We start from the raw sequence: 285,987 nt of genomic DNA on the forward strand, positions 1-285,987 counted from the left end.
ATGAGCCTGGCTCTGATTGTGTCTAATGCACCCCACCCTTTATTCAACCAGGTGCTGCATTCTAAAGGAATTGAAGATGTCATTTATAACCTCCTACTGCTACCGTTGAAGTGAGAAAAGCCTATTTGGCTCAAAGAGCAACAAGCTGTTTTGAAGGCGAAGAATGTGTTCCTCCAGATCACACTGCCTTTGGGTGGGGAGGGGAAGGCAAACAAACTGGACAGTCAGTGTTCTGCTTCTCTGATAAATTGTCCTTTAAAATGAAAACTGGGCTTTGAGTTTCTACACTGCAGGAACTACCTGTTGTGTTGTATAACATGGTCTTTCACATAGAACCTAGAAATTAGCGGCATACTGGGACATAATTTTACTACTGGAGATAGTGGATGGATGTTAGATTTTTTTTCTTTGAAGAATCTGGTTTAATTGCTACAGTAGTGGTGCAAACATTTAACCTCTGGAGTCCTAGATTTCAAATCTGGTTTAGTTCAGATGTGAAGATCTTGTGATCTCAGCTTGGCTATTGGTGGATAATCCACATCACACCACAAACAAACACTACACGTTGTCTTCATAAAAGTTCACCATAGTAAAAGCATAGCAAAGTGTAATGAAACATGATAAAGCATAGGCAAGCATTGTGTATCCCAGAGTGGTATGGTAGAACACATAAAACATGCAAACCATGGTACTGTAGTAACATGGTATAAACGCACTGGAATACTGCAAGCATATTTACTGTGTTAAACCTTTATAATGTTCTGCTTTGGAGAGGTCCAGGAGTGAATGGCAGGGAGAGATGGTTGCATTGGCACAGTACCTATAATACTTGTATTCTACAAGCCAGTGTATAGACCCTTAGAAAGATTTACCCTAGTAATTTTGCATGGTTAATTTAGCATTTTCTAATTTTGCACATGCAATGTATTTAACATAATTAACTGTGGTTTTCCGTGTTTTTTAACTGTGGTTAAACCATGGATTTACAGTACTAACCTATACTTCAAAATACTTTCACTATGCTTTTACTAAACATTTATGAGGGTAACAGCTAATGCACCCAACATACCTGCTGGCAACTGGTGCAAATTACCAGATTGTCTTATCCTGCAGTGAACCAATCTGCAGCAAGTAAAACTAAGTGCATTTCCTGAAATACAACAGTTTTTCAGTGTACTCGAGTATAAGACCATCCATTGATCCCTCTACTCCACAAGCAGCTAAACAAACTAGGATTAGGATGTTGCAAGTGGGATCATGTTTGGTGTATTGCCTTTTAGACCAGTCCTAACAGGTACCGCTTCAACAGGAGGTACATAGGCTAGGCACTGATAATTACTGTACTGTAGGGAAGCATGGGCATGTACATGCAGGAGAACTGGATGAGGGACAGAGTGCAGTCCTCTCCATATTCTCGCTACAGGGTTATATTCTTATTATATTACTTTCGCAGTAATGTTCTTCAACAATTTTCATGAATAACTCACACATTAGTCACAGCGAGGCAATAAAACAAACCACAAAAAACTATTGAAAAAAACAGAACAAAAAAAAAGAAGCAAGCAACGCCCTTTTTTTTCACATGGAAGATCTCCAACTATAAAGGGTGGAATGAGCTCATGGCCAGATCAACTCATAGTGATTAAACATGAATGCTTTGTTAAATGTTAAAGCAACTAAAAAACAACTGTACTGTACAAAATCCTCCCTCACTCACTGACTAAGAGAAAGGGTGCTCCCTCCAGTACAGGGCAGACTTGAAGCATGGAGACTCAACTGCTCCCTCACCCCCCTAAGAGAAAGGGTGCTCCCTCCAGTCCAGGGCAGGCTTGAGGCGTGGAGACTGGACTACTCCCTCCCTAACCCCCTAGAAAAGGGGATGTTGGACTGACCCTGCTTTGTGCATAAACAGTGGGGACATTGTGCGGCCAGTCTAACCCTTTCAAAGCACAAAAAAAGCATGCGTTTGTGTGAACGTAACCCTTAGGTCCTCCTCGGACAGTCCCAGTTTTCAGTTCTTCATGCACAATGAGAACCTGATCCCTTTTGCTAGGGTAAACAGACACTAGGTACTGAAGCATGCATTCAGAATGCAGTGGTCTGTCATCACAGGTGTTCGTAACAGAGACAAGAAAGAGTGCATGCTTTCAGTGTCACGTCTGTATGGGATCCGGGGTGAGAATGTTGTTGAAGCAATGCACTCCCACAGCCAAGGGAAAAATACAACGCTGTTTATGGTAACTGTAGCTCTACAAGGCCCTGTTCACATGGAATTGGAGAAAGCAGAAATCAAATTGTAAAGAGCCGAATACAGGTGACAGCATAACAAATCCTGTCCGAAGAATAGGGGAGAGAAAGTAAACAAAACCAAAGAGAAAAGAAAGGGAGTTAGGGATTATAGTGTTTAGAGCTGGCCTTAGTGTGATCACCAGAGTGTCTTTCATACTTTCTGGTGTCTTCGTCGGGTTAAAAATGAGGGAGTTTAATTAAAACGGTTTGCGATGGCCCCCAATGGCTATGCAAACATTGTATGACTGCTGGCAACGGCAGATGTGCTATTGAATGCTCCTGTTTTCTATTCTTGTTCCGGTGCAGGTTAAACGTGCTGTCTTGAGCCTCCACAAGGTTTTGAAAGGGTAGCTCTCTTCATTCTCAAAATTCAGAAAGGAAAATGGAATGAAGAAAAGCCTTGCTTGCTGCAGGGCTGACAGACTGGGTGTCAAGGTACATGAATAATGAAAGGCACCACACCCCAGCCTGAAGTATTCAGCTCTGTGAGAATGCCAAGAACCAGAAGGGGCACGGGGACAGTATGGCACCTCCCCTGTGTTGGGGCTCTACCCCAGAAATGGAGCGCAGCAGGAACGGGGAAACATGAGAGACACCCTCATAAAAGTCCCTAAAAGCATAGCAAAGGGGGTAACACTTTAAAATAAAGCCCACAGATTCATATGAATTTTCAATAGAGTTTCATAGGGTTGCATAGGAGCAACATCCGAGATAACAAATGTGTTATTTTGTAACATGTTTTGTTTTTAGTCCTGAAGATCATTGAAAGACTGGCCACAGATTCATAAGCTTGGGACACCACAGGACTTGAAGTTAATGCATTAGAATTCATTGGGCCATTATTTCAAAGTGTAGCCAAAAAGTGGAATAAAGCATGGTATGGTAAAGCATATAAAAAAACTAAAACATGGCAAATGATGGTAAACACTTGCATATTATAATCATGGGAAAAGCATGGAGAATATATATATAACCACAAAGAAAGTGATTTCTATCATTCCTAATTGCTCTATTGAAAGATATCAATTAGAGATTCAGCTTTATAATAAACAACAAATTATTACATAACATGCATAAAGTGAAAAATAACACGCAAAATGAATTTCATACTTGGACAAAAGCATGTCGGCAATCAGAATATTTTGGATGAAACCCATTACTGACAGTTCTCACGACTGAAAACCAACACCTGATGATAATTATAGGATAAATAATTACATAATCATCTCAGTCCCCAGACTTGAATCCCATTAAGATGTTGTGGATTGACGTGAAAGCTGCTGTTGCAAAAAGGAAACCAAAGTCCATTGCAAAGCTGTATCTGTTGAAGAACGGGCAACAATATCTCCGGAAAGATACCAGCAACTGGTTTCAAAATACAAAAAAAGACTGCAAGCTGTAAAGGAAGCTATGTAATCATTTGTTGTTTTATTATAAAGCTGAATCTCAAATGTATATCTTTCAATAGAACAATCATAAATGATAGAAATAACTTTTTTTTAGCTGCCCAAATACTTTTGTCTGCGACTGTATATATACATATATCTTTGAGCTAATATATATGTATGTATTCACAGCATGTGAGAGGGTTACACTGAAACTGCAGTTTAAACAGAAAAGACATTTAAAATCGAGGTGTTGAGGGTAAACAAACACTGTGATGGTTTTGCCGGCCCTTTAAAACCAGCTGACTGTGGTGTACTGTAATGTCACCACTCTGTACGACCCCCTCTGCTGGCACACCCTCTTATTAAAGTCTCTTGGAGAGCTAGAGAGAGTGCACCCACCTGTTTTTTGATGCACTCCATTTCCAAAATTGGTAAAAACACAGAAAGGTGTGTGTCACCGCGGTTTATCTGCCTTCTGATCTAATAGGTGTAAACCGTTTAATGCTTTTAAATGTCTGGGCATGTTTTCAGTTGTCTTTGTTTCATGCAGATTAAAATGTCACATCTCATAACTGTTTCGATTACATCCCCTATTGGCAGCTAGGGGCTTGATTAAAAGAGGCTTGGGGAAGGATGACAGTAAAAGCTTGTCAATGGGATGATTGCTGATCCAAGCTCTTCTGCCCTTCACGAAAAAGGCTCCATAAACTCCTTTATATATATCAATATATTTTTAATATATGATTATACATTTAAAATATAGTTAAATATAGTTATATATACAATCTGATCTAATAGGTGTATACCGTTTAATGCTTTTGAGTGTCTGGGCATGTTTTTAGTTGTCTTTGTTTTAAGCAGATTAAAATGTCACATCTCCTAACTGGCTCAATTACATCATTTAATATATTTGCTATTTTTTTTTCTTCGTCTATGATTTTGCCATTTGTGTCTCTTAGACATTTAACCTCCTCTTTGAATGTTCTCTTGCTGTTATAATATTGGAAAAACATTTTGGAATTGGTTTTAGCCCCGTTAGCAATATTGATTTCTATCTCTCTCTTGGCCTTTCTAACTTCCTTTTTGACTTGTGTTTGCAGTTCCAAGTACTCTTTCTATGTACTTTGTTTTTGGTCCCTTTTAAACGCTCTGTAAAGTGCCTTTTTTCGCTGAATATTTTTTTTTAATTGATCTATTAAACCATTTTGGCCATTTTGTTTTAGATTTAAATTTAGAGATGCAAATGACCAGTCTTTTAAAGGACAGCAGGATCTGTTCAAACAACAAATTACCAAAAATCAGGATCCGTTTGGATTATGAGATGCTCTGCAGCTGGAAAAAGGTTAATCCCAAGCAAATCACTTTCTCTGTGCCCTTCCACCCTTGATAATTACTGCTTGAACTACAGTACAAAGTGCTCATTGTTGCTGCCGGCCCCACCCTGAATATTTACTTCAGTCTCTCCTTTATGCTCCTGTTTCTTTATTCATTTTTTTATCCACACCGCAGCACTCCCTAGTCGGGCGTTATTTCTTCTTATTACCAGCTTTGACGTTTCATGTTTTTCTTCAAGACCCAGCCTGTCCCGGACACTCGGGGAAAGGGGTGTGAGTGCTGGGAAGCTTGCAGGTTTTGATTCCTCAAAAAGACAGACTAGCAATCACCTTGCCTAATTATTTTCAATGGGCCCTGTAGATTGTGGCCTTACAATGGCAATGGTAGCACCAGGGTAAGTTTAATGTAACCAGAGTGTCTATATATTTTCACAGACTTTCACTATGGCATTTTCTTTTATTGCACAGATAATTCATTTTAATGCGTGCCACAAATGGAACCATGTTTGTACACACAAAGCAGCGGATGGAGTAAAGAGATAGGTTTTGTGTTGGGTTGCACAGCAAAGTTGATGTCATTTTCTAGTTGACTCAACAAACAAGTGATTCTATTGAGCGGTTTTCACTGTACCATGTTATCAGAATGACAGAATTGCACCATTTTACCCCGAAGAAACACCAGCAGAGCCATTAGCTTGCCACTGCACTACCAGCATTTGCAACACAATGGATTTGGGGCAAATATAGTGGTCCAGATAAGGTAGCACATTATCTGCCTGGGGTTGGGGGCGGGACCATTCTAGTATAGAGCAATTATAGTGCCATTGATTCAGATCCCTTTATAATGACAATAATACCCATCATAGCCTGGGTATAACTTGGTGGGCAATTGACCAGATCAGACTGCTTAACTGTCTCTGCTGTCAATGATGTATCAGGTAAGGCCCGCTATGTGTGGAGGGTGTGACTGCTTTGATAAAAACTGCTTACCAGATTGATTTGCTTTAGGTAGATTATTGCATTTAAAAAGGAAATGTGACAAGACCCATTAGCGCGAGTTGGCCGCCCAGAGTTTCTCTTTCTGTGTATGGGAGAGGAGGGTTTAGTGAACTCTATTCAATTCTATTTGGAGGAGGTCTTTGCAGCAGCCAGGTATTGACTCAAGTCCAAACTACTCACTCATCAGACCAGCTCCTGAGCTACTGAGATACAAACTCGCCCAAATGTGACAAAACTTTACAGAAGGTGAGGGGATATTCAAACCCACTGCTTTCCACACTGCAGCCCAGCGCTTTCTAGAACTACTCAAACCCACTGCTTTCCACACTGCAGCCCAGCGCTTTCTAGAACTACTCAAACCCACTGCTTTCCACACTGCAGCCCAGCGCTTTCTAGAACTACTCAAACCCACTGCTTTCCACACTGCAGCCCAGCGCTTTCTTTCTCAAGCCACTGAGCTACTCAAGCCCACTGCCCTCCACGCTCCAGTCCATGTGCACAGTCAGACACTGTGCTATCACAGTACAAATAAACTACAGTCCAACTGAGTTGCATGTCTCCTGTTCTGACAGGTTATCAGATTTGAGATCAATCTGAGATCAGCCTGAGGCACAGATTGGAAGGAGCAGGCTTTTGCCCTGCTAAGTCAAATAACAATAGTTCACACAACGTATCTGTGCAAGAATTCTCCCGTAAGCTGAATTGCCTGTTTAATTTGTTGTCGTGGAAACTTGCCCCAGCAGCAAGAATTGTTTCTGTCTTAAATCACCCCTCCTTATCAGCCGAGTTTTGCTCGGGAGAGCTAGGTGGTCTGTTTTTGGTTTTGCACAAAGCGCGTGTGTGTGTTATCCTTGAAGTTCTACACTGAGAACTGCCCAAACCACAGTGTTGAAAGTAATGCTGATCTCATCCTTTCCTTAATTTTAAATTATGTGTCTCATGCTTGTGTGTGTAAAATACCTAGGACTAGATTCTCAACTCTCTTTACTCCAAACTGTCATTTTCACTTTTTCTTTTTTCATGAATGGTAAAAAAAAAAACATCCAGTTATACTGGATTAGGATTGCGTTGGCAGTGAAAATACCCCAATTCTTTGTCGTGTCCCTCATGCCAGTCATGCCCAGTTCTGGCATGGCGGGTGGATGCATTATCTTCATTATCATGCCCCTATGTCTGGTGCATAGCATTTGTGTCTTTCTCTACAGTTTCAACATTGTTGCTTCTCAAGTAAAATAACTAATAACCAAAGAGAATTAGGGTATGTGTCAGATTAGAATGAGTAGGGGTTAGATTTGCTGTGAGATTCTCAAAGAACCAGTTTATGGGTTGGCTAAAACCCACTTCAAATAGCGTACAACCTGTTTTGCAACAGGTTAGATTCAGTCTAAAGCATACCGGTCTAAAAGTGAAAAGCCAGTATGAAAATGGGTTAGAGAAAAACAAGTTTGTATCAGCGTTGATACTGGGGTTACTTTGGTTTGGGTTGAAGTCATTCTGCTGTGTAGTTTGAAGTTGGGTGAGAAAAGTCCCAATCTGTCCCACGGATTTTTGTTAACCAAAGGTGGGACTTTTGATCTCATATAGCTCGAAGCACATTCTGTGTTTTTATTTGTAAATCAATTTCATGTCTGTGACAGGTCCACCTACCCCTGAGAGCATACGCTGATTTGAAGCTGATATCAGCAACTCTGAAGTGCAGGCATTCCTCTAACACTTTAATTAACCATGATCAGATACAAAAGTAGCAAAACCGATTGAAGTGAATCCATTACGAAATTGACAAGATACCGAAGGCAAAACTGATAAAGTGATCCAAGTGGTAAGGACTTCCAGCAATCTGCTTTCACCCGCTGTCAGAAAAAAAATGAAAACACTTTTTAGGATTTAATTGATGACTGACGAGGTGTCAAAACTACTTCCCACTATTAAGAATCGCCGTGTCTCTCGCAGGTACGAAGATGACGTGAACAAGCGCACTTCTCTGGAGAACGGCTTTGTGGCTCCTCAGGAAGGACGTCGACGTTGCCTGCTTCAATTTGGAACCGGATGACAAGCTGCAGGGGCTGGCGGATGAGCTGGAATTCTTGCGTTTACAGAGAGGTACAGGATCGCTTCTGCCACACACTCAGATAGAGACAGTCCCTAACCATGTGCAACCCTAACCCAGGCCTACCCCGAACCCCAGCTGGAGCTGATATATCCTAGAGCTGGGAAACCCATCTCCGCAGCTTAAGTTTAGATTCCAGTCTTTTTACAAGTCCTCCCTCCCTCATGAACAAAACCTCAACACAAACAGAAATGGCTCCTATAGAGCCAGAAATGGCTCTTTCATGAGCTCCTATGTGTGTCTGTGTCTTGATCATGAGACCGTACCTATAACAAAGTTAATACAATTCACCAAACGAGAAAGTGTCTGTGCATGTGTGCATGTGCATATGTGTTAGCTTGCCCATCTCTGCTCAATGATCTCAGTGCTTTATTATGAAAGAATGAGAAACTCCAGGTCAGGATCTGTCTGCCTCTCTCTTTAGGAGTTCAGAATAACATGCACCGTGGGTCAGATATCTTCTGGGTCAGAATGACCAAGCTTTTGGTCCCAGCTTTTGTTTTTGCCCTCATATTGGAAATTTTGCTAGGTGCCATTGAGTTTGCAATGCATTGGTGATAACATCTTGAATTCTTGTCCCCTCATTTTGTGACCAGTATACCAGAAATCTCAAGAAGATAGATAAACAAACCCCATTGGGCTTCAACTAATTTCCACAGTTTTGGGTCTTTACACTTAAGGGTTAAACACAGAACTAAAATTAACAAGGAATGTAAACTATAATAATTCACATGCATACTTTCTCCCATTCAGGCCGCTCTTGTGCGCTTGTAAGATTGTACTTTCTGTGCTTGTTTAACTCAACCTTCTCCTGTCAAAGTCTTAAATAAAAAGTTTAGAAAAATGAGCCGGAGGTGTACGTTTCTCCTGTTATAGAGCAACTTATTTTTATTGCAGTTAAATAGCTGGAATACCTGGATGTTTGTCTCACAGGGTAATGTAAATAGTAGTTCCGAGGTTGCTATGGGAACACAGGTGTGTCTGCACCTGCCCTGAGGAAAGAGGGAGGGGGAGGGGGAGGGGGGGGAGGGGCAGGGTGAGTATTCTTTGAAACTATGTTCTCTGTTCACCTTTAATGGCTGAAGGGAGGCAAGGGGGACATTGTGTATGCTGATGGACATATTCAGAAACAACAATTAAGTGTTGTTGCTCAGTTAGCTTTCTTAACACAGGCAACCGTTAACTTGGCACAAAAAGTGCTCTCTTTATACAGCCTTAAGGATGCCATCTTAAGGGATATTTATATACCAAGGTTGCATACTAATCTGTAAACTTTGATGCAGGTCTCTGCTGCTCGGGTTTTAAATGTTCATTATATACACGGAAAAAACTAGCTAAAACTCATTTCTGTTTTTAAGCAATTATTTGCCTTACATTTCTTTTATACTTTTGATATGAAATCATTTTTTATTTCACTTTCTTTAGAATTGCGTCATCTCTGCAGTGACTCGTGGGATTGTAGTCCTGGGCAAGGTGTTATCTCTGATTAAACTCGAGAAAGAAATACATATCCCAGATTCCACTGTGGTAGGTTGAAGGAAAGGTCAAATTTACGGGACGAATCAGTTGCATTTGCTAGTTTTGCAACACATTTTCACTGTCAGTTTGCGACCTCAGTATAGCAGCATGTAAGTAGAAATGTCACTTCCAATCTGCTTTTAAAACACTCAATGCAGAAGTTAATTGCCATTGATTGGAACGCCATTGTAAAGGCGATGGAAGGTCAGCTGTTCTTGTTTTCTTAATGAATGGATTTATTTAATACCTGTGGAAAAATACCAATTTCACCTAAGCCAGATTCGAACCCAGGCCTCCAGCGGGCGAAGGGCTTCTCACTATAGCACTTTGATTTTGACCTGAAGTTATCCTCTCTTCATTTTAACAACCTTGCTTGCCCGCAACACCGACACACACACACGCACACACATGCACACACACGCACACACGCGCACACACACGCACACACACACACACACTCAATTTGGTCAACATATGCCAGTCGTCTATAATTTATTAATGGAAATGTGTAGGCTTTATTCTATCGAGCCCTCAGTCATTTAGTTGGAACCCTATATTGTTAGAAGCCCATTGTATTGTGCATACTCTATGCTGTCCTGCTTTGGGGCAGGTTTCTTTTTTCTATGGAGACGCACACAACACAGCTTTTAGACTCGTGGGGCCGAAGAATATATCCTTTGATTGCAGAAAAGAAAAAAAAGATGACTCACTTTCTGAAAGCTTTTCTGATTGTATCGTTTTTGTGAAGTGTTTCCAACAGGGCGTTGGTTTGAATAGATCGATCAACAGCTGGAAAATGTGCTGGACTGCAGTACGAAGCCTTGTGGTTAGAAAAGGTGGGTTTTTAGTAGCTCATTGGTTACTGAAAGAAAGTGCTGAGGATGCAGTGTGGAAGGCAATGGGTTTGAGTAGCTCAGCGGTTAGAGAAAGCGCTGGGCTGCAGTGTGGAAGGCAGTGGGTGTGAGTAGCTCAGCGGTTAGAGAAAGCGCTGGGCTGCAGTGTGGAAGGCAGTGGGTGTGAGTAGCTCAGCGGTTAGAGAAAGCACTGGGCTGCAGTGTGGAAGGCAGTGGGTGTGAGTAGCTCAGTGGTTAGAGAAAGCGCTGGGCTGCAGTGTGGAAGGCAGTGGGTGTGAGTAGCTCAGCGGTTAGAGAAAGCGCTGGGCTGCAGTGTGGAAGGCAGTGGGTTTGAGTAGCTCAGCGGTTAGAAAAAGCGCTGGGCTGCAGTGTGGAAGGTAGTGGGTGTGAGTAGCTCAGCGGTTAGAGAAAACGCTGGGCTGCAGTGTGGAAGGCAGTGGGTGTGAGTAGCTCAGCGGTTAGAGAAAGCACTGGGCTGCAGTGTGGAAGGCAGTGGGTGTGAGGAGCTCAGTGGTTAGAGAACGCGCTGGGCTGCAGTGTGGAAGGCAGTGGGTGTGAGTAGCTCAGCGGTTAGAGAAAGCGCTGGGCTGCAGTGTGGAAGGTGTCCCGGGGATGTGTAAGTGTGCGATCAGCTATTTGTGGCTAAACAAGAAGCTAGAACCACACCCTTCAACACTTTCATTACAAAATGTCCCTAGCAACAAAACTGGGCAGCTAACAGGAAGAGTTGCAAGGAGCCCCCTGTGTAAGAGCAGAATGCTTGAATAAAAGTGTTGCTGTGGGAACACATACAGGTTCAAGCAAGCACAGCATCCATTACCTCATAACTTCAGTGAATTAATGGGACATCGCTTTGCGATGCCCGCCACATCAATTGCATAAAGGGGTGGGGTGGTTTGGAGGGAGTTAACAATGTCCAAAGGGCAAAAGAGCTCAAATCTGCATGGGAATGCTAATGCTGCAAAAAGATTTGTCAAACAGATGATTCTGACAGAAAGGAGTACAGTACTGGGAATTTGCATTTGTCAATGAAGTGTTCAAAGGCATTTACAGTAACGCAGCTTTCTGGAGTACTGTTTAGGTACACAGGTTATCGGGAAAGGGGGTTGACAATCATTTAAAACTACAGCTGCCCTATCCCTCTGTCCCTTTCCATCTGCAGCAGGACTGTGCCAATTGTTATTTGCACTGAAGTGTGTTTACTGTGCCTTAGCGACGTCTCTATATCCAGACAAAATAAACTGCTTACACATTTTAAAACAATCAAATACAAGACAAAATACTGAGGGCTGTAAACAAAATACAAGACAAAATATTGAGGGCAGGGAGGTCAAACTTTATAAGTGACTAAGTCAAGCAGACATAGCCGTTTTCAGTGTTGGTAAATAACGCATCTCAATGACCAGAACATCCACTATTCCTTAAATTGCCTTGTTAATAATTGACTTTATTTGCTTTGTCATGCATGCAAAGCTTGTAAAGCTTCCCTTTGCTTTACAAGGGTTTTACTTTATTTACCATGTGTCCCAGAGCTTCACCACTCTCCCCTATACTGTACCTTGTTTCTACAATGCTTTAACACTTAAAATATGTTTAACTTCCATCATCAATCTTTTTTTTTTTTCTTTTAAACCTGTAATAGGTTCTAATTGACAATGGTGAAGTTTTACAATGCATTTTTCTATAATGGACAGGACACAATATTTCAAACATGCCATTTAAAATATGTTCAAGTACAATTTAGAAATCTCGCTCTCACTTTTCGTGTCAAGGAATGGGACAGAGTGTTCTCTCCCCTGGTGACAGGCTGGTTTTTCATCTTAATAAATCTCTCTCTTCTTTGTTGTATGAACTCATGCCTGTCTCATCCTTGTCTCTCCTTCAGAACTTCAGAGATGTGTGATTGCTTGTTAAGTTCCCTCCCTCTTTCTTTCCCTACCTAGCCCCCCGGCGTGGGCCAAGCTCCTAATCTGGCAGCCACAGTGTTTTTCAACCTGGTTCTGCTCCTGACTTGTCAGGGCTAGATGCACAGTCAAACTATTGGATCATCATCAAACAATATCGGAGCGTTAGCTACTTTATCTCCAGAGTTTAATTGAAGTTACAATTCCTGAACATACCTTATAAACGTTTCCTGTAGTAAAAGTGCATCACAGTGTAATAAAAGCACAGTGAAAGGATGGAAAAGCAGAGGAAAGCATTGTAAAGAATAACATTTTAATAAACATGGCAAACCAGGGTAAACTATGCGTAGCAAGAATCTGGGTAAAGCAATGTAAAACTGCGCAAAAATACCATGGCAAACTTTTATAAAGGATTCACTGCATGTGCAATAAGCCTCCAGATAAATAAAAAGTACAATAATCGCAAATCAGTGATTTTCTTAAATTGAATTCTCTAGTAGATATAAGAAATAAGTTTGAGAATGAGAAAAAAGCTGTTCGGCCCATCAAGGCCTGTCCCTTGTTAGCACACCATTCTCCCCTAGGGGGGAAACTAATTTAAAAGCACGGAATCTAGTCTTTTTTATGTCCCCAGTGTTTTACTTCACCTGGCAGGCTGTTCCACGCAGTTATAACTCTCTGTGTTAAAAAAAAGTGCTTCCTCCCTTCTGTTCTAAACTTGCTTTTACTCGGCTTCCATGTATGCCCCCTTGTTCTCTCTGTGCTAAATTCGCAGTAGTGTCTTGGGTTCACTTTATCTAGACCATTTATGATTTTAAAGACTTCAATCAAGGCCTGCTCTCTCCCTTCTTTTGTTTAGGCTGAAGAGATTCAATTATTTTAATCTGTCCTCATAGCTCATGTCATTAAACCAGCATATCTCTCTCTCTCTCTCTCTCTCTCTCTCTCTCTCTCTCTCTCTCTCTCTCTCGCTCTCTCTCTCTCTCTCTCTCTCTCTCTCTGCATTGTTCAGAATATGAAAATCAGATCTTTTGCATGGTAAATCTGCAGCAATGTAATCTCTAAAAGATGACATCACAAGCTGTGGCCAGGAGCAGCAGTACACGCTGATGTCACTCGAAAGAAGGGGCATGATGTCATGTAACCTACAGGTATACATTGTAAAATGGAGTTTGGGTTATTTGCATATATGTACTCTGCTGGTATGTGCAGGTAAAGGTGAGCAGGTAAAGGTCACTTTTACTTCTAAAGTGGACTGCCAGGTAGCTGACCTATTTTCCTTTTCTATATGTTTGCAAGGAACAAACTTTACCTTTCCTACTTTAACATGGAGTTTGTTTTTAATGGCAGACCTAAAAAACAAATGCAAGGTGTCCTGATTCAGTGCTAACACCTGTTGGAAGGTAGTGTCATTTCATACCATCCTGAAAGCAAGATATGCATTGCATCAATGTATCATACATTTGTATCTGTCTGTATTGCTATTGCAGTGCCCCTGTCTGTCTGTCTGCATTGCCATTAGAAGAAGAAGAAGAAGCATTACCATTCAAGATCAGTCAACTAGGTAGAGTTGGTTTTAAATTACGCTTTTGGACAATTTCTCAGTTTCTATAGATCATCAAAACCAGCTTTGTTTTGTAAAAGCTTAAGCACTTGAGCTCTGATAAAATCAACACCAGAGTAGTAATTTCAAGTTCTAATTTGTGCACAATAAATCACATTCTGCGGTTTTAACACAATTTGCAGAAATACAGAAACCCTGCAGGTTACATGACATTTTATTACACGACAGGCTGACTGCCATCAAAGTTAAACCACTCCAGGAAAAAAGGATATAAACACAATGGACAATGTCGCTGGTTCATGAGTGCATGTGTGGCTTTATGGAAGCAGCTGGGATGCGCAACAGGAGACGCGTTGCTAAGCAACTAATTGAGCAGGTAGGCTCGCCCAGTGCTGAGTTGATTGGGAGGTCCTGATTGGCTGGGGGGGGGGGGGGGGGGGGGCGTGCCCAGGGAGCCTGCGTGCAGCTCAGAAAGTGTCTGCTCCACAGCCCGAGGTGACTGCAATGTCATAGCCTCACAGGCGGGCACTGAGCGAAAACTCACACTTGTTGACTTGTTGACATCAAGGAGGAGAGTGTGCTCTCCATGGAGAAGACTACTACACGAGACCCTTCCACTCCAAGATGCTGCTCGTGAAGTGTATAAGCACACTGGTATATATATATATATATATATATATATATATATATATATATATATATATATATATATATATATATATATATATATATATATATTAAATTAACTAATCACAATTCTCATCCCAGCATGAGGAAGTCTCACCAGGGCCCGTATGTTTACTATTAGGTCTTGATCGTGCAGCTGTAGAGGATGAACAAATTATTTAACAGGGGTCTGATTCCACAAACCCTACTTAACTGAGGGTGGTTCTGAAACCCAGGACTGGCTTGTAAAATCAACCAAGTCTACAGAATCCTCCGTATCTAAAGCACAAATGCACACACTGTCCAAATATAGTTTTGCAATTTTACCATCCTAATCCAAGCTAATCCAGCCAGACCGGCCCGCAGCAATTTCAACCCCCCTCTTTTCTTCTGAAATCGGCTGCCTGACGTTTTGATTCTTTAAATCAGGGGGGTCAAACTCAGCTCCGGGGGGCCGCGGTGTCTCCTGGCTTTCATTCCACCCGAGCTCTCAGTTACTCAATTGGTTTAATTATTTGATTAACTGGACACATTTAACACTTCTCACCAGGCCTCAAGATGTTTCATCCCTTTGAATCGAGTGCATTTTTTAAACCATCAACTTGAAAAATGTGTCCAATTGAACAAATAATTTGATCCGTTAAGTTAATCGATTGCTTAAGTTGGAATGAAAACCAGAAGACCCTGCGGCCCTCGAGGGCTGGAGTTTGACACGCCTGCTTTAAATCTTGATGGTATTTTTAAGAAAGCTTTGAGTGGAACGTCGCAGAACGAGTTCTTGTCATTACTACAGATTTTGAAAGACATTTTACGATTTTGAAATAAGCATGCCGTGCTAGATTACTGTGCAATTATACTGTGCAAAAGAAGGCCAAACGCTTGTCTGCCTGACATCGTTTCTCATAGCTTAACCTTCTAAGATTAAGCTCTTGCAAAACTGGTGGTGTCCCTAAACTGAGACAGATCTGTTGAACACCAATTGTATCTATAAACATGAGAATATTGCCACAGTGCTACCAATGGCAGATGGCTAAATGGCTAGATAGATAGCAGAAGGGAAGCGGGTGGGCGAGGCAGTATTTCTGAAAGGCGCGGTGCAGTGAAACAGTGCTCAGGCTCAGAGGTAGTGCTGTTAACAGCTTATCTTACTAACACTGACATTTATTAACTCTATATTGCTATAAATTGTAACGTGCACAAGTAAAGGGTTGACCAATGGCAGTGGTGGGTGTAGATGGGTGAGGCTGCCATCGGCAGAATGGAGCCACAGTGTGATTACAATGTTGCTCTCACAACACTGCGGACCTGTAAAGCGTAGTTGTGTATTGTAAAGCCCTGAGAGACATGGTACAATATATATTTTTAAGAAAACAGCACAGAAAAGCATGTTAAACTATGGTAAATGCATGGGAAAATTGCAACTGGTACAGTTTTATAATGGTCTAGGAACTCAGACCAGCAGGACAGTAAACTGATCGTATATATCTATATGTACAACTATGGCCAACTCCAGTAAGTAAAGCCCCAGACTGGCTTGTGATGTATTCAGGCTGTGTGTGCTGGGCAGAGTAGATTAAGCAGGTGTCTGATTGTTCAAACTCCTGGCACCTGGACACGTTTTGGCAAGAATCCTTGGTCAATATTTTTCCCCCCAAAAAATAAATAAAATAAAACAATAAAAAAGCGTTTGATTTTCTTAGTAATCTATTACAGTCACTCGCAAATACAGCTGAACCATAAAGAACATTTACAGTTACTGCAGTGTAATTAAAACTGTTTGCAGGTTCCTGTCTCTCCTGATTGCTTTGTATTGTATGTTTTAGATAGGTATCCCAGCTATTTCACCCAAGGACAAACTACAGCTATGGCCAAAAGTTTTGCATCACCCTATAGAATTAACAAATTTCGCTTTATAAAGTCAAAAGAAACCTGCTGAATAATGTTATGTTAACATATTGTGTAGTTTTCCATATACTAAACGAAAAACTGTCAAAAAATGGAAAAACGTGACATTTTGAAATGAAAGATTATGTTCTGTAATGGGTTTATTACGTGTGTGGGGCGTCACTGTAATGAGTCGGACACAGAGCATTGGGTGTTGACACACAGGTGCGCAGATTTATTTACAACACAAGTGCTGCCACTAGGGTATCAGCAATGGTAGCCCTAGTGTCAGATTTAATAAACAAAACAAAACAAAAGAAAGCTAAAAATAAAAGTTGGCCACACAAATTTGCGAGCGCTAGTCCCACTAAAAGGAACATCCCGCTCCAGGAACCTACTACTATGTGCAAACCCTCTCTATACACTGCTTGGGATCAACATCCCCTAAACTGACTTACTTCTGGGCTCCCAGAGTCCCGGCATCCTCACGGTCACTCCAGCCTCTACAAACGGCCTTTTCAAATGGCCTCGGCTGGGCAATTCCTTCACAAGGACCTCCCGATAAACTCAGCAACGGGCGAGCCTACCTGCTCAATTAGTTGCCTAGCAACGCGTCTCCTGTTGCGTGGCCTAGCTGCTTGCACAAAGGCACACACGCTCTCAAGAACCAGTGACAGGGCTCGCCCATAGTTTCTTTTTTTTGTGTGTGTGTAATTATGTCTCATAAAATTCTAGGTGATGTAAAACATAGCTGTATACCTAAGCCCAATTGTATTTGTTCTACAACATGACACTTTTTAATTAGATAGCCCAGTGTTTCCTTTTTTTTAAGTTACTTTAAGAGTTTTTCAGCAGACGGTTTTATCCAAAGCGACTTACGGTGACTGGGGGGTGATCTGTGCATTATCATCAACAACTGCTGCCGCAGAGTCACCTCGGTTTTACGTCTCATCTGAAGGACGGAGCACAAGGAGGTTAAGTGGCTTGTTCAGGGTCACACACAGTTGCCGAGCTGGGATTGAACTGGGAACCTCCAGATAACACCCCCCTTTCTTTAACCTCTGGACCACCAAGCCAGTACGGTGTGCCAGCATTGGAAATCCTGCGAGGCGTGGTTTCTTCAGGGTAGTTGCTCTGAGATAACTGCTATTTTTCACTCTTGCAGTCATGGTTGCCTCTCCCTGCCACACCCTCCTGTTCTCAGACTTGAGAGCTGTTTCCTTTCCCAACACGTTTGAAATTATTTGCAAAGATTAAAAATTCACATTTTGGCTCGGCCTGCGTTTGGGCTCCTGTCCCGGAGAAGGGTTTTTTTATGAGCGGGAATTTTTTTTTTTTTTTTTTTTTTAAGAAAGATAAGAACTTGTCTCTGTAACACGAAAAGGAAATAAAGATTTAAGCACCTTGATTTTTTTTTTTCTCACTGCGACAAACTGACATCTTCTTTATTAATAATCTATGCACCTTTTAACAGACAAACCATTAAGCTTTACCAGAACACAGCTTACCAGTAATGGCAACACAATGAACGTCCATTATAAAAGTTTATCATAGTTAAAGCATAGCAAAGTGTAATAAAGCATAATGGTAAAGCATAGGTAAGCATTGTAAAGAATAGTGAGGTATGGTAAAACATATGAATTACATGGCAAACCAGGTAAACTATGGTAAATGCATTATACAACCACAGGGGGAAAGACTGCAAAATGATTGTGCTAATTTAACATGGTAAACTTTTATAAGGGGTGTTTGGTTGCTTTTGTCCTTCCAATTTAAAACGGTATTGTAATCTCAGATGTAAAACTTGCTGACGAAGGCATTAGATGAAACGTAAATGCATGGTATAGCAATGGAAAAACCATGGGAAAAGTGCAGAAATACCATGCAAACATACTGTGAAAAACTTACATAAGGGACACCGTACTGCAGTACAGTACACTACCCTGTATGAGAAGGCCTACATACCTCATTATGACTTAATGTACAGGTTATTGGATTGAATACACATGTATGATCTACTAATGTCATTATTACTGTTGTTAAAGTCTGTTTGAAGGCACCGCTGCATATAATTACTATTAGTCCCCCTATTTGTACTACTAGCTGTGCACCAAGTTTGATGCATTCACGATTTTTTTTTTTAAACAAAAAGTGTGAAACATGATTTATTATTATTAGCCCAACCCAGGAGCCACACAAACAAGGCAGATTTGAATTCCTAAAGGAGCTTTGACAACTCTGGGCATTGTCTGTGCTTGTCTTACCTTGTGTGATTATAGTACAGTAGCACAGTGTGGCGATGTAAAAGAAAATGTGCAGTGGCGCCATCTACAGGCCGGGCTTGAGACTGGCAGGCTTGCAACAGTCTTGGTGTTACAGTGTGAGAGCATTTGGTTTCCCTTCACTTCCCAGGTTCCATTCTAAGCTGCATATTTCAGAAGTTTAGTTTTTTAGTCGGTTATATTTTTTTTTATAAAGCTCCCTGGGATGCCTGCACACGAAGGACACTATATAAATCAAAACGTGTATGATGTGGTATGGTTATTAATCAGAGATCAAACCTTTTTCCTGTTGTATTAGTCGGAATTGAAGAAGCCACTAAACAAAACGTTCTAGTTTTATTTTCAAGGGACCTTAGAAGTTTAGCCTGCTTTCACGTTCTCGTTTAACCATATACATATAAGGAACTGATGCTGTTCCATGCTGGCCTATGCTAGGCCCCAGGCTTTGACTCAGCTTCATTATTGTTTCTCCCTGATAGAGCAAGCTGCAAGTCTGCAGATTATTGTGCCTCGCCTCCCTGCCCCACCCTCCCCACCCTCCCTCTGCTGTTCACCAGCCAGGTATCTGATGAGCACCAGAGAGCAAGCCGAGACCTGAACAAGGGCGTTTACACACTGCAGACTCCAGAAATCAGATCAGCACAAAACCGTGGGTTTAAACTGTATCTAACATGACAAGAATGTTTGAAATGTAGTTTTGAAAAACACTTTGATGTCTGAAAAGTTATTTTTTTACCTCAAGCACATTCTGTTTTAGATGATAGATAGATAGATAGATAGATAGATAGATAGATAGATAGATAGATCAGTCCTTAGAAATTCTCGAGAGCGATTTTTGTGACGTAACAAAAAATTAATTACAAAATATCTTCATACAAACTTCACTTTCTGTGTTTTCTGCCATTTTTTTTAATTCAAAGAAATCCGACTCGACGATGTAAATAAATACGACGCTCACAAACTCAACAGACTCCTCCGAGAATTCTGTGCCGCAGTGCGAGTCAGACAGACACTTCTGTGCCAAAAAAAAAAAATTAATAACTATGCATTGTGGACACAATGAATTGTTCCCATAAAGGTTCAAACTTTTATGCACAGTTTTGTCCTGTAATTAAGTTCATCTAAGGATTGAAAAAGATTACGTGGGAATGAATGCAAGCCCTCACCAGGGTGTGTGCGCCTGTGTGTAAATTCAGCTGCTGGATCGGCAGTATCTGGGATTAGCTAAGAAGAGGCTCAGTCACAGAGTATTTGCCAGAGCCAAGAATGAGATGTCAGAGCTAGTACTGGGAGGGTGTGGCACTGAGCTCATGCAGAAACAAGAAGAGCGTTTGTTTGCACTTGAACGTTTGTATGAGTCTAACTCCAACACCTATCATCCCCAGTGATGGGGTGCTGCACTGGGGTTAGCTGCTACAGAGACTGGGCAGTGATGGGGTGCTGCACTGGGGTTAGCTGCTACAGAGACTGGGCAGTGATGGGGTGCTGCACTGGGGTTAGCTGCTACAGAGACTGGGCAGTGATGGGGTGCTGCAGTGGGGTTAGCTGCTACAGAGACTGGGCAGTGATGGGGTGCTGCACTGGGGTTAGCTGCTACAGAGACTGGGCAGTGATGGGGTGCTGCACTGGGGTTAGCTGCTACAGAGACTGGGCAGTGATGGGGTGCTGCACTGGGGTTAGCTGCTACAGAGACTGGGCAGTGATAAGTGCTGCACTGGGATTAAATGAAAAACTGTCCCTAGTCTAGAAAGCCTCTTGCATCTTTGGCGCCAGGTTTTGATTTTAAAAAAGGGCGTTGGACAAGCACAGTGAATGGAAAGAGACCCATTTGAAGTATTTAAAAAAGAAAAGCATTAAAATAATAATAATAATGACAATAAAGACTAACTAAGCAGTAATAGTTTATGTATAGCTCAGTAAACACAGACTGAAATGAGAAATAAGGGCCAGTTCACTATGACTAACACCGGTGGGGCTCGACAGACTTTTCAGTAAAAGTTCAAAATACTTGCTTGTGTGTGTCATGTCTCTGTGTTCTTCTGATCATGCAGTTTTGTGATTTGTAATTGGCTTCCCCTAGTTCAGACATGTCCGATATGTTTAACAGCCTTTCAAGCATCTCATCTTTGGAGTCTATTGCTTTCAAACATAAAGACAGCCTCTTCACGATATTTAAATCACAAATAAATATTTATTTGAAATCTGTCCCGAGCTGCAAATCCTGTCAATACGGACAATGACCAGGGATCACGTGACCTGGCATTGTTTTATTTAGCGTTACTGTTTTTATGATTGTTTTAAGGGTTTTTGTTTTGTCCTGTTTCAATGGTTTGTCTCGTTTATCCATTGATTTTATAATGTTATTTTTCTGCCGCCTTCTGTAAAATACATTTGAATTTCAATTTGAATACATAACCCGCGTGTTAGCCTCACTGCACTGGCTTCCACTGAAGTGTCCATTTAAAATGTGTACTTTTGATTCATAACGCACTTAAAGGTATGGGACCAGATTATATAAAGGAGCCTTTGTTCAGATACATACCTGCATGGGATTCAGGATCAGTTGATGCAGGTCTGCTGTGCACAAGGATACTCAAGAAGGAAGGGAGAGAGCTTTTAGATACTATGCTTGTGATTGTGAATGCATTGCCACTTCATACCAGACGTGCTACATCAGTCAATGGTTTTAAGTCTTAATTAATGCTTTTTTGCATGAAAGGCACTATATAAATTTGATTTGATTTGTGACATTCCGGATCTCCCGTCGTTAACAAGGTGCATTCAGGCCACAGTCCTTGTTTAAAACTCTAAACCCTGGGTCTCTCAGCTCACAGTGGACAGCTCACTATTCCAGTTTGTGGTTTGTTGTGTAACAAATGGATATGGTGATTAATTGATTGATTGATTGATGAGTGAGTGATAAGCACAGGGGCGGGTGGGGCGGGGAGACAGATTTGAGAAGGGAACTGTTTATTATCTTTTGCATTTCATCCCTGACTTCAAACCACTCAATCAAAGCTATACAAGTCCAAATCTGAAAGCAAACAAATGTCTTGGCTTTCCCAGAAATGTTGACCTTATCTTTGGGATTTGCAAAAGATTATGGGTTGTGCTGTATTGTTTTCACAGTAAAAGATGGCTTATTTCTGTTATATCTTAGATAATTACAGTCACGGGTAAAACAATAGGCGTCCAGAAGGGACTTGTATATTTTTAACAAATGCAATCAACTTAGCTCTGAAAAGCGTGCATACCTTTTTTTTTATATCAGCTTCAGTAGCCAATCCCTATTAAGGTGTTCTTTCAACCTAGATTTTTATTGGGCATTTCAAACACAAATGATACCGTCATCAGTACTTCAAAAGAGAAATCAAAATACAATCATTTTTTATTATTTTGTGGTTTCTAAAGCACCACAATTTCATGACGTGTCACGGTCTATAAAAAAGTATCTCGCAATTTTTCACCATTACACATTATATGTATTTTAGCAGAAAAAACTAGCGATGTTCAAAATTCAAAATTGATCATTTTCTCTAGAAATGTTCCTAAATATTTGAATGCTTAACCTGAAAAAGAGAAAATGCTAAATTATAGATTTTTTTTTATTTTTTATGTCCACCTTTTTGTCTAATCATTAGCCAGAAGCAAACGCCATTGTTCACCTGATGAGGTGTGGGTGTCTTGAACAAACCACTATAAATTTAAATTGACCTTTCACAGGCTTGCTGAAAGGAATGTCAGCTCTTGCCTGAAGTTAATGTCTTGGCAGGCTGTAACAACCCAAACCTGATTTGTATACAAGTGATTTGTCGTTAACATTGGCAGGGTAATTGCATTTAAATAGCAAATGTTTAATAAGATCATTCAATCTGTGCACATTTCTGAAAATGTAGTGATAATAAATCAAATAAGCATAGAGTGTACTCAAACCCACTGCCTTCCACACTGCAGCCCAGCGATTTCTCTAACCATTGAGCTACTCAAACCCACTGCCTTCCACACTGCAGCCCAGCGCTTTCTTTCTCTAACCCCTGAGCTCCTCAAACCCATTGCTTTCCACACTGCAGCCCAGCGCTTTCTTTATCTAACCACTGAGCTCCTCAAACCCCCTGCTTCCACACTGCAGCCCAGCGCTTTCTTTATCTAACCACTGAGCTCCTCAAACCCCCTGCTTCCACACTGCAGCCCAGCGCTTTCTCTAACCACTGAGCTCCTCAAACCCACTGCCTTCCACACTGCAGCCCAGCGCTTTCTTTATCTAACCCCTGAGCTCCTCAAACCCCCTGCCTTCCACACTGCAGCCCAGCGCTTTCTTTATCTAACCCCTGAGCTCCTCAAACCCATTGCCTTCCACACTGCAGCCCTGCACTTTCTCTAACCACTGAGCTCCTCTAACCCACTGCCTTCCACACTGCAGCCCAGCACTTTCTTTCTCTAACCACTGAGCTCCTCAAACCCACTGCCTTCCACACTGCAGCCCTGCACTTTCTCTAACCACTGAGCTCCTCTAACACACTGCCTTCCACACTGCAGCCCAGCACTTTCTTTCTCTAACCACTGAGTTCCTCAAACCCACTGCCTTCCACACTGCAGCCCAGCGCTTTCTTTATCTAACCACTGAGCTCCTCAAACCCACTGCCTTCCACACTGCAGCACAGCGTTTTTTTCTAGCCACTCAGCTTTCTTTAAGAGTTCACTAAGAAACGGAAAGGGCTATTGCTGTACTATTTTGGTACCATGCAGGTGAGAAGAACACAGTTTTTGAAGTAATTTATATTAAAACTCAACGCCTATCTCCACTGTGCCTCTTAAACTTCTGAGAGAAAGTAACCATACATATTGGAGTGAAGTGAGTGATTACTGGGGGATTCTAGGATTTATAGTGTTTTTTTCCCATTATTCTTTACTTACAGGCTGTAGAAATTGCAATCAGATAATAAAAGGTATTGATTTTGTGCAAATTCAAGCAAAGCCTGTATATCACAATGCGTTTTCTGCTAACACGAGACTTGCTTCTTTTTAATTGCTGCTGCTACACATAAAGACAGTTCCAAGCGCCCTCCTGTGGCATACTTGTGGGAATGCAATCAGACTTGCATCCCTTAAAGGTAATACGGGTGTCCAACCACAGATTGCTTTCACACTCCCTCTAGAGGCTACAAAGCAGAATGACAGTTTAGACTTCCATGGTGTAAACATTTGGCTAAAACACTTCACTAGCTAAATTTAGCATTACTAGTTGCTGAATTTAGGCCTAGTTTATAATTGCATTTATTTTATGTTTAATTTATGTTTCTATATTTTGGGCCTATTTTAAATGACAGTTCAAGCAGTTAAAAGCTAAGTGTAATTAAATCAAAGGTTTGTGTTTGGCCTCTGACCAGGGTCACCAGAATTGTTGCATTTACAGGCCATGCATATGCAAGTAGAATGAAGGTATCACCAAACTGTTAGCTTCACTGGACTCTATTTAGCAATTAAGTCACCTACCTGCATGAAAACCTCAGGGTATGAGAATTTTATTTCCCAGTCAGTAATCAGTGATATAAAAACAATGGGCAGTTGTGTGTGTTTTGTGCTTTAATCAGGCGTCTTAAACAACATGTAAAAAGTCTCCTGCATTTTATCATGTGTGGCTCTGTGTTCCTTTTCTCTTACTATTTTAAATGAATTGCATGCGTGGCCTATTAAAGTCTTCAATTCAATTACACGAATGATCACTATTTGCTTGTCTTGACAATTTTTCCAAGATTTTTCGGTTGCAGTGGTTTGATTTCATATGCACAGCGGATCAAAACCACAGAAGCAGTGTGGTGTTCTAACACACCGCTGTATTAATGAACTCATACGAGAGGAAAGAATGACAGTAACAACACCCGACACCGCAGAGCGTCTGTGTTTTGTTTTTTAACACCTCTCGGCTGTTGTTGGAAGGTGACGGGGAAGCACTCTTCACAGGTGTTGAGTGAACATGCAGTGGTAGAGTTGATCTGCTCCACCTGTCGGTCTGAAACTGTCAATGCGTTGTGTGCTGCTTCTTTGTGGAGGGCTCCGCTGACAGGTGTTTTCAACACTGCTCTGCAGACGCAACACTTTTCAATGCAAAGCTGTGACAGCTATGTCCTGGCGATGAGAGACATCTGCTGCATTTTGGAGGCATTATGACAACAAAACCAGAAATATAAGACTCTGATAAAAGGTTTGGGAGTTTGAGTATTTGTAAATATCTTGCAGTTGAGTATTTTTAGAGTCGTGGGAAAAATCTAAATAGAAGGGTAAGGTTTTCCAATGGCATTTAAAAACAAATGAATTAGAAATATAGCATTTTAACCAAAAGGTAGTGCAGCTAGCTGACCATTAAAAAGTTGATTAAATAAAAAAAAATGTGTCGACATTGTTGCTTTGATGTAACTTCTTCGAAATGACAGGAAACTGTCCCCTGTAAAGCTAGCGTCTTCACCCATAACTTCGATGACACTTAGAGGCAATAATGTAAGATGAAACTTCAGGAAAACTAAATGTTTTGGCAAAGTGCCTTGACACTGATGCGCCTGCACTTATCCACTGCTTACTGGAAAAATCCCAGAGAAAGGTTACCTTGTGATTCACAGAACATTCCATTCTAAAACTAGGAAGGCACGCAGTCAAAGAAAAGCCACCACTTTGTTTGTTTGAAAACAGTTTATTTTTTTGTTAAGGTGCGGAGCAGGAGGCAGACAGAGTTGTGAAGTACCCTGGACCTCTGAGTACAAAAGAAGAACAGACACAAACACACATAGGGAACTCGAACGGCATTCTTAAGGCACAGATTACATAGCATCCCTTAAACCCTTTCAATGGCCTTTCAAGGTGGCAAAAAACATCGGATCAACAGCAAAGGGTTTAGTAGTCAAGTTAGGAGGTTGTGTAGCGTCATCATTAGTAAGATACGACTTGGCCAGCAGGTCAGAGAATGGGAGTCCCATATCGATGGGGTAGATAGACTTACACGGGCCTGTGCGTCTGCTTGCCTTGACTATCGTTCGTTTCAACAGAGTGTTACACTCAGTTGTGTTAGCCAGTTGTATGTTAAAAAGGGTTACTCTGAAAGACAAGGTTTGCACGCTCTACAAGAGACAGAGCCAGCCGCGGAGTTCTGAAATTCCCGAAAGACATTTTTGAAAAGAACCTGATGCTCTTTGTAGATGGGGTGGGGGTGGGGGGCTAGGGGGGGGGGGGGGAGGTGTTAGGGTGAGGTTAGGAGGGAGCTGCCCGTCAGCAGACAGACTGATCACCTGTTTTATACAAGGATTGGGATTAGGGATGGGTGGGCGCATATTCTTTTTTAACACTTAAACAAGACGGTCAGTCTGGCTGGGGCAGGGAAGCGCGGGCTCGGAACGTTGGGGTTTAGTCTCGGATGATCTCAGAATCCTCGGACACCACCGAACCGTTGAGGGTCTCGATCTTCTTGACCAGGATGGTCTTCTTGCTGCTGCTGCTGCTGCTGCCGCGGTACCCGCTCCCGTGCCCACTGCCATACCCGCTGCCATACCCAGAGCTGAAACCACTGGAGTAGTTCTGGCTCATGGAACTGCTCTCCAGAGGGTAGTTGTAGCTGGTGGCTGGAAGGGAGAAACAGCGAGGTTTCATTAGAACAAAAAACAAAGGACTCGAAAAGGAAGAAACTCAATAAAATACTGGCTTGTGGAATGGATATTCTGCCTGGCTCAAGTTATTTGATGATTTCCGTGATTCTGTGCATCTTATTTGGGTTTAAACCTGCCTTTATAAAAGTTTCCCACAGTAAAATCATAGAAGAGTGTAATAAAGCATGAGGAAAACATAGGTAAGAGAGGTATGGTATAAGCCTAAAAGGTAAAACAAAGGCAAATGCATAGTAAAACCATGGACAATTACCATGCATATTGAACATGGTGAGCATTAATAATGGGGGGAGCTGGACATGAAGTGCTCTATGAATGGGAAGTGGAAATGTAACTTACGTGCATAGCTCTGTTGGGAGATTTGAACGGACTGGATTCCAGATACCAACCTATTGGTGAGAGAGAATCAGTGTTTGGATTAGTATTGGAGGTGTACAGAGCTGTCGAATACGTTAAGATATGGAATATATTCATATATATTTAACATCTTCATGGTAATCATTTTATAAGATGTTGCGATATTTGAAATTGGAACAAAATATTGAAATATATCTTGAAATATATTCTGATAGATAGATAGATAGATAGATAGATATAGTTCTGACTAGTAGTGCAGCTAACAGCCTTGTAAAGGCAAACAATGAGACTGAAAACCCCCATAGTCTTAGGAAAGCAAACTAAAGTTTCTGTAACACAATACTCAGGTGAAATGTTTAAGTCTTTAAAACACACGAAGCCTGACCAGGAAGATGAAAGTGTTTTTTCTTCGCTACGAGAGGCCCTGCAGTAATCAGTCTAGTCTTGGGATCCACTTTTAGCTAGACAGCGTCTCGTTTCTACTTGGTCAGCAGGAACTGCAAGGTGCTGTTTGCCTTCTCACGCATAGTTAGATTGCTTGCACAGCAGAGATAGTATTTGATCATTCGAGCTTGCAGGCTAATGCCACATGAGTCAGTGAACGGAAAGATAAAGTGCTGTCCTCATTCTGGATCACGGAAGATTTTTACCTTTGTGAAATACATTTAGAAGTGGTTTCACATTAGGTGGACTAAAATTAGTGCTAAATCGGGTCTGTGAAATTGCTACTAAATTATGAATATATTCTAGAATATATTCTGCTATGTATTTTGCCGATATTGAGTATTGCAATATATATGACAAAATATATTTTTAAATATATTTAATTCCCAGAATGAAACCATTCTGAAAGGAGAAAAGAATAAGAGGGTGAAGATATTTCCGCAGATGCCTACCTGCTCTCCTCTCCTTCCAGGAGCTTCCTGTAGGTGGCGATCTCGATATCCAGGGCCAGCTTGACGTTCATCAGGTCCTGGTACTCTCGGACCTGGCGGGCCATGTCCTGTTTAGCTCTCTGGAGAGCGGCCTCCAGATCTCCAATACGGGCCTTGGCATCTTTCACTGCCATCTCCCCACGCTCCTCTGCCTCAGCGATCTGAGCCTCCAGGTTCCCGCGCTAGATGGGTAATGAGAGATGGGTTTTGTAGCTTCTGCTGCTGAAGGAGCAGACTGGTGGAAGACACAGTACACATCCTGCCATGCATTTTATAGCAGATACTGGCCTCCTTCTGGAGAACTATGGAACAGCTTATTTAGGGCTTGTACTTGCAAGGTTGGTCTTCTTTACACTAGTAGGATAGTTCTGGAAGTGACTATACTGACCAGGGCCAGCTGTCTCCTCTCTAGGGGCTAACTGGATGGATTGATATGCTTAAGGTCACTCATGTCACACTAATATGGGATGGGATCAGCCTAGTCCCTTTACTGTCAAAGTGTCGACTAGCTTGCTCTTAAAAAGTAATGGTGGAACACACAAAGCCACTTTTTCAGGAATAGTGTCTTGAAACCTGGTTTCAGGAGACCTAGTTTGAGGCAACTTAACTGTATCAAACCCCAAGTCTCCCCTGGAGTGCCATGCAGTGACCTGAAACCTAGTCTCCTGGAAGCGGCTTTGTGTTCCCTGTCTGGTCCTGGGCTGGGTCCTGGGGTAAGCTTGTGTTGGGTACTCTAGTTTGCAGGACTGGTAGTGCTGGAGGAGACTCACCTGTCTCTTCACGGCTTCAATCTCAGCCTGAAGCCTCTGGATCATTCTGGTCAGATCTGAGATTTCTGTCTTCGTGTTACGCAGATCGTCTCCGTATTTGCCCGCAGAGGCTGAGATCTCTTCATACTGAAGGAAATAAATAAGAAAATATTTATTAATTTGATAAAAAAAAGAGACCAGATAACTGGGGCTGTGCACAGAGTGGTCCTTACCAAATAATCTTGAGTGGGATATATATATACAAAGGGCTGCAGAAGGGCAATTGTACACAAATCTTTGGGGACATTTTTTGCATGTTCTGGCTAACACTACACAGCAGTCTTTTTTTTTAAAAACACAGAGGCTAATTTAAACATGGGAACGATTTTTGTGATGGTTCAACACTCAACAGTGAGGAAGGAGACGGGTACTGATGGAAGGGTATTCAGACCAGGTGGAGAGAAGCTTGTTTTGGGGCACAGTGGACACTCACCTTGCTCTTGTACCAGCTCTCAGCCTCGGCGCGGCTCTTGGCAGCGATCTCCTCGTACTGAGCACGCACTTCGGCCACAATGGAGTCCATGTCCAGGTTACGGCTGTTGTCCATCTCGACCACCACCGAGGTGTCCTTGATCTGGGCCTGCAGCTCACGGAGCTCCTGTTTGGGTGAGACACGGGGGTGGGGGGGTCAGACAGCAGTTTAGACAGTGAGTTACTTATTCCCTATAAACCGACTCGTCCTTTGAGATCAGCAAACGATGGTCTCTTAGTAATTCCAGGTACCCGATGAGGAACCAGTGGTGCAAGGGCCTTTACTGTTTGAGCTCCTTCGATTAGGAACTGCCAATATTTTTTAAATCTAAGCTCAAAACATGTTTCTTTGATTTGGCCTTTCACTAGCAAGCAGTTGGGAGCTGTTTTGGCTTGCTGTTTATTCTTGTAAAGCACCCTGGGATACACTGAAGCACGCTCTAGAAATTTGGTTATCACTGTATCAACGGGAATCCGAATCTGGACAATATCAAGGTTCATAATGCACCTATATTAAAACTTTGTTTTATGTCAGGCCATTTCTGCCACGTCATATCAGAACTGCTGCTGAGTCACTTGCAATAGGACCTTGTTTGTTTTTTTTACGTCTCATCCGAAGGACGGAGCACAACAAGGTTAAGTGACTTGCTCAGGGTCACACAAACTGTGAGTCAGTGGCTGGGATTGAACTGGGAACAATCTGGTAACAAGCCCGCTTTCTTTAACCACTGGAACAACATCTATACAGCGATGAGCTCGACTGAGCTGTTTGGGGGTTTGGAAGAGAGGCCTTACCTCTTCATAGAGCTGCCTGAGGAAGTTGATTTCGTCTGTCAGGCTCTCGAGTTTAGCCTCCAGCCCCACCTTGTTCAGGTAAGCTTCATCCACGTCCTGCAGATTTAGAGAGAGAGAGAAAGGGAGAGAGGGGGCTCAGCCACAGTGCGGAGGCAACAAGGTCTGGCATTCGTATGGTCATGCTCATATTGATATCGCAGTGCCATCCGGGGTAAATCAATGCACTCACCTTCTTGATCAGAACAAACTCGTTCTCACACTCTGTGCGCTTGTTGATTTCATCCTCGTACCTGCGCGAGAGAAGGGGGGAGTGCATTTAGTACGGGTAGGGTTTAGTCATGTCAATGAAACGGTTAATAGAGAACTTACAAATATCAAGTTATTTTATTATTAAATCCGATAATGGTAACCCTTTCAGATATCGTCGTTTAATTATTAAACAGCAATATTTGTTATCAAAAACATCCCGCTGTTAGTCTGTTACACAATTTTCTTTTTTTGTTCTGTTGCATTTATTGATGTGGTGCAGCAGGTGGCGCTGTTGGTGCAGTTTGACTTGTCTGCAACAGGAAGCCCCATAGAAAGGTTCTGTGGGTGGGTGTGGGTGGGTGTGGGTGGGGGTGGAGAGGCACTCACTTGTTTTTGAAGTCCTCCACCATGTTCTGCATATTATTCAGATCGCTCTCCAGCTTCATCTTGTCATTGCCCAGGGAGTCGAGCTGCCTGCGCAGGTTGGCGATGTACGCCTCGAACATGGCGTTGATGTTGGACTTGGTGGTGGTCTGTCCCTGCATTAGATTCCACTTGGTCTCCAGCATCTTGTTCTGCTGCTCCAGAAAACGGACCTAAAAACGGGGAAGGGAAGGGGGGGAGATGCGGACACCAGCTTTTAGTTAAACCAGCCCACCCATCAGAAGAGAGCATTTGTAAAATATTGAAATATATCCTAAAATATATATATATATATATATATATATATATATATATATATATATATATATATATATATATATATATATATATATATATGGGGAGTGGAAGGCTAACAGTAATCTCTTTGCAAAAGGACTAAAGGCCAATAGAGACATTGAAATCATTCATAGATGTAGGAAAGCAAACTAGTGCAGAGGTAAAGTTTCATAAAATAAATGGATTAAATGAATTAAAGCACAAATAGACGATAGTAAAACCCAAAGTGGAGCTGTTCCAATTCTGTTAAAAAGCTTGTAGCAATGATAATAAGAAACACATTTAGGTTCACTAAAAGTTCATTGTTTTCTTGTCGCAAAGTTCACAGTTTCTGCACAACGAGGGTGTGGCGCCATATAGGTGTTTATTACTGAACACCAAAGAACTTTAACCACTATAAGGTATCAATTTAAACTAGGAAAAGGTCAATGGAAACATGATTAGAAGGATAATTAACTAATTACTGTTCTCTGGTAGTTCAAGCTAAACACTGAACAAGGAGAGTCTGTGTACTGTAGGGGTGTGGTTTGAGGTATTGGAGAGAAAATGGAAAGCTTGGGCAGGTAAATCATTAACAGGCAGCCATGTTGTCAGAGATACAGGGAGAAGAGGAAGGAATGTTAAAGCGAAAAAAACTGGAGCAGAGGCTGTAAAAAGAACAAAGAAAGACACAAGTTCTACAAAATATTGTGTGAATGTCGTAATATTCGTATTCTGGGGAAACTTTGTGATTTCAGTGCGTGCAGGTTCTCTTGGTGTGAGGTACGGTACTGCACTGTGTAACCTGAGAGCCAGCGGGAATGCAGAAAAGAATGCAAGGTCTTGAGCTTAAAAAAGCAAACAGCAGGTTTTAACAATCACCAGTCAGCCTGGCAGTAACTAGAAAACTTTAAAAAGAAGAAACTGAAACAAGTTCGCTATATGCAAATAGTTTGATTTCCAAAGTACGACACACTACCCCACCAACCTACAAACAGCAGAGGGAAACCAAAGCTAAGCCTAGAAAAACTCCACACTGTTCTGGCACTTGCCTGCTGACTTTTCTTTACATCTTTTGTTTTAGAGAACTATTTTTGGATACCAAAAAGAAATCCGAAACCCGGAATTATTACTTTTACAGCAGAAAACATTTTATCGATGGAAAACTGAACCCTTTTGGACATTTTTGGCAAGTGTTGCTCTCATTTCTACTCTCAAGCTGGAGATTTCAAACAGCCCCAGCTGTAAGTTTTGCACAATCCAGTAGGATTTTTATTGAACAATCTCAGAACAAAGTTAGGGCTACGGAGCATTGTGCAGCGTGCATTTTGGAGCAGATATCTCTTCTAACGGACCAAAGAACTTTCTCCCTCTCCCTTTGATACTGTTTCTGCTTTACACGTCAACGCCCTCTTCTCCTGCTTTCCCCACTTCTCTCTGTCTACACAAATACAATGCACTTTTGCCAAATAAAACTACCACAAGAATAATCAAACAAGAAGGGGTTTTACTGACCTTGTCGATGAAGGAGGCGAAGCGGTTGTTGAGGCCCTTGATCTGCTCCTTCTCCTGGGAGCGGATCACCTGGATGTTGGGGTCGATCTCCAGGTTGAGGGGGGCCAGCAGGCTCTTGTTGAAGGTCACTCCGGTGATGGGGGCTCCCATGCCGCCACCATACCCTGCACCACCCCCCATGCCCATGCCCAGGCCCATGCCGCTACCGTAGGCTGATGAGGAAGTGATGTAGCTCCCTCCGCCAGACCCGTAGCCCATGCCTGCTCCAGAACCATAGCCCATGCCTCCTCCAGCCCCACCATAGGCGCTTCTCACACTGAAACTAGAACGGACATTGCTTGGCCCTGCATAGCTCGAGCTGCTAAAGTTCCTAGGAGAAGATCTGGAGACAGAGGAGCGGACGGTCTTTTTCACTTGGAAAGACATCTTGAATGGATCTTGTTTTGTGCTGGTTTGCACGAAAGGTCGGTGGTGGAGGAAGAGCTAGGCAGGCTTCAGTGCTAGCAGATGAAGGAGGAATGGGGCTATGCTGGTTGTTATAAGGGCTGGGTGCTGGCTAGCTCCTCCCTTTGGTGGAGTCTGCTAGAGGGAAGGCACAGAACCTGACACCTGGACCAATCAGAAGGCCAGGGAGTGCTGCACGGGTCTCACTGATCACAAGAGCAGATTGTTACCTGGCTAACTTACACTTTCTTTCTTTCTTTCTTTCTTTCTTTCTTTCTTTCTTTCTTTCTTTTATTCATATTCTTTCCTTCACTTTTTCCCTTCTTTCCTTCATGCTTCTCTTTCACTTTATTTAACTTTCAGTCTTTCTCCCCCCCACCCCTTGCATTGTGTGTGCCTCTGTTTATAGTATTGTTCAGAGCCAAGCAGACCAAGTCAGAACAACGCTGCTTTGTTTTCTTAAGCTAAGCTATTGCAAACCCTCCTGAACAGGTCGGTGTTCTGTTTTGATGCCATTAGCGTGGTATCTGTTAAAACCTGTTTGTTGTGTTGGTTCAGGGCAGGGGGGTTGAAGTCCTTTTCATTTATTAATAACTCTATCCAGCTTGTACAGATGTGGTCAACAGTTTTGCATCACCTAGATATTGTAGCATTGAGACACGATATAAAAAAAAACACTGCATGAACATAATTTAGACCTTTTATTTAACATCATGTAGTCAAAGAAACTACAAAACGATATCGTAAAAGTCTAAGTCATAATGGTAGTACAGTATTTTTTTTAAATATATAACTTAAGAACAGTTAAGAACTTCCTGGTATGTTTATTTGACACACCCCCCTTTGAATTTTAATGTATACATCCCTTATCTACAGGTGGGAGTCTCAATGCAAAATCAACAGCACGTTTCATTCAAACAGTTTTGTCATGTTTGTCCTGATGTTTACAGTACAGGGTGCTCCAAAGGACAAGCACTAGAAGCAATATTATATACAGCTATGGCCAAAAGGTTTTCCATCACCCTATAGGATGAAGTCTGCTGGATAATGTTACGTTATCGTATTGAATTACATACCGCTTTGTAGTTTCCCATATACTTTAGTTTTTTGTTTTTAATTATGTCTCAATCCTAAAATTCTTGGTGATGCAGAACTCTTGGCCATAGTTGTATTATGTTGATTCGGGTGGTCTCTTGTTAAATGGGGCGGCCACACCCAGTTGGGCTATCTGCACCACACCTCAATCTGAATGGGTTCCTCTTTGTTTAAAGCCCTGGATTAAAACAGAGATAACTCATGTTATCAATGGTTCCCGCAAGGTCTGAATTACTGCTCTGTAGAAAAATCAATTTCACCTGATGAGGGGACTTATGAAGTGAACTGTTTGTGTCACTAATCCAACAAAAAAAAAAGAGAATTAACATCTTGGGTGCAAGCAGTCGATGTTTGAATCTTATCACGATTTCTATACAGCAATCATTCAAGGATTCGGATGTTTCTAAGGTCCACAGGACCTCCTTCTCTTTCTCTCTCTCCCCCTTTCCCAGTCCCTGTTTTAAATTGCTTAACAGATTGCTTTCACACTTTGCCACCTGCTTTGAAACATGTGTGACTGACTTCCCACGTGACCAGTTAAATCCATTAGCGTGTGTGTTTGTTTGTACTGTGGGTACGTATGGTCCCATCAGTCAAGGCATTTGTTGGGTTTCCCATTCAAAATGTGGATAGATTGTATTTCAGCACATCTGTATACAAAGGAAGCATGTGCACATCTGGAAGATAAATGAAATGGGTTAAGGTTCAATACGCTGATGCGAATAGAAGTTTCATTGCTTCATTGAATGCAATATAAAGCTATGAGAATGCACTATGAGACGTACAGAATCTGGTTAGTGACTGCAGCAAGCAAACATTACACTAAAGCTAATGCTCGTCCAAGTTATCTTTCTTTTTACTGGATAAAATGGGGGGGGGGTATCCCTTATGAGAGTTTACCATGGTAAATTCCCACAGTGCTTTGCAGTTTTCCCATGTTTATACCATGCACTTACCATAGTTTACCACGGTTGGCTGTGCTTTTCCATATTTCCCATCCCTCTTTGAACTTTAGTATACTATACCATGCTTCCACTGTGCTTTATCACACTTTGCTATGGATTTACTGTGACAGGCATATGTTGTCTCATGCGTGTTATAAAAGCTGTCCTTGCAGATACTATACATATTATCTGGAGTTATCTTGTGACTTGCAAGCGAGTGGTAGACAAAGACCTGGAGTTTTGCTGAAGTCAGGTGACCAAACTATACAGTATTGACCCCTAATAAAAGCAAAGTCTAATAAAGCATAGGGAAAGCATGCTAAAGCATAAGTAAGCATTGTAAAGCACAGAGAGGTATGGACAAGCCCATTAAAAAAAAACACGAAAAGCCATGGCAACTAGATAAATGCATTGTATAACCATGGGAAAAAACATGCATACAAGGGCTGTTAAATGTGACTGAGATTAGTACTATCTCAGTCATACATGCAATGTCACTTCATGTTGTTTGCAGTAAATCTAAGCCACAGCACAGGCCCTAGGTTCAGATTTACAAAGAGGAAGGAGTTAATTCACTAAAATACATATTATGCCCTTATAAAGGCTTTGCCACAGTAAAAGCATAGCAAAGTGTAATAAGGCATAGTGAAAGCATGCTAAAACATCGGTAAGCATTGTAAAGAATAGCGAGGTATGGTAAAGCATATTCATAAAACATGGCAAACCAGGGTAAACTATAGTAAATGCACAGTACAGCCATGGGAAAAGCATGGGAAACCTGCAGAAATACATTGCCAAAATACCATAGTCAAATTTTGTAAGGGTATACGTGTATCCTATAATTAGGGCTTCTGGTTTTCGGTTTTTATTAAATTCATGTTTTTGGAACTCAGAAGCCCTACCTATAATGTATAGGTGTTAGTTGGGAGTTTGTAGAATCTAAAAACATTCGCTTGGAATTGACAATCTGCAGTCTAGAGTTTTCTGGCAAGATCTCAAGTGGAAACTAAAAGAAAATGAAGTCATTTTGAAAGCTTGGCTGGGTAGGGTAGAGGTGTCATGATATACTAAAGTCACGATGCGATACGTATCACGATATGCAGGTTGTGAGACGATATGGATCGTGATACATGTGATGGTCCTGATTGGCTACTTCTGTGATGCGTAATAAGATCCAGTGATAATTTAACTCATGTACTATTTTGTTATTTTTTATTTTTTTTTAATGAGACAGGGAGAGTATGTACTCATACCACCTATAAAACACATGCGTTCTTCATTCAAGAGCCATTAGATGAACTACAATGACCTCTGCTGTTTTGCTTTTATTCTTGTATTCCAATACAAATTATTATCTGCAAATTATTCTTTGTTGTATCGTAGTTAGATGTGGCTGGAACCGTTTTTCTAATTTTACAATTAAGATGTATTTTTTTTGTGTGTGCGTGCGTGTGTGTGTGTGAAGCGCTTTAGGATCCTTGTGATCCAGTGGTTAAAGAAAAGGGCTTGTAACCAGGAGGTCCCCGGTTCAAATCCCACCTCAGCCGCTGACTCATTGTGTGACCCTGAGCAAGTCACTTAACCTCCTTGTGCTCCGTCTTTCAGGTGAGACGTAATTGTAAGCGACTCTGCAGCTGATGCATAGTTCACACACCCTAGTCTCTGTAAGTCACCTTGGATAAAGGCGTATGCTAAATAAACAAATAATATTGAAATGTGAATTGTATTGTAGTTTGGCCTTGGATGAAGTAGCGTGATTCCTGAGGCAATACCAGTCCTTTCAGATACCTATCTAAAACACACACTACATAGCAATGCGGATCAGGAGAGACAGGAACCTGCAAACAGTTTTAATTACACTGCAGTAACTGTAAATGTTCTTTATGGTTCAGCTGTATTTGTGAGTCACTGTAATAGATTACTAAGAAAATCAAACGCTTTTTTATTGTTTTAGTTTATTTATTTTTCGGTGGAAAATACTGACCAAGGATTCTTGCCAAAACGTCTAATTAATTTTGAGTTTCTTTAGAGTTGTGCCGCCTTTCACTATAAGTTTCACAGGGTTTGGAAATCTCACTAGCTCTGCACCCAGTCCTGCGTTTCAAAACGTCCCTTGTTTAGGTATGTTATTGAAATGTCATGGTGCCAGGAGTTTGAACAATCAGACACCTGATAAATCTACTCTGCCCAGCACACAAGCCTGAATACATCACAAGCCAGTCTGGGGCTTTACTTACTGGAGTTCATGCAGTTATACGGGAGGAAGAGTTTATTCAACAGCAAAATCCTGGTACCTTCTGATTTTGAGGCTAGTGTGAGTTTCGGCAGCTGTTTGTTTTAACTCTAGTGTCAATTTTAACTGCCAGCTGATTGAGTAGAAAGTTTGGTCTTGTTTTTACACAGTTTCTGACCAATCGATTCTTGCATTCTCGAGAGGTGGTTTTTCTGGGATGAAAAAAAAAAAGTGCAGGCGTCTCTTTCAATATTCAGGAACATCCATCATTTGACCAACTTGGGAAGATATGCTTTGAAGTGAACTGCATTCCTTTTGCATTAGGGCACAGGCATCTCGCAAATCTTCTGAAGCCCAAGTAAGAGAAGCCTGGATTACACTTAGACATGCAATACCAGCCCCTATTCCCTACTGCTCTGTAATGATAAGGCACGTCTTGCTTCATTACTAAGCTCAAAGATGAATTGCTGTAATTAGTCCTGTTTCATCCCTTGTAATTACCCCAGTAACAGCAGAGCAAAGTGTAATAAAGCACAGTGAAAGCATGGTAAAGCATAGGGAAGCATTGTAAAGAATAGCGAGGTCTGGTAAAGCATATTAATAAACAAGGCATGCCAGGGTAAACTATGGGAAACCGGCAAACAAATACCAGGTACTGTATGGGATGGGAATAAGGCTCCTATTGCGTAGCAGTTTCAGCCATTCCAGGTTTTGCTACAAGCTTGAATAGCCACAGTGCATAGTTAACAAGCTCAGGTGTGTCTTACTCAACTCACAGTACAACCAAGAATGGATCAAACTGCTGTGCAATGGGAGTTGTATTTCCATCCCAGTGTAGATGCCAGGAGTTTGAACAATCAGGCAAATCTGCTCTGAATGACCAGATTGCACTTCTCCTCACAGCATGGATACGTCACACCTGTGAGTCCGTAGCTTTACTAATAGAGACCTGCTCATGCAAAGGGGGAGGAACACGGCTCCTGATCATTTTAATAACATACTTTAATTGAGAGGAGTTCTGAAACCCAGGGCTGAGGGCAGCAGGGCTATGTAAGCTGCCTGGAAATGGGCTCTGGGGATAAGGGGGCACTGTTCTACAGGAGGTCTTGCTTCATGGAGGCTAAAGATCACATGGCACTGACTTAGACTGGAAGAGTTTGACCTGGTCTGCCGGCAAAATGTGCAATTTAATTCCCTGGGCTGATGTGCAAGTTAATTCCCTGGGCTGGCTAAAGGCCTCCACCCTTGCAAACAGCTTGTAACCTTGGTCACAGCTAAGTAAACACTCAGTGACTCTGCATGACACTTTTGTAAAGTTGCTTTTGTTGTCTGAACGATCGATTCGGACTACAGTGGACTCATTGCATTAGCACAACAGGGACATTGTATTCTGTTTGGAAGAACAATAGTGATTATCCAGACTGCAGGGCTGAAGCACTGCTTACAGTAAAGTCTGTGTTTGTTTTTATCCCAACAACTGTTAACAGTTCTCCTGCATTTGTATGATCCCAGCGGAATGGAATTTGCAAGGTCGTTTCTTTTAATTTTGTTTTTGTTTTGGTTCTTTGAATTGGCTTTTATTAAACTAAAATAAGACTAATCTTTAATCTTAACCCTAAGGTTTATTTCATGTTGTTAATTTTTTTTTTTGAAACTTAAAAATGGTCCTGCAAACCTTGATTGTATTAAAAAAAATATATATATATATATATATATATATATATAAATTGCAACAACGCACAACAAAGTGGTGAGAATGTGGTAAAAAAAAAAAGTTGCAAAAGTTTCCCACATTAAAAGCAAAGCAATGTGTAATAAAGCATGATAAAGCACAGGTAAGCATTGTAAAGCACAGGTGAGCATTGTAAAGCACAGGTAAGCATTGTAAAGCACAGATAAGCATTGTAAAGCACAGGTAAGCATTGTAAAGCACAGGTAAGCATTGTAAAGCACAGGTAAGCATGGTAAAGCACAGGTAAGCATTGTAAAGCACAGGTAAGCATTGTAAAGCACTGTGAAAGCATGGTAAAGCACAGGTAAGCATTGTAAAGCACAGGTAAGCATGGTAAAGCACAGGTAAGCATTGTAAAGCACAGGTAAGCATGGTAAAGCACAGGTAAGCATTGTAAAGCACAGGTAAGCATTGTAAAGCACAGACAGGTATGGTGTGGTATTAAAAACATTTAAGTAAATCTTTGAGAAATGCATAGTATAACCATGGGAAAAACATGGCAAAACAGCAAAATTACTGTGCAGATTTGTTGTGCTAAACTTTTATAAAGAAAAGGTATATTCTCTGACACGTCAAGCCTCTACCTCTGCCCTCTCCTGCTTGTTACAGTGTTCCCAAAAGAAATTAGAGAGAAGTTCAAGACACCATCTGGCTTTCAAAAGTTCTAAAACATTTGAGCATTCTCTCTGCCTGTTACTTATAAAGGCGTTTTATTACAATCCGGGGTATTGTTCAAGTCATTTTGTGTTACTCGGGGGAAAAATCTTTTAAAACAAAACTTGGCAGCACTTGATCAAATTCACTTGTGAAGACATTTTCAAAATGTGGAGGAACTACTACCAAAAGAAACATGGGCACAGCGGGAGAAAAAGATCCTTGTATAGCACAATGTTTGGTTGCGGTTATACCCTGCCTATACTTTTACTTCATGAGATGTTTGTTTGAAATAAAGAGGTACACAAGCTAATGCTGCACGTCCACCAGATTCCACAGCTATCTGCCTGCTGGTTGCTCTCTGACCTTGAGAACTATATTTCTTCCTCCAGATAGACAGATTCCCATTTCCACAGTGCGGAGTGTGGAATCATGGGTGGAGCGGGGAGGAGCTCAGATTAGTTCAGATGAATGAGGTGGCTGTGCATGCATGCTTTGTATTCCTTTGTTGAGGGCAGTAGCTGAAAAGGCTTGTCTGCTTGATTTGTAGGTGCGTTTCTCACTCCCCTACAACATTCACGCTGCATCATTCGCTGCGCCGCAAGTTTAACAGAGTCAGCAGTCAGAATTGCAGGAGATAAATAATTCAGTTCTAAGAAACGGTCTCTGCTGGTTTGTGTAACCTGAGCAACGACATGTAGTGTGGCCCCAATAGCAACATTTTCGTACAAGGTTTGAGTGAAGAAATAGTATATTGAGTTTTCAAAAGCAAAACTAGAAATCTTAGATAAAACTATCAGAACCATTGCTCTGAGCGTTGGGCCACACTGCCTCAGATTTTAGGGGGTGCCCCCCTCTGATCTGTAAGATAACTTTGACTGGCTGGCAGCAGCTGGGTTTAGAAAGTGACGTGTAACTCTGTGGCAACAAAAATGACCCAGTGTACCACTTAGCATGTAAATATGAATTCTGTATGCCCGTGATCCAGGTAACCATGCTCAATTTAAACATCCATGTGTGGTTTTCCAGGCTTGTACTGTACCATGCAGGTACTGTGTGTTACATCATTTTAGCATGTTTATTCTACACTTGGATTTGGTTTAACCAAATAAATCTCTTTCATGGTGCATCTTTTGATACAGAGCCAGTGCCTTCTTAACCCCAGTGAAATTAAGTCATTTTTAGCAATTTGGTACGGATTATGCAAGAGGCTAAGGAGGAGGATGAGGAGGAGAAGGGAAGAGGATAACGTAATCATCGATTCAGGGTGACGTTATCCTGGTCTTTCCTGTTGAAGATGAGGTAATGATGGTGAGGATTGGTAGTGATCTCAGCGCTAAGTGTTGAGAGAGCTTACCAGCTGGGACAAGAGGGAGGGAGTGTCCCGTTGGAGTGCTGTCAACAAAACAAAGACGAAGCACACATTTCTTAACCGGTTGATTCCCTGAATCTTCAATCTTTAACGAAAAGAAAAAACGAAATTTGGATTGTGGCAGCTTTGCATTTTTAGCAGTGGTCGCTGATTAATTTTAGCACAGTGGGCCTCAAAAGTTTTTTGGCCCCCTTTCTCATGAGGTCAAAGGCATGATCATTTGTCTCTTTTGCTTATTCAGAAATGTCAAATACAAGAGTGTTCAAATACAGATTTCTCAAATGGCAGAGACTGAGAGCACAGAGTAGTAGGCTGTCATGGGTTCAGTCCCCCTCCCTATTCTGTTTGGACTGACTCTTCACAGTCCTGTTCAATAGTACATTGGATTTGCAGTTCCTCAAGTTTCTCCCATGTTTACCCAACATATTTACCATGCTTTACCATGCTATTCTTTCCTATGTTTTTAGAAATCTTTGAAAAAGACTTCTAGTCAAGATGTTTGTCACTGAATTTGAATTAAGATGAATTTGCTATTTCTTAACTTTACAGTAGCACACTGTTTTTTAAAATAAAAACAAAAATAGCATAAAATCTCTCGCTGTATATCTACACAGAGCATTGTCATGCTTTTTTATTCTATTATGCTTTACTACTCTTTACTATGCGTTTACTAAAGTATGCTTTTTTTTTAAATGCTCGTATATAAAGTAAGTAAAACAAAACTATCAGGGAAAAAAAATAGATCTTGCTAGGCTTTAGCTGGAGGGAATATTCTGAACAGTCTATTCTGAATCTGTCTGGATAGGTCTGCAGTGTTTTTCAACTGGAATACAGAAAGTTTTCCAGCGTTCTGCACCCCACTCTGTGCGTTGCTACGGCGACCAGGTTTTCAATTTTTCTGCCAAGCGTTGCCTAATGTGTTCTGACAAGAGAGGTGTGTCTGTGTTTGTGTGTGCTGGGGAGAGGGGGGGAAAGAGAGACCAGGTGTGAAGAGTTTCATATTTTCCATCTTATCCAGAACAAACACAACGCTGGAGTCAAACAGCAAACAGACTCAATGTGAAGGGCTGAGAGGCTAAGGAGAGGCTGAACGAAAGACATTGGTATGGTTAATGAAAAATAACTCAACCCAGGATATGAAACGCACATCTTTGGCAGCGTCTGCAAACAATTCTTGCCACATTCCATCACTGAAACGTTCGTTCAATTGATTCTAAAGATGATAAAGGGAAGAATGTTCTAGAGAATCGGGTTTACCCAGGTTCTCCCAGGAATGTTTTAGTCATGTTGATGTGCAATAGAATTACGAAGTCAGATTATGAGTCAGAGTTTTGTGAAACAGAAGGAACTCACTCCCACTGAAGAGGGAAGTGCGTCAGGAGCCGGTTCACCCAGCTGTGTGCACAACTATTACTCCATAGTGCAAAGATTTGATTTGAATTTGATTAAGTTTGTTTTAGTACTTCTAAATCCAGTTTTATTTCTGTCCGACAACGTAATGTAAAAAAACAAGCGGTGCCACACAAATCTGTCAAATGCCCTTCCATCGACTCTCACCAGGTGGCAGAACCACGGGTGCATCGAGTCTAGTTTTATAGACTAAGCACAAGATGGGTTTGCTGGATGTCTCCTCGTTTTGTTGTTAAACTGACACCCTGAAATGTTGAAAACTACCCAAAAGCGACATATTTTTGAAAATCGGTAGGCAACATATTATCAAACTTTCTTTTTATGGTAGAAATACCAAGTTCTTGGGGTTGAGTTGAAAGCTTTTTGAAATGGGTCCCCATCGCTTCCTGAAAAGTTACCCTTTCATAAAGCGTCCCTGACAAACGTTGCGACTACCAGTCGTTTTTAAATTTGTTGAAAGACATTGAAAAATACTTTTTTTAGTCGCTCGTCATTGAATTTATTAAGATTCTTTTAGTATTTTAAGTAGTGAGTGTTTTATTGTTCTAGTTACGAAAGAACCAGTGGCAGTCCACCAGCATTGCACATTAGAACTGGAACAAATATTGCAATATCATTTTTAGAAATAATATTAAAAAAACAGTGTCGGCAATTGCTAAGTTAATGTTTTTTCTGGGGTCACATTTTTGGGGGTGAGACATTTTTACTGCAGTGTCTTTTGACTCTGTAGCTTTATTCATTCATTTCAAATGTAATGGAACATTTTCAAATCACAGTGAAATGCTGAGTGGCTCCATATAGAGGGATCTTTTCAGTGCACAAACCTGCATGTACAAAGAAGAATGCATTCTCTTTCTCTCTCTGTGTCTCTCTAGTCACGGAAACAAAGCCCGGGTAGTTGCTAGAAACTTTTCAAACAGTGTCACTTGTATATGTGTCTACTTAAAACTGTCCATTCATGTTTCAATGAACAGCACTATACGATGTTGTGCACATAAAGGTGTGGTGGATTGTACAACCTATTCATTCATGGTAGTTTTCATTGTCTGCCTCTCCCTCTGCATGCTTGTGACAATACTGAACTGTGTCCAACTCAAACAAAGGAGCGTCTTTGAGTAACTGTGACTGTGTGCTTTACTGAAGACTCCCGTTACTCAGATCTTACCTGTCAACTCCTACCACCATAGTTCCAAGGTAATGACGCCAGAGTCTACCAAGGTAACAATAAAACTTGGGAAACTCGCACCCATCGTGTGTCATTTTTACTGTGGTGTGTCAACGGATTATAAAGGCTGGAACCAGAGCATGTGATACCAAGGATGTACTCACTGCTATGAAAATATTTGGGGTGAACGATTTCATATATATATATATATTGTGTGACTCCTTGTGTGACCCTGAGCAAGTCACTTAACCTCCTTGTGCTCCGTCTTTCGGGTGAGATGTAATTGTAAGTGACTCTGCAGCTGATGCACAGTTCACACACCCTAGTCTCTGTAAGTCACCTTGGATAAAGGCATCTGCTAAATAAACAACTAATAATAATAAACCATTGTACAGTGGTTTTTACAGTTCAATTGCAGCGATATTTTATTGCAGCGTGCGTCTACACTTAATCATCTTTAGTTATCACTTCATATCCCATTGTTATAAATTTATATATGGCCCTTTACTCTGGTATTAGGGCTAATCATGTATTATCCAAATAGCAGCATTATTTGATAGATTGATTTGCCTATACAGCTACAGAAAAACGTTACTTTTTTCTACCCCGACTTTCCAGTGACAGGGTGCAAAACCCCTCAGATGTACATAGTGTTTATTTTGGCGATTTATTTTATGTATCTAGCTTATTGATTTTGTACCAGTATTTGTTTTCATGCATTCCCATATTGTACAGTATAAATGTGCATACGTATTCCACCAGCTACATCAGTAAGTGTTATTTGTATTTTACTATTTAAGTGTGTGTTCGTTTTTGGTTGTAACCTGTGTGTTATCTGAACCTAGGTTCCGTGTGAGAATGTGGAATCTGAAATTGAGGAAACGGTGGCCCTTGATTGGTGGGTCAATCAGTTCATTATCCAATGGGTTTCAATGATGCAGGAGTGTGTAAAAGGCTACACCTGGCCTGCATGGTCAGTGTTGAGACTGGGGCTTAGGAAGGAGCTTCAGCCCCAGCGCTAAAAATAACTTGTTTTAAATGTTGTTAATAAAAGTGTGCAATAGCATCGCTCTTTCAATGCCTGCCTGGTTTCCTGACTTTTGTGTCTGACTGCTTCTGCCAAGAACTTAAGCTGGTGAGATGGTTGCAAAATATCTGAATAGTTCTGAGTTTTGTTGCACTCCGATTGAGAAATTGTATTCCTCTGTCTCGTTAAGTGAACAGCAGAGCTGGGAAGCATCCGGTGGGCAATTACTTACAAACATCAGAAAAGGGCACCGGAGGCCTCGAACTAAATGCAATCTTGTCCTTTCAACAGCCTCGTCGATCGATCTGGGATCACTAGGACTGTAAGATCTGGGTCACCCATTCAAACTGAGGCGGTTTCTGCAGCAAAATCCCTGACGAAATCCATCATGAAAACCGGTTCCATTTAACGATGACTCCTAGTGCAATCTAGTCGGATTAAATTAGATTCCATCGGATCAAGTCCGGTTCCTCAGGAATTCGCTGTAGGCAGTAATTAGGTTGACAGATTGTTGACAGATACAAAACCTTGACAAACTTGTCCAGAGACATGCCTGCACAATGTGTGTATCAGGTAGTCATTTGGGAAAGGCTGTCCTTGAAATAGGACTTCTTACAATGAGTGAAAACCACTGCAACAGAGTTATAAATGTTACTTAATAACAATGTGCATTTTAAATACCCTTACCGATAGTTTGCCATGGTTTTTTTTGTAATATGCTTTACCATATCTCTCTGTGCTTTACAATGCTTACCTATGCTTTACCATATCTCTCTGTGCTTTACAATGCTTCCCTATGCTTTACCATACCTCTCTGTGCTTTACAATGCTTCCCTATGCTTTACCATATCTCTCTGTGCTTTACAATGCTTACCTATGCTTTACCATACCTCTCTGTGCTTTACAATGCTTCCCTATGCTTTACCATACCTCTCTGTGCTTTAGAATGCTTCCTTATGCTTTACCATACCTCTCTGTGCTTTACAATGCTTCCCTATGCTTTACCAGACATCTCTGTGCTTTACAATGCTTCCCTGTGCTTTACCAGACCTCTCTGTGCTTTACAATGCTTCCCTATGCTTTACCATACCTCTCTGTGCTTTACCATGCTTCCCTATGCTTTACCATAGCTCTCTGTGTTTTACAATGCTTCCCTATGCTTTACCATACCTCTCTGTGCTTTACAATGCTTCCCTATGCTTTACCATAGCTCTCTGTGCTTTACAATGCTTCCCTATGCTTTACCATACCTCTCTGTGCTTTACAGTGCTTCCCTATGCTTTACCAGTGATATAGAAACAACAGGCACTCGTGTGAAAACATTAGACCACTTTGTGCTTTAATCAGGCATCTTAAACAACTTCTAAAAAGTCTCCTGCGTTTTACCATGTGTGGCTCTGTGTTCCTTTTCTCTTACTATTTTAAATGAATTGCATGTGTGACCTATTAAAGTTCAACAATTCAATTAGACAATTGTCCAAGAGTTTCAGTTCCAGTGGTTTGATTTCATCTGCACAACAAATCACATCTACAGAAGCAGCGGGGTGCTCTAATACATGTGCACACTGCTGGATGTGTGTGGTACCCTTGTATCTTGTTGTTGCTTTAAGTTTTTGGCACTCCATATGCATGTGGACTCGGGACAGCAGCTTGCAGTGATTTGTTTAAATTGCCATGGTCTGGGATTGTGTCTGTGTGGTTGGGGTTACCATGGTGCGACGATAAACCAGATTATAGGTACAGAGTGCAGATTTTATGTTTACTGTGCAACACTGTGCTGGTAAGTAACGTTTCTCTTCAAACTAAGAATAGAGTATGAATTTGTCCCATAAAATGCAGCAATTATCTTAGATAAGTAATTGTATATCTAAGTAGATAAGTGTAATAAGTGTATATTCTGTACTTTTACCTTACCTCTGAGATTTTGCTAGGCTTGCTTCAATTTAACACGCTTTTGCAGTGTACTGCAGTAAACTTTCCCAATGGTACTTCATCAGTATTTTTGCAAACGCACACACACACACATATATATAGATAGATAGATATACAGATCAAAGGTCTAGATTTGAATAAAGGTGCCACATTCTTATAATGGTTTTTAAAAAGTTAAATAACTGTGTTTGATTATTTCATTCTAACACTGCATCCCTTATAAAAGTTTTCCATAATATATTTGCACTGTAATTTTGCTTTTATAAGGGATACAATGCCAAAAAAAACCCATCTATGTTCTCTTTCATCACAGCTTTGACACCAAGTTAAAATTACACAAACTTTGATACCTTTCAGAAATTGACAAGGCAAAACCATTATACTAAACAGCTCAGACAAAGAGAAGCATGGCACCTTCAGAACGCAGGATTGAGAGTCTGAGCTTTGTCAAAATCAACGCTATACTTCAAACTTTGAATTAAAGACAGCATGGATTTAACCAGACAGGCAGATCTAAGTGATGGGCTGCAGAGATCCTGGGAAACGGGTGGAGTGTCAGACCGCATTGAAGATAGTTGTGTACACTTTAAAACAGGCCTCAGCGATACCAGAAACCTGACCCCTGTTATCTGGAGGTGATCTTGATAAGGATTAACCTTTAAACGCACAGGCATGTCTTTGGTGTTACGACCACCTGCCCGCATACAACTGGGTCTGATAAAGACATTTCTAGCATTTGCTTTTACTGTGCTGTATGCAAATCATGTTACACTGAAATGTTTTACCCTATCTTTAAATCCAGACCTGTTTTGTGTCTAAGTTGATGGTTGACAGGTGAAAGATGAAAAGGTCCCATCTTCTGCTAGGGATCAAGCCATTGCTGTCCAGCTGTTTGCCAGGAAGAATATTTAGGTATTTGCTTTGTTTAATATTATTCAGTGAAGAAACTATTCTTTTGAGGCATCTATTAGCGTGCAGAAACTTGTGTTCTTACTCTGAATTTCCTTTCGGATTTAAAAATCGTCAGGGATTCAATAAATCCATCCAATAAGTCCTTCCCCCGCGATTACAACTGAGTACCAATCAATGGCAATTAACTTCTGCATTGAGTGTTTTAAAAGACGATTGGAAGGACATTTTCCTCTCCTCAGGGGCGCTGATATTTTTACAGCCGTACCGGTGTACTGACTTTAATGTGCTGGCTTGAAATATGCATGGTCTCTGTTGCATGTATGCAAGCATCCAGCAAGACCAATCCCAAGACTGTGTCCCGTGTACTGTTATTGCAACGTTTTGTGCACCATGTACCAGACCAATGGCTCGGCACCTCAGCCCATTGAACTGAATAGAAAGGCAAGGGCTGGACGCGAACCGCTAACGACCAACCTCGCTGTTCAAAGACAAACGTCATGCCATTCAACTGAAGAGCACGCTCTGTAGTGGAAAGGCGAGCGTGTGTCGTATGCTGATGTCAGTCTGATGAACTCACCAGCTGCTAGGAGGAGATCCATTACAAACCATTCATGTTCCTGAATGGTTTGTAGCTGTTCTATATGCCACCTGGCTACTGTACAGTGCGATGCCTGAAGCGGATTTGTAAATAATTGATAGGGGATAAAAACAGGAGAGTTGTCTTTACTATACAGTAAAAACCTGCTTGCATTGTGTAGAGACTGATGTCTAAAAGCTTGGATCATGCCTTGCAAATATCCTCAACAGGGCTCATTCACTTTTCAACAATTCTGAGGTCGAAACTTAACCTTAATGCCAGAGTTGCCTGTCTGAAACCTAGTGACCTAAAAAAGTAATTTGTAGATAATCCCTTACTTCTGCTAGTCTTGGAATTTGAAGATGATCCCTAGTACCCCTCCCCCACCCTTAACCCAAGGACAAAAAAATCTAGAGCTGCCGGGATTAGTTGTTTTAAGACACCTGTGTAGTGTATGTAAGTTTACCACAGTACATTCTTCCAGTTATTTTCCCATGGTTATACTATGCATTTACCATAGGGCAGCAATGTGGAGTAGAAGTTAGTGGTTAGGGCTTTGGACTCTTGGCTGGAGGGTCGTGGGTTCAATCCCAGGTGGGGAGGACACTGCTGCTGTACCCTTGAGCAAGGTACTTTACCTAGATTGCTCCAATAAAAACCCAACTGTATAAATGGATAATTGTATGTAAAAATAATGTGATATCTTGTAACAATTGTAAGTTGCCCTGGATAAGGGTGTCTGCTAAGAAATTAATAATAATAAATTAATAATAATATGGTTTGCCTTTTTTAAAAAATATGTTTTACCATACTTCTCCGGGTTTTACAGTGTATCACACTTTGTTTTGCGTTTACTGTGGTAAAAACAACTTTTCTAAGAGTTTACAGGGCTTTGTTTTTTAACATGCTTCACCATACCCCCTCCCGACTTTACAACACTTACCTATGCTTGAGCACACTGGCAGTCTCAAACAGACAGTGGGGCTTTGAGAAGCTAAATAAAGGGATTTGCCTTGCCGCTTAAGATTACGAGAGGAATGGAAGGTAAAGCAGGGAACAGTAAATCTGCTCTCTGATTTATTGCCCCTTCCCAAGAGGCCCTGTGTCTTTAAGTTAGCTCTTCACTCAAGTGAAACCAGTTTCTTTTATTATCCTGCCAAATTCCATTCTCCAGTAAGACCTTGCATGTTCTGTAATAAAGCCACAGCTCTCTTTTTCCACAGGATCTCCTTACTACCACACCCCATCCAGCAGAAATGCTAGCCTGGGGGAGGGGGGCAGAGGAGGGGGGAGTCCTCCGAGACACAGCAGGAAATGTTTTCTTAAGCCTAGGAAAATAAAATAATGATTCAACAGGCATCATAAAGTCTAAGGTAGAACTTTAGAGAAACTAAGTCAGGCTCACAACCAAACTTCATAAGTTTCTTATAAAAAGGATACATTTTTAAATCTAACCAAGTTGCCCCCAAATAATTATAATGCTAATACTACTGCTAATAATAATAATAATAATAATAATAATAATAATAATAATTGATGGCTGTTCAGGATCAACACGATATCCCACAATTTTAGATTAATCTACTTTTCCTTAATATTACTGTCAAAATTATTTTCTGGGGAAAAAAAAAAAAAAACATGACATCTAACAACCCACAGACATTTCACTTCCCAGAAAAGCATGAATCACTTCGTAATGTGAAGCTAGGTTATTTAAAGAAAATGTAATTGTAGGTTGTAATATTTTTGGCCGACGCACCCCTCAGATTATTTAACCAACTTTCCAAACTGTTACTGTAGCAACACTGCAACAGTGGCTGAGACCCAGATGTAACAAGACTCCCTCCTTCACCCCAGCCACCCCACCCAAACCCACCCAAACCCACTCCAGGACCAGCAGCATGCACTCCACATGAATCTAAAGCAGAACTGGGCAGCAGTGTGGAGTAGTGGTTAGGGCTCTGGACTCTTGACCGGAGGGTGGTGGGTTCAATCCCCAGTGGGGACACTGCTGCTGTACCCTTGAGCAAGGTACTTTACCTAGATTGCTCCAGTAATAACCCAACTGTATAAATGGGTAATTGTATGTAAAAATAATGTGATATCTTGTAACAATTGTAAGTCGCCCTGGATAAGGGCGTCAGCTAAGAAATAAATAATAATAATAATAATAATAACACCCTGGTTTCCTTTGTTTTCAATGTCTGTTCTCTTCTATACTGCTCATTAAATGAATCACCTCACTGCTCCTGCTCCCTCAGTGATAATAACAGCCTGTGCTCATCTAGTATCAGCGCACACCCTTCTAAAAGTCTCCCCTAGAAAAAGCTTAGTGTAATAAAGCACAGTGAAAGCACGGTAAAGCATAGGTAAGCATTGTAAAGCATTTTTAAATGCATAGTATTACCACGAGAAAAGCACAGAAAAAGTGCCGAAATATAAGGGTTATTATTATTATTATTATTATTATTATTATTATTATTTATTTATTTCTTAGCAGACGCCCTTATCCAGGGCGATTTACAATTGTTACAAAGTATCACGTTATTTTTACATACAATTACATTTTTTTTTGCACATTATTTTTAACTGCACTCATCTCTGGTTATTGTAGAACAGGGCTGTGTCTGTTTGTTTGTTGTTTTTTTTTGCATAGGTTTTGCATGCTAAATAAACACCACGAATGCATTAGTTCCCTGTTTTCGGTGGCTATTTCATATTTTGTTTTAGAATAATTGCATTTTGAAAAATGGTTACTCCTGTAGAGTTTGTATTGATGGGCTTGTATTTTATGCAGTTTTATAAAAAAAAAAAAAAAAAAAAAATATATATACACATTTGTGTTTATAAAACTAGTGAGTGTAGTTACCATGGCATCAAGAGCCTATAATTACCTCCACTGTTTGTTTTCAAACACACTTTCCCTTGATAAAGGTATGTTATTATTATTATTTATTTATTTATTTAGCAGACACCTTTATCCAAGGCAACTTACAGAGACTAGGGTATGTGAACTGTGCATCAGCTGCAGAGTCACTTACAATTACGTCTCACCAGAAAGACGGAGCACATGGAGGATAAGTGACTTGCTCAGGGTCACATAATGAGTCAGTGGCTGAGATGGGATTTGAACCGGGGACCTCTTGGTTACAAGCCCTTTTCTTTAACCACTGGACCACACAGCCCCCTTAAGCCTGGGGAAGTTGGCTTTTTATATATATTTCAATGTTACTGTACAAGCTTTCAGAACTTTCTAGAAGACTTTCTTCCAGAGGCAATCCATACCCTGAATATTTCAGCAGACACGTTTGGGAAACAAAAGATACAAACATGTAAATCAGAACGGATGGCTGATAAGAAATCAGAACTGAAATCTCAAAGTGATTCATGCTTTGAAACCCCCACAATTAGGTTGTGGTGCTTTCAACTTTGAAAAAAGAGACCGAGAGAGAGCAGACACTGATAGTCACTGTTAGTTTACATTTCTGAGTGACTGTATTTGTTTTACTGATAACCTTTAACAGGAAACTATGAGTGATTATCACGATTAGGGATCAGAGGTTTTTTTTTTCTTTTTCAGTGTTTTGTAGTTAGTAGGGGTATATTTTGAATTTCATGTGGTTTAAATATGGTTTAATCATACACACAGAGCAGGGGGAAACTGGGTCTATTATATCGCATTGCTAACAAATATAATGGTCCCAAGCTTCACATTTTAATAAACTTCTGATTAAAAACGTATTAAAAGGGGAATGTACCTGTACAGCTGAGGCCAAAAGTTTTGCATCAACTAAAATTTTAGAACTGAGATATAATAAATATATGAACAGAATTTAGATCTTTTATTTAACATCACGTAATCAAACAGCCTTTTTAATAATGGATAACAATAAATAGACACATTGTGAGCAAGGTGTTAGCACATCCTTATTACAAATTTGATGTTCATGCAAACATGTTGAGTGTCATGATAAATCATATACTTTGTTTGCTTTGTCTCATGAGTAATAAATCAAACCACTACAAAATTAGCCTTAGCAGGAATGTCAGCAACCTCATCGTGCTGATGCTAAAATGCAATGCAATTTTCACGTGAATGATTTGGACAGCGGTGTGGACACCAATAAACCTCACAAAAGCTCCACATGATTCTGCACTGTTAATATCTGCCCTTAACATCACCTTGTAGAATTAATAAATGCTGCTTCATAAAGTCAAATGAAATAATGCTGAATAATGTTACATTAGCGTGTTGAATTACACACCGCTTTGTAGTTTTCCATATACATATAATGTGACATTTCGAAATCGAACATGAAGTACTCTACTACTATTATGGCTTCCGGTTGACTGTTGCAATATCGTTTTTGAGGTCTCTTTGATTACGCAATGTTAAATAAAAGATCTAAATGATAGTCATGTAGTTTAAATTATGTCTCAATCCTAAAATTCCAGGTGATGCATATTTTGGTGATCTGTGCAGTAATGCTACAGTCTCCCGTAGTTCTAATATGCATTTAGCATACTTCATGCAATGTTTCTGTCTAGCTCAATGAGCTTGCTTTCCTCTGCTTCACCTTGCTTTCACTCAGCTTTATTAAACTCTGCTTTCGCTAACTCAGGTGCCATCTATCGCTCGGCTGCAACACTGTCACCTGTAATTTGCATTCACCTGCAGGCTCCACATAGGGGCAGCATCCACTAATAGCGATCTGTACAATACTGACTGCAGGGAATGTACAGCTATGGCCAACAGTTTTGCATTTAAAAAAAACAAAAAAACTACATGAACATTATTATTATTATTTATTTCTTAGCTGACGCCCTTATCCAGGGCGACTTACAATTGTTACAAGATATCACATTATTTTTACATACAATTACATTATTTTTTGCACATTATTTTTACATACAATTACCCATTTATACAGTTGGGTTTTTACTGGAGCAATCTAGGTAAAGTACCTTGCTCAAGGGTACAGCAGTGTCCCCCGCCTGGGATTGAACCCACAACCCTCTAGTCAAGAGTCCAGAGCCCTACCCACTACTCCACACTGCTGCCCATTAATCCACTGGCTGTGGTCAAGGAAAAGGCAGGTTTTTCAAATATATTGGTGTTTCCACCTGCAAAACCAAAACATGGGGTCCCGCCCAAAAGAAATTGTTTAATTGAGCCACAATCATCAGTATTTGTTATTTACCTTGTTTGAGTTTCAGCACTGATTCTTGGGTAAACAGCCCCCATTCTCTACCTGATTAGGATCTGAAGATATCAGTGGAGACGGGAGGCTATGTCGGCACTGTTAGTCGTCTTGATCACTCGGCTCAAAGCCTTCATTGCCCTTGGATAAGCCTGCAGACATTGAATTTGCCATTCTCTCCTGTGTAAATTTGAGGCGGCACAATCCTTTCTCGTGACTATGTCAGATGTTTATGATTTCTGCTGTTTCTTGGTCCCTTCTAACAGTTTCCCACAGTAAAAGCACAGCAAAGCTTGATAAAGCACAGTGAAAGCTTGATAAAGCACAGGCAAGAGAGCCCAGAGAGGCATCGTAAAGCAAATGAAACGACGTGGAAAGCCATGGTAAACTATGGTTATTGCAAAGTATCAGAATGAGAAAAGCAAGCATGTACCAGGCCAAACTTTTGTCAGGGACTTATTTCTTAGCAGACACCCTTATCCAGGGCGACTTCAATATGTTAACATAACATTATTCAGCAGGTTTCATTCGACTTTTTGAAGCAAAACGTGTTAATTCTATAGGGTGATGCAAAACCAGAACTCTGGTTTGACCAGAGCTGTATAAACTGTAGCTATGGTCCAAATGGCTCCAATGGTATGGGTTGGTTAGATCTTGACTGAGGGACTGAGGGGTAATCCAGCACCAGGCTTGTGCAGAGTCAAGACACGCAGTCAGGCTGTAATCTGTTTGGTCACCTGTCCCCACCCCCCCTGCTCAGTGACATCTCTCTCCCTCACCTACACTCATGTTGAGTGATCCAAAGGTGCCCCCATATGCTGGCTCAGTCATTTGCAAGCATTTGAACAAAGCACCCAAACAAGTTGGCTTTTGGAAAGTCAGGTCTGGAGAATGTGGTGAAATGGACAGCCAGTTCTCATTTAGAACACAGTTGTGGATTTTTTATTGGAAGTGGAGAGTGGACAGAATGGGATGTAAACGCATACCCAATTCTATTTTAGTGCAGTCTGAACATGACTGAGGGGGTGTAAGGGATGATAAAACTATGGAAGAATGTAGTCAACAGCCACAAAGGCGTTTTATTTTAGTGTCAAATTCAACATGGTTGTGGACCAGGGCAGCTGCAAGTGAAAGTTACTGTGGAATTTACGTTTGTGTGTCGATTGCCATGATATGTACAACTGGGTGTATTGTTTTAATTAGCCAAGAGGTTCCAGAATAGCTCCCTCAGAGCGGTAAGAGTAAGCAGGTTTGAATTGCATTCCCATAGTTTTTATTTTCCTGTCCTTTTACCTTTGTTTGCATGCGATCGCTTGCAATCATTCGGAGTGGTTCTTAGTGTTACTGTTTTACGCGAGTTCAGTGTCTTTACAGAAGAAAGCAGTACACAACTGTGAATATCTTCCAGCAGGACAAAAGATAACTCGATCAAGCAGATGATGGGGCTCTTCTTTCCGTAAAGACACTGTGGCCGGTCTCGCCTGTGTTTCATATGAATGTGACACACATCTGAAACTGAAGAGCAGCTCCTGACCTCCGGTGAACGCACCCTAACAGAGACTTCGTTAGCTAATAACCACACACCCTGAAGTTAAAAATATTGCAACTATGCAATAAAAAGAATGCCATGGCTGCTGCTTGCTCTCAATCTAATTTGAATTGCTTTTCAAACAGTCAAGTGAACGGTAGGAATATTCACAGAGAGCCTGGTCTCCTTTTCCGTGAGGTGACATCTGGAAAGCGGAGGGGTGTGTAAAGTAGCCAGCCCTTGCCAAATAACTAAACAAGCCATCAGGGACCAGCATTGAAAAAGAGTGAAGTCAAACTGTAAAGTGACTCACCTCTGCAGGGCACAGATGCAATCTGAAGAGCTGCTTTTACCCTGCTGGGTAACGCCTCGTCTGAGACGGAGCGTATTATTTGTTTTGTCCGATCCCTCTCCTAGCAACTGCAAATATGGCCACAATTCCAGAATCGGAGCCCTCTGTACAGCCTGCCTTTCTCTGCTAATCTAAATGTAGCTGGACTGTTTCACACACATATCAGCTGTAGAGACTGGAGTGCTCTTCTTGTATGACCTTTGGCATGGGTTTCCAAAATCATGCGTCCCGAGCCTCTTGTAAAAATACTCAAACTTGTCCTCTAATTATTAACTGTCTAACAGCCAACTGTTTGAGGACATTTGTCATAGTTCAGCTTTTTCATTTCACTATTACGCAATATGATATGTAGGCCCTTATTAATGTTCACCACAGTCATTTTGCATGGCGATTCTGCGGTTTCATCATCAGCGCGGCCTAACCGTGAATTAACCAAATTTGTGAGTTACCGAATGTTAAAATATGGAGGGATCGTGGTGTGAAACCTTTTTCATCTTGGCAGACAGAGCTGAGATGCTGCTCCAGAACGGTAATCAGACATGGTTCGGTTTATCCTTGCGGATATCTGGTTTGTTGGTCTGTTTATTGTGACAGTGACCCGTAGAGAGGTGGTTTATGGCACCGCACCTTCAAGTCAGCTCCAACATATATATTACAAAGAAAGAAATAAGCATTTTTGCTTTCGAGTCTTTTAAAACTATCAAGCTGTCTAGCAGCACAACCCGAAACACTTGCAACGAGAAGAAATAAGCAAAGGATTGTGCTGAAGGGGCAGATTGAATTAATTAATCAGTCGCTGGCATTACAGTATGCTCTGAACACAAAACCCGAATTGTAAATCCCTGAGCCGGAGAGAAGGGGGCCACACCCAACGCTAAAGGGGGGGGGGGGGTATCTAGGAAGGGCCGGGGGGGACGGGGGGGACTGTGCTGATGGAAAACTTGAATCCCTGTCCTTCGAGACTCTAATTGCATCATGAGTCATTTGTTTCCAACTGAGAAGCCTTGGGGCCCCTTCTTTGATACATGGTGCTATGTAAAATTTCCAGAAGGAATAAAATTATAAACCGTAGCAAGGAACAGTGAATCACTGTTGTGAGCAGCTTCCGGGGGTTTAGACTGTTTTAAATAATTTGTATTCCTTTCTGAAAATGCGTGAGTGGTGGTATTACGCTCCGCCACTGTTTAGATCATTAAAATAGACCGACACCCTTATAAAAACTACGAAGTACCCAGACGGGTCCCCAGAAGATTCTGGAAATTTCTCTTTTGTAAAACAGCACATGGCGTGTATAATTAAATAAAACATCTGCTTTTCACTGCAGTGCGGATTTTCGTTCTTGTTGTGAACTTGCCTTTTTCCTGTTTTCCTATGCAAAATTCCATCCCCCAAACCGAGGGTTTGTGACAACATCTGGTTTCCTTAACTGAAACGGTCCTCCGCTCAGTAAAACGTCTTTCAGATCAGGGCTGGGGAAAGTCCACGTCAAATGTATTAGCTCTAATACGTATAATTAAGGGATTACCAGGGCTTTCTGATCACCTTCGTCTTAGATGACATTTACAAGAGGATAAAAAAAAATAAAAAGAAAGCTGCACTCTAAACCTGTCTTTTAAAATTCAATTTACTTCCAAGAATGACAGTTTGGCTACTTAAAATAAGTGTGATTACACGCTTTTCAAGAACCATTTACAGAAACAGTTTACATAGTGTTTGAGATCAGCAGATGTGCGGTCTGTAAAAGGCTTCAAATTATTACATTTTTCCCTGTCATATTTGTCTTTCTTTCACTGCATTAACTAGTCATGTTTTTGTCCGACAGACTGGACCCTGGTTCTACACATTGATGTCTAAATAATTGGATACTTTTATTTGGACTCCCACCATGGAAGAAAAAAAGTATATTGAAGTGCAAAGCAGTGGATCTCTTCAGGTTATTTGTTTGAAAAGTTCCTATTTTGAAAAACTCCTATTTTCTGATTGTACAGAATTTATTCATATAATTCAAGGTCTCCAGCTCCAAAGCATTCTCGTTTTGTTTGTATCTCAACGTTAAATTCTCTCTTTAAATAAAAAAAAAACTAGGAGTTAATTAAAGACTGGAGCAAACACTTTAAAAAATGCGGCTATTAGCAAACATTTGGACAAAGGGTTTTCAATCAATGTCAAACACAGTGGGAGGGGAGACTACTAAAGCACAAAACATATGGTTTGTGTAAACCAAACTACCACAGCGCTGCAAACACACAGAGGCATATTGAGTAAACTTTTCCAATGTAAAGTTTTCAACACTTTGATTTCTACAAGAATAAAAAAAAAAAAAATGATGTTACGAAACTAGAAAGATAAACAGCTCCTGATAATGAAATGTGTCATGTTCTGTGGGGTTCATCCCTGACTGATTTGGTAACTGTAGCACCATCCACCCCCCTCCCCCCCCCCCCCCCCCCCCCCCCTCCCCCTCCCTTTTTAAAAGAACTTGGCACTTTAGCAAAATAAAAACCCTCAGCGTCGTTTATTTATAGTTTCGAAAACAAGGTTTTCAGAAGCAAAGGCGTGGTCGATTTTGCATGGTCCATTAAATGAGGAATTTAGCGTGAGAGTCTCCGCTCTATTGATGGTCCATTTCATCAGCGAGATGGGTGTCGTCGGATCAAACAAAAGGGCGAGGCAACAACAGGCTTTGAATCGGCTCCCCCAGAGCAACTAAACTCCACACTGAACTCAATGCAGTTTCATAGCCAGTGATCAATGAAACACAATGAGCTTTGAAACACTTTCTATCTCTCCCAGAGCTATCAAGACCAATCCCAACCGTATACAAGACCCCTCCCAGATTTACACATTCAGTACATTGTAACTATGCATAGTAACATGGTCATTATGAGTAAGTACACGTGCATTTACAACTATGTAAATGCACAGTAATTAGAGACACTTCATGAAAAGAGTTACCCAATATAGAAAAACACACAGAAACCCGGTAACACAAAAAAATATTTGTCATACTTAGAGGTAAATAAATTTGTACATGCAGGGTATTTTCAGAAGGGCTTATACAGTGTATGTTTTGTTCTGTCTAGTTTCTCGGATTTTTAAAGCAACTCAGGGGGGTTCATTTAAGGGCACCCCACTCTGTAGCTGTTTGTTTTTACAGTTCTGTAAAAGTTTTCTTTCACTGGAGAAAAATGGTACAACTCCGAGCACTTTGGCTTAAGACCTTGATGCATCTGGCTTTGTTTATCATTCCTCACAGCGCAGCACGCTGATTCCTGGAATAGTTTACTTATCTCTCTTGGTACTGGGCAGGTATGAGTACTCGGTGTCTGAGGAATTTGATGTTACAAAAGCTAAGGGCTTGGTCCTATTCTCCCTGCTCATTTCTGTGCAGTGCTGAGAACTGTGGTAGTCTCTCTGGAATGTCTTTTCCGTGTGTGGGAGTACAGGATGCCGGGGCCAGGAGTTTCAGATTTAGGATTGGCTGCTAACAGAGCCTTATTAGGAGCAGAGTTTAACAAAGCATGTGTTTCAGAAGGCAGGGTTTTGCACAGAAAATGGCTGTAGTTTGAAAGCAAATGCAGATGGCAAATGCGGATGGCACCAGTAGTTCTGCAGTTTGCATGTGCTAATTTTATGCATTTACAGTTAGTGATACATGTTTTTAACATGCATTATCAGCAGTGCTTTACCATGCTTTTTATGTGGTTTACTACACTTTGCAATGACCACGAATTGCCTCAATAACCTGTTATGAGGTTGAATTAATATACATAATGTATCCATGCGTCTGTATTAGTGATTATCTAAGTAATACGTGTACTCTTGGTTAAATCATTGCAGATGGTTCACAAGCTTACTTGGCCAGGGAGTTTAAAGCATCTTCCTATGAGCTGATGCCTTCACAGCAGCAATCACATGAGAGAATCCAGGGAATCCACACCCCGGAACATCTTTCAGCTATAAAGTCAATGCTAATCTGCTTTATGGCTAATGTTCACACCATGAGGATCATAAAACAGATATAATATTCAACAGCCTTGGGGTGGGTCAGGGCGCAGTAACACCTGGATGGTGGTGATTAAACCCAGAGTCACACCTTACCTGTTGTCTGAGTTTCTCTGCTCCCTCCCCCCAGCCGAGGGAGAAGCCCACAGCTTCTGTTGCAGGGAGGTACATTAAAATACATTAAAATTAGAGTTTTTATTTCAGGAAGTCGTAGGGGATGAATTTGCATTGGTGCAACGGCTTTGCAAACCAACATTTTGCATAATACTGATGAAAGACAAATAAAATACAAAAAATACTAAATTCACAAAACTCTTTGCCAGGGCTTAGATGTTCTTTGTTCCAGTGACAAGTTTGTACTCTAAATAGTCCCTCGTAAAAGTGTCCCATAGTAAAAGCATAACAAAGGGTAGTAAAGCACAGTGAAAGCATGGTACAGCATAGGCAAGCATTGCAAAGAACAGCAAGGTATGGTAATGCATATTAATAAACATGGCAAAACCAGGGTAATGTATAGTATAGCCATCGGAAAAGCATGGGAAAACTGCAAAAATATGCCGCGGTAGTACAGTAACTTTTTTATGGCTCATTAAGAAGAGTTCCAGTTGGGTTGGTGGAGTTCTCTGCTGTGAGCGTGTTTGCTGTAGTCTCTTTGTCAAACCCACAGGATTCAGACGAAAAAAAAAAAAACAGCTGGAAATTCATGGGATGACGTCTTGGAAATATTTGAAACCCCAGTCTAAAGAGCTGGGAGGGCATGTGAGATGTACTGATGGTTTTGCAATGGGAGCCTGGTGTGTACCATGCACACAACACAGAGGTGGCAGATCTGGGGGTAAAAGGTGAAATGCTGGTTTTAAAAATTCCTCTCGTACGCAGATGTGAAAGAATGCAGTGCTGCTCCCGAACGTGTGTGCACGCACAACCCCAAAATAGCACGAGCTAGAAGCTTGGAGGTTTCTCAGACTCATGAAGAAAAAAAAATGCCACGTATGCTTACTAGAAAATGTGAGCAAGGAAAAGCTCTTAATTTCTAGAGTCGGCTTACATAAGAACATAATAAAACTTATGAACGAGAGTAGTTCATTCAGACCATCTATGCTTGTCTGGTTCCTTGTCAAGTTGGGTCTCAAAATATCCAAGTATCTTAACAGCTAACCCAATCCATCCCCTCACCTCTGTGTGAAGAAGTGTCTCCTTCCCTATGTCCTAATTCTATCTCCACTTCATTTCCAGCGGTGTCCTCTGGTCCTGGTTTCTGTGCTGCACTTAAAGACTTGTGCAACTTTAAATAACAGATCTTTGTAAAAATGACCTAAAGATACAACACAATGACGTGTGTGACTACAGTGCTGCAATAAAAACTGAAATTTTGCTTTGAAGATGAAGGTATTCCAAGTAATAGCCCTAACCCTTATCCTAACCATTATTAAATGTGATTCCTAGAAACGGAGAAGAAGACAGATAACCATCTAATGAATGGATCTGTGTAATTGTTGTTAATTATTGACCGGTAAGCATAAAGCATGCTTGTGTTCCCCACTACAATGAATTCCTCTTTCAAATATATATATAGATATATTATTTTGAATTTGAACTTCGAAAACAATTTCCATCAGTTGTATTCTTTTACAGGGATAGAAATGTACAGATATGGCCAATAGTTTTGCATCATCCTATAGAATGAATTACATTTGCTTCATAAAGTCGAATGAAACCTGCTGAATAATGCTACTTTAGCATATTGAATTACATATCGCTTTGTAGTTTTCCATATACTTAATGAAAAACTAACACAAATTGAAAAATGTGACATTTCGAAATCAATACTGTACTACTATTATAGACTTTTGCAATATATATTTTTTATTTTCTTTGATTGCATGATTAAATAAAAAGATCTAAATTATATTTTTAAAAACATTGCCTCGATCCTAAAATTGTAGGTGACGCAAAACTTTTGGCCAGAGCTGTAGGTCAGGCGATTGTTATTGCTGTTGTACTCTGCAATGCTTTATTTGGACTTTGTGTTTTTTATAATGCTATACCACCAAAAGAGGCTTGAAGTTTCATCATCCAGAAACCCCACTTATTTGGTTGGCACTGAAAGAATTTGCATGCCCTTGTTTCACAGACAGGCCTCCCCTTGTCTGTTTGTGGGATCCTGCTTCCTCTGAAGATTCTGGGGATGAGGGTGGCTGGGAGGGGGGTGTGTAAGAGTTGAAGGAATGGGCTAAGAGAGGAGCAGGACAGAATCAGAGCAGATACTAACATGCACTCTGATAATCATTTCTGTTTCGACAGTAAACCCAGCTGTGAAGTAATGCTTCTGATACCATGGCCCGTGCACATCGACATGTTATCAGTGATCGTAAAAATGAACAGAACTCCATCCATACCCAGATGTAGGGCAATAAAGGCTACTGTATTGATTTCCTGCTTTACACAGAATACACAGAACTGCATCATTGAATTGGCAATTTAAATGTGCTTGGCGAACCCAACTAAAAGTAGGAGGCCGTTTGCCTAACACACAGCAATTGACGTCAATGTGTGGCCGCAAATGATTGGACCCATATGTTTGTGGGGGGGGAGGGGGGGGGGCGCTTAGTCATAACAAAGTCATGCCTTTATTATGTGCTCTGCAGGCTTGTGGCATCAAAAACTCATAGAGCATTCATGCAGTAACTCCCTTTATAAGACTCACACTGTCATGAGGGCTGAATGCATCCTGCAAATGCTTCTCTAATAAAGACTGAGATAAAAACAGCTGCCAAAGAGAGTGCCTCTTTTTCTGTCAGTTGCTGCTCTGGCTGGAGATCTGTCATCAAGCAGGACATTTGACTACCCATGTGCATGAATTTGAATACCCATTTACATAGACACAGAATACAGGGAGCAGTCAAAGGAGGTCTCCATAGGGACCGTGGTGGATATCAGTCAATAGGACCGGGTATAGGAGCTCTATATGGCAGTGATGGGTATAGGGGCTCTCAGGGGTTCATTTCTAAACAAAAAGGTACCAGATCTTATAATTAAGGATCTTTGTTTCTAGACCTAACGTACTTGATTTACAGCAGCTCCCATTTATGCTTCAAGTTCTGCTTGCGGATCTGGGGGTTTCGCATCTTATTGTTGGTTCTGGTAGCTGCATGCCACACCCTAAAAAAGTCATTTTGTCGCTTTTGTCATTCAATTCATGGAACAGGAAAGCTTTTGTTTTTATTGCACATGTTACGTATGCATGTAGAGTTCTTTTTTCAAACAAAAAAAAAATTGTTTTTCTTCTTATGGTTCCTCATTTGCAAACGGTATAATTCTCGCCTGTCCGACAAATAGGAACCGGATCTGGGATCCGGTGCAATCTGGCACAAATTAACCCCTGGGGGGCTGTGTATTGCAGTGCTGGGGATGCTTTGGGCGTTGTCCCTTCTGATATGCTGTGTTGTCCTGTATTCGTTACAACACTCCGCCCTTCCCCAAGCTCAAACTCACTGACATGGAAAAGCCAGTTAGGCAACACAGAATCCTGTTCCAGCCCATTGCCACACTGCAAATTGTCTACAGCTACAGCAAACTGAATTATTAACCAGACAATCTGAGGGGGCAGCCCCTTACCCTGAGCCCTGAAAGAGACATCCAGACCAAAAAAACAACCACTAGATTACAGGACAGGGCAACGTAATGCAGATCCTGAGAACGCGTACCGTGGTAAATCTGCATCTGACATAACTCTGACATTTTGAAGTTTCCCCATGGTTTCACTATTCATTAACCGCAGTTAAAACGGCTTTGCTATGCTTTTTAACATGCTTTATTTCACTATTCGTTATTACACATTGCTGTAGTATAGTAAACTTTTATAAGGGGTGGTTGCATGCTGATGACTCTTCAATAGATCAGTTGATTATTCAAATATTCCAGTGTGAACACAGCATGCCAGCCATTGCATTCTCATGATATTGTGATGCACTCGGATGCGTCGCCTTGATTCTTGTGGTCAATCAGGCACCGACGTGCCTGTCCCTGTGGATTCCACTGGCAGATGCCGGTGTCTACCCTGCATTCCTCCAAACAAACCCATCTCTCTTCAGCTCTGTACAACAATGGGGAGAGCTGCTACTGCAGGAAAGGTGGAACTATAGAGTTATGTGTTTCCTGAAGGTCCTCTTTGAGAAATTTCCATTCTTGCGTTTTTTTCACATGATTTATTTTGGATCATCTTTGCTACGGGTGGCCGAGCTTTTGCCAAACGTTTGCCCGCTCTTTTGCCATCTTTTTGCCGGCTTTTTCTTTGCTTTTATGTGTAAGTGCAAGATTTTTTTTTTCAAGGGGGCTTTTTAATAGGATCAGCTAACATATGTATCAAAATATATACACCAGCTTTCAAGACCGCAAAAACCCTTTTTGTAGAGTTCACAATTTATCTTAAAGTAGTTACCCGAGCTGGGTTACTCTACAGCATTTTGTACAGAGCAATTAAGGATAACATACAAGTCAGTTATCTAGCAAATTCTTTCCTTTCCTTACCCTGCGGTGCACACTCAAACAAATACGTCTTCAATCTAGAATTGAACGTTCATTTTTGCTGGTTTAAAGCTCTAGGCTTTTAGGCTCCCTCCCTCCTTTCTTTCTCTTTCTCTTTCTGTTCCTTTGGGGCTTAGTCTAGTCTGCAATAAGTCTACTCTGACTACACCCTGAGGATTTTGGAAGCAGAACTCCAGACTGAACAAACTTTGAATGGGAGGCATGTCTTTGGAACTCGATCAGGGGGTGTGGACTTTCCATGAGCAGTGTGAAGGGGGAGGGGACCTTGGAGGCACCAATCAGACGAGCCCTGGGACTGGGGAGTGGACTATAAAGATGCAGGTCTGGGAGCTACTGTAGTCTGTGTCCCTTCCTCAACTTGTTCAGGTTCAGCTGTTGTAGTCTCTCTCTCCCTGCCTTCCACACTTCCACAATGAGTTACAGGTCAGGCAGTTACTCAGTGAGCTCCATGAGGCCAGTGGGCTCTGTCCGTTCCAGCCAGGTGATGACGGTCCAGAGGTCCATGCCCCTGGCCAGCGCTGCCAGTGTGTACGGCGGTGCCGGGGGCAGGGGGTCCCGGATCTCCGTCGGGGGGTCATCGTCAGGGTTCGGATCCGGCTTAGGCTCCGGGGCTGGTGGCTCCTATAGCTCCATGTCCGTCAGCGGCAGTGGCCTGGTGGGCAACGAGAAGGAGACCATGATCGGCCTAAACGACCGCCTGGCTGCCTACCTGGAGACTGTGCGCAACCTGGAGCAGGCCAACAGCAAGCTGGAGTTCCAGATCAGAGAGGCCCTGGAGAAGAAGGGACCCACCACCCGAGACCTGAGCCCCTTCGAGAAGACTCTGGAAGACCTGAGGAAGAAGGTGAGTGGCCAGCTGGGTTTGGAGGACCAAGGGAGGGTCCGTTTGTGGTGAAAGTGTAACTTTTAAAAGTGCATGCCTGGGAAAGATATTTCCACTACAAACAGATGTACAGGAGAAGCAACAGAGCTGCAGACCACTCTAAAAGTACAGGAAAGAGAACTCGAAACAGCAAAAACGCAGTGCTACTGTATGAAAGAGAACCAATGAATCAATCTTGTATACGTGTGCAATTATATGCATTTCTTTTCAGTACGCTGCAAGCAGTGATGAAGCTAGTCTTGTGTTATTTTCTGTAAAGTTTAACAGGACTAGGCAGCGGTTCTAAAATCCAGTTTAAGGAACCCTCACTTTAACTCCCATACTGTGATGCAGCCTCCGAGAGCCTGTCTATCTGGTAGTTCTTAAAGCTATATGGAAATTGTTAGACTGCTGTGGGGGTTGAGTGTGTGTGAATTTGTGGCTAAGCTGTGTTCCTGTACAGTTACTCAAAAAGTTAGTTCAATGAAAAAAAAAAAATACATAATTTAACTATTAAGTGAATCCCAAACTGGATACATTTTTATCATTAAAAAACTGGAAGGTGTACAGCAGCTGCACCATTAGATACCTGTTCTGCTCAGTGTATAGGTGTGTGCCAACACCTGGGGGTTGGGGGGGGTGGCATAGAGCCAGAGTGGAACTTACACGTTTCACAATGCCATAGGAGTGAGAGACTGTGGACAGTATACATTGCGTACTTACAGTAGAAACATTTGCATTTTTAAATATATGCAACATACTTTTATTGACTATTCTCCCATCAGTGCACTGCCTGTATGGAAAACAATAAGACGAAGTAGCCGTTTATCGCAGCAAACCCTCACGCCGTCTGTTTTCAATATGGGACTTCAACAGGAAAAATTGCACATTCCTGTTCGAGTCAATGACCCCTTCCTGTGCGATGAACGGGAGCTCTTTGTCTGAGCACTGCTGGCAGTGGGAAGCGGGAATGGACTGCTGTGTGCAACTTCAGAGGACTTTCATTGTGGTTTGGTTGCAGATTATTTGTGACGTGAGTTAGCCCCCTGACCCTCTCTCTCTCTCTCTCTCTCTCTCTCTCTCTCTCTCTCTCTCTCTCTCTCTCTCTCTCTCTCTCTCTCTCAGGTGTATGACATGACCATGGACAATTCACGTTTGGTGCTCCAGATTGACAATTCCCGCTTGGCTGCTGACGACTTCAGAGTCAAGTATGTTACAGTCTCCTTGCCCTGGCATTTAGCCAACAGTGCATTAAGAATAAATAGTCAAGTACTTAAAACTAATCCCTTCTCTGAGGGCTCTCATAACAATACACTTGTCTATGATAACAGAAATCAACCTACTCCACGCAAACCTGTTTTTTAATGTAGTGCTTTGTACTTACATCACAGTAACAAACCACCAGGTTGATTTCATAGTCTTTCAATGATTTCACTAGTTTTATTACGTTCCCAGTTCGATTTTTCAAAGAATCGGAGCACAGTTTTGTATAATGCATCAGTGTAGTTTATAATGCAATTGCAACAGCGAGAATAATTAATGCAAATTATAGCAGTCAGCCTTTTTAAGCTCCTTTCTGGGGGTCACCAATTGCAATGAACATTTGTGCTTCTCTACAATTCAATTATTAGTACTAAAACACTAAAGGAAGTCTTTCTTTTTTTTACCATAGTTGGAATCCACCCCAACTATGAAAACATAAATACTTCTTCTATCTAGTCTTAAAAGTTCAGTTCTGCTGGCTTTGTAAAAGGTCTCTGACCCGTATCTCTACTGCAGGTTCGAGTCGGAGTACAGCATCCGTCAGTCGGTGGAGAGTGACATCATCGGTCTGCGCAAGGTCATCGATGACACCAATATGGGCCGCATGAACCTGGAGAGCGAGATCGAGTCTCTGAAAGAGGAGCTGATCTTCATCAAGCAGAATCACAACCAGGTGGGGGAAATATATACGCAACATATAGTCAGAGCTATACAGCAAACATAGAGGAAACATCTTCTGAAATATCTTCCAGAACGGTTTCCAAAAAAAGGGATTCAGAATGACCACATCATTGAATTCATTGAAATATGTATATTTGCATATATTGAGCTATACTATACAGTATATTTCTCTTGCATATAAACTTTCTGTAACACTTTATTTTAAACCGGTATTTGTAATCCGTAAGGTTAGATTGCGATGAAAAAGCACAAATAAGCATCCAAGTCTCTATTGGAACTGAGCAACATTCCCTGACCTCTCTCTCTCTCTCTCTCTCTCCCTGGCTTTCCTGCAGGAGGTGAACGATCTACGCAACCAGATCGCCCAGTCCGGAGTGCAGGTGGACGTGGACGCTCCCAAGGGTCAGGACCTGGCCCAGGTGTTGGCGGAGGTGCGCGCGCAGTACGAGAGCATGGCGCAGAAGAACAGGGATGAACTCAAAGCGTGGCACGAAAACAAGGTACTGCACCCCTCCCCCCCTCCCCAGGTCCACGCACTGACTCTGCAGCGATTCAGTTAAGCTTTTCTCTGGGCTTGTACTGTGCGCTTCACCCACCCAAATCGTAAACGTATTCAGCCGATTGCAAATATCAAACGTATTTATTTAAACAGGATAGAACCCTTGAGATATACAGTCTCGTTCACAAGGGGGTCCTGGCAGGGAAGGCACAAGCCGAAAAGTCTGCCAGCCTCAATTTACCACTACAAAACACCCTGTCAGAAGTGATTAAACACTATGGAACATTTGTAAAAGTTTCCTATTTTAAATCGCCGTCTTTGTAGTGTCATTTCTTCCAGCTGCTTTATCCTAGTCCTCGCTTCTTCTCCGTGCTGCTGCAGCATTCCTTAGTCTCCGCTTTGCAATTTTAGACCAAAAAAAAAAAAAAAAAACTTGACAAAGCGCTCCTCAAGGGTTTAAATGGCTGGGACCTTCTCGTCGAGATGTTTGCCATGGCTTTGCAATGCTCTGGTCCCTCACGCTGCGTGCCGAGTGTAACGCTGCCCCTTGTCCCTTTTCCGACAGCTCACAGAGGTGGAGGTGGAGGTCATACAGAACACAGAGGCTCTGCAGGGGGCCAGGACAGAGGTGACAGAGCTGAGGAGACAGATGCAGTCCCTGGAGATCGAACTGGAATCCCAGCGAAGCATGGTGAGATACACAGCTGATACAGCATGCACGCAAAACACGGGGGTCTTATCAATAACAGCTATTGATCTTATTGGCATCAAGAACCTTATAGGCTCTTGATGCCATGGTAACTACACTCACTTATTCTCTATTTAAATCTATGACTGTGTTTGGGATTTCTAATTAATGAGTTGTAATGTACCTATATATTATTTTAGAGCTTGAAAACTTTTACTAAAACACTAAACACCCAATCAAACTTTTGAAAAGCTCAGAAATCTGCACTCCCCCCCCCCACCCCATCCCTCCCCTGCCCTGCCTGTGTACGAATGTATAAGCGAGCTGTCCTCCCAACACCCCCCTCTCTCTTGTTCCCCTGCAGAAAGCGTCACTTGAAGACTCGCTTCGGGACACAGAGATGCGCAACAACATGGAGATGGAAAGGTACAACAACATGATCCTGCAGCTGGAGGCGGAGCTGGGACAGCTGCGAGGAAACATCCAGATGCAGGCGTCGGAATACGAGGCGCTGCTCAACATAAAGATGAAGCTGGAGGCAGAGATCGCCACCTACAGGCGGCTCCTGGACGGGGAGGACTTCAGGTGAGCGAAACGAATTTCCAAACTGAAAAGACGACGGCTTAATAAATATTATTTTCAATATTTATCATGGTATTAAAACAAATATATTAATATGATTATTTCCATTCGCAATCGATTTTTCTTAATCAGTCATGCATTTGAACGGTCAGATTTAGGCAGTAAGTCAGTCAGGTTTGTAACTTTATGCTCCTGAAACGTTTGGCTGAAACGTCTGTCTACTTGAATTGTTTTTACCTAACTAAGTGAAAGGGATGCTTCACGTACAGCAACAGTGCACTCTAGCTATAAAGGACAGTACAAGCTTATTTGCTGACCTTCGTATTACAAAAATATAAAGCGACGGGCTCTGCAAAGATCAATGCAGCCATTATGGTCTATTTTTTTAAAAATGACCCTTATTTATTACTAACCCCTGACGGTCTCTCCTCTCTCCTCTCTCCTGCAGGCTCCAGGATGCCCTGGTTGATCAGTCCAGCACCAAGAGCATTAAGAAAGTCACTGTCACACAGACCCTGGTCGACGGCAAGGTGGTGTCAGAGAGCACCAACACCAAGGAGATTGGGAAGTGAGCCCTACCCCCTACTCGAGAGGGGTACAGCTGCAGCCCCCTAAGCAGCTGAGAGATATGATGCTGCTGAGAAGGGTCCTGCAGTGATACCCTATTGCCCTACTCTCTCCCCACTAACAAAAATATATTGCTTAGAAAGAAAAGTAAAAGAACCCACAATGCAACAGCAACATGACTGCTGGCTCCTGTGTGCCTCAGCAACTGTGTAACTGCCTGGCGATGTTCAAATAAAAGCAACCCCTTTTCAGAAATAGATTGACTTCTGTCTTGCTTCTTTCTTTTACAGTAATAAAACAAACGCCAACAAATTCATCTTCATACGTCACCTGCAAATAAGTCTGTTCTGGAAGACTGGGTGGTCTTGTAGTTAGAGCTGAAGGGTTGGGACGGAAAGCAGTGTGATTTAGTGGTTAGAGCTGAGGGACTGGGAGGGAGGCAGAGTGTTCTTGTGGTTAAAGCTAAGAGCCTGGGAGGGAGGCAATGTTATCTTGTGGTTATAGAAATTACAAACAAAAGAATGCAAAGGCATTTTAAGAAAAGCTTTGAAAATACACAAGGTTATACTGTTTATTTTATCAGTATTTTTCCAGGGTAGTGCCTGTATGAAAACACTACAGTGTCCTATAAAGTACTATACTGTAGTATAGGAAACTACTATATAGTTTTATATGGGTGTGTATATATTTAAACATAGCTACACGCACACAAACGCTGTCTGGAACCCCTTAAAGTCCTGCTAGGAGGGAGTGTTGAACTGGCAAGTACGGAGTGCAAGGTCTGGAGCAGATTTAGAACAGACCCACAAAAACCCGACAACATCAAAGCAGAGCTCTCCATCGTTCGGATTCCAAATGCGAATCACATGTCTCAAGCGTGACGTGCGATCCGTCTGATTCTACATCTGTGGACCAGGTTTGCTTCGGGTGCATAGTATATATATATCTGATGCAGGCTCTCTCTCTCTCTCTAACGAGGATATGATGAGCCTGTGAAAGCAGACACAGATCTCTCATAACAAAGGCACACATCAATGTTTTATGCATTTAATTTAACAGCTACCAGATGTCAGAGGATTACCCGCGCTCCCATTTTTTTTTTTTCCCTCGCCGAACTTGTTTGATGCACATTAAAACCATTTTTCCTGGGCTACTGATTTTTAGAAAAACAATACTTTGTTATTCTTTTGCAAAAAAAAATATAAAATACAATAAAAATGCCATTAAATAAAAACATGTTGCAATATTCTTCTTTTTTGGGACAAAAGCACAGGAAACCTTGCTCTTTGCTTTCAATGGCTCTGTGCCTGGTGGATATTGGGTTTGAGGAACTGCAACCACTTGGTTCCCATGAACTTGGCTGGCGATAAAGTAGAAGCTACATGTGAACTGGAACTTTTGCAAGAATCTCTTTTACACTGTGCTGACAGTATTACCCTAAATGGGCATTTCAGTAGAAGTCGCTGAATCCTGCCTAGCACTAGAAAAATCCATGATCGTAGACCGTGATCCAAAACTCAAAACGTCTGTCTCCGAAATGAAATACAGACTATGCACAAAAACTATGGCCTAAATCCAGATTTTCTTTTTTTTTTTTTTTTTGTACTGGCTCTGTAATGACTATTGCGCAGGGATCCATAATTACAGGGCACAAACAGAAGTTCTGGTTACTGGTAAGTTTCACATTGGCGTTCTACTGGCCCTTTGTGTATTACAGAACCCTGTCTCTGAACTTTCCCTCACAAACCTGCCCCCCTCACCCCCCCACCCCCCCACCCCCCCACCCCCCACTGTAAACACAGCAAACAATACAGAGGGTGTGGTTCCTGGCTGTAATTTCATCTTGGTCTGTTAGCAATCCATGAAGTATGTGAGTAAAGGTTGATAATGCTGCATACGAATGCATCCCGTGACTGCGAGGGAAAGCTGTCTTCAGTTTTTTTTCGTTTGTTTGTTTGTCTTCGCATTGATACCAGCTAGGCGGGTTTAAAATGAAAAGCCATTGTGGGGTTGGATGCCGTCCTGGTTTCATTTTGTTTGATTGTTTTTGGTAGCGGTTGCTTGCAGAGGTAATTTGTCCAGTAATCTGAAATCTTATCATGTAAAAAAAATCATAATTACTTAGGTCCATTATCAAGGCAAAAACATCTGTCTAGATTCTCAGGAGGAATGAAAAACAGACAGGCATAGGGTTTCAATCTCCACTACTTTACCTGCCCCGTAGACAGACAGACAAACAGACAGACAGACACAAAGACAGACTGACAGACAGGCATAAAGACTGTAGTCCCCAGTGCTGTCATTGCCGGACTGTGTGTTACTTGCCATGTGGACAGACAAACAGACAGAAAGCTTTATTCTACAGTGCTGCCAACCCAATCCTCCAGTGGGGGTGTTCTCCAGGGAGTTGCAGGGGGAAGGGCCCTCATATCCAATGGCACGGGCTGGGTATAGAACTAAAGAATTCCTGCAGCCTGGTATCTGTGTCCCATCAGATCAGCTCACATCTCTGCCCAGGCTGCGGTCTGTTTTAAGATAAATTGAATATGTTCACCTATTGAGAGCGGAACCCTCTTTTACAAATTCCCCAGATTAAAAGTGCAATAACCAGTACGGCCAGCTGAAAAACCAGTAAACCACCAGCCCAGGCCATCTATGCACACACCAGTGCTGGTTGATGCTGGAATTTCTCTAAAGGCACTAACAGTTCAGGATTGAATTCTGATTAAAACACGATACAGGATGCAAAGCTGGGAAGAGGAGGGAAGCTTTGTCTGCCTGCCTGTGGAAGGTATCATTTACGAGTATCCTGCTGCATTCTCAGGTGCACGATCACTAACATTCCCAGGTGTGTGTTTTATATCCACAGGTACACCGCAAAGCACTCTAAACCGCGTCTCTGAAAGGGGTCAGTGAAGGATGTGGCTTTGTGAAGCTCTTCGCTGCCTGCGCTAATCCGATATCCCTTCGTTTTCGTTTACGACATGCCAGATTGATTGCTGCTGTTCCCATGCCTGTCCTCTCCAGCAACCCTCCGAAAAACTAAACTGGACATTCTTTGACTCTCCCACCGCAACTTTAATCTGCTCACACTGCTTCCAAATGGCTGCCTTGTCCAAACTATTGTGGGTGAAGAAATTCCCCTGTTTAACCGTTAATTACCCTGCCTGCTCCATCTGAGCTGGAGGTGACCAGCAAGAGCCAGAGGAATTGGAAGCGTTCCTGCTCTATAAAACCCCAGCCGGTTTACATCAACAGAGTACAAATCCCTGTAACGATTTAGCTGCTTCTTCCTGCTTGTTTATCTTGTCAGCGTTATGCCATAGTAACGGCTGCATTCCCTTATAAAATGTTATTTGCCATTTGCTGCAGACAAGGACTGGGTTGTCCATCCGCAGACACTAAAACTACGAATATTCAGAGGGATATTTTACAGCTTTTTGTCTTCGCCCCGGTGTGGGGCATGTTCTCCTGGTTTACCCTGGGTCTCCTGGTTACTCTGGAAGCCCGTCATTTCAGCATCGTTGAGAATCAAGTCCCTCCAACAATGCTGCACTTGTGTGCTATGCCGGCTGTATGTCTCCCTACTAAAAAAACAACAGGGCTTGTCATCAACCTGTATGTCTATTAGACACTTTTATTATGTTCTGTGGGACTTCGTTTTTTATATAGCTAGAGAACTAATGACCCAATAGTGATGATATTTGGTACGGCCATTCATTCGCAAACCAGGTTTTCAGAAGTTGCTCTACTGAAAGCTATGCAGTTGACCCGTTTGATTGAATATCTGCTTTATCGCTGGTTTTACGTGCTAGCATGCTTTGGCCTGAGTTCACACGCTTCCCTGTAGTTTGAGTTCCCAGTAATAGACATCATGTACAATGCAGGCTATTCAAAGTGTCTTTGTCAGTCTTGTTATGAGCACCTACTGAGGACCAAGAGATGGGAAAGCTTTCAAATTTAAAGACTCTTTGGCTGATCAAGCGTGCGGGGGTTCAGTTTGTCTGCAATTGGCATCTAGAACTGAAGAGCAGTGTCTGAACTCGGGCCAGATCACCTTAACAAAGACAAAACTTAAAACCAGCATAACAAGAAGGCTGTGTGGTCTGGTAGTTAAAAGAAAAGGGCTTGTAACCAGGAGGTCCCCGGTTCAAATCTCGGCTCGCTCAGACTCACTGCGTGTGACCCTAAGCAAGTCACTTAATCTCCTTGTGCTCTGTTTTTTGGGTTGTTGTAAGCAACTCTGCAGTTGATGCACAGTTCACACACCCTAGTCGTCTTGGATAAAGACGTCTGCTAAATAAACAAATAATAATAGAAGACCCGTTTGGAAATGATTGCAAACCACCTGAGAAGGTAAAGAGAGCGTTCAAATAAAACTATGGCAATGCAGCGCTGCTTAATCTTTAAGGAGATGCTTCAGTTTAGAAAGGCTGTATGTATTATTGGGTTTGGTTTTCCTGCTGGGTTCCGCCTTGTTTTAACGATGTTTCATTTGTCAGCAAGTCAAACAGCCTCCTGTTTACTCGACACACACATACACAAACAAACAGACCACACCCTTCCAGAACCTCTTTATGGACAAATGGGTTGACCGTGCCACAGCTGTTGTGTGCAGAGAAGCCAAGGTCTCACCGCTGAAAGCACTGGGTAAGGCTGCTGCACGGACAGCCCCGGGTTCAAGTGCCAGCGTCACGTGCAGGATTGTCGTAGTGTTTATAAATCACCCATAACACTCGATAACACAGGAGAGTTCAAAGAAACATTGTAAAGTATGTGATATGTGATAAGTTTTGTTTATTTGCTGTCCTCTAGGCCTGGTGTTGCGTGTAAAAAAGGCACATCGCTGTCTCTCCCTGGGGTGGATGTAAATCAATGGCGTTTGGCAGGTGTGTGTACGCTTCCTGAAAACTGTATTTACATTTGTGAAAAAGTCCCCAGACCGGTTAATGGTTAACTCCTTAGCAAGGGATTTTTTTCTTCCTGTTTTGGGTAATGGTGTGGGCTTGGGAGGAGCTGCTAACCAGGTGTGTCTGCCAGCCAGCCTGCCTGCCACCGAGCATTGTGGGAACGCAAGCTAACAGATTCATTTCTGCCTCTGTTTTCCCGGCTAGTAGAATACGTTCTCTGTTTCCCAGCCAAGAAAACACTTCATTAAATAAAACAGGAGATGTTTGTTTGCTGGAGCATTTCCGAGACCGAAAAAAAACAACCGCAGTTTTGAACAGTTTGAGGGTTTTAATTAATTATAAACACATGTAACACCCCTTATAAAAGTTTACTATAGTAAAAGCTTAGCAAAATGTAGCAGTCAGAGTGATAGCATGGTAAAGCATAGGTAAGCAATGTAAAGAATAGCGAGGTATGGTAAAGCATATTAATAAACTTGGCAAACCAGGGTAAACTATAGTAAATGCATAGTACAGCCATGGGAAAAGCACGGGAAAACTGCAGAAATACCATGCATACATACCATGGTAAACTTTTATAAGGGTATATATAAATAAAATAAATAAAAATACATGAGTTCATTACAATACAGTAATAATCTTGGTCTACCTAAAGTTAGGTAAGGTCCTAATCAGGGTCTGTGAAACTAGTGCTATAAAGTGTTTAGCAGAAAATATTGTCACACACTGTTTTGTACATATTAAGAAAAAAAATATGTTGTAGAGTTTCAGATAATTGAATACCAGCAGAAAACCCTCGCCTCTGTGCAGTATCAGCGATTTAAGACAAGCAAAGGATTCATTCGACCTACTATCTCCCTCAATGAACTCTGATAACACATGTTCTATCTACTGTGTTTCCTTTTAGAATTAACTACAAACACCCATTATCAATCTGCATCTCAAAATGAAAGCGCACAGGGAAATAGGATCCTGTGACTCACGCCTGCATTGTCACAGCAACACCACCGCTTCCCTTGTTTGTTTTCGGTGGAAGGGGGTAGGGAGAGGTGCAGGGACAGGGTGAGACATTGTCATGGGAACAGGATGCCTAATCTGTAGGTAACTTCGAGCAATCAAACACCGATGAGTAACAGGAAGAGGCCATGTTTACACACCACCCAGAAACTCAAGAGCGGATGTCAGTGAGTGACCGGCTTCTGCAGTTGCTCTGCTCTGACCTCGCTGGACGTCTGACCAGCCGGATCCTGGACGACGCTGGGGGGTTATTGGGAATCCCCTTTGATACAGTGAACCCTGCAACCACACGGCCCTGTTTGATTAAAGGTCAACAGCAACGTTTAATCAGCATCCAGATCAGGGCTGCTATCTTATAAAACTGAATAGCAGTGCACTATGGGAAAAAACAAACAAACATGAGAACAGGTAACAGATAGTAACGCTTGGTAACCACATTGTAAGATCAATCACAGATACGCAAGGTAAAGCATTGTAGAAATCTACGGCTCACCTTGTTGGCAAAGCACACTACATGCATAGAAGTTAAAAAAAAAAAGCATGCTGCTGGATTGTGTACTTTATCATGGTTTCAAAATGATCGCAGTATTCACGAATATCTTAACTCAATTAGCAGTTCTTTCTTTTTTTCCACCTCGGTCTGCTTTTTTTTTCGCTCGCTGGTTTTTTAATGAAAAAAACATTCCAAATCAAACCACTGCTCTCTCCCACAGTACTGGAGGACTGAATTAAAGTATTGTTCCGATGCCCAGTTTAATTCCATGGCACTTAACACTACCCTCAGGCATCTCTTTATGGCCGACTGAGTTGTCTACAGGATAAGAGAGGAAGAAAATATCTCAGAAGCAGCGGCGCTGATCCTTTTAAGCCTATCTTTCAGAAACAATGAATAAGAAGTCTAAACAAATTCTAGATAATATCGCGACAGCTGATTATTGTTGCTACCGGGCTCAGCTTGGAAATCTTTACCTTGGTTTTTCCATCCGTTTTGGAAGAAGTTATTTTCTATATATAATAACGTTTGCAGAGTCTGCTGTGCTTGAATGGTTCTGACTCATGCCTTCCAGCTCTGGAAACAAGACTGATGGCAGACAGATGGCTGCTTTCGAAACCATCTTGTTAGGTCCGTCCTGGCAGACCCTCTGACCCCCCGAGGGGAGAGAAGAGGGGCAAAGGCATTCTGGATCTCTGGAGCCAGACAAGCCCTGACCCCTGCCAAGGTCTTCACTCCTTTTAAAGACATTCCTCTCTTCTTGCTCAGCATTCCCGATAACTAAATGTTCAGTCGCAGGGTCAGCGAGACAAAACATTCATCGAGCAAATACAGTAGGATGGGATGATCCCTATACAGCAACATCAAAAAATGCAGTACACAGCAATACCAGTGCAGCAGTGGGGCAATTCAAGTCTATGCAATCTGCTGCTCTGTTCTCCCTAACTTATAAATGCTTCCCATAGTAAATGCATAGCATAGTAAATGCATCTTATTGGCTGGCGTGCTTTCAGCCAAGTACATGCTTTGACCCAGAAGGCACTGCTTTGGTGACATGATCTAGGAAGTGAAACAGTAACCGACTTCCTGAAAGACAGGCATGGAAACTGAGAACTTTTTAACCATTTAAAATGATGATACAGGTTTCCTACAACAAAAACTACAAATCTTGAGAAATATCCAGCATGTCAGATTTATGGACTTATTTTCTCGGTTGCAAACCCTTTAAGGAATGACTACATCTCTTAATGCAGTCCTCCCAGTCAGGGAGGGGGTGAGTCTTTATCTTGACTGATGTAAAGCACCTGGGATTCCTAAGGCTTTGACCCTCTGTCTGCCCTGAACAGAGAGCTTTAAATCTGCAGTCTGGATGGAATGAAAGCCCTGCTGATGTTTCCTATCTGTCCGCCCCAGCGAGGGAATCAAGGACTCATTAGTTTTGGCTGTGGAATCACGTTTTAATCAATGCTGGAATGAAACTCGGACTCTCCCACGCTTTGAAACCTTGCGTATGCTCTCACATGGGTTGAAGGCTAACGAATATGCTGCCAAAAAATAGAAGGGAGCCCCACTCGTGAACATAAGAACCATGGAGTACAAATGACTGGCACAGATACAATGAGGGAAAAAAGAAAAACAAATCCCAAACAAATTCAGATGAAAGGGTTACTGACTCATCACAGGTGAAAACAAGGCCTCCGTTGCCACGGCTACCGCGGGACAGAGGGCTGATTGTCTGTCTTATCCAAGTGATAGCATCCAGGTGCTGTGTGCAGTCATGGCAGACACTCTCTCTCTCTCTCTCTACCTCACTAGCCCGAGATAAGACTGTGATAAACAAGAGAGGGGGTGGATCACAAAGTATTTGCATAAGTGTGAAGAAATGAGTCTACCTGCCCCTTGTTGATAACCCCAAAACTAAAAAGACTGATTATCTCCAATCAAATCAATATAAGTACTTACAAAAAAAAAAAAACATCTTAAACCCTTATCTTCCCTCTTGTACAGTAAAACAGCTTTCTTACCAAGTCCCCTTATTTCTTCCTGTAGTAAAAGCATTGCAAAGTGTAATCAAGCACAGTGAAAGCATGGCAATGCATAGGCAAGCATGGAAGAGCCCAGAGAGATATGGCAAACCATGGTAAACTACTACTATGTCATTGTAGATATAACTCGTTGTAACCCTAACTTGCTGCATCCTTTTTCAGATTGTATTTTAGTAGTATTATTTGCATTTGATGTAAACTACATTGTATTTAAATATGAATCTTGCATTGTATCCCTGTACTGCCCTGTAACACCTGTAAGTCGCCTTGGATAAAGGCATCTGCCAAATAAATAAATATGGTAAATGCATAGTGTAACCATGGAGGAAAACTTCAAACATATTGTGCAAACATAACGGGGTAAACTTTTATTAGGGTAACTGCAATAAATACCACGCAGGATGATTGCAAAAATCATACAGGTGTTAGGGAACAGTAAAGCACTTGTCTAAGGTGGGATGAAAATTTATAAAGAGAAAAGCTGCTGGTTCTCATGCTGCTGGGCTTGTTTTTGCCAGTATTCAGCGAGAGAGAAACATTGTGAAAGACATTGCACATCGGCAGACTAAACAAAGTGCTGTCTTGAATAATTTCATTTTAAAAGAGCCTGTCACAATTTAAAGACTAAAGAGTCTGCCACAATTTAAACCCCCTTACTTTATGGTGTTAGCCACTGATCATCTTTCAACTCCTCCAGCCCCACCAACTCTCTTGTATAAATGCAGAGCAGGTGGGGTGAGCAGAGTTGAAAAGTCACATGATTTGAATAGAACGAGGAAGGCAGTTCAGTACCCAGCAGTTAGGATTCTCCAGACAAGCTCAGTATTATTCACCTGCGCTCCCCTGACCGTATGACTCACCCTGCACACCACACGGACGTGCTTTTAACAGGTGAGCCACTCCAGGATCCCCAGAAGATCTACATTTTTAAATATGCTTGCTTTCTTCTGACCGGTACCGAGGATTGAGTGGTTACAGTCGTTTTCGGTTAGGAATGCTCTCGTCGATCAATGTGCAAGTTCTTTGTTTTGCTGTCGTTTGTTTTCACAGGCAAAAATAACACAGCCTGACATAAAGCAGAGGGGGATCAATTAACAGAGCTTTCTGGCGACTGAACAAAACAAAGAAATGAAGACAAACAGAGTCTCTGAGTAACTGGGATTGCTTGGAAACACATTGCTGAAATAACACTGCCTGTGTAACTGCGGGGGAAATCATTCTGCTTGGTTTGCCGTCCCATTTCCTCTTCTTGTTCTAACACTCAGCACGCAATGACTTCTCAATGAAACATTAACCTGATTGAGATCTGTTTAGACTAGTGCTCATTATTAAGGTGCAGGGTAATGACAGCGCTGGAGAGCTGAGATGCAGTGTTTAGACTAGTGCTCATTATTATTAAGGTGCTGGTAATGATAGCACTGGAGAGCTGAGATGCAGTGTTTAGACTAGTGCTCATTATTAAGGTGCAGGGTAATGACAGCGCTGGAGAGCTGAGAATGCAGTGTTTAGACTAGTGCTCATTATTATTAAGGTGCTGGTAATGACAGCGGAGTGTTTAGACTAGTGCTCTTTATCATTAAGGTTCAGAACAATGTTGGAGAGTACTAAGATTTACAAGTAGACGCCACGATGAATAGCCCCCACACAGTAAGATCATTATTATTTATTTCTTAGCAGACGCCCTTATCCAGGGCGACTTACAATTGTTGCAAGATATCACATTATACATTATACAGTAAGAGGCAGGGGTATGGCCGGTACACCTCATCAAAGTCAGAATCATGCCAGGTTTCTGTCTCATCTGCAAAGTTTCACTGGGATCTTTTTCTTTTCTGTGTTGGTTGCTCTCATCCCCCGAACCTGTTTGTCTAGTGCAGTCCCCGGCTTGTAGCCAAACTGCCTCAATTTCCATCCCTGACCTCTTTGACCTGCGAAGTGATTTTCATGTGGGCGTCTTCTTGACAGGCGAATGCATGGAGGATGAAGAGGAAATACAAGGGCACTGCCGAGGCTGTCCTTTCTAATCTTCTCTTATTAATTGCTTTTCGTCTTGCTCAAGTCTCTTGAATGACTTCTTTTGTTTAGAAAATATCTCCAAACTGCAGCCTCCTGCAAGCAATTTTCACTGAAGCACAGGGAGAGAGGGGGGTAACAGGCAGTGTTGAGTGATACACTGCCGTTACATACTCTGTCCTGTCCCCTGTCCAAAACCATGAATGCAGATGAGCCCGGCTCTTTACCATTGTAGTTTAAAAGTTGACTGGTACTGGTACAGTAATTTTGCAGTTTCCTCTGCATTTACCAATTACTATATTTATTATAAAATAATTTGTTCATGCATGCATTTATTCATGCAGCGAAACAGAAAGTCAACAACTGTGTTTAACTACACCATGTACCTGCCTCTTTGCAGGACTGCAAGCACCTGAATGCATTGTGATCCTGAAGCCTATGGTCATCCTACGCAAGATCACACCCAGGGCCTTTTTGTTTTTTGTACTTTTTATTTAATAGTCAACATTTCCTTTTGATGGAAGTGATTTGCAGTGCATTGCAGTGCTCTGGTGAGTGAAAGGATTTCTGAACATTTTGACTCTTGTTAGGAAAACAACTGACTACAATATTTTTCCTCTGTGTATTTGTAACCGACATCCTCTCAGCCCAGGGTCTGTTTCCTTTTTCAAAAACTAAAACTCGTCCATGCGGCTTTGAGGCCGAGTTTCACAGGAACACACAGAGACAATCAACTCTGTTTGAATTCAGACGCTACCGGAAGATCTCCAAAGCCAAAAAGGACCACATCAATTATGATTTATTTCTTAGCAGACGCCCTTATCCAGGGCGACTTACAATTGTTACAAGATATCACATTATTTTTACATACAATTACATTATTTTTTGCTCAAGGGTACAGCAGTGTCCCCCGCCTGGGATTGAACCCACGACCCTCCGGTCAAGAGTCCAGAGCCTTAACCACTACTCCACACTGCTGCCCATTAATCCACTGGCTGTGGTCAAGGAAAGGGCAGGTTTTTCAAATATATTGGTGTTTCCACCTGCAAAACCAAAACATGGGGTCCCGCCCAAAAGAAATTGTTTAATTGAGCCACAATCATCAGTATTTGTTATTTACCTTGTTTGAGTTTCAGCACTGATTCTTGGGTAAACAGCCCCCATTCTCTACCTGATTAGGATCTGAAGATATCAGTGGAGACGGGAGGCTATGTCGGCACTGTTAATCATCTTGATCACTCGGCTCAAAGCCTTCATTGCCCTTGGATAAGCCTGCAGACATTGAATTTGCCATTCTCTCCTGTGTAAATTTGAGGCGGCACAATCCTTTGTCGTGACTATGTCAGATGTTTATGATTTCTGCTGTTTCTTGGTCCCTTCTAACAGTTTCCCACAGTAAAAGCACAGCAAAGCTTGATAAAGCACAGTGAAAGCTTGATAAAGCACAGTGAAAGCTTGATAAAGCACAGTGAAAGCTTGATAAAGCACAGTAAAAGCTTGATAAAGCACAGTGAAAGCTTGATAAAGCACAGTGAAAGCTTGATAAAGCACAGTGAAAGCTTGATAAAGCACAGCAAAGCTTGATAAAGCACAGTGAAAGCTTGATAAAGCACAGCAAAGCTTGATAAAGCACAGTGAAAGCTTGATAAAGCACAGTGAAAGCTTGATAAAGCACAGTGAAAGCTTGATAAAGCACAGTGAAAGCTTGATAAAGCACAGCAAAGCTTGATAAAGCACAGTGAAAGCTTGATAAAGCACAGTGAAAGCTTGATAAAGCACAGTGAAAGCTTGATAAAGCACAGTGAAAGCTTGATAAAGCACAGTGAAAGCTTGATAAAGCACAGTGAAAGCTTGATAAAGCACAGGCGAGAGAGCCCAGAGAGGCATCGCAAAGCAAATGAAACGACGTGGAAAGCCATGGTAAACTATGGTTATTGCAAAGTATCAGAATGAGAAAAGCAAGCACGTACCAGGACAAACTTCTGTCAGGGACTTAATTGTTCCTGCATTACAGGTAGGTTGTGTTAAACTCAACGCCCCACCCCATCCCCAAAAAATTGTATTTCTTCAAGCAGTCAGACAGTGAGCTGATTTGCTTACTATGTAAACTAATACAATGGATGAGGTAATCTGAAAGACTGTTGCTTTAAAACGCCTGTAGCCTGAAGCAGGAGATGTAAAGCACAATAAAATGCTCTGAGCGGGACATGAAAGCGCCTATGTATCTGGTGACAAAGCCATTATTCATTCAGAGCACTCACACACAAAGCTGCATAGTTGTGCCATGAACTGCAGGTGTATGCTTCTGAACCCCAGTGACTAAATTAAAAATCCTTTGAAGTGTCTCTATTTTTTGTTGCATTTTGTCCCAGTCTTTTCCCTAACACTGCAGACAAAAAAAAACACGTCACAAAAGGTAGAAATCATACCCACACAACAACTCACTCTGACACACCTACGCCCCCCCCCCCCCCCACACCCCCACACCCCCCCCACACACACACACCGCTTTAGAATTTTGTCACCCCAAGGGCTTTGATTGGCTGGCCGTTTCCAGGCGGGTAGAACCCACCCCCTCCAAAGAGGCCTGCTCCCTAGCAACGAGGCCTGGGCCTCTACACAAAGAAGTGTCCCAGTTAACCAGGGCCCGGGCTCCATGACCTTTGGCTGGCTGTATGCGTCACTCTGCATTCCTGCGGAGGATTAATTTCTGTAAAAGAGAGTCGAAGATGAATGAGGGTCAGGGTGTTATCTGCACCTGAGACAGGTAACAGGACACTCTGACACATTCACATACACATCCACCCACAACAGGCTGGTCAAGGTCGACCTGAGGGCTTCTGGGAGTTAACCCTATCTTTACCACAGCTAGGGACAGCACTCATTGCCTTTGCTCAAAATCCTAAGACACTGTTGTACTATTGCCGTATATTAACACAGAATTGTGTGCAATAAAACAATATATAGCATGCTGTTATATGGCAAAGAATTGTCACTGTAAATATTTTACCTAGTATAGTTCCAGTGTTCTTTGTAGACTGTCCTATACATTTTACTAATACTGTGCTATAATAAAAACAAACAATATATCTATAAGTGTGGTACAGCATCTAATATTAATGTAAAGCTGTTGTAAACTAACTAGGAAAAATTATATATATATATATATATATATATATATATATATAGTTTTTGCTCAAAAGAGAATTTCCTAATGTTTCATTATGTTTAACATACCTTTGTCAAGGGAAAGTGTGTTTGTATATATATATATATATATATATATATATATATATATATATATATATATATATATATATATATACATATTATACGTATATATATATATATATATATATATATATATATATATATATATATATATATATATATATTATTTATTATTATTTATTTCTTAGCAGACGCCCTTATCCATTACATTTCAAGTGTTACAATACAAGTAATACAATAAGAGCAAGAAATACAATAACTTTTGTTCAAGTGTGACAAACCACAATTCAATAATACAGCAGATAATAGTGATAGTTACATCAGGATATGATTAAATAGTGATAGTTACATCAGGATGTGATTAAATAGTACTACAGGTTAAACACTTGGCAGATTACAGTATTCTGAAGTACAGGATTAAATGCAGTAAAATAGGGGGCAGATAAGAGCAAAATAAAGCACATTTACATGATAGTGTCCCAGGATACAAACAGAGGAGTTCTACAGGTGCTGTTTGAAGAGGTGAGTCTTAAGGAGGCGCCGGAAAGTGGTCAGGGACTGGGCGGTCCTGATATCTGTAGGAAGGTCATTCCACCACTGCGGAGCAAGGGTGGAGAAGGAGCGGGCTCTGGAGACAGGGGAGCGTAGCGGAGGTATATATATATATACTGTATATATACTCCAGCTAACCATATCTTTCTTGTTAAATAATTAAACAGTTTACTCAATCACATCAAAGCTGATTCAGATAAATATTGCTTTACAATGTCCTCTACTAAAATGAATTGCTTCTTCGGTCCCTTTGAGTTACTAGCCCAGGTGCATGCTGGGATGGGTCCTCCTAGCATGAAAAAGCGGCTGACCTTGCTCTTGAAAATCTTTCACCTCTTTTTTTTTTTTTTTAATCTCTTCCCGTCAGTGGAATGTGTTTCCATGGAAACCGGGTTGAAGTTTGGACAACAGAACAGTCAGACATCTGGAATTCCACAGGCCAGAGTTTCTGTTTTCGACTACATTATCTAGATTTGAATTTTGTTTAAATACAGAAATGGAAACATGTCTCACAAGAAGATTCTGGCTGCTATAACGTATTTATTATACAGGCTGGCATTAAAGAGGTAGTTACCATAAAAAAAAAAGAAAAAAGTCACTTTTTCTGTAGCCTGTTCATTTCCAGACATTTATATTTTCACTTTGAACCTGCCTCCACCACACTGAACAGATTCACTCCTAGTGTGGCAAGTATTAGGACCCCATCTCACACCACAAAAAATCCTAGGTGCACCAGAGGGAATTTCGTGTTTCAGGTGGGGTCCTAGTGCCGGTTGCACAGGCAGTAAGTCAACTCTGTGTCGATAATAGCACTGAAAATGGACTAACTCATGAGTGAGCCAGTATAACCATTGAGGTGTTTAAATCAAGGAGCTAGGATAAACTAGCTTCCAGCCCTGAACTGAGAATCTCTTTCCTGTCCACAGGCTACGGAATGCTTTCTGGGAATCCAGAAACAGCCTTGCAAACGTGCAGCAGGCCTGCCACCTTGTGGAGACTATCTGCCAGTTCACAGTGTTCAAGGGACCTGATTTACTATAAAACCACAATGGTTTTGTTTGTTAGGTGGCTCACTAAGGAAAAAGAAAACAGCATGAAATATGTGTTCTGTCAAGATCCTCAGATGACCAGATAAATGATCTTAGTGTCTAACCGGTATGTCGAGACAACAAGATAAAAAATTAAAATAAATAAAAAGTTGTTCATCTCAAGTTTGTTTATTTATTTATTTTTCTCTGTAATTTACTGTGCTTAATGCTAGTTTTCAGTGTATTTGTTTTACCGTACTTTACTGTGCTTTACCATGGTTTACCACACTCTGCAATGATTTATCATAATGGTATACCACAAGCATGAGTAATAAATATCAAAGTGTTGATGCCAAGGTCCTTATCACCTGCATGTCTGATGTGCCTGGGGTATTTCTTCCCAGCAGTGAACCCTGAAGCATCCATTTACTGCTCTCTCGAGATCTCCTGAGTAATTTATGAGTTACAATAACAAGAGTCATACCCCCTATCTTCACCTACGCTCAAACAACACACTGTTGCACACCTGTCACTGACAAACTCTCACAGACACTCACTCACCTGGCAGCTGTCCCACTGAGAAACAGAAGCAGCCACAACAGTTAACGAATCTCCTCTCTTGCATTAGTCACAGACCACTCCCGTCTACCTTGACACGGCTGCAGTTTTTCTGCCATTACTGTTAACAGACATACACAGGTACACCCTCTGATAAAAGATCTCCATGATAAAATGTTAGCAAAGTGTCATAAAGCACAGTGAAAGCACGGGGAAGTGTAGGCAAGCATTGCAAAGCACACAGAGAGGTACGGTAAAGCGTCTTTAAAAAAAAAAAAAAATAACATGACAATCCATCATTAACTATTAAATGCAACTGTGCAGTGGACCTAATCAAACACCACTGACCCTTACCTGTGGAGGGCTTGGTCCGAATAATCGAATACTCGGTTGGTGCAGCACGGTCACCCGCTGACCAGCAGTTGCTGGAATTTTAAGTAGGGTTACCAATTAATCAGCAGTCCATTGTTTTAAGTTCTCTTAGTGACTCTGCTGTCGCAACTGCATTAGCATCGATGACCTAATAAGAAGGGGTAGGCTGCCCTCGTGTGGCTGAAAATAAATATTGCACTATTCCTTTATAAATTGTGGGTTGAATTTTAAAAGTTTAAATTAGTAGAGTAGTCTCCGGCTATCAGAACCCCGCTCTCGGGAAGCAAGCGAAGTGTTCCCTTAACCGAAGTGCTCTTTAAGACGGCGTTGACCATCCGACACAATATGAATAAATAAATACAAATGTATTACTTGACGCATGTGCATCAACATATGAAATGAACTTAATAAGTAAAATAAAAGCAATAGGCAAGTGTATGTTAATAAAACATAACAATAAAGTAACAGACAAACTAACGTTAATAAACTGTCAAACTAAATTAACACAGCGCCCTTACACACGTTAAAAAATGCAGCAGCAGCAGCAGCTCTAGATTCATTATGAATACCTGTACAGGAGCAATATTCAAGACACGCACAAAATTATTTAACAGAATGGTGAAGCGACTCACCAGAACGGAAAACACCAAATTGCTCGACTGCGTGTGTCTGATTCAGGTGTTTTTTTTTTTTGTTTTTTTTTTCAAACGCTCAAACAATTTCCAACTTTTTGTAGCAAGAGCAATGTGCCTCAAGACACTCTCGCGATGACAAGTCGCTTTTAAAAAGACCAATAAGGCATTTGAATTTAAGTTTGATGATGATGAGTTATCAGGTTTCAAAACAGTACTTTATCAGTTGCGATCGAATCGCTAGCGGTGCCAAATAATGTGTTCTTTTAAGCGAAGTCCCTGTTCCTTTAGGATCTCCAATGGGAAAAATCCGTTTCACCACAAGGGTGTTCTGTTAGGCGAAGTGTTCTTGGGAGGTGGTCCTGTAGGCGGATAAATGTATAAATACAATGTTCTGCTTTGCTCGGATTAGGTTATGTTGATGCGATTTTCGATTTTTTTTCTTCTTTATTAAATATATTATTATTATTATTATTTATTTCTTAGCAGACGCCCTTATCCAGGGCGACTTACAATCGTAAGCAAATACCTTAAGTTTTAATACGTACATAAGTTAGAATTTATGTACGTCTTTAAAGTTTCGGGGCGTATTGAACCGGTGTAATTTCAAACAGATTGTGAATCGATAAACATCTCTTCTGTGTACCACAGACTAGCAGTTGCTTCACCTTTGGCTCTCTATACTCCAGCGATTAGTCTGTGCATGCATCTCAACACGATCAAGTTCCTTTCACTTTGCACCAAGAACACGCCTTTCGATCACATTGGAATTTGACAGCCTACCTTGATTCATTCCCATGGTTTGATCGGAGTGTTTCATCCACTTTCGAAGCTGGGCTGGTGTGGAGAGTTTGATTTTCTTCCCTTTGATGTTGAAGGAGACGCCAGGGCAGATTTCAGTGCTGGCATCGTCAGACTCACCAGAGGATGATTCCTGGTCATCAGAATCATCACCATTATTGTCCGCTTCACAGTCTCCGTCCAGCTCTGCTCACATGTCTTTGTCTGATATCCACTTGCAATTGCTTATTTCTGAACGTCTTAATCAGAGAGATGCTGTTACTGGCAGAAAAAAATGAGCCTCTGCTAACCTCTGCCTTGTGCACATTTGTAGAAACCTTGTTTATAAACATCTCTCCAGACAGGCGCAGCCATTTCCAGACATAATAATAACATTACAAATGTAATAATAATAGTAATAATAATGATTATTTTCTTCAGGCTTACAAAGCTACATAAATAAACACCTCGGGTGACCCGAGACATTATGTTTGGATCAGTTCAAAAAATAAAAAATAAACGTATCAGACTTCTTATTCTCTGTTTGTAAGTTCGTGACCCCAAGCTAGGAAAAGTCTTAAAAAATACTGTAAGGGGGGCGGGGGAGTTACATTTAAGGTCACTGGAAACCAGTGCCAGGTGAAATAGACTCGAAACATGACGGTTAATGGAGATTTCTTCATTGTGAACTACCAAGCTTTGATAACCAGTGTATACAGTGTAAAATCACCCACCGGCATACATTCATTAAATAGGTTTATAGCTATACTTTATAAATGGCGGATGTTTCTTATTTAAAAGACGACACTGTCATGCGCAAACCATATGTCAATTTTAAAGCCATTTCCAAAGGGAATGAAACGCAGTAACGATATAAAACTAGCAAATAAAACCAAATACTTTGGTAACATTTAAACTAAGTATTATTCTAAGCAGTTATACCGTTAAAAATATATGCCATTACCCTCTTATCTTTACCTTCTCACTTATTCATAAACCCATAAAATACAATAAGGTTTTCCAGTATAATACACGCCTGGTTATTATTACTGTATGGCAGGCCATCTGGGTCAAAAACGTCTACTGTTCCACGTTTCAAATAAATGACTACGCGTTTTGTTAACTACACCTGATATTATTTTTACTACACGTACACATTTGGGCTAATCAGTTCTTAGAAATGAAATAAAAGCCAATATATTTAAAGTAAGTATACGTGTACTATATAATGATCCAATGCAAAGTCCAATTTTTTAACTTCAGCTTGTATAATATAATATTTTTATATGCCTTGCCAATTACGTCGTGCATAATATTAAGCGATTACCAGCGAATACGTTGATAAGCCACTGATGTAAAATGACTAGAGGAAATAGTACCAATTCAAAATTGGTACGCGTAGACATTTCTGTGCTCCGATTGGTCCAAATGAGTAGGCGTAGCGAATATTTGGAAACGTGTCGTTCGCGGTGCATGTTTGACCCAGCTGGCCTGCCGTATCGCCGTGCAGTCAGCGTGTGATATTTCACATGTCGCCCGCAGTTCCCGAGTCGAGCCGCGATTGGTCGGCGCAGGGTCAGGTGGCGACTCCGCGGGCACAGAGGCGCGCTCCCGGTGATAAGCACGCGACGCCTCCATCCGGGTCTCCGACACGGACTCACTCTGCATCATGGCGGCTTTAGGTAAGGATTGTGTGAGGGAGCCGCGCCGGGCCGGGGCGCGGAGAGAAGCAGCGCGGCGCACCGCTGCGAGACGCGGTTTAACGTGTTGTCTGAGGCGGGAGGGGGGGTGTAAATCCCGGTCTGTGTTTTTACCGGGGCGGGGAAGGTTGTGGTCTTGTGTTCAATAGACGCGGCGGCCGAGCCGAGGGGGAGACGGAAAGGTGGGGGGCGCTTTGCCGGATACTGTCCCTCCTATCTGCGCCGCAGTACGCAGGCGCCTCTCGGTCGCTGCCAAATAGAGATCCCGCTTGAGGCTGCTAGATTGTGTCCCGCCTTGCCGCTTAGTTGTTGCGCAGGCTGGTGATCCGTCTTGCCGTATTGTGTCCTCCAGACCTGGGGGTCAGGGCGCAGGCGCCGAGCTGCGTGTCGCCCTACAGCGCAGGCGTGTGCTGACGGGTGAGGGGCGGTGAGGTACTCCCCACGTGTAACTTGGGTGGGGAGAGGAACAAGGGAGGCACGGATTTAGAAAGTGGGGTGTTAATAGGGCACCCAGGTTCCCCGATCCGACCCGTGGTCATTCTGTCGTCGCTATAGCGACTCGCATGTCAAACTGTCCCGGGACAAGTCCTGAGGAGGATAAGGGGCCAGTATTTAGCAAGACTGCGCTGATGCTGCTGTAGCTGTTAAAATCAATGGCGTAGGCCTATATATATATACCCATAGCAAAATCCCCCTGACCATTAAGTAACAGGCGCACAGCGTCAGCAAATGTTTGCCTGTCCGCTGTAGACGTTTTTAAACCGTATCTGCGTCTTAGTTATACCTAGATGTTGGCGCAATTCTGTCTAGACGTGTTCATTGAGTCGAGCGAGGAGACAAACATTTTCGAGCAAACTGCAAAATAAAAAAACAACGCGATTTTACTGGATATCTATATATCTCTATATATATATATATATATATAATCGTTAGACGTAAGTGATGTGTACGTTTTGTGTGCTGTCGGTTTTGTTTCATATCTTGTACAGTATCTATAACCGATTTGTGAAATTTAGTTGCATTCAGGCCACGCATGTAAAGTACTGCCTGACTAAGCCATTTTGACAAAATGGAAGGGAGTGGGCAATTTTATTAAGCATTGGGCTTTATTTAATAGTGGAGGCTTTTTTTGTTGTTTTTAACTGGAATGCAAATGCTGTACCAATGTCATTTTTTTAATTTATTTACTAACAAACATGCCGTCGCAAACTTGCAACAGTCCAGTGCATTTCTGGCATCGCAACGTCTTTGCACCGTGTTGTGTAATTTCTTTACAGATTGTGCTGACGAACCATTGCCTCGCTCGCTGTCAACACAATGTTGCTTTCGCTCTCTGACCGAACTTTTTTTTTTTTATCCTGCTTTAAGTGATCAAGTCATAAAAACAAATTGCCCTTTGTGCAGTGCCACTACCTAGCGCAGTGTATAAATTGTGCTTGCAGTTTTTATTGCCTCTTGTTTTGTCAGTTGTAGCTTCATTACTTTTGTACAGCTTTTTCTTATAATGCTGCTGTTGCAAGCAAACATTCCCTTTGTGAGCCTTGATAATGTCGGCGGTTGCCCATCATTTGGTCTCCCTACTGCAGCATTGTCAAGTGGCTACCAGGCTATCAAACCCTAAGGAGTGGTGGCCACAAATATTGACTTGGGCTTAATATTTGGAAGCAGCTTTTTTATTTCGTTCCTCTTTTATCCCATAAAATCTCTACCATCTCTACAATATAGACTTCATTAGCAGGCTTGGGTTGTACAGGACTGTGGAATCTATTCTAAAGCACTGGCAGGGAAGGTCTAGTATTTGCCCGGTGTATTGCTGTGTACACTTCTCATGAAATAATGACTTGATAAGTAAAATAATTATTTGGATTGCTCTGCGTATAGCGTAGGCTATACAGTGCAGTGTGCTTCTGAAGAGGATACGGTTTATCTTGTCGTTACCCGCATATTGAATGTGGGGTGGCAAAGCCATATTTGATATGCCTTTTATCATCTTGCATAACTTAAGGACTGGAAGAAAGCATGCCCTGGTGTTCAAATGTCTACGGCTGGATTAAAGTAGAGCGGAAGGGGTTCTCAAGGCTGAAGCCATAAGACACAGTATAGAAAAAGAGAGAACTGCACACGCCACTGCACTCCAGAAATGTGTGTCTTCAATTCATAAATACATATCACCAAGGTTTTCACAACATAAGTGCCTTCGTCGGGGTGTAAAAACCTAAATGCAAAATGCACCAGACACCAGCAAAACTGTTAATAATAATAATAATAATAATAATAATAATAATAATAATAATCAATCAATCAATCAATAAAAAATTGTGAATGGGCATGTTGTATTTTAAGATATTAACCTTATTTTACTGAATTACCCACCCTCCCCCAGCTGCCTTTTGTAGCTTGTCTTTTTCATAGGTGGTACAAACAGCATCTTGATGCACTTGCATTCCCCCCCCCCTTGGCACAGTATTAATGACTGTTGTCCACAGTCCAAATGGCATCTAACATCTCCCTGCACAAACAGTGGTCAAGCCCCTTTGGTTTATTGCTGCCATGCCATATTAAAAGAGCCAGTTGCAATTGGATGTGTTTGTCATCCCAGATAAAACTGAGATGACAAACACAGTTCCCATTTGACATAAGTGTCATCAGAGTTTGTGAAACACGAATTACATCGATAAGAACGGAGCACATGCGTTGAGAATTAGGGGTGTGACGGTACCCTAATGTCTCGATACGATGTCTATCGTGATGTGCAACTGCAGGTGCTGGTCCTGATGGGATACTGGTGTGATACCTCAAATGCTCATTTTAATGAGGGACCATGGAAACGTCACTTGAATTATTCTTGTTGTGTTTAAGATGAAAGCAAGGAGATTAGTTTCGGCAGTGGAACCTTCCACGTTGCTAAGCCAGGACAATATGTGGCAAGCTGAGATAAGCAGGCAGGCCTCAATATGGAAGCTGCACATGTGCTTGTCTCCCTGCCATATGGTGCTCTATCTCCCCAGGACCTGCTGTCTCCTTTATTCTATCTGTGTAATAATGCAGAATGCAATCCTAATTTATTTGTATTAAGAATTAGCTGGTGGTTTAGTAAGCTTGATTGATGAGACTAAGCAGTGTGAATACAGTGCTTGTGTATCTTGTGTAATAGCAGGGTCTGCGAGACAGCCCTGTCCAATATGAATTCTCTCTGGTGAGACCTCCTGTATATGCAGTTCATGTATTACACAATAGCTTAATAAACTAAGCTAAAACAACAGTTTTCAGCCCTGATTTGTAAATATACCTTTGGCAACATGAAGACTTTGGTGTATTTGGATTTTTTTTTTTTTTAACCCTCAGATTGTTTTAAATGTCTTTTTATAATATATAGGTTATGGCCTCTAGGCTATCCTTGAGCACAGATCTCTTGGAAGCGTGGTAAATGCTTTTTCATTCCCCTGGCCTTGCCGCCGATGGCAGAGGGTTGGGCTCCAGTGCTGTTTGAGATAACGTTGGCTTGCCCTCCGCCCTTGTGGTGTGGTGGCCGGGGGAGCTTGTGGGCGTGCTGTGCACTGTAGATTTTCTGGAAGACGAGTCGTCAGGTGCTATACTGTCTCTCCCCAGGCTGTGGGCCAGTACTGTGTCTCACTGTTGTGTTTGCTTGTCTCTCTCTCTCTGTGTAGGTAAGAAGAACAAGAAGAAGGGGAAGACCCTGACTCTTACCGACTTCCTTGCGGAGGACAGTGGGAGCAACAACACCTCAAACTACCCGCCCGTCAAGCCCACCAGCTGGGCCGACGAGACAGATGACCTGGAGGGAGATGGTGAGTGCGGGGGCAGGTAGAAGATTGGTGGGTGTGGGGTGATCAGGGGGGGCACGCTACTAATTCGACGTGGCTGGAACGGTTTGGAAAGAGTAAAGATTTGTGGAGATGGGGAAAATAAAGTGGCATGTGTAGGATTGTCAGACAATCGCACGACTAGAGAGACTAGAAATCGCCCTTGGCACCGGTCGCACAGATTGAAGTGTGCACCAGCTTTTAAAAAGGGTGGTGGATACCTGCATGATCAAGAGCATACCAGTTCAGATCCTAGTAAACCTAATATAAATGAGGCACGGGCTAGGATGGAATTGGTGATGAGGGGATTATAGTTGTGTTTTATTTATTTCTCTTTAACTCCCAGTGTCCACCTCGTGGCACACCGAAGAAGACACGTACCGCGCGCCCGCGATCGACCGCTCCATCCTGCCCACAGCCCCGCGCGCAGCGCGCGAGCCCAACGTGGATCGCTCCCGCCTCCCTCGCGGCCCCCCCTACACGGCCTTCCTGGGGAACCTGCCCTACGACGTCTCGGAGGAATCTATCAAGGAATTCTTCAGAGGGCTCAACGTGAGTGACCTTCCGCAGCCTTTCGCCCGATGTGTTGGCTTTGGATGTGTTGATAGTTTACAGCTTCAACTTCAGCGCAGGTGTTGAAACAGATTTTACGTGAATGCAGCCCAGGTATGGGGGTTGGCCTTAGTGTTCTCCATTCTGCACACACGCAATCTAATACAGTTGCAGTGTTTTAATACATAATTTATAATTATATGTGTGTGTTTTGGTTTTTTTTGTGTTAAGTTTACACATTCTTAATACTACATTTAATTAAATGGGAGTTGACTGCCATGTGACTTTAGACACTTTGGCCTGAATAAATCAAAGTTGATGGCGCTTCCATAGCTATATTTTATAATGGCTATGGTGCAGCCATAATTTTGGATTTAATCCAAGCACGTAGGCTGTCCGGATGGGATGTTGCAAGTTAATTATACATAAATAACTTCCAATTACTATATTGCATTATTAGCCCCCACAGGAAGACTACATAAATCAGTGTGTTTTTTTTTTTAAATTGGAGAGGAGTGCTAACCTTGCCTCTGTTTTGTTTTTTCCCCCCACCCCACAGATTAGCGCTGTGCGTCTGCCCCGTGAACCCAGCAACCCCGAGCGGCTCAAAGGGTTTGGGTATGCAGAGTTCGATGATGTGGACTCAATACTGAGAGCACTGACCCTCAACGAGGAGGTGAGGGGGGCGCAGAATATTTGGGACAGTGGGCCACATGCACTAAGCATTTATTCTAGTGCAACATGTTGAGCTCTCTTGTTATAAAAGGAGTAGGGTTGACTGTTGATATTACCAGCCAAAGAACATCACGAGAATATGTTGGTGAAACTGCAACAGGAAATTCTGCATCACAGAGCAAAAGGGACACAATATAAGAGCCTACAGACCTGAGAGATGTTTGGGAACTAAACTATTCTGCCCATCAAGACCAGTCCCTTCTAAACACAACATGTGTTCCTGCTTTTTTTATAGTACAGAATGTGATTTTTATTTAGTTTTTTAGTATTTTTGGAAGCTACTGCTTCACCTGGTTGGATGTTTCTGATAATTAAAATAAAATGGAGGGGTGGTGCTACAACCATTATTAACTGGTGACCCCCCCCCCCCCCCCCCGTTGTGTTTCAGAACCTAGGGAACCGAAGAATTCGGGTGGATATTGCAGACCAGTCACAAGAGAAAGGTACGTTGTGGCGGTCCCATTCCTCCCATTATGCTGATCTGTATCTTGTATATCATCAGCAGGAAGGTGTCTCGCTGAATCCTGTCCCCTACTGTATGGGTTTGCCCTTGGTGGGGGTCACGCTGTAACGTGTCTGCAGTTTAGATTTACTGCAGAGTTGCAGATTTCCATCGGGTATACAGAACATGCCACGTCATTTTGATATGCACTTTTTATTTCTAATATTAATAGCATGTGAACCAATACTTTTGTGTTATATAATAGAACACTCTTCATGGTCCTTTTAAAAGTTTGCCATTTAGTTTCCACATCCCCTTCACACTTGGGGGAATGGTGGTGTGGGCTAGTGGTTAACCAGACTACATCCCCTCACTCCCAGTCCCTCGTCTTTTAAAGGTGACTGGGAGAAAGGGTTGTGTGGGCTAGTGCTTAGAGCTAAGGGACTGGGAGGAGAGGGCCATTCTTACTCATGGCCAAGAGAAGTCTGGGACAACCAAGACTTTAAAATCCAATTGCATTGCGTTCGTGAATGCAACACAGTAAGTTATAATAAGTTGTATTCGATCCTCTCCCGCAGAGCGAGAGGATCGCTCGTCTGGCTGGGACCGCGACAGGAACCGATCAGACGGAGGTCCTGATAAGACTGACGGGGACTGGCGGGCGAGGCCGAGCGCAGACAGCGATGACGCCGGGCCACGGCGTGGTGGAGAGGATTCCTTCGGGGAAAGTAAGTAACCGGGAGGGTTATTGAAAAGCCATAAATATTTGCTACCAAAAATATTTGGCGTATCGCACCCATAAAACATATTTTGCTCCAGAAATGTTGACGACTTGTTGCAATATACAAAGTATGTATTGTTAGTGGATTTTGATATTAGTGCCACATGTTTGCATTTTTTTTCATACGCCCAAAAATTCCACTTCTAGTTTAATAGGTAAAAAGATATAATGAACTACTTCAGGCTCTGGATAGAGGTTTAATTGGTTCAGTTAAACAATTTAGAACAGGGTTGGAACAAAGAGTGGAAGAGCCAACTTTGGCCATCCCTGTATTATACATTTATGCTGGGCTTGAAACTCTCACTAGCCCTGCTAGATTTGACAACTTCCCTTGTTCTTTAAAATGTTTCCAGAAAAAAAAAAAAAAAAAACAGGCCCCTGGTAAATCTGAAATGACCGCTCGTCTCATCACGATGCAAGTCTGTAGGTTTTACCAATAGGATTAGTTAATGTTCAACTGTTGGTTGGTTCTTTCGTCAGTAGTTCTACGTCATGTATTGATGTGGTCATGCTTGTTGATACCAACATTATTATTATTATTATTATTATTGTTGTTGTCATTTATTTAGCAGATGCCTTTATCCAAGGCGACTTACAGAGATTAGCAGAGACTAAGGTGTGTTAACTGTGCATCAGCTGCAGAGTCACTTACAATTACGTCTCACCCGAAAGACGGAGCACAATGAGGTTAAGTGATTTGCTCAGGGTCACACAGTGAGCCAGTGGCTGAGCTGGGATTTGAACCGGGGACCTCCTGGTTACAAGCCCTTTTCTTTAACCACCGGACCACACACTTACTTACCTTTGTCTATAAATCTCAATGAGTGAAATAAGAATAAAACTGTGCCGTGCCAAACAGGTTTAAAGTAGTGTAAGGATGGTCCGATAGTAACCGCGCCTCTCGCTCTCTCTCTCTCTCTCTCCTTCTCCCTGCCCCAGAATCGCGGGACCGCTTCGACCGCGATGGCCCGCGCAGAGACGACAGGTATGAGGGCGGACGAGACAGAGACCGGTTCAGGGAGCGGTATGATGACCGGGACCGCAGAGACTACGATAAAGCAGGTCAGTCAGTGTTCAGAGCGGGGAAACCAGGGGCAGGATCGGAGACCCGCGTGGCAACGTGAACCAGTCCTCGTGAAATCAGCGTCAAACACGCTGGGCTAGGAGTTACACACGGGGGTATCAAATCGTGGGGTTTGTGTTTTGTTTTGCTCGCACCTAAAAGTGTGCATTCTGTCTCCTGAAGGCCTTGAAACACAATGCAGCTTTTCAGGACAGCTAGTTGATGTGCTGTGTGGACATTACTATGTGTGTTTTAGTGCATCGACTGTATGCAGGCTTGCCGTATTGTGTGTGTGTGAAATGAGAGTCTTTATCAACTGAGCAGGCCAGGCTATGTTAACGCTGTGTGTGTGTGTGAATGAGAGCTCAGCTCTTTCTTAGTAGCAGTACTGCGGTGAGACCCAGCCGATCCCTAACCGAATGCAGACTCTTCGACAGCCTTTGATTCGCGTGGCGGGGGCCGCCGGGCCTTCGGCAGCGGGTTCAAACGGGATTACGACGACCGGCGGGACGACTTCCGGGGCGGCAGCGATCGCTACGGAGACCGCGAGGACCGTTTCGAGAGGCGGGAGGAGCGCCCGTCCAGGGACGAGAGGCGCGAAGAGAGAGGTGAGGGAGGAAAAGGGGGGATGATCTACCTGGAATAGTACGCTAGCACTGCACCCAGTCCTGAACTTCATGTTTTTGAAATGACCAGGTTTCAGAACTACACAGTTTTTTTTTTTTTCCTGTTTTTTAACACTTATTAGTGCTAAATTTAGAAACCCTAAAAGAAGAAACTTAAATTCAGTGACTGACGTTTCTAGATTTATTTATTTTTTGGTCTTTTGCTCACTGTGTGTTTTCCTGGCAGGTCCAGTGCAGAGACCCAAGCTGAACCTGAAGCCCCGCAGCGTCCCGAAGGAAGAGGAAACCGCGGGGCCTCCGGCACAAACTGGCCGCGCTTCCTCCATCTTCGGGGCTGCCAAGCCTGTGGACACCGCGGCCAAGGAGAGAGAGGTGGAGGAGAGGCTGAAGAAAGAGCAGGAGAAGCTGCAGAGGCAGCTTGAGGACGACAAGGGCAGAGTCATCGAGCGCAGGCCTCGGGAGAGGTGAGAGGAGCTGTTTGGGGGTAGAGCTGTGGGGCTGGCAGGGAGGTGGGTTGGTGCTTAAAGCTGCCGGACTGGGAGGTGTGTGGGTTGCTGGTTGGAGCTGGAAACTGGGAGGGGGATGCAGTGTGGGCTATTTAGATCTGAAAGACTGGGAGGTAGGTGGTGTAGTTAAATGTAGACTACATCACTTCCCTCCCAGACCCTCATCTTGACTGTGTGGGCCAGTGGTTTGAGCTAAGGGGCTAGTAGGTTGGGCCATTGTTGCGCCTTGCCAACAGTTTGAAAAGATCTGCTGTGTGATGATTGTGTGTACACGTGGGTCTAGCCGCACTGGTATCTGTGTAACACCTGTGTACCCTCCACCCTTAGACATCCGAGCTGGCGCAGTGAGGAACAGCCTGCTGAGCGGTCGCGGACAGGCAGCGAGTCCTCCCAGCCAGGAAGTACTGGCTCCACCGCTGGGCGTGGTAAGGCTCTGCCAACGTTTCTGGTCGCACATGTGATTAGAACTGAGGGACTAACCTCTGGGAAAGCCTGTGTTTAAAAAATAATTATTCTTTAGACAGGTGTTTATTTAGACGTCTGTTTAGTCAGACGTTTACTGTTTTTTTTTTTTGTAAACTGCCTTACAGGTTCAGATAAAGCACAAGTAAGTGTGTATATACATTCATTTCTCATATTCATAAACAATTTTTTTTTTTAAACATAAATTAGGGCTGTCAGTCGCTTCTGCGATTAACACGTTAATTTTTTGGGAGGTGAATTTTAACGCACGTTACTCGCACTCCTCTGTCCCTCTTAGCATACCGTAATCACTGTGGCACCATTTCAATACACTGGCGTGCATGCCAGGATTGAATGAGTGGAGTCATTGTTTGCATGTCAAATTAGTCACGGAACCGCATTATGTAGCAAAGCACTCAAACTGAAAGACTTGCGTGCTAAACATGCTTTCACTTCTCAAAATACAATAACAAACGAAACCCGTCAGTTTCGACAGAGTAATTTTTTTCAGGATCGCTGCAAACCCATGAATCAAGCCAAGTACACGACTATAACCAGTGCTGTTGCAAAGTGGATAATGAGTAAAAGAAACTAAAGGAAACGGATCATTTTAAATGCAGTAAGGTGACTCCCTTGTGATTTTAGCAGATGGTTCAAACAATTTAACAGCAAATGCTGGAGTGTAACAAATCTAAAACTATATAGAGGGGCCAACAAATAGGATCCAGAAATAGGAAAACAGGTTTTTTATGCTGGGTTGTTTTTGTGAATGATAATAATATCAGTAATGAAACAAACTCAAATGAGATGGATGCAGTAATTGTATCAATTAAATATGCAATTTTAAAAACCAAGATTAACTGAGATTAATGTTTTTAATCTCTTGTGATTTGTTTTTAATCGCTTGACAGCCCTAATGGTAAACGGGTGATCTTTATAATTATTATTATTTATTTCTTAGCAGACGCCCTTATCCAGGGCGACTTACAATTGTTGCAAGATATCACATTATTTTTACATACATAATACAATATGCATGTTTGTTTCACATGTTAATGGCCAAGTTGGATTTTAGAAATACTAAAATAAAACACTGTCACTTGTCCACTGTCCCTGCCGGTGGAGAGTTGTATGTGTGCACTGTATCTCACTTTACCCGCCCCCTGTCTGTCTGCCTCGCAGCCACACGCCGTAGAGAGAGTGAGCGCTCGGTGGAGAACGAGGTGTTCAACCGCGAGGAGGACCCTCCCTCACCCGGGACACGCCCCCCCACAGCCAAGCAGGACACCCTGCCTCTGAAAGTAGTGCCGGCGCCCCCGCCCAAGGAGAACGCCTGGGTGAAACGCCCCACCGTGTCTGGAGGCTCCAGCGACCAGGACCCCCGCTCTCCAGTGTCGCCCGGCGGCAATGCACCGCCAAGCTTCACCAGGTACGAATTTACTCTCCCCCTCCTTGTTTTCATAAGCGCCGTCTACTCAAGATCGAGGAATCGATTCTCAAATCCTGTCTGTGTACAACTAAGTTTTGCATCACCCTATAGAATTAACTCATTTTGCTTCATAAAGACAAAGGAATCCTGCTGAATAATGTCACGTTAACATATTGAATTAAGTACCTCTTTGTAGTTTTCCGTATGTGTGTGTGGGTTTTTTTTTTTGTTTGCTTAGTTTGCTCCCTGTGTTAAAACTCTGTCCTCCTCCTTGTTTCCCTTTTCTCTAGACAATCAAGCTCTCCCGATGGCAGTGTGTCCCAGAAAGGAAGAGGTACCAATTCCAATACAGACTTTCCTGCCTTAACTTGTGTTGGCAAGCACTTTGCACACCTGTGATGTGTTACACCTTTGCAACATCTACCGAATTCTGGCTGCATTTGAAAATACCTCAAACGTACACCCCGCCCCAGTATGCTTCATTCAACACACAAACACCGCTGCTCAAACACTGACATGGTTTGAGCCACTTGATCAGTGAACTGGGCTGTTGCACCGGATGTTCACAGAAAGGGTTAATTTTGATCTCTGTTGTGCACACACTACGCTAAGGTCAGGAATGTGTGTGCACACATCCACAGTTCGCTAAACTCTGTGTTGTCGGGGCGGGTGGGGTGGAGGGGTGGGGGGTCGCAGTTTCTCAAACGTGGTCGGTCCAGTGGAAACTGCAGCTTTGGTTTCCCTCTACTATTGAATTTGGTACAGCGTTCTCCAACTTTACCCTGTTGCGCATGAATTGGAGATTTCACATTTCATGAAGAAAAGTGCCTTGGTAAATACTGCAGCTTTTCTTCCAGCAGTCAGAAATTGAAGCATCGTTTTAAAACGCTCGTTAAACATCTTTGGGTCTGGGTGTCCCGTCTTTGACATCATTTGGTTGACAGACTTGACATTTTCTTTTAGTGTTTTATTTTTTTTATTTTTATTTTTTTTAACGCCAGTAATTGGTCTTTTTCGGGGATATCTAGTTCATGCACGCTGCCTCTGGTTTAAAGCTGCTAGCCGCCTCGTCTCATTGTCGGGCTCTCATTCCAGATGAGAACCGGTCAGACGGTGTTCGACGGGACAGACCCCCTGCGAAAGGGAGGGGGGGCTCTGCAGGTCCCGGGACAGGGAGGGGGCGAGGAGAAGGAGCAAACAAAGATCGACGAAGGGAGGCAGACAGGTCAGCTACAGCTCTCCACTCATCTCAGGGGGGGGGGGGGGGGGGGGATTAGCCTAGCTTCCCTTAGGTGTGGATTAACCCTGGTACCGTGTTGGAAGAACAGGTAGCGAAGAAAGTTGCATCATTTCTCCTGTTTGTTTTTTAATTGAGGGCTGGTTTCGGCACCGAGAGACTTCTAACATTTTTTCATTACATTTTTTTAGTATTTCTGAATTAAGCACCTGTCTTGGAAGACCTAATGAAAGATGGTCCAAGATTAGCGATATCTGAAACCAGACGAGGAGAGCTTCAAAATATTCTAGTGACAATATATTAAGTGGGAAATGGTTTTCACGATAAATAATAAATAACACTGTAACAGGGTTAAATCAGGAATGGATCTAGCAGCAGTGTAGCGCCATTTAAGATACTGTGCCACACCACTTTTGCCTTTTCATGTCCTTAGTTTGAATCTGGCAAGTGAAATTTAATTTGGTGCCTCCTGTAGCAGCTAGTCTTCATCACAAAATCACCGTGCAATTCCTAATGGGGATGCAACAAACCTAGCAGGGCTTTTCCCCCTTTGTTGTTTTATCTACACCCCTGCCTAAATAAAGATAGTGGCCCTACAAATATATTAATTTATTCTTGCCAGATTGCTGGTTAGACTGCATCTCCTTTTTTAATTGACATGTAGCAGCCATGCTGAGAGTCCTCCGTAAACACTGCAATGCACAGCTCGGGAGACACCGCTGTTTGTCTCAATTCCCATTGAGTGTTTTCCACCTGCTGCCTGTGGCAATACTTTCCTGGAGCTGTTCCATCCACTAGCATGGTGTGCCTGTGTGGTGTGTAGTGTAGCTTAGGAGTTATCAGTACCCCATCTGGGGGTGTGAGTGAAGGGCGGTTTAGGGTTAACCTAGATAACGCTCCGTTCACAAACACCCATCCCAGCATGTTGTTGTCTTATAGGGAAAACCAGCTTCGTCTACCAGCATGCAATAAGCTTGCCTTGGAGCTCTGTCCCCTTTTTAGAATGAGAAGGCGCATGCTCAGTCGCCATCTATAGAAGCCACTTTATCTAAAACAAACCCCCCTCCCAAGTAGACACACTCTCTTAAAGACTGTGTTTCTTTTTCCAGGAAAGACAGCAAGAGGGATCGAGACTCTAAACCAGCACCTGAGCCAAAGAAATACGAGGAATCTCCAATCCCTGTGAGTCCTGCAGTCAGGGGGCAGCCTGTGCTGAACTCGCTGTTGCCTGCTGGCCACGGGCAGTTGCAGTGTTAGCCGGCACTCTGGGCCGTTATTTTCTGTTTTCAATTGCCCATGTAATGCATTTACGATGGAGGTGGGCGGTTTGCCTTTAGAGGGGGGATAAAGGCCCCTGACTACTTCAGTAATCTTCCTCCTTGTTTACATGCAGGGGGAAATTCACTTCTCTGAAGGCACATGTGTACGGTTTATCTGGGGAGGAGTGTCGCGATTTGTTCTCTTTTCAATACCAATGCATTTGGATGGTCTTCCCCCCCCCCCCCCCCCCCTCCCATGCCAAATATATACTTCAGTTTGCAGGAAATGTACCCTCTGACCAGCTGCTTTCTGTTTTTATTATGTATTGATCATTTGGCAATCTTGGTATTTATTTTATAATATTCACATGTCCCAGGGTCATTAATCAGCTGTTTTGTTCCATACTCTTCAGAAAATCCCTGTTCTCATATGTGTTTAAATCCAAGTACCTTGTGTGCTGGTTTTGGGTTAAGCTCCCCAGCTGAAAACCAGGGACATGTGGATTTAAAAAAAAAAAGAATACAAAAATGATTCGTAAAAATATCCGTATTTGTAAGTCTGTGTTTGCTTTGGCTTTTTCCCCCCACTAGGAACATCCCTGAAGGCATCATGCCAAGTGTCTGAATTAAATACAAATGTGTGAGGGTGTTCAAATATTTTAGCACTGATTTGAAATCCTACCATTTCCATTCAGTTTTATGTTTTCATGAGTTTTTGAATGAAATACCAGGTAGGTAATATTCCTCTGTGCAGTGAGCTGACATAAACCCAGGAATTGTGTGGCTGTCTTATTGGATCCCGAATTTTTTTATTTATTTATTTATTTATTTATTTATTTATTTTTTTAAATCTGTGACTGACTTTAGGTAAGAAGTGTTGAAATTGGGGTCCTGTGAAACCAGGCGATCAAACATTTGCTTTTGTTAAGCAGTTTATGAATAAGAAGAAAAATAACGACCCAACTTTAGAAAGTTGTATTGGGTAAAGGCCAGTTCATACTTCAGTCTTTAGACCAGCGGGGAGTTGGTCCATGCGACCTGACCAGCTAGAGTGGAAAAACAATCAGCCCTGGTGAAGCAGTCTCCCTTGGACCGGCAGACAGTGTCAGGACTAGAGACTAGCAATCGCCTTCAATGGTGGTCGCAGGATTAAAGTACGAACCTGCCTTTACAGCAAGAATTTTTTGTCTCGTCTTTTTCATCTTCCGTCTCTTGCTGTGTGGTGTACTCACTGCCTTTTCTCTCTCTCTCTCTCTCTCCACTCAGAAGTTCAGCTCAGCGAGTAAGTTTGCAGCCTTGCTGATGGACGAGGATGTGGATGACAATGCTGAATAAAATCCGTCTGTCTTCGCAGCCGCCAGCCACCACTACCACCTACCGCTTCAAAAATAAACCCAGCCCCCGCGGCACAGGCAAACCGATTCACTGCTCTCCATTCTTTTCAGGACTCTATCTGAAAACTAGAAGACAAAAAAAAATAAGTGACGGACTTGTGTTTTAAAGAAGAAAAGGAAATTGATTAAATATTAATAATTAATAATAAATAAAAAAAGAGGAAAAAAAAACTTAAAGCGAACCCAAACAAGGCTTGGATTGATTCACGTCTTCACAGCAGGATTCCAGTTTACTGTGTGTGTTTGAGAGAGAGAGAGAGAGTGTGAGTGTGTGTTTGTCTCTGTCTCACAGTCTCTGCTGTATGTTGCTGATCTCGATGCCTCCAGCAAGGAAGAAGAGATGGATACGAGGACTGGGACTGGCTTACTGGAGGAGGAGGAGGGGGGGAAGAGAGGGGATGGGGGGGGGGGGGGCTTTATTACTGCTCGGTTGTGTTTTTAACAGTTTGATACTCAGCCGTACTAAGGGGTGGTTTTCTCTGGAGTTATTTATTTTTGTATTTTTTGTTTTAGGACGAGGATTCCTAGGGAATGACGGGTGGAAATGGTTTTATCTTGAGTTTATGCTAACCAGAGAGACCAGTAAAAAAAAAGCCCCCTGCCAACTCCTAAAAACAAAACATCATTTTGTTAGGAACTCCCGTTTTAAGTGAAAGAGCTTGTCGCTGTGAAGTGAGCCAAAACTAACCTGCTCTTTTACTTGGTGTTGATGTGGGAGGTGTAGGGCACATCCGGGGTCTATGAATATATTTGTAGCTAGTTTCTACAGTAGAATACTAGATTTCATCCACTTTTATACAGCACCACTTCCCAGGTATTTAACTGAAAGGCCACCCATTTCATTTTGCTGGAAAATAATGCCACACTTGTTTTAAAAAAAGGTTTTTAGTCCGTTTAACCCTTAACCCCAAGTAAAATACAAAAGTCGTCTTATTTTAAGAGTTTGGTTTTACGGAAGTTCACGTTGAGATTCCCCCTGCCATTTTTTTTTCCTCATTTTAAGCTTATGACAATGGCTTGGCTAAATAGTGTTTTTTTTATTTTTTTGGGACTGTCTGTGCAAAGGCCAGCTGTAGACGTGAGGGCAGCATCCTTCTGAATTTGTGGTGTGCATAACCTCAAGTTTCTTTTTGTTTTGTTGTTTGCTTCTGGTGGGTGGGGTGGTATCATTATTTGTGCAGATTGTATAGCGATACCCAGTGGCTCCATATTGTAACTAGTTTCTACTGAAAAGATCTATGAGGTCGGACATGGGTGGGGTAGAGGGGTTTGATCTGCATATCCCATAAAGCGAATGTGCTCAAATGAAATTAAAATTTAAGATTTAAAGCAGTTCCAGATTTATTTATTTTTTTTAAACCAGCATAATTAAGTGTTGCATGTAAATTCAAATATTAATTTTGGTTTGCTAGCTGATTATGTTTATTTTTTTGAGTGGGATGTTCTTTAACACATTGGAAATCTGGTGTGTAAGTTTGTTTTTAGACTATCCTGCCTGTGGACTGATCAGGTGGTGTTTTAATTTCACAGATGGGTTTCATAGTGGTGAATGCATATCACTTTGTTGTACCTGGGGGAGGGGGGGGGGAGTCTGATACAACTGTATAGAGTTGACAAGTGCTAGCTGACAGTGTAACTTGGTATTGTGTGTAGTTACTTTTTTTTTCTAAGCAGTTTTAATCTGTTGAAATATATCGGTCTTGCATCAGTAATCAAAGTACATCCTTGACGTTGTTTCATCTGACTTTCCCAATTTAAGAAATCTCATTAAAGATTGAGTAATTTACCTATAAATATATAACAGTACTGCGCTGTACTCTAAACACCAAAGATTGAGGGCAAGTTCCTGACCCGTCTTCGACCAACAGGGCAGGTCAACTAGGGGCTGTTCGGGTAACAAAAGGCTTCTGGATAATCCTACTGCAGTGAAGTTTTCAGAAGCACAGAGTTAATTATTTCAAATGACGCAGGTGTGGAGGAGACCCCTTCAAACGGTTTGCACTGCTTTCATACCACAACCGTCCCGTCCCTCCTGTAGTAAGCAGACCAAAGGTGTTGGCATGATTTTTATTTTTATTTTATTGAAAAGTGAAATATCCGCAGAGTGGAGAAGAGGACTTGCAAGGTGCTGCACTCCTGGGATCTATTCCTGCTGCTTTTGACTTCTGCAGATTTGTTTGCAGCAGGAGTCGGGTTTCTATGCTGCTTCCTTCGTGGGTGTCTAAAGTGAATCACGTGAAAGGCGTGCGGTTTATGTTCTTTGTATTCTGGACACTAGATGGCAATATTTCACAGGGTATTCTTTCTTGCGTGTGTTCTGTATAGGGCAGATTTCCCTACCTAATTCTTGTAAGGGGCTATGTAGAGGATCCAGACATTTCATGTTCTCTCTGGGCTTTTCAGTGCATAACTACTCCTATATGTTCTTATGCTGCAGGTATGTTTTTACACTTTGCTGTGCTTTTAGTGTAGTAAACCTCTTCTCAGGGTTGAGCAGCCAGAGCCTGAACATTCTCTTCCCCGGTCTGGTTGTCAACACTCCCTCTCCCTCTCCCTCCTTATTCATCCTGTGGTGGGAATGAAGGAATTCCAAGGAGGGGGGAGTGATCCTGGATTTCCTGGAATGCACAGGGTAATGGGATCAGGGAACAGGCACGGTCACCTCCTGTCACTGCTGAGCTGATCAAGCATCGAACTCTGATCCTGGGAGGCGGAGTGGAGGAGGTTGAGAGAGCCCTGCTGCTGTACATGGGAGATGACCAGGAGCTGGACCTACCCCTTTTGTTCCAAGTCAAGGGGTTGCGCATTTCATTCCCAGTGCTCCATCAGCGTCATTACCCTACTACTACTATTAACCAAGAGTGTGTCAGAGTATAAAAGCATTTTCTTGCTTGCTTGAACCACCTAATATTCTCAGCCCTCCAGTGTGGTCATTACCCTGCACCTTAATAATGAGCACTAGTCTTACATGCTTCTCAGCTCTCCAGCGCTGTCATTTCCCTGCACCTGAATAATAATGAGCGCTAGTCTTACACTCCATTCTCAGTTCTCCAACGCTATCATTACCAGCACTTCAATAAGATATGGATATAATACTCTCTTCTCTGCTCAAAACTATTAGATATGTTTCTTGATTTTATAAAGTTTGGGAAACCTCCCTCTGCCTGCAGCCAAAATCCTAAGTGTTATAAGACCATGCCTCTCCGTTCAGGAATAGGGTGGAACGAACAGGGAACTGCCGTCATACTGACTAGAACAAAGCTTCAACCGGAAAGGAAATCAAACTAGGAAGCCACCAGGCAAGCTGCCTTTCCAGAGCTGAGAATCAATTGTTATAGACCAGAGGTCATTGTTAATGTGCTGGTAGTGACTGCGCTGGAGAGCTGAGATTGGAGTGTGTTAGACTAGTGCTCTGTGACACGTGAGGGCTGATCCAGTTTCAATCTGTACTGATGAGACCAGGTGGTTTGTTTGTCCCATTCTTGGGACTTGGTATGTATTTATTAAGTCAGCAACTGATCACGTTCCAACTTTCAAACCAGTATATCAGATAAGAGTCCCTTCCTGTGTTTTAGAGTGAAGTAAACTTTGTAAATCCTTCATCAAATTCTGGAGCTCCTTTAACACTTGGGGGGTACTCGGCTGCAGAATACAAATTGCCTCACTGAGTTTGCATGTTTAAGGACTCGGGAGACAACATTACTGGTAGAGAGCACAAGTTTAAAACATTTAAAAACATTTTGTAATGTTGACACAAGTTAGTCAGCCAGATGACCACACATACCAGACCATTTTATTTTTATTGTTCTGTATTACTGTTTTATTTTTCATCCCCTGCATATCCAATTGTCCTGAAACTCGGTATTAGCATTATTTAGTCATTTGGCGGTTCTGTCCTGGGGATACAGAGAGGCGTCTGCCTATCCGTACATTGGTCGATCTGTGTGTCACACTTTTGCGTTGTATCTGAAGAGCTGCTTAGCTAATTGTGATAAACATTTCCTGGCTATTTCTTACACTCTTTTCTCTATAATAGTTGATATACGTCATGATCGTCAACCTTTTCATCGTGCATATCGCTCTGATTTTTTTTTAATCTGCAGCCCTGGCAATAAGGGATGGATAATGCTGACAGTTGTTTTAATGTTAAACTTGATAACCATTGTATTGCCTATTGCAGTAGTTCATAGAAAGAGGAAGCGGTAGTTATGTTCTGATCCCTCCGGAATCCCCAGCAAAGGCCGACGACTTTGCGCAGCCAGGACTCCAACCTGCACTCTCCTGCCTGCATGTCTCCCCCCGCGCACCACGTGACCATGCATTTTTAATGAATGCATTATGGCAATCAAATAATGAATCGGAACTGTGCCTTTCCATTGAGGCTTTGATATTTTGTAGGCCTCTTGCACCTATTCAGAACTGTTCACTTGACTCGTGTTTCATTGACAGACGCTTTCCATGTGTATTTAATCCAATTGCTTCCAGCTGAGCCACACGCGATTCAATCTAAGAGCCTGTCCCCCTCATTCCTCCTCTACGAGAACGGGCCGGTGTTTTATGACTCTTTAGACGGCTCTCTGGCCGAGTCCCTCCCTCTCTGTTTTGTTCACATGCTGATCTGATCAGCGGCCTGTCCGATCGCCACATGGTTTTGATCTCCTCTCCAGTAAGAATTTATTACCTGTCGCAGCCGGTGCCTCCGAACCCAAATAAACGATCCCAGCGGAGCGCCGCGCTTCCCGTTTAATGGACCGTGCCGCATTCCGCTTGCATGCAGTCGCTCTGCACCTGGCCGGAAACGGCACCCTCTGCCTGTTGAGCAATGTGCTTGTGGCCCCTTTGCCCACCCGTAGGTCATCTGTTGGGATTGACTTGCAGGTCAAAGATGTCTCTTTTTTTATTATCAGTTTAACCAGTCTAATTTCCAGGGAGGTCATGGGAATCTGGAGTGTGCTTTGGATGATTGCTGTAAAATGTTTTTTCTGTCTTCATGGCTCTCTCTTGGAAGCCGACTAACTAGCTTTCAAAATGTTATAATATATATATTTTCCTCCCACTCGAACCCGAGGTAGGAGGGTAAAAGCACCATCTATGAAGTGGATTCCAGCCTGTGTCGCTCACTCTTGTTTACTGCTGGAGGCCCTGCTGCCTGTCCCAGAGAGGGAGGCCTGGCTTGGAGCCCTGACAAGAATTTCCCTTAAAAGGGGTTTCGGTTTCATTGTCTCTGGCGTGGGGCTCAGCAGCCAGTATCCGGCCTGCCTGACACATCAACCCATTGCTCTTGATTGGGTAAGAGATCTAGGGGTTCTGGTTGTAGTGCTAAAACCAGATAAAACCTGATTTATCCTCCCCCCCCCCGTAATGAGATTTATTTTTTAAATAAATTATAATCCAATGTTCTTTTCTGACAGATCCCTTTTATTAATGTTGCGCAGCGGTATTATAAATCTTGGATCATTTTATACATTCAAACTTTTAGAGTGTAAGTCAGACCCTTTAACTGAATCCCAGCTATAAAATACCCACGGTGGAGTTAGTCTCTAAAACTAAATTCTGGCAAAAGATTACAATCTGACTATAGTCGAACTCCGGGCTATAGACATTAGGTGGCTACAAATCGACGACATGTGGCTATTAACTACCTCCATGTGTCTAGCTGAAGCCTCTATGAGCGACACTGTGTGGTTTAAGTCAAACTAAACTTCAGCTAGATTAAAAATGCTCTTGCTTTATACCCCACACTCTACACTATGCGGTTTACAGTTTGGATAATCCACATACTAACATCATAACTCTACAATAAGCCTCCTTATACTACATGCACTATTCTACCTGCAAGCCTCGCAGCATTACAGTGTAGCTGTACAACCTATAGAACTAGAATACAGACAATAGATAGCTAAAGTTTATTATACACTGCAAAACCTACACTATGCTCAATAGCAGCTCAGACACAGACTATAGCTACAGTTTAGTCTATGGGAATCCTTACTACACTACCCTAAATAGCGTCTACAAAACAGAATACAGTACATACAGCTGCAGTTTGCGAAACCCTATGCTAGACTCTATGCAAAACCTACAGCATACCAGGTGGCAACTAAAAATAATACAAAGCTTAACTCCGAACCGGGCTTCAACACATTTAGAAGACTTGAAGCCGCACAAAGCTTCCCTGAGTTGCTGGCTGTCTTGCTGCTGGAGCTGAACTGTGAATGAGCCAGGAAGGGGGAGAGGAGGGGCTTGCCTGCCTGCCTGCCTGCCGCCTGTCTGGCTGTTTGTAGAGGGAGAAGGGGAAGCAGCTGTCGGATCGAGGAGAGGAAAGCAGCCGTCTCGGCCCCAGAGTTAGAGAGGGTCCCGTTCTCTATGGGTTGTGCCCTGAGCTCCAAGTGCGGCGGAGAGGAGCTCTGCCCCCTGCCAGCCGCCAGCGAGGGGCGACAGACGGCTAACCCGCAAATGAGGCTCACCAAGGTAGGGACCCGAGGAGGCTGCAGTGTTTTGGGGAAGGACGGTGATTTGTTTTCTGTCTGTCAGGGTGAGGTTGAGGAACTTGTCTTGCTGGCTAAGCGGATATTTTTAAAATCCAAGCGTGAGAAACCAATGCCTGGTTGTGTAAAGAAGCCGTCTCTTTCAGGGGTGGCGTAGCTGGTATTTGGGTTGACATACTGCAGGGATGGAAATAAGACTCCCATTATATAGCAGTTTGATCCATTCCTGGTTTTACTGTCACTTTTATAAGACACACACGAGCTTGTTACCTATACACTAAGGCTAATCAAGCTTCTATTAAAACCTGGAATGGGTAAAGCTGCTATGCAATAGGAGTCTTATTGCCATCCCTGAAAACGGGATTTTCTTACATTTTCTGTTATTTAATGAGCTTGTGTTCTCAGCTGATATTGGTCTCCAAGAAGTCTGCATGAATACTAAGCATGTAAAATAATTTATTCTAAAATAATGTATTTTTTATTGTTGTTTGTGTCTGCATTTTACTTAGGATTTTTGCATAGCTCACAGTGCCACCTGGTGGTCAGGTGTTCTAATTGATTGGGATTGTAACTGTGACACTGCTTGAAACACGATGTAAATACAGTTTTGTTGCATGTGAATGGCACAGAGGCAAGGGGTTCAGTGCTTTGAGATTGTATAAGTGGCGGTTCTTGTGTGAGTAAGTGCAATTTAATAAGCAAGGGGCTGGTTCATTATCTTCTCTGTGCTCTACTACACTTTGCTGTGCTTTTACCACAGGATATCACAGTATACTTTTGAGAAGGGGCTGGTTTATTATCTTCAATGTGCTTTACTACACACTGAGGCACTTTTTACCCGGGGATACCAAAGCAGTATGAAGGCACTGGTGCATTATTTATTTGTGCTGTCCTATCACATGGCTGTGTTTTTACCCCACAGTAAACTTTTAATAAGAAAATACAGCAGGTCATTGCATGGGAGCTGTATGCGATTTATTCCACTGGTGAAGAATTTACCAGCTGTGCCTCTCCACCAGGATGGAGCCCATTTTCCATGCTCCGTGCATTCTTTCTGCTGTGGGGCTGACAGAGAGGTGCAGCTGAGCAAACGGCATGGAGGAGACAGCAGGCAATGCGTTTGCATCGCGGCAGGCGCGCCGCGCTCACACAGGATCTGTGAAGTGGGCAAGAGAACTGAGAAGCATTGAGGCATAATGGCATCAACTGAAAGTTTGTTCTGGATGGAGAACCGTTTGTACAGCGTGTCCTCAGAATCGCGCAGTTAAAAAAACATTCGCATCGATCCAAACGCAATCCGAAACGTCTGAGAGAGGCCAGGCTTGTCTGAGGAACATTTGGTGAAGACACAATCAAGACAGTTACAGCACATAACAGTCCTCACTTTTTAGCTATAATCCCATCAACTCTCCGTTTTATACAACTGTGTTTATGCGGGCTCTCTGAATGTGCTTGCGCATTTCTCCCCTACTCCACATCCCTGGGTAGCTCCTCCCTGGCTGACGAGAGTCTGCATGGTCCAGGGCAGAGGTCTCTGAGTGCTGCCGTTCTGCCAGCTATCGGAGCGCTGGCACGGCTAAGCCCTCTCTGGCATCATTCCTGCAACACGATCACGGTTACAGTGTCCAATGCGAGAGCAGGGCGCGTAGCTTCACCCAGGAACCTGTGCTGCCAGGCTGGCAGTACTATAGGAAACAGAGCTTTAATTTAAGCAGCACTTTTCTGTAGTTTTATTAGCTGTTAACAACGTATTCGTTAACAACTCTAGTTCATTGTTTTGGTTAGATAATACATACTGCCCTGGGGTAAGCTGCTACAGAGACTGGGCAGTGATGGGGTGCTGCACTGAAGTTAGCTGCTACAGAGACTGGGCAGTGATGGGGTGCTGCACTGGGGTTAGCTGCTACAGAGACTGGGCAGTGATGGGGTGCAGCACTGGGGTTAGCTGCTACAGAGACTGGGCAGTGATGGGGTGCAGCACTGGGGTTAGCTGCTACAGAGACTGGGCAGTGATGGGGTGCTGCACTGGGATTAGCTGCTACAGAGACTGGGCAGTGATGGGGTGCTGCACTGGGGTTAGCTGCTACAGAGACTGGGCAGTGATGGGGTGCTGCACTGGGGTTAGCTGCTACAGAGACTGGGCAGTGATGGGGTGCTGCACTGGGGTTAGCTGCTACAGAGACTGGGCAGTGATGGGGTGCTGCACTGGGGTTAGCTGCTACAGAGACTGGGCAGTGATGGGGTGCTGCACTGGGGTTAGCGGCTACAGAGACTGGGCAGTGATGGGGTGCTGCACTGGGGTTAGCTGCTACAGAGACTGGGCAGTGATGGGGTGCAGCACTGGGGTTAGCTGCTACAGAGACTGGGCAGTGATGGGGTGCTGCACTGGGGTTAGCTGCTACAGAGACTGGGCAGTGATGGGGTGCTGCACTGAGGTTAGCTGCTACAGAGACTGGGCAGTGATGGGGTGCTGCACTGGGGTTAGCTGCTACAGAGACTGGGCAGTGATGGGGTGCTGCACTGGGGTAAGCTGCTACAGAGACTGGGCAGTGATGGGGTGCAGCACTGGGGTAAGCTGCTACAGAGACTGGGCAGTGATGGGGTGCTGCACTGGGGTAAGCTGCTACAGAGACTGGGCAGTGATGGGGTGCTGCACTGGGGTAAGCTGCTACAGAGACTGGGCAGTGATGGGGTGCTGCACTGGGGTTAGCTGCTACAGAGACTGGGCAGTGATGGGGTGCTGCACTGGGGTTAGCTGCTACAGAGACTGGGCAGTGATGGGGTGCTGCACTGAGGTTAGCTGCTATCCCTTAGAGAGTTCTGGCATTGCAGTACCCCATCAACATCCAGTCTCTGTTAGGGATAGGAGCTAACCCCAGTACCATGACTTCTTGCGGCTTGACAAATTCTCTAGGGGAGGGGAGGGGAGGGGAGGGGAGGGGGGCGGGCGTTGAGTAGGTTTATGATTCAGCGTTTCACTAAGCATTCGCTAAACGTTCTCAGGACAGCAGGCTTGCGAGAGAGCCGGCCCCCAACCCCCAACTGAAACAACAGCTGGGTTCCATCAACATCTGGCTCGCGTCTCGAAGCGCTGCAATCACTTGTTTTTAGAACGAGTCTCTCTCTCTCTCTCTCTCTCTCCCTCATGCTCCTTCATCCTCCCTCTCTCGTTCCCTTTCTTTTTTCCTTCTCCTTACTGTAAACAAATCCATATTTGGGTTTATTCGACCTAAAACAGTAACCCCACCCTGTAGCAATGGTCACTTCTCAGGTCCTGTTGTTCCGATAACCTCACCTCCGACCCCTCTGCCGTGAGCCTTTCTGTGTTTGTTTAACTTCACAAACTGCGCTTGATAGGAGGGGAAAAGGATAACAAATCTGACCGCTAGCTGAATGTTGACTTAAAAAAGGAAATTCCAATGAAGTGATCCTTAAACTACTGGCATTCATAGCGATTCCCTACAGAAACAGGTGCCTTCAAGTTTATTGCCTGTATTTTGTTGCTCTAAAGGTAATCAGCAGATGCAATGCAGTGCATTTTATGGTTCAAATATATGCTAAAGCACCAGTGATGTTACATAACTAATAATAAACAACTCGATTGGACTTTACAATCCATAAATACATCCTTCTGCATTATTTAACACTGTTTTTTTTAGAAGAAAGTGTACTTTTGATGCATAGCTGTATAGTACGGAAGCATCCTAGTGCCAATTAAAAAAAATAACTAAATAAAGTATCTCCTATGTAGGAGATAAAGTCCTATTTTAGAGATATTTCTAATGACAGTAAACTAGCCTAAAACAGCTTAGTTTCACGAAGGGTCAATTGCTATTGGTGCTGGTTTTAATACTGTTTTATTCTTCTCTAAATAATAATAATAATAATAATAATAATAATAATAATAATAATAATAATAAAGCTACCATTTGCCTTTTGAACTTGAAACAGGTTCCTAGATGTTTTTGCTGTGTATTTTTAATGAATCGAACCCAAGCCGGAGGGGGAGAGGAGGGTTTGAATCTGTAAAGGAATGCAGTCAAGCTGCAGGGAAGCGCTTTTGTCAGGGCGGACGAGAGCACTCTGCTCCTGCCAGAGAAAATATTTCACCGAGGAATTTTTACTGGCAGCACTTGAGAAATGATCCTGGAACCGGACCATCCCGAGTGAGGTGCAAGGGAGCCTGGGAACAATCTAACTCATTGCTTGCTGTGGCTCGATGGCTTTCTGATTGTGTCATGGCATGAGAACGTACAGTGGGGATCGGGCCTCAATGCAGCTGCTGTCATTAAAGTTTTACACATTTCCAGGGAGGTCGCGGGGAACGTGGCAGAACAGATAATAAACTCAGGAATACAGATTTCTTTAAAACCATTTTTATTTACTTACATAACCTTTACAAAGAAATGTGTCGTGATTGCATTTAAATACAAATTGAACAATTTAACAAAATTATCTGTAATGGTACTATGGTGGCAAAAGGGTAGCTAATGGGTCAGTCTGCTGTGCCAACGACTTTGATTTCAATACAGGACAGGAGCGCTGTACAAAAAAAGGGATCTGCTAATGGTTCTGTTTGGGTTTCTGCAGGGTAGTTTGTAATGATGGCACTGCGCAGTCCAGATTCTTCAAACTCTGATGCTTTTACTGTGTATCCACCAAGCTCAGTGCTCCTCCTCTTCATTAGAATTGCGCAGTATCCCCGAACGAGAGGCACGCCCTCGGAACGGAGAGAACAGCCAAACGATGACTCCGTCACTCCAGGGAACAGATTTCCCAAGCCAAGGAATCAGCGTGCTCTCCTAAAAGTGTTTTGTAACATCAACAGGGCTTTAGAAACTTTGCCCTAGAGCACCACGCCAGACCTCTAAAAGGGGCAACCATGTGGCTCCTGGTTTAGTTTTTTTTTAGTTTTTTAACAAGCATTGCAATGCATTCTGGTAGTCCTGCATGTTGAAAGAAACCCGATTGCACTGGGCCCTGTGTGATGAGCCTAACTCCCATTCTAAAGGCTTACGGCAGTACTCTGTATCACGATGAAATCATACAAAAGTGTAGTAAAGTAACAAGTAACAGCTTGGAAAATGTATCAGTGAACACTCAGCAGTACGGATGCATCAATCGTTGGTTTTTTGACAGTAAATTGTCCTATATTTCCTGTTGAAGAGCCCTTCACTGATTCACTGTATTCAATAGTTTTTTCATGTCTAAATCAGATAGAGAAATAGTGGGAGTGCTAGGCAGCGTTGCAATATTTCTGTGCGTGTTCAACATAGAGGAAACTGTGATGGGCCTGTACATTTCGTGGCCAACAGGTGGAGACCTTGCACACAGCTTCACCTCTAGGCAGAGCTGGCAGTCTGCAAGGATGACCGATGAGGTCTCAAACAACACCCCGGTCCTTGGATCCCAAATGCATTCTTTTTGCAGTTGCAATTTTATTTTTGGACATATTGTCAAGAAGCATCAATTCATGTAACAAGGGTCAAAGAGGCAGGAAGGCAAGGGACCACACAAACTATTTTGCAAAGCGATTTTCAAACTGCTTTCTCGGCTGCTGCTTCCACTGGTCTTGGGTAATAGAGTTCATGCGAGAGGTCGGCATTAGCATGCTGCTGTGAAATATTCAAGTCAAATGACACCACGGGGTCAGTCAGGCTTCTGCCAGGCAGCAATGCCACCTTTGACCTTCCTCCCTGACCTCAGGTTGCTGGAAGGGGGCTTTGATGTCTCAAAGGGTTTGGAGAATTTTAGCTGCTCGAACTATTCCTGAGTTTAGTTTTCAGGCAGCATGCTGTTTTGTGGTTTTTATTTTAGTTTACTGTAAATTGGCTTAGTCTGATGTGTTGTGGGTGAGTCCGAAATATGACCAGAATTAGGACAAGACCCTTTGCTGAGACGCTAAAGCATGCTTCCTCCAGACTTTTACCAGTCCCTTCAGCTATGAACAAGTCAGTCCGTGATCTTTTCCATTTCTAGTGTAATTTTCCATGTTTGTTTTTGATTTGTGGGTGATTGCTCCCAGCAGAATGCTGTAGAAACCAGCGCTAGTAATCTGCCCTTGGAAACGATTTAAAATGGAGTTTTGCTTCCAGTATTCACTGCTGTGCTTGCTTGGATGAAGACATTTCGGCTGATCCGGTCTGCATAACGTATGCCAATGACGACCAACTAAAACTGAAGCGCATACAAATAGACCTTGTAAAAGCACCTTATCACAAAACAGAAACGCGATATTTCAGTCATTACAGTAAGTGCCGCTCAAAATGATTGGGTGGGGTAAAATAACAATTTAAGACAATGTCTCTTTCAAAAAGAGCTTGCGTGGCAATGATCTGCGAGCAATACCTCTCGCTGCCCCTGCTCTGTGTATCCGGGGTGGTTCAGGGGCAATAGAAGCTGCGAGAATGGGATTTGTTCTATAATAACACTGCTTCTCCCACACAACTGCACGCAGGACCCATTAATTTGATTGGCTCGCTCGGCTCAGGGAACGACGGGAAAGCAGGGGGGTGTGCGGTCAGTTTCGTTTTCAGTAATAAGCCGCTAGCCTCCCCTGTAAACACTCACGCACGCACACAGAACACACACAGTTGCTCAATGTTTCCTGCACCTGGCTGACAGGCCGCTGTAATGATGACATTAATATCGTGAAGCGCCTCTCGTCTCTTCGGTGGGAACAGTGATGTTTTGGGGTTGAATCAAAGCTATGCTCCCCGTTTCCTTTAAGAAGTGGTTCTCGGTATGGCTTTTGAAAACCACTCTTGAGAAAACAACGTTAATAAGCTTCTAGTACCTGCAAGTAGTCGTCTCTAGATCTTCTGGCACATTTATTTTGTTGAATTCTGATTTTGTTGTCGTTCACTTGCTGGGTAATTGATTGGGGTACTTTGCACTGGTGCTTTTGAAAAGGAGAGTCGGGGGTGAGAAACGAAGCGTTAGTAAATGATTTCAAACAGATGGCGTTATATCACGTGCAGATTGTATTGGAAACGGGGGGATTGCATTAGCTGTTGCAAAAAAAAAATGTTGCATTCTTGAACTGAATTATAAGTGAAACATTTTGTAACCGCGAGGCACGGAAAGGCGCTGATTCATTGCCAGGCACAATTACTGTAAACTTAAATATTAAACACAATAAAATAAGAACAGAAAGCCCCTTTTCTTTAGACGCCCTTGCTCCCTTCTTACACTGACAGCAAGTTTCCATCTGCGAATTAAAGCGAGGGAGTGTGCTGTGTTTGCAGAACAGCCTTTCAGAAGGGACACGCCCTTAAGCTTGTGTTTCAAACCAATCGGAAGACAGGAATATCCTGGCTTCAACACTTGCCACTAAACCGTGCCTTCTTAGTGAATATACACGCCCCACTTATACAACTGACCAATCAGTGTAAAGGATACGCGCCTATATGCCACGCCCACTATCGATTCCCCACCTTCTTTGCTCAAACTGCGCACGCCTTATTTGTAATGATGTCCAATCAGTGAGCAGGAGCTTCTTGGCCTCGCCGCAACCCGCCCCCGTAGCCCCGCCCTCTTAGTTTCAGGGGAAAGTTTGGAAAACAAGTTCCTTATGGAAGTGTAGAACTGCGCGTTCTACAATTTGGGAATGTTAAGACTGTACTTGCAAGGAATTTCACTGGATAGAAATGAGTAAGGTAAGGGAAGAGGTTATTTTTTATGCATATTATTATTATTATTATTATTATTATTCATTTTACAAGTACAGTGGCATTTTTTAATGATTTTACAAACTTAGCAAATATATATATATATATATATATTGTGTTTTTAATTATTTATTTTTTTAAACAGTATCTAGAATTGCCTTTTAAATTAGACGACATACCGGTATGAAGTTACGGTTATCCGTTTTGCACCTATTGAGATTTCTGCAGTTAAAACCAGTGCGCAATCAATGCATTCTGTTTGTATAACAAGAAGCGTCTGCACGCATGATAATTACAATCGAAATATATTGAATTGCACATCTATTTATAAGAATATATTGATCTAGAATTGTTATAAACTCGTCTAGTACTGGGGTACCCCAAGGGCTCCGGGCTCCCGGTTCTCGACTCTAACGGTGAAGTCACTCTGTAATTGAATGTGTTGCAAAGGACACGGCCCCACCGCCCACTCGTAACATTTACTAAAGGCACACGCCCCTCACTATTGCGCGTATCAAATGCCTCTCTCTCTCTCGCCCTTGGTGCTTACTAACTAAAGTTGGGTAACATGTTTATACATGTATTCAATATGATCATTAATAACAGACGTATTTATATTATCGCACGCCCGAGAAGAAAATACTTGACATTTGCAATACTAGCAGTAGGATTTCTACTGGCCCTGAGGCAGATGATCCCGCTGCTGCCAGTAGCTGCACAAAACCAATTCTTAATATAACCTCCCATTTCACTATCTCTGAACTTTTAAAGGCAATCAAATCGAAGTGTTTATCTTTCATCAGCCCTGATGGTGTTCAACTAGCGGCAGCAGTTCTTTTGGGGGCTTCTTAGTAAAGTAGAATCATATCGTTTTATTGACTCGGAAAAGCAGGCACATTGACCAAATGATATTAACTCCCCATGCAGCTGTATATCAGCTACGTTTGAGCTTGCCAGTGTTTTTCAGTTCGCTTGGCTGGAATGAAGTTGGCCCGAATGTATAGAGCTGTTCTTAGCTGTGAAAGTTGCACGGGGTGCAGGGAGAGGTGTCCATTCATTCATTCATTCATTCATTCATTCAGATATTGTTGTTGTACATTTTATATGATCATTTATAATTAACATTTTAGGAATTTCAAGGTGCACTTTTTGTGATAACCAACCCAAAATAAATATTTACGTTAAAAGATGCATTATCACAGAAAACTATACAATAATAATAAAGATGATGACAATGATGATGTTTTATGTTTAATTATTATTATTGTTATTCTAATTATTTGTATTGTGGTCTGTAGGCATGGCAGGACTTTTGGGCTCCATGTGTCAAGATAGCTTGGTAGAGGTCAGTTTTATGTCTGTGGTTTGGTGCTCCTGAATGACTGAGCTTCACCGGACTCAGTGCACTTGTGCCCTGTAAACACTCGTCTTGATCCCAGTCCTGCAAGGGTGAACGACTGGTGCATTGCACCTAGGGCTGGACAATAATTACATCGTGAGGTGTCAGCTAAAAAGGATCACGGTACTCCCAATCCTCTTCAATCACGTTTCAGTTCTAAAGGAAGAGAGAGGATCTGTGTAAAAACCATTCATCTGACCAGCATTAATCACTAAAATAAAGATTAAAGACATGATCTTGTGATGAGCGATTGTATTTAAGGAGACAGGGAAGCGGCTGTATGTTATGTGGAGCTCGGACAGGGAAAGGGAAGTAGGAGTGGGACAGTGATTTATTCCCGGGAAGCAGGACCAGAACAGGAAACTCCGTCTTCCATCTCTCCGTCCTATCCAAGCTGTACAAGATAAGGGCTTTCCCTAGACTGCTGGAGGACAAGAGAGAAGGGAGTCGGGGAGAGAAGGGCTTGTCAGCCCCAGCACTCAGTGGAGTCTCGCAGGCATGGGTCCGAAAACGAAAGGGAAGGAGGTCCCGCAGAATGAGAGGACTGTCGGCAAGCAGGTAGGAAGACAAGGACAGGTGCCTCCAGGGTTAATTACGAGCTGGCGCTTCTAGCACGGGGTGCGTTTTGTACAGGCGATCCAGCCGAGATGAGAAGAGGCAGGTGTCAGAGTTTGACATCAAGGCAAGCCGAAGCCTTGTTTAATAATATTATCTAAGCAATTAAAAACTCGAAGTGGAGGCGAGGAAGTTATCTGGAGAGGAATGCTGTTCCAGGTAGCCAGGATTTGGAGTTTTGTAGGGAAGTTATTTTGGAAGTCAAGGTAACACAAAAAAGGAGGAAAAGGCAAATCGCACAGAAGAAAACGGTACTGCATTGAAACTCCGCTGGGTATTGTCTTCTAGAATGAGACAGCATCATAACAGCCTGTTTTTTCCACACCCAGTGAAAGCACATTTTTTCTGTACGTAAAAAAACGTACTTAGTTTTACAAGAGGGTAGTTTCCCGGGGACCGCCCGGGCAGCCTTTACAAACCCCCCAGTTGTAGATCCACAACAGCAGCTCTGTAATCCCCTGCACACTCGGTATATTAATACACAGCAATGCCAATCCTCCAGCCTGTTTGTCTGCTGCTGTGGTGTATTTTTAAGACGTGGGCGGTGATGGCGATGACAAGTTAAAAATACTTGGCTCTGGAGCGCCGTGCTGAAGGGACAATGGCTCTTCCGGAACACACTATTCCGCTCCGTCCTCGCTGTAAACAACGGACTTGCATCTGATGAGTGTGCTTTAGAGGTGACTCACTCTCTCCCTCCCTCCCTCACACACACACGTGCTTGCGTGATTCGACAAACTCAGTAGCAATGAAATTCTGTAGTGAACTATAGTGCCTCTCTCCTAAATAGCACGGCAGCATTCATTTATAATGAAGTTCCCATGTGTTGGCCGATTCAATGCAAAGTTTCCTTTGCTTTTTAATTATTTACTGGATGTATGTGTACATGGATATATAGAGCTATAGAGAGATATATATGGAGTGCCCAGCGTTGGCAGAGGGCAGATATAAACACCAGGGTCAGTCAGCGCTGTTTTCCTGACCAGGGAGGAGAGGAAGTGCAGTCCTCTTCCAGGAGCTGGTGTTATGAAAGGAACTGGGAGAGGAGTTGGCAGCACGGGTGTAATCTTTTGCTTCTTGAAGTCTGCACACATTGGAAACAGTGCGTCTCTGTGAGACAGGAACACCAGGCTGGTACTGGCCAGACCCAATAGGACTGTGAATGCACTCACGCACACGTTGGCGGAGGTACCCACATGCTGTACAGGCTAGCACACGCATGCAGTGGTTGGCGCACAGGATACAAGGTGCTGTTTTTATTTTTTTTTCCATCAGTGACGACCAGGGTAAACAAAAGCGATACAGTGTCTAAAAAAGAAACGGAGCATGAAACGGGGTGATGTCATTTTGCATGTGTTTTTTCATTCCTTTCCGTCCGAGCGAGACGCCCTCTGATTGGTTGGCACGGAGACATGCAGACACACCCACACACACAGACAGACACACAAACAAACATGAGACAGGGGCTGCTTTGGGCTGGCACATACATAAATACATATGTATTTTATTTCTATTTTGGGAGGTGGTTGAGGGGGGCTGTGTCTCCCCTCCCTGTTCTTATTGAATGCCCTCTCTGTTCTGTGCTCAGGGTGTTGGGGCGGGGGTCCTGTATTTTTTTCTAGGAGTTGCTAAGCGTGCCTGCGTCAGTCTGACGGCACTGCAGAACAGGGTACACGTGTCAGCTGCTCTCATGTTCCGCTTGCTTCAGCCTCTCCAGTCCAGCTCCACGGCCTCTGTTGGGAATATTGAGTCTGGTTCACCCGACAAGATAGGCATTCAGCAACCTGCCTGTGGAAGCATTCCCTAAGCTGCTCGGTAAGGACTTTTGCTTCTGCAGTAAACTGAGCCCCTCAGGAACACCAGGCTGCTACATGGGCTTGTGTTGAGCTAGTAAAACTCTTCCAGGAAGAACCTGGTAAAATTCTCTGACAAGCTGTATGTTTTTGAGTTTTGCTATTGAATACCTTGATGTGCAGGGATGTCCGACCCCTCTCTTCTGTTTGTCACCCTTTATTTATTTTATTTTTACTTGCAGGTAAGAGATGAAGAGAACTGCTTTGTCTGACTTTGATGAAAGCGTGTTATGGATGTTGTTTTTAAGCACAAGTCATTGAGAATACCAGATTCTGTGTGTGTCTGTGTGTGTGTCACTCTTGTGTTGGAATTTGACATATATCTAGAGTGCTTCTTGAATTGGGACCGGTTGGGACGTTTTTTGGTTATTGAGAGTGTCAGAATCTGGGGAAATACGGTGGCATCTGTCTTTTTTTTTTTCCATGTGGATGTCGGACATGGGGATCTGCTTCTTCATGTTACCAATGGCCCCTGATTTGTACAGCCGTTGCACTGTGGGCAGGCTGTCCAATGAGCTTGTGATCTGTCTGTGCTTGTTAGTTAGACCAGTCCCAGCTCCAGGCATGCTCTGTGACCCTGGGGTCAGGACCGTTTCCTGAACAGCAGTAAACCTGGCCCACGCACTTCCTGTGTGAGGTCACCATCGCCGCCTGATAATGGGTTCGAGTGGCTGAGGGCCAGGGGACTGTCTGCTCGCTCCGGTCCCATTAGTTGTGGGAAACGCAGTGAGGACTAGCTCAGCACGGAAGGAACGATTATGGAAGATTAGCTCCGGGAGAATAGCCAGGGGTTCTCTATAGCTGTATATATATACCGCATTGGAACATTGTTTTGGGAAATACATTTCAGCGGAGATTAAAAGCATTGGGAGCATCCCAGAGCAGAACCTGAGTGTTTAGGCCCCTCCCCTGCCCCTAGCGTTACCATGACACCTCCCGAATGTTCTCTTTCATAGCCACTCCCCCACGACCCAGCAGAAGTGAAACTCAATCCTAAGGAGAGTTACAAAACTGCAATCACAAGACTCCTGTCTTTGTCTCCGTAGACGGTGAAGATAAAAGACTGTTCACTGGGGCAGGGTGTTATCTGGCTTCATGCTGTGCCAAAAACAGGGATTAATTCGTTTTTTTCTTATGTGAACGTAAAAAGAAATATTGGGGACAGTTGCAAGTGAAACCGCTTCAGACAATGAGACCTGGAGAAGCGATGTTAACCCCATCCTTTCTGGAACTAATCCAGTGTCCGTCCGTCCGTCTGTCCCCACCCTCCTCCTACAGATGTGTAATGTAGAAACAGGCACTCTCAGATTCTAACAGAACTGAGATACTCTCTGGGCTCCATCTGCACCGTACTAAAAGTATACGAAATGCCATCTTAGTGCAGTTCGGGAACAAGAGTACTGCCAAGCAAAGCTCCCACTATGGGTAGACCCCCTACCGAGGATATAACTTATAAATAACTCATTTTGTACACAGGATAACACGTACAGGAATTTTAATCCTCGACAGTGATTTCTCATAAGTTATTTATTATACACTGTGCTGTTAAGTGATTGATTGTATCCGCCTTACAACTGCAGTCTAACTGGAGCCTGTGCGGTGGTGACAACATTTCTCTCAGCACTGCAGTTAGACTAGAACTCATTATTATGAAGGTGCTGGTAATGACAGCGCTGGAGAGCTGAGAGTGGAGTGTTTAGACTAGTGCGCATTATTATTAAGGTGCTGGTAATGACAGCGCTGGAGGTTCAGGAATCTGAAGCCCTCTTAGCAGTAGGATAGAAATCGCTGGCTAAGCTGGCCCTCCCTTGTCTTTAGCATCCTTTCTTAATTCTGTTGCCCAGTTCTGAAATCCCTGGCTAAGCTGACATTCCCTTGGCTTCAGCGTCTTCTCCTAATTCTGTTGCCCAGTTCTGAAATCCCTGGCTAAGCTGACATTCCCTTGGCTTCAGCGTCCTCTTCTAATTCTGTTGCCCAGTTCTGAAATCCCTGGCTAAGCTGACATTCCCTTGGCTTCAGCGTCCTCTTCTAATTCTGTTGCCCAGTTCTGTGACTCGCTGTCGGGCCACAGAGACAGTCTGGGCTAATTGGTCGGTTTGGGTGAAACAAGATTATTATTCAGTATGCTTGCTGTGGTTTTGATTGGTGGGGTGTGCAAGTGTTTTTATATACTTATGAGGACTCTGCATCCTCAGTCCTCGCTAGTTAAGAAGTGCATGGCAAAAGAGATTCTGTGACTTTAACTTTAGACGTGATGGAAACAGGATAGTGTTATTGTGCTCCAGTATAATGGAGCTTTATGACTTGGGGAAGTTTTTGTGTTGTGAACAGTCATTACAGTATGAATTAGAGCGTGTTGTGGGTTTAAATCTTTATAATGACAAGCATTACAGGTATATAATTTAGAGGAGGCTCTGAGGAATTAGACCAACAAGCGCTGCGTACCGATGGGAGTTGCAGCGTGACTTTGTGTAAAGAAATGCTTCCCTGAAATTCAAGATGAAAAGTTTTTTGTTTTTGTGTAGCAGATTTAGCCCTGACTATTTAATTGGCTTTCTCAGAAAGCCACGAGGTTTCATTACTGGAGTTATTTGAATTGTCTTGATTACTGTACTGTTGGAGGGGGAGTATCATTGAAGGATTGTTTATCAGCTGATTCAGGGGGCTGTCACCCTACTTAGTCCCTCGAGAAATTCTGCGATCGCTCGTTTGTGGTAAAAAGACTTTCATCCTTCATTAAACACTCAAGTGCAAAATTTCGAAATGCGAAAAACTTCAATGACACACGTTTCAAACTAGAAGCCTTTCTCAGTGTCTTCGAGACATTACACGCTCCCCAGTGCTGTGTTTCAAAACACTAAGAGAAACGTAATAAACCCGATGACAAATGTTTTGACTAGGAAGTCTTTCCCAATGTTTTTTTCATTGAAGTTTCTTTTAGTAGTTGGAAAGAAAATTAACTTTTTGCAGAGCTGAAGCAATGCTCCTGCAGATCTGAAAAAAATGTCAGCGCTAATTAGAAGAGCTGATTTCTATTGGCACGTCCTGCCGGGGCTGTTTTACACACAGGTGGGCTGTGGTGAGGGAGGATCCTCTCCCAGCTAGTGAACGGTGGCGTAGTCGTGGCTACACAGTGACCACAGGAACACCCTGGTGATGGGAGCGAGGAAGCGTAGGTACTGTCAACAAGCTGGGTCTGAACGACGAGGAGGGGGTGACAGAGATACAAACCAGATGGCCCTTTACAACCTCTTCAAACATTCCTGCCTTTCAGAAACAAGGAGGATGGGAGGCGGAGCTACAGGATGAGACGCAGAGAGAGGTCCTCAGGCTTGCACAGCTCATTTAATTTCCTGTAGCCGTTCACGCCGTGTAAATTAATTGGCTTAGTTGCAAGTCTTTGACAATCTGCTGTCATCCAAAGCTTTTTGCTCAATCTGTACCCCTCTATACCTCACTCTAACACAGGCCTCAACCCTCCCCCATGTATTTATCACCCACGACTGTAAAAAAACACTCTAGTGCTAAATATATTAAAATAATAAATTCAATGACTGTAAGTCTTCCTCCGAGTCTTCAAGACCTTAAACCCTCGGTTATGCTAAGTTTAGAAATACTAAAAGAGTCCAAATAAATTCAATGACAAACGTTTGGACTAGCACTCTGCACTACTGCCACTAAGTGTGCAGTTTAAAAAGTTAAGAATATTAATTCTGACCCTATGTGTGGTGTGTGTGTGTATGTGTTTTATATATATATATATATATATATACCAAGGCAAGGTAGCTGGATAGACTGTAAATAAACGAAAAGTTTAGCAGGCTGGTGGGGAGGTTCTCTGGTATTTCAGCGTCTCCTCTTTGTTCCTGTGCCCACTTCAACAGAGGCGGCAGGGTTATGAAAACGGAGGTCTGTGTTCTCAGGTCTGTCTGTGCGCCTTGCAGAGAGTGATCAGGTGTTGAGAGCGTGTGCCGATGAATACGGTATGGAAGAAAATGCCGCTGTTGATTTTTAGTGAGGACCGGGAGGGGCTGCTTCCTCAGACTCCTACCCTGGCAGGAGGGCCCTCGATGGGGTCTGGAGTTGGGCGGGCGTCTGGCAGGTTTGCGGTTGTTGAACTTGGTGCCTCCCTCCCTCACTGAGAGGAGAAAGTCAAAGGGAGTTTCACAATGGAGCCGTTGCTTCTGCGGACTGCTGCTCTATTAAGTCCCAGTTATTAATCAGTATAAAAGGAAAAATGTGCCACAAAAGTCCTATTCATATTGATTGATTGATAATATGGGGAGGGATATTCAATCGAAGAATACGGCACATGCATTCGATAAACGTTTTGATTAGGAAAGTTTGCTTCAACCCTATAGCAAAGCCTAGGTGAGCATTGTAAATCCCAGAGACGTATGGTAAAGCAAATTAAGGAAACATGACAGCCTGTGATCAAATATTGTAAATGCATTGTACAACCATTGGGAAAAGCAAACGGGAAAGAACTGCTGTGCAAATTTAACGCGCTCAACTTTGATAAGGGGCTCCTCAATTTCAAGCACTGTACCCCCTCTTTCTCTCCCTCTCCGCAGCCTGGGAAGGGGGACCCCCACACCTTCAAAGAGAAATTCTTCAAGAAGAAACGCCTGTGCGGAGTGTGCAAGCAGCCGATCGAGAGCCAGGGGTCATTCTGCAGAGGTGAGTGCTGAGAGCTCTCTGATTATTGCATGCCTCTGTTTGACGAGGCTTGGAGGGTCCTGGTTCAAATCCCTGCTCAGCCACTGTCTCACTGTCCATCAGCGAAATGAATAATAATAATAATTTGATGAATTGAAGAAGTTTTCTTTACTTCTGGTCTGTCTGTTACCCTTTTTGACCCGTGAACCTTCCACTACATGCTCCATCTCCTCTCCTCCTGCAATCTTGCGTTTCGATAACCAGTGTTCGTCAAGATCCTTTTTGTTAACTGTTTTCCTCTTTTCCGTTTTCTGCAGTGTGCAAAACGGCGACCCACAGGAAATGTGAAGCCAAGGTAAGGCTTGTTTTTAAAATGATTCTTCTTTTCGCTCCAATTCTGGTGTTGCGGTTTCATTAACCCCAGAGTAAAACTACAGTAACTGCCTTGTTCTATCACTAATCACGAGATCTCGACAACAACGATCCGATTCACGGTCACCAGGTCCGAACTGTGAATTATTCTGTATATATGAAATAAAAAAGTACCTGTATTAGGCATCAGATATACTGTTTGGTGGGCTATCTTAGTAACGAAAGCAGACCCAAACCCTGGTAGTCAGATCTGACCTATAATTTGAACCATGCCGATATCATTCTGATATTCAGGCTGACTGATGTTCTACAAACCGAACTTCATCTTCATAACTCCGTGATGAGAGTGTAAAACATTTCCAGTATGTTTTTTATGAAGATTCGTAAATACCATGCGGTTATCAAAATCCTCAAACAAAGGCTCTCTTTTTGGTACAGTACAGATCCCAATCCAAACAAGCCATTAAAACGAACCGTTGAAATGCTTTGCGAATACCATATTTCATCCAGAACTATAAAACACTTGAGTGCTGCATTTTGAAATACCGAAAGAAAACATCACTAGAAACTAGAAGCCTTCTTCGATGTCTTCAGACTTGAGGTCGAAGCGTTTTGAGTTATCATCGAATCTATTACGTTTTCTTTCAGTTTTTCTAAATGCACAAACCCAAAGGCTGGCTCATTTGTTGTCTGGTTCCAGACTAAACAGTTTTGTTTCGGATTCCCCCTCATGCACCCACGCTCGCTCGCTCTCTAAATGCTGATAAGAGTCTCTTGGAAGCGGAGTCGGGAGAGGGCAGGGAGTGGAGCTGCCTCAGGGAGTGTCTGCTTCTTTCCTGGGCAGTGACGCTGACCGATCGGGATCGGGATAAACTCTCCGGAAAAGGGAGAGGCCCTGCACAGAAATGTCAAGTTTAGGATGTTTCTTTTTGGGATTATAAATATTGAAGATTCTATTTGTGGAAGGGTGTAGAACTATTGGAACTGGTTCTGTGCTGAAAATCAGAAGAAATGTTTAGCAGTCAATGCTTCAGATTTATAATACTGCTTCCCTGATAAAGTTTTAACTTAGTTAAAGCATAAGTTTAATAACAATGAAAGCATGGGAAAACTGCATATCTACTGGGGTAAACTTTATCTCTGAGAAAAGCTTAGTTGTAAGCTGTATTAGTAATAGTTGTATAGCCTAGCAGTCATAGTAAGCATGGTTTGCAGTAATCATTGTCTCTGTCTCTTAATGAAAATCTAAAATAAAGGAAAAGAATAAATAATTCTGAAAAAACACTTCTGTTCCAAAAAAGAACTTACGCAGTACAGTATATTTGTTACAGGGTCGTCCCGGCAACCGGAATATGATCTTGCGCAATAAGAGAAACGCAGAATTACATGGAAACTTGGATCTCTGCTGATTGATTTTAAAAAAATAAATAAATAAATCCAAGAGGAACGAGGTCTCAGGAAAGAACCTGGCAGAAAAAAATGTAAATAAAAAATGCCAGCAGTTGTATCCCCAACCCAGCAGAGTTGGTACTTCCAGAGGACTAGCTCAGTTGGTACGGATTTTGGACTGGGTGGAAGCTGCAAGGGAAACACGAATGGGATGGGTCCTGCAAGGCATCCCCTGGAGCTCATAAACACCCCAGCCGCCCGGCCGAAAAAACAACATCTGGTTGTATGAAATAACAGAGATGAAGACTGGGAGAGGTCAGGAAGGGACTGTAGCCAAGAGAGATGTCCTTAGAAAACCTTCTCTCCTGCATGGACAGATAGAAGGAGCTGTGGCCGAGGCTGATTCGTGCATCACCCGTGCATTGTCGGACGAAGCATCCTACAGCTTAATAGATTTAAACTGGTCCCTTGACGTAGCTGATGTTGTAAACCGGTATTCATTTTCAGCTGCATTGTCCTCCTGGGTCTTTGCTTGATACGGGCACCGTGGCCCCTGCGATACCTTAATGTGCATATAGTTGAGCCCTTGTGTTGTGTAGTGAGGAGGCTGGCTTGTAAGCACAAGTATGAATCCCAGGACCTTGCAGATCTTGTGACGATGACATCACCGGCGATCCATAATCCATTTAGTGCACACAGACTCGGCCAGTATTCCTTCTCAGCATAATCCTATCTGGCACATCTTAATAAATTAAATGTGGATGATAACCATGACTCATTAGTTATCAATGAGCCCTCTGTACTAATACTGTAATAAATTAGCTGGCTCTCAGATCCTGTGTACTAGTCTGTGTTCAGCTGGCTTGCTCTCAGATCCACAGTACTGAGTTCTCTTACCAGACTGCATTAAACCTGGTGGCTGTGATGTCATGGGTGCAAGTTAGCGTGCTGTACCCCTAGCACGGTATATGGGTGCGTGTCAGTGCATGGCGATGGAAGTGTAAAGGATGGCTGGCTTGCCATGTTGACAAACCAGGCAGGAAATATCATTTCCGTAGCGGGCAGGGTCTGACTCAGAGCTGTCCTTGTGCCTTCAGGCAGAGGAGAGCAATTCGAGACTCTGCGGTACAGGCATCCTGAACCAGAGGGGAAAAGAAATGGGAAAAACAGGAGTACCTAAACCTGCCCCGGATGTATTTACCCTATCTGGGTATCTGGTTGCCATCTCTTTGGCTTTTAAATTTCAGCTGCAGGGTTGGCTTAGAATCTCTCCTAGTGTGTCTTTTTTATGTGACTAATTTAACGCTGGGCTACCAGATATGAGAGTAGAAACCAGGTGTGTTTTTTTTTTTGTTTTTTTTTTTACACAGTTCTGTTTTTATTCAGTTAATTAGCCTACAAAGTATTGTCAGTATATTCTGTTGCTGGTCTGTCTGGACGATCCCAGCAGTTTGATCTCCCCGCAGCTCCCGGGATGCCTGAAGGTTAAGGGGGCAGCGCGTGGCTCACTTTCTCCACAGCTTGTTTCTCTTTGGTGTCGGAGGGGAGATGATGCAGACCCCCAGCCTGCTGCCTCTCCCCGGCTCTGCTCAGCATTGCTTCCAAGATATCCTGACACTTTTGTGTGCTGGCTGTTTACTTTCCTAATCCTCCTGCCCTCAACCCCTCCACCCCACCCCACCGTCCGAGACACAGCCCACATGAGTCTGCTCTTAAAGGAGGGTTTAAATCTGTTTGTGTACAGTGTTTGCATGGCTTCAAACATGCACTACAGTAACCCTGCACCCCGTACACAACTGTCTTCAATTCAAAATATTTGCATATCCTGAATTCAAACCAGTAAAGATATTAAAAAAGCTAATAAGAGAAGATATAATAGACTTAAAACCATTGTCCCTTTAACAGGACCAATGAGTGTTTAAATATAGGCACGATCATTTTAAATCAGTATGTAAGGACAATTTTCATTCCTAAGGTTTTTACGTTATTAGAAAAAAAAAATAGTTTACTTGAGAAGATTGGATGTTCATGCTTTCTAAAAAACAACTAAACAAATAAATCTCTCGATGCAGTCAAAGTCAAGCTGTTACAACATGGAGGGGAAAAAAAATCACAGCTTGCAAAATATCTCCCATCCTGACTAAGGAAAAAAAAAGCCTCCTCCGAGGTTGTGCTCGCTGCACAGCGCTGAGCGCAGGCAGGGCTGGAGCTGAGCCAATCCTGTTGTTTTAGGTCGCAGTTTTCCTGTTGGGAAGCCAGAGTGATGTTCCTCTGTGTGTTTGAGTTAGGGAGGAGGGGAGCCGTCGATTCAATCAGAGATAGAGAGATAGAGAGAGAGGGAGAGAGACTGTAGTTGTGCAGGAGAGACACACAGGAGACACACTGAGCTTGTGACACAGGAGATGCACTGAGAAACCACGCACACACACACTCAAAAACACACAGGTACTGCTGCCTTCCCCTTCTTGAAGCCAGGGGGCGCTGCTGGGGAAGGTGTGTGTTCGATTTCTGACTTTTTAGGTAAGTCTAAGATCTCCTTTTTGTAGTTTTTGATACTGTTGTTACTGTAGCCAGGACATTTTGTTAAGGACTAATGGAGTTCTTGAGATTTGTTTTTTTGTCATGTTGATTCAATACAAAGCCCTTCTGCCTATGCATAGAGGGTTCAGTGTCGATTTAGAGCGGCACATTAAATTTCAGTCAATAGGTGGCGCTTTGGAGCTGCATGCTTACGGATTCTGAACAAACCAGGAATAGGATCTGTTTCGATTTGTCAGATTGCGTTTTCTTAATGTTATTTTGATTGGATCGTGATCAGCAATCCTGGTTTTATTGCTATTGTAATTTTTTTTAACACATGGTAATAAACAGCAGAGTGTGTAGGAGCGTGAGGATCTGTGTGTCAGTAAGCGAGCGTGAGGGAGTGCGCGAGTGTGCCGTCGCCCCCTTTTGCGGCTGCATTCAACACCAGGTCTTGATTTATTACGACCGCTTAAACCAATTGGATACGAGAAATAAGGCCTCAAGCTTAATCCCAAAACATGCGATTTGTTGCTGGATAACCACAAGCCCTCGGCATATAGCAGCTGGATCACCAGGTCCAGACAGCGCTTCCCTTTCCTAAAACACAACACTGATGTGAGCAGCTCTTGGGATGTTAGCGGGGGAGGGAGGTGTGTGGGTGCGCTCGCAATCTCTTTTAATTACAGAGAGATTGAGTTTCTCTGACGCAGCCCTGAGTGCGTGCAGGCTGAGGTGTTGTTCCTTGCAATGAACTCTACTGTTCGTGCGGCACAAGTATCAAACCAATTTGCTTCATGAAGTCGAATGAAACCTGCTGACTAATGTTACGTTAACATATTGAATTACAGACCGTTTTTTTGTTTTCCATTTAATGAAAAGCTGACAAATTGTATAAAATTGCAAAATGACTGAGATTTAGAAGACATTTAGAAGGTTTCTCACAATAATCAAAGCACTGATCGATAGATTCATATGTAATCCTTTTCATCCTGCTTTGCTTACTGATCAAGGTGTTATCAGGAACACATATTTACCTGACCGTGCGACCGTCTGTTTGTTTTGTATAGTAATGTAGTGTAGTGCCGATCAAGCCACAAGTAGCCTTAGAAATGCAGGAGCTTTTATATTTCTACTCTCTACAGAACAGGACTTCTCTTTTGATAGTGGAGCTGAAGGAGAGCGAGTCTGAAGAAATGGCACCCCTGTATATTATGTTACAGTTGGGAATGAGAACGAAATGTCCTGTAAAGAGAGAGAGAAAACAGGGCAGATTATAAATCCCAAGGCATTTCAGTACTTTCATTTGCTTCCGGCTCCTGCCAGATGTTTGACCAACAGCTGGATCATGTTCTGGGGAAGTTCATGAGCAGTGAGAACAGGAAAGAGTGTTCCCATGCAGGGACGGGCGTCAGAGGCCAGGTTCGAAGACCCCCGAACTCTCCGGACTATTTTTATAATTGTTCTTGTGACGCAGGGAACGGGGTTGGAGGTGGGGCGTCAAGGGGAGGGAGGATGTGGCCCAGGCTCAGTCCCTGTTTACTTATCTCCTTAATGACCATGTTTACCGTACAGCTATTTCAGTTTACAGTAAACCGCAGTTTAGATAAATCTTTGCCTTGGGGAGCGCTCTTTCATTCCAGCGTTGTTCGTGTGCGTGCCAGTGACGTTGCTGAGAACAAGCAGCGAGGAGGGCCCTGGCAACTGTGGTGATTTGACTTTTCCCAGATTAAATTCTGGTGCTAATCAAACAGGGCTGGCTTGGCAGTACTTGAGATCAAAACGTTAAGAAAGAATAGTCCTCCCCACACCTGGAACTTGAGGGACCTGCACCCTTTCTCTTAGGGGGGTGGGGTGAGGGAGAAGTTCAGTCTCCATGCCTCAAGCCTGCCCTGGACTGGAGGGGGCACCCTTTCTCATAGGGGGGAGCGGGGTGAGGGAGCAGTTCAGTCTCCATGCCTCAAGCCTGCCCTGGACTGGAGGGAGCACCCTTTCTCTTAGGGGAGGGGGGTGAGGGAGCAGTTCAGTCTCCATGCCTCAAGCCTGCCCTGGACTGGAGGGAGCACCCTTTCTCATAGGGGGGAGGGGGTGAGGGAGCAGTTCAGTCTCCATGCCTCAAGCATAAACCAGGCCTGTGTCCAACAAATCTCTAAAAGAAAATCCTGTCATCTATTAAAATAAATGCGAGGAAAGGGAACACGCAATCTCAGTTATCTAGCAGAGGAAGCAGGACACTGTTTACTGTCAGCTGAATCTCTGGGACTCATTTAGATGTTTGTGAAACACCTCATTCCCTCATTCCTTTTTAATGATGCCCTAACGGGACAGACTGGCTCAGCTTTTACTCCAGTGGAAAGAGTTCAATCAAAACCATGAAATCAAACAACGTTCTTGTCTGTTGTCACGTTCTCATTTTTCCATGCGCATCGGTTCCTGTGCAGACCCGCTTGTGCAATTGTGATTTTTTTAAAGGTTTTCCTACATTGCATCCATTCTTTTAATGTGAGCGTCATCTTTTAAACAGTAGACACGTTCATTTCTGCACTCAATGGTAGTTCACTTAAAGGTGAAACATCTTCCATAGTAAATGTTTCATTTTTGGCCGGCACTTTATCGGCAAAATCCCCATCTTCTAGACCCTTGTACCAAACCAGTAAGTTTACCACTGTAAATGAGCACAGTAATTTTGCAGTTTTCCCATGGTTAGACTATGCAGTTGCCATAAGCTTTACCATACCTCTCTCTGGGCTTTCACTATTGGATTCGGTGCACTTGGCTGTGCTTTTACCATGGCAGACCTGTCTAAGCGAGGTATGCATGAGGAATTGCTGAGCAGTGAGCTGACTGCGAGTGGATGTTCTGTAGTCCTGTTCCAGTCCCTGCCCCGGCTGCTGTTCCTGTCCATAGAAATCCCTCATTGTGGCCAGGCTCCCTGGGGACTGCTTACACCGTTCTCACGCCCTGCTGGAGGAACCTCGAAATGACAGGGGCAGCTTAGAACAATAAACGAGAGGGGAGGAAGTGGTCTAGTGGACTCTGTGTGCTGGATGTGGTGCAGCCTAGCGGTTAGAGCTGAGGGCTGGGAGCAAGGAAGATCTGGGTTTGAGTCCCGTGCACAGCTTCAGCTACGGAATGTATGATGTGGAGGTGGTGTAGCCTAGCGGTTAGAGCTGAAGACTGGGAACCAGTAGTGTCCCACACATAGTTCTGACATGAAACTTGCCATTAGAGGTAGGGTAGATTTTGTAATGAAGAGTTCCTCATTATACTGTGTATGTGGGTCGTTGCACAGTCTGCCATCTTCCTGTGCTGTACGTATATCCATTTATTTCCATTATTCAAGCTTTTCAGTTTTTGTTGTATGCGTTAGTGTCAATTTCCAGAGAGGAAGAGAATTGCAGCTCCATTCTGAGGGGTGGGGACAGCTTGACTGAATCAAGCCATTCATCGATTCATAGGAGAGAGGACGGGGTGTGTGTGTGTGTGTGTGTGTGTGTGTGTGTGAGTGTGTGTGTGTGTGTGTGTGTGCGCGCGTGTGTGTGTGTATGTGTGTGTGTGTGTGCGCGTGTTTGATCAGCTCTAATAAAGAGAAACTGTTACTTCACAAACAGCCTGGCAGTGTGTTCCAAGAGAAAGGCAGCAAGCTCCAGGAAATCTGGGAGTACGTTTTGACCCTAGGGGGGGCTGGAATACTGCCTGTTTGTTCTGGCAGAGCTGGGACTCTTAATAGCCCTGCATCCTTCCATTGGAAACTGTGGAGTCTGTGTTACCAGGCAGGGTCCCTCCAGCATGGGACACCCGGGGGGAGACTGTGTGCTCTTAATGATCGGAACAGAGGCTGGCCTGTTCAGGGCAAACCCTCTACAACAAATCTGAATAGACGTTAGAAGTTTTAAAAGAAACCTGACAAGGTGACCATGACAAACGACTAGAAGCCTTTCTGTTTTTGATTCGCATCGGTGGGTGAGGTTGATGTAGTGCGAGGGATCTCTTAATGGTCCCAGTAAGAGGAATGCACGGGTGCTGGTTTTTGTTAGACGTTTAACCTTGCAGAAGTGTGACTTCACGATCTACATTAGGGCAGGCAAGCAAGGAAAAAATTGTCATTTGAAATGAAGTTTGTTTCAGCGTGCTGGCTGATTCAGGTTCTCTGTGCCCTATTGAAACTGGGATGGCAGCTGTGAATCGGACCCGTCACTTTGAATGCCCTGCGATGCCCACCATTGACATGTGTTTCTGCACTTCACAATATGTCCTGTGACTGGAGTGGGTGGAATTTTCCACGTGGTTTCCAGTATAAAAATAGAGAAGGATCACTGTTGGAACACGCTTCTCAGAGTTTCCAGGAATGTGTGGTTTTCTTAATAAAGTATTAGGAATCTGAACACCGTCAAGACCCGAGCACCATTGAAACTACATCACTATCTATAGTACATAACCATATTCCATTGCAAAACAGCTATTAATATGCATAAGGTAGTAATTAAAATACTATACTGTTTGCACATTTTAACTTAATAATAATAATAATAATAATAATAATAATAATAATAATAATAATAATAATAATAATAATAATAATGTCCAGTTAATAATAATGCTGTAATTCCATTAAGGGGTTCTGATAAGCCTGGGGTTCTCAGATCCCTGATATGGTATTCCAGGAGTATCTGTCTAGCACAGTTTTGGTGTTATTAACTCTATTCTAACACATGGTAACAGAGTCGAGGGACAGGCATGGCCAGTGGGACTGATCAGGCTATTCTAGCTTTGCCTACAGAGTTCACGACCTTTTGTGCTGACCTTCCGATCGCTCGCTCTCCCCCTCCTAAACTTTGACCCTTTTGATCTGTTCCAGGTGTCCACTTCCTGTCAGCCAGCTCCCCCCTCTGACCTGGTGAGTTTGGCAGACTCTGCTGTTTATACCCATTCATTAATTCATTCACTCGTTCATCCCTTTATCCTCGAGCGGCTGCGTCGCGCTGTCTGATTTCTGAGAGGCTTGTTTGGTTTGTTTTCACAGCAGCGCAGAGGCACGGCCCCAGCGAGACACATCCAACACCTGGTGAGTACCGTGTGACTCCGAGCGTGAAGAGCCATGCCAGCTTGCACTGGGAATGTAATCTGACCAGTCGGAGACAGTCCTCTCTGTGGTTTACCTGGTTTTTAATGTCTTGTGTGAAGCCTGGCTCAAACCGCTCTGAAATGGGAGTCCTATTATCAAGCTCACAGAGTGTAAAACCTGGACTGGCCCAAGCTGCTCTAGAATGGGAGTCTGATTTCTTCTTTCTTTTCTAGGGGTCAACAAAATCCCTGAACTACACCAAACAGAGGAGCACGCTTCCAAGGTAACTACCCACTCCCCTCATTTTTCTAGGATAAAGTTGCATTAAACTAGAAATGTCTAACTCTCCCCTGTCTTCTCTCCAATCTCTCCCCTATACATTCTCTCCTCCCTCTTTCCCCTCCACATTCTCTTATCCCCCTCTCTCTTCTCTTCTCTCTTCATTCATTCATTCATTCATTCATTCATTCATTCATTCATCAATCTACTCTCCTCTTTCCCCTCTACAACCTCTCCTCTCCTCTTTCCCCTCTACAACCTCTCCTCTCCTCTTTCCCCTCTACAACCTCTCCTCTCCTCTTTCCCCTCTACAACCTCTCTCTTTTTCCTCTCTTTTTCCTCTCTCTCTCTCTCTCGCTTTCTCTCTCTCCCCCTCTCCCCCTCTCTCTCTCTCTCCCCCCTCTCACTCTCCCCGCTGTCTCCCTCTCTCCCCCTCCCTCTCTCTCTCTCTCCCCCCTCTCTCTCTGTCTCTCTCTCTCTCAGGAGTTTCAGTGTGGACCGGGTGATGGACAGGGTGATGGAGCAGAGCTATGACTTCGACCTCACCTACATCACGGAGCGCATCATCTCCGTCTTCTTCCCACCCGTGCTGGAGGAGCAGCGTTACCGCGGCAACCTCAAAGAGGTGGCGTCCATGCTCAAATCCAAACACGAGGACAAGTACCTGGTGAGTGGAGACAACCAGGGGGACAGACTCTCAACAGTCATGGCTGCATTTTAAATGAATTCAGTGTTACGAAGAGGACTGTAGAGTTTCTAAATGCTGTCTCATCTGGTCGCTGTTGACATTTTCAGCTTTCCAGAGCACTGAATTTTAAAGTGTGTGGGGTAGGGGTGTGTGTGTGTGTAGGGGGGTGTGTGTGTGTAGGGTGTGTGTGTGTGTGTGTGTGTGTGTGTGTGTGTGTGTGTGTGTGTAGGGGTGTGTGTGTGTAGGGTGTGTGTGTGTGTAGGGAGGTGAGGTGTGTGTGTGTGTGTTTACGGAGGTGAGGTGGGTGTGTGTGTGTAGGGGGGTGGGGTGTGTGTAGGGGGGTGGGGTGTGTGTGTAGGGGGTGTGCGTGGTGGGGATGTGGGTGTGGGGATGTGTGTAAGGGGGGTGGGGTGTGTGTGTGTAGGGAGGTTATGTGGGGGTGTGTGTGTAGGGGGAGTGGGGGGTGTGTGTGTGTAAGGAGGTGAGGTGGGTGTGTGTGTGTGTGTAGAGGGGGTCTGTGTGCGAGGTGATAGGGGGGTCTGCAGGGTCCAGTGTCACAGCGAGTCTACGCTTCTCTTTCAGCTCTTCAACCTGTCTGAGAGGAGGCACGACATCGGCCGGCTCAACCCCAAGGTAGGAGACACAGCCGCTGTGCTGAAGAGGGGCTTGGAAGTTCAAACAAGAGAGCTGTGCTTGAGCACTAAACCAAACTCCTTGAGTTCAGTGCTCCGGCTGTGGCTGTGCTGAGAATGGGAGCCTATGTGACGTTTGTTTAACCGAACTGTAGCGGGTCTGATTAGGGTGTTAAACTTTCTCTCTCTCTCTCTCTCTCTCTCTCTCAGGTCTATGATTTTGGCTGGCCCGATCTCCACGCTCCCCCCCTCGATAAGATCTGTGCAATCTGCAAGTCCATGGAGACCTGGCTGACCTCTGACCCCCAGCATGTGGTCGTGCTGCACTGCAAGGTGAGGGGGAGGAGCCTAATCCGGGGAGGGCGGGGCTAGAGCCAGCACTTAACTGCTCTGAACTGTACCATTTTATTCGAAAAAAAAACATTAAAAGAAAAGTGATTCTCTATTCCTCAGGGGAACAAAGGAAAAACAGGAGTGATAATCGCTGCCTACATGCACTACAGCAAGATTTCCGCAGGGTAAGGCTTTATTTAAAATATATATATATATATTATTTATATATTTTTTACTAACTAACTTTTATTGAAATGTGGTAGAAAATGAGACTGATTCCTTCTCCCTTCTCCTCCTCCTCCTCCCCTGACCCTTTTACATTTCTGCCTTCTCTCCTCCCTTCTCCCCTCTCTCCCCTCTCTCCCCTCTCCCCTCCAGGGCAGACCAAGCTCTTAGCACTCTGGCTATGAGAAAGTTCTGTGAAGATAAAGTGGCACCATCGCTGCAGCCCTCCCAGAACAGGTAACTCAACACAGGAGAGGGGAAGATGATACAGCATACAGGTGCAGGGGTCTACAGAACAGGTGTGCTAGTCTGTATAGGACAGGTAACAGGTGTGTCACCACACTGTAGCACAGGTAATCTGGGACATCTTCCATGGGCTTCACCCTAAGGGTTTAACACCACTTCCGTTATTTCACTGCTACTCCACTCGGTGAGTAGTTGGCTCACGCATTGCAGTCGCTTCCTATTGGAAGAGGGTGAGGCTCCCTCTTGTGGTCACTCAGTGAAGTACATCGCAGCGTTCAATTTAGGGATTTTTTTTTTGAGTAACCTTTTTAAGAAAGTTTTTAAGTATAAATTTCAATGGAACAAAACTTGCTAATTACTCAAAATAATGCAGTACCTCGGTTTTGGCTTTTTTTGCCCAATTTTTATTTAGCATATATTAAATAACAATCTGGCTGTGTTATTTAATATATAACCTGTTTTGATCAAACTTACTAGAATATATATGAAAACATTTTGACCTTACCTTGGGTTCTTTAGAAGGGCAGCTTTTCTTGTTTGGAAATCGACACTAAATAGGTCTGTAAAACCTACCGGTTTCAGCACAACGTCTGTTCAAATGCTGGACTAGACGTTCTGACACTATCTCTGCACTGAACTGGTGATTTTGCAGGTATATCTACTACTTCGGGGGTCTCCTGTCGGGGGCGATCAAGATGAACAGCAGCCCCCTGTTCCTGCACCAGGTCCTCATCCCAGCCCTGCCCGGCTTCGAGACCCAGGGAGGGGGTAAGTGAGTCCAGAGAGAGGGCATCTCCTTAGGAACAAGCCATCTCGCTAGCTGTATAAAACGACAATTGTAGCGCCGCTCTCCCTCACGGCAGCCCCCTGTCCTGTTTCCTCAGCAGTCAGTCCTCCCCCTGTCCGGTACCATCAGCACATTCCTCTTTTGTGCTCCTCCAGTCTCACCCCCGGCCGTGTCTTTTAATTACAGGATACTTCCCATTCCTGAAGATTTACCAGTCCATGCAGCTTGTCTACACCTCAGGAATCTAGTGAGTACGAACGTGGCAAAGAGTCTGTGTTCTGTGTGCTGTGTTTTAACAAGCTGATTTATGGTTGCGTAGTTTATTATATGTCCTGAGGTCTCTTCTTTGTATCAAAAGTGAATCAGCTAAACTAGAGTATATAGTAATCTGATACTGATGTGATACAGCCGTGTGTATCAGATGACTTGTATCAGACTGAAATGATGTCTCTTTAGGATTAGCTGTACGGTTTAATTATTCTCATTTAAATACATGTGTAAAAAAGCCATCTATGATGCAAGCTGATGCAGTATTCTGTATTTAGTATGCTATTTGTATTATGTGATATTAAACATATTTTGTGATAGACATTTGCTTATATTGTAACATTTCTGTTCTGCAGAACGGATTTCACTATAGAATAATCCATCACTACGATTATCAATTTTTTTTTAAAGATGATAATTAGTAAATACCTTATTGTGTTTCCCTCTCCCTCCCCCTCTTCCATCTTTCTCCCTCTTCCATCTCCTCCCTCTCTCCAGTAACATGAACGGTTCAGCGGGCAGGAAGCTGTGTGTCACCATCGAACCAGCTATGCTGGTCAAAGGAGACATCATGGTAAGTGGGCTTCCAGTACCAACCCATCCCTCGATCATCACGTCAGAGATCAAGCAGCTACTAGGAACCAGGGAAGGGGCAATTCCTGGTTTTCAATTCCAATTCCTTTGTAAAAATCGGTTCCCAATTCCAAATTCCATTCCTTCAAAGGAATTGGAATTGGAATTTTTAGAGACATAAATAATCGCTGTGACTGTTCAACTGCTTTCAATTGAAGCCAATTTCACTGACAAGCAAACGCTGGCTTCAGTTGAAGTCATTTGTTATCACTGTTTGTGAGAAGCTCGTTTTAAATGATTACCGCTGATGGCATTTTTTTGATCAGTGATGTGCTGGATTGCTTAAAAGAGAATGAAAACCAGGAATTGACCCCGGACCCTGCTACTGTAGGAACCGGACGAGCGGCGATGGGAGCAGAATGGCCTCTCCTCTGGTTCGTGATCTTTCTCGTGTTCCCTCACTCTCTCTCCCGCCCAGGTGAAGTGCTATCATCGCCAGGCTCAGGCATCGGAGAGGGACGTGGTCTTCAGGCTGCAGTTCCACACCTGCACCATCCATGGGGCACAGCTGTGGTTTGGCAAGGGGGAGCTGGACCAGGCATGCACAGGTACAGCCAGCAGGGCTCTGGGAAGAACAAGGAGCCGGTCCTGCTGCAGGTCTGTGGGCACAGAGCTATAGGAGACCTCCAGACTGTGACCCTGTGGGGCGTGCTCAGTTTAGATGAAGTAGGGGGAGTAACGGGAACAAGATGAGCCTTTCTAATTCTCAGCGGGGATAGTCAAGAGGGTTAGAATGGTGCTCCTGCTGGGATCCCAACCGTCAGTGTTAGAAGAAAGTTAGATTATTGCTGATTTGAGGGTAGATAGGTTACATTGCTGTCTGTGTTGTGTTCCTCTCTCTCACTCCCTCTCCCTCTCTCAATCCCTCTCTCACTCCCTCTCCCTCTCTCAATCCCTCTCTCACTCCCTCCCCCTCTCTCAATCCCTCTCTCACTCCCTCCCCCTCTCTCAATCCCTCTCTCACTCCCTCTCCCTCTCTCAATCCCTCTCTCACTCCTCTCCTTCTCTGAGCAGACAGTCGGTTCCCACCTGATGCCACTGTGGAGTTTGTGTTCTCCTCGGGACCGGAGAAAATCAAAGGTGGGTCAGAAAGCTTACTTTGTGCGTGTGTTTATTTGTTTTTTGAGTTTTTATTTGCCCATGTGAGTTTATTTTTATGTGATCCAGTGGTTAGAGAAAGGGGCTTGTTACCAGGAGGTTCAATCCCAGGCACTGACTCCCTGTGTGCGACCCTGAGCAAGTCACTTCACCTCCTTGTGCTCCTTCCTTCAGATGAGACGTAAAACAAGCGAGGTCCTATTGGAAGCGACTCTGCAGCAGCAGCAGTTGTTGATGCGTAGTTCACCCCCTGGTCTCTAAGCCGCTTTGAATAAAAGCATCTGCAAAATGACTAAATAAAAATATAAATGTGAGTGAAAGTCACAACAATCTGTTCCTGACTCCTCTCCTCCTCTCCTCCTCTCCTCTCCTCCTCTCCAGGGCGGGAGGTCCTGCGCAATGACCCTGCGGTCAGCGTGGATTACAACACCTCAGACCCGATTGTGCGCTGGGACTCCTACGAGAACCTTAGCCAAAACCACCAAGACAGCCTGGAAGGTACAAACCAGCACACTGTCAATGCAATTATTTCTATTTTTTATGCTCTGAAGTTTAAAAATATACCCAGGTTTTAACTTTCATTTGTAAGGAAAGCATTCCCTTGCAGCTGCAGAGCGCCTGTGTTTGTGAACCCCTCTCTGACTCTGTGTGTCCCCGCAGATATCTCCCACACGCGGGGGCCTCTGGACGGCAGCCTGTACGCCCAGGTGAAGAAGAAGCGCGGACCTGGCTCCCTCACCCCCAACGGCAGCCCTGCCAGCACCGAGAACAGCCAGCTGCTGTCCGCGAGCAGCGACTCGGGCCACTCCTCCGCAGCCACCGAGAGATTCGAGGAGCCCCCCTCCCGCCCTGCACCCCCCTCCCGGGCTGAGAGAGAGGAGCTGGACCGGCTGTTGGGGGGCATCGGAGTGCGAGGAGGAGGAGGAGGAGGAGGAGGAGGGGGGGAGGAGGAGAGGGACAGGGAGACGGCGATCCTGGATGATGGGGAGCCAGAGAGGATGGGGCCCCTGCGGCTGTGCCGTTCCTGCTCATGCCGCACTGGGTATCGGTCTCAGAGCTGCCGGGAGAACGGCTGCTGCCTGCACAACGGGCTTACCCTGGAGAGGAACGGGGGCCACCTGGAGGTGTGCCATCACCGTGCCACGCTGCACCGCCAGGACGCGCTGTGGGACAGGCAGCAGAGCCAGCCGCCCCAGCAGTCGCCACCGCAGCGCTACCTGCACAGGTCTTACTCCGAGGGGGGCAGACATCTGTACCAGTACCCCCCTCCAGACTTGCCTCCACACAGGCTGCTGTGCAGAGAGGAGTACCCTCCCTACCACGCCCACCCTCACCCCCACTCCCACCCACCCTCCTCCTACAGGGACCTTCTGATCCTAGAAGGCCAGCCCCTCAGTCTGGCGCCCCCTACTTGCCCGTGCCGTGACTGCCGCGAGGAAGCCTCGTCAGCAGCTGCCTTCCATGCGTTGCGTATAGACAGAGAGGCGGGGCTGGGGCGGGGCCAGGAGTTACACTGGGAGGGGCTTCACCACAGAGAGGCGGGGTTACAGTGGGACAGAGAGGCAGGGCTACACCAGGAGGCAGAGCTCCACCAATGGGAGGGCCTTCATCGCGAGAGAGAGGCTGAGCTTTGGCACAGGAGGGCCCGGGCCACACACGGGCCCCAGGCGGCCCCTCTGATCATGCCGGCTGACCCCTACGGCCATCACCACTCCCCGCAGGGTCACGAGGTCGCCACATTTACCTTTGACCCCCTGCCCCCTGTCCCGCACTCTGCCCACTGTCAGGAGCTGAAGTACAGTAGTGGAGGGTACCAGGCTCCCAGGCTTCCCTGTGCCTACTCTCCTTACCAGGCCGTGCCCCCAGCCCGCACGTTGTCTACTGCGGAGAGTCGGGGGTATGGGTCCCAGTCAAGCTCCCCCCTACCTCCGCCTGCCAGGACCCCAGGACCCCCCGAGAGCAGCAGCGCCCCCCCAAGGGAGTTCCAGCACGCTCCGCAAGACAGCCAAGCAGCAGGTACAGGCTGGGTTTAAACGGATTCTTGCGTGGATGTTTGTTTGTTTGTTTCCAAGAAACGTAATAAATTAAATTCATAAATTAAAGTTGGCACTGAAACATTTGCCATCGAAAAAGATTCTAAAAGTAGCGCTATCGAGTGTTAAATAGTCACGGCTGTTTCTAACTTGCAAAACCTGACCGTTTAGAAACCGTCTTTTTATTTTTTTATACGATTTACTCAAACACATTTTACGAGGGTGTGATAAACTGGAGTCACTCAACAGACCTGTCTCGATTGTATAACCTCTCCTCTCTCTCCTCCCCCTGGTTAGACGGTGGTCCGGTGGACAGTGTGGCCTGGCGTGACTCCGCAGCTCAGGGCACCCTGCGTCGACTCCACCGCGAGGCTCGCATCATCTGCTCCACGCCCCCTGACCTCTCTGGTCCGCCCACCCCCGTGCACTCCAGCAGCCCCCTGCAGAGCCGAGACAGGTACAGTGCAGTGTCCTGCGATCCTTCACTCTGTTCAGGGCCTGGGTTGGGTAGAGAGGAAACGCAATGGTGGGGGGTGGGGGGGGGGGGGGGGTGCAGACATAACCAATAAGTGACTGAAGACATGAACGCAGAGGCAGCGATGGAAATAAGACTGTTGCGTAGCAGTTTCACCCACTCCAGGGGAGTTTGATGAGCCCCGGTGTATAGGTAACAAGCTCATCTGTGTCTTATTTAAAAACAGGAACGGATCCAACTGCTTTGCAGTGGGAGTCTTACTGCCAGCCCTGCAGAGGTCTCAAGTTGTTTGTGTCTCCCTGCACTACACGTAATAATTGGTTTATCGAATTCAAATATTTTTTTTTTTTTACGGATTGCGGTGGGATGCTCTGAATTTAAATTTGTGACGTCGGATTGCAACCAGTGGTCTAATCCTCTTTCCAGACACTGTATTTTACTGACCCCTCCTCCCCCTGTGTGCCCCTTCTCCCCCTCTAGCCCCAGACAAGCACAAGAGGAGCAGCATATCACTGAGCAGGGGCCAGGGAGGGCTGTGGAACCTTCACCCCCTCGGAACGGAGAATATCGGGGACCCCTCCCCGAGCCCCAGTGCCAGGATCATCATCCATCTCCCCCCGTCTCCCAGCCAGCCTCTGCTAGCCCCCTTTCCTCCCCTGTGGGGTACCCCAGTTCTGTCCAGGCCTCTCCCACAACTCCTGGGGGTTCCCCGAACAAACCCCACCCCTCCCCTGCCCGTCAAGTCAGCCCAAACTCTCGGACCACCTACAGCCTTCCCCCCGCCCCTCCTGCACCGCCCAGCAACGGCCATCAAGATTGGTCACTGGGTGAGACCCCCACTGGAGCTGGGAATCCCTATCCCTCGCTTAGCCCTCAGTCCCACGCACTGCAGGCCACCACAGTCAGCCCCTACGCCACACCTCGCTGCAGCCCTCAATCCCACACCCCACAAGGCAGCTTCCCCACATCGGTCTGTCCCCCTGCTGCCCCAGGCTCAAACTGCGACTCTCCCCCAAACCAGCCCTCCCCAGTCTCTCTGCATGTCAATGGCACTGCAGTGGGGGACGCGTCCCACAGGGGTTACCCCTCCCTAACAAGCCCTGACAGGACTATAACGGAGGGATTGCCTTCCAATTCTAGCCCTGCACCCCAGTCCCAAACTCCCCCCACATCCCCTCCTGCTCATCCCAGCTCTGCACCCCACTCTCCAGCCCCAAGAAGCCCGGAAAGGTCACCCCAAGATGAGCCTCCTATCCCCGGATTCGCAACGCTGGGTCGCCGCTTGATGCTGGGATCCGAACCCCAACACTTGCAGCCCTGCACAGTCAGCGTCCAGGGCTCCTCCCCCTTACCGTCCTGCCAGGGGAGCCCCTCTGAAAGTCACTCCTCGACCCCCTCCTTCCCCATCTGCAATTCATACTACGCTGGGCACAACCCCCCGACTCCCAGCCAGTACACGGGGTACACTGCCGTCACGATCCCCCCACCCCTCGCCGAACCCCAGCCCCCCTTACCTGAGAAGAGGAGGCTCTCCACGCTCGGTGAGAGGTCACCCGGCCCAGGCTCGCCCAATGGGAGGTCGTCAGCGATGCGGAACTCCCCCGGCCCCGCCCACTACCAGCACCATGTGACCTTCTCTCTGGATCAGGGTGAGGTCAGGGAGGCGGAGCCAGACTCTACTGTCAGTATCGTCAGTCCCATCAGCGCCAAGTTTGTGCAGGACAGCTCCAGGTTCTGGTACAAGCCCGTCATCTCCCGGGACCAAGGTAGGTCCGGTTCCACGTGCACCATCAAGCTTTTGTGCGAATAAAGAATTGTTTTTGAAATTGAATGTTTATACAAAAAACAAATTCGTGAGTTCATTATATTATACACAAATGATTGCTATCTTCCATTTGATATTTGACTGTGTTTAATTCAACCGCCTTCTTCCAGTAGTGTAAGCCAATGTCTCATTCGATCCTTTTGGCCACTCCCTTATTCCTGTCCATATAACTTAGTACACTCCCATTCGCAGAGCAGGTGTAGCCATTCCATCTTGCTGTTCAAATTAGACGCAGTGCATACAAGGCTAGCTTACTGTTCAAGCTCACTGGAAGACCTGGAATGGCTCAAACTGCTACGCAATGGGAGTGTTAAAATAATACCCAGCAGATGCGATCCCTTGTGAACCCTCCCCTGTTTCCTGCCCCCTGTGCAGCCATCGCTCTCCTGAGGGAGAAGGAGCCGGGAGCCTTTCTGATCCGGGACAGCAACTCCTTCCACGGGGCGTACGGGCTGGCACTCAAAGTGGCGACGCCACCTCCCAGCGCCAGCGCCAGCGCTCAGGGCAGCAAAGGTACCCTCGCCCTTAATCGATTCAACACAAAACATCCAACCCCAAGTCTACGCCAAACCTGATAATAAACAGTAGCAACCTGATATCGATGAGATGACATCTGAAACTGCATAATTCTTCTTCTTCTTCAACATATAAAATATAGTACGGGGTGCTGTGTAAGCTCATTTTCATCTCCTCGAGCTCAGAGTGACCAAGCATGACATCCAGCTTATATCATGCCCAATGCTGTATTATAATTACAATGTGCATTGTTTGTGCTCGCTGCTGATTGGTGCTCTCCTCTTGTCAGGTGACCCCCTGGAGCAGTTGGTGAGGCACTTTTTGATTGAGACGGGCCCCAAGGGTGTGAAGATCAAGGGCTGTCAGAACGAGCCTCACTTCGGTGAGAGGAGGGGGGGGCTGCCACAGAGTTTGTGTCGATAACACCAGCTGGAATTCCTTTGATAAAGTTGTGCTCTGTGGGCAAAGTGACTTTTTTGAACGTCATCTGTCACTACACTACGAGAGACCGACTTCCCAAAAAGTTGCGTTGCCTTTTAAGAAAGGATGACCATATACAGGGATGGGAACTCCTATTGCATAGCAGTTTCACCAATTCCAGGTTTTACTACAAGCTTGATTAGCCTCAAGATAACAAGCTCAGATGTGTCTTGTTAAGCACCTAGGAAAACCAGGAATGGATCACACTGCCATGCAATGGGAGTCTTGTTTCCATCCTTGATATTGCACGTTTCTCCAGGATTTGTCTTTATATTTTTTTTAAATACCGCACTGCAATGCATTGTGGTACTTGTAGTCCTGCTTGTCTTAAAGCAGAGAGAGACCAGTACCTGGGATATGGTCACCCTAATTAAAGTACACGAAAGCCACAGTGACACATTTCTAGGTCTGCTAGATGTCTGGTTTGGCTCTGCAGGATTTTGAAAGCCCATTCCATCGTTGTGGCTGAATTCATGGTCCATCTACAGTAGCGTCTGATTGTGTTGTGTTTTTAAAACAGACTCCTAGCGTGTCTGCTGCACTGTCAACGCTATAGCTGTGGTGTTTTCTCTGCTCTCTCTTCCAGGGAGCCTGTCTGCTCTGGTGTACCAGCACTCTATCACTCCCATCTCCCTGCCCTGTAAGCTCAGGATCCCAGAGAAGGGTGCGTATTCCCACAGCGAGCCTCCAAACACACCCTGACTCGCACACGGCTCAGCGCTGCATCCTGAAAAACTAGTTCTGGTTTAAGCTTGAAGCCACAAAAGTGAAAAAAATGCCACACCACCCATAACTCAGCTGCATCCAGGTTAGGCTTTCAGCTATACTGAGTTGTGATGGGCAGGGTAACAGTTACAGTGCAGTATACAGTCACCTTTGAGTTTTCACTGTTGAATTTCTCTGCACCGACCCATGCCAACCACAAGAGGGCGCAGTATCACTAGAACGGCATTCTTCAGCACTAGGCACTTTTACTTGCAATATTATTCAAGTCACTAAAATAGCGTCGTCTTTAACCCCTTGTATTCCAGATCCCATGGGGGAGAGCCAGGAGCTGAGCGCACCCAGTAACATGAGCACAGCCGCGGACCTGCTGAAGCTGGGGGCAGGTAGGGCGCAATTCACACGGCGTCCAGTAGGGGGCGATGATGATAGTTTAGGGTTTAAACATTTAGAATTTTGCTGAAGCGTTTTTAATGATTATGAAAGATATGCAAAACTTTTTTTTTTATATATATACAGAACACACCCTAGCTTCAAAACCAACCCAATGGCTGGTTTCACTTGGTAAGGTAGTTCAAGCCTCTAAAACCAGCCTAATACAAAGGTGTGTCTAACTGCAGACTACTTGGTGTGTTTAACAGGAAGGTGACCTGTTGTTTTTTTTGTTTTTTTTTCCCAGCTTGCAACGTGCTGCTCCTGAACTCGGTGGAGACGGAGTCTCTGACGGGACCCCAGGCCATCTCCAAGGCGACGGCCGCCACGTACTCACGCAACCCACGGCCCGCGCCAACCGTCGTGCATTTCAAAGTGTCAATGCAGGGAATCACACTGACGGACAGCCAGCGCAGGCAAGGACACACAGACAGGCTCTGTCGCACACAAACACAGACACCAGACACATACACACACGCGGTCGCGGTCAAGAAAAATAATCGCGGTTCACTGTGTGAATCTATGAATCAGCACACCCCTAGTCTCAAACCAGTCAGACTGCAAAACCCAGCTGGATTTTCTAGAATGTTATATCAGACCAGGCGAGCGGATTTCTGCAAACCTGGATTAGTTTTAGTGAAAAGAGTTGTCAGGCACGTGTACTGCATCGTGCATCAGATACATCTTTGGAAATACAAGCATGATTGTTCAGTTCTGAAGGAATGTTTGTTAGGCCCCCCTCCTCCTCCTCCTCCGCTTCCTCACTCCTGTCCTTTTTTACCTCTCTGTTTTCAGACTCTTCTTCAGACGGCACTACCCAGTCAGCAGTGTGACCTTCTGCAATGTGGATCCGCAGGACAGGAGGTAAGCGCAGAACCCTGACCAGTACACTCGCTGGTGTTAGCCGCTGTACCCACACGTAAACCAGTACAGAGCCCCGCTTCGCTGGCCAGGCTTGATCCACAGCAGCTTCTCAAAGCGTTTACTCCAGTCTTTTTAATTTGTTTGAAAGACTCAACAAAACTGGAATCAAACAAGTTGAGAGTGCTTAAGATACCTTCCGTCACATGACTGAGATGTTTGATACTAGTTTTAGGTCTCTTATGGGGGGAAAAAGAAATAAGAGTTAATTAGACTGCAGTAAAGTGTTTTAAAACTGATCCATCATCTCCTATGGCTGATAGAATGCCTCTGTTTCAGGATGGCACTGTTTCCTGAATATAAAACTCTTCCTCATTTGTTTTTGTCCGTTCCCTTGTTTTCCAGGTGGACAAACCCCGATGGAACGACGTCCAAGTGAGTTGAGCTTTCTTTCCTTCCGATTTCTTAGAGAACATTGGACCTAAGTAAGGCATAGAGGGTCTTGAGAAGGAATTCTGGGAAGACACTGTCTAGAACACAAATCATGTGGGGTGGGGGCTTAACAGACTGTAACTTTAAGAACGCTAGTCAGACCTGTAATTATGTGCCTCGGTGCTCCCTGTTATAGAAGGTGTTAATATTCTCTCTCTCTCTCTCTCTCTCTCTCTCTCTCAGGGTGTTCGGCTTCATTGCTAAGAAACAAGGCAGTGCCTCGGAGAATGTGTGCCACCTGTTCGCTGAGCTCGACCCCGAGCAGCCAGCCTCCGCCATCGTCAACTTCATTAACAAAGTCATGCTGGGGCCTCACCGCAGGTAGACAGGCCAGGGGAGGCAGGAGCCTGGGACCAGAGAGAGAGGGAGAGCCTGGGGCTCAGAGAGAGAGAGGGGGAGAGCCTGGGGCTCAGAGAGAGAGAGAGGGGGAGCCTGGGGGGTGTGAGAGAGGGCAGGGCTTTGAGGAAGCTGTGTCTCTCCTTCCACATGTTTTCTCCTGCACCACCATATTTATACCCCAGATTCACACCTACTGTACTATAGAGGGAGAGGGAGAGGGAGGTAGCCAGGTCGGTTTTGAATTCAGCTTGATCCAGAATATCAGAGAATGCTTTAGAGCCGGGTCCCTCTTTACAGATACCGTACCTGTCAAAACGTGCTGTTCAGAGTCCCGTTCAACATTTAACAATTGAGTGTTCATGCTCACTTAAGGGTGCATTCATTAAGTGAGCACTGTCACTCAAGTGCTGTTACTGAGCATGACCGCTAGGCACTGCAGTTCAAGAGGTCATCGATTACCAATAATAAAAACACCCAATGCAGCGAAATGCAAAAAGAAACGCAATCCGTTTTAATGACAAACCTTTCGACTACAAGTCTTGTGTCTTGTAACTTACTCTGGTTTTTGTATTTCTAATGCAATAGAAGGCAAAGTGTTAGTCTACAGTATATGTAAACATTTCTGTTGGTATTCTAATTATTATTATTTTTAGAATGACTTTTTAGCTTTTTTTTTTTTTGCACAATGTCACTTTCTTTTGACGGACAGTAAACTGGCGTGTTCACCTCCTACCCAGTGCACAAAGGCATGAGTATTCACTCACGGTTCTGTAAGAGGTCCACGACTTCAAACAGACGCTTAAAAAAAACCAACCAAGGTGGCCAGAGATCTCTTACAAAGCACAAAACTCTGGAGTCATGCTCAGCAATACCCTAACCCTAACTAAACAAAGCCCCTCTCCCCAATGCTCCCTGCATTCCTAGCCTGTCTTTAGCTGTGTGTGTATCTGACAAGACCAGCAGTTTCAAGTCCATCTTTTGTGGAGTTATACAAGTTTCGGTTTAGCCCTAACTTCTCCTGTGGTGGAGTTTGGGGTAGATAATCTTACACAAGAGGAGTCGATGCAAGCACAGGTTATGTAGGATAGCGTGTGACTGTGTGTGTACGTGCCTGGAACGGGATTAGAGTTAGTGTGTGGACAGCCACTGAGCTATAGGGAAAAGGATTAGGGAACAGGGTCATTGCAAGGGTAAGGAGCGGAGACGTTTTGGGTCAGGGACAGGGTTGGGTGGTGGAGGGGGTTGTAGAGGTCTCCAGGGCTGAACGGGGAGGGTTTGGAGCTGGAACCCCCAGAACTGAGACTCGATATCCAGGAAACATGCATGGTCATGGTCCTCCCTTTCTGAAGACCCCTCGTTCCATGAAACTAAATGAATCCTGCTCAAGGCCATCACAGAACTATAGGATGACCCGTAAATCAGCATTGGCAAAATCATAGATTACAAACGATTTAGGAATTCTTTCCTCTTTGCTTCAAGATAGTTCACTCCTGAAATAAATTAGACTATATATATATTCTGTTGTAATATGCAGTCCTATTTTGTAAAGCTTAATCCATGTATTTTTGCTCAGAATCCAAATATCCAAAAATTATATATAGTCTAAACTTTAATATATTCTGTTGTACTTGTTTTTATATCAGCCTTTGTATGTAGTAATATATTTTAATATGAGCAGCTGCCTTGGAAAGTATCAAATGGAAGGAAACATTATAAGAAGAAAAATTGAATTTATTGTTATTACTATATTTGCTATTTTTTAAATCGTATTACATGCAAAACAACCGAAGAAGCCTTTCAGTGAAAGTGTAGAATGTAAACGTGTTAGCGATTGCGTGCTTGGGGGGTTTGTTTTTTTTTTGTTAGTTTTTCTTAAACCCTTTTTACTGTATTTCTTCTAATAAAAAACTACTTAAAACTTTTCCGTCCCCTTTCTGTTTAAGAGCTTGCCAAGTCATCCAGAATAATTAGGGTTTTCCTGAGATCATTTTACAACCAAAATAGAAAATAATATTCTTTAAAGTAAATCTAAAATACAGAATAATGCATTGACTGCAGTGAGTTACCAGCGGATACACTGAAATCCAGGGAGAGCAGACTGCAGACAGACCACCAGCTCCAGCCCTGAGACAGAGGACAGTCCCGCCAGGTCCAGCCCTGAGACAGAGGACAGTCCCGCCAGCTCCAGCCCTGAGACAGAGGACAGTCCCGCCAGCTCCAGCCCTGAGACAGAGGACATTCCCGCCAGGTCCAGCCCTGAGACAGAGGGCATGAGTGGGGAGGGGAGGGGGGGGGGGGGGGAGGAGGGGAGGGAGGGAGGGGGGAGAGGGGGGAGGAGGGGAGGGAGGGAGGGGGGAGAGGGGGGAGGGGGGAGGGAGGGGGGAGAGGGGGGAGGGGGGAGGAGGGGGGAGGGGGAGGAGGGAGGAGGGAGGAGGGGGGAGGGGGGGACCCTAGTTTCTTGCTGATTGTAAGATTAGAATTTTTTTGACAAATAGAAAGGTTATACCTTTTGGAACTCGAGAGGTGTATGAATATCTACTTCGGTCGTTTTTTTTTTTTTTTTTCTAGAATTTTTAAAACAGTTTGTGCAAACTCTACAGTCTACCATATTAATAGAGCACCAAATCCTGTCGCCGCTCCCCTCCCAGAGAAGGGAGACTAGACAGCATTGAATTTAGGTCAGGTTGGGGTATTGAGTTTCCAAACCACACTCACAGACTAGGTCTCTTCAATTGATTTAAACAGGACAGGATTTGAATACCGTCACCATTCAAATCAATGAGCAAGCTTGCAGTATATGCTCCAAACAGGAACAGACGCATGATACTGTCGCTTGCACAGTTTAAGAGCTGTTAGCTGTCATTTTAAGAGTGCTTGTGAATGACCGGTGCAGAATCAGATGGCCTGGGTTAGATCGCTGACCACAGTGGTGTCCACACGCGGTCAACAAACACACAAACACACACACACACACACACACACACACACACACAGGTAATAAAAACAAAACACCGGTGTTTACATGAAAATAGTTTTATTTCAAATCTGAAAGTTTGCATTAAGGTATTTTCTTTTCCGTGGTTTAACAGTCATCGTGTCTCGGTTCGCCCTCGTGAGCCGGCTTGCTGTCTGTGTGTGTGTACATACTGTGAACAATTTAACCCAGACACTGTGTGCACATCTGGGACGTTGCTTTCTTGAAATGGACTGAACGAAACTGAGACGCACAGACAGGGACAGCCAATAACGAGCAAGGGGCGGGGACCAGGTGCTTGGGCTGACCAATAAAGACAAGGTGCACGTTACTGCTCCCTCAAGCCCTGGGGCTGGTTGCATAAACATTAGATCATTTAACACATAAGGATCATGTTTCCCTTATCTAGGGTATTGATTTATTTTATGCAACTGACTCCTAGAGCCTAGGACAGTGCTTCCCAACCCCAGCCCTGGGGACCCCCTGTGTCTGCTGGTTCTCATTCCAACTAGACCCTTCATTGAACTGATCATTTGCCCTTTTAAGGGTAATTGAGAGCTCAGTTGGAATGAAAACCAGCAGGGGGTCCCCAGGACCAGGGTTGGGATGCCCTGGCCTGTGGTGTGCATACACAACGCACACGTTTCACGTGTCGTGCGGTTGCCATAGAAATAGACGCAAGGTCCTGAACACGCCCCCTTTTTAGCCCCGAGCTTGGGGAGTTCTATTAAGGCACTCTGGAATCTGAATTAAACCCTCTACCCCCTTTCACAGAGAAATAAAAGGCACCAAGCACAGTCTGTGCGGCCTGGCTGGCAAGCAGGACGACAGCTCTTAGCTTTTCTCGGTTTTGATTGGTTGATTAGACCCTCGTTATGATGTCACAGCCCTGGCTCGCGTGCAGCAGAAGATTCTTTGGGCGGAGTTAATGATGCAAATGATCTTCAGCGGTAATGTGGTAAGGCAATAGTGGAACAGCAGGGGCTGTAGCATCGCAAGGGAGGAGGCGACGCTAAAATTATACCAAAATACTTTCAGGGCATTATAAGCAAAAAAGGTCCACATTGTACTAGGTCATGGGCTCCACTGCTGAAGTGACATCAGAATAGGGGGTCCAGCTCAACCAATCAAACCCTGTGATTCTGTAACCAGTCACCACCCTCTATATCTTTATTACCTTGGGCTTGTCAAATAGTGTCAGTACCCAGGCAACGCACTGCAGTGTGCTGTATGCCTGTAGCCAGATTGACCGATTTAAAATAAAATTTAAAAAAAATAAATGCTAGATCAGTTTCTTTCAATTGACAAAGTGAGAACGTTTAAGGCAGGTGTCTGCCCCACCCCCTCCCCCCTCCCCCCTCCCCCCTGGATTTCTGGTTCCGGTCCGGTCCAGGGCTACACGTGTTCAGGATGGTTCTGCAGGCACTGGATAAACTCTTTGACTGGGCGTCCCTCGTAACAGATCTGGTAGACTGCGTTGAAGAGGGGGAACCTGGGGAGAGGGAGAGGGAGAGGGAGAGGGAGAGGGAGAGGGAGAGGGAGAGGGAGAGGGAGAGGGAGAGGGAGAGGGAGAGGGAGAGGGAGAGGGAGAGGGAGAGGGAGAGGGAGAGGGAGAGGGAGAGGGAGAGGGAGAGGGAGAGGGAGAGGGAGAGGGGGGAATGGGACAGAGTTAGGAGGGAGGCACTGGGGAAAAAACGGTAGATGTTTCAGATTTTGCTATACCAGCAGTGGTAGCACAATGGCAAATACAAACTACTGCAATCGTGTATTGTGTGATACTGTATCAGACCACTGGCTGGCTTCAAATCCACTGTGTTGACATTGCTTGTAATGCAGTGCTGGAGTAGTGGTGCAGAGTGCCCACTCACACTCACACTCCGGCTCACACTCACTTGTCCACGAGGTTCTTGTGTGCGAGGATCCGGTGCACCTCGGCTGAAGTCTGCGGTCCCTGTAGCTTCTGTCCGTTCAGCATCTCCTTCTCCAGCTCTTCAATAGACTGGGGGAGGAAAGCATTGATCCAGCTTGTACAGTCAACTCTCGTTAAAAACGAACTCACACTAGACGAATCTAACCTTGAATTTCTGCTACTGTGTCACTGTAACTTCAATCAGACGAATGGCTGACAGTACTCTTCTGGTTCGCCCGGTCCCCCTCCTCTGCTTACCTTGCCCGTTTTGGAGAACGCTTCGGCCACTTTGCGGTTGCGTCCCCCGTAGCAGGTGGTAATGAGGTCGGCCACCCCGCAGCTCTCCAGGAAGGTGGCGGAGGAGACGGGCCCCTCGGTGCAGAACAGCCGGGCGAACGAGATCATCTCCATCAGACCCAGCCGGATCACAGCAGCCTTAGTGTTGTCACCGAAACCCAGACCGTCACAGAACCCGGCGCCCACCGCCACCACGTTCTGAACAGACAGGAGGGGGAGAGGGAGAGCGAGAGACACTGCAATCACATTCTGAACAGAGAGGAGGGGGAGAGGGAGAGCGAGAGACACTGCAATCACATTCTGAACAGAGAGGAGGGGGAGAGGGAGAGACACTGCAATCACATTCTGAACAGACGTGGGGAGAGGGCAAAGGGTTAGAGAGAGAGAGACACTGCAATCACATTCTGAACAGAGAGGAGGGGGAGAGGGCAAAGGGTTAGAGAGAGAGAGAGAGAGGGAGAGAGACACTGCAATCACATTCTGAACAGAGAGGAGGGGGAGAGGGCAAAGGGAGAGAGAGGGAGAGACACTACAATCACATTCTGAACAGACGTGGGGAGAGGGAGAGAGAGACACTGCAATCACATTCTGAACAGAGAGGTGGGGAAGAGGGCAAAGGGTTAGAGAGAGGGAGAGAGAGAGGGAGACACCATCACATTCTGAACAGAGGGAGAGAGAGAGACACTGCAATCACATTCTGAACAGACGTGGGGAGAGGGAGAGAGACACTGCAATCACATTCTGAACAGAGAGGTGGGGGATAGGGCAAGGGGTTAGAGAGAGAGAAACTGGGGGAGGTGGAGAGGAGAGAACCGAACTTAGAGAGAGATATACCACGATCATGCAATCACATTGTGAACAGAGAGGAGAGGGGAGGTGTTGACCCACCTTGAGCGCCCCGCAGATCTCCACCACGTCAGCCTCCTGCACCACAGTGATGCGGAAGTTGGGAGTCTGCATGAGCTCCTTCAGCAGCGCTCCATGCTCCTTCACCTTGCAGCCTGGGAGAGAGGAGGAGGAGGAGGAGGAGGAGGAGGCGGGGGAGAGAAAGGGTTAGCCCTTCCACTCACTAAACCATTCGAACCAAGCAGTCAGCCCCCACACCTGGGGGGTTGTGTTGCTTGGGGTTAGGGCACTTGCTGTCCAGTTATAAACCCTGACCCACCCGCCCCCTGCCCCTCCTCACCGATGGTGGTCTCGCAGAACTTCTCCTCCGCCACCTCGTTGGCGATGTTCGCCCCCATCAGCACGCTCACAGCGATGCCCAGCTTCTCACGAATAATAGCAGAGATCAACTTGAGACCCTCTGGACCCTCGTCCACACCCTGCGAGAGTGAGACAGTGGACAGGAGAGTGAGTGAGACACCATTACATTTCTTTCAGTTATTTCACTTTTAAGTATAAGACGCCCATTGCAGAACTGTTTCAACCATTCCTGGTTTTGCCGTCAGCTTAGTCACACCCTACCTGACTGACCCCCACTGTGGTCCATCTCCAAGTATTATTATCAACTGTGAAGCAGTCTAATGAGGAGCAGCTCTCGCACAGTAAAACCTGGAGTGGATCAAGACTGCTATGCAACGGGGAGTCCTGAAATGTATGTGTGCTTTGTTTGCATGCTTTCTCAATGAGGATTTCTAATCAAGCCCCGAGATCCCGATCGCAGTAGGCTGTACAAATCAATCCCGGATTCTCCCACCTTGATGAGCGAGATTCCGATGGCGTCCTTCTTAACACTGTCCTTCAGGGTGTCACACAGCCTCCCGATGAACTGGTGCGGGATCACGAACACCAGGATATCGGCGTCCTTTGCTGCGTCTACAACGTCGGGCACTGCCACCTAGTGGAGGGAGGGCGAAACCGCACAGGAATGAAGCTACACGAGCACAACACTGCTCTCTACAGGAGAGACGGTGAATCACACCCCACACACACACTATTTATTTAAATCATTTTACAACCAGTTATTACACACATCCCAAATGCGGGAATAAGCAACAAGTATTTTATTTTTTTTAAAGACACTAGATATAAATGCTCAATCATAAAAACAACACCTGGACAAAGACATAGTCTTGCATTACGATCCCCATGACTCGCACCCACAGAACGCACAGAACAGCATTCTCAATACGACACACAGCTTCACAAAACCAGACCTGGGGTTCTCAAGATATACCCTTCTGAAACCCGGGCAAAAGGAGGTGGCTGGGAAACTCAACCTGGACAACATCCACTCACTGGGTGCTGAGTGACTTCTTGTAAACAAAATGTCCGAAACAGGTTTCATCACAGTCGGCACACCATGTGCTGACCCCGTTCACCCAACTGACCGTTGCCCTGTACGGGCCCCATCACAGGCTGTGGGTGCGAAGGTCACATTCCTCTCTCCGCTCCGTCAGTCATTAACTAACAGGGAAAGCAGCTACATTGAGCAGATCTTAGGAAATAATGCCGTTTTTGCTTCCCTACCCTGCAGGAGCACCAGAGCCAATGCTCCCTCCAGAATCCCCAGACCAGTGCCTTCGCACAGCCAGGACATGAAGCTGCGCTCCCCTGACTGTTTGTTTCTGAACCTGTGTGCTCTTCAGTCTCATTAAACCCCTCCCAACCCGATCCCAGCTCCAAACTGGCTTCCACGCAGGATACAGACAAGAGGATTTGGGAATGGATTCCTCGAACAGGGAGCTAGAATGATCCGATTAGACCAGAGTGCATACGAACGAAGCAGCAGACACCAGTGCTTTGCATGGTGACGCGTTCAGTTTGTGGGGGTCCCTACTTACCACATTGGGGGGCAGTTTGTGCCCGGGCAGGTACTTGACGTTCTCGTGGTCAGTGTTGATGATCTCGGTCAGTTTCCGGCCGTTGACCATCTCCTCGAAGACCCACATCCTGACCGTCTTGTCGAATTTGTCCAGCGCCGCTGCATTGACGCCTACAATCTTTGCGATCGCTGAGCCCCTGTTGGGAAACACACGACACCCGTATTGTATTGTATTGCAGGGTTCTTTGAATTCAGAGCCCCTCCACTTAATGGCAATGATTGAATCCATATGAAAAATTACTTAATCAAAAAAGATTAATTGCACATGATATAAACAGAAAACACAAAGGCTCTTTGAGGGGAACTAAAAAATAATGATTTGTGAGTAAAGACTATGCTATCATCCCTAAGCGCTTATGTCTTCCCTCACTCGTAGGACATTTTTGCATCACTCACAAAGAAAGATTATAATTCTAAAGGCCTGCATTAAAACCACTGTGCAATCTACAGCAAGCACAGGAATATGAGAAATCCAGAAGCAGGACACTGACTGAACCCGCTCTCTCCCCTGGCCCAGCCATTTCAAAAGAAACAGGAGGAGGAGCATCGCTGACTGGCTTGAGACCAGACAGAAATCCTGGCCCGGGCCCTCGTTAGTCTGCCTGCGATGCGAGGTAGCTGGACCCAGCTGGCATTTCCACGCTGCTTCTAATTTTAGTCTCCCTCCCTCTCTCAAAGCTTGGCTGGTGGTACAGTAATAATTACCTTTGCCCTTCATCCACACCACCCCTGTGTTAGCTGTCTCCCTCAGACTCACACAGCCTGGCTATTCGGTTTCGCTCTTGGCATTTACCCTTTTGCAAAGCGAGATGCCTGCTCTGAATGCCAGCATCGTCCCGTCCCATTTACAGTCCCCTCCACGGGAATAACCCCTCATAACTGTATGCTTCACTTATCACACACCTGTCCTTCGATGCTCTTAGCCCACAGCTGTACAACCGTTTTGACAGAGCTCATGAATAACAAACTAAATACTGTGGAAATACAGCAAGACTCCTGTTGCATAGCGCTTTCACCCATTCCAGGTTTTACTACCAGCTTGATCAGCCACCGTGTATAAGCAACAAGCTCGGGTGTGTCTCCTTTAAATTCTTAGTGAAACCAGGAGTGGAACACACTGCTATGCAATAGGAGGAGCCTTATTTCCATCCCTGTGATGATTGAGGTACAGTTTGATAGATATTCATGAAACTGTTCCTGCAGCAGTCGAGAAGAGCGATATCTGAATCACTAAAAGTGGCTTTGAAAAAATTAAAAAAAACATGATTTAGTTCAAGCTTTGTGAATTGGACCCGATCGTAAGATTGTGGTGTTTTGTTTTTTTTCATGCTTTTAAAAGCCTTATAAATATATTCAAGTACTTTCAACCTGGGTAATGCAATACTGGAAAATGAGGGTGAATTGAATCGCTGGACTCAGAAGCCTGCTGATTATATAATTATATATATATAATTACAGATTTATTACAGTTGTCAACTTTGTAGTTTTCCATATACTTAACAAATGTGACATTTCGAAATCTAACAAGAAATACTGCATAGAATCGAGCTGTGTAGGAAGGGTCTCAGCGTCACAAGGCGCACCACATATTGTTTACTTCCACAACAGCCAGAGAGTTCCAGTTTGTAATCCACAAACAAACCCATTTAAAAGAACTGTGCCCGCCTTTTGGGAGTGTGCAGTAACCTGGCGCGGAGTGTAGCGTGAAGTAGGAATTAAACAGGAATTGAAAATCGTTCTCTCTGAAAACACTGACTCCACAGACACATGCATGCATCACATGTTACCGCTGCAACTACAGAATTACACAGCTACAATACTTAACTATGCTTTGATATGTTGTGTTGAACGGGCTCATTATAAAGTTATAGTAAGTTATTTTTATAGTATAAGTGGTTAATACAAATAATCACTTTGTACAATGTCGGTGTTACAGACACTGTTTGTATTATTTATAATTAACCACAAAAATATTACTAATATTACACCCGACCGAACCTCGGTAACAAAAACTATGCCAAACAGAATGCAACCCAAAACATACACGTTCGGATCTTCTACAGAATAAAATGCTAAGCGCGCTTGCCTGGTTTTAACAAGCCCTTTCTCAATGAAACTGTCCTGCAGCGCTCGTATTTGCTGTAAACACTACGACTCCTCTACGCAAGGTCAGTGGTCAATAAAAAGGGCTAATAATTCATGCATTCCTGTTTGCACACAGACAGACCTGTAGCTTTGAACTGTTTGCTAAGACCCACGCCCGGATAATAACGCTTCTATAAAATAATGTATAGAGATCCAACACGTTTTTATTTTCTTTTTAACTGCACTAGCATCATCAAAATTGTCGCATATTTGCAAAATTTATTATTTTTTTAAAAAAAAAAAATACATATATTAGAAACGAATTGGTTTTACACTGACCGTGAATGTATAATTAGAAGCGCAACTGCATGCAAGCTAAAGAACTTGTTGATTTTCCGAGCAGTATGTTTACAGTAACGGGGTGGGGTGGGTAGATTATAACCCTGCTTACCAGTTGCCGGACCCCACAATGCACACTTTCTTTGGAGCCGCCATTCTGCTTGTGATCTGCGATGTCTGGTGATGGTATAGTCCTGTCCCTTGCTAATAATACGAGCCTACAAGTTAATACGCACCAATCACTATGCCCGACTCTCCAACGCAGACACTCGGGTATTTAATCACCACGTGGTGTCACAGTGCCCGCAGGATACGCCCCCGTTCGCTGATTGGTTTAGCTGCACAAGATGTCATAATGGGTGTGTCTTCCACCACACAGGCCAGATGACTGCTGCGTGCAAACCAAGCTTTGTATCAGAACTAGAAATAACCTTGTCCAAGCTGCGGCCCAATGTTTTGCTCACTTTGTCATTATTACCTTTTGAAAAGCAAAACCTGATGCATGCTGTAATATTTTCATCTTAAATAGATGTGGAGAAACTACTAGCACTTATCACAAACCAGGGCACAGAACACCTGATCAATCTGTCACCCACTGTAGATCACAAACACAAGCAGACACCTCCAGCATCATACTGAAGAATTTCTTTATTAAAACTTGGGTAACACATACAGCTAGTACAAAGTTGAAAACATGAAAAAAAAAAAAAAAAAAAAAAGATTTTTGGTCCATAATTAAAACAGCTCACATCTGCACCTTCCATACACCCAGGACACTGTCTTTCAACCTTAAGATTACAATGTGTGTGCGTTTGCAGAACTGACGCTTCATCTAAACATGTGAACTAAAAGGGAATTTTCTACTTTGTATTTTTTTGTAATTTCTCTTATAGATTCATAAAAAAAAAAAAGGAATCCAAAACTAAATTTAATATGCAGAGCTCTACCACCGCATCCTAGACTCTATCACAGGATATTACTCACACGATTGATCTTAAATTTATACTGGACATGTTCCCTGCCCCCCCTCCCAAACTTACCAGCCTGCACCCCTCACATAACAGCTAGTCCCCCAGTAAACCCAAGGCTGAGGAACCACTGCAGACACACACGCAAGGACAGGACATAAACCGAACTACTGACCTACTCTCCCATTCCCTCGTCTGTCACAATCAGGTGTGTAAAAGTGGCGTACAAGATAAAAACCACATGGAGAGGAGAAAGGGGGGTGCAGGAGATTCAAAACATTGTGGGTAAGGAACAGGATGGATTCCACAGAGGGAAAGTAGTGTGTGAGACTAACAGGATATTAATGAGAGTTGAACCAGCTGTATTTACAAGCTGAAGGTCCCACCCACTCCCCAGCCCCAGCGCTCAGGGTTACAGCCTGAAATGGGACAGCCCTCCCCCTGTCTCCCAGCGTCTCTGCCCGCCTCTATGTGTTCCTGATGCCCAGAGCTTGCTCCAGCTCCTGCCTCCTCTGCTGGACCTAGAGAGGAGAGAGAGAAGGGAGGGTGAAGGGTAGCGCATAGCAAGCTCCATAGCAATAGAGGCGAGGAGGAGAGCGAGGGTTCACAAGTGAAGTGGGTTAGGGGGAGAAGCAATTATCCAAAACACAAGATCGGAATTCTAAGGCAAGACTAAGTTAAATCAAGCAGCAGACAAACACCGTCTAGTTGTGCCTTCCTTCCTCGGGTTAGTAATTAGGAACTGTATCAGACAGTTTCAAAGACGGATCTGTAAAGCCAGCAGTACATGCTGGTATTTACATGCAAGTTTGATGGATTGACACACGAGCTTCATTTTTTGGCTTATTATCCAGCCACTTAATGCAAGACAGGAGTCTTTGAAACTCTTCTGCTCTGTAGTCAGTGCGTCAATCCAGGAGAAGTTTAGCAAGTAAGTCGTCACACAGATGCGAGGCTGGCTGGGTTGTGATTCTAGGTACCTTGGAGTAGAAGTATCTGCAGACGGCCTCCTGAGCCCAGGGCTGGAAGTAGAACTCAGCCCGACGTTCCTCCTCGGGATTCCCCACGACGTCAGTCATGGTCTGTGGACAGGACAGCAAGGGGTTACCCCGTTAACCCTTTAAGGTACAGGGGACATGCTTAATAAAACAATGCTAACTTTATTTTTGCAATGAGGTGCACAAAACAGGTTGGATCTGGTCCCCCACATGGTCAGTTTCCTCCGATACGCGAGTCTCTCTCAGGTGTGTTTTAAGAAGAAACCGTTCGAACAGCAAGCGCTCAATTCCTCGTGTACCTTCAGGGGTTTAGGTACTAAATTACTGTTTTCTTTGAAAAATAATACAGCTTGTGTTCCAATTTATGTAATCTGATACATTCTATATCAATATTTTGTCACAAAAAAAGTATTTAAATCCTTTTGTTTTGGCTACAAACTGCTGCGTCCTATTTTGTGGACAGTCGAGTTAGGCGTGCCTGTAATCAGAGCAGTGAAATTTCACACCCGGCTATGAAGCTCAACACAGAGGAAAATTGAGCTTTAGCATCACTGTGGGGAGGAAAACAACTAGAAATGGGTTATTTTTTGGCTTCAGTTTCTTATTTTATATTGAGGGGTCATGAAAGCATCTGAAGGGCTGTATTTGCAGAATTAACAGCTGCATTTAGACGACTTCTGCGGGTAACAAAATTAGATCACAACAATACAGTTCAAAAGGAAAATTAACACAACAGGTAGATGCCAGATACAAATGCTCCAAAAAATTTACAAAAGTAGCCTGTTCTTAAATGAATGAATGGCACTTGATGGGTTAATCACGACACAGCAAGGGAGTTAACCCAAAATGTAATCTTATCCTGGATACAAGCGTAGCAAGTTTTAGAAAGAAAGGATTATTCAATAAATCCCTTTGAAATGTCTATTTTTCATACGAAATGCAGCATTTCATAGACTTGAGGGTTTCCTATAAAAGAATAAATCATCATCCCTGGATCTGCTGCACCTAATTAGAAAAGCCAAGCTACAAAAAAACAGTATGCAGTATTTAATTTAACTTTCCAGTAACTTCAAATAAAAGCAATAAACAGGGTGTGCGTCTGTATCTGTATCTGTGTCCATTCTCAGCTGTGTGTCTATAGCAATGCACAGCGCGTGTGCCTGTGTGTCTGTCTGTGTGCGTGCATGCATGCTGCTCACCTTGAGATCTCGGCACTGGGACTGCAGCCAGTCGTTGATGAATCCCTGAGGGTCTCGGGCAAAGCTCAGCATGAACTCCCTCTGTGTTTTCAGCTGGTTGATGGTCTCTATTGTCTCGTGGATCTGGGGAGCAGATAAAGCAGAGCTGGCTGGGTGGGTGAGGGCTTCAAACTGGCCAGCATGTTATCAGAACAGAGACACACTCACAGCACTGGCAAGGCTTCCATACTGCCACTGTACACTATCGGAGGTGAAGTCGCTGATAGTGGAATTGATTTTAAAACAGGAATTGACCTCAACTCTGCTCCCCACTAGAAAGTGCCAGCCTCCACTCTGGCAGACTGCAGCCCGGTTGTGAATAGCCTTCACTGTTCTGGAAAGCCAGGCTCAAGTTCAGCTGGCCTGTTCATTTTCACAGCCTACCAACCACATGCAAGAGCCAGATGAATTGCACCGACTCATTCAACCCAAAACAAGCAAGCAAATTCCTCCAGGGCCTTGAGTGGTAAACAGCGAAGAATGCACTTACTAAAGGGGAAGCAACCACTATAGAAAAAGTTCCCAAGACCCGTTCCTCTATCCCGCCCCGCTGTGTCCAGACCGGTGCAGGCTGGACTCACCTTGTTGTCCAGCGCTGCGATCTCCTGCTGGCTGGCAGTGGACAGCAGGAACGAGTTCATCTGAGTCTTCAGAGTGTCGTCCACCTCCACATCGATATCGTAGCAGGCTGTCTTCTTCTGGTCATTGGGGTCAACACTGAGGGGAGAGAGAGAGAGAGAGAGAGAGAGAGAGAGAGAGAGAGAGAGAGAGAGGAGAGAGTCACACAGAGCGGGGCGAATCCACACCTACTTGTTTCCATGATAAATTACTGTAATAATGCAAAATGTCGACTTTATATATATTTATTTTTAAGCCTAAAATCGTAAGATCTTGGAAATACTTGCAGATAGACAAATGGCAAATGACAAATCGTTTTTAATTTCACATCATCTGCCTGACATTTACAATGCTCTGCGGACCCCACAAAAATACATGGACGATACATTTTGGCCTGCTTTGGGTAAAGACTCCCCAATTTGTGGTACAGACTCCCCTATTTCTCTCTGCTATCCCGCATGGTTCCTTGACACTCCCTAATGAACTGGTACCATCACTGTCCCTCTACACAGCTCTGCAGGCAGGCTGGCTTGTTAAAGAAGGCGTGAGATTCAATCTTTAATTGGAGGCTGTATAACCTGCTCTATTAATAGCTGGAAGAGCAAACTAAATTAGACTCTGCTACTCTTGCATGCGTGGCCTGGATCGCTGGCAATGAGGCTCCAAGGTAAACCACGTCAGAGAGAGAGAAAGAGTCCAGATAAAAGGCATAGGGAGGCAGACCTTCATCACAATATAGATCCTGTATTGCACAATGAATCACACCCCTAATTAAGACCAGCAGTTATTCCACCTGGCATTTGCCAGATCTCTAAGCAAGGCCAGTCCGTCACTAAGTGGAGAGCGAGGAACCCAACACAAATGGGATTCTTGGCTGTGCACAGGAGGTGATGACATCACTGCTGCCAGTCACCTGATCACATGGTTGATGATGATTGGCTCCGGAGGCATGAGGAGGGCGTGCAGCCGCTGGGGGATCTCGGAGAACTTCATCCTCTGGGTCTCGAAAATCTGAAAACAAACAAAAAAAAAAATCACAAGCGTGCGTTAGCTTTTAAAACGAGCAGGGAGGGAAGAGAGCACCAGGGTTATGTCTCTAAACTATCAATTCCTTCGAAAGGAATTGGAGAATTGATTTTAAAAAGGGGAATTGACCCCAACCCTGCTGACCACTGACACTCACAGACTGTTGAAATGCAGTTACTCCTTTGAATTTCGAGTACCAGCGCCCCCTACCTGCTGGAGGTACTTGTCGCAGTTGATGAACTCCCTCTCGTGGGGGTCCTGCAGTTTGTGTGTTTTCACGTACTGCCACAGGGCCTGGATGATGACGGGCCGGGTCTGCGTGTGGATTCCCAACATGCGAGCCAGTCGGGGGTCCAGCTTGAACTGGGGGGGCTACCGAGACACAAAGAGGGGGTTACTGTATAGCTCTGGCCAAAGGTTTGGGCTTTGTTCCAGCAACCACAAAAATGATATCGCAAAAGATAATGAAAATAGGGGAACAGGATCACATATTATACCAAAACGCAATCCCGAAGGTCCTTAGGAAGCTAGGGGTCTATGATCAGACTGGTGAGTTAGAGTTTACCATGTATAGCATGACAGCATGAAAGGGTCCACAGTTTGAACGTACTTTTACATACATCCCTGAGAGTTTGAAAATGTGCAGCCAGTTTCACAAGGACTTACAAATACACAAGCTGCATCTGATCTGGTCCCTACTCCTACTGCTTTTTGGCCATGTTCTCCAGGTCTCTGAAATCCTAATTAGACCTCTGGACACCAATGGAAGTTGGACCAGCAAAATCTCCACCCCCTGATGTGGAGAGCTAAAGCAAGCATCTCTGCTGCCACCTTGAGGCAGCATCTGGAACTGCTGTGACGTAACAGTACAGCATGCTGCAGAAACACACTCCCTGCGTACTGAGGAGGCTGCACACCTGGTAGTCAAGCATCAGCAGCACAGTGCACCGCACACCCACGTCTCCCGGTCTCTTCACCTGAAATCCATCCGTCTCCTGAGTCGTGGCAGTCCTGTGCCACTGGAAAAATGAACAATACAGTAAAACACAGCTTGGCTTCAAATTCCCAATTCCCTTTCCAACAACATCATTGATCAAAACTGCAATTAGCAGTACTCTGTTAAAATGAGCTTGAATTTCAATTGAAGTCACTTTGAGTTTGTCAATTACACTGGCTTCCGAAGCATCTGAACAATCACAACAATTATGATGTCTCTTTGAAGGAATTGATTTTAAAAAGGAATTGACCCCAACCCCCCCCCCACCACTCCCCACCACTCCCCAAAAAAACACCCCAAAACGCACCTCGACCAGATGGTTGTCTGGCCCGTACAGATCCTTGTCCAGCTCGATCACCAGAGACTTGAAGAAGGAGGAGAATTTCCGCTTCTGCTTGGTGGCATCGTACTTCGATATGGCCGTCTGCAACACAAACCACGAGAGAACGAGAGTTATCCACTCTCCCCAATCCGGATTAGAAATCAGTTCTTTGCCAGGAGTTTTATCTTGTGCACTGCCAGCTTGATACATATAGTTCATTTACTTTCATAAATAAAACATGATTTATAATAACAAGCTCAGGTGTGTCTTATTAAACTCCTAGTAAAACCAGGAAAGGATCAAACTGCTATGCAACGGGAGTCTTATTTATTTCCCTCTCTATTTCTCACTGTGGGTGACAGAACTGCTCAGCTGCACAGTCCTGTTGCCCATCCAAAGTGCTCACAAGATGAACCATAAGAGAGACAGGGTCTGCCTAGAAGCCACGAGAAAAGGGTGCAGTAACACTCACATCCTCCAGGAGGCGCCCCTCCACACGTAGCTCCCAGGAGGCCACCGTCCCCTCCCCGTCCTCAGCGTCAGCCTTCGCGGGGTTAAACGTGTTCGAGATGAAGATCCGCAGCTTTCTCTTTTGCTAAAAAAAAAAAAAGATTAGCAGGTCTTCTTAAAGTTTGAAATCAGAGGTATCAGAATTCAGGCAAGCAAACTCTCCAAACAGCAATACCACAACACAGAGTTAAAACAGTTCACATCAATGGTGCTGCAGTGTGTTTTCCCCCCCACTCACTGACTGTAATAAAACAGATGGAAGTACAGGCTTCTCTTTCCAAAACTGGAAACGAATGCTATTGCCAGGCATGTAGATAACAGCCAAGATATTAACTGCATCCCATGTGCTGCAGAACAACATCAATTTGTAATCCCACAGCTCTCCCCTGCTATATGAAACAAGCTGATTCGAGGGCGATTTCGAAACGTGACTCCAGCTGCAGGCTTAAACAGCACCCCTACCTTGATGGGGCGTTTGAGGGCCTCCTGGATGTCCAGTCTCTTGCGCATGATGGTTTGGTCCAGCTTCCTCTCGAAGGCAAGGAGATCCATGTAGGCCTGGGATTCTGGGACTAGCTCTCTGATCTGTGGGGTCAGAGGCACCGAGTCATGAGCACTGCCTTCCAACAGGACAGGATCACAGTGGGGTACAAGACCATGTGGAAATCAGACTCCTACTGCATAGCAGTTTCACCCATTCCAGGTTTTACCACCAGCTTGATTAGCCACAGTGCGTATAGGTAACAAGCTCAGGTGTGTCTTATTAAACTCACAGTAAAACCAGGAATGGATCAAACTGCTGTGGAATGGGAGTCTTGTTTCCATCCCTGGATTTATATAGTGCCAAGTACCAACTAGAATTTGATGTTTACATGCTCTTGGCTTGTTTGAAATGTAGGTTTTGCCTTTTCACAGAATGGTCTTTTTTTACTACAGGTTTATTTGTAATCAATAGGAAGCTGCCAACCCCCGCATCATGATGTATGTCATGTTATCGGTCTGCCTCAAAGGCACTTCGCTATACATATGATAACACACAAGCACACATCTCTCACCCTCTGAGGTAGAACTTTATCAGCCATCTTCTTCTTCTTTGCACTGTAAAAAAAACAAAAAAAGAGAGTTACCATGGTGACCTAAAACACACAACCGTTCCACAGAAACAAAACTGGGGTTAGGGTCAATTTCTGTTTTTCAATTCCAATAAACATTTCGTTTTTAAAATCAATTCCTTCGAAGGCCATTAGAGCCATAATTAAATCGCTGTGATTGTTCAACTGCTTTCATTTGAAGCCAATTTCATTGAAAAGCAAACGCTGACTTCAACTGAAGGAATGTGTTGCCACTGCGAGAAGCTCATTTTAACAGAATAATGCGGATTGTAATTTTGATCAATGACGTGTTGGAATTGATTAAAAGGGAATGGGAATTGATTTTAAAAATAAATTAGAATTGAAAAACAGGAACTAACCCCCAACCCTGAAACTGTGGCAACTCCACAATCATTAAAAAAAATGATGGTAAAATAATATCCCTACTTGCAATTGTTTAAGGACTCCAGGTTTAAAACATTCAATTTAAAAAATAAATCATGGGTTGCTTTATGTCCCCTGGTTAAACCTTTGCTTCTTCAGGAATCGCATTACTTAACATTGCCAAAAACTAGCCCTCCGCCAAAAACTCAAACAACAGCCCCTGTACTTCTACAGGACCCAAACAGCGCCCCCTTACAGCATGCTGCAGTACTGCACCTGCAAACTGAACCCGACTACACCACAACACCTGTACTGAAGAAACAGCACCCCCTTACAGCATGCTGCAGTACTGCACCTGCAAACTGAACCCTACTATACCGCTAAACCTGTACTAAAGAAACAGTGCCCCCTTACAGCATGCTGCAGTACTGCACCTGCAAACTGAACCCTACTACACCACTAAACCTGTACTGAAGAAACAGCACCCCCTTACTGTTGGTTGCGGTTCTGCGCTGCCTGCTGTACTTGCTGGAGCTGCTGTGGAGCTGGTCTCTTCCGGGACTGATCCATCACTGGCATTCCGGGCCGGGACACGGGACTGGCTCCATAGCCAGGGGGGCCCATGGAAGGGCCCTGGGGGGTCATCCTGCTGCCAGGGGGCATCCCAGGACGCTAGGGAGGGAGGGGGCAAAGATTAGTATTCAACAGGTGTGTCAGGAGGGATGGCAATAAGACTCTTACTGCATAGCGGTTTGTGTCCAGCACCAATGTTTATATGTCACATGGTATTACTACATAATGAATATCAAAAACCTTACACGGTATAAACACCAAGGCCAGCGTCTCACAGGATTTCAGATAGCGCTTCAACAATATTAGCTTTGCGTCTGGAAAACCACTGCTAAGAATTCGGAAATGTAGAGAATTCATCACGCCAGAACACGATTTAATAGCCCTCCAGGAGTGAATAACAAACACAACACACTTGAAATCAAATACCCGATTCATATGCCATTTACATTAGAGCCCTGATCATCTGATGATGCGATCCAGTACAGAGTACCTGAGCCACGCACGCTTTAGACTCAGAGAAAGCAGATTGCTCCAATTGCTTTATTCTCAATATCTCCCTATACCAGCTGACCACACTCAATTAGCATTCATTACAGCCTGATTAACGAATCAGCCACACCTGGCATTGCTGGAAAGCAGAGCTACTTCATCAACCATAATGCAGTGGAGGGGGGGAGTCGACAGCAACGTTACCCCTATAATTAAACACAGATTACAGGAGCATGCTTCACTGTCCAAATACCACCCCGCCTGAGACAGACTGACAGACTCACCCAGCCGTGCGCCAAGAACTCAAACAGCCTGCTTCTCGTTTCCGATTGCATCACAGTGTCATGCACAGAGTAACCAGCCCAGCCACCCTCCCCCAGTCAACACAGCATCCCTTCCAGCCCGTAGCTGAAGGCTACACTCCTCCAGCACCGTACACCCCTTCTGCAGCTGCATTGCTCCTGCGCAGAACGAGAGAGAGGCTGCTTCACTACGCCCCCTCCCACACACACACACAGGCGCGGAGAGCTCTGGTACTCGCCACAGAATACAGGGACAGCAGTCTCTTTGCATGTAGCAAAATAAACCATTTCGAGGGATCCAGAGAGTGGAGAAAAACTCAGAGCGCGAGAGAGAGGAGAGAGGAGAGGAGAGAGGGGGCTGGCAACTGCCTGTCACTGGTGCCTTTGTTTAATTATACACACACTGCGCTTTTTAATGTGGTGGGGGTAAATATATATATAATTACACGGAGATGCTAGTCGGGGAAAACAGAAGCATTCAGAATACAAGACCAGATGTTAAAAGGCTGCTTTGTTTCAGATGGTGAAGTTACACAATAACCCTCCTCCTACCTCCCTAGCTGTGCCTTGCACACATTCCATATACCACTAGCTAGTTAACCCTGGGCTGGCCTGTGCAATTGATCCACGGAAGAGGAAGGGCTGTTGAGGGTGGTTTTGTCCTCTGTAGCTCTCACGCGCTGCTGGGAAGGAACACATTGTTCCTCAGATGAAGGACCTTGGGAACACACAATGCACAGAGCTCTTGTTTTCACAGGCTCTTCACAATTTCCAAAGGAGATATTCCGCTTTGACTTCTGAAGGGATTTTATTGAGGGAGAGAGACGTGCTGAAAGGACTTGGAAGGTCAGCTAGGCTCCATTCTCCTTGGATGATGAATAATCTGAATAATTCAAAGCGCTTTCAAGGATAGAAAGCTATGCCTGGGCTTTTGGACCAGCTTCCCAGTGTTTTGATATATCAAGGTAAAGTGGGTTTGAAAACAGAAGAGGCTGTTACAGGCTTTGGTAACCATGGTAACCACACTCACTTATTTCTATTTAAATCTATGAATGTGTTTGTGATGTCACTACATGGTTAATGATGTCACGATCTGCTATTCCTGTCTATTTAAACCTTCAGGCATGGGGGTAGTGAGTATTTATCCATTTATTTTCCTTTATTCCTCTGTATTGTACATGATATAATTTTGTTTTTTATCTCTATATATATATATATAGAGATAAAAAAGGGCAGCAGTGTGGAGTAGTGGTTAGGGCTCTGGACTCTTGACCGGAGGGTCATGGGTTCAATCCCCGGTGGTGACACTGCTGTTGTACCCTTGAGCAAGGTACTTTACCTAGATTGCTCCAGTAAAAACCCAACTGTACAAATGGGTAATTGTATGTAAAAATAATGTGATATCTTGTAACAATTGTAAGTCGCCCTGGATAAGGGCGTCAGCTAAGAAATAAATAATAATAATAATAATAATATATATCTGACTAAAATATAAAATAACTCCCTCTCTATAATGCACATATGGGATTCCCACTCTTAAATTACTACATCAAATTACTATTGTAACATTTTGCAATGCAGATGTATCTGTTTCATCCAAGCCCCTTTGTAAAGGTGGCAAGCTCCTAACGCTGCCCCTGTCTCAGAATGCAAAGCACTACAGGATCTAACTCTTAGCAACGGGCTTGCATTCCTACTACAATGTTTTGACCCACCGCAGAGTTTAATCGCAAGTGACTAAGCAGCCACATTAACATTGTAAAATATTCCAGACTACGAGGCAGGCAGCTGCAGGGAGTCCCAGGGAAATAGGACAGCATCACTGGGTGTCTCAATGCTCTCTCTGCCTGCTGTCCGTCACCGTTAATTAAAGCAGGCTGAGCATCGCAAAACATGACGTCACAGCTAGTGAAGCCCCCCCTTGTGTTTCATTTGAATCCCATCTGGATCAGTTACCACCAACGTGATCCTAGCGAGAGCATCATTCTCTATGCATTGTATTTTATATGGGGGGGAGGGGGGTGTTTACAAAAATAATGCAAACTTTTATGAAAAGCTATCCGTTACCCCACACAATAGCTTACAGCTGGAATTACTCTACGCGGTGTAATTAATGTTGTTAGATTGATGCTACATTCTATTTTCTTCTAAATATTATAATATAACGGTCTCCCCGCCCCGATTGCATTTTGCAACGTCCCGGTGCAAAACGAATGCACGTAACTGTGGCGAGAGATGTATTGTCTATCTAAAATTCAACGGTCATTACGCTTTACGTTTTGATTTCCCCGACTCGATTACCCTGCGCTGCTCTCGTTCCCAGATTCAGTAAACCTGATCAAACCCCTCATTCTCCTCCCTCATCTCTCTTTGTTTCCCCGGCGGAGCCGCCTTCTTACCGGGTACCCAGGCCCCGCCATCGGGGAGCGATAAAGGGGGTTCTGAGCCCCCGGCGCGGGCCCCATCCTGCCGGTGGGAGTCCCCGGTCCCATCCCTAGCGCCGGTCCCGGTCCTTGCGGCCCCGATCCAGGTCCAACACCACTCCCGCCCGTCACCGCCGCCTGGAACCCACCGCGACCCGCCATCTTCTTACTGCCGGAGAGCAAGCGGCCGAACTGGATCTCGCGAGAGAAATCCCGCGAGAGTCTCGCCGACGGTTTCCATAGATACTCCATTGCTGCGCCGCCGGAATCCATCTTGGCCGTAGAAAGCAACAGCAAAGTGAGGCGTCACAGCGACACTTCGGGACGTTTTTAAAAGTTGCACCGCCGTCCCACATCAACCACGGTACGTTTGAGAATGTGTCTGACGGGACGAGAGTTTATATTCTGCGATAGTGTTGGCGCCTCTGCACTCTGCGTTATCAGAAAGCGAGGTTTGCTAACAGTCAGAGGTTGTTTACATTATTTCCACGGTAGTTTGAACTCCCTTCACCTTGAACGTGCATGGCAGTGTATCACTCTGGATTAATAATTAGGCATACCAGTACACAGTTAGGTCGTTCTTCCACTTAATTAGTCATGCCAGTAATTATAATTAGAAATGACAGAGATGTGTTATTCAGGAAAGGGGATCACGTTTGGTGTTACACATTCTGTTTTTCCCTCGTTATACACAATAATTTATTCCTCAGCTATACACCTACGTTATTTTACTGACTGAAACTGTTAGTTTATGTATGTGGTGTTTTGGGACTGTACTTAGACATTTCTGCCGGTAGGTGGCACCATTGCTGCAAAAACTAAACTAAACTAAGAGACTGCTTTATCCCCAGACTGCAGAGCATACACTGTTTTGGACGCAGTAACTTTGCGGTTACTGTGATGCATAATAATATATTATTAAGTAATTGGTGGGAAAAGACAGGTAACCAGAAATATCAACCATTTATTTGATCGCTGTGATAATTTTACGATGAACTGTGTGCAGTCTAGCGCTAGGAGATGTGAGTGTAAGAAGCCGAGTCGGAAATAAATTCTCTGAATATATTAAGCGAGATCCCAGTCCTGCTTCGGGTATGACATTCATGCAAAGAGCTATGAATCTGTCAAATGTGGGAGCTTTTTAAGGTCTGAGATGTGACCGGGGAGTACGTAGTTTGGATTACAGATATGTCTGCTACTTCTAGTGCTGTCAAATCTATCTCTGAAAAGACGTTCTAATAATAATATATTGGAAAATTGAACTGCGATTGCGTGTGTGGTTGCTAATGGCGTGCAGGTTAGTTTTGCTTGCAATAATTAACTCGGCTTTATTATTCAGCAGGCGCTATTTAGATCAACAACATAGAAGCCACCGTCTATTTGAAGGACTCGTCCACAAGGGGAGGAATTGATGAAACTATTAAAAAAAGCAATTGAGCTAATATGCAAGAGGCGCGTTTTTCCGCCCAGCGCAACACTAATAAACATGAAAACTCTATACTTCCAATTAAAAGGGAAGCTATCAAAATAGGTTGTTATTATCGCCCCCAGAAGGGAAGCGATCGGCATGATGGACGGTATTGCATTATTCAGAATCCGGTACCGAGAACTGCGATAACACGGGTGGGAATCAGACAGTAGTGTTGTGAAAAGAGAGCGGATTTTTTGATTTCCTCTGAGATTTTATCCTTTTAATTTTATTGTTTAATAATTAACTTTAAACACTCAAGCATAAAATCATAACCGATAAAAGAAGAAAAAAAGCGAACTCCAATTGCTTGCTTGTTGTGTTTTTATATTAAACAATGTATCGTTTATTTAATTCCCTTTGTATTTTTCTATTATTATTATTTATTTCTTAGCAGACGCCCTTATCCAGGGCGACTTACAATTGTTACAAGATATCATATTATACATTATATCACATTATTTTACATACAATTACCCATTTATACAGTTGGGTTTTTACTGGAGCAATCTAGGTAAAGTACCTTGCTCAAGGGTACAACAGCAGTGTCCCCCACTGGGGATTGAACCCACAACCCTCCGGTCAAGAGTCCAGAGCCCTAACCACTACTCCACACTGCTATTTATTTATTTATTTAGTTTGCTTTGCAGGCGCCACTGCAATCGTGTTTTTTTTCCTTCCCCTAGACCTGCTCCTAGCGTGCAGTCCATACTCTTGTCAGTTTCTCGAAGTTCCCTGAAGGCGGACTAGTTTTTAGATTCGACGTGGTTTGTGCCAATAATCATTCGTCCTAGTAATATACTTGAGTCGCACCTGCCAGTGCGCTTGCGCCGAGCTGCATCCACGCAAACGCCAAGACACATTAATCTGAAGGGACGAAACTCCCCCAGCCAACATTAATCAAATGTCTTGCGTGTGAGACTGGAGAGAGGAGGCGACCGCTAGGACGCACTTTGCAGAACGACGTGTTTGCCCGACGCTGTCTCTAGTGCTTCCTCGCGTGCTGCAGCACGTCACTCCGAGGACACAGTGTGGACTGTGTCAGCCCCGTTAAGAGCCATTGTCCCCATTTGAGGACAGTCTACTTCTGTAATTTATCGGTACATTTTAAACTGGCATCTATCTGTCCTTGCGTCTTTACATAGCTGGCCCCTTTATTCTCACGTGTTTTTGTACAGATTGCATTAAATCGAATCCAACACCGGCGTGGAGTTAAATGGAGCCTTATGAAAAAAAGGCTTCCTTGTAATTGAAAAAAACTTCCTTGTAACTGCAGTATACTGTATCTCCTTGCCAGCAGCAGTCATTGCAAACCTTATTGCATTCTTTTCCTGTACAGTTAAACATAATGGAATTGAATTAAAAGGGTCCTAGAGGACCACAGATCCGAGCAGGTTAGCTAACGCGGTCTCGGTCTCTGGCTGTAATCGGATTGCGTTCTTGCATTACGGAATGTAAAAACAGGCATGTTACAATCGATACGTCGGTCTAGAATGGTCCGAAACCACCTGACCGCAGTCCTGGGTAACGATGTCTTTTCAATTCAGAACATATTTGATTAACTACATAATATTTGAACTCTTTGATCTCTATTTGAACAACTACATAATAATCATTTGGCTTTCGATTCCTGGTAAATCTGCACAGTGCTTTTCCCATGGCTACACTATGCATTTTACATCATTTACCATCCTTTCATTTAATGTGCTATTACCATACCTCTCTGGGCTCTGCAATGCTTAATTATGCTTTCACTGTGTTTAGTTACATTTTTTTTAACTTTTGCTGCGTTTCATCTTTCCAGTTTGGTGAAGCCAATGCATCCTGTAGGCACCACACTCTAAATTCACTTTCTTCTTGTTTATGATCCTAATTTTTTTTTTGTATATTTTTGTTACACTTGGACCCCTGTATGGCGTCCTAGACTGACTATCAGGGTCTCAACACTTTTAAGTTTCAAGATTTTGAGATAAGGTGGATGGATCACACGTTCTGCTCTCAGTCTCCCACATCATAGCTGATCTGTGCTGTGGAATCTTTAATGAGAGGCAGTACAGTCAGAAAGATCTCGTGTGACAGGGGAGAGAGGCAGATCTAGCCTCTCCAGCCCTCCTCTCCAAGAGCTTCGATTAACTGTGTTTAAGAGTTTTCGGTGTGCTGGAGTAACCGGGAGGAGTGTGTCGAAAAGGGTGTAAAAAGGTGGAGAACTAAAATCTTAACCCTTTACATCCGACAAACTCCTGTCTAGAATCCCAGGCAAAGTTCTTTATACTATATTAGTTAAATCAGCTGGCTCTCAGATCCCCAGTACTGAGCTTTCTATTCTGCATTGAATTGGCTGGCTCTCAGATCCCCAGTACAGCACTGAGTTCTCTATACTAGACTGTATTGAATTAGCTGGCTCTCAGATCCCCAGTACACTACCAATTTCTCTAACTAGACTGTTGAATTTGCTGGCTCTCAGATCCACAGTATTGGTCTATATAGCTCCATTCACTAACCCTTTCACATATTTGATTAAAAGGGCAGGTATTTTTTAGACATTGCGTTGTAGCTGTAAATCAGTCCCTGTATTAAGTGGACATTCACCAGCGAAGTAGTTTGTAGTTCTTGATGTCACCATTAACCTTTCTTTCCATTAGCAGAACACTGCAATCGATGGGAGCGCCCACGCAACAGAGTACTCTCATTTTATAAAGAACCATAAAGAAATAAGAGCAGTTAACTGCCTAATCTCTGAAATGGAGAAAGGGATAGCAGCTAACCCCAGTGCAGCACCCCATCACTGCCAAGTCTCTGTAGCAACTAACCCCAGTGCAGCACCCCATCACTGCCCAGTCTCTGTAGCAGCTAACCCCAGTGCAGCACCCCATCACTGCCCAGTCTCTGTCGCAGCTAACCCCAGTGCAGCACCCCATCACTGCCCAGTCTCTGTAGCAGCTTACCCCAGTGCAGCACCCCATCACTGCCCAGTCTCTGTAGCAGCTAACCCCAGTGCAGCACCCCATCACTGCCAATATCCCTTACTGGTTCATGGCATGAAAAAGAGGATAGATATCATTCAGCGGTAATACACAACCTGTCCTTGGTAATAATGAATCACTTTAACGGGCAGTTTGAGTGAAATGCTTTTAGTGTAAAATTAAAAACATGCCGGTGATTTGTGATGAAAGTTGCATTCCTCTAATGGTGTTATGTAACAGGGATGTGCAGTTCAAGTCTCTGACTGACTGCAGGGACAGTGTGGGCTGTGCAGAGAAGGGGGCTGTCACCTCAGTGCCACATTCACCCTTTTATGAGTACAGCCCCAGCGCTGTAGAGGCAGTTCCGGATAGGGGCAGGGGGTAGTTTTGTGTATATCAGCAGTCCACATGTAAATGGCTTGGCTACAGAGTGTGGTATTATTGCCCTGCACGGGGTGAGTGGATGTTTCTGTTCTTTTTACCTGCTCTCGGAGTCTCTATTTTCTTCCACCCCACTCTGGTCATTTTTCCTGTGTAGCTTTGTTTATGGACTTATTACCAGACCTTCCTGGTTATCAAAGGTGGTGGCAGCTCACACTGTACCAGGTTCACATACCCATACAAAATCCAGTGAGTCTGTAGTTTAGACTGCTGCACCTGCTCCTGGACTGTAACCAGTGGGGAGCATTGGTTTATTACATAATGCATGAATTATATAATGCAAGAATTATATAATGTATGAATCAGATGAGACATTCAACAAGAGATGGGGGTTCCAGTGCAGTGCAGTCAGCTCTGGGTTTGTGTTTCTAACAACAGCGGCTGCTCTGCTTTACTGGGAGAGGTGGGGAGGTGAGGGAAGGCTGCCCCCTCAGAGAGTTGTAGCGTTTGGAGCAGTTTGCTTTCCTCCCACCATCTCAGTCTTCAGCTGCACTTTTTAGTATTTTAACATTTCATTTGAGTACTTTTAGACACCGTTTAAGCCCCCGGACCTCCAAGCAGTGCATGATGTTTGATTAATAAATAAGAGTTACTGCGTAGGGGTATAAAACACAAGAGCTGCTGAACTTTTTCACTTTTGAGCTCTTTGAATGTCCCCCAGCTTGGGGGGGGGGAGAAGAAGTTGCAAGAAAAGTAAAGCTCCCAGTTTAAAGTCTTACTTTCAGGTAACTCCATGGGGTACAAGAAGTTGCACTGCCAAGACTTAAACAAAACAAACCATATAGCCCATGCATGTAATTAAACAGCAGAGCATAGATAGGGAAGTTAACATGGTGCAGTCATACAGGCAGTGACTGACGTGGTTCTGCTTGCACTATCGATGTGATTTACACACAGCAGTGGGGTCAAAGCATGTCATTGTATGGGTTGTGCGTGGAAATCAATAGGGGAAGCAGCTGATTGGTTAACGGTAGGAAAAAGGGTGTCTGAGAATTTCCACTCCGACAAACTGGAAGTAAGGATAGCAAACTAGGAGCTTTTGAATAACCTCAGGTTTATGGTCAGTCCTTTTATTATTTGCAAGAATATGTTGAGACTATCAGGCGATATGTTGAAGGTTTTTTCGATTTGTAAAAAAAAAAAAAAAAAGCTGTCATATAATATAATACAATATACAGTTATAATAATAATGATACTATTAATACTCATAATCATCATCATCATCATAATAATAATAAGTACATTTGTTTGTTACATTTCCTTCTACATTGGCGGTAAGTTTGTGCTTCAGAAGATGAAGAGGTACAGATATAGACAGACAGACGGAACTCGAAGCTTGAGCCGGGAGCAGCAGAATTGTTTGGAAGGAGAGCGAACCTGCTTTCGAACCCAGGACTCAGACCGAAGGAGATGGTTTTGCCCCTTGCCTCTGCTTCGGCAATCCTGCATCTGTGTACTGCAAGTGTGTGACAGCTGGGCCTGTGTAGGGTTGGCAGCTGATCCCTGTTGATTTCTACAGAGGGTCTCATTCTACTGTTGTTGAATCTGATATTCCTGCAGCTCGCGGCAAGTAAAAGAGGTCTTGGAGTTACCACCCAAGAGAATGCGACCCACACAGACATGCATACTCGTATACACACACACTCCAGCATAGACACACACAACCTTCCCTACTCGACTCAATATCGACAAGCCTTCATGCATATACATACAGAGAGACATATTAAGATGCAAGCTATAGTGAAATTCAAATCTTAACCTAAATAGCTGCCAATTCTGCATGTGTACTGCAGGACGCCAAAACGTCCTACAGCGGCAAAATGAATGCTGTCTAATTTTACATGTTTATTGTTTAGTTATTCTACCAGTTTTTAAAAACTCATTTAGATAACTACCTCTTTCAGTTTACTAGAACAGGGGTGCATGCAGACAGCTCCTGCATTCATTCATTCCAGATAAAAAGAGACTTGCTGTGTATGGACTGTAATGCACACACACACAGAATTGCACCAGCACAGACACATACAGTACATACACAGAACAACACACTAACATTATGGACAGATCCATACTTAAACAGCTGATCATGCTCACTGCTATATCAAAGCTATTCCTGAAGAAGGCTGTACAGATAGAATATGATTTTCAGTGCAGAAGGAAGCTATATGCACACTGGTCCAACAGTCACCCACTTATTCACAAGCACACCCACACACACGCACACATACCCACAGAGACACCTCATAGTGCACAGAAAGAAACAGACAGTTATACAGAAACACACAATGATATACTGATCCGTGCATGCACACATAGAGACATACATGCATACACAAACAAGCTCACACACACACACACACACACACACACTCTCACTCGCTGGCCCACACCCATTTCAAATTGGTTCTACCTCTGCTACTGCCCAGCTGTAACCCTGGAGTTACTGGAGAGAAATACAACTGCTGTCTGTGTTGTGTTTTTTTTTTCCATAAGAACTGACACAGATACATGCCTAAAGAAATCCACTGCAAATTCCCAATACCAAAGTCAGGCTGCAGTGCCACAGAAAGGAACATCCTGGTAATGAGGGGAGCATCATTACCTGCTAAGAAACTTGTATACAAGGAATAGAGACCAGCAGCACTTCTAACCAGTTTCATAAGCAAGACAATTGCATTACTACTGCTCCTGGGTCAAGGTGTTTCTAATGAAGCGGCCACAGCCCATCTGAGATTAGAAAAGAAAAAATATAGAAACTGGAGCCGGGGCAAACGCACAAATTGAGTTACACGTTTCCCGGCTTGTGTTCGTTTTTTTTTTTTTTCTTTCATTCTTTTAAATGTATTTAAAAGTTGGTAGAGTGTTTTGATCAGTCCCTCAAATGTATATATTTTCCTCTATATTCTGTAATAGTCCCTTAAATATTTCCAATCCGGGGGAAAGCCTTTCCCGTGTGTGTCCTCCTTTGTGTTGGATATGTGGTTGTTATGACTTTAGTAGTTTGGAAGGTGCCGCCTCCCTCGACTGCTCTGATTGGCTCAGCACGTGAAGTCTTCGAAGTTGCTCCGCCCAGGGTGATGAGGTGGGATGTTGCCGGGGTACGTGGACGGGGCTTGTAGGCTCTCGCATGGGACCTGTAGGGACACACACACATCGCCGAGTTTGTCAGGGACACAGACTGTGCAATGCAACTCGGTACAATCTCAATACAGTACAGGCTACAGTGCCGTTATAGCAGGGGCCAGATTTTATTATTTCTACTGAAACAATATTTTATATAAGTGAGACAGTGCAGATATGTCCCGATTTTATGAAACCCCACAGAAATGGCGAGGGTCAGTGAAGTTTGGAGCGCTTTAATGACTTCATTGAATAACATAATATAATATGATCGGATACATTTTCCAGATGTCTGTATCACATCAATATCGGTGTCTACTATAGATTATAAACCATCTAAAATCTTACCATGCTTTTGCCATGGATATACTGTGCATTTACTATTGACTCCTTACACAGCAATGTACAGCGAGTGTACAGCCGTGAAACATCCATAACTTCAAAACACTCAATCAGAAACCTAAAACCTATAAGGTCAAATTTATAAGAAACTTCAGTCCAGCAGACAAGTGTTTCAGCGAGTTAACCTTGAGAGCTATGTGTGAACAGCATTGTTTTTCAAGTGAGGTAGAGGTGTGAAAAAATATACGGATGGAAAAGGGTGGGGGAAACAAACCACGTTTGTGAATTATACACATTTCTAAACTTAATAAATCTGCTGACATACGGTTTGAGGGCTAGAAGTCTTTCTCGACGTCTTTGTTCTCAGTCTCAATGTTGCACTGCTGAGTGTTGAACAGATATGGACGTGAGTGATCAAAGTGTGGAAACAGGAGGTAGAGCTGTATCATCTAGAGCAGGGGTGTCCAATCACGATCCTGGAGGGCTGTTATTCCACTCCAGGCTTAACAGGTAATATGAGATAATGAACTACTTCAGGGTCTGGATGGAGGTTTAGAACAGGGTTGGAACAAAGACCGGGAGTGGAAGGGACAATTTTGACCACCCCTGATCTAGAGCAGTGGTCCTCAAAGCTGTGCCCACGTCCAAATCTGTACCCACGAGACCAGAGCGCTGTGCCCGAAACGGCAGCCGACTTTATACTGATATACTGCCAAGGAGTTCCTGCAGTGAAGGAGGATCACCGTGTGCTCACACTCTTCTATTGTGTCGTTTGATAAATCAGAATTTCAATGTGTTTTTATTTTACATGTCGGAGGAAGTACTGTATTTAAGAGAAAGAGCGCGAGAGAGAGAAAAAACGATCATTCCTCTCGGCGTTATGAGGGAAAACACAAATGTGCCAGAGGCTAAAAAAAAAAACTTTGAGGAACACTGCTGTGGAGCATCATCACGGGATTCAGGGCAGATAGTTACTGACGTGACGTTTCACATCGTCCAGGCTCAGCACCACTCCCTTGTCATTGTTGTTCCTCTTGTGCTGTTTCTGACACAGGGCCCGGCGCATCTTGTGCTTCACCACCTGGAGAGCAGAGAATAAAGAGAAGGAAATATAGAAAGTGTGTGCCGTGGTTTTGGAATCTGCCTTGCATTCATTAAAATCTAACGACCCAGGTTCTAAATTAATTACTGTGCGCGGCTGAGGAGACGGGGGATTGATTCAGAGAAAGTAAATCTCAGAATTCGGCTGATGCAGGTTGAAACGTGAATTGATTTTTCATACATCGCACTCGTTATGTAAACAGAGAGCTCCATTAGCATTGGTAGAGAGCTGTGGTGTTTTTCACTCGGAAGGAGAGCCGTAAATAAACCACTTGACCACTTCGGGGACTCGCCTGGGTTATTCAGCTCTCATCGTTCGTGGAATAACTACAGCTCTCCACAAACGTTCATGAAATGTCCTCTATTTGTACAGACATTGCCTCAAAATCACTGAGGGACCATTTACTTGTACCTGTGTGGAATCTGTTTTGTTGTTGAATACATCAATGCCCTTTATCTGCTTGGGATAGATTCAGCTTAAATCCACAATCAATTGCACTCCTTGCTTTTGACTTCTAAGCAGCCAGATCTCCAGAGGTGAAAGGCTGGAGTGACTAGTGATTATAGGACCCCCCCCCCCCCCCCCAGGCTCCTGTTGTAACGTTCATTAAATTACTTGTTGCCGGGAGACAGCACGTCCCAGGTAATTAGCCACCAGATGCCAGGATCTTGCCGCCCAGCTGATTTCAAACTAGGGAAAATAATTGCAGCTTATCGTTCACATCTTTATCATTCTCTCTGTTCATTGAGATCAGACCCAGGGGAACGGGATATCTGGGGGCCAGCAGACTTCCTGTGATTAGGCTGCAAGTTAAAGGGCACCTCTTCTGTACCCAGCCCACATGGAGTGCTCTGTTCTGTCCAGTACCCCTGTACTCTAGAGATGTCTCTCTCTGTTCTGGGGAGAAGCACGCCGACCACAGTTATTTTTCATGTGTTATGGGCTGATTATAAATCACATACAGTATGAGAAATCAACCAAACGCCGTTAAGGATTTGTCTAAATCCTAGTCAATATTAACTTCCAGCACAGTTCAAGAAGCCAGATCCAAACTGCACGAGATTACATCTAAGAGACACCCTACACGGGATGTACTAACTTTCTAGTATAGTTTTTCTGTAACACTTTATAGACGGGAAGATGTGTTGTGTAGCGGTTATGGCAAAGGGGACAGTGCCGTAAGACGATGGTGTTGTCTACTGTTGTCTCTCTGGCCTCTTACCTCATACAGGTAGTCGAAGAGCTCCAGGATAGTCAGGAGACTAGCTCCGATGAACAGCCCCATCTGCCCCCCGATATCTCCTGCAAAGGGGGTACAAGAGCAAGACAGGAGCCAAGATCAGCTCACAGAGCAATGCCACGCTTACTTCAACCCCCCTCACCCTCACTTCAGGACTGTTTTCACTGTTCATGACTGTGTTGTAGGGATCGTTTCTGATTTTTTAATTTATTATTTGTTCCATCCATCTCTCTCTTCCATGTTGATTTGCACTTATTAGCCGTCGTCGTCCCCGCTCCCCCCTCTAAATCTGAACCGATAATCCCCTTCTTTCTTGAGAAGCAGTATTGCACAGAGTGTGGAAATGGAAAGAGACTCCCTCTGTCTCCCTCTCTCGCTCTCCCTCTATCTTTCTGCCCAAGAAAGAAAGCATGAGGTGGGATCTAATGCCTGCGGACCAGGAGAAGACGCAGCGCCATGCCTTAAGGCCCGACCACAGGAAGTATTAGAGATGAACTAAGAAAGGGTTCATAATGGGAAACTCAATTTACCAGACATAAATTGTCTTTATATCCCATTTATAAACGTATATAAATATAGGCACAGGAGAGACGTCTTCTGAGACGCTCTCCCGGTGACCTTGAAGGTGTGACCGGCGCGCTCCCAGAATGATGGGTATTTGAGCTCTGCCTTTACTTCTGTAATAACTAGTTGCTACATTATTTTGTAAAAAGATAATAGATTTAATAATTTGTGTGTGTGACTCTTATATTGGAATATTGGAATCAATAATGGACAAAATTGAATTACTGTTTGGACATGAATCGTTATAATGTAATATCAGTTTCCTTACAAGTCAGATACGTTTATATCACACACACCCTCTCTCCTTGACTGCCACACTTATCTACATTCCCTTCCCGCCCCGGCTCTCGCCATCGGAGGTGATCTCTCTCGTTCATCGCTTTGCTCCCCAGCTTACCCAGCAGACCTGCTACCTCATAGGCTTTCTTCTGCTCGATGGTCTCGTAGTTCAGCGCCTCAAAGAAGATATCCAGAACCAGGATGTTCTCCCTGTCAACACATGCAAAACGGGAGAGGGAGAGGCAAGAGGGGAAAGTTAGGGGAAAGAAAAAAGGATGAGAGAGAGGGGGTATGGAGGGAAAAAGAATAAAGAAGTGAGAGAAAGAGAGGATAAGGGAAATAAATTTGATTGTACAGCATTCAATAAGTTTGCCTAATAGATCCTTGGTACAAATAGGATGATAGCAGAGTGTGCATAGTGTAGTTGCTTGAAACCCAACTGGAAACGCACCAAAGCGTCGGGTCTGATGTCTTCGTGAGAGGGATGAGGGACTAGCCAGACAGCCAGACTGCCTACTGGTTCCATGGGGACCCTGTCAACACTCCCTCTGTCATCCCTACATTGCTGCGCTAAGCGTGATCTATTCAAGGACAGCTTGTTGTTCAATTTCTCTGAGTAATAGCATCTGCAGGGCACAATAGCATGCTGTTTGACATTAGTGCTAAGTAGCTACTGTAGTGCTCATCTTTAAAAGGCAGGCTGACTGTGCTGGAAAGCTGAGTGTGTTAGACTAGTGCTCATTATTGTTAAGGTGCAGGGTAAGGATGGAGAAGGGCACTCACGCGATGTACTGCTCGGACTTGTTGTATTTCTTGGCCAGGTACCTAGCGGACGCTTTGCTGGGAATGCGTACGAAGGACAGCTCCTTGTTGTAGCGTGTCATATTGCACGGTGTCTCGCACACGCAATAGTCATTGTCCTTCTCCACCAGGAAATCTGCGGTGAGAAAAACAAAACAGCACACTGTTCACGATGGTGCTGCCCTTTGAAACGTTTCACCCGAAACTATTAAACACTCAGCAGAGCTGAATTTAGAAAGGCTAAAAGAAGCTTTTAATACATTCGATGGCAAACGTTTCAACGCCTTCAAAACCCAAAGCGTAGCAAAGTTTAATAAAGGATATTGAAAGCACAATCTTATGGTATACCACAGTACAATCTGTGCAAGTGTAGCAAAACGTACAGTAGTGAAAAAGTGGCGAAGCACAGAGAAGGATGGTAAAGCATGGGGAACCATTTGCAGTACATGAATGGAACAAAACAGGCATGCAAATTTAACTTGTACTTTATAAGGGGAAAGAGAGAAGAATGGAGGAATGGAGGCGGGACTTACCAAGGGCAGGATCAGCACATTCCTTATACTGCTCTGGTGTGCAGTATGGGGCATCTCCTGAGATAGAGAGAGTGAGACTGAGCGGAGTAAGGTCAGATCTTCATTACTTTGCATCTGCCGTTCGTAGATCTCTATTTGCCATGCTTACTAACTACTCCAGCAACAGCAATAAACCCGTCCTGACCTACCAGAATGGAAACCTATGTTCTGATCCAATGTTGTTGTTTTTTTTTTGAGCTTTTTGAGGTGAGCTGAGCTGGTGCTTACCTGGCATGTGCACCATGCGGCAGTTGCAGTTCTCCACCAGGTAGCGCGTCTCGCAATCGATGCGGCAGGCGGTGATGCTGTAGGTGTCGAAGAAGTCCGAGTCCATGGGCGTGGACTTGCAGTCTCCCCAGGGAGGGGGAAGGTAGACCAGCTGTGGAAACAATGTCAGTAATGTGAGTTATGTTGCTTCTCACATTGGCAACAAATTACTTCAATTGAAGTCCCTGTTAGTCAATGAAACTGGCTTCAAATGAAAGCCGTTGAAACAGTCGCAACAATGATGTCTCTAAAATATAAATTCCTTCGAAGGAATGGGAACTGGAATTGGAAATGGAATTGAACCGAAAAACAGGAACTGACCCAGACCCTGCTGGCAGTTCTCTGACGGATGGGTTATTTTCTCATATGAACGCCGCGGTTATTTAGCATCAGTAAAAATCTGCTATAGATAAAATTAATTAATAATTCATTCAAGTCAATAAACTGCGCATTCCGCTTCCTGCGGCAATTCAAAAGTGTTTTCTTTTATTGCAGCGATATATATATATATATATATATATATATATATATATATATATAAAAGAAAAACAATTCTCTTTCTCTACCAGGCTCTTGGGTGGGGAGGAAAGTGTTCTGGCTTTCCGCTTCATGATTCAAAACACAATCATCCAACCCTTTCATTGCTTATCCAATGCAGAGAGTGCTTTATGTACACAGGGTACAGCTGTGGAGGTCAGATTCCATTGAATTTGATCAGAGTCAGACAGGTAATTGGGTTACATCATGTACTGCCACTGAGTGCAGCGGGAACATCATTTATCTGAGAGGATTTATTCATGCAAAGAAAAAAAATTTAAGTGGCTACATCTCCTTTACAAAAGATCCCTGGGGGGGAGGGGTGGGGGGGGGGGGGTCTTGTGTGTCTTTTTAAATCCTCTTAATGTGTCCAAACAGACTCTCTTTACTATATGAATCCTGCCGGAGTGATTCACTGTATAGATCCGCTTCTCCCATTACTAATATACAATAGAAATACAGTAAAACACGGACAGTTAATAGCCTGCCATCCTCCCATCCTCCTTCCCAGTGGTGTAGTCCTGAATCTGAAGGTACCGGATCGCCTCTAAAATACTGATTTTCTTAAACGCTAATTATTATACGAATTCACATTGTATTGGTCTGCTGACCTTCTAGTAACACATGTGCTAGGTAATGCGTGTATCTCTTTTCCACACCCCGGTCATAGTCGCTGCACTGCTGCTGTCGTCTTTGTCAGAATTTTTAGCCTTCTTAAAGAAGTAGTTCGTAATAGAAGAAGTTCTTTCATTTCACCAAGAGGACTACTGACTGAATCAGACAGCTGTGCGGGGGATGTGAGTCATGTGACTTCGCTTGCCTGTTATGAGTTCTGGCTTGACTGCACCACTGCTCCCCGCCCCCCCCACAGCTGTGCCCCTTTCTTACCCGCTGCTCCTGGCACGATACAAAGGTCTGGAAGCCAGGCGCCACTCCGAAGCCCAGCTGGTCGATGAAGGGCGGCTCATCCTGAGTGTGGATCTGCACCTTAATCCCAGCCTCGAATGAGGTCTCATCTAGCAGGGAGAGAACACAACATTTACTGTATAGATACTGGCCATCTCATGGGGGACACAAAGGATAAAATCTCCCGTTGAAGTTACCCCAACCGGAAATAAACAACTGGCGCTTAATTTCTTCTTTTAAGCTGAGGGAACATGAAGCCACTTTTTCAGAAACAGTGGCTTGAAACCTGGTTCCAGGAGACCTAGTTTGAGGCAGCTTTGCTGTATCAAACCCCAAGTGTCCCCTGGTGTGCCGTGCAGTGACCTGAAACCTAGTCTCCTGAAACCAAGTTCCAAGCCACAAAGTGGCTTTGTGTTCCCCCCAGCTTTATACTTAAGGCTTCCCGTAAGTCAGGTATCATAGATTTAATATCATATATTCTGCTGTTTTTTTTAGGATGTTAAATCAGACAGCCCAATCCTTTTGCTCAAAGACGTTTCTCTTTGCGCATTTCACTCCTGAAAGAAAGAGAGAGACACAACACGATATTCACAATGATTACGAAGTGAAGTCTGATTTATGAGGCCACTCCGTAGTATGGCAAGAAGAAAATACCAATTGCGGTTAAGTCTCCTGATCACAGCTCGCTTTTCTTGAATTAGATATTCAAATTCAGTATAGCACTCGTAGCGTGTAATGAAAAATGAGAATTGAATTCTGGATTTCTCTGGATGGCATGCTTAATACTAACACTGTTAATACCAACACTTCCACTGTGTTACATAATTACATATGAGACAGAAGGTCTCACATGTCCACTCTATCATCCCGACGTCTGTGTTTCTTAGGTAGTTTATTCTTTTGTAAACAACTAGAGTGTTTAAATTAGTGCTCAGTATTATTAAGGTGCTGGTAATGACAGCGCTGCAGAGCTGAGAGTGGAGTGTGTAGACTAGTGCTCATTATTATTAAGGTGCTGGTAATGACAGCGCTGCAGAGCTGAGAGTGGAGTGTTTAGACTAGTGCTCATTATTATTAAGGTGCTGGTAATGACAGCACTGCAGAGCTGAGAATGCAGTGTTTAGACTAGTGCTCACTATTGTTATGACGCAGGAAGCTGACTGCGTGGATTGGAGAGGGGCACTCACACTAATAAGTAATCAGTAATATATTCTATAAGAATGCAATCAGTAATATGTAACAGATTTGTTTTTCGAGACAGTAATCGGAAGTATATTCCTTTTTAAAAAAGTAATATTAACATCCGTGGTAGTGTGCAGTGGACAGTGTCCTGACCTGTCTCGCCCCACACAGGCAGGTACTCGTCCTGCTGGATGTCCAGCATCAGCTCCAGCCCGTTGCCTGTCCCTCCTTTCATTGTCACGAGCAGAGGCTTGCCGTCCAGCCCCGAGTTGAAGGTGTAGCACTTCCCATAGCGTGTGAAAATCTGCAAGCAGACGGGAAGACTTCAGTGATAGCAACAGACAGGACCGAGCCTCTCCGTCCTTCAGTCACATTTGCAGTGAGACTGAACTGCAATCTCTCAGCAAAGCATCCCCACACTAAAAGCATATTAAAGTGTAATACAGTGAAAGCGTATTGAAACATTAAACATTGTAAAGCCCAGAGAGGTATGGGAAAGTAATAATAAAGCAGGGTCTATTGAGAGGTTGCCGTGGTTACAGAAGATGTCTGCAGCACTCCAAGCTTTCACCTTGTTCCCCATCCCTGCAGCTTGTGCAACAGCCTAAGCAGTGTCTGTCAGAGTCAGGTACAAGGGGTCACGGTTATAAAATCCTGCGGTTTCGTGCACTTTTTACAAGGTGTAGGGCTAACGGTGGGCAGCCAGGAACAGACACAGTGAGTTGACGTGGGAACAAGGAGCTTACATTCTTCCCGAGGGTCCCACCCTACCAGACAGAGAGAACATGTCACCCTCATAAAAGATTCCCATCATAAAAGCACAGCAAAGTTTAAAAAAAAAAAAAAAAAAACAACCCTTCACTCTCTTCCTCCAGCTTCATTTAAATACCTCCTGATTCCAATGAAATCACAAGATGCACACGGTGACCTTTCAACTCTGCCTCCCCTCCCTACCTCCCCTTCTCTCTGATATTATCATCAAAAACGGTTTTATGGAAAATTACAAAAGTTGTTAAAAATTGACAACCTGCAAACATCTCGGTTTTCAGAAAATTGTATTCTGTTGGCAATATGAAACGAGGTTCGAGTGACTTGCTACCCCTTTTAAATGTTTTACCGTAGCAAAAGTGTAACAAAGCGCAGTGAAAGCATGGTAAAACTAAGGGGAGCATCGTAAAGACAGAGGCGCGGTAAAGGATAACAATAAAAAAAAAAAAACATGGTCAGCTTTGGTAACTGTACCTTGCAGATTTACCGTGGTAAACTTGTTTTATAAGGGACGTAGCGTCTCAATAACCCTACTGGGTGAGTGTATGGGCGATGGCTGATTGTATGAGGAGATGCCTCGGGACTCACGGTGCTGAAGTTGCGCGGCCCGCAGAGCTCTCCTTGGAAGCGGCAGTAGAGCAGCATCTCCTCCAGCTGGTGCCCCAGCCTGTCCAGGAGCTGCCTCATGGATGGATGGCTGTCCCGGGGCGGGGGGAGGAAGTGGGAGAAATCCAAGAGGCGTGAGAAGGCTGCCCAGCGCTGATCCGCTCCGGAGAAGGATTCCCGAACCCCGGGCAGGACCTGCAGGTTCCTCCCCAGCATCCCGAGCCACCGCCCGGCCAGGAACAGGTCCGGCTTGCCCATGCGGGCCGGCAGGACGCGGTTCTGGTTGCAGATGGTGACGGCGGGGAAGACCAGGCGCTTGCCGTAGACCATGTGGATTTTGCTGTGCACCGGGGATGAGAGGAGGTAGCGCACGCGGTTGGATGACCAGGTGAACAGGAGCGCCAGGGCCGTCAGGAAGGCCAGGAGCCACACCAGCCGGCGTGGGTACGAACCGGTCAGGAAAATGTGGCGCAGTCCGTGGAAGGTGGTGTGCTTCAGGAAGAGACGGACTGCCTCGAACAGGGACCCCGGCCTGGGCTTGGGCACAGGCTGGGGCTGGGACATCCTGGAACCAGTGAGCTGTCCCTGAGCTCAGTCAAGTGGCAGAACCATCCTGGTGTGCTTCTTTCACAGTCCCTGACAGAGTGGCTGCATCAGAGCTAAAGAGCTTTTTTTTTTTTTTTTTTTTTCTTTTATGAAAATAGAGTCTAGTGGTCAACCAGTGTTTATTTTTTAAAGCGCATCCGAGACTGCGATTCTACTGCAAACTAAATATCCAAATGCATACATGCCCACGCTGCATCCGAGTGAGGGTCGATCCCCTTTCTTTCTTTCCTTCTATCTTTCTTCTTTTCTCCTTTTCTTTTCTTCTCTCCCCTTCCTGAAATCCACACGGGAGGTGCAGCTCAAACTCCAGTGATGCTTTTTTTTTTTTTTTTTTTTTAATATAATTCCTTCAATAATTGATCCGTTCAATAACCCGACTACCGCCACCCAGCACAGGAGAAAATGCGATGCAGACGTTTTAAAAAAAGAATTGATTCACATCACTGCTGCTGTTAGATATCAGCAAGCAGTCCTGGAGCTGAACGAGAGCCTTTTGCAGCAAACAGATATTGTTAACACCCAGCACTGACCCACTCTCACATCTCTCCCTCTCCCTCTTTCAATTTCCTCTTCTCTCCTTAGCTATCGCTTTGATCTGTTCCTCTTGCTTCTTTCTCTCTCTATGCCTCTCTTTTTCTCGCCCTCTTTTCTCTTTCCCTCTGTCTCCCTCGGTTTCTTTCTCTCTCTCCCTCACCCTCCTTTATCCTTTATTCACTCTTCAGTCTCAGCCTGTCTGGGTCAATCCCTTTCCCTTCTCTTTCCCCCGCCTTGTTCTCTCCACTCTTTTCTGTGTCTATAAATATATATAAATAATATGGTCACGCATCCATTCAAAGTCTCTCTCCTGTTCTTCTAAACTCTCTCTCGCAAATGCATCTATCTCCCTTGCTCTCTCTCTCTCTCTCTCTCTCTCTCTCTCTCTCTCTCTCTCTCTCTCTCTCTCTCTCTCTCTCTCTCTCTCTCCCCTCCTCCCTCTTCCATTTTAGCCCAACCCCTGCTGCTAGCTTGATGATGTTGCTCTCTCGGACTCTTAATTAGAAAAGGCAGAAATCCTGAGAAGAAGCAGCTGAAGCCTCATCCTCTGAGGGGAGACGCTGTCCCTGCTAAGCCACACAAATCTGAGGTGCGGAGATCACCCAGATCAATAGGAGCAGTCTCAGCCGCTCACCTCCACTCGACAAACTGCAAGGGGGCCCCGCTTGTTAGTTTTAATGATTGTAAATGGTGTTTACACGAACAGCAGACCTGGAGGTACGACATGAGAAATGTGCTCTTTGTTAAACGACTTCCTGTACCGGGTAACAGCTGGAAGAACATCTAGATCGATCCTGATACGGGGATTAATGGTGCCCCTTATGAGATTGTCTGATATGCTACATGGGACTGTGCAGCGTGTTAGACCTCTGAGTCAGGACCTGTTGCACGCAAATGTTTTTTGAGCAGTTTTTAGGCGGCATGATTGAATCATTGAGTTGAATAAATCAAATGCTTATTTTTCAGTTTAAGAACGTGCCTTTTTTTTTAAACAAAAGTATTTATTTATTTTTGTTGCCAACTCAGTGTCGTGTTAGGTAAGCACTTTCCTAAAATACCCCAAAACCGTTTGTAAAACCGTACAAGGTATAGAACTACCTATGCATGGTTGAGAGAGAATCGACTGGGGCAATATCCAGCAATTCCTCTCGCTTGTGGCAAACCAAGCAAAAAATAATAATGTAGGTTTTGAAAGGGCTGTAAGCACAGAGCATGAAGCAGATTGCCAGGTGCTGTCCACCGCTGTCTCCGGTAAAGCCTTCTCTGGGCGAGGGATGATAAGAGGCTAATGCTGCTTTTACTCCAGCTCTGAACTTCAGCTGAATTAAGCCAGGGAATGGAAAGAAAAATAAATACATACATAAAGTAAAGGCTTTTCAAAAGATTCACGGAAAGAAAATGCTTTACAGATAAAACAGCTTCTGTGCCACTCGAGTCCCTCTGTACGCCTACACATTGAGGGAGGGAGGGAGGGAGACAGCGGGTCTTCTGCTGTGCTGTAATATTAATAAAGCTTGACACTGCTCAGATTCAAAAACAATTCTAAAATCACACTTCCTGTAATTACACCTGTTGCTCCTCATGCACCTTTGTTTTCATAACTGGGGTACACATGTAACGGGACACGAACCGTCGACACGTTTATGATTTAGCGGTGTCAAGGAGAAGACAGGGAGCCTGCACCTCTTGTTGCTAGAACTACCTTCAGGTAAACAAAGCGGACAGTCCACAAAGCCTGTTCCTGCACACAGATGGCTCAGGCGGAATGCAGGGGTTGTATTTCAGTGTCCTGCCAGCTCCTGAGTGGCCCTGTATTCCAAGTGCTGATTAAACTGCCTGTAAGGTCAATGATTCACCTCTGACAAAGCCATCAGCAGCAGTGTTAAGTGGCCTGGCTGTCACAGTGCGACTGCTGCCAGTCCCTTCTGCCGTCTAGCTGCCAAAACCCTCCTTGGCAGACAGGCGCTGTGCCAGTACACCTGCCAGAGATCAAAGGAATCCTGATACCATTTTGATTTAACTTTATTATTATTATTATTATTATTTATTTCTTAGCAGACACCCTTATCCAGGGCGACTTACAATTGTTGCAAGATATCACATTGTACATTATACAGATATCACATTATTTTTACATACAATTACCCATTTACACAGTTGGGTTTTTACTGGCGCAATCTAGGTAAAGTACCTTGCTCAAGGGTACAGCAGCAGTGTCCCCCACTGGGGATTGAACCCACAACCCTCCGGTCAAGAGTCCGGAGCCCTAACCACTACTCCACACTGCTGCCACAACTTCACCTGGTTTAATATCCGATTACCTTGAGTTTCTTTTGATTCTGTTGTTTCTGCTCAGATCCTTCACTTACCGTGCTCGCTTTTTCAAAAAGCAAAAATTGCCCCACGCAAAAGTCTCTGTAGCAGCTAACCCCAGTGCAGCTCCCCATCACTGCCCAGTCTCTGTAGCAGCTAACCCCAGTGCAGCACCCCATCACTGCCCAGTCTCTGTAGCAGCTAACCCCAGTGCAGCACCCCATCACTGCCCAGTCTCTGTAGCAGCTAACCCCAGTGCAGCACCCCATCACTGCCCAGTCTCTGTAGCAGCTAACCCCAGTGCAGCACCCCATCACTGCCCAGTCTCTGTAGCAGCTAACCCCAGTGCAGAACCCCATCACTGCCCAGTCTCTGTAGCAGCTAACCCCAGTGCAGTACCACAGTCAGACAGTTTCAGTTTTTTTTTGTTTTTTTTTAAATTATTATTTTTACTGCTCAGTAGAGCTGAAACTGACAGCTGCACAGATGTCGACATCCTCCCCTTGGGATCAGTTGTCGATGCCTGGGCAGATTGTCGGACGTGCACCAGGCTTAATGAAGGCAATTCGGTTGTGTTAAGACCCCCCATTGGGAATGCAGGCTCGAGCCTCTGCTGTCAAAAGCTTTATATTACCATTTTTCCTATCTCTTTTCTTTCTTTCCTTTTTTTTAACAGTGCAGACCGCGGCAACAGCAATGAATAAATGATGAGGTGCAAGACCACACATATTAACAGCAATCGTGGACATTTTATTGCACGCCTTTGCTCGGACTGCGTGTTGCATGTACTGTATGTTTTTGTCCCTGTATCGTTCTGTAAGAGAGCTGCTCCCTCTTGTGGTGTAATTCAGAAACTGCATCCAGGTTTATTTTCTGTACTGCACAGTTCTGTTCACAGTAGAGATGTTCTTAAGCTTCCTATGTTTCGGTTTCCATTGAACTGAAATATTACTTTTTCCACCCTGTGATATTTTATAATTTTTTTTTTCTTGGTTGGAGTCACAAACTTTAAAACTTGAAAAAAAAAATAAGACGTTTATTTATTTTTAAACTGATCCTGTATACAAACATAATGACCCGAGGTGTTTATCTATATAGCGTTGTATGCATGAAGAATGTTATTATTATGTCTGGAAATGGCTGCGCCTGTCTGGAGAGATGTTTATAAACAAGGTTTCTACAAATGTGCACAAGGCAGAGGTTAGCAGAGGCTCATTTCTTCTGCCAGTAACAGCATCTCTCTGATTTAAGAGCTTCAGAAATAAGCAATTGCAAGTGGTTATAACTTCGACAAAGACATTTAAGCAGAGTTGGACGGAGACTGTGAAGCTGAAGAGGAAACGTCAGAAACTGCGGACAATAATGGTGATGATTCTGGTTACCAGGAATCATCCTCTGGTGAGTCTGACGATACCAGCACTGAAATCTGCCCTGGCGTCTCCTTCAACATCAAAGGGAAGGGAAATCAAACTCTCCACACCAGCCCAGCTTCGAAAGTGGACGAAACACTCCGATCAAACCATGGGAATGAATCAAGGTAGGCTGTCAAATTCCAATGTGATCAAAATGTTTTTATATATATATAATATATTTCTGCCTCGCCTGTCATTTGCGAATTGTCATCATGGCTGAGAAACGAAAACGAGTCGATTAGATTTTGTTTAGGGAAAAAAAAAAATGGACTCATATTTCAAATGCCACTTATTCGGGATATTATTACATCTCCCGAGGCGTCCCGTTAAAGCGACTGTATATAGTTACATATATTTCTGTGTGTGTCTTTTAAAAGCATTCACTGCATGCAGGCTTTGCGCTGTTAAAAAAAAAAAAAGAACCTGCCTTGATTGTTAATTAGTCTCTTCAGTGCACTTCAGTCCCAGCCAGCATGTTCTTATCCGCAGAAACACAAGTAGGGGGTGTGTTTTATTTTCTCAAACAGTTCGTTTAGCCCTGGAGCAGAGCGCTGCGTTAAAGAAACTCCCTGTAGCCTGTTTATCCTGAATAAAACCACGAAGCAAATATTAACTCAAACTTGCTAACACTGCGGGGGGGGGGGGGGGGTTGCACGATTATACAAATGTACCTACTATGATAAATGCATAGGGAGGTGTGCAGTAACTAAACACAAATAAAGAAAGTGTGCCGAAGCACAGACAGGCATGCAATATCACATGCAAACTCACTACCTGTATAAGGACCTCGTGTCTTGAATATAGCATGATTGTAAGGCTCTGCATTATCCTAATACAGGGATGGCAATAAGACTCCCATTGCATAGCGGTTTGATTAATTCCTGGTTTTACTAGGAGTTTAATAAGACACACCTGAGCTTGTTACCTGTACACCGCGGCTAATCAAGCACATATTAAAACCTACAATGGGTGAAAACTGCTATGCAATAGGAGTCTTATTTCCATCCCTGCTAATACAAAGGCAATTTGTAAACACAGTTTGCAAAAAAGTCCAAGTAACAAAGGCAAATGACTTAACGCTGTTTTACTAACGAGAGCTAAAGGAAAAGTGATTTAATATCCTTACAGTCACCCCTTTTAATGTTTAATGAGATGCTACAGAGAGCTTCAGCCCCCAGTGCTGAAAAAACAGCAGAAGCATCCTTCATTAAGGCACCGGCTCCAGTTACACCCCTCTCCTCAACTCAAGGGCAGCGCTGACCCACACTGCTGCTGCTGCTGCTGCTGTGGAGATACCAGCCACCGCTGCTTGTTCTGGCTCACTTGTTGCTGAAGTCCAGAAACTGGTTCTGTTTGCAGTCTACAATCATCAGCAGCAGTCTAGGTAGGTTTGAGACTGTCAAACTCTGCTTTAATCAAAAGAAAACCAAAAAAAAGAAACCAAAAATAAACCAGACTTTGTTCTCGTAGGATTTGTTCGTGGTACAGATTTCTCTGAAACGGTTGAATGGATCGTCTTGAAACTGCAGTATGCTGTTACACTACAGATTTTTCAAGTCGATACAGTCAAGATTTGTGAATACAGCCCCTGGAGACTTCTTGCTTCCTTCGGGAATGCAGAACAGACTCACTATGCAGAGCGCTCCCTCCTCTCTGAGACAGAGCTCTCGTATTCCCTGCACAGTCTCCTCTGCACCACAGCCACTGGGAATCCTGCGCGCCCGTCTCTTCATTCACAACGCATTCGGTTTACAACCCCGCTAAAGGTTTACCACGGTAAATTTGCCGCCTTTCTGTCATTTCAAATATCATTAATTTAATATAAAATAAAATAAAAACCCAAAACAATTTTGTGCATTCTTTTTTTGCAGTTTTATTTCTGTGGGAGCCGTTCATATTCACATTAGCTATTATTTCACGTTGCGCTCCCCGTTGGAACTGAACAGCTGCAGCCAGCTTGGATTCACTGTCTCAGCATTAACAGAGACTGAGGATAAAGCTTGCACAGAGGCGCGCGGTTAACTGGTCACAAGTCAAGCTGCCAATTTTCTCTGAAGACAGTTTAGCGGTGAGGATAATTGGTTTTATCATTGCCGCTTGGCTCTGCACAGATGAGCGTCGGGCATCAACGGCAGTCAGAGGTTAAAGGGTTTAAAATACCCTCTGATTTAATAAAGAAGGCTCACACTTAATAGCCTCAGATTGCCGGCTTCTCGACAGCCTTAAGTAAAGTGCAGCCAGCAAACAGAGCTGCGTTAAGGTGAGCCAGAGGTGGATATTTATAAGGAGCTGTCGGTAACTGTTCCCCTCGGAACTACCACTCAACCTTCCAATAACGAGACGAGCAGCGCTCCAGACCCTACCCCCTTGCCCCCAATTAGACAAACGTTTCAGCTAATTACACCCCCCCCCCACACACACCTCCATCCACTCTCAGCCCCTTCACTAAAGTCAATTCACATGAACACCTAGATCTGTAAACCAAAACACAACACACCTCTTTCCACTCCTGCTCTGTATCGACCCTGAAATAGTTAATCATCTCATCTCAAACCTGGCTCGGAATTTCCCTCCAGGACCGTGATCGGACACCCCTGACTGGCTTATAAGAAAGCCAGCGCAGTGGTACCCAACTCTTCTGCACTCCCCCCCCTCTCACCTCGGTGAAGTTCTCGGGTCCGCACTCCTTTCCTCGGTACGAGCACTCCAGCAGCATCTCCTCCATCTGGTGGCGCGCGCGGGTGTAGAACTCCCTCATGGTGAAGGGGCCGCCCCCCAGGTCAGGCTCGGGGGCCATGGAGAACCCGGGGACCATGTCCTCGCTGTAGCCCAGCAGGGGCCCCATGTACAGCAGGTCGCTGTAGCTCAGCTTGGAGCGACGGTAGTTGTTGAAGTTGCAGAGGGTGATGGCCGGGAAGGTCATGACTTTGGCGTCAAGCTCGTCCAGCGCCGTGATGTGGGGGTACTGCAGGTAGAGCATCACGCGGTCCACCACCTGGTAGAGGAACATGGTGATGGAGAAGAGGAAGGCGAGCAGCCACAGGCCCTGCCGCACCCCGAGCTTCCTGCTCTCCCCCTTGGCGCAGATGTGGCCGATGTGGTTGGCCCCGTGGAGGCTGCAGCCCTCCAGGAAGGTGGCCAGGTCCTCCACCTCGTGATCTTCGTAGTAGTCGTCTTCGTCAAAGTCTTCCTCCTCCTCCTCCTCCTCCTCCCCCCTCTCGCTCCCCCCGCCCCGCCCCAGAGGGTCGAAAGGGTCGCCCCCCCGGCTGCCTTTCCTCTGCTTCCCTGCCTCCTCATCATCGGAGAAGGAGATCGTGCAGAAGATCCGGATGGGCATCTCAGTTTTTTTTTTTTTTTTTTTTTTTTAATACGGGACCCCCCCGACTTGAATGGAAATATGAAATGTCAGTCTTTCTTTTTCTTTCTTATTTTTTGTTATTTTCCTTCCTTTCTCTCTTTTCTTCCTTCAGCTATTTTCTTCCGATGTCATGTGGCTCAGTCTTCTCTCTTTACTTTATTTCTTTTTTGTTGTTTTTCTTTCTTTCTCTTCTCGGTCTTCTCAAACTCCTTTTGTTGCTTGCAGAGTTGCAATGAGTTCCTCGTCTTTCTCATTCCACATGCTCTCTCCCTCTCCCTCTATATCTCTCCCAATCCCTTTATTTTATGTATAAAATCCCATATAACCCTGTTCTCTCTTGTCGTTGCTGAGCTGTTGAAGTCCTGGGATCTCTTGCCTCTGTGCTTCCCCTCTTGATGCTGTTAATAACTGAGAAGCTTCTCTGGGATCAGAGCGCACAGCCCTGTCTGAAACACACACCGCTCTCACTAGCCCATTCATTAGCGGGCTGCTTAATAATGTATGAGAGAGACGCCCCTCGGTCTGTCTGCTGCTTGGGCTAGGGGGAGAGAGAGAGAGAGAGGGAGAGAGGGCGGGAGTGGGGACCCAGAGGTGTCTTCTGTGCAGATTCAGGAGCATCAGCGCCAAACATTTCAGTTCTAGGATTGAATTTATCACGAGCTACCCAAGCTACCTCAATACCAACCTTAACTTCAATCCCTCAGTCATAAGATAACCAAAGCATTGAAAACGTTTCAGCTAATGCAGGGGTGCCAAATTCCGGTCCCGGAGGCCATTCCCGCACCACGAAATCAAGAATGGCTGCAGGATCTGGGTAGAGGTTTAGGTGGTTCAATTTAAACCACTTAGAGTCAGCTTTTACTCACCCCTAAGCAAGTGCCTTTGTCAGTGTGACAGGTAGAAATCAGAAATCCGTGCACGCTTTGCTTTCCAACAGAATAATTATAGCATAGTGTTTAAGAGAATCACTCATTCGTGCAAATGTGATATAGCCACTATAATGAATTGATGCCTTCATATCGTGGTAAATAGAAAACAGATTGTTATTATTCAACCGTGTTTATGACAATACCATGCCATGACAATACCATGCCATGCCACACCATACCCTACCATGACAATACCATAACACACCATACCCTACCATGACATACCACGACCATACCATCCATAACAATTATCCATAGTGCTGAATTTAGAAATACGAGAAGAAACCTTGTACATGTTTATCCAAGCGTTTTTTAATGTGTTTTTATTTAATATATAAGACTTCTTTAATCGGTATCTTGGGGCTGCCAGCAAGTCCAGTGACGCCCAAGCACTTTCCCAGCAATGACGCAAGACAGCCACTAATCTGAGTGGTGTCGGGGCTCTGACTGCGGGCGCCTTTCCTAAGCGACAAATGGCTTTGCCTTCCCCCGATCGTAATTCCAGTTAACAGGCGGAAATGCATTTCTTTTATTGAGTTAGAACACTGATGGGAGAAAATGAATCTAGCCATTTAGCTCTCCGTTGTCCCTCCCTGTCTGCCTCAATCAATTTGGCTGCAAGCTGGCCAACAAGTTTAAGGCTACAGACTGGGAGCCATGAGGATTCAGGTTCAAATCACCTCGCCGTTTTTTCACGTGCACGCTGGTTTTGTTATGGTTTCAATTCTGAACCATCACTGCTAGTACCTGATAAGTCATATTTTTTATGGGCTTTGATTCCTGTCACGTTAAACTTTTTTTTAACAACTCAGGATGACATGAGCTTGAACTGCAAATAACAAAAAAAAAACACAAATCCCTTTCTCCCTCTACACCCCGTCTCCCCCTCTCTCATGTTGCACAAGAACGGGTTCCTAGTTTGTTTGTTTTGGATAAGTGCAATAAAATTCTTGATTTCCCGTCAGCAGCCTTTATATTTTCTCAGAAATCCTTGTTTATAAGGAGCCTGAACCCTCTGCGCACAAATCAGTTAAGACAGTCCAGGCACGGACTCGGGAGAGGCAAAAACAAACAACAGGGGTACTGTTGAGGTCTCGGACCCTTTATATTGGAAAGGCTTGCAGATTACTAGAACGACGAAGCTTAGGGAGGTCAAGCTTATAAAGGGTGTGTCCATCTTCGATGATCCCTCACTCAGACAGCACTTGTGTTTTTGACACAGCTTGTCCTGTACGAAGTGCTACGGCTCTGTTTCTCCGCTCTGGTTAATAACCTCCCCCCTCCGGTCTCCAGGCTCGGCTCGTGTTTCTCATGTCAGCTCTTTCCTGCTGCACAGCGTGAATCTGAGACCTTTACGAATCCCGCCGCGCCGATCAGGTGACCCCCCCCCCCCCCCTCCTGCCCGCCCCTCACCTCCCGGGACCTGCGTCAACGTTTTCACGGAGACAGCCCTAGGTCACAAAGAACCGGTTCTGAATCAGTGCATGGTATTGTATTGGGAGAATGACCTTGCCCATTGGCAGTGCGATATTATGTCTTCTGTACTGCGGGGAAAGCAATGAAAGCACAGTTAAAGCACAGGCAAACATGGGCAATAACATTGGGACAATTATTGGGCACTGTAGTCAGGCATATTAAACACAATGGTTAAGCACAACAAATGCATAATATTACGAACATGGGAAAAGTGTGGTTAAATGCAAAATTACCGTGCTAATGTTCTGCGGTGAAATTCAATGCCGACCTCTACTCTCTCCAGAACAGCGTCAATATGGAAGTCAGTGTAGCGAAACCCCTTGCCCTCTTAGGGGCAACACCAGCAAAAAAATACAAACCTTAAAACTGCATCGAAAAAAAAAAGCGTAAGGCACCATTGAACTGCAGCTTCCAGATACTGAGTCTGCCTCCCGGGAGCCCGTCTAAGGGGTGCTATACAGCAGTTATTTTTTTATTTTCTTATATGTTTCTTGAGTTTTCGCAATCCCTGTGCACAATAGACTGAATGATCTCTCTCTGTGTTGGGTGTTTGTAGTTAATAAATCTGTAAGGTTCAGTAAGGCTGGGTTTCAGGGCTGCAGTTTATAGAGGCACTTTTTTTATTCTATTTATTAATTATAAATGTATTTAACCAGGACAGAACCCTTGAGATACACATCTCATTGTCAGGGAGGTCCAGGCAAGAAAAGGTGGCAAGAAATAACTAGAAAATCAACGACAAAAACAGACAAATCATTCAAACAGGGTGAAAAAACGTTTAAGACAATCATAAAAACGATCGTATTTACAGGATTTGCAACCCTGGTCAGATTTCAAATAAATATTTCTGAGCGATTTTAAAAAGGTATTGTAACAAGGTTGTTTTTATGTTCGATGGCAATGTCTTCCCAAGATGAGATGCTTGATATACAAAGGCATGCTGGCCCATATTAGATCTCAATTTAGGTATTTTAAAAGTATCCACATCATTTGATCTTAGCGCACACTAGGGGGCAGTGTTGCTCCACAGCAGACCACGCTCCTCTGTCTATTTAAAGCCTCTGGACTGTACTGTGTCTTGTTTCATTACTGTCGGTCATACTCAGGGCGCACAGGGGCTGAGCGCATCACAGCTTGATGAAAAGATTTTCTCATAAATCAGAAAGCACAGGCGTAATTGTTAATATTGGTTGTCTGTCTGTTTCCTTTTGGTGTGAAATCCATTTCACATTTGTAAAGCAAAGCACTTGTCAAAGGAAGCTTTAGCTATTGGGACAAAGGCAATTTTAAAAAGCTGCGGCATCTTGCAGCAGTAGGAGGTTATAAGTGCCATATTCGAGTTATGTTGCATGAACAAACCAGGAGATTTCTGACGATTGATTTTGTGTCATTTTATACAGAAGTTTTATTTAGCTATTTTTAAAAACTTTTTTTTTTTTTTTTAGCGTGTCTGCAGTAAACAGCTAACAACTCTTAAAACCCTGTGATTCCTAATTCTGCCACTCGGGGGCAGTGTTGGTGCTAGTTGGCCTTCCCAGGCTGTCAGTGGCGATGCGATTCAACTCACAGAGAGGGTGAAAGCTGTTTAGCATGCTATCATGTTATAAAGATGAGCAGCATTGGCAGGCATCAAACCTGCTGTTGCCATGGAAACGTGTCTTCCCCTAGAATGGTACCAGTCTCTAAGGGATAGCAGCTAAACCCAGTGCAGCACCCATCACTGCCCAGTCTCTGTAAGGGACAGCAGCTAAGCCCAGTGCTGTACCCATGGTAACACGCGAGGAGAGAGTATGTTTTTTTTCGTCTCTAAGTCCGGAGATGAAATATGATGCTGTTATTATCAGCGGTTTGCAATAAAGAACAAAGCCTTTCTCTGCATAAAAGAGGAGAAATCAGCCGAAAGAACAGCCCGGTCCCTCCACAGGCAGCGAGGAGCACAGTAACAGAGTTGTTTTGAGGCTCCGGCACGTCTCTGTCGAGTGTTTACTCTGGCGCTGGCTCTCGCTTCTCTGACCTCTGGCTCAGAGTAATGAGGCTCATCGGCGCTCCACGTTTACACAGCGGGTTTCAGGATTCAAGGAAGCAGGGTCAAAGGCAGGATTAACAAAAAAATGAAAGAAATAACATCTTGCAGTTAACCCCATCCTACCATCTTGCATCCATGAAGTTCACCTGTGACGGGGGACTGCCCCGTCTTTATGAACGTGGTTGGGACTGGCAGGGAGGGGGTTAAATCCCTCCCTGCCAGGAAAACATGTGAGAATGTGGCTGGAGCCCTAATTGAATAATCAGCAATTATTGATTAATTGGGCTCCAGCCACAGGGGATTAAAGCCAGGGGAGAGGCCCTGGCTAGAGAGAGAGTTCTGGCAGGAGCAGGAGCCAGTGCCAGTGCCAGTGCCAGTGCCAGTGTTTTTCTTTGTGTGCTGTTTTTCGTTTTGAATCCAGTCAAGGCGTTGCCCAGCCTGGAAGCTTTATTTGTAAGTTTTGTTTTGTGTCTATTTTGTGTTTTGAAACCTTTTTGTTTGGCCCTCGTGCCTGTTTATTTGGTGTATTTTGTTTTAAATAAAAACTTTTTTTTTTGAACTTTCAAAACTGTCTCTGAGCCTCACCCTCTGCCAATCCTGCCACATCACCCTAAAAAAAAAAGTTTCCCGCTGTAAAAGCAAAGCATTGTGAAAACGTGGTAAAGCACAGTGAAGCACAGAGAGGTATGGTCACGCACATGCAGCAAGCCATGTTGAACTATGGTTGAGTTTAAGTGCAATAACCATGGCGAGAAAGTGTGGGGAATACTGCCCCATAATGGTGGAAACCTTAAGAAGGGTTTGCATAGTCTTGTATCTTTCTTTTCACTTTGTGTCCACAGGGCCTGCACAGGTACATCTCAATAGTGCAGCTCTAATACAAAATGAGAGACCCAAGTAGATCACACTCAATAATAAACAATACAACAATTATGATAATTGCACAACGATTTCCAATTTCCACAAACGCAAAGCTCTCTTTTTTTTCTGCTCAGAATATCCGACCAGAAATATGCATCCCACAGTCTCCGTTGTTCAGTCGCTAATGGTTCTGGCATGAACCCGATCACATGCTTAGCTCTGCTGAACAGTGAAAGCATTGTTTCCTCTGGGTCCTGTATGCTTGACTCACCCCTGAAACACATCTCTGCAGTTCTCTCAGGACTCACTCATCTCAATCAGCTTGCTGTTATCACGGCAGCTTGGTGTTTATTGCATGGGTTTTCACGGCACCACGTACGGATCCTGTTCACACACTCAATGGAGTTGATTAAAGAACGATTGGTCCGTTATTTATTATGGATTAAATAAAAGTTTTTGTTTCTCATGAAAATTGCTGTTATTTTCCAATCCTTTAGGGACGCGTTCGCACAGCCAGAGGAAACACTCAATAAAACAATACCATTGTAATGGATCCCTTCCAACTACAGCACAACTACACCCCCCCACCCTGCTGAGTGCTAATCGAAAACCATTACTGACATAGTTCACACGACAACCACCGGCAGCTCAACCCTGATACTCCAGGAGACACGGTAAGAATGTGCTTTGTCCATCCCCTCAGTTGAGTCCTCACCAGTGGTGCTGGAACAATTTTTATAGTGGGGGTGCTGAAAGCCATTGACCAAAACTGTAACCCCTGTATATGATGGAAGCCATGCGAAGCCAGGGGGTGCAGCCGCACCCTCCCAGCACCCCTAGTTCCAGCGCACCTGGTCCTCACACTATGAGTGAAGTAAAAAGAACAGGGTTTTTTTTTTTTTTTTTTAACAGCTGCTCTTTGCAACCGCGTCAGGGATTTAAAAAAAAAACAAAAAACAACATGACCAAAACCATGGCACTCTCTATAAAATCGTATAAGTGGTTAGGGCTCTGGACTCTTGACCGGAGGGTCGTGGGTTCAATCTCTGGTAGGGGACACTGCTGCTGTACCCTTGAGCAAGGTACTTTACCTAGATTGCTCCAGTAAAAACCCAAATGTATAAATGGGTAACTGTATGTAAAATAATGTGATATCTGTATAATGTGAAATAATGTATAATGTGATATCTTGTAACAACTGTAAGTCGCCCTGGATAAGGGCGTCTGCTAAGAAATAAATAATAAAAATTAAGTAAAGCAAAAGAGTGTTATTGGAGGATAGCAATGTTTTCGTTCTTTCAGGAGTTTCGCAGTATGCACTGGAGCTAAACGCTAAGATGAAGCCAGTGCTTGTGTTTTCAATGTGCTGCCTGTGACAGCCCATCGCCATCACACCGCCAGCGTCGAGACGATCTGACAGCTGTTGCATCGCCCGCAGTTCATGCGTTGCTGCAAGGCGCTGCCTTTGATTTTACGATTCTGTGTTCACACTTTGAATGACGGGTTCCCATATCCCTGGGAGCCAGGAGTGTACTAAAGCACAGCGAAAGCATGGTCTAGCAGAGGTAGGTGAAGCCCAGAGAGCCAAACCGTATGGTAAGTGCATAGTGCATTCTAACTGTGTGACAAGCATGGGAGAAACTGGAAAACATACTGTGCAAAATCTACTGTGTTCAACTTTTATCAGGGAGACGCTCGCACAGAGACACACACAGGCTCAAATGCAAGTCGTCCCCTGTCCCCCCTTTTAACGTGCAGGTGTTGTGTAGGCGGCGTGATGGATTTCCTGTCTCCAGCACGGCCTCTCCGCTCTCGTTAACAGCAATCACCGGCTGAGCGTTTCTAGGGGAAAGGGAATCCATCAAACTCGCCTCTCTCTTGCTCTCTCTCTCGCTCTCTCTCAAACCGCAGGAGGACAAAATGCACCACTGCCTTAGCAAAACCACTGGAAGATCTGAGGGGCTGGTTAAGAAACCAGTAGGCACACAATGACACTTGGAAAATGTGGTCTAGTGCTGAGGGATGCAGAGGGAAGGAAGGAAGGCAGCAGCATGGCTATGGTGTCAAGGGAGTCAAGCAGTTTGACCTGATAGTTATTATTATTATTATTATTTATTATTATTTATTTTTTAGCAGACGCCCTTATCCAGGGCGACTTACAATTGTTACAAGATATAACACATTATTTTTACATACAATTACCCATTTATACAGTTGGGTTTTTACTGGAGCAATCTAGGTAAAGTACCTTGCTCAAGGGTACAGCAGCAGTATCCCCCAGCTGGGATTGAACCCACGACCCTCTGGTCCGGAGTCCAGGGCCCTAACCACTACTCCACACTGCTGCCCGAGGGAATGAGAAGGGTGGAAAGGGAGTCGTGTATCTTATTGATGAGAGCCAAGGGAGTGGGGAAGATGCCGTATAGGGCAGGGCTTCAGTGTCAAACCTAAAAATGCTCCAGAGCGCACACACAAGGAGGCTACACTACAGATGCAGGAATCCGACTTTCCGTTTTTGAACCAATTCCTAAAGGGATGCAAGGCAGTGAAGGGGTTATCTCCGCAGTGCGAGAGGTTCTCCTATACGATCGCGATTATTGCGGCGATAAATATGAAGCTGTCTTCATGAATAAACAATGGGGCTGCTATCCTTGTAGCAGAGGCTGCCACAGGTCACATCACATCCATCAGCACATGAGCCGAAAATCTTAATTCCTAATTTTAAACTAGCATGTAAATCACATGATTGAATAACCCAACGCCTCCTTGTTTAGCAGTGAAATACAGTTTGTATCTCTGCCTGCTGTTCCTCTCCCTAACCTGTCATTAATGTAACAAGCATACTGTCCAGGTAGCCTGAAGATTCACACATTGTTTACTCTCTGTTTATTTCCTCCTGATTTAACTTCCCGTCGACCTGCGTTTTTAAATTGAATCAAACTGCCCTACTTTTCCTTAACCATGTTAAATGTGATGCACGGTGCCATTTTGCAATATATTCATTGCTGGTTTTACAATGTGTACCCAGCTGTACCCTGCTCCCCTATGCTGTACCCTAATACTCCCCTATGCTGTACCTTGCTCCCCATGCATTCTCTCTATTATGCTTTAGTGAACCTTTCTGAGTGATATAAGGTGTGGTGTTTAAGTGCAGCCGGGTGGTACAGTCGCTTTAAGAACGGTATTGTGCTCCCTGTGTCACTGTCTCGGTCTCTCCGTCTCCCTCGCTGTCTGCGTGCAGGACGCCCTGCCCTTGAGGTTAGGGAATCGTTTTTTGTTTTTCTTCTCGGAAAAGCTGAAGGAGGCCGCGGGGCTGGGAAAGCAGAACTCGTTCGAAAAAAAAAATATCCTCTGAAGTTCGATAAGCAATCTGTGAAAAGCTGATCCTGTAGTGGCGCTTCAACACTGGGAGGAAGAAGAAGAAACAGATACACACACACACACACACACACACACACTCACACACTCAAGACATCCCTGCAGCAAGAGTACACCCCAGACACATCTTTACAGCCCCAATTAGGTTTGAAATCCCGCTGAGCGCTGCTTAGTTTTTTCATTCCAATGTACGTGTGATTTTTATAATTTTTCTTCTCTATTAGTTATACAAACGCAGTTGGAAAGCTTGTATTGAATTCTGGCACTGTTAAATGTGAATGGCTTCAGCGAGGTCTACGGCTAAGTACTGGGGACTGGGTCGTGTTAACGGTTCATGGTGTGAAATGATTTAACCCCTTGAGGTACACAAGGAATTGAGCGGTTGTTCAAACGGTTTCTTCTTAAAATGCATTTGAGAGAGACTCAAGTATCCCGAGGAGGAAGCTGACAATTTGGATGACCAGATCCCACCTGTCAAATAAATAGTGAAACCCTGTTCCGTGCATCATTTGTATTTGTGGGACACATACATCCCTTGTATCTTAAAAGGGTTAAGTATGACACACAATTGTGGGTGCAGTACTTATGTTAAGATTTCATGCATGGTGGGTGCAGGCAATGTTATCCATGTCTCCCTTTCTCAATTTCTTTTCAGTGTGTCATTAATTGGAACATATTCCTCTACACCCACCCCCACCCCCCCCACTCCACCCCACCCTACCCTCGCCCCCTCCCTTCCTCCTCCTTCCCTAAATTACACAGCGCCCTGTCACTGAGTAATTCTCTTGTTTACTCTTTTTAGGGAGCCCCTGGCTTGATTACTCCATTAGCCCACACAGGAAACACAAAGCCATTACACCTGTCAAAAGTCTGTCTTCAGTTTCCTTTTTCATTTCTGCCTCACCGCCCTTTCTCTCTTCCCCCCTCTCTCTCTCTCTATCGCTCACAGACTCACACCCTCCCTCATCCTTTCATACTCCACCCCCTTGCTGAAAAATACCTATTTTAATGTAAACGTGTTAGACTGAACAAAACCTCACGTTGCCAGTTCCAGTTCCTTCGGAGGAATTGATATTTTAGAGCCATCATAATCCTTGCGATTGTTTCAGCTGCTTTCGTTTGAAGCCAGTTTGGACTCAAGTAATTAGATTGCCACTGCGAGAAGCTCATTTTAACAGAATGCTGCTAATTGCAGTTTTGATCAATGATGTGTTGGAATCGATGAAAAGGGGATTGGAACTGGGAATTGATTTTGAAAATAAATTGGAAATGGAACTGGAATGGATAAACAGGAATTGACCCCGATGTCAACCGGAAATATGCCTTTTCACTGTTTCAGTGGCAAGTCACAGAGCATCAGAAGGATAAATAACCAGATTTAAATGCCGTAGCTAACCATGTCACTTCTCGACCGAGTGCGAAACCTCAGAAATAGCTTTTGCATTAAGAAAGCTTTTACTAGAAAACGATCCCAGTCCATCAAACTCTTGTCTCGGCACCGGCTAAATTGAAAAACTCTTATCTGTAAATTCGATAAGCCACACATAGTTACTTGCAGAAAGAGCCGTCTGTGTTTTAAAGCAATGACAAGAGATAAAGTTTAAATGCGCTGGTAATGAAGGCTGGGAAGCTCTGAAATACAACTTTGATTTATTTCTGAAGAACGCGTTTCCCTGTATTTCTTCATTGACATCCCCGATCAGGGATTCAGTGTATTTTCATTATTAAAAGCATCTCCTCGGAATTCTAATTAAATATTTGCCATCTCTAAATTAAAATGTTTGTTTATAATGAAGCATGGCAATCTGGGGAGGATGTACCATTATTATTATTATTATTATTATTATTAATAATCAACCTGTATGTGAGGTCACCCTAGTCCCTGACCCACCCCCTCCACCCCTGTTTGAATGGTCTGTGTCGTCTGGCTGTTGAGATCCCCAGAGTCTTTTAATATTTTATATTCTCGCTAATGTCATTTTTCCTCTCGGAAACGTGGGGAGGCTTGTGACCAGCTTCTGTCCTTGGTAAAACAATCCTGACCCAGTCTGATACCATCAGTGTGCAATATCAGACAGAGAGAGAGGGAGGAAAAGAGAGGGGGAGGGAACTGACAACCAAACGCATCTGTTTTTCCAGAAATTCAAAGCTACAGTGATGAGATTCACAAGCCCCCCCCCCCCCCCCATCGCAGAGCTGTAACTCACTGTGTTTGTGTTCTACCGCCTTCCATAATTTAGCGCTTTATCAGAGGGCAATCCGTCTGAACAATCGCGCTTGTTGAGGGCTTTCCCCGAGGTAATCACAGCCGTCGGAGACGTACTGCCCTTTCTCCTCTCCCTTTGAAACCTGCCCACTTTATCACCCATGTGAATTAAATGAATTATAAATCGCTAGGCTTTTCTTTCTTTTTTTTTTTTAAATCTAACCCTATGTGTACCCGAGTCGTTGTGTGTGTGTGTGTATGTGTGCGCGCCTGTCGGTGTGTAAAAGGGGTGCTATGCTGCTTCACCACAGAACCACCCCATGCACAGCTTTGTGTTTGGGAGGTGGTACTGGATTAATAGCGCTTGTCATCTCGATTTTCTGCCCTCAGTATTTTCTAAGCTTCATCTCTTCCACCCGGAGAAATTCTTGAGCAAGTCTCCTGTCAGCCCCTCTGGATGATGCACAGTGTATCACCGGGCTCTAATCGTGCAGAACACCTTTGTGAATGACATTCCTACTGAACCGCCTCATGAGTCCCCACTGTCACTGAAAATCACTGGGTAAAGATAACGCAGATCTGTGTTCTTGAAGCTGATCAAAACCATAAGAACATGAGCATGTGTACGAGCAAGAGGAGGCCACTCTGCCAGCCCGCGCTCGGCCGGTTTATCTGAAACTTTGGTCTCGCCAACTGAAGCCCAGCAGTTTATGGGGACTTCTTTAAAGGGGGATCGTTACCCTCCCAGATACCCCCCCAAAAAATATTACCTTCGTCCTACTGCCATTACTGTCCCTAACACTCAAGCATAAACTGAAGAATACAAAGGTTTGGATCATTTTAGAGCATTTCACAGTACCTGGGACTCAACCTGGATTGCATCTGCCCCTTGGGTTGATTCCCTAGTGGTGTATAATGGTATAGGTTGATCGACCCCTCAGTATCTCTAAAACAGTTACAGCATTACAGTGATTCGAACTCCACCCACACTCGGTATGGTCTGATCCCTAAGGTTTCCTTATAGCAAACAGAACAGACTGACATGCATTTACATCGAGTGTCTAACGGACTGAAGCCAAGTGCAGCAGTAAATAATGTATTAGCAGTCGTTTAAATTTTACAGCTTCTGAGCAGTAGTCGTACTTGGGTAGTACAGTCATGTAGCTGGTAACTACAGTCTGCAGTAATTCAGTGTTTCCTTTTACCCCCATTGTATCTTTAGACACACTTCCTCCCGGTCTCAGGCCAACCTGTCACACACAGACACTGTCACACTCCTCCTCAAAGGTTAACACGAAGGACACAGAGCTCTTTGAAGCATGTCGTATATGTATTTTTTTTTTTTTTTTTTTATTCTTCAGAATTTTTCATTTGAATAATTATTTTAAAAAAAAACTCTGGCGAAGAAAGGTAATTCTAAAAAGAAAGAAAGGCTGACTTTTCATCTTTCGTGTGGTGGTGAGATGTCTACAGGGAGCTAATCAAAGCGAGCAGAGAGCGAGAGAGAGGAAGGGTACCGGGAAGGCAGATAGAGCAGGGTTCGTTTTGGTAGCCTCGCTGTCTTATCTGTTTTGTTAAAGCTGTGACTAAAAGCTGCACAACCAGATTAATCGATTGACTGGTTTGAGCTCTCCGACGCCAGCAGGTTATGACGCTGCTGCTGTTTGGGCTAAATCGGCACTGCAACAGAAACGATTGCAGAAAACAGCAGCTTGAATTTGTGCTGGATTGCTGCTCTGTCCACTGAGACTAAGTAAAGCAGCCCAGCACAGGGTGACATACGAAACAAAGACTGTATCAACTAAACTGGCTTAGTCACCCTCAAGAAATTCATAAAACCCCGAGCAGAACGAAACGAAGAGGGATGTCTTGCTGAAACAGTAATTGGAGAGAAAAGCACCTCCGAATTGTTTGCCCTTCACGGCGCTGACAATTTATTTCGGATGGCGGTGACTCGCGGTGGTGTGGGGAGCGCCGCGCAGAGATAATGACATTAGTGTGCCCGGAGGGTGTTGGGAGAGAGACGGTGAGGGATTGCAGCGCCCGGCAGGCTGTTGATAAAGCATCCTCCTGTCTCGGCTTCCCAGCAATTACAGCCCCCCCTCTAGCTGTCAATTTAAAAAGAACCGTTCCACGGGATCAAATCATTTATGAGAGTAATCGCTAGTGTGCAGTGGCCTATGCCAGGGCTTTTTGACCGTCCCCTTCATTTATAAAACTTCCCAGACATTAAGTTCAAACCACATCATGTCATTCTCATGCTTAACCCATGAACTGTTTACATGGTTCTCCCTCATGGGTCATCCTCCACGGGTCACCATTTCCAGACCATGCTTGTGTGTGCCCGTGTATAGGGGCACTACCATATGCCAACCCAAAAATGTCAATCTCAGCCCACGAAGTTTCAAAATAGGACCGTAAATCGCAACCTGTCGTTGTTACATCATTCATGGATCATGCAACAATCATGGCCAGCAATGGTAGTAAGGTTTATCGCATGCCTGTGTGTATGAGCTGAACGGGGTTTGGTTCTGTGGTGCTGTATATCGACTATGGTCTGGCAACAGCATTCCAGTGGGAGTGAGGATGGACCATGGTGAAGACAGGATATTCCTGTCCTCCCGTGTACTTTTTGGTGTCCTCCATGCTTTCTCTGAGGGACAGAGAATGTCACTTTTGAAAAGCTCCACCGTGCCCGTCCCCTTTCTTCACTGACAGTCTGGGCCAGGCAGATGAACGACACAGTGTTAAATAATTCCTCTGAAAGTACAGGGGACCGGCTTGGAAGAGTGTATTCTGCACAGGTGTGGAGTGCAGGAAAGATAAGCAGCAGTCTGATTTATTTCTCTCTGAATCGTAACGATGGCAAGAACCCAGGAGGTTTCTTTTCACTGTCAAGGAGGAGGGCGAGACGTTGAGTACTCATCCGGCAGACGTCTGTTCTATAAAAACAGCAGAGCACTCGAGAGAATGGAGGAGCAGTTCTAAGGAGACGTCTCATACCCAATTAGAGAAAAGAGCAGTGTGGGAGAGCACAATCACAGGAACACAGGGCTGGGATAAGGAGGTCCCGGGCTGGGCAGCATTGCTTTGAAAAACAACATGCCCTCCATCTGCCTTAAAAACCTTTTTCTTGTGTCGCGACAAAACTTGTACTTGTAGGGAAGACGGTTGCAATACTAACAACCTTACAAAATCAGTTGACAGATGCGCTCTCTCTCTCTCTCTCTCTCTCTCTCTCCCTGTCTTTTTTGTGTGTAAGTTATTATGTACAGTTGACCATGTCTCTTAATCGTCTTCTCGTGAGGTCTTTGATTGGGCAAGGTGACTACGAAGTGACGTTTTTGTCATCCAGTGCAAAACAATAAGAGATTCTTACACCATAAGAGACGGGGTGAACTGTGCAATCATGCTTAAATCAAAAGAACACAATACACAGTTAATGCTTTTGTCAGCTGGTAGTCTACTGTGCAGGAGGCAAGCAGTTACAGCATAAAAGCATGCAGGGGAATGTTCTCAAATTGTGATTTATAATTTGTAACAAAATGTAAAGCACAGATCCACATTCCAAACCCCATCATTAAAACCTTCCTGTTTGCATTATATATAGAATAATTATTACTGTGTCACAATGTACCATTTAATATAGCAGAATGAAAGGGGTTGTCTCAAGTGCATTTTACACAACTGGACAGGTTGCCTCAGGCTATCCAGTGTAACACAGAGCAGCAATAACAGCTGTTTAGCAGATCTGAGATAACGCATCTTAATGATGCATAATGAAAGATCCTGGGATCGCTTACCTCATCCGAGGTCTAAAAATACAAGCAAAGAATGGAGAGGAAAAGGGTAGGGGAGGGTGCAGGGCAGAGATCGTACAGCTAGTGAGCATAACAAAGAGAAAAATAGTAACCTTTATGAGCACCTCTTCAGCGTGAGTATTGAAGGCGATAGTTGATCGGGATGGGGGGGTGGGGGTTCGTAGCTGCGCAAGTCACGGCGTCGGAGCATGGAGAATTAGACCTCTGCTCTGCTGGCCTTTTCAGAAATGCAGTGACGCCATTGAGAACATCATTAGGTAATTAAAACTGGTGTACACAGCTCTCTCCATTCCATCTGTTGTGCCAGGGGATGCAGGGTTAGCTGGATAATCAATCCATTCCCAAGTCTGCGATAGCGACAGTGCCGTGCGCTAAAGTGCTTTACTGCATTATAAAAAAACTCGAAATAACCAGATGTGTGTTACAGTGCATTAGTTTATACAGCATTTCCAGTTTAACTCTTTCAACACTGCAGAGCGCTCTAGCAGTATAGGAAAGAGAACTCCACTCAACACTGCAGAGCGCTCTAGCAGTATAGGAAAGAGAACTCCACTCTCAACACTGCAGAGCGCTCTAGTAGTATAGGAAAGAGAACTCCACTCAACACTGCAGAGCGCTCTAGTAGTACAGGAAAGAGAACTCCACTCTCAACACTGCAGAGCGCTCTAGCAGTATAGGAAAGAGAACTCCACTCTCAACACTACAGAGCGCTCTAGCAGTATAGGAAAGAGAACTCCACTCTCAACACTGCAGAGCGCTCTAGCAGTATAGGAAAGAGAACTCCACTCTCAGCACTGCAGAGCGCTCTAGTAGTATAGGAAAGATGATTTCTGAGAAAATGCATCTTAACACTGTATAATATATGACCCTCGTTGACATGTCAGAAAGTCCCTTAAAATGATCATTTCTGGTACACAAGTTGCACTACATTCAGAGGAGCGGTTCCCAAGACTACTAAATGAGCAACACGGCTGTTGGTTCTCTGGTTCCTGTTGCTAGAATTGTGCATTTCACTACCTGATTGCATTACAGCATCTTGATAGCCCGGGGTCCTTTCAACCCTGCCTGCTGTGCAGCCTGGGGCTTGCTTGTGTGTTGATGCACTCGCGCAGTGTGACAGGACTTCAATTCCACTCGGCTCAGGAGACTCTGGAAAAACAAAAACGCTTCCCCTCGCTGCTGCTGAAATGTTACTTAACGTCTTGAATACTTCATTACACCTTTTTTTAAACAAAAAAAAAAAAAATCCACTTTCTCAACCGTCTGCCCACCCCTCCTCCTCCTCCTCCTCCTCCCCAACTTTGTGGAAATACTTGTAAAATGACATAAATGCATTACCTATTAATGTGTGTTACTAGAAGTTCGGTGTACAAATAAAATGTGAATTTGCATAATAATTCCTGTTTCAGAAAAATCTAGATTTTTAGTGGCGTTCCGGAATCCCTGACGGAATCCAAACCCCCCCACCCCAAAGTCAAGGTGACAGGCGTTTCAGTTTCTCCTCGTTTAGTTTAGTTGAGCTTTAGAGGCGAGTGCAGCTCTGCTCATGTCCGGCTGTTGCATTTTCCTGTTCAGCACCGTTACCTTTCACAGCTCCCGCACTGACCTTTTCATGTTAGATTTGATTTACTATATTTAGTTCCAGGAAGTTGATATATTACCACTTGACCTTTTAAACAATGGCTGTTACTGAAATTATTTGCTGTAAATGTCAGTTGTATTTGTCGTCTTTTTTTATATAATGCTGTTTGGTGAAAAAATATACCACGGTTATCAGCATACCACGGTTATAATGTCTTTTTATTACACAGCTATTGAAACCAGAATAAAAGCCAATTACGTTTTTTCTATAGTAGCTATTTAAAGAAATACACAGAGGTCATGTTTAAAATAAAAAATACAACTTTATTATTATTATTGTTATTATTATTAATTTCTTAGCAGACGCTCTTATCCAGAGCGACTTACAATTGTTACAAGATATCACATTATATTTACATACAATTACCCATTTATACAGTTGGGTTTTTACTGGAGCAATCTAGGTAAAGTACCTTGCTCAAGGGTACAGCAGCAGTGTCCCCCACCAACCCTCCGCTCAAGAGTCCAGAGCCCTGACCACTACTCCACACTGCTGCCCATGTGCACCTCCCTCTTAATAGTTAATATTTTTAGCATCTTTTCCAATTCTCTCTCCAACTACAAAATACAATGAACATTATATAAAAAAAGGACATATTTTTAACTTCAAGAGGGGAGGGCTAACGGGATTCATTTTCGGTGTCGCTTTTATGGTGGTTAGCTCGAGGGCTACGCAAATTAGCTTTCGAAAAACGCAGACGGGTCACAAGCACGTGTAACCTGTAATAAATCTGCCCCTTCCACTTATTGAACCACTGTGTTTGCTAATCCAGGGTAACAGGGCGGAGGCTGGGCGTGAACCTATAGACTGGAGCTAATCAAGCTCATATTCAAACCTGGAATGGGTGAAACTGCTGTGCAATAGGAGTCTTATTTCCATCCCTGGTGTACAATGTCGTTCCAGGTCAAGTGTTTGACGTTGCCTTGGGCGAGGTTTGTACTGCTTTGCATCCTGCACTGCTTGGGAGCGAGATGCCCTCATTAAGTAAATGAACTGCCTAAAAATAACTCTCATTAAGGTGTTGCTGTCCCAGCAGTCTGTTCTTGTTGCTCAGTGAATCGTCTCCGGGGGGGCTGCCTGTAGGGTCCCTAGCCTGCCCAGCAGTAATTAGATCTGATTACAACACACAATGTCCCCGCTGCCGCCTTCTCATACAGGAGCAAAATACTTTATCAAGCAGATAGAGGAACGTGTGCATCCATTCACCACAGATTTGCAAGCGATTCTCAATTTATTCTCCTTTTTTTTTCTCGCCAATTTGGAAAAAGCCTTATTCAAAAGCTGCCTTGCAGCTGCAATTCACTTACTGATCAGCTGGGCTGAAGACCAGCTGCAAAGGGAGTGTTATTATTATATTATTATTATTATTATTATTATTAAGGTCGTAGAATGTAAAACCTGGACTGCCTCAAACTGCTATAAAACTGGTGTCTGGTTTCTATATGATCCACTGACCCTATAGATTCTGCAGAAACCTCTTGTCTCCTCTAGCTAGCAATCCATAGACCGCCCACACCTTTGACTTGAAATGAAATCTTAAAATAAGCAAACCAACAAACAAATAAGTCTCCCAGATATTTTTTGGGAGGTTTAACTTCATGACAGCCCTGCCTGCCTGTCTGCGTTGCCTCTGTCTGACAGCAGCAGCAGACGTGAGTTATCACTGAAATGCAGGCATCCCTTATCTCCTTGGCACAGTGAGAGAGATTGTGGGGCTGCCTCACCGTCACACACACTCTCCCCCCCATGAGTAAAACCCACTTCCTCAGCTTCGGAAGGGCTCCACAGTCACGTTGCCACACTAAACTGGAGCCCCCTAGTGTGTGTGTGTGTGTGTGCAGTGTACCACACCCTCCTCCGAGGGTTCGATTTCAGAGGACTCCACAGCACTGCTGTGGTGGAACACAGATTTTATTAGATGAATATTCAGATATTTCATGGCACTTTTAATCCGCTACAATGCTGTAAAAGAGCAGTGTATTACAGCACAGCAGAGCTGTACACACTTAACCAGGGAGTCCTTATAGAGCCGTACAAAAAATAGGATACTTCAAGAGAGTCACATTTTCGCACCTCAATTACCCGTATATATGGCTCATGAAGAGAACCCTGCAGTGACCCCTTAGAACAGAGACTCTCCTGCATAGGTTTTATAATGACTTGGGTTGTTTCGATCCAGATAAACACCAGCAGGCAGAAAGGCTCACTCTGCTTCCTCTTGTTGGTTTTTATCTATATGAATTTGTTTTATTTGCTACTTTTAAAAAAATAATAATTTAGAATGATCATTCTACACAGCACAGACGTTCTGAGGGCGTGTGAGCGTCCTCCAATCGCGCAAGCCAGAATCGATTTAACGCCCGAGCAATCCAGAGCAGAGGTGGGCGGGGCTACCGATCCCGGAGAACAGATCTTTTTATCCACTCTGAATGTGCTCGGTGTCTGGCCAGTAGGGTTCGCTGTTGCACGATGAGGAGAATGAGTCCCTGCCGGTTTGCCATCCCCCCACCCCTGGGAGCGTCGGAGTACCCAGCAAAGTTCGGTCTCTTTGCACAGCCAGGACACGAACCGGCGCCGTCCAAGCTGTGTGACTCATCCATCCCAGCGGCACAGCCTAACTGGATGAGCCACTCATGAAACCCCCTATTTGATACTTTAAGGTCATTTTGGCCTCCAGCAATGTCTGTTTCATTCTTTGAATATCTGTCCTGGCACTAGCACAGTCAGCTAGCGTGCAAAGCTATGCCAGTAGTGGTGTAGGACCACTGTGGGCCTCCCTCTCCTAGCTGCTTCTTACCATCATTATACAAATGCCTTCAGTGTGCTTTATTACACTTTCCCATGCCTTCATCAGAATGATCTGACACAATCAGTTAAGATCTGCACTCAGTGTGGTGCAGCGCTGCCGAGATCGGTCTCGGAGGCTGAGGGATTTGTTCCTGGTGTCTAAGAGGAACAGTTTGCCCTTAGGGCGCATACTTGTTGGAAACAGTCTGGCTGTGTCTAGGTAGACAGGGACAGAGGCTCCCATCCCCCCAGCAGCAGCAGCAGCAGCATGGAGCAGAGTTTAATAGAAGTGGCTGGCTGTGAAACATGGTTTCAATTTCCTTGCTCACACCTGGGGGTTTGCATCTATGCTGCCGCCACCTCCTCCTCCTCCTTCTACTCCGATTTAAGGGAGTATGACAGGACAGCCACCTCGCACACAGACCTGTGGAGCGCAGGCAGGGAGATCAGAGGCATTCCTTCAAAAAAGGTGGTGCGGTGGCTCAACGCTATTGACAGTGGTGTGGCAGGTGTTTCTGCATTCGTTTTGAAGTCTTTTTTTTCTGTACTTCTAAAATCCAATGGTTGCAGAACCATTGCAGTGACATTGTCTGTCTGTCTGTCTGTCTGTCTGTCTGTCTGCATTGCCACTGTAGTGCCTGTCTGTCTGTCTGCATTACCATTGCTGACAGTCCCATGTAAGGCTGATACCAACCAAGAGACAGACTGCCTACAAAAAGTGACAATGAGTGCTGATTGCCATCGGGCAGAGGACAGCTCAATCTGATGAGTTCTATTATGCAAAAGGAATTCCTGCCACTGTCTCATCGGACCCCAGCCGAGAGACTTGCTTTAATTATACTTGAAAAAGCGCATATCTTTTTTGCTGGCAGATTCTCTTTTCATTAAGATATTAATTCCCGGCCGCACGTGCTCTGCTGTGCTGGGCTGGGGGAGCTCTGCGGGATCTGGGGAGTAATTCAGCCAAGACATGATTAAAACGAAAAGGACAATCAAAAAACCGAAGGGAACAGGACTTTAGTTCAGCCAGAACTTTGAAGACACAGGCTTGGATTACAACCTGAGCCACCCAGCATTCCCCTTTATGCAGGTGTACCACATTGCATTTGCATGGTAATGCTGTTCCCATTATTATTATTATTATTATTATTTGTTTATTTAGCAGATGCCTTTATCCAAGGCGACTTACAGAGACTAGGGTGTGTGAACTATGCATCAGCTGCAGAGTCACTTACAATTACATCTCACCCGAAAGACGGAGCACAAGGAGGTTAAGTGACTTGCTCAGGGTCACACAATGAGTCAGTGGCTGAGGTGGGATTTGAACCGGGGACCTCCTGGTTACAAGCCCTTTTCTTTAACCACTGGACCACACAGCCTCCTCCTGGTTATGCTTTGTGTTTGCTATAGTTCACCTATTTGATTGTCATGTTTTTTTTGTTTTGTTTTTTATATATCATACCTCTCGGGCTTTACCATGCTTTCATTGTGTTTTATGGCATTTTACAAGGGTTTGAAAACACCAGGATACAAAGAAGTGTTCAGCTTTCTGCCTGGGTGGTAGGCTGGTGGGCTATGGGTTTCGGCATGGTAAAGAGGTTGAAAAACTGAACATTTTTATGCCTAAAATCGGAAAACAGCTAAAATATTACAAGTGTAGTGGGAAGGCAAAAAAAAAAAAAATACAAATAAATATTCAAAGACCCAGAAACCCAAACACTCTTTTACCTTTTCTTTTTATTTTTTCATTTTTGTATTTTTTAAAATATTCCCGAAACGTTCCCTCCTGCGTATCTGAACCCGTAGCACACAGAGAGTCGGCTCTTGTTGATGTGAGTGCCTCTCTCCCTTTTTTTTAAATGTATTTTTTGCTCAGATTGCATGAGTTCCCCGCGGGAGAGTCTATAAATAACCTGACGTGTGTAGATTCGGTTCCACTACCCCCCCCCCCCCCCGGCTGGCAGTCAGCAGCCCCCGGCTCTCACATGGCTGGTAAACAGGTGAGGCTTGGCTGCCTCTCCAGCCATCCTTTACGAAGACATGAAATCTCTCTCTCTCTCTCTCTCTCTCTCTCTCTCTCTCTCTCTCTCTCTCTCTCTCCTTCTTTCAAGTTTTAATAGGAAAGTTTTTCTCTCCCCCCCCCCCCCCCCCCTCTTTTTTTAATCTGTACCGCTGGGGCTCTGCGGCCCTTGAAATGTAGAAAACGCATTGATCCCTGTCCGGCACAATCTCCCGCAGTTTAATAAGAGTCCAATCTGTGCAGAGAAGAAAACTCTGCTCCTAGCACTTCAGGGCTCTCCTGTTTGAGAGCGAGAGAAAGACACAGCGCCTGCCTTCTCGACTCAAGTGTGTCTGTCAAGGCAAAACGGGGGATTAGGGATTTGTGCTCACGGTGGTACGTGTGGGTGTTCCTGTATGAATGCAAGTTGTGTATCTATGTGCTTATCCTTGGTTTCAGTGACAAGATCTCCCTTCAAGACTGTCAATCAATATTTGTATCAATAGATTTCTTTGTATTGCCTTTTCAAGGTCTTTTGTTATATTTTTGTGAAGCTCCCTGGGATGCTTGTGAGGGAAGCTGTATATGAATGAAATCAGTATAATACAAACAGAAAGTGTGTGTGCGTGAGAGATAGATGGAGAGAGAGAGACTCTTTTTTCAGTTCACTTTGTCTCCTAAATGCACGTACTGTGGACAGAGTGAAGTGGAGATCTTTTAAGTCGCTTAAAAAAAGACACCTGCATCTTTATTCATTGACACAATCGTTCATTTCAGGAAGATTACACCGCCTTCTTGAAGTGCGCTGATTAGATTTCAAGAGCGATACCGTACAGCATTCACAAAACAACAAAAGAAACCTAGCAATTTGCCGCCGTGTGTTACAAAGCATGGCTGGGGTCTGGAGAGAGCCCAGGTCAGCACACATCGAGAGGAGCTCAGAGTAGACCATTCAGAGCATGTTTAAAAGGCCACAAGCATTTCCCACTTAAGATATCAACAAATTCAACCCAATCGTATTTTTTCTTCTTCTAGGTTTCCTTGTCTGAATTTTCCACGGTTTTGACTTTTTCTTATGTGACATGCTGTAACTAGCGCCGTCCACACCTCGGCAAGGTTCATTTCTAAACCAGCACACCACGCACATTCCTCTTAATGGGACCATTAGGAGACCCTTTACACTTTATCAATGGGGTCGTGGAGTCTTCTTTGAAGAAGACACCTAGAAAGGCTTTTAGTAATGTCCCAGGATCGTCGTCCACAATACTGGTCGGCCCTTGTTAATACACGCACTTCCAAACTTGCACACCAAACAGAACAGAAAGCAGCGGGCTTATCACATCCTGCTCTCAACTCTCTCAATGGTTCAGAGCTGAACGACGTACAGTATTGTATTCCTGGGACAACGTGTCCAATTGGTATTGATATTCTGCCTGTTACTCTTAAGAGAGAGGGGGGCACTATAAGCTGTTTATTGAGCGTGTATTGATATCTCCCTGTCCAGCATTCGCTGTCCTTGCCAAGGGCAGAGACCAAGACTGACACACACTGGGGAAGCCTGCAGTCCACACAGTCTGCTCTCAGAAGCTAAGCATGGCCCAGCCTGGGCAGTATTTAGACAGCCAAATTCAATCAGATCACGCAGGGTGTAACAGACAGACAGACGGGCAGACACGATCCTTACATTAGGGAATGATAAGGGCCTTAAAAAAAAGACAAGGGACCACACCATCAAAGTGCAGCGATGGAGCCCTCATTAAAGAATTAACCTTGCGGACTCGAGCAGACTGACAATGAGGGCAGCACACTCTCTGTCACGCAGGAGAACATATTTCTGGAGTTTTATTACAGCCCTCATTTGAAAGCCGCATTAAAAAGCTGTTATTTCTGCGTGTAGGGCCATTTAAAAAGAGGAGACAAAAGACTATGAGTGAACTGTTTTAACAACCATTCAACTCTGCTGTGCCCTGGTTTGCATTGGAATTCAGCTGTGACGCTATGAATATTAAAACGCTGTTTCGACAGAGACCTTAAAAGCTACCAGTCTGGTATTTAATAACCTGGCTGGCAATTAACACTTACAATGCAATCATTCACTTAAAGTGCAATTTGGCAGAACAAAATTAAACAAACACAGGAAATTGTAAGCAAGACAGAGAGAGAGACAGGGTACCTCCACTCCAAATAACGGTTGATAAAAATAGCAGGTTGGATAAGTGGTTCTCTAGAAATGTGTACAAGTTGACGTAGTGACGTACAGATGACCGCCTACGTCCCTGGCAGTATGCATTCCTGTACTGTACTCACGGCAATGCTTGCATTACCTGGTTGCACTAAAATGACGCTGTTTTGTTTCCAATTGTGTGTGTGTGTGTGTGTGTGTGTGTGTGTGTGTGTGTGTGTGTGTGAGATCTCTGTCATTTGCTAGGCTTCAGTCAGGGATGCAAACAAGACTCCCATTGCATAGCTGTTTGATCCATTCCTGGTTTTCCTATGAGTTTAATCAGACACGCCTGAGCTTGTTGCCTATGCACTGTGGCTTAATGAAGCTCATAGTAAAATCTGGAGTGGGTGAAAGTGCTATGCAATAGGAGTCTTATTTCCATCCCTGACTGAAGCCTAGCAAATAATAATTCAGGCAGAGAATATTCAAAAGCAACGGACAACATCCATAACTCTGTTAAAAAATGGTAAACATGAAATAATCAGTTCTGAATGGGGAAATCATTACCCCACGCTGAGTACAGAAACACTGGACCAGAAAAGGCACACTGAGCAGTTCATTATCTGATAAACAGTGAGACAGCGCACTGTGTAGACACTGCCTAATCACCTACACACACTAGAGGACACATTTTACTGCAGTGGAAGAGAAGCCATTACAGTCAGCAGCTGAAATACGCCAAACAAAATGCATGTACAGTAATCTTTTTTCCTTGCCTGTCCAGATACATCACAGCAAAGGACAGGATTTACTCACGACTAAACAGTAAATTAGTCTGCTCCACTGAACAACACATAGATTCTATCACAGAGCAAAAAAAAAAAAGCTTATTAGAATTTCAAACATTAATCCTGCCATTAATATGGCTATTCATAGTATTAATATTATCCAATGGATTCTTAAGTCAAGCTTGAAGGTGCCAGCTCTGAGGACGTTTTGGATTATTATTATTATTATTATTATTATTATTATTAAAACCAGAAGGAAAGACTCGTCTAGATTAGATCTGTTAAAACTGTCAGTGCTGTTCTGACATCCTGACATCTACCCTACCACTGGAAAGCGTTGCTGACTGTCTGAACGCGATACCTGCCTTGGTTTGCATGACGGCATGTTTGTAACTATCTATGAGGACACCAGGGTCGTGTCCTCGGTTGTTTTTCTGCATCATCAATGCTGATGCTCATGTACAAATTCTGGTAAAGTACATTTTCTCTGTTGGTTTCCCGTGTAACACAGATTTGGAGGTGGAATAGTAAATACCAAGCAGTCCTATAAATACTGTTGTTATTTATTTGTAAATAATGACACCAGTTTCCTCCTTTTGATATTTGAGTCGCTCTCGTATTTTAAGAGGAAACCGTTTTAACAACCGTTCAATTCCTTGTGTGCCTGAAGGCGTTACTCCAACAAGAGGACGACCACATTTATCGATTTTTAAACAAACCAACAAAAAAAAACACGTGTGAATTGCTGAACGGAGCTCGCTCATTATTAATTAAACTCTTGTGTTTGGGTTCCCTACGCTGCAGCGGCGCTAATTGGTTTTCAAGCAGTGTTTTGAAGAAACCTAACCCAGTCTTTTCTACGAGGGTTCGATAGCTCTAGAAGAGCTCTGAGACGCGTGCTGTTTGTGTTCTCGCGTATCACCGGCCTGCCCTTGAAATGAGCAGTTGATATCATTGTCTTCCAGTGATATCAACTGATCAACTGATATCAGATTTGGATAGGACGCTGTTATGTGAAAATCTATATCCTGCAGCTGCACGTTTTTCATCTCTATCAGAGACTGTGCTGAAGTTATTGATCTGGCGCCTGTGCTTGGCTGGGATTTCGGTTTGATTTTTCCATTATCAGTATCATTGAAGAAAACAACACTGTCTGCACACACAGAAGGCTTGTTGCGCGTTAGTTAAAGCACGGGTTCCCAAACTGTGGATCCGCGGCTCGAAGACGGGCTGCAACGCAGTCCCGGGCGGTCTGCCGGCACAATCACTTTCTATGTTTTCAAAGTGCACCCCTGGGAACTCCTGTCCACAATAGCCTGGACTCGAACCGGCGACCTCCAGGCTATAGGGCGCATCCTGCACTCCACACGGAGCGCCTTTGCCAGATGCGCCACTCAGGAGAGTGGTGTCTTTTAGTTATAAAGTACATAGATGAGGATGTTAAGGGTTGTGGTGCAGGTTGCACTGGTGTAACTAAACAGCGGTGCCTGTTTGGGCATAGATGAAGAAGGACAATTTAAAAATAGCTTAATGTGATAGATTTTTAGTTGTGAAAAGTTACATTATTTCAAGACGTAATTAAAAACTGTTTAAGTACTGGCAATTTACTTTATTAAAACTGTTTCAAAGAATGTTTAAAAGACCTGGAAGCACTTCATCCAGAGATTTCCACCGTTACGAATATTAACATTCAAATGAAAACATAATGTAAATACATATTTACAGTGTTACAGGTTTAAACACACAGTGCAGTGTTCTCAGTTCATTTTCTTCAGGAAGTGTTAATACTGGGCCACAGTGCCTAATGCAGCTGCACAGGTGGGCCTCAAGTAAAATGGTTTGGGAAGGGTAGTTTTTAAAATCAATTTTCTTACCATTTAATCTTAAACTTTAGAAGATCCCATTGATTCAACAACGTGTTTAGGCACCCCAGAGCATGCAAAGTTTATACTGCCTGTTGGAGTAAAAAAAAAAGCTTTGGAAAAACAGTGTTTAATAAAGTCTGATTAAATATCTTGTGAACGATAAGGCTGTTTGAACGAGGAACCGTTTGTAAAATACGGAGCTCGGGAAGGGATAAGAGAGAAAAATAAATACCTATCGTCTTACTCTCATGTCCCCTCCCGGGCTCCGTAGTAAAGCACCTGTTTGTTTGTTATATTTGTGTACAGTACATAAATCATGTTCGCTTGGGTAGCAGATGTATTTACCCAGGGACAGATGGCGTTCACTGTCTGGCTACACGGGCCAGAGAGTGTACTGCCCAGAGCTCGCAGAGAGTGCCACTGTGACTCCACCACCCAGCCAGCCATTGCTGCTCTGCTCAATTCAAATACTTAAGATGTATATTCTCGATGGGAATGCCCTGGTTATTTCCAATGGTGTCCTGAGAGCCGTTCAAACTACTGGATAGGAAATCAAGTTCGCCTGCGTGATTGCACACCAACTCTGCAGAATATACTCCAAGTCATTAAATCCTGTTTTTAAATTAGATAAATTGCAACCAGCTTTCTGAAAAAGGCTCCTCCTAGCAGATTTTTTTTTCTGAAGTGAGGGAGGGAACGGTATTCGTTGTGCGTGTGTGTGCGAGCGTTAACTTTACCATGTGCAGTAGTGTGTTCCGCTATCAAATATTCATATCCAAGGTGCTAGAGAACGGGTAGCCATGGTTACGCTTCATGGGGGCTAGTGGAGCCTCTTTGATCATTACTGTGGGTTTTGGAGGTGTAATCCTTGTTCGTCTGAGTGAGTAATGGCACTGTAGCTCATCACAGAGCAGCGTGTTTCGCAAGCCAGGGGATCACAACAGGGCCAAACCCCTAAAACCACCCCCTTAGCTACACCACTGACTCACACACACACCCGGCCAGTCACTGTCCCTGCAAACACCCCCCAGCACTGCCGCACTCAGCCGTGCTGCTCTCCTGTTTCCAATCTCCTGATTTGTAGCAGCAGAGCAGCAAATCCATTTCTGCTGTCATGTCGATTTTTCACGGAGAATATTACACTTTGATATTAACCCCTACCCCCCCCCCCCCCCCGCCCAAGTGATATTAGAAAAGCTGCCACTCAGACTGGGGCGGGCGACAGACCCCTCTTGGACTGTGTTGTGTGTTTTATATCATATGTGCTTTTAAAACCCTTAAACAGTGTTTCTCCTCTATTTCCTCCCTTTCTTCTTTTTCTTCTGTTCCTCTGATGTTAAAATGACTCTTCACCTCAACCCCTGGCAAGCGTTTCTTAAAAAAAAAAAAAAACACGACTAAGATCCCCAGCCACATGGGAGCACAAAACTGCATCGGATTAAGAGCTGTTTTTTAATTGCAGCTTCTCCAAAGGGCTGACTCCTAACCTGTGAAAAATGCGTCGGAAAGCTGTTCTGGCCCGTTTTTTTTTTTTTTTTCTTTTCCCTTGCAAGCAGATTCTGCTTTAGCCAGCAGAGAAAAGGGACAGAAAGCTCTCAAGCATCGAAGCCTGCCTGGAATTTCAGATCAACACCAGCTTGAAGTTCACCTACTGAATAAGGTCCACAAATCCACGTCCAGCAACAACTGAAGATGTCACTCTATAGATGGGGAACGCTGTAACTGCCCTGATTTGGCATCAAACCTTTGCTATGCAGTCATAGCCTCCTATAGTTATTTGGGGATTGCATTTGGCTGTAATCCAATCCATTTACAATTCCATACGAAATATTTTCACTTTGTGATCTGCAGTGTGCTTACGACGTGAGGATTTAGGAGGGTTGGAACTGGCGCGCTGGTGTTTCCTGGCGAGGAGAGTATGGGTCCGATTTTGATCAAACCCGCTAAACGTTTCAAAACCCCGGACAGCAAAACAAACACACAAAGTGAATGCCAAGACTGAGGCCGGATATATTGCTTGTCATTACTGTGTTTGTAACAGTTTGATCTGCTCCGCTCTGAACAACACACATGATTCGATTAGGAAGCGGTACACCAGCTCTCAAGTCTCTGAGAACACAACACCGTCAGCTTGGCATCTCTCCTTCTCCTGTGCCCAGTCGAAAGCACTTTCCCTCGCTAGCCAGTGCTGCAGCGACATTCCTAAATGCATTTCCATCTGCCAATTAGCGTACAATATCCAATTATCCATCATTGCAATATAGCTATACCATAATCCAGTTGTCACATTCTGGTGCAACGCAGCATTGGTACAAACCATTAAGTCACTTTGAGCTAATTGCCACGACAGACCTATTTGATTTGTCCAGTGCTCTATAATTTTACTCATGTTGCAAATTGGAAAGTACTGCATTTCCCAGCAAAAGCGAATTACTGAATGGAGTTAATTTCTTAGATTAGATTGGCTGTCTCTAATTTCTTAGACAGCCAACAGAAGCCCCTTCTTAACCCTCTGGTTCCTGCACAGCGGCAGCAATGCTAATGTTCATGTAACTTGTTCAGCTTTGCAACCTGATGTTTAGGCGTTTGCACTGCAGCATGATAAATAGATTGGGATCAAACAGTCATCTGCAGAGAAGTTTAGCATTGTGTTTCCCACCGCTTGCTTCGAAGCAATTTTAATGAGGCGCTGTAAACTGATGTGCTCAATTTTTTGTTTGTTTTTAATCCCTTTCCCAAGCTCCCTGCGACATTTGCCTAACAGTAATCACGGAGACGATTCTCATTTTTTATTGTTTTTTTTAAGATCCAGAAAGAACACCATTAGTTTTGTTTTTATTATTTCTCAGTGATGCACAAAGACAGCACTGCCAAAATACTTTGTTTGTTTGCTTGTTTTTATTTAGTTTGCTTAATTTTTGTGTCATTATACCGCGACTCGTCAGTCTGTTCTTATATAAAATGCACATCTGATGTCATGGCAACCCCCAAGCAGCCATGGCAACCAAAGTATGGCATACCGCTGCTTGTGGCTTCATTACAGAACCACAAACTCTAGCCAAACCATTCGCCAAACCACGGCTGGCATATACAACTTCTCTGCAACATATTACAGCAAAGCAAAAAAATGACAAATGTGTCACAGTTTTGCTTTATAAATATTGTACAGGGTTTATTTATTTATGTGTTTATTTAGCAGACACCTTTATCCAAGGCTTACAGAGACTAGGGTGTGTGAACTATGCATCAGCTGCAGAGTCACTTACAACTACGTCTCACCCGAAAGACGGAGCACAAGGAGGTGAAGTGACTTGTTCAGGGTCACACAGTGAGTCCGCGGCTGAGGTGGGATTTGAACCGGGGACCTCCTGGTTACAAGCCCTTTTCTTTAACCACTGGACCACACAGCCTCCCTTCTGTGTTTTTACTGGAACGGCTCAGCCAAAGGACGGCTCAGCCAAATTCATGAGGGGCAAAGGGAACATCAAACGCGTCTAATTTGAACTTCGACAAGCAGAAATGAACACAGTCTGAGGACAATCAGCGTGTCCCTTGTGGAGATGAAACCAGGTTTGCTGTGTTGTATTGTTTAGTTTTTTATGGTTTTCTCCAATGCAGCCGAAACCTAATTTCAGCACAAAATAATAATTTGTATTTTTTGAAAGATCCAAATCAAAAAAGGCTTAGACGTGAACATAGGAATGCCAGGAGAAGTGTTACGAACGAGAGGCGGCTTTTTGACCCAGCTGTGCTCGCTCGGTTTGTGGGAGCTGATTGATCTCAAAACTTTGTCAAGTCGGGTCTTAAAGGATCTCAGCCATTCAGCATCACCAACAGGTAACCAATTCTACACCCTGTGTGAAGAAGTGTCTCCTTCCCTCTGTCCTAAGTCTATCTCCACTTCAATTCCATGCATGTGTCCCCTGGTCCTGCTTTCTGTGCTTAAAGTATTGGTTAGGGTTAACTTCGTCAAATCCTTTTTTATCGCCATAGAAGTTTGATTAAAAATGGTTTGGGTGCTATTGTTCATAACGAGATGTTCTTAATTAACAGGGTTATAACAAAAGAAGTCTCGGTGTGAAATCTTGAAATCTGATTGGTTACTCCAGAATTCCACAATCCTTTGCTGTCAGGGTTCCTAATCGCACTGTGTGGGGTCTCACTCTGAACATTCCCTTACAAATAACAGGTAAGCATCTTGACAACTGCGTTAAGCAGCTAAATTAACATGCTGCATTCTCTGCTTTATGGAGTTTAATAATTTAAAGTTGCATTGAGTGCATCTCAAAGCCGTAAATCACATTAAAGACACAAAGGAGACGCATCCAGGCACGCTGAAGAGGCAGCCCTCAAAGAGCTGGCAGTCTGACAGGATCGCTAACTCACTCACGGAACGCTGTAGTGTGCAGCACTAATGACGGCTTTAAATTCAGCCAGGATATTGATCGATGCTGCACATTCGAAAACCTGCTGCAGGGACTGGGCTGTCGCACTGGAAGGGGGGGAGGAAAAGATGCACAGAAAATGTGCCCCTTCTCCTTTACCCACAGCAGTGAGAACCAAGGCTGCAAGAACCATGCTCTACAATGTCTTTGCAGATCTAACTTGTTGCAATCCTAACTTGTTGCATCCTAGCTCATATTCTAGTAGTATTTCTGCACCTACTGTAATCCATACTGTTTTTAAATAGGAATCTTACACTGTGACCCTGTACTGCCCTGCAACACCTGCCAAATACGTTCACCACTAACATTGTTTTTTTTTCCTTTTAACATTGACGTTACGAGATTATGTTAAAATGCATTAGTTACGTAAAGAGGGAGCATTAAACTGATCTGTATCTGCTTTGTAAATGTTACTCGGAGCCGTGCCCGTGGGCATCCTTGTGCCCACGAGACCGGAGAGTTGTGCTTGTGACGGTATCTATCACAACCTGGAATCCTACAATGCGTCTGTAAAAGAACTCACAGAGTCCACTATTCTGCGCTCTCTGCTTTCTGAGCCGTTTGCTACCTCTGTAATTGAATGGTCTTTTATATTGTGTTATGTTATAAGCAGTTTGTTGAATGTCGAAAGAGAGAAATGATCGCGCGCTCCCGGACCTTATGAGAAACGCACAATCGCGTCCCCATAGCCAAATGACCTGGACGACAGCTGGAATGAAATAAAGACCGTATTTACAGCGGTGTGCACATTGAGCAGAACGCCCCGTTGCTTCTGTGGTTTTTGATGTGCTGTGCAGATGAAATCAAACCACTGGAACTCTTGGAACATTGCATATTGTGACAAATTAGCAGTTGTCTCGTTTAATTGATGACTTTAAAATCGGCCACACATGCAAAACAATTCATTTGGAGCTGATTTACCAAAGTCCTGACCTGTCTGACTCCCAATACTTTTTGATCATACACCTGAACAAAGGGAGATCTAAAACACAGAACAGTGTGCAGGGCTGTTCAGCTATGGACAAACATTTTCCATTACCTAAAATATAATAAAAAATGTAAAAACATAATTTAGATCTCTTATTTAAAACATCATGTAATCAAAGGAACTACAAAATGATATCGCAAAACAATATTTCACGTCAGATTTCACGTCAGAAATGTCACGTTTTCAATTTTCATTAAGTATATGGAAAACTACAAGAGTGCTATGTAAGTCAATGTGTTAACATTACTCAGTGGGTTTCACTCGACTTTAAAAAGCAAAATAAGTTCATTCTAGAAGGTGATAAAATTTGACCATAGCTGTACACAGTATGCGCTGTCCACTTCCTCCAAGCAAAAGCAGCCCACCGGCGAACTCCCTTCGGGGAAGATTAAGTACAGCTATCAGGCCCTCTCTTCCGATTGCTCCTGTGAGGGCGATCCCGATCAATTCCTTATTACCAGAGCTCCGAGAGACAACGATCAATTAAAGCTATTCAGCTGAATAATAAATACCTTCTTAATGAAACGGACGAACCCGGGGTGCATACCGAGCAGGAGAGACTAGCCAGCTGTGGCCAGCCTTGTCAGTTCAATTCGATTTGTTTGTGGCCGCGGTTCCCCTTGCATAAGTTCTGTAAAGTTTTGCACCGTAGTTTCGCTGGTTGTCATGCATGGTTGTCCCAGGTTTTTGCTGTGCTTTATCCCGCTTGCCTGTGCTGATCCTATGCTTTTAATATTATTATTATTATTATTATTATTTATTTCTTAGCAGACGCCCTTATCCAGGGCGACTTACAATTGTTACAAGATATCACATTATTTCTACATACAATTATCCATTTATACAGTTGGGTTTTTACTGGAGCAATCTAGGTAAAGTACCTTGCTCAAGGGTACAGCAGCAGTGTCCCCCACCTGGGATTGAACCCACAACCCTCTAGTCAAGAGTCCAGAGCCCTAACCACTACTCCACACTGCTGCCCCACAATATGCCACTATGGGATTCTTTTATATAACTGATCAGAGTTTGAGAAGTTGCACCTGCCATAACTAAAGAAAAAAAAATTATAAGATAGATACATGGATAGGAAACTTAACAGGGTGCAAGTATACATCCGTTAACTGAAGGGGATGTAAAAACACAAACACATGGCTATCTTTACAGATAGATTTACGATTCCAAACTCCAGAGGGGTGTAGTGGATTAGCCCGACCACGAACACCGGAGGTAAGTTAAAGGTTGTAAGAACTGCATTGAAACATTGTTTTAAAATATATATATATATTGAAATGATTTGCTCTGTTCAGTATCCTCTGTGCTTTGTGAGGCTGGTCGGGACCAATTTCTTTGGACCTCGTAAGCACTATAAAACATGCCCACACACAGACACAGGCAACACAGACTGCAACCTGACAAATTGCACATTCAACATCATCTCACGGTGTCACCACACAGCACTTCTGGTAAAGTACTGCTGACTGGGAGGCTGATTGACCTCGGTTAAGTGGGAGGTAGAAACTAAACAGCAGAAACAGCATGTTAAGCTGTGCCCTGAAACACCTTGTGAACGCTTTAATCCACAGGACTCCCACGCAGATCCCTCCACCCCACCTCGGGCCTTCGGATAAAACAAATGAATGAAATTCCCCAGAAATGAAATACCCAGGGATATGCGCACTGTGAAGCAGCTGCTCTGTCTCTCAGCTTACACAAATGCAAACTGCATCTTTTCCGTGAGTTAGCAGCAGGGGCGTTTTTAACTGCACATGTAATTGTGCAAACACAGTAGGTGCATCGCTTATGTAATGTGAGTGCATTTGTTACATGAGATAAGCACACATGGACTTGTATGTGACAGGACTGTTTTGGTCAAAAATAAATAAAAGTCTATTAGAAAATGCAACAGCAATGCTTCGTGCTTCAATTTGGTCTTTATCAATGCCACTGTCACAGCTCACCATGCTGGTGTATAGTCATCAGGGAGTTTAACCCATTCCTGTTTTTACCTGGAGTTTAATATGACGCACCTCAGCTTGTTGCCTACACACTGTGTCTAAACAAGCTGGTAGTAAAACCTGGAATGGGTGAAACTGCTATGCAGTAGGAGTCATATTGCCAGCCCTGGTAATGCAGAGATTTAGAAACATCTTGACCCCCGCGCCTTGCATTTAGCTGGGGGGGGGGGAGAGAGAGTTTAGAAGTACCCAAGTATAAGCACTTGCTCCCATGCCTAGTTATAAGGTAAGGCAAAAACATTTCTGAGCTCAGTGCTGGGATTCTACGAGGCTGTTCAGGGTGTAATAAAGATGTTGAAAAATCTCCTTGCAAAGACTGGAGCGAGGGTGAGTAACTTCACCAAGAGACATCGCCGGGCTGCGAGAGCAACCTATGAAACATGACGCCCCGCGGCAGCCAATCTGCCCAGGAAATATAGCTTTTTAATTTTAACCAACAATAATAAAAACCATAAAACAAGGGAGGGGAAATAAATGGGAAGAAAGAAATCCTTAAGGTGTATCCTTCAGAAATCAATTAAAAGAAAGGCAGGCTTCTTTCACAGCTTCTGTGCAATGAGAGCTCTTGAACCGCACAGTATTTTGCACTGTGCTTTATAAGAGTAAGTAGTGGGTTTCTGAAAAAATAGCATTAGTGCGCCGATAGTGTAAGGATTATTGATCACTCCCTTACACTACACCATGATGTGGTACGGAACAGAAAAGCCACAGCACTTCACTGTGTGTTTTTTAAATCTCAAACCCCAGTGCACTAGAGCAGCCATTTTGAAAAAGAGCTTTGAAACAGACTTTAATGTTATAAGTGTAAAAAGTTGTCAGGATGTTAACAATGAAAAGAAAAAATTACAGGTGTGTTATTTAAACAGTTGTAGCAACACATGTGGATGTATAACGCTGTATTTTTTCAGAACCCCATTAGTTACTCTTCAAGCTGAGGGAACAGAGAGCCACTTTTTCAGGAACAGAGGCTTGAAAACCAGCTTCCAAGTTCCAAGCCACAATGTGGCTTTGTGTACCTTTGAAAAGACCACCCTTCTGAAGATCACATTCAAGGCTCGGAACAGGCCTGAAAAGACCACAATGGCACGTTCAGAAATACTAAAAGAAACTTTTTCGTCTAGAAGTCTTTCTCAGTGTCTCCTACCAACCCTTCCCATTGCTTATTAATATTAATGCAGCAATTTTTCTGTGTAATGTATTTCTTTCAGAGAAGGAGACCTAAGGATGAGTCCATAATGAAAGATTTATGACATTGGTATTAACCATATCACAACCCACAAGTCCCCGAGGCATCGCCACGCCAAGCTGAATTAATTGATCTCCCCTCGATTTACGGAGTGTGTGATCTGTGCGCCAGCTCTCCAATAATCATCTTTCTGCTCGAGAGAAGCGGTAGATATCTGCCCGCGAGCCACGGGCAGGCGTGAAAGCTTCATTTCTCTTTCCAGAGGGCCCCCATCATCCCTCATTACTGGGGAGACCCCATTCTGACAGTCAGGGGCCCGCGGGGACACAAAAAAGATACGAGTGAGTACCAGGGTTGGGGTCACTTCCAATTCTAATTCCTTTTTTCAAAATCGATTCCCAGGTTGAAGTAAGAGGGAGAGGAAAGAAAGAAGACGGGGAAGGAGAAATTGAGGACAGGTGAGAGAGAGAGAGAGAGAGCGATGGATAGAGAGAGGGATAGAGAGAGGGATAGAAGTAAGAGGGATAGATATTCGACACGGTCAACAACAAATTAAATCTTGGTGGAAAAGACATGAAGGAAAAGCAGTAGGTTGGTTGCCATGGTGATGGCTTAGAGTGCAGGACTGGGAGCTGCAGAGAGACAGGCAACGAGGGAGGCTAGACAACCAGCAGAGAGGCTCACAACCCTAACCCAAACTTCTCACCTTTCCTAAGACAAACTAGAACCGTACAGCACGGGCAGTTCAACCTGGAGCCAGCCGGCCCGACAGAGCCCAATAACGCGCAACGATGCAACACCTGTCTCCGTCCTCAATGATCCACACTGCTCGCTTTGATGTACAGTAGTGTGATAAACTAAACACCTTCAGACACTCCAGGACCATCTGAACGAGAGCTAGCCAGGTCGCGTCACTGCCGTCCTGGCTGACAATAGTGTCTCTTCACCAGGGGGTGCACAAATCCGGACCTTCAGTCTTCAAAGGTATCATTCAATTATTAAGTGACAAAGACCTGGTTCAGCTCAGTGATTTAGGGTGCTGGTGGAATAAAGACCAGGAGGGCTCCAGATCTCAAGGACCATGATTGTGCACCTCTGTCCTACACCCCATGTTCCTATTCCAGCGAAGAGCACAAAGCTGAGCTGTAAGTGCGACACAAGGGGGGCATTCACTCAGAGAGCGAGTCGTTGTGTGTGTGTGTGTGTATACTGATCACTGTAGAGGACTCTTTGTTTTGTGATGTTTTATGTGCTGGGAAATGCCTGAGCTTGTCTCTGTTTGTCCCGCAGTTGCACAAATAGAAGGATTGAAACCAGAGTTAAAATGAAGAAATCAATCACAGCGGACAGTGGACTTCTGTTGTTTTCCACTGCGAATGTTTTCAAGGTCATTTTGTCGAGTATTGAATGCCCCAGAAGCCCAGTTCAGTTATGAGTTTTGAAATCTTAATAAAATGATGTCCCCCCAGCTTGTTTTGCAATATACGGCCTTTTGGGCTTTTTTTTTAAAGTTTGTTTTTGATGGATTAAATACACTTTTCTGGACTGTTGTTATTTTCTTCAGGAGACTCAAAATGTTTCATACCTACGTTGGGGGGGGTTCACAGTGACTCACTCCAAAGTCATGTGCACCATTTGTTTACTGGATAAAGGAGAGAAACGTCCATTTAAATTATAAAACTGGAAATCGATAACTCAAGGATTTAAGGGATTTGTGACATTCCGGGTGCGTTCGTCTTGGTGCTAATGACACTTCGCGAAGGGAGTGCATTCACTTTTAGAGACGCGAGTCGAAAAACACCCAACTGCTCAGTTCAGGTGAACGCTGACTTACAGAAACAGTCTCAGGCTAATGCAGGATTGGACTGAAACTGGAGAAATAAGAGCCACTTGGGTCAAAGCCTTTTAAGAATCAGCCAAAAGACAACTAACCATCGTACTAGGTGCGATCGGAAGCGATTACAGACAGAAAATGGTAAGATGGCAATCAATTAACACAATAAACCCAAACACTGAAATCTAGGTAGTAAGCAAAAAAAAACAAAACGCTGCTTTGACCAGAAACGAAAGCTCTGAAGGTGTGACCCAATCCACTTTTTAATGCCTAACCAACGGGAAGATATCACAGCTAAAAAAAAACAAAAAACATTTTGCTTGCATTCTGAGTTTGTTTCTCTTAAATTTCTGCATTGAAAAGTGAGGGGGTAAATAAAGGGCAATGGAGGTACGGATAGATGGAATTATTTAATTAGCTGCGCAGGATCTCTCCGGGACTGGGAATCCACGAGGGAAAGCTGGCTGCTCCTGATTAAAACGTCTTCAAAGAAGTGGGGCGCAATTAAACCTGCCCGTTTAGACGGCCGGACTCGAGGGAAGGCGTGTTGCGGCTTATTAATTAGAATTCTCTCTTTACACCGATACACTGTGGTCAGCGAGCTGCAGCAGGGAGAATTAACAGCTTTGCCAGCAGCTTAATAATAAACAGAAATGTGCTGCAGGGGTGGCACGGTAACCCTTTCCTGCCGTTTGCCTCTTTTTCTTTTCCGTTCTTCTCTGTGTTTTGAAGGAGGTTTCAGGATTCACAGCACGTGGTACCGGTCGTGTTTCACTCAGTCCTCACATCTCAAGCACGTCCCACTCGCTACACTGAGCAAGCTGCTTTGCCCAGCTTGGAAGCCGCTGGCCTCAACAACATGACCAGGTAGCCCGTTCCATTCGCTCACCACTCCCTGTGTGAAGAAGTGTCCTGAGTCTATCTATACTTAATTTCCAACTATTATTATTATTATTATTATTATTATTATTATTATTATTATTATTATTATTATTAACTATGGATTGGGTGGATTGGGTTGGCTATGTCAATTTCCGATTTCAATTTCAATTTCAGATTTTTACAAGGCTGTGCTTTATTTATCTCACCTGCCCTTTAGAAACCCAGACCTGTCATTTCCAGGGAAGAGTCAATCATACAAAGCCTGCCTGTTAAAAGCCTGCAGATTACAAAAAAACCTGAGTGGTGTTTGAACCTGAGCAAAAACTAAAAATTCTGCTGGCTTCAGCTCAGTTATTGCACCCACCCCAGACTCACAGCAACCCCCAGTACAGCAGAGCCATGCCATGCCCTGCCCAGACTCACAGCAACCCCCAGTACAGTACAGCCACACCCCACCCTGCCCAGACTCACAGCAACCCCCAGTACAGTACAGCCACACCCCACCCTGCCCAGACTCCCTCCTCTCCTCTCTCTCAGACTCACCACTTTGAAGTCCTCTGCAGAGCAGGTCTCGCCCCGATATCGACAGTACAGCAGCATCTCCTTGATATCGTGACCCGTCCGGTCGAAAAACTCACGCATGTTGAAAGGTTTGGGTTTGAAGTTGCGGAAGTTAGCCTTGTCCTGTAGACTCTCCAGCACACTCTCCTCAGCCAGGTGAGGATCCTGGATTTCATACCTTACAAGGGGAACAATACACTATTATTATTATTATTATTATTATTATTATTATTATTATTATTATTAAATTAGTCATTTAGCAGCCACTTTTATCCAAAGCCATTTGCAGAGACTAGGGGGTGAACTATGCATCACAACTGCTGCTGCAGAGTCGCTTCCAATAGGACCTTGTTTGTTTTATGTCTCATCCGAAGGACGGAGCACAAGGAGGTTAAGTGACTTGCTCAGGGTCACACACAGCGAGTCTGGCTGTGATTGAACCAGGAACCTCCCTCTTTCTTTAACCACTGGACCACTGAGTCTTTCTGGGGGGTCCTTGTTTAAAACCTGCACCTTTCTGCTCCGATCACATCCATTTGTGTGCCTCTCGCACTCTCTCAAAGTGAATTATCATCATCATCATCATTGGTCTACTCCAAACTTTGGACTCCTGGTCTAAAAGAATCCTTGATGGGAACTCTTTAAAAGGGGGACCAGTGATAATAAACTCATGCCCGTAAGAGGTAAGAAAATGGATTTGGCAGCCTTGGCAAGCCCTCCTATATGAGGACGTGTGATGAGGTCTTTGTGCTCATTAGAAGTTAGAAAAGAGATTTAACAAGCTTGGCTAACGCTCCTTTCAATGAGGACCAGGGATAAAGCTGCAAGTGCTACAATAAGAGGTAAGGTAATGAAATCTGCAGCATTGGCTAGCACTACTTTAACTGTCTGCGAAGATTTAGGGAAAGACCTGGAATGCGCTTTCAGGGTCTCGCTGCAAGTTAATGGAGGTGCTGACATTAATTAAGGAATGCCTCAGAAACCATTGTCGGCTTAGACACTGGCAATGAATATTTCCAGCAGGGGATGGACAAAAGAACAATTAAAGAAATATGAAATGAACTGCGATATGTACAGAGGCTGTGTCATTTCTAGAACAAGGGTACCAGCAAACCCGTTCCATTCAAAGTGAAAGGTACCCAGTTTAAAAATCCTCTTTGTATTCAATCTGCAACTTATGCATTTGGTTAACGTTCGTTGGATCTTTTAATGCAAAAATCTGGTTGTTAATTAAAAGTGTCTTTCTTAGTTCGGACGAACATTTGATCCCTCTTTTGTGGAGTGGAGAATGACCCAGAGCACAGTGTAAAAGCCAGTCAGTCTCTTTGTCAGATTCGTCTCTTTGATAGAGATGATTTATCTCATCTGTGTCCAGGTGTTACCTTATGCAAAGCTGCACGAATCCCTGATTTATTAACTGAAAGCAAACAAATATTTATGTAAGTTCGCTTGGCTAATCGCATAAACTTTGCATTTTCCCGTAGCGAACAAAACTAAATTGCCTTTAATGTCACGCTGTAGCGTACACCGTACAAGTCTCTAAGCCAAGCATGTGTGAGGCCACTCACCAAACCAAGTGAGACGGGATTACAGGAAAGTGGATATTATTGGTAACTATGGAACGGATTTGCAGTATCCCCTCCATCGCCTCCCTGAGCAATCATTGTCGTCACACTGGGGGAATCTATTGGATAAGCTGGTAACAATAATTTTAGAAGAGGCTTTCATAAACAAGAATTTCAAAACCTGCTGGCTCTGATGAATATAAAGAATCACCTCTCCCTCTCTCCTGTACCTCCCCCTCTCCCTCGCCTTTGCCTTCTCTCCCTCTCTTCTCTAACTCTACCCTCTACCTCTGCTCCTCTCCCCTCTTCCTCTCCCCTCTCCCTCCCGATCTTCCACTCCCTTTCCCTATATCCTCTCCCTTTGTAACCAGACTCCTGTCACGTGGCAGTTTGAGCCATTCCGGGTTTTACTTAATGAGTCATCTGAGCTTCATTACAGGCATAGCGCAGAAGAGCAGAAAGCTCAGGTGTGAGTAATTAAGCTGTCATTAAACTCTCTGGGATGGAAATATAATTGTTTAAACTTGCAGAACGTCAAACGCCTGAAACAGCTCTACTACCCGACAAGGTAACCTCATGTTTCGGAGATGCAGTGCAGGGAGAGTTTGCCCTGACTTTTCCTGTCACTCTGCCCTGGTCGCTCAGAGATCAATGAGCTAAACCAGGGCTCCCAGGAGGGAGGAGAGTGTACGGAATGGGATCATTTAGCATCGCCGGCAAGGTCAAGCTATATTCTTGCAAGTCATACAAATTAAACAAAGATTTGAATTTGAATTTTGTTCTTTTGATCTACACAGAAGCACCAAGGTTTTGGACAGGGTACTAATTACATGACTTAAAAGTCAATTTACGTCAGTGCTTAGGAGACTACGATAATTGCCTCTTTGAAATAAAGTTAGCCCTAATAATAATCGCTGCTGCCTTTTGATACAGTCAGTCTGTGTAATCGAGACAGCGTGTGAATAGCCGTGCTGCTCCACGTAGAAGACTTATGAACACTTTATTTTATTTCATTTTTTTTGTTGGTGTTACCTTTTTAATCGGAACTAAAGCATTTATATTGAAATGACTACCAGCCTCCACCAGCTGGGCAATTTTGCAAAACAGTAAAGAGTTTCCTGTTTATCACACAAGAATGCTTCTGCAGGGGCCTGCTAAAGGATAGAGGAGTGGGGGTGGGGGAGTCTGTGCTGGGAGCACAGTGTGTAGCCCCCAGGAGGGAGAGAGAGAGAGAGAGAGAGAGAGCGCAGAGAGAATTAAAAAAACAGCTCTATATCCAAGGAGAATCAGGATCCAGCAGGAAACTCATCAATCACAAGAAATACTTAATGAGAAAGAAAAGTAACTGATCAACTGAAAACTCATTATTTAATAATCAGCTGCCAGACTAAAACTAAACAACCCAGCGAATATTAGCGCTTAAAAAAAAGTCTGATTTAAAAAGCCCACAGCATCAGCACTAACTTTCTTTGCTAGCGCTTGCAGTCAACTTTCAAACCCATTATGATCCTTGAATGGGATGCTCCAGTTAGACGTGCCAGACTGGGGTGAGTATGTGAGATGTGGACGGATCAGCAGCTATCTGCTGAACAGCCCTGGCTCAGTGTATCCCTGTCCGCCTGCCTCTCCCTCTCCCTCCCTCCCTGCCTCCCCCACTGCACGACCCACCTGTTGTTCAGAAGGGCCAACAGCTCCCCCGCGTGGTACAGGTCGTTGCGCGTCACCCGGCTGAACCGAAACTCGTTGAGGTTACAGAAGGTGATGGCCGGGAAGTCCATGCGCGGCACCGACACCTCGTCCAGCTTCGTGACGTGGGGGTACGCGAAGTAGTACCGCACCCGGTCCACGCACACGCACAACAACAACGAGAAGGAGCCGAGGAACAAAAGCAGCCACAGGAGGCGCTTCACGCCGAACCGCTCGTAGGTGAAGATGTGGGCCAGTCCGTGGAGGGTGGATGTGCCGGCGAACACGTCCAGCGGGGTGGGCCGGGGACAGTCGTCCTCCTCCGGTTCCGCTTTGAGATCCATCTCAGCCGCGACCAGGTCCTTGTAGGGTATTGCCCTGCCCAGGTTATTCCAAATGATGGAGAAGCAAGAACCGGGACGCGAGCTCCGGGGAGGGGGGTGTTTCTCAGCGCGCCTGTGAATGATCGAGACAGGACTGTCCAATTCAGCAGCAGCACGGTGTGTTACCGGAGGATTTCGCTCTGTGAAACATGGATATTATATGACAGTGTTATTTGATCCGATTGCAAATGCAAAGTTTTATTTTTTGTATTGCCAGTGTGTATAATGGTACCCCCAAAACCACCCCAATAAAAAGTCGGTCAAATGCAGGGAAGCCGTACATACAAGCCCAGCCTTATTATACAAAGCATCGCACGCTGTCTGCCTGCTTCACAAAAACACACACGAGTTAGTCCCAAGTAATGCAATCGCTACATCTACTGAACAAAACTTACTTGCTACAGTTGTCCGAAGCAACAAACTAAATCAATCTGAAAAGGATATATATTTAACCCCTTACTGTCCAGCGTGTCTAACCCAGTAAATGTACTGTGCTACGCTGCTGAATAACTAGGAGCACAGGACAGACGAACTGGAACAACGTTGTGTTTTAAACCACCCCCCCAAAAAGACCCCTCCCTTTCTTGTAAAAAATATATATTTAAAAGCGCATCAATCGTAATAGGAATAATGACATTAACACAGTGCGCTGTTTCCAAGGGCAGTCTGTGAATTGAAATGGTTTCCTTGCATGTTTGTCAGCGTTGCCCCATCCAAAGACAGCGGTGTTTCAATGTACATCGTGGCGGTAGATAAATGAACCCGAAACGAGAAGCGTCCGGTGAACAGGTATTCTGTAGAAAATGTGTGTTTTTAAAAAAAAATTCCAAAGCAGCTTTTGGAAGAGAAACGGGGGAATAATTTTCCGTCCTGAAGATTTTGGCTCTGGGAGTTCCGAGCGGATAGAACACGTGGAAGTGTGGAATCTGATGAGAAATCGGTGGCCAAAATAAATAAATAAAAACACCGCAAGCGAATTTAATTTGATTCAGTTTCAAAAGCAAATCGATTGTATCCCACAGGCAACACAAAACAAAACCATCTTAAAAAAACCCAGCAGCAGTGTAATATCTAGAGAGGATGTTCAGCTGGTTATAATCCGCACAAAATAACAACCCGTTTCTGAGAGTTATGACGCCTGTGTCGTCTGGAGGTCCAGTATTTCCCCGCGGAGGCGGCACGCTGGACTTGGCGGTGTGGCAGGTTCGGAGAAGCCGGGATCCGGTGCGGTGCTAGCCGAGGATAGGAGATGCAGGAATAGGAGGAAGGAAGAGAGAGAAATAGAGAAGGAGAGAGAGAGAGAGAAGGAGGGGACGCGCCTGCCTGCCTCCCTGCCTGCGGCCGATGCTTGGTTTGCTGTTGCAGAGGGGTCTGTCTGCCAGTCTGGGGTTTACTCACTGACGATGCTGTATGGTTCGGCTCCTCTCTCCTCTCTCAGAAAGAGCAGTCACCCCCCCCCCCCTCTCCATTTAGTAATGTAACCGCTTCATGGTTTTATTACTATGGTATTCAATTAAAATGTGATGGATTTATAATTTCCAGCTGCACCCGGTGCTTCCCTGTAATTACAGCGCTTGCTGAACGCTCGCTGGAAATGTAGTTGAATCATTATTATTGATCGCTGGTATTATTGTTGTTTGCATCAACGGCGCATTACGTCAATATATTTTATTACAGGAAAAAAAAAAACACATACAATCCGTAGTTTGATTATTTAGTGGTAGTATCTCTCTCTCTCTCTCTCTTTCTCTCTCTCTCTCTCGTAGTTTCCATTGGGTGCGGTTTGTCTTTATTTTAGATACACGTGTTTAATTAATAATGTATTAATTCGGTAAAATTGATAGTTTAATTAATATTGTTTTAATAATTCAAAGAAATTGGGCACAGAACGAAACTTAAAAATAAAGTAATAAATAAAATAAACGATATTTTTTTTTACCGCGCGGTGAGGTGCGCGATATTTTGTTCACCGCTCTTGTATTCCCCGCAGTGAGGTGCGCTTCTCTTGTATTCCGCGCAGTGAGGTGCGCTTCTCTTGTATTCCGTGCAGTGAGGTGCGCTTCTCTTGTATTCCCCGCAGTGAGGTGCGCTTCTCTTGTATTCCGTGCAGTGAGGTGCGCTTCTCTTGTATTCCCCGCAGTGAGGTGCGCTTCTCTTGTATTCCGCGCAGTGAGGTGCGCTTCTCTTGTATTCCGCGCAGTGAGGTGCGCTTCTCTTGACCCGCAGCGATTGCAGGTTTTGTGTTTAAACGAGCCTTCCTTGAATTCTGCGCCCTCGGGTTCCAGCTTCAAGGAGCTGGATAGCAGTGTGGGATTAAACTGCGTGTAATTACATTGCGGTCGGGAGCCGAGAGCATTGATTCCTGTTATATTCATCCTGCTCAGACTGAGCTGCCAACACCATCAATTCGATACAGCGTGTCAAAGAGCAAAAAAAAAAAAAAAAAAAACACAGTATTTTGTAGAGTTTACAGCTTCCAATAGATTTTTACAGGACTAAAATTACTACTTATCGAACTGTAAACTAACCACATTATGAATACATTAATAACTACGTTATTATGATATGTATAGGCTAATACATTTATTTATATAATACATTCAAAAACAGCAAACAGCTCTCTATCCAAGGAGAATCCAACAGGCAACTCATCAATCACTAGATATACTTCATTAGCTAATTATTAAAATAGTGACTTTTTAGTTTATCGATTTCTCTTCATCTATCTATCTATCTATCTATCTATCTATCTATCTATCTATCTATCTGTCTATCTGTCTGTCTGTCTGTCTATCTACGCTTGCTGTATAAATAGCTACAGTATATTGTTATATTAATAAACGACATGTATTTAATAATTTCTATATCTCCTGTGTAAAGTTGTCTATCTGTCTATCTATCTATCTGTCTATCTGTCTGTCTGTCTGTCTGTCTGTCTGTCGTAAATGTGCAGTTTTGAAAGAAATGTTCTAGAACAAACGTGTTTTAACCAGTCTGATGAAGGGTGTCGGTTCTCTCACCATTCAAGCAGAACCAATGAATCTTCGTACTGGTTGTATAATGAAATATGCAGTGAACCAGAAATCATATATTATTAACGGGTGCTTTAAACGCTCTTTACACGTCATGAGTCTGGGAGAGCCGCTTTACAAACACGGTTTCTAATCTCTCAATCCAAGACGCATTGGTAGGCCTACACCAATCAGCTCCAGCAGCTATTAAACAAAGAGAGAGTCTGGCTTACAGTAGATGTGGATACACAGAAAATATTTCAAATGCATTCATTCACCGTGAATCAGGTATAGTACGCCCTGTCTAATCCCAGCCGCTCTGCAAACCCATCATTCAGCATCATTTTATCGTCCCAACCTTTCCCACAGTAAAAGCACAGCAACTTGTATTAAAGCACAGTGAAAGTATGGCAAAGCCCAGAGAGGGGTGGTTTAAAAAAACATGTCAAACCATAGGAAACAAACAGTAAAGATCCTCTGCAAACGTGTATAGAGGAAGGGAAAGGAAAGGCTGGAGAGATGAGAGGACAGCCACAGGGCGCAGCCCTGCTCGGTTATCATCTTTATTCACGGCACAAGAGAACATTGTTTCTAACCCCGGAGGATTGAGGATGCATTTATCACAGAATGCCATTGAGCACGTGTCTTTCCTATGATTAAACTGCTTCAAATTTAAGATATTATCATTTTTTTCTTCTCTAAATCTGCATGTGAGCTGTTTTGAGTTTGTCTGGAGAATTCTAACTGCCGGAAAAGCCTTCCTCGTTCCACTCAAACCACGTGACCGTGCAAACTTCTAAACTTCCATAACTATGAAACACTCAGCAGGGCTGAATTTAACAATACTAAAAGTTACTTAAATCCAGCAACAAACTTTTCGACTCATTATTTCTTCGGTCTCTTGTACCAAGACGTTTCTCGTTGAATTTAAAGCTTCTTTTAGTTTTTCTAAACCTTCCAGCTGTGTCAGCCTGGCTTCAAGGAGATCTGCACACGCTGCATTTGATTCAGTGCTTCATCTCTGCTTGCTGTCGGTGCGCTCGGCTGGGCTCGCTTTGATTCAATGAAGTACAGGATCCTGCACAGACACAGGGCTGCTAATGCCAGCAAGCTCTTAGCGAATGCACTGCGATTAGAGATGTAATTAGCAAGATTCAATTCAGACGATTCCCTAGGATTCTCTCGGAGGCCATTAGCGAGGGAGGAGTTGGTTTTAATTGCTGCGAAAGGGCGCACAGTGGTTGGGTTTAATGTTGCCTGGCTCTCTGTATCAATGAGCTAACCTCCATAGAAAACAATGGGACAGCACTGTCCAGATAAGCATGTGCGATGCTCAGTGGGCAGAAAAATTAAAACTTGAAATGAAAGGGATAATCGAGCTCATAACAATATCTGAAACATACAAATAAAAATGTAAAAAATACATTCAAAACATTATATTGACAACGGGCCTTTAAATAGCACGTTGACGGTCAGCGTGGCGTGAACTGAAATATCAAACGACTGTCCTCTGAAAGCAGGGCCAGCTGTGAGAGAGTTAATGGAGCGGGATCCGCTGGGGGAGGCTGATGCAGCCAGAGCCATCAGAGAGGTCAGCAGCCCTGATAAAGTTTCCTGCAATCTGATCTCTCCCTCTTGGTTCATTTGACATGCTTGTTGCTGAATAGTTGCTTTTGAATAATACACGTGTAATACACAGGGCATCAGCGCCCTCTAGTGACAATTAATATGGTTGCCGCCCAGTATCCTGACAGTCTTCGTTTTTGCTTCCCTGTGCATTTCCATACTTTCCAGTGACGCGATACACTTATGGTGCGCTTCTCCTAGGGCAGCGCAGAGTTGGGTCCCTTTAAGTGTGTGTAAACTCAGTGTCCCTGAGGATAGAGCAGACGCTCCGGCATCTGGCGCGGCGAGATGTACAACCAACGTTTTAGAAATACTAATTAGAAAAAAAATCATTAAGAAATCATTAGCTGCTAACGGCACCCCGCAGAGAGGAATTTTAACGAGAAAAAGAAATGCCTACATAACAAAAAAAAAGTCTTTCTGAAAACAGTCTCAAAATCCAGATACAGAATTTGGATTATTATTAGACATATTTCTTACACTTAAAATACTTTTTTGGCGTTACTTGAATACTCGTGTTAAAACAAACAACTTTAGTATTACAGTTAGAAAACTAAGCAAGAGACTGTTGCTGCATAGATATCAATATTTAATTAGCGCGGTTATTTTTTGTAACATTATTAGGGTTTTTGGAAAGTCAAAACCGAACTATATCGCTCAGGTGTGTAGAAGGTTGCCACAACCAAGATGGCGTTGCCACTGTGATGTTCCGCAGCCTGTTCGTGCCACGCTCTCTGACGTCAGGACGTTCCGGCGCAGGTCATTGGCCGGCGGGTAATTTTGAATAGAAACGGCCGCTGCGGGAGAGACGGTAGAAGAAACTCGAGTCAGAGAAGGCGGTAATAAAATGGACTATTAAGAAAAAAAAGTATAATACAGGTGTTGAGAAAAAAAAAAGACATTAATAAAGCCTGTGTACCGTGGCTTCGGAGAGAAAAACAAAAAAGGTAAATTCATAATATTATTAATTTTATATATAAACTGAAGCGCATACCAAAATGGTTGCCTTAACATTTTTACCCATAGTAAGTTACACAAACAAAAAAATATCTACATTCGGTGTTGTTTTAACACAAAGTCGAGTGGGCGTTTTAGTGTAACTTCTAAAACTAGACTGTATGTTTGTTTCATTTCTTACTGTGCTGTTTGGTTAAACCGAGAAACGCTGTTTAATAATTACAAGTGGGGCTTTGAATGCTGGTGAATGGACGGTACTGAATAATACTATTTTAAAAACAATGTGTCTTGTTTGGTGTAGATTTTGAAATTGGAATAGCGATGAGTCAATGTCACGATTGCATTAGGTTTGCAGTAACACGGCAGTCAATATTAGGGTGCAGTGTTTGCGTACGGGTACATTAGTTAATAAAATTGATAAGTACTTGTATGCTTGAATTAAAACTCGAGGGACGATGTAAGGACGCAATCTAAATTAATGTGTTTTTTTTAAGCGTTTACTTTTACACAGGTCAAGATACAAAGTGATTAATTTGATTAGTTATAAGGAAACTAAGGAGGCAGCTATTAGTTAAACGTACTGGAATTCAAAATATGAGGTGGGTGGAGGATTACGCATTTCAATGTTGGTTCGTCAACTGTAATCGTCTATAATACTCAAAGGGTCTGTCTGTTCCTTTGCAAGCTTGACCTCGTGTTGGGGTTGGAGTGCAGGCTGCTAATTCAAATTGTCAGTCATTTTTAAAGCAGGTTTCGTGCACCTCATTGCAAAATAGGGAAGTTAGCATCATTTTTTTCTTTGTGGGACACGCATGTCAATTGTACGTTCATTAAAATTTAAATGTGCGCCACTGGTTCCCTGTCACTCGGACTAGACATTGGTAATAATTTTGTGTTGAAGGGGTGAGAGACTGGGGTTTGAGCTACAGAGTCTTGAAATCCTGTTAATTTTTTTCACACAGGGATATAATTCAAAGCTAATTCCTGGATTTAAAAAAAAAAAAAAACAGGTATCTGAACCTCCTGTTGTCCAGACAGTATTGTGTTAATGTCAGAATGTTGTGCAGGTGCACACTGAATGGATAGCTGCAGTGTTTTGCAAGATAGTTCGGTGGCAACATCTCTGCATCCCGGTTTCTTTTGTACATCTCTGGGAGTTGGGTCACTAAACAGTCAATGAATGTCTGGATTGCAGTGGCGCTGGGGCTAATGATTGTCTGTTCCTGCAGGAAATGGAGACAGCTGTGCTGCAGATGCACAACCTCTTTGATCAACTGCTGAGGCAGGTTGAGGTGCTCAACGAAGGCATGGAACCCCGTAAGTGCATTTTTGTTAGTTTGCTGTTGTGGAGGGCAGGGGCGAGAGAGGACTGGCAGTGCCAGCTTGGTCTTTGTTTCAACTGTGTACGATGGTAACTCGAGCGAGCGAAACATATGACCTGCGCCTGATGGAAATAAGACTCCTAAATTCGACATCACAGCCAATACTAGCTACAGATATACAGTAATATCAATTGAAAATACAGACAGGATTATTGTTCCCTAGTGCCACCATTGGGTCTTTCATCCTCAAACCTGTACATAAGTTTCAGACCAGTCAGGTACTCATGCTATGCATAACCCACAGGCATGGAAAGATGACTCCTATTGCATAGAAGCTTCACCCATTCCAGGTTTTACTGCAAGCTTGATCAGCCACAGTGTGTATGGGTAACAAGCTCAGGTGTGTCTTATTAAATGGATCAGCCTGCTATGCAATGGGAGTCTTGTTTCCATCCCTGTAGTTCTGTTCTGCCTCATCAGGGACTGGTTAGGTTATTGTTCTATTCCCTGGTTTGACATTAAAAATGTGTTCAAAACAAATCCAAGCGACTAGGGGCCCCCAGACAATGGAAATTAGTGCTTCAGTGAGTTTGATATCCCTAAATTGCTGCATATTATTATTATTATTATTATTATTATTATTATTATTATTATTATTATTATTATTATTATATTTATTTATTTTTTTATATATATAAATCTTAAGAATAATTGTAAGCCCGCATTTAAAAAAAAAAATAAAAAAAAATCCTAACTGGTACACATACAGACTTCCAAACCTGATTTAGAAACAAGAGGTGTTAAAAATATAAATTTAAAACAAGATAGATCCACCCGGGCAGTGCAGTTCAGAAAGCGCCGTGTCTCCTCGATTTTTCCTGTCCAGCGTTAACTTTTCCTGCGTCTTTGACTTGACCACCCTGTCACCGCAGAGTTCCTCCAGCTGGCTCGGGATTTCGAGGAATGCCGGCGACGGTGGCAGAAGACAGACGCGGAGCTGCTGCGCTGCAAGGAGATCCTGTCTAAGGCAGAGACGGAGCGCAGCGCCCTGGACGTGAAGCTGAAGCACGCCCGCAACCAGGTGGACGTGGAGATCAAGCGCAGGCAGCGAGCTGAGACCGACTACGAGAAACTGGTGATGGCATTACTGCTCTTCTCACTTTGCTTGATACTCACCACCGTATGCCAAAGTGCCTCGACATCCTGTCCAGAACTCCACAGCAGCTTGTGCTATGCGTAACCCACAGGCATGGAAAGAAGACTCCTATTGCATAGCAGTTTCACCCATTCCAGGTTTTAATAGGAGCTTAATTAGTCACACTGTATAGGTAACAAGCTCAGGTGTCTTATTAAACTCGTGAAACCAGGAATGGATCCCTGTCTTAAATGGTTTGCTTTCAAAACAGTGTATAAATAACAATGAAAGTGCGATTATGGGCGATTGTTTCTGCTGTGTAGCATGGCAGTCCTGCAGCTCTCCTGTTCTGATCCTGTCTTGTGTGTGTGTCTTTGTTTAAATGCAGGAGCGTCAGATACAGCTCATCAGAGAGCTGCTGATCGCTGAGGGCTCCACCAGTATCCAGCTGAGTGACGAGCAGAGATCCGCCCTGGCATTCCTCAATGCCAGGTCTCAGCCTACAGGACTCAATGCCAGCAAACGGTAAGAACAGCTGCCTTGTGGAGCAGCACCCAGAGAAATCAATTTGGTCAACTGAGGGCAATTTTTAAAATTACTCCGGAGCTTCAAAATGCTCCATTTTTAAAATATGAAATACTTTACTTGACCTTGTTTTTTCTTGCGAGTTTTAACTACAAAATTCTATAGCGTGACTAATATATCTATTTTATTCAAAGATTTAAACCGCACGCGCACACACACAGAGTTCATGGTATAATGATCACACAGTACCTGAAATATTTATTTCCGCGCATTGTAGCTAAAATTCAATCCAAAATGTCTGTAGGTGGCTAGGCGTGTTTGATAAGTTTGGTGAAGATCAAAGTCAAGGCATTTATCGGTGTACAGTACGACAGACAGATCAGCATGTAAGCTTTGACCCTAAACAAGACAATCTGTTTGTGTTTGACCCCTGATAGGCACCACTGTCTCGCTCAGTAGTGCTGTCCTCTTAACCTGTCCTGGTTGTCCTCTCGCAGGTTGTCCACGATAGACGAATCGGCGTCCATGATGTCGGACATCAGCTACGATAAGACGGACGACTCCTTGGTAACGCTTTGCTTTCAAGAGGCTTTCAGTTTGCTTTGAGTTGAGCAAAGTGAACAGCTGTCCCTAACCTTTCACTTCTCCTACCCTGATAGGACTGGGATTCCTCCATAGTGAAAACCGTGCGTCTAAAGAAAAGGGAAAAGAGGGTAGGTAGTCTTCTAAATTGGGGGTGTTGGTGGTTTGAACCTCGGCCAAGTTTTTAAATGTGTAGAATTTGTCTAAACGTTTAACTGTTGTCAAATAGGTGTTAGCCTTGGTGTTTACATAGTCTGTACAGTGCAAGCCAAAAATGCAGTCTCCTTTATATACAGGGTGATTAGAAAGTAAGTTTACCACATCAATGCACCATATCATTGATATGGTAAACTTATTTTATTTAAAAAAAAATAAATAAAAAGACGACGACGGAGGGCTTATGGTGGCTTTTCTGATTTGGTAAAAAACGTTTACAAAATATAATTGGTTAAAACATTAAAGTGTTTAATGTAAAATATAAACATTTGGGAAATAACAAACTGACAGCTCTGTTCAGAGAAAGGGTTGGTGTTTTCCTGCATGGTAGTATAATGCTGTGTTGTAAGATCTTGCATAGTATTGTGATGCTCTGTAGTGTGATTCTGGGATGTGACTTGTGCTCTGATCCCAGCGCTCCTCCCGACACCATGCGGACGGCCCCCTTACAGCACCCAAGCGGTCACGCTCCACTGGAAGAACCTCCGACAAAGTAAGAATGAACAGGCCAGCAACGACAACTTTGTTTTCTTTTATATACCTTTTTTTTTCTGGTTCAAAATCAATAGCAAAATAATTCCTGTGCATCTCTCTGCTTCTATAATTGGACTAGTCTCCTCCTGTCAATAACCAGCTCCAGTTGATAAATTCTACTGAGAGTTTTTGTATTTACAGTCGTGACAGGGGCTTGGATGTCTGTTACCAATGTGTGAATTTTGTATTTATTTTTCATAAGGGGAATGAGTCTATTGTGACCAAGACTACCGTGACTGTTCCTAGCGATGGAGGACCCATAGAGGCCGTATCCACTATTGAAACAGTGCCCTACTGGACCCGCAGCCGCAGAAAGACAGGTGAACACAGCCTCTTACAAGAAGCGCCTTCCTCAAATCTTTCAAGCATATCTCAATTACTTTCCAACCCCAAAAAATACCTGAACTAAATCATAGATCGAGTGACCCTGTTTGATGCACTTCAGCTGGATCGACCGAAAATGCTTTCTTGCATCTTCTTAAATTCTTTCGAAGGAGGAGAGGGACTGTATGCATTGCTACAAACAATTACTGTGATATACAAGGTGTTGTAAATCCCTCAAATCCTCTGCTGAGAGAAATCCTAGCAGTCTCTCGAGGGAGTAGGGCGGTGTTTCAGTAGAGGTTTAGGGGGAATGAGAAGGCTGCAAACAGACAGATGCAGGCTGTTTGTTTTCGCTCTCTTTTAGCTAACCTGCAGGGGTGGGACAGTGACTCGATCCTCTCTGAGAATGTGGACGCTGAGAACGTCGGGCTACAGAAGAAGCCGGAGGTGGAACATTACCAGGAGCCCAGCACCCCTCACAGCAACGGCTGCATCAGGCTGCACGAGTTTGTGTCCAAAACGGTAACGGTAGCTGATTTCTGTCTTGGCTATCTTAGACCGTGGCCGTCCAGCAGAAGGCTCTTGAGCCATGGAAGGCTTGATTATTGATCTCCCCAATATGCCACTTTTTTGATAGTATTCCTGTTTAGGAATTAAGGGTTTTGCACCAATCGACTGGTTCTCAGTTGGAGTCAATCATTATATCTAATTAAACGGTGAATAGCAGTATTGTTGATCCAGAATCACTGGGATCTTTTAAGCTACTAGGAACTGGACAATGGGCTGACTGGCTTGTTGCCGTTCCTACATTATCTTTATGACTTCTGCACCCCTGAAATGTTTGTTGTTCTCCTCAGGTGATCAAGCCCGAGTCCTGCGTGCCCTGTGGGAAGAGGATCAAGTTTGGGAAGCTGGCACTCAAGTGTCGGGACTGCAGAGTGGTGGCTCACCCCGAGTGCCGAGACCGCTGCCCTCTGCCCTGCATCCCATCCCTGACTGGGACCCCTGTGAGGAATGGAGAGGTGCGCACCCACAGGCTGACTATCGGGAGCTTGAAACTGGCACCAGCCCTGCACTCAGTGCTGGTCCTTTTTGGTTTCAATATATTATTGAAGAGTTTGAACTGTCAGTTCTCGGTTACCTGATCGCACTTCTCATCGCAGCATGAATAAGCCTGTAGGTTTACTAATCGGAGTTGCTCATGTAGATTTAAGGGATGAACAGTTTGTTTAGTACTTGAGGACCTGGGTGCAAGTTTATTTTGGTTCATTTTCATCATCTGGACGGGCCACATTTGCCCACTCCAGAACTGTGCTCAGGCTAGTTCTTGCCATTCCTGTTTGGACCGCTAGATCCCTGTGTTTGGAAAAAGTGAAACTGTTATGACTAGCGTTGCTGCTGCTGACTTTGTTGCAGGATATTGCTTGTAACTGATCCTGGCCTCCTTTCTTTCTTTTTTTTTCCTTCTCTAGGGAACCCTTGCTGACTACGTTCCTCCCACCTCTCCTATGATCCCAACGCTGGTTGTTCACTGTGTGAGCGAAATCGAGCAGAGAGGCTTGAGAGAGGTAACCTCGCTGCGGGTATCCTTAAATAGATGTTTTCAGCTAGTACCACCTTCAGTGCACTAGCCACAGCCTATCTACTTGTCTTTCAGTTTTGCTACAGTTCACTCGCGGTGCATTGCATCACTGTGCAGCCTTGACACTTGACAGTATAAAGCATTTTGTTTACTTGATTTTAGTATAGTTTCATGTTCTGCCTTGACTCGGTGTGTGACTGGATTCGCACACAGCGTGAGATAGGATGTGACCTCTCTCTGACTTTTTCTCTGTGTGTGTGAGACTGGGTGCTGGTTCTCTCTCCCTCTGTATCTCTGACTGGACTCTGTCTCTCTCTCCCCTCCTGTCAGACGGGTCTGTACCGCGTCTCTGGCTGCGACCGCACCGTGAAGGAGCTGAAGGAGAAGTTCTTGCGTGGGAAGACGGTGCCGCTGCTCAGCAAGGTGGATGACGTGCATGCCATCTGCAGCCTCCTCAAGGACTTCCTGAGGAACCTCAAGGAGCCTCTGCTCACCAGCCGCCTAAACCGGCCCTTCATGGACGCTGCAGGTACACGCAGTTTGAATGCATTCACACCAGTCTCAATCAGGAACTTATTTTTAATTGACTTCTTGAATTTCAGACGAGAGAACCAGGAAGCTTATTTGTAAATTGTTTTGAGTGGGGTTGACTAACGTTCTGTCAATTAATGCCTCTGCTTATTGATTTGGTGGTGTATGCTGACTAGTGTTTTATTTTTCCATCTGTTTCAGAAATCTCCGATGACGATAACAGCATTGCTGCCATCTACCAGACGATCAGCGAGCTGCCTCAGCCCAACAGGGACACGCTGGCTTTCCTTGTGATACATCTGCAACGGTAGGCAGCGAGTCTGAGTGGAGGAACTGCAATGAAAATGATTTAAACACAGCTAGAACTCTCTAAAGCACCAGAAGTGGTTACTGAGGGATACTGGTTAAAAACATGGGAGCTGTCCAACTACAGGGGTTACTGTACAGCTTTCAGATACTTTGTGATTAACATTATTAGAAACCTGAAAAAAAAAATGCCTTGTATGTTGTGGCCTTTGCTAACATTAAGTCTAGAATGCCTCAAGGATAACTGACATACGTACGTGTGTGTGTGTGTGTGTGTGTGTGTGTGTGTGTGTGTGTGTGTGTGTGTGTGTGTGTGTGTTTGTCTGTAATGGGTCTGTTTCTGCTCCCCTCTCTAGAGTGGCTCAGAGCCCTGACACGAAGATGGACATCTCCAATCTCTCCAAGGTCTTTGGACCCACAATAGTTGGCCACGCGGTGCCTGATCCAGACCCGATGACGATACTGAACGATACCAAACGTCAGCCAAAGGTAAAGGTGGCGTCATGTTATAGGGTCACATGTGGCCCCAAAATGTACAGCTATGGCCAAAAGATTTTCATCTAGAATGTAAGGATTGAGACCTCCATTTAAAAAAAATTAATACATTTAATAATAAATTATGGATGGATGGAAATGATGCCGCAAGTGTCTACTGGAAGCCATACAGTATTTCATGTTAGGTTTCGAATTGTCAGATGTTTCAATTTGTCAGTTTTATGGAAAACTACAAAGCGGCGTAATTAAATATTTTAACGTGACATTTATTCAGCAGGTTTCATTCAACCTTGAAACCAAAATGAGTTAATTCTATCATTCCATAAACTGCAACATCTGGAATGTAACATGTGGGTGCCTTAACAGTCTTCCATTCCTTGTGCTATTTCAGAATACCCTGTAAAAATATATGAAAAAGTTGCATTAAAAAGTTTCCTAGGTGCCTCTTCAGTGTCCCATTTCATGATTTGATGTTGCACTAATTTGGTTAAATCACTGTTAGTCCATGATGACAGTAACCTGTAAAGGTTCTATATTTTTCAAACAGAAGAGGGGAGCGCTGTATTGAAAGTGTTTAATCAAGCAGACCTGTCCTGTGTGTTTCTGTTCCCAATGTGTAAGTTTGTGGCTGTTCCTCTGAACTCTCTCAGGTGATGGTGCGCTTGCTGTGCCTGCCCGTGGAGTACTGGAGCCAGTTCCTGATGGTGGAGCAGGAGAACCTGCACCCAGCACACATCATCCAGAACAACAACGCCTTCTCCACCCCTGACGGCAAAAGTGAGCGTTCAGCAACGTTTCATACAGAGCCTTTCACCGTGAAAGGATGTCATTCAGTAAATCAAGTCCTGTATAGCGATTTTCATTACAAATCTGCAAAATGTGTGTGTGTATATATATGTGTGTGTATATATATATATATATATATATATATATATATATATATATATATATATATATATAATAATATTAAAAAATCCCTGTCTGGTGGTTTTGCACACCCCAATTTAACACTAATATTGGAAATTGACTAGTTTAGCTAAGGTAGCTTTTAGTAGCCCCAAGATAAGGGCGAACACAAGGAAACTTGGTGAGCAACTCATTGCATGGGACACCTTTTTTTAAAGAAATGTCACAGACAAGCTGCCTCGTGTTTCATTGGCTGTGGAGTAACTGAATTGATTTCATGTTCTGTGATCCCTTAATAATTTCTCTCCCTCGTTCCCACAGTTAGTATTCTGGGACCCCTAACCACTCCAGAGCACCAGATGTCTAAAACACCTTCCTCCAGCTCTCTGTCTCAGCGAATGAAGACCACACTAAGCAGGACAACTCCCAAGTAAGTAATGCACACAATGCTGAAGCTGTCTGCTATAGTAGCACCTGGGCTATTTGGAAAACTGGCAGCAAGTGGAGAGCCCTGCTACCTGGGCATGGAGTCTATGGCAGTCTGCTGCACCTAGGTTCACAAAGTCAGGGTTGAAACCAATATTGACGGCCATATTCAGAAACAACACTTGAGTGTTGGTGCTTGCTTGAGTGTGCTTCTCAATATGAAAATAACATTAACCAGACGTGCATAAGTGAGCACTAACACTTGCATTGTTTCTGAATATGTGTATTGTTTAATTTCTGGTTTATAATAACTTGTTTTACCAAAGGATTTGTTTTCTTAGTTTTTTTTCGTGTTTTTCAGGTTTGGAAGCAAGAGCAAATCCACCACTAACTTCGGTCGCTCGGGCAATTTCTTTGCTTCTCCACTCCTGAAATAAGAATTTACTGGATTCTAATATATTCCCGTGGCTTAAAGGAAGTGTACTTTTTTTTTTTATGTAACGCTCACATTTTTACTGTGCTGTTTTTAAATCGCTACCTTCCAGCTGGGAGATGGTACAGTAATGTTTTTAGATCTACATATATTTTAATTGTATTTAATCGTATGACTTTTTTAAAGTGATTACAAGCCTTCCTTTTTGAAAAGTTATATTGGCATTCTTTTTTTGCAAAATTATGACCAAAGGGAAATATTGGAGGAGTCATCCTGCAATGCAAGAAATATCTGTTTTGTAAATAAGTGCCATTTTTATAAATATCTGCTCAACTAGAAATGAACGCTATACAGCTTCTGCAGTGGCACTGTGCTTATGTTGTTCTGTGCCAGTGAGCTTTGAGAAATGGTAAGTATTCTATTGGTGTCCTGGCTGGTAACTACATATAGCAGTATTAATCCTGTGCTGTGATAGGAGTAAAAAAAAAAAAAAGTCACCCTTTTGTGAAACTGAGAGCATACCCTTCATCTCTCGTCTAAAACCTCTTTGGGGCCAGCGTGTACCAGAAACCGCGGATATGTTTTGCATCCACCCCCAAAAGGAATATGCATTTCTCTTTTGCCTCTATTGTTTCAGTTACTAAAACTATGTCTCTTCTGTTTTTGCATTCAGTTTGTATTTTAAACACTAATTGTATGTTAATACGCTTTTGTAAAACCCTGGCCCAACTCCAGCAATACCTCCAAACAATGGTGTGGCAGTCGCCTCTTTACCTACCTGTTGGTTCTCAACGAACCCATCTTTACAAAGGGACAAGCACATGTTCGATCCGCCAGTTAACAGGACATTTAGTAATTATGTGTATATTGAAGATGCAAACGGTGTAAGCACTTTAATGAGACGAGCATGAGCCCAAAGTAAATGCAGATTTATTTAAGAACCAGTTAGCAACCATGCCCAAGATTAGCTGCCTTATTCCCACTCTTAATAACCTTGTAAATATCTGAATCATGCTGTACTGTGTTATTTGCCTGGGAAAATTGAATTGAAACCACCATAACTGCATGTGCTTTGAGAGAAGATTCAGTGTCTGCACACCCGAGTTAAAACACAATTTGGAGTCGTCTTTTATTAGATTGTAATGTTACTACTTGCTTTCGGTGTCCAGTTATCTGGTTTGAGATGCAGAATTCAAATCACAATTAAATTGAGACTCCCCTGGAGAAACAGAACATGAGTGCATTGAATTTGTAGTACTCCAGGAACCAAAACGCCTTTTAATATGAAATGGAGACATGCTGAAGTGAAAACAATAAAACAGACAGATGGGGAGGGAAGGATGCTTTTTGGACATCGTGCAATTCTGAAAAGCAAATAGTGTTTTTCTTTTCTTCCGATTAGTCTGCACCATAGGGGCACAGACTGGGTAAAAATGCAGTGGTGATACTTTTGTGAAAAGGTGACAATAAGGTTGATAAAATATTATACAAAGCTAACCTCTATTGCTGTGTTAAACTGTATATGCATGGTGTGTATTTTAGAATACCCTGTAAATAGAACTCCCTAAAACAAGTGGATGTGTGGTTTCATTCTTCTAGTTTTGTTTTGTAGTGGGTCTCTACTCTCCCTCCATCCCTGCCTACCAAAAAAAAAAAAAATACTATTTAACACTGTAGAATCCCCTCCTAACTTCCTCAACCTAGTATGTATTCTTAAGCCACTTCTGAAAAAAAGTTACTGGCTTTCCTAGATACCTCTTTTAAATGTCCCATATTAGTGTTCCCTCAATATTTTGTGATTTGCCATTTCACTAGTTTGGTTAACTGACAGTAACCTGTAAAAGTCATATTTCTCTGCATAAAGGCCCTTCCCTAATCCACTGTCTTTGATCTTTCACATTTTTCTGGTGTGCAAGTCAGGTGGTGAAATGTAGGGGGGAATGCTATATTAAAATGGTGTTTAAACAAACAGCAGCTGTCAGTGTTTTCTAGATGTGGCAAGTGCCTGTTGAATGTAGTGACCCAGCTAGGGATTTCATGCTCAGTGTTGAGCAGTAACATGAGTGTGTGACACCACCTGTAAATATGGTAATTTAGGATTGCAGACTCGAACCTGTACGCTACTTTCATTAGCATGTGAGCAACTGAGTTGTTTGAGTGTCGAGGTGGAGGAGTGAGAAACGGCAGTGCGATAAACATTTGTATAAAAACTCCCCCACCGTCCCTTCCTTTACAAAGTGTCACATCGTTGCAATGATTGCAGAGCATCGCAAGTGTTTTAATCTGCAGGATTGTTGCATTTTAGCAGACAGTAACCTTAACATTTGTAACAAAAATGACACATGCATGAATGTGTTACACTCCTATAAAGTAAAAGCCCTGAGCATTTTTTTCTCTCGGAGAAGAAAGTTTGTCTGATTATAGTTCTTCAAGCGCATATAACCCACACAACACAAATGTATTTTTACACAGCGCCCTTCACACCATGGCAGCCCAGGGTGCTGTGCCAAATTTGGATGTCACTAGTCTACAGTTGTGAGGAGAAAATGCATGGTTATGCATGTTAGATTTGGTAAAGATGCACGATTTAAAAGGTATTTTAGAAACATGTATTGTTGCTTTTACAATAATGTGCCGCTTTCTACCGTTCAGTTAGGCATTGAAGCAGGCAGTAGGAAAAGCTTGTCCAGCACTGAATTAGGGTCTATCTGGTGAAGGGCCAGAGGACTGGGGTGTTCCTCGTGTACTCCTGATAGTCTGGGTCACTGCCCCACTTCTTGAGGGCCTGTTTCTCTAGAATGGGGACCCCACTGACATAATTCAGGAGGAAGTAGAGGAAGAGCGGGGAGACCACGCTGAGGTGCTGGGCTCCCTGCATCACGGAGGAGGCAGAGAGGTACAGACCCGTCCACTGCAGCATCTCTCCCAGGTAGTTAGGGTGCCGGCTGTACGCCCACAACCCGCTCCGCATAAACCTGCCCTGAAAACAAAAAAACAAAGACGTGCAGTGCAGTTAATAATGAGAAACCCTGATCAGGCACAATCTGGGTCCGATTTTAATGACAGCAACCGCTTCTCTGCTTTATAATCCCTTTTGTCTGTAGGGTACATGAAAAAAAAACAACTATTAAGTAGCTTCAATTTTTATTTGATAGAATTACATTTCCCTGCATTTATTTTTATATCAGGTTTTTTTTTTTTTTTTTTAGTATTGAAGTTATATAAGGTTTTAAATACAGAATTGCCTGCTTGTAGAGTAGATCTCGGGTACCTGCTCTGAACTGCAGTGTTCGTACCTACCACGTTATCAGGGTCCTTTTTGAAGTTCCATTTCTGCTGGTCAGCGATGCCCTCCGTGGCGAAACCCAGCGCCCACAGACCCCAGCCCAGGTAATCCCGGACCCCCAGGGGCTGGTCCTGCTGCTCCGAGTTCAGGATCAGGGTGGGGAGGAGGGTCACAAACACCCACACCGCTGTGGGCAGAGGACATGGGGACGGACGGATTTTTACAGCAGCAACTTATCAACTAACACTGCAACACTTCTAGACCGTTTTCAGAACAGAAGCAGTAACATGCAAAGCTGCATGGAGTGTTAACGAGGAGGTATACAGAGTATCCTAGAGCACCATTTCAACTGTTTCTCACCAAATACGAGTGTGCGACTCTTATTACCTTGCATGGTCCAGTAGATAAAGAAGGTCCCGGGACTGTCCCGCACTTTATTGAAGCGGCGATCCAGCCCCTCGTTCATAATCCTCAAAAACAGAAAGGAGCCGAGCCTGTGGCGGGGGAAACCCAAAACGCCTCTTATCAATAACTGTTTTGTGTGATGTCACACGAGGCGTACTCCCGTCCCCATCCTCAAAATCTCATTTATTTAAGGGCGAGAGGGCGGTCCTGCGAAACCTAATATTCTAATAAGCCCCGGTGATCCGCACTCACCGTAGACCCCACGCGGTCACCAGCCCGCTCTGCACGTTCTGACGCCGGTAGCCAGTTCCGCCCCATCTTCGGCTCAGGAGCGTCAACAACACGAAGGTCCCCGAACCTGGAAAAAGGTGTGAACGGGACAGAAAGGTTTAACCCTTTGCTGCCCAGGGTATGTTCCCCTACCTATTTAAAGCCGACGTTCTTAATGTCAAATATATTGGACACTGAGTAGCAAAGGGGGAAAACACACACGCACTAGAGTGGATATGCTGTGCTGCATAACAATGAAAGCTGTCAAAAAAACTAAAAAAAAAGCCACCTTCCGTAACTGCAGCTTTCATTCTGCCCATTTCCCCGCTGCTATCTTGCTCTGGGCCGCTTGCAGCAAGTCCTGGTGGAATGGGCGGAGTTTGAGAGCCGCCTCTTTCATAACAATCAGCGAGTCCTGGCTGGAATGGGCGGAGTTTGAGAGCCGCCTCTTTCATAACAATCAGCGAGTCCTGGCTGGAATGGGCGGAGTTTGAGAGCCGCCTCTTTCATAATAATCAGCGAGTCCTGGCTGGAATGGGCGGAGTTTGAGAGCCGCCTCTTTCATAATAATCAGCGAGTCCTGGCTGGAATGGGCGGAGTTTGAGTGACGCCTCTTTCATAACAATCAGCGAGTCCTGGCTGGAATGGGCGGAGTTTGAGAGCCGCCTCTTTCATAATAATCAGCGAGTCCTGGCTGGAATGGGCGGAGTTTGAGAGCCGCCTCTTTCATAATAATCAGCGAGTCCTGGCTGGAATGGGCGGAGTTTGAGAGCCGCCTCTTTCATAACAATCAGCGAGTCCTGGCTGGAATGGGCGGAGTTTGAGAGCAACACAGCCGCTCGTTTCATAATGAAAGGTTATACAACTTGTGAAGTTACAAAACCAGAACAGAACTGAAAAAAACCCAACTTTTAATTACATAACAGTGTTGCAAATGGCTAGTTCTGCATCATATATCCACAACAACGTGCTGTACTGCAGGAACAAAAACTCGTTACCAACCCTCAGACGTGAAACTAGTTTTGTTCCCGATTTACTGCAAAGTTTCCATATAGACCTACTGGTCGTGATAAACAACACGGCGCGTAAAACTAAGTGTAAAGCGATACATAACGATGTATAATTGCAAACCCGGTATGGAGAAACAGTGCTGTGTTAGCAGTGGTATTAATTTGCATTTTCAACACACTGTACACACACACAATAATATTTAATAATATGAGAGTCATCATCTCACCTGCTAAATCATAGAACTTTTCTGTCTTAAAAGCTGAGGCGACACCCCATCCGACCCACTGGATGGCCAGGTCGGTGACGGCACATTTTAATAATAAATTCCCCATCGCAGATACCGGCATTGCAACCGCCTAGGACGCCCGGTCAACGTGCGAGAGCTTAATATAACAACACTAGCTACTGTACATGAAGAATACAGCCTGGAACTCCGGACAACGTTCTGCTTGCAACATTCTAGCCAGGGGCGTGTCTGTGCTGACGCTCGGTGATCGGCCCCGCCTTTTACGCACGGTATTGTGGGAGTTGTAGTATTTAGATGTGTTTTTTTAATAAGTATCAGAAGACACCAAGATATTTTATAAGCAAGGCGTCTGAGGGGGGTAAATGGAGCAAAACAAGAGGGTAGTGACTGGGAGACCGCTACGCCGCCGATACAGCGTTTTAATTAATATTTTAGTTTTTTTTTGTTTGTTTTTCTTGAGGGCGATTCTCTTTTGAATTGTACCAATATATTTATTCAGCGAGATGTCCAAGTGAATTAAAAGACACAGAAAAATAACCTGCTGATTTGTCAGCCATACCGCGAATAAAAGGAACTGGGAAATAAATAATGAACTCCAGCTGAACACAGTTGTAAAGATAATTTAGCAGCGGTCTCCGGAGCACATGAAAAATCAACACATTCAATAATTAAACATGCATACCTACGTTAGTTGAAAGAACAATCTGTTATCGTGTTTTGCGATCTGCAAACCGCCAGGTTACCTCACCTCCCGCAGGACTGTCTGCCAGGTGGTTTTTAAAACTCAACCGACGACTCTGTGTATTACAGTAAAACGACTTTAGTCATTTTAAATGTTTACTTCCTTTTAAAAAAAATTGCGCAATAAGTCATTTCTTGTCTTTAAGCTTCACCCGGCGATCGCTTGTGCTCGTCGTTATAATGAACGCCGCTCCACTGTAAGCCTTCATTCAAACACACGTACTACAGCTGGGCTGGATAATTCACACGCTGTGTGCGACTCGGGTGAGCACGCTTTCCTGTAACTTGTATCAATTATATTACCACTAATACTAATAAGTCTAATACCAATTGTAATACTACGACGATTAATAAGTATTATTATTATTATTATTATTAGAATTAGACCTAGTATCAGACCTCGTAGTAATACAGTTAGTAAGTTTAACCCTAATTTTTCGACTAAGTATTATTTATTTCTTAGTAGACTTACAATTGTTGTAAAATATCACAGTACAAAGTAAAATAATGATGTCTAATACTAATAATACTACCACGACTAATAATACACAGATATAGCTGTAAATCCGTACAAACAAGCATAGACGTTCTAGTCATTAATCTATTAACTATAACTACTGACGAGTCATGCTTGTAGTTTGATTTATTATGTTAAGAAGCAGGGGTGTAGTGTTGGTGTATATACTTGTGGTATATCACGCTGCGCATGCATGTTTGTACACGCTTCAGTCTGGCGCTCCATTCTCAGTTCTGTATACCTGTAGGGTGTGGAGGTGACGCTGTGGTTTTGCCGGATCCTGTGAGTAATGCAGCACACTAGTTAATGATTGCGTAGTTAAGAAAAGCGATATTTGATGAGTGAGTCTTTATTTTAAGGGAGTAAATACAAATGCCGCGATATTATCAGGCTGCGCTGGCTCATTGCCAGATTGCATGTTCCTTTTTCTATTTGGAGTGGCAGAGATTGTCTCAGTGCGTTTGTAGCTGTTTGTAATTAATGAATCATGCCCGTGAAAGCGTGAGGCCACGCTGAGCGCCGTGCTAGTTTCTGAAGCGCTCTCTGGGGTCTATTTTCTACACCTCTGCCTGCAGACAGTAACACTGGGAACATGGTTGGGGGGTCAATTCCTGTTTTTCAGTTCCAATTCCCGTTTTTAGATCAAGTTTCCTTCAACGGCATTGGAATTGATATTTCAGAGACATAACTGTTGAGTGACTTTTCAATTGCTTTAATTTGAACTCAATTTAATGGACAGACAGTGACTTCAATTAATCTGTTGCCACTGTGGGAAGCTCATTTTAACAGGGAGTGTTGCAAGTTTGACCAGCGTTGTGATTAAATGTGGAATTGGACTTGGACTCAAACAGTTTGACCCCAAGCCTGGTTGGGTCATTAAAAACAGTGTCTGCCCTGGTGTGCTTTTTCAACCGATCTGATTTCAACCAGTCGATTCAATGGGACGTTATCAAGCAAAAATCAACCCATAGGAATGGGCCAGTAGGTACCTACTAACCCTTAAATCTACCCGCTACCCCTAAACCTAATATCTACCCCTAATCCGAATTTTTACTATTATTTCAACTCTGCTTTTTAGCGCCCTCTAGCGGCTGCTACATCCGACGTCCATTAAGCGCTTTATCCCGACCTACCCTGTCTGTTGGGAGGCTAGTAGATACCTACTGACCCATTCCAATGGGATGATTCTCCTTGATAATCCATTTCATCGACTGTTCTCAATCAGATCGGGTGACTTATTAGAGGTTTTTGATCAGTCTTGTATAGAGCCATTTACAGCACTGGGGGATCACCCTGGACCATTAACCGCTTAGAGGTAATCCCTGAATAACCACAGAGAGGTGACTGATCAACCCCACCTCTAAGGGCCTATCTCTCAAATTAGCTGTCTTGCCTATTCTGACTGAAACCGTCTTTAAAGAGGCAGCTTTGGCCAGGGATTCAGTTTCCAATACGCAAAACAAGTGCATGCTAGCTTAGTGGAGTCTTTCCAATTTAGCTATTTGTGTATCTGTAGTCTTTAAATATATTTATATATAGATTTGCTAAGCAAATGACGAGGCAATCTTCGGACAGCTTGCTGAGCTGCTATCTGGTGGGGTAGCGGATGCGAACTGTAACGTTGCGCTGACAGATCTCACTTCCCCTGCTTTCTGTATAAAACCACAGAGTCGAGAGAAAAGGGTAAGAGAGAGAGAAAAAGCGAGGGAGGGAGGCAGAGGAAGACGAGCAGACTGGAAACATGGCCGAGAATAAGACGGGCGCGGGAGCGGGGCTCTTTGCCAAACGAGTCCAGAAACAACTGAGCCGAGGCCGGGAGAAGGTAAGAGGGGGGCGAGGGGGAGCAATGAGGAGAGGGGCTGCTCCTGCCTGTCCAGGAATGAATACACTCAGGTGACGGGTGGGTCTCTGTTCCACGTCTTAGCCAAGAAACCCAGGGGGAGGATTCTCGTTTTGATTATTCGCTTCCCTGTTCGGAGATCTTGAGTTAGTTCTGTTGTGTTCCGATTTTTCTTCTAGTTTTAAGACAGGAGTCGGTTACAGACGAGCATTTAGAGGTTCGAGCAGACAGACGTTTCGGATTGTGGCTTCAGCAGTGTGATTCACAAGGGCACTGGGAGACGGTACATCATGCAAAGCGCTGTGAAGTGCAGTAAAAGCATGCTGAAGGCTGCTTTTTGTTTTGTTGCATTTTGACCGATATTTCAACTGAAAATCAAGAACACCTTAGTGTGGTACTCGATGAGCAGTAAAGGGCTCAAGTGCCCTGCGTTAGGGGCTGAATGAGACGGGTTGCATAGTTGTTTTTTTTTCCCTTTTCCCTAAACCCCGTTGCCCCTGCAGTGTCAACATCCTGCCCTCTCTGCTGTGTTTAGAGAGAGCGGTTTCAGGAAGTGCTGCCGTTTCACTTTGTGTTTTTAAACGCAGCAAGCAGCTGTGTGCCGTTTCACAGAACCCCGGTACGGTTCACAAGCAGCAGCTCGTACAGTCAGGGTTCTTTGGAAAAACGGGCGACTCAGAAAATTGTATACTCCCTCGAATCGAGCTCCGTCGCAGATCGACGCTTCCTCCTTGAGCTTTCTTGCTCACTCTGTGAATAAAAACGGCACGCCCCTCCTCTCTCCGCTTGCAGCAGCAGGAGGTACTTTAAGAGAACACGGAGAGAATTCTGGGAATATTTTGAAAAGGACAGCTGCTTGATCTCAGTGTTAGGGATGTTGTTCTGAAGCTCTGCTGTAGATGCATTTTACAAAAAGCCCCGACTGAACAGATGTAATGAGTGTGAGATTACGAGGCAATAAACTTCTCAATAATAATAAAAATAATAAAGTGTGTATTTCTCAGTCTTGTGAAGTGTTGCTGCTGCAGGAGAGAAAACGATTCACACTTTGCGTGTGTGCCGGCTGAGAGTGCTGCTACTGCTGCAACAGAAACAGCCTCAAGGATGAAAATCCGACTCCCGTTGCAGAGCAGTTTCACCCATTCCAGGTTTTATTACGAGCTTGATCAGTGTAGAGGTAACAATCTCAGGTGTGTCTTCTTGAACTGGCAGTGAAACCTGGAATGGCTGAAACTGCTATGCAACTGGAGTCTTATTTGCATCTCTTTGAGGCTGTTTCTGTAGCTGCAGCCTGTCAGCCAGCACACACGCCAAGTGTGAATCGCTTTCTCACCCACAGCTGTCGTTTACTAGCTATGCTGCTCTGGGCTAGGATCTAACACACTATACATTTGCTATTGCATTATTGCTGCTAGTTATTTTAAGACACTTGCATTATCAAAACAGAACCCTTATAAAAGTCCCACCATAGTAAAAGCATAGCAAAGTGTAAGAAAGCATGGTAAAGCACAGGGAGTTGTGTAGTAAAGCATGTGAAGACCGGACAGACCATGATAAACTAGTGTAGGAAAACTGCTGTGCAAATTTACCAGGGGAAACTTTTTATAAGGGCTCATGCATCAATGATGATAAAAACGAGGACCCCCTGCCTCCTATCCTTTTTACACAAGGTGACCCCCCATTTGCTAAGTGAACGACAGTCGGCCAGCGACCTGCACAGCTGCTGCTGCAGATTAAATCGGAGAGCTCAGTCTCTAACCCCAGAAAGTTAGTGTTCTGCAGCTGGCTGGTCGCTGCTAACTAGATTTGAAAGAACTGCAGCTTGTCTTGATTCAGCAGAGCTGCTTTAGGAACCTCTGGGTATATGCACTAGACCAGAACGGTGGTGAGTCTAAACACAGCTGCTGCTCCAGTCATTAATACAGGGTGCAGAGTTACACAAATCAAACAGCTCGCAGTTCACAGACGTTTTTGTTTCAGTTTATTTCTGTCTGCAATATGAGGGAAAAACAGTGGAATGATAAATTGCTTTTTTTTTTTTTCAATTCCTTTTTAAAATCCGTTTCCAGACACGAATAACCGTTGCTTTCATTTGAAGCCGGTTTTAATTGACTGACAGCGACTTCAATTGAAGTCATTTCTTACCACTCCTGTGAGAAGCTCATTTAAACAGAATGCTGCTAATTGCAATATTGATCAGTGATGTGTTGGAATTGATTAAAAGAGAACGGGAATTGGAACTGATCCCAACCCTGATTGAGATCAATGGAATAGAGTCCCCTTCAAGGGCAGTCAGACCGGCTGTCTTGCCCATTGTGACTGAAACTGAAATGCAACAGGGAGATGCAGCTTTTTTATATTTTGGAATCCATTGTCGGTTAATCGCAAGTGTCAGTTTGCACAGCAGCCTCATTTCATGATGAATTTCTTGATTCGAGGAAGTAGGGTTTGATGGTCGGCAGGACTGCAGCTGCCAGCTTCGTCGGGGAGCGTTTTGCAAAATCGGCTCTTTTATTCTGATCGTCCAGATTCTTGTTTTGCAATCCCCCGGGGGCAGGGTGGTGATGGGTAAGCATGTCTGTCCGTCTAAAAAGAACGCTGTAGTAATTGTGTAGTATTCTTTAAAGTATGCTATAGTATAGTTTAACACACTGTAGTAATTGTGTAGTATTCTTTAAAACTCTGATCCGGTAATTTCTTGTTTGACGGGCAAGAATTATACAATTTTCAAATGATCAACCGTATGAAAATAAAATAAATAAATGAATAATAATACAAATTATTGTTGCAAAAAAATAACATGTGCAATAGCGAAAACCACGTTCCTGTTTCATGAATTGATATAGATAGATAGATAGAGAGATATACAGCATATAAAATAAGAATAGTGTTCGTTTTTGTTACACCTTACGAGTTAAACCCTGACTCTGGTACATCATTAGTATTGTACAGATTATTTTCATGTGGGAGGCTGGGTTTAGAAATTATTGATGCACTAACAGGAAAAGCCCTATATTTAACTCGCAGTATAAACAGCACTTTCGTGTGTTTATTTTGGAGTTTCCATGCTGCGCCAGCACCTTCAGGATTATGAGTTTGTTCAAAACCGCTCTGAGCGACAGTGCTGTCGTCCGCACACTTCCTGTTTGGTTAGACTTCCTCTTTCTGCAGCGTGTTTTTTTTTTTTTCATGTACAAACACACCAAAATACACAGAAACTTCACAAGTAGAGTCTACTGCATGCTGGACCAGATGTCGTGTTTTTAATCAGTTTGGTGGGAAGTCTGGGATGGAAATAAGACTCCTATTTCATAGCGCTTTCCCCCTTCCGTTCTAAGTTTTATGGTGAGCTTGGTTAGCCCTAGTGTATAGGAAACAGGTTCAGATGTCTGTCTTGTTGAACTTGTAGTAAAACCAGGAGTGGATCAAACCGCTCTGCAATGGGCGTCTTATTCCCATCTCCACCTTGTGTTTGTGTTGCAGGTCCTGCAGAAGCTGGGGAAGACCGTCGAGACAAAGGACGAGCAGTTTGAGCAGTGCTCCCAGAGCTTCATCAAACAGCAGGTAACTCCTTCAAGCCACAGCCTCCCATCACCCTCCGAATCTCAGCCAACACTCGCACCCCAAAGTCGAATAGACTCTAGTCCACTTGACTTTGCTGTACCTTAGAATTCTGAAGAGTTCACCTCTCGCTCTCTCTGTCCAGCTGAGCCTGACTGTGCCAGGGATGAGAGGGCTTGCTAGCTGTCATTTATTAAAATGTTTTTTCATGCCCAGTGGACTCCTGGTTGGAAGCTCGGAGCTCTGCTGGTTTCCTGTCTGTGGCTGGCTTTCTGGTTTCCGTATGATTAAGCTACAGTACCATGTTGCTGAAACTTCCAACTTATCATTGGAAACAGCCCTGGTGCTCCGCAGCCACAGAGGAAACCTAAACCGAGCCAGCTGAACCCCTGTCCACTGCCGAGCACCAGAGATATGCACTCCCCTAAACTTTTACTTTGTCATCTCTATCATCTGGCTCGCGTGCAGCTCCACGCTGCTGGAGGCACGATCCCCCAGGGCGTGGTTTTGACACCCGCATTGAAGTGACGTTCGTAAACCTTCCTGTGAAGCAACACTTTTCTACAGCGCTGCTGCAGACAGAACTGTTGCTTCTTGATATACCCTCGTGGGCGTCATTTCCATCGCATTTCCATCGCATTGCAGCAGCACTAGAACCTACAATCACTAGTCGGTATTACAGTCTCCACTGGGACCCAGTGGAAATGGCAGTCAACTGAGGCAGCGTTGGAATGCAATGCATTGTGGGCGATCGAAAGCAGAGCCTGGTAGTAAAGAACTATTTTTTACGAGATTTCGTTTTTCATTGCGAAATTTCTCAATGGTGATCCCATTTCCCGATACCTATGATCTCGGCACTATAAAAGATTTTCTATTTGAACGATGAGATTGTCGAAGAGGGGCTGTTCGATACCCCCTCCTGTCCGCCGAGGAGGGAGTTCACGACATTTATTTTTAATTGTACTGCTATATACTCCAGCTACAGTCTCCACTTTTGAAACCAAAGTTACGCCACTGCTATACCTAAATAAATTCATTTCTACCACCTGCTTCCTACCAGCATGGTCTGTCCTGATGAATTCGAGTACTGCAGCTCCACAGTATTTCTCTGCTCCCTTACCTTTGTCGCTGTTTGCAATCAAGCCAAGTAGTTAATCCAGCTCTTGTGTCTGAAGTTCTGTTGGCTGTGATATTCTCTCAGCCAGTGAAAAGCTATGGAGGATCTATAACCTCTCCTTGTATGTTTCCTTTCAGAATGAAGGCAGCAGGCTGCTCAAGGATTTAAAGTCTTACTACAGCGCTGTGAAAGGTAACTATACATTGTGTATACTGTAGTCTCGACCTTTCAGTAGAGCAAAACGGAAACAAAACGCACACAGTGCCAGCACAAATTTTGGCGACAGCAAATGATTTACAGGAAGACTAGGTCTGGGGATTGTATTGACCACAGAACCCTTACTTACAAAATATCTTCAGCCTTGGTAGTAAGTGGAGAACTGACAAATTGCAAAAAAAAAAAAAATCGAAATCTAACATGAAATACTGCGTGACTATTATGGTTTCCTGTAGACGATGTTAAAGAATAGATCTAAATGATGTTCATATAGGGTTATTTTTTTTAATCCTAAACTTCTCGGTAATGCAGAACTTTTGACCATAGCTGTATACGCTGTTGCTCATCAAGCTGCTAGTAAAACCTGGAACGGGTGAAGCTGCTGTGCAACAGGAGTCTTATTCCCATCCCTGGCGCTGTATTTAAGGCTCTCTGTTTGGTTGCAGGGATGCACGATGCCTCCAAGAGGCTGTCCGAGTCCCTGCAGGAGGTGTACGAGACGGACTGGGAGGGCAAACCCGAGCACAAGACCATCATGGAGGTCAGAGCTTCGACCGGGCTGAGATCTGCCGTGCCCAGCAGTGCTGAGATGCCGTTGTGTGTTCTCGTGTGTGTGTGTAGCGTGTTCTCCTTGCATGTTCTCACGGCTTGCCCGCCTCTCGTTGCTTAGAGCGATGACCTCCTGTGGAATGACTTTGAGGAGAAGCTGGCTGACCAGGCAGTGCGCACCATGGAGACCTACGTGAGCCAGTTCCCCGAGGTCAAGGTGAGTCTGTCCGAGCCAGGCGGGTCCAGTAGAACCAACCATGGTCCAGTAGAACCAACAGGACCATGGCTAGGGTGACCGTGTGGCTCTGTGTACATTGGGACGGTTCACACTCCCTGAAAACTGGGTTCAACCAGGGATGGGGTCAAGACCTGTTTTTGATCCCAAACCGTGAGTTCAACTGGACCAGTTTAGAGCTTCGATCTTGAACCAGGAGCTTTTGCATACAGATCCAGATCCATTTGAATGTCTCCTTCTCTTCCCCCTCGCAGGAGCGTGTCGCGAAGCGCGGCAGGAAGCTGGTGGACTACGACAGCGCCCGGCACCACCTGGAGGCGCTCCAGAACAGCAAGAAGAAAGACGAGGCCAAACTCAGCAAGGTAGCGACACGGCAGCACAGCGGGGGGCTGCAGCGTGTCCCCTGATGAGGGCTTGCGCTGGTTCTCGGGAGCTCTGTGTGTGTGTGCGTCGAGGGTAACGGGGGGGGAGGGGGGTTGCATGGTTCTGACGCTCTCCTGTTTCTCTCTCTTTGTGCCCCCCCCAGGCAGAGGAGGAGTTCAATAAGGCGCAGAGCGTGTTTGAGGAGATCAATACTGAGCTGAGGGAGGAGCTGCCAGCACTCTATCACAGGTCAGAGGAACAGCCTGTGTACATGATGCAATGCAATGCAATAAAATTGTTTTTTATGCAATGTCTTTCGTAAGAGTTATCACAATGCGTTGAACTATTAAAAGTAAACCAAATCAGAAAGGTACTTTTTTTGTTTTGTTTTGTTTTAAACCTACTTTTAAAAATCGAATCAGCCAAGCGAATGCTCTCAGGGGGTGAGGGTGTCTCTGTTTGTTTTATCATCTGTGAAATGTACCCATGGCAGTGTAATATGTAGTTCCCTGTGACACTGCTGTGCAATAGGAGTCTTATTTGGGGTTTAGCTTGTGATTTTACTGAACCATAAATATTAAAGTCCTGTTAAGTAGATTTTTTTTTTTTTTTGGCAGTCGGATTGGATGCTACGTGACGGTTTTTCAGAACATTTCGAACCTGAGGGATATTTTCTACAAAGAGATGAGTAAGGTGAGACGCTGCTGGTGGGAGACGGTTCAGTGGTTTTCTTTTTGTTTTCTCTTCGTTTTTAAACTTTGATTTCGTTGTTTCCTGTCCAGCTGAACCATGACCTGTACGATGTGATGACCAAGCTTGAGATGCAGCATTCTGACAAGGTCTTCATCATCAAGGGAGTATCCAGGTGAGAGGAGCATAGGGACAGCATGGGGAAGCACAGGGGGGTATGGCAAAGCATAGGGACAGCATGGGGAAGCACAGGGGGGTATGGCAAAGCATAGGGACAGCATGGGGAAGCACAGGGGGGTATGGCAAAGCATAGGGACAGCATGGGGAAGCACAGGGGGGTATGGCAAAGCATAGGGACAGCATGGGGAAGCACAGGGGGGTATGGCAAAGCATAGGGACAGCATGGGGAAGCACAGGCAAGCATTGGGAAGCAGAGAGGTGTGATAAAGCACAGGGAAGCATTGTAAAGCACAGAAGTTTGGTAAAGCATAGGGAAGCATTGTAAAGCACAAAGAGGTGTGATGAAACCTATTTAAAAACATGGTAAACCATGGTAAATGTAACCCTAATGATAGTGTATGGTAGAGGTATCTATTCAATATGAATAGTGATACATTTAGACATATTAAAAGCAACTTGAATTCACTTGAAGTTTCTTGTAGTATTTCTAATGTGAACGAAGGCTCTGTGCCGCTGTGTTAAACAGTGCTCTGACCCTGCTGTGACCCCTTGTTTCTTCCAACAGTAACAGAGGTTCTGTGATGATCTCGTCTCCGATCCGTCCCGCAAACCCGTCCACCTCCTCTGAGGTCAGTCCGGACCAGAGCCAGAACCAGAACGGGCAGGACTCTGTCTCCTCCAGCACAGAGGAGCAGAACCAAGGCAATGAAACCACCGAGCCCACGGAGACAAGAGAGCCCGGCGCTGATCAACCCAGTGAAGCCACAGCTCCCAGCGAGACTGGAACCAGTGAAGCCACAGCTCCCAGCGAGACTGGAACCAGTGAAGCCACAGCTCCCAGCGAGACTGGAACCAGTGAAGCCACAGCTCCCAGCGAGACTGGAACCAGTGAAGCCACAGCTCCCAGTGAGACTGGAACCAGCGAAACCACAGCTTCCAGTGAGACTGGAACCAGCGAAGCCACAGCTCCCAGTGAGACTGGAACCAACGAAACCACAGCTCCCAGTGAGAATGGAACCAGCGAAACCACCGTATCCACTGAGCCTGGATCTAGCGAAACCACAGCTTCCCTAGAGACTGAACCCATTGAGGTCACAGCCTCCAGCTCAGCCGACCCCCTGAATGAGAACGCAGCCCCCCCTGATGAGTCTCGACTCAGCGAGGCCACCCCCACGCACCCAGGGGATGGTGCAGACACCCCACCCAGTGAGGAGCCGCCTGCCTCCGTGCCTCCGGTCTCCAACCCTGCCTCGGAGAGCCTTGATACCCAGGAACAGCCTCCAGAGGCTGGGCAGAGTCCCCCAGTCTCCCCTGAGGAGAGTGAGGAAGGAGGGGAGGACGAGGCTCAGTCTGGCTCTGAACCACGGCAGAGTTCAGGGGCTGTGGAGGGAGACGGGGCCAAAGAGGAGAGGGAGGAGGAGGAGGAGACCGAGGGAGGCGGGGGGGCTGTCTCCGGAGAGCAAGAGAGTTGAGGTAGAAAGAAAACAACGGCTTCCTCCTCCTCCTCCTCGCTCACATCATGAACTAACTAACAGTGCGCTCTCCAGACCGCACTGCTCACACATGCACGCATGCAGACACACACGCACACCTCTGCTCAGGCCCTGAGCTAACCCCCCGGCTTCTCAAAGCTCCCCCTTTCCCCTGTGCGTTCAGCCAGACTCCACGCAGCTTGGTTTCAGCTTGCTTGACGCCTAAACTCACCCGAGCGTGGCAGCATCAAACTGCGTGGAGAAAGAGCACTCCACACAGTGCAGTGTAGTGTAGGTAAGAGGTAACTCAGGATCTGAGAGCCAGCCAATTCAATACAGTCTAGTATAGAGAACTCAGTGCTGTACTGGGGATCCGAGAGCCAGCCAATTCAATACAGTCTAGTATAGAGAACTCAGTGCTGTACTGGGGATCTGAGAGTCAGCCAATTCAATACAGTCTAGTATAGAGAACTCAGTGCTGTACTGGGGATCTGACAGCCAGCTAATTCAATACAGTCTAGTATAGAGAACTCATTGCTGGAGATCTGAGAGCCAGCTAATTCAATAGTCTAGTATAGAGAACTCAGTGCTGTCCTGGGGATCTGAGAGCCAGCTAATTCAATACAGTCTAGTGTAGAGAACTCAGTGCTGTACTGGGGATCTGAGAGCAGCTAATTCAATACAGTCTAGTGTAGAGAACGCAGTGCTGTACTGGGGATCTGAGAGCCAGCATGTTGATGCAATTTAGTGTATAAAATGTGGTACTATTATCAAACTGTGATTTTTATGTTTAAAGTTCAGCTTTTGTAACACAAATTTTTAAACATACTTTTTTTATATACAGTATAAATGTATGAAAAAATAAAATACAACTGTAATACCTGGTATTCCATTTTTTGGTCCATTTTTAAAGAAAACAATATCTGTCTGTACATAAGAAAGTTTACAAACGAGAGGAGGCCCCATTCAGCCCATCTTGCTCGTTTGGTTGTTAGTATATTATTGATCCCAGAATCTCATCAAGCAGCTTCTTGAAGGATCCCAGGGTGTCAGCTTCAACAACATTACTGGAGAGTTTGGTTCCAGACCCTCACGATTCTCTGTGTAAAAAAAAAAAAAAAAAAAAAGTGCCTCCTATTTTCTGTTCTGAATGCCCCTTTATCTAATCTCCATTTGTGACCCCTGGTCCTTGTTTCTTTTTTCAGGTCAAAAAAGTCTCCTGGGTCGACACTGTCTACCTTTTACAATTCTGAAAGCTTGAATCAGATCGCCGCGTAGTCTTCTTTGTTCAAGACTGAATAGATTCAGTTCTTTTAGCCTGTCTGCATACGACATGCCTTTTAAACCCGGGATAATTCTGGTCGCTCTTTGCACTTTTTATGCATCCAGCCTGGGGATAGATTATAGATCTAGTGCACAGAACTCAGTGCTGTACTGGGGATCTGAGAGCCAGCTAACTCAATACAGTCTAGTATAGAGAACTCAGTGCTGTACTGGGGATCTGAGAGCCAGCTAATTCAATACAGTCTAGTATAGAGAACTCAGTACTGTACTGGAGATCTGAGAGCCAGCTAATTCAATACAGTCTAGTATAGAGAACTCAGTGCTGTACTGGAGATCTGAGAGCCAGCTAATTCAATACAGTCTAGTATAGAGAACTCAGTGCTGTACTGGAGATCTGAGAGCCAGCCAATTCAATACAGTCTAGTATAGAGAACTCAGTGCTGTACTGGAGATCTGAGAGCCAGCTAATTCATTACAGTCTAGTGTAGAGAACTCAGTGCTGTACAGGGGATCTGAGAGCCAGCTAATTCAATACAGTCTACTATAGAGAACTCAGTGCTGTACTGGGGATTTGAGAGGCAGCTAATTCAATACAGTCTAGTATAGAGAACTCAGTGCTGTACTGGGGATCTGAGAGCCAGCTAATTCAATACAGTCTAGTGTAGAGAACTCAGTGCTGTACAGGGGATCTGAGAGCCAGCTAATTCAATACAGTCTACTATAGAGAACTCAGTGCTGTACTGGGGATTTGAGAGGCAGCTAATTCAATACAGTCTAGTATAGAGAACTCAGTACTGTCCTGGGGATCTGACAGCCGGCTAATTCAATACAATGCTAGAGAACTCGGTATTGTCCAATTGCGCACAGCGGGGGCGTGCCTTCTGTTTGTCGAGGTGAATGTGACCGGAACGCGTGGGCGCGCCTCAAACAAGTCCGCGCAGGAAGAAATCTGATCCCCTATCCATTCCAAACACAAAGAGAAGTGCAACGCTTCAGCTTCAGCGTTAGCAGAAACGATCCCCGCAATCGACTGGAAACTCGCCGGCTGCCTTTGGAGACGCTCGGAACTCACGCTGCCGGTGCGCAGTGCCCGCGTATTCTCATTCTACAGAGCCTTTCTTTTACTTTGTATTTGTTGTTTTTAAAGAACAAAACTTCTTTTCACTCTGCTTTCAGACAGCTCTGCATTTCACCGGGTCCTGCCTCAAACCATCCCCCTAAAACAGGTAATACTGGAACCGGAATTTAGCGCTTCGATCTTTTGTCATTGTTATATACTTTATTTTGTCTGTTTGTTTTAAAGCAGAACCTTGCCATTGTATTTGTAAAGCGAATAGTCGCGTTATTGAGGTCCAGTAAATGCATGACAGCCATAGGCTGCACGGTGGGACAAGGACCGTACAGATACATTAGATTGATACAGTTCGGTACTGGACTGCTGAGTTGGGTCAAGGTTATGATAGCGTTAATGTATTAAACCTGTTTTTAAGGGATTTGAATTAAGAATCGAATTAATTTGTGGTGTTTAAATACCAGCAACTTTATTACCACACTAATTAAATACATCATTAAATACATCTATTAAATTATCAATAGTGCTTCAGTTTACTCTACGAAATATAAGGATTATTGAACCATTTTAACCATCAAAAGAATCACCAGAACCTATTATTATTATTATTATTATTATTATGATTAGCTGTGACGTAAATATAAATCGTGAAGGGGAAAGTTTCAAGAGTTTTTTTCAAAGTAATAATAATAATAATAATAATTTAGTTTGTTAGTTTAAATAATACGTAAGCAGGCACAGGCCCTACAGTATAAGATACATTCTGGTTGAAATTGACAGTTCTAATTACTGCTTTAAAATGTTACATTGCTTAAATGATGCATTTATATGGAAATAAATTAGCTGGCAATATTACACATGAAAATCAATTAATTGTTTTTTTTCTAATATATTTTTGCCGTATATGCGCACCAGACTGGAGTTGACAAATTTGCCTAGATGAAAGCGAGGCGCTCCCCCCTTTTTAATTTGCGTTTAATCGTGATTATCCGTGTAAACATGTTATTTAAAACTGTGCTACGTATATTTCTGCTTTCGACATGCACAGAAATAAGGCGCTTATTTAGCAGTTTGTGCTCATTTGGTTTATATTTGATACAAAGTGTCATTCTCTGTGGAAAACAGGTCAAATGTATCAAACTGAACTCGAGTGTGTATCAAACTGAACTCGAGTGTGTATCAAACTGAACTCGAGTGTGTATCAAACTGAACTCGAGTGTGTATCAAACTGAACTCGAGCGTGTATCAAACTGAACTCGAGCGTGTATCAAACTGAACTCGAGCGTGTATCAAACTGAACTCGAGCGTGTATCAAACTGAACTCGAGTGTGTATCAAACTGAACTCGAGTGTGTATCAAACTGAACTCGAGTGTGTATCAAACTGAACTCGAGTGTGTATCAAACTGAACTCGAGTGTGTATCAAACTGAACTCGAGTGTGTATCAAACTGAACTCGAGTGTGTATCAAACTGAACTCGAGTGTGTATCAAACTGAACTCGACTGTGTATCAAACTGAACTCGACTGTGTATCAAACTGAACTCGAGTGTGTATCAAACTGAACTCGACTGTGTATCAAACTGAACTCGACTGTGTATCAAATCTGGTGAGATGTTCTCGGATGGACCCTCTAAAATAGTTAAACTGCGTTCTGCGTGTAGAAATGAGACTTCGTGGAAGGATATTTTTAGTTTTGTTTTACAAACCAGCGCAGTGCTTTTAAATATGCTTGCTTTGCTTATTTTGTATCATTTATTTTAAGAATACTGTAAGAACGATGTTGACAAAGCGCAGCACGCTACCTCGTTGTAAACTGGCCCAACTGCTGCCTGTTTTTTTTTCTCAGTCATGAGTTTATTTGGGACAGCGACTGTTAAATGTTGACACAACTTTATATATAATTTAGGCCTAATTGCAAGGTGATTGTGGTGTTTGTGCGTCTGCAGTACAGTCTAAAACGATTCCAATACAAAGTGTTTGTGTATTCGGTTAGGGTTGAATTCGCACTAACAGCCTCTGCGGGTTCTGTGGTTGATTTTATCAGTCGTTATCTGCCTTTTATTTTAACCTTCCGTGTATAAAACATTGTTTTATAAAGCTGAAAAAAATGATGGAGGCCCAATACATTGTATTAATAATAATAATAAATAATAATAATAATAATAATAATAATAATAATACATTTAATTAAAAAATGCCCATTGCTTTATATGGGAAACATTACATCCACATATGAGTGTCATGCATTTGTGCATCTTCCATACGTCTCCATATAAATCTAAGGAGGCTGTGTGGTCCAGTGGTTAAAGAAAAGGGCTTGGAGGTCCCCGGTTCAAATCCCACCTCAGCCACTGACTCACTGTGTGACCCTGAGCAAGTCACTTAACCTCCTTGTGCTCCGTCTTTCGGGTGAGACGTAATTGTAAGTGACTCTGCAGCTGATGCATAGTTCACACACCCTAGTCTCTGTAAGTCGCCTTGGATAAAGGCGTCTGCTAAATAAACAAATAATAATAATAATAATAATAATAAGCCCCGGCTCTTGTTTCAGAAGTCAGAGGTGAGGAATCAGGTGGGGCCCCGCCCCTTGCTGTTGCCATGACAATGGTCGCACCCACCACCACCACCATGGGTAAGTCCCAGGAGAATTCTAAAACTGTAAAGCATTGTGAAGCACAGAGAGCATCGGCCAAAGCATGTTAAAGGACAGGGGTTTCAAAAGAAATCAAATCTTTATCCAGTATCCTACTGAATGTTTTCCATATCGCTGTGTGGCATGTGGCCTGTACTCCGAACTGCTTGTCCTTAAACTGAGCATTCAGTAATAAGGATTAATGTGCTGGGAGCGACAAGCAACAGCGAAACTCTCTGAGGAATGTAACAAGCTGGCCGGAAAATTAGAAACACCTGCCATACCACTGTCAGTAGTGTGTGCATTCATACGCAGCAGGCTAGGGAAGAAACCTGGAAACGAGCATTCTGTGTGTGTTTTATAAAGATTTTTTTCCAGGGCAACTTCTCGTACTCCATAGAGTTCACACAAACTGTTTTAGAAATGTTCAAACGCTGACCGAAGGGGGTATGTGGAATGTGCGGCGCATTTGTCTTTGTTAATCCTTTTTTTTCTCCTTTCTTTCTTTTGAGGTCCTGAGGAGACGACAGCGCTCCCTGTGGAGAAAAGCGACTTCACCGTCACCGCAGGTAAATAACAAGCGGGCTGCCGTGGGGATCGGGGGGGGGGGGGGGGGGGGTTAAATGCAGCGGATTATATATGGACAGCGTTTTATCATGTCTGTCTGTGTGTGTCAGTCTGTCTGTCTTTGTGTCTGTGTGTCAGCCTGTCTGTGTGTCAGTCTGTCCGTGCCTGTGTCTCTGTGTGTCAGTGTGTGTGTGTCAGTCTGTCCGTGGCTGTGTGTCAGTGTTGTTATTTCTCAGTGCAGTGCAGTAGTCTGTCTGTGTGTCAGTCTGTCCATGCCTCTGTATGTCAGTCTGTCTGTGTCAGTCAGTCTGTGTATCTCTCTGTGTGTCAGTCTGTCCGTGCCTCTTGTGTCAGTGTTGTTATTTCTCAGTGCAGTGCAGCAGTCTGTCTGTGTGTCAGTGTTGTTATTTCTCAGTGCAGCAGTCTGTCTGTGTGGTCAGTGTTGTTATTTCTCAGTGCAGCAGTCTGTCTGTGTGTCAGTGTTGTTATTTCTCAGTGCAGTAGTCTGTCTGTGTGTCAGTGTTGTTATTTCTCAGTGCAGTGCAGCAGTCTGTCTGTGTGGTCAGTGTTGTTATTTCTCAGTGCAGCAGTCTGTCTGTGTGTCAGTGTTGTTATTTCTCAGTGCAGTAGTCTGTCTGTGTGTCAGTGTTGTTATTTCTCAGTGCAGTAGTCTGTCTGTGTGTCAGTGTTGTTATTTCTCAGTGCAGCAGTCTGTCTGTGTGTCAGTGTTGTTATTTCTCAGTGCAGTGCAGCAGTCTGTCTGTGTGTCAGTGTTGTTATTTCTCAGTGCAGTAGTCTGTCTGTGTGTCAGTGTTGTTATTTCTCAGTGCAGCAGTCTGTCTGTGTGTCAGTGTTGTTATTTCTCAGTGCAGCAGTCTGTCTGTGTGTCAGTGTTGTTATTTCTCAGTGCAGCAGTCTGTCTGTGTGTCAGTGTTGTTATTTCTCAGTGCAGTAGTCTGTCTGTGTGTCAGTGTTGTTATTTCTCAGTGCAGCAGTCTGTCTGTGTGTCAGTGTTGTTATTTCTCAGTGCAGTAGTCTGTCTGTGTGGTCAGTGTTGTTATTTCTCAGTGCAGCAGTCTGTCTGTGTGTCAGTGTTGTTATTTCTCAGTGCAGTGCAGCAGTCTGTCTGTGTGTCAGTGTTGTTATTTCTCAGTGCAGTAGTCTGTCTGTGTGTCAGTGTTGTTATTTCTCAGTGCAGCAGTCTGTCTGTGTGTCAGTGTTGTTATTTCTCAGTGCAGTAGTCTGTCTGTGTGTCAGTGTTGTTATTTCTCAGTGCAGCAGTCTGTCTGTGTGTCAGTGTTGTTATTTCTCAGTGCAGTAGTCTGTCTGTGTGTCAGTGTTGTTATTTCTCAGTGCAGTGCAGCAGTCTGTCTGTGTGGTCAGTGTTGTTATTTCTCAGTGCAGCAGTCTGTCTGTGTGGTCAGTGTTGTTATTTCTCAGTGCAGTGCAGTAGTCTGTCTGTGTGTCAGTGTTGTTATTTCTCAGTGCAGCAGTCTGTCTGTGTGGTCAGTGTTGTTATTTCTCAGTGCAGCAGTCTGTCTGTGTGTCAGTGTTGTTATTTCTCAGTGCAGCAGTCTGTCTGTGTGTCAGTGTTGTTATTTCTCAGTGCAGTAGTCTGTCTGTGTGTCAGTGTTGTTATTTCTCAGTGCAGTGCAGCAGTCTGTCTGTGTGGTCAGTGTTGTTATTTCTCAGTGCAGCAGTCTATCTGTGTGTCAGTGTTGTTATTTCTCAGTGCAGTAGTCTGTCTGTGTGTCAGTGTTGTTATTTCTCAGTGCAGTAGTCTGTCTGTGTGTCAGTGTTGTTATTTCTCAGTGCAGCAGTCTGTCTGTGTGTCAGTGTTGTTATTTCTCAGTGCAGTGCAGCAGTCTGTCTGTGTGGTCAGTGTTGTTATTTCTCAGTGCAGCAGTCTATCTGTGTGTCAGTGTTGTTATTTCTCAGTGCAGTAGTCTGTCTGTGTGTCAGTGTTGTTATTTCTCAGTGCAGCAGTCTGTCTGTGTGTCAGTGTTGTTATTTCTCAGTGCAGTGCAGCAGTCTGTCTGTGTGTCAGTGTTGTTATTTCTCAGTGCAGCAGTCTGTCTGTGTGGTCAGTGTTGTTATTTCTCAGTGCAGTGCAGTAGTCTGTCTGTGTGTCAGTGTTGTTATTTCTCAGTGCAGCAGTCTGTCTGTGTGGTCAGTGTTGTTATTTCTCAGTGCAGCAGTCTGTCTGTGTGTCAGTGTTGTTATTTCTCAGTGCAGCAGTCTGTCTGTGTGTCAGTGTTGTTATTTCTCAGTGCAGTAGTCTGTCTGTGTGTCAGTGTTGTTATTTCTCAGTGCAGCAGTCTGTCTGTGTGGTCAGTGTTGTTATTTCTCAGTGCAGCAGTCTGTCTGTGTGTCAGTGTTGTTATTTCTCAGTGCAGCAGTCTGTCTGTGTGTCAGTGTTGTTATTTCTCAGTGCAGTAGTCTGTCTGTGTGTCAGTGTTGTTATTTCTCAGTGCAGCAGTCTGTCTGTGTGTCAGTGTTGTTATTTCTCAGTGCAGTGCAGCAGTCTGTCTGTGTGTCAGTGTTGTTATTTCTCAGTGCAGCAGTCTGTCTGTGTGTCAGTGTTGTTATTTCTCAGTGCAGTGCAGTAGTCTGTCTGTGTGTCAGTGTTGTTATTTCTCAGTGCAGCAGTCTGTCTGTGTGTCAGTGTTGTTATTTCTCAGTGCAGTGCAGCAGTCTGTCTGTGTGTCAGTGTTGTTATTTCTCAGTGCAACAGTCTGTCTGTGTGGTCAGTGTTGTTATTTCTCAGTGCAGTGCAGCAGTCTGTCTGTGTGTCAGTGTTGTTATTTCTCAGTGCAGTAGTCTGTCTGTGTGTCAGTGTTGTTATTTCTCAGTGCAGTGCAGCAGTCTGTCTGTGTGTCAGTGTTGTTATTTCTCAGTGCAGTAGTCTGTCTGTGTGTCAGTGTTGTTATTTCTCAGTGCAGCAGTCTGTCTGTGTGTCAGTGTTGTTATTTCTCAGTGCAGTAGTCTGTCTGTGTGTCAGTGTTGTTATTTCTCAGTGCAGTGCAGCAGTCTGTCTGTGTGTCAGTGTTGTTATTTCTCAGTGCAGCAGTCTATCTGTGTGTCAGTGTTGTTATTTCTCAGTGCAGCAGTCTGTCTGTGTGTCAGTGTTGTTATTTCTCAGTGCAGCAGTCTGTCTGTGTGTCAGTGTTGTTATTTCTCAGTGCAGTAGTCTGTCTCTGTCCCCACAGTGGTGATCGTGCTGCTTCTGCTGACCCTGCTCGCACTGGGCTTCCTCCTGTACCGCTACCTGTGCAAGAACAAGGGAGCCTACGAGACCGCGGGCGAGCCGGGCCCAGGACACCACATGGACCTGCAGAGCCAGCTGGAACTGGACCAGGACCAGGACCAGAAGAAAGAGTACTACATCTAACCAGCCGGACCGCGGCCAAATCGAGGAGAGAGAGAGAGAGAGAGAGAGAGAGAGAGGGAGTGTGTGCCTTTCACCGCTGTCCCAAAAATCACTTTACAAAAACCCACCAAGAAAAGCAATTCAGTAAAACACTGACCCAACCGCTGGCAACGAGAGGAGAAGGAGATCGAGGGAGTCACCTCTCAGCACCGTCGCTCCTGTTTAATACGGGAGGGACACTCGGCCTCCTCTCACCGGTCAGACAAGGAGCTTCGTACAGCAGTGTCACGGATCAACACACTGCTGCTGCTGCCTCTATTTTAGACAGTCCGGAGAACAGCGGGGCGCGTTGACAGCATGTCCACTTGACCCTGTCTCTCTTCTATAAGTCAATATATCCCAGAGTCTTTTCATGAGTACTTTGGCTGGGCAGGAGAACTGTCTTATTTACAGAACCATAGTTCCCTATTCAGAAGTTATTGTGAGCAGGAAGTGTAGACTGCAACCATTCACATTACACTAAGCTATGCGTATATTCCGTTTCATGTCTAGGGATTTTGCTATTACTGTGTACATTTTATTATTAGTGATTTTGCTAGTATAGTGTATTACTGTGTTGCTGTTGTCTGCAGAGATGGCTCTTGGGAAAACTAAGAGGTACTGCAATCTTATACAAATACCTGCTATTGCGTGTGTCATCCAGCAGAGGGAGACTGTTGCAGCACAGTGCCTTCAGTGTCCTCTCTAACTTGGGTTTATACTGTATCAAAGGGCAGGTCTAAAATCTGGATTGTATTTTCTCTCTCTCTCTCTCTCACGTTTTACTAGAAAATGGCTGTAATGTAAGAAACATGAATATACAGTAAACTGGACCTTTTCAGCAATTGTGTTTCCATCAAGCCTTTCTTCATATATAGATAGATAAACAGACAGATAGATATGTGTGTTTTTGCTCAAAATTACCAGTTTCTCAGCGTTCCGGTATGTTTAACATACCTTTGTCAAGGTAAAGCGTGTTTGTGGAGGTCGTTCCAGGCTCTTGCTGCCATGGTAACCACACCCACTTATTTCTATTGAAAGCTATGAATGTGTTTGTGATGTCACTGCATGGTTAATGATGTCACGATCTGCTATTCCTGTCTATTTAAACCTTCAGGCATGGGGGTAGTGAGTCTGTTTATCCATTTATTTTCCTTTATTCTCCTGTATTGTAAATGATCTACTTTTATTAAAACAAATACACGTTTTAGGTCATTTGTGTTGGGTTTATATTTTTGTAGTGTTGAATTTTGTTAATTTACTATATATATTATATACACAATTACAATACATCTGCATTTCTACTGGATCCCAGTGAGAGGGATGGCTGTACAGCTCACTGTCACTCTTCACTCTCTCCTTATTAAAACACCACAAAACACAACGCATTTGAAATGTCCAAAATAGTCTTTATTCTAATTATTATTATTTAAGTTTAGTGTGTGTGTGTATATATATATAATATATATAATTAAAACATAAGTGCATCAAAAGTTTTATCAGCTGCAAAAGAAAAGGTCTTGGAGACTGTAACCTCAACGATGAAAACTCATCAAATCACATTTATATATCTATATCTATAGATATATAAATGATTAGTGGATTTTTTGACATTTTCTGTCGCTTGATTAATCACACCTGAAATTGCATTGAAAGACAATCAGCAGTGATCACGTTGTGATGTGACCGCACGTTCCCTTCTGAGCTGTAATGCCCGTCTGCATTCCCTTCAGCCAGACGCCTGCTCTAAAACAGAAGCATTTCCTGTAAATGACCTGCAGCACTGCAACCTCGCATCCTGCATTGAACACAACTGATTCTGCTGTGCTGTAACCCTTCAATTCTCACACGAACACAGCTAACTGCCACAGGGCTGTTTTGTTTTAGTTTCGCTGACGATAAAGTTTGACAGAGTTGTTCATGTTCCGATGCTGTCTGAAAGTGTTACGCTTAATAAAAAGAAAAGTCTTGCGATGATTTGATACACCTGTAGTGCTCCTGTGAAAGCACCGGTGACCAAATGTTAGTCATTTTTTTTTTTCGTTCTGAGATATTGTGAAAGATTGGGTATACCTTCCAACTGCTGAGGTCTTAGAAGTACTCTGATATTTTTCAAGGTTTCTTTTTTGAATATCGCATTCAGGAAGACAAGATTCACTGATCAGGTGTGATTAATCATGAATCAATTAAAACCCTACTAAATATATATATATATATATATATATATATATATATCCCATACAAGATCGCCTCACCCCACCTTACAGAGGAGAGAGGAGGCTGCGTGTGCAACACCAGCACTGCAGGGATGGCATTAAGACTCCTGTTGCATAGCAGTTAAACCCGTTCCAGGTTTTACTGAGCTTGATTAGCCCCAGTGTGTATAGATAACATAACAAGCTCAGGTGCGTCTTATTAAACTCACAGTGAAACCAGGAGTGGATCAAACTGCTACACATTGGGAGTCTTATTTCCATACCCGAGTTTCTCCTATTTTATTATTGTTATTTTTTTACCAAAAGCAGCTTTTAAGTTACATGGCGGATGAGGCAGTTCACTTTGAAGCCACCACAGAATCAGAACACTGCCATAGAACATTAGGACCATAGAACCAGAACACTGCCATAGAACCAGAACACTGCCATAGAACATTAGGACCATAGAACCAGAACACTGCCATAGAACACCAGGATCATAGAACCAGAACACTGCCATAGAACACCAGGATCATAGAACCAGAACACTGCCATAGAACATCAGGGTTTCCCAGAGCAAGACCCAGACACCTTTAACCCATTAAATGCTGTTGTCCTCATTTGAGGACAGCCTACTAAGTCATGTTTTGGAGCATTTTTAACTGAGATCTACCTGTTATTTTCTCTTTAACTATATTGCTATGATAATGCTGGTTTTAGTGCAGTGCAGCGATACACACATGTTGTTAGTGTGTTAACTCAATGTTTTCGGGTCCCAGCAACACACAGGATCTTTGTGTCTGGAACAGACATGGACTTTTTCAGGTTCAAATATTCTTTGAAAATTTCAGAGAATCCAGGACTGGCTTAGCTACACCCGCCCCACGTTATCCCGCCAGACAAAAGGAGAGCGAAACTCTTCCATAAAGTGGAATGTTATTTATTGTGTTATCAGCAGCAGCAGCAGCAGCAGGTACATTTCATAGCAAACCTCGGGGCAGGGGAGCTGGATCACAAGCGTTTGAAGGTGTTTTTTTTTTTTTTTTTTTGGTTGACTAATGTAAAATCGATCACGTTTGACACTTCACCCAAGAATATTTGTTCCAACACTAGAAACTGCCCATGCCATGCCATGTACAGTGAATTGCATTAGAAATCTTTGCAATACAAACACACACACGTTGATATGAATATAAGACTATCAGTACTAGAGCAGAGGTCTCCAATCCCGTTCCTGGAGGGCTGGTGTCCCTCCTGGTTTTTGTTCCAACTGTATCCTAAATTACTTAATTGGACTAATTAAGGGCTTATTAGACACTTAATCGGCCCAATTAAGTAATACAGTTGGAACAAAAACCAGGAGGGACAGCGGACCAGGACTGGACACCCCTGTACTAGACAGCCCACACACATTAGGGTTCCCAGGACGCTTCAGGCTTTTCAGCTCACCTCGCAATGCGTTCTTACCTGGATCAAGTACCTTTCACAGCAGGACTACACTTCCCAGAATGCACAGCAGTGCCTGAACTGTCCCAATCTGTACAAGTGTACCCGGAGTCACATGGTAACCCTAAACACACACACACATCTAATAGGAAAACATGTGAGGCTGGTTCAGTAATGTAAACATCACAATCACACTTAGATTTTTTTTTTTTTTTTGCTCACTGTGTAGTCAAACCTTGTAAATCCAAAATGGCACTAAAAAGTATATTTATTTGGATGATTTTTTAAAAACAGCGTAAGGTAGGTTTTATTGCATAAAGTGTGCAAAAGCATGCAAGTGAACATTATTTAATTTTCTTTATTGTTTTATGCTCAAAATACATACATTCTCCAAGTGTTAAATATCTTTAAAAGGAGCTTAATAAAACGCAGTTTAGACTGACAAGGTTTTTCCACTGTAGACCCCCCCCCCCCCCCCCCCCCCCCCGTCTCCATTCTTTCCTCTGCCTCCTGTACTTTAATTTCGGAATAATAAAAGATTCTTTTTTTTTGCTTTTAACTGAAGGCGCTCAAGGACTTTGGCACCCGATAATAATAATCCTCTAAAATATGTCCATGGGAGTGCAGTAAACCACCATGAAAACACAAACACAGATGAGAAGGAAATGCAGATGAAATCACATCTGCGCTATTAGCTGCTCCTTGTATAAATTCAGAGTCAGATCGAATCAACTAAGATTAGAAAAAAAAAACCCTAACATTTATCTATATCTCAAGAAATCAATACAAGGGCCATCCATCTTGCTATTACTATATACCCTGAACAAAGTGTTGCTATACCTCAATAACCAGGATGTGTACCTGCCCCCCCCTTTTTTTTTTTTTTTTTTTAATATAACTGGTGGTGTACTGCACCCATCCGGTGCTAAACTATTACATTCCGTTAGGCGATGTCAGTATTGCAGCACGCGGACGTGCGTGTGTGTGGAGCCCGGCTCGGCCAAATCGGGTTACCAGATGCTGTACCCTCCGCTGGAGCCGCCCATGAAGAAGTTGCCCTTGCGCTGTGACATCATCACGTTGGCGTTCTGCATGGCGGCCAGCTGGGCTGCGTTGGGGAGGTGCCCGGGAGGGACGGGCTGTTGAGAAGAGAGAGAAACGGAGTCAGGATCGCCTTTAAAATGTGCTTCATGCAGGACAGGAGGACGACAAAGATCTTTCTCAATTTCATGGATCACTGAGAGATCAGTTTAACTCATCATTAGTGAGGTGGTTGACTGAGACTCACAAGATGGGGGTGTGAGAAACCCCAGGCTTTACAATTAATTATTTCTTGTATTTTTTTTTGATTTAAGCAAAAGGCACACAGAAGCTGAGCCTAGTGGTCAGTTTAAAAACTTGAAGAAAAAAAAGCGTTTGGGGTTTGCAAGACCCCCACTTCACTGACAGTGGGATAGGATTCCTCAACGCCTTGTTGGGTCTCGCAGTAATGTTGGCGGAACGCGGGACTCACCGGGATGGAGGGACTGCTGCCTGCTCCGAAGCGGGCTCCTGCATCATACCCCCCCTCCACCAGCACTGTGGAGCCGGGAGGGTACAGGTGCCCCATCGGGTAGTAAGCGATGGGCACGTTGTGTCCCATCTGGGCCATGGGCACTGACTGGGGCATATGCATGAACATCTGGGCGCCAGGATAGGTGGAGGGCATCTGAGGCACGGTGCCAGCCTGCTGGGGGTGCATGTACCTGGGCTGGTAGATCTGAAACCGGGAGGACAAGCACACGGTGAGCAGGAACACACACACACACACACACACACACACACACGTGTCTAATTAGTGGAGCCACTGACAGTATAGGTTTGAAGAGATGCTTGGAAGAAAGCTAGCGTCTGCAGCTAATCCCACCCCTGCAGCGTCAGTAAACTTCTAGAAAAGAAAACGGAAGGTAAGTTGGGTTACCTCGGAGTAGGAAGGGGGTGCGTCCGAGTAGGGGGGAGCCTGCTGCCCTGCCATGGCTGGGGGGTAGAGGGGAGAGGAGCCTTGCTGAGGAGGGTATGCAGCCTGCTGGGGGTAGGGTGCTGAAAAGGGAGAAACACACACAGGTTAGTAGAGCAACGCCACGGCAGCGTTCTAGCCAACACTGCACTGCAAAGTCCGGTCAAGCCTTGCCAGCCCTTGCCAAGACTGCATGGCTTTCGATTGCCACACTAAGCTGGCCAGGACTCGAGAACGTTTAAACTCGGGAATCCCAAGCAAAGTCAGTCAGAACCGGACATGCAAGCGCGACACATGTATGTCAGCTTTGGAAATTCGTCCCATAAAATGACCAAGCCTTGTTGCAAATTCACCTAGGGTGTTTTGCAGCAAGCACCTGACCTGTTCTTTTTAAATCCCCAGAAACAAAACAAAGGTAGGTGGGAAGCCACTGCTGTTGCCGAGCAACCTCTCCTAGAAACGACCAGGCAACAACCAATCAGAGCTTGGAGCTAGAGTTCCAGTTCCACTGGATTGCTTCAACCCTAACCAACCTCTCTGTTGCTTCAGTATAATTGTATAGTTTATTTGGTATTTTTTTTACGGTGGTACATTCTTATTTTGTGATTTTTTTAAATTTCAAAAGACGATAAACATATTATATACTTGTACAGGTTTATAAAAATAGAATGCATGAATAAAGTTAAATATTACATCCAGTTCAATTCATATCGGTCAATAATTGTTGTAAGCTCAAGTCTGTGACAACGAGATAATACTTGGCATTTTATAAACACTATATCAAAATTGCATTAAGGCAAAGTTTCATTTATTATTATTATTATTATTATTATTATTATTATTATAAATAAATCCCTAATTTTAAACACTTAGTCATTTGGTCATTTTTTTAAAATGTATTTATTTATATATTATATATATATATATATATATATATATATATATATATATATATATATATATATATATATATATATATATATATTATATATATATATATATATATATATATATTTGTACGGTTACCATTTTAAAACGTTTGATTATTTTTGCTGGTGCAGTCCAACATTGGTTTGGCAACGACGTGGTTAATTATTTTTCAAAACAAAGTGATGTAACCACGGCCCCGCCCACTGCTTTGTCTATTGGGTGCGGGCGAGCGTTCAGAGTGATATCTAGAGTTTCTTATTGGCCAAGCTTGCCGTCAATCAAACAAAACATAACAAAGCCAGCGGCACAAGCATTAACCGAACTGCGTCACACATGACAGGTGATGCACCTGACCGGGCAGCAGAACTGGTACCTTTATGGCTGATATCGACATGAATACGGGTCAAATTGTGGTCTTACACAGACTCAATACGCTCCAGTTAACTAGATAAACTGCCAAAACACAAAGCTCACTAAAATCTACACAGGGTACTATAAAACACTTTCACTGGGGTCTGGTAGCTATCACCAAAATGGAGGTTTGACAGAAACATACAAGCCTTTGTTCTTATATAATATACAGGCACTACTTTTTCCCCATCCAGCTATTTTGTTTTATTTTGTAATCAATTATTATTCACATTTTTGTGTACCTGTCTTACCTCTCTCTCGTTTTGATTGATAGATCGATAGACTACACACACACACACACGGTGATTCTTTTGTGTTATAGCCAGTCATATTTATAATTTATAACAAAAATAAAAAATGAGTTGTCAGTACCTTACAATGAGGTTACCCGCCTGACCAGTTTTCACACACAGTCACAGCTGTACGCATAACCCTTAGATAACAATGTCCACATAAAAGTGCCGACGCCTTGTCTCCGTGGAATACACCTTGCAGTAAAATATATATAATTATTATTATTTGTTTATTTAGCAGACGCCTTTCTGCAAGGCGACTTACAGAGACTAGGGTGTGTGAACTATGCATCAGCTGCAGAGTCACTTACAACTACGTCTCACCCAAAAGACGGAGCACAAGGAGGTTAAGTGAAATGCTCAGGGTCACACAAGGAGTCAGTGGCTGAGGTGGGATTTGAACCGGGGACCTCCTGGTTACAAGCCCTCTTCTTTAACCACTGGACCACACAGCCTCATCGATATATCTATCTATCTATCTATCTATAATTATGTTGCAAAAGAAAGTCACGCACATTTTTAAATTATGGGTCGCTGTACATAATTGATACTTGGGGGATATATAGAGAGAGAGAGAGAGAGAGAGAGAGAGAGAGAGAGAGAGAGAGAGAGAGAGAGAGAGAGAGAGAGAGAGAGAGAGAGAGAGAGAGAGAGAGAGAGAGAGAGAGAGAGAGAGAGAGAGAGAGAGAGAGAGAGAGAGAGAGAGAGATTACACACACACCACAGTAATATCAACCTTTAAAAAAAAATACAGCAAGTATCTCGTTATTACATTGAAACGTGAGTTTAGTAATACACTACATAATTACATGTAATGCTAATAAAAATCAGACCAAAAAATAAAACATTAATAATAATAATAATAATAATAATAATAATAATAATAATAATGTCCACAATTGATTGGGATCTAATAAAATTAGGAATCCAACGCATAATATAAAATCAAAACATAAATACATAAAGGCGCGTCTCATTAATTCTTTAATAAAATGCATTCCGTTTCATTTCTGCGGGGCACATTCCAGTAGATGTGGGTGTGTTATGTACACAAAACCCAATCTGATGAAGACAAAGTGAAAGATACTTTCTAGCTAAACTGACTATGTACGGTATATGCTGTGTAACAGAATGATACAGTACCCGGCGATAAGGTCGCTGCTCACACAGACTTAGAACCGCGTGTATTGGGAGTCCCATCACTAATCCTACCTTAAAAAACATGCTTGGAAACCAGGGTTCAAAACAAGGTGAACCTCACAAAACTATCAAACGTGCTAGTTATGACTCTTCTGTCTAATCCTAATCGGCATGTCAAAGACGTGCG

The 285,987-nt window shown here is 44.0% G+C and overlaps 11 protein-coding genes and 1 long non-coding RNA gene across 28 annotated transcripts in view; 6 read left to right on the forward strand and 6 right to left on the reverse strand.

Moving 5' to 3' along the window:
- Positions 1–25,454: 25,454 nt before the first annotated feature.
- On the reverse strand, positions 25,455–32,792 carry LOC117400896 (keratin, type II cytoskeletal 8). Its single transcript, XM_034914077.2, has 9 exons — positions 32,269–32,792; positions 30,442–30,650; positions 30,035–30,095; positions 29,806–29,901; positions 28,973–29,137; positions 28,501–28,626; positions 27,692–27,912; positions 26,778–26,827; positions 25,455–26,396 (listed from the first exon to the last, which is right to left on the reverse strand). Exons 1-9 carry the CDS (start codon positions 32,692–32,694, stop codon positions 26,182–26,184), a joined length of 1,569 nt encoding a protein of 522 aa, XP_034769968.2. The 5' UTR covers positions 32,695–32,792; the 3' UTR covers positions 25,455–26,181.
- Positions 32,793–63,727: 30,935 nt separating this feature from the next.
- Positions 63,728–68,796, forward strand: LOC117400895 (keratin, type I cytoskeletal 18). Its single transcript, XM_034001243.3, has 7 exons — positions 63,728–64,243; positions 65,387–65,469; positions 66,041–66,197; positions 66,541–66,705; positions 67,270–67,395; positions 67,757–67,977; positions 68,423–68,796. The coding sequence occupies exons 1-7, from the start codon at positions 63,812–63,814 to the stop codon at positions 68,544–68,546; spliced, it is 1,308 nt and encodes a 435-aa protein (XP_033857134.2). The 5' UTR covers positions 63,728–63,811; the 3' UTR covers positions 68,547–68,796.
- Positions 68,797–87,673: 18,877 nt separating this feature from the next.
- LOC117967089 (eukaryotic translation initiation factor 4B-like) lies at positions 87,674–102,340 on the forward strand. 5 transcript variants are annotated; one of them, XM_059013163.1, is made up of 15 exons: positions 87,674–87,854; positions 91,541–91,681; positions 92,043–92,248; positions 92,808–92,924; positions 93,372–93,426; positions 94,004–94,153; positions 95,146–95,268; positions 95,707–95,877; positions 96,122–96,359; positions 96,729–96,826; positions 98,046–98,292; positions 98,583–98,626; positions 99,388–99,517; positions 100,639–100,711; positions 102,055–102,340. In XM_059013163.1, exons 1-15 carry the CDS (start codon positions 87,842–87,844, stop codon positions 102,121–102,123), a joined length of 1,875 nt encoding a protein of 624 aa, XP_058869146.1. In that variant the 5' UTR covers positions 87,674–87,841; the 3' UTR covers positions 102,124–102,340. The 5 variants fall into 5 exon arrangements, with proteins under 5 accessions (XP_058869146.1, XP_058869148.1, XP_058869145.1 ...); XM_059013162.1 differs by having other exon boundaries at positions 87,675–87,854; positions 95,695–95,877; XM_059013165.1 differs by lacking the exon at positions 100,639–100,711 and having other exon boundaries at positions 95,695–95,877.
- Positions 102,341–108,356: 6,016 nt separating this feature from the next.
- Positions 108,357–149,497, forward strand: LOC117966970 (tensin-2-like). Of its 3 annotated transcripts, none has more exons than XM_059013276.1 (28): positions 108,357–108,653; positions 124,782–124,887; positions 125,184–125,221; positions 134,006–134,044; positions 134,171–134,212; positions 134,446–134,495; positions 134,975–135,158; positions 135,762–135,812; positions 136,022–136,144; positions 136,265–136,329; positions 136,523–136,606; positions 137,268–137,383; positions 137,589–137,649; positions 138,168–138,243; positions 138,721–138,850; positions 139,317–139,382; positions 139,782–139,898; positions 140,061–141,416; positions 141,731–141,890; positions 142,389–143,674; positions 144,109–144,246; positions 144,539–144,631; positions 145,316–145,393; positions 145,761–145,838; positions 146,132–146,300; positions 146,680–146,748; positions 147,151–147,180; positions 147,421–149,497. In XM_059013276.1, exons 1-28 carry the CDS (start codon positions 108,549–108,551, stop codon positions 147,560–147,562), a joined length of 5,052 nt encoding a protein of 1,683 aa, XP_058869259.1. In that variant the 5' UTR covers positions 108,357–108,548; the 3' UTR covers positions 147,563–149,497. The 3 variants fall into 3 exon arrangements, with proteins under 3 accessions (XP_058869259.1, XP_058869261.1, XP_058869260.1); XM_059013278.1 differs by lacking the exon at positions 108,357–108,653 and adding an exon at positions 115,750–116,328; XM_059013277.1 differs by lacking the exon at positions 108,357–108,653 and adding an exon at positions 118,183–118,297.
- Positions 149,498–151,903: 2,406 nt separating this feature from the next.
- Positions 151,904–158,283, reverse strand: LOC117401047 (glycerol-3-phosphate dehydrogenase [NAD(+)], cytoplasmic). The gene is made up of 8 exons (XM_059013282.1): positions 158,120–158,283; positions 155,543–155,720; positions 154,456–154,596; positions 153,943–154,081; positions 153,645–153,757; positions 152,718–152,954; positions 152,443–152,549; positions 151,904–152,042 (listed from the first exon to the last, which is right to left on the reverse strand). The coding sequence occupies exons 1-8, from the start codon at positions 158,161–158,163 to the stop codon at positions 151,946–151,948; spliced, it is 1,056 nt and encodes a 351-aa protein (XP_058869265.1). The 5' UTR covers positions 158,164–158,283; the 3' UTR covers positions 151,904–151,945.
- A 354-nt stretch (positions 158,284–158,637) lies between these two features.
- LOC131720886 (SWI/SNF-related matrix-associated actin-dependent regulator of chromatin subfamily D member 1) lies at positions 158,638–170,324 on the reverse strand. The gene is made up of 13 exons (XM_059013281.1): positions 169,923–170,324; positions 166,653–166,831; positions 165,740–165,782; positions 165,147–165,269; positions 164,647–164,769; positions 164,160–164,276; positions 163,773–163,874; positions 163,066–163,227; positions 162,743–162,840; positions 161,793–161,928; positions 161,173–161,295; positions 159,956–160,057; positions 158,638–159,496 (listed from the first exon to the last, which is right to left on the reverse strand). Exons 1-13 carry the CDS (start codon positions 170,217–170,219, stop codon positions 159,443–159,445), a joined length of 1,659 nt encoding a protein of 552 aa, XP_058869264.1. The 5' UTR covers positions 170,220–170,324; the 3' UTR covers positions 158,638–159,442.
- On the forward strand, positions 170,220–193,642 carry LOC117967020 (uncharacterized). The gene is made up of 4 exons (XR_004661836.2): positions 170,220–170,310; positions 191,943–192,094; positions 193,098–193,353; positions 193,440–193,642. It is a non-coding gene; the product is annotated as an uncharacterized LOC117967020 (long non-coding RNA).
- Positions 177,290–238,256, reverse strand: LOC117401021 (acid-sensing ion channel 1). 7 transcript variants are annotated; one of them, XM_059013280.1, is made up of 12 exons: positions 237,931–238,256; positions 236,414–236,954; positions 233,163–233,358; positions 185,884–186,034; positions 184,531–184,658; positions 183,067–183,217; positions 182,800–182,856; positions 182,249–182,402; positions 181,584–181,675; positions 180,605–180,684; positions 179,256–179,361; positions 177,290–177,952 (listed from the first exon to the last, which is right to left on the reverse strand). In XM_059013280.1, the coding sequence occupies exons 2-12, from the start codon at positions 236,773–236,775 to the stop codon at positions 177,804–177,806; spliced, it is 1,626 nt and encodes a 541-aa protein (XP_058869263.1). In that variant the 5' UTR covers positions 236,776–236,954; positions 237,931–238,256; the 3' UTR covers positions 177,290–177,803. The 7 variants fall into 7 exon arrangements, with proteins under 7 accessions (XP_058869263.1, XP_058869262.1, XP_033857306.2 ...); XM_059013279.1 differs by having other exon boundaries at positions 237,210–238,256; XM_034001415.3 differs by having other exon boundaries at positions 179,260–179,361; positions 236,414–238,254.
- A 3,972-nt stretch (positions 238,257–242,228) lies between these two features.
- Positions 242,229–253,298, forward strand: LOC117401151 (rac GTPase-activating protein 1). Its single transcript, XM_059013502.1, has 17 exons — positions 242,229–242,398; positions 243,638–243,725; positions 244,663–244,865; positions 245,254–245,390; positions 245,888–245,957; positions 246,050–246,103; positions 246,604–246,681; positions 246,925–247,042; positions 247,411–247,568; positions 247,904–248,068; positions 248,519–248,614; positions 248,959–249,157; positions 249,361–249,466; positions 249,822–249,954; positions 250,611–250,737; positions 251,188–251,296; positions 251,654–253,298. The coding sequence occupies exons 2-17, from the start codon at positions 243,641–243,643 to the stop codon at positions 251,727–251,729; spliced, it is 1,914 nt and encodes a 637-aa protein (XP_058869485.1). The 5' UTR covers positions 242,229–242,398; positions 243,638–243,640; the 3' UTR covers positions 251,730–253,298.
- Positions 253,299–254,320: 1,022 nt separating this feature from the next.
- LOC117401150 (uncharacterized) lies at positions 254,321–257,262 on the reverse strand. 2 transcript variants are annotated; one of them, XM_034001661.3, is made up of 5 exons: positions 256,924–257,262; positions 255,669–255,774; positions 255,399–255,505; positions 255,026–255,198; positions 254,321–254,705 (listed from the first exon to the last, which is right to left on the reverse strand). In XM_034001661.3, the coding sequence occupies exons 1-5, from the start codon at positions 257,042–257,044 to the stop codon at positions 254,430–254,432; spliced, it is 783 nt and encodes a 260-aa protein (XP_033857552.3). In that variant the 5' UTR covers positions 257,045–257,262; the 3' UTR covers positions 254,321–254,429. The 2 variants fall into 2 exon arrangements, with proteins under 2 accessions (XP_033857552.3, XP_058869489.1); XM_059013506.1 differs by lacking the exon at positions 256,924–257,262 and adding an exon at positions 255,976–256,906.
- A 137-nt stretch (positions 257,263–257,399) lies between these two features.
- Positions 257,400–269,310, forward strand: LOC117401135 (bridging integrator 2). Of its 4 annotated transcripts, XM_059013503.1 has the most exons (12): positions 257,417–257,714; positions 257,832–257,949; positions 259,871–260,024; positions 263,526–263,606; positions 264,858–264,912; positions 265,383–265,477; positions 265,607–265,702; positions 265,975–266,082; positions 266,247–266,332; positions 266,701–266,776; positions 266,866–266,948; positions 267,519–269,310. In XM_059013503.1, the coding sequence occupies exons 3-12, from the start codon at positions 259,944–259,946 to the stop codon at positions 268,423–268,425; spliced, it is 1,668 nt and encodes a 555-aa protein (XP_058869486.1). In that variant the 5' UTR covers positions 257,417–257,714; positions 257,832–257,949; positions 259,871–259,943; the 3' UTR covers positions 268,426–269,310. The 4 variants fall into 4 exon arrangements, with proteins under 4 accessions (XP_058869488.1, XP_034769949.2, XP_058869486.1 ...); XM_034914058.2 differs by having other exon boundaries at positions 257,416–257,949; XM_059013504.1 differs by lacking the exons at positions 257,417–257,714; positions 257,832–257,949 and adding an exon at positions 258,340–258,484.
- Positions 269,311–280,275: 10,965 nt separating this feature from the next.
- The window catches only part of LOC131720841 (DAZ-associated protein 2-like), a 6,681-nt gene continuing 969 nt past the window's right edge, over positions 280,276–285,987 (reverse strand). Inside the window, exons 2-4 of the mRNA XM_059013024.1 lie at positions 282,991–283,109; positions 282,544–282,789; positions 280,276–282,169 (exon numbers count right to left, since the gene is read on the reverse strand). Coding sequence (XP_058869007.1) covers positions 282,041–282,169; positions 282,544–282,789; positions 282,991–283,109 — 494 coding nt within the window. The 3' untranslated portion in view covers positions 280,276–282,040. The remainder of the gene's footprint in view (positions 282,170–282,543; positions 282,790–282,990; positions 283,110–285,987) is intronic.

The sequence above is a fragment of the Acipenser ruthenus genome, chromosome 45 (assembly GCF_902713425.1).
Source record: "Acipenser ruthenus chromosome 45, fAciRut3.2 maternal haplotype, whole genome shotgun sequence".
Classification (NCBI taxonomy): domain Eukaryota; kingdom Metazoa; phylum Chordata; class Actinopteri; order Acipenseriformes; family Acipenseridae; genus Acipenser; species Acipenser ruthenus.

Bases quoted from the DNA above. Each gene is read 5' to 3' on its own strand.
- LOC117401135 (XM_034914058.2), top strand. From the start codon at position 259,944: ATGGCCGAGAATAAGACGGGCGCGGGAGCGGGGCTCTTTGCCAAACGA. The intron at 265,478-265,606 runs GTCAGAGCTTCG...CTCGTTGCTTAG, and splicing joins AGCACAAGACCATCATGGAG to AGCGATGACCTCCTGTGGAA. The intron at 266,949-267,518 runs GTGAGAGGAGCA...TTCTTCCAACAG, and splicing joins ATCATCAAGGGAGTATCCAG to TAACAGAGGTTCTGTGATGA.
- LOC117401150 (XM_059013506.1), bottom strand. From the start codon at position 256,141: ATGAAAGAGGCGGCTCTCAAACTCCGCCCATTCCAGCCAGGACTCGCT. The intron at 255,775-255,975 runs GTGGCTTTTTTT...ACCTTTTTCCAG, and splicing joins GAAAGCTGCAGTTACGGAAG to GTTCGGGGACCTTCGTGTTG. The intron at 255,199-255,398 runs GTAATAAGAGTC...CTCTGCCCACAG, and splicing joins TATCTACTGGACCATGCAAG to CGGTGTGGGTGTTTGTGACC.
- LOC117400895 (XM_034001243.3), top strand. From the start codon at position 63,812: ATGAGTTACAGGTCAGGCAGTTACTCAGTGAGCTCCATGAGGCCAGTG. The intron at 64,244-65,386 runs GTGAGTGGCCAG...TCTCTCTCTCAG, and splicing joins TGGAAGACCTGAGGAAGAAG to GTGTATGACATGACCATGGA. The intron at 66,706-67,269 runs GTACTGCACCCC...CTTTTCCGACAG, and splicing joins AAGCGTGGCACGAAAACAAG to CTCACAGAGGTGGAGGTGGA.
- LOC117401047 (XM_059013282.1), bottom strand. From the start codon at position 158,163: ATGGCGGCTCCAAAGAAAGTGTGCATTGTGGGGTCCGGCAACTG. The intron at 154,597-155,542 runs GTAAGTAGGGAC...TCCCTCCACTAG, and splicing joins ACAAACTGCCCCCCAATGTG to GTGGCAGTGCCCGACGTTGT. The intron at 153,758-153,942 runs GTGAGGAGGGGC...CCTCTCTCCCAG, and splicing joins GTTCTGCGAGACCACCATCG to GCTGCAAGGTGAAGGAGCAT.
- LOC117401151 (XM_059013502.1), top strand. From the start codon at position 243,641: ATGGAGACAGCTGTGCTGCAGATGCACAACCTCTTTGATCAACTGCTG. The intron at 248,069-248,518 runs GTGCGCACCCAC...TTCCTTCTCTAG, and splicing joins CCCCTGTGAGGAATGGAGAG to GGAACCCTTGCTGACTACGT. The intron at 251,297-251,653 runs GTAAGTAATGCA...CGTGTTTTTCAG, and splicing joins CTAAGCAGGACAACTCCCAA to GTTTGGAAGCAAGAGCAAAT.
- LOC131720886 (XM_059013281.1), bottom strand. From the start codon at position 170,219: ATGGATTCCGGCGGCGCAGCAATGGAGTATCTATGGAAACCGTCGGCG. The intron at 164,277-164,646 runs GTGAGTGTTACT...TTTGTGTTGCAG, and splicing joins AGGGGCGCCTCCTGGAGGAT to ACGGCCATATCGAAGTACGA. The intron at 160,058-161,172 runs GTGAGCAGCATG...TCCTGTCCACAG, and splicing joins CCCAGTGCCGAGATCTCAAG to ACCATGACTGACGTCGTGGG.
- LOC117966970 (XM_059013276.1), top strand. From the start codon at position 108,549: ATGGGTTGTGCCCTGAGCTCCAAGTGCGGCGGAGAGGAGCTCTGCCCC. The intron at 108,654-124,781 runs GTAGGGACCCGA...CCCTCTCCGCAG, and splicing joins CGCAAATGAGGCTCACCAAG to CCTGGGAAGGGGGACCCCCA. The intron at 144,632-145,315 runs GTGAGAGGAGGG...TCTCTCTTCCAG, and splicing joins TCAGAACGAGCCTCACTTCG to GGAGCCTGTCTGCTCTGGTG.
- LOC117967089 (XM_059013162.1), top strand. The intron at 98,293-98,582 runs GTACGAATTTAC...CCTTTTCTCTAG, and splicing joins GCACCGCCAAGCTTCACCAG to ACAATCAAGCTCTCCCGATG. The intron at 98,627-99,387 runs GTACCAATTCCA...CTCTCATTCCAG, and splicing joins TGTGTCCCAGAAAGGAAGAG to ATGAGAACCGGTCAGACGGT.
- LOC117400896 (XM_034914077.2), bottom strand. From the start codon at position 32,694: ATGTCTTTCCAAGTGAAAAAGACCGTCCGCTCCTCTGTCTCCAGATCT. The intron at 29,902-30,034 runs GTGAGTGCATTG...CTAAATCTGCAG, and splicing joins AGTTTGTTCTGATCAAGAAG to GACGTGGATGAAGCTTACCT. The intron at 26,397-26,777 runs GTAAGTTACATT...TCTCCCTTCCAG, and splicing joins CTCCCAACAGAGCTATGCAC to CCACCAGCTACAACTACCCT.
- LOC117401021 (XM_034914097.2), bottom strand. From the start codon at position 195,306: ATGCCCATCCGGATCTTCTGCACGATCTCCTTCTCCGATGATGAGGAG. The intron at 182,403-182,799 runs GTAAGTCCCGCC...TTCTCACCGCAG, and splicing joins ATGTGCTGATCCTGCCCTTG to ATTTCCTGGTGGAGAAGGAC. The intron at 179,362-180,604 runs GTAAGAGGCCAG...TCTGCTCTCCAG, and splicing joins TCTTCGACTACCTGTATGAG to GTGGTGAAGCACAAGATGCG.